Source organism: Dromiciops gliroides, chromosome 3 (genome assembly GCF_019393635.1).
Source record: "Dromiciops gliroides isolate mDroGli1 chromosome 3, mDroGli1.pri, whole genome shotgun sequence".
In the NCBI taxonomy this organism is placed as follows: Eukaryota; Metazoa; Chordata; class Mammalia; order Microbiotheria; family Microbiotheriidae; genus Dromiciops; species Dromiciops gliroides.
The window spans coordinates 237,679,036-237,967,393 of NC_057863.1; the positions used below are offsets into that span (position 1 = coordinate 237,679,036).

General features: G+C 36.5%; 1 protein-coding gene across 2 annotated transcripts; it reads left to right on the forward strand.

The window, feature by feature from the left end:
- The first annotated feature begins 53,172 nt into the window (after positions 1-53,172).
- PRKX (protein kinase X-linked) lies at positions 53,173-207,753 on the forward strand. Of its 2 annotated transcripts, XM_043997563.1 has the most exons (10): positions 53,173-54,040; positions 129,031-129,199; positions 149,335-149,598; positions 178,062-178,181; positions 187,800-187,895; positions 195,309-195,366; positions 196,130-196,225; positions 198,073-198,150; positions 199,929-200,078; positions 202,660-207,753. In XM_043997563.1, exons 1-9 carry the CDS (start codon positions 53,791-53,793, stop codon positions 200,052-200,054), a joined length of 1,257 nt encoding a protein of 418 aa, XP_043853498.1. In that variant the 5' UTR covers positions 53,173-53,790; the 3' UTR covers positions 200,055-200,078; positions 202,660-207,753. The 2 variants fall into 2 exon arrangements, with proteins under 2 accessions (XP_043853498.1, XP_043853499.1); XM_043997564.1 differs by lacking the exon at positions 196,130-196,225.
- Positions 207,754-288,358: the final 80,605 nt, after the last annotated feature.

Sequence of the window (288,358 nt, forward strand, 5' to 3'; positions counted from 1 at the left end):
TCAAACTAGTAACTGTCCAGGTGGTAATAACCCAAGGGAGTGAGTGTAGCTATCAGGTTTTCATGAATAACATGAGTTTGCCAAAAATCATAAATCTTCTACCTGTCTCTTTATAATGTCAAGGAATGGCTTAATGGAAGTAAAATATTGCAGTGTGATCAGTTGTGGTTAAGCATTTATACCTAGCCGAATAGTGCTGCAGGATTAGGTAGTTTGTAATTAGGCTTTAGTAGAAGGACACTAGAATTGTACAAGCACAGAAAGAAATAATTCCAGAAATACAAACTGGTTGTTTTTCTTCCTTCAGTTTTTTGACAAGGACTGATGACATCACAGGGTGATATTTTGACTTGCACAAGTTGTCAAACTTACTCTCTCTTCCAGGTATCAAAGTCCAGGGCTCCAAGAAGCTATAGAATGTGCAGAAACCACACCCCAGTAAAACAAAGTGGTATAATAAGGTACAAGTTACAAAATGGAGAATGTTAAAAATTCATTACATAGGCAGGCCTTCACGGCCCTTGTTAGCTAAGGCCTTGTGGCTCACTACAGGTGAATTTTTCAAGAATGCTTCGTGACAGAGGCATTACGTGAGCTAGTAATCCTTAAAGGCAAAGAAGAATTTTAATAGATAGATAAAAGAGGAATTCTGTATGAGGCACAGGAAACTTCATAAATGCACAAGATATGGAAGAAGGTAGAACTGGACGGGGTATAGAAGAACAATCCACTTTGCGTGAAGCATAAACTATTTGAAGGGGAAACTGGGTGATTCAACTGAGAAGGTATATTGAAGTCAGAGTGCACTATTACTTTCCTTTGGAAGTCATCCTCCATTGTCTGTCTGTCTGTCTCTCTCTCCCTCTCTCTCTCTCTCTCTCTCTCTCTCTCTCTCTCTCTCTCTCTCTCTCTCTCTCTGTCTCTCTGTCTGTCTCTCTCCATTAGTTCTCTGCCTGAAAATAGCTCAGGTCTCCCCCAAAATGAAACCAAACCCAAAAGAAACCAAACACTTTTCTCTTGACTCCCCTAGCTAATGCAGCTGCTGTAGTATTTCTCTCCTTCCTTTTCTTCTAAGTTTCTTCAAAAGGTTGTCTACATCAGGGCTTCTTAAACTTTTTCTACTGGCTACCCCTTTTTTGCCAAAGATTTTTTACATGACCCCGGGTACATAGGTCTATAAAATAGGGATATTGCCAAATTTTTCATGACTCCCCCGCATTCAGTTAAATGACCCCATATGGAGTCGTGACTCACAGTTTAAGAAGCTATGGTCTACACTATATTATTTCCTCACCTTCAAGTGCTCCTAAAGCTTTTGAAAGAAGGCTCATTTTTTGTAACCGTCCTTTTGAGCTCAACTCAGAAAGCACTTTCTCCATGAAATTTTAATCCTTATCTTCCTCAAGTAATTCTCAAATGCACTCATATTTTATCTGCCTGTATTAGTTTCTTACTCCCCTATTAGAATATAGTTTCTTTGAGGGCAGGGACATTGCTTCTAAATTCTCCCACTGCTCATACTTTTCATAATGAGATATTCTAGCAATGACCTTTTATAATATCTAACTGAGCAAGGATGAAATGTCACACCTTGCTAGTAGATAGTGAATTTAAATCTTCTGCTTCCAATTCAAATTCAAAAAACTAAATAACTACTTCTTACAAAGAACTCTGTTATGCTCTATAAGGGAGGGACAAGATTAAATAACATAGACTTCCTGCGTTCCAGATGCATATAATATAATAGTGGAGATGACAGATGCACAAATTAGAATGTGAGTTCCATGAGAGAGGGTAGTATCTTTTGCCTTTCTTTAATCACCAGCACTTAGCACAGTGCCCAGCATAATAAGTGTTAAGAACCATAGTGGATAGAAGGCCTGGCATGGAGCCAAGAAGATCTGAGTTCAAAGTAGGCCTCAGAGACTTCTGGCTATGTGACCCTGGGAAAGTTACTTAATCCCTGTTTTCCTCAGTTTCCTCATCTATAAAATGGGATAATAATAGCACCTACCTCCTGTGGTTTTTGTAATGTAAAGATTGTGAAATAATAATTATAAAGCACTTAGAATATTATAAGTGCTACATAAATATTAGTTATTATAGGCATTTAATAAGTTTCTATTGACTGACAAATAACTATGATGCAAAAGAGAAGAGTACAAGTATATAAGAGAGTTAAAAGTTGTAATAACTGTTCAGAGGAAGAAAATAGCATTTCTGACTTGAGAAATAAAGGAAGGCTTCATGGAATTTATAGCATCCAAGACAAATCTTAAAAGTTAGGTAGAGAGTGAGAATATCTCAGATTAATCAACTAGGAAGCATCTATTAATTATATTATATCTATTAAATACATACCATGGTCCAAGAACCATGTAGGGAACCACACGAGCACAGTGTGGGAAGGGGAAGGGCATGTTCATGGAACAGTTTGGCCAAAACAATACATCAAGGAGAGCATTGTATAATAAGCCTTCAAAGGAATGTTGATTCATGGTTCCAGATGGAATGGATACCAGGTTTAGGAGAAACGTTCATTCAGTAGACCATTAAAAGGTTCTTATTAGAAGAATGAAAACTCTGTATATACATAAGGAAGATTAGTCAAGCTTGTAGCATCCTGAGGATAATTTCTGGGGGTTTTGGGGGGTTTTTTGGGTTTTTTTGGTGAGGCAATGGGGGTTAAGTGACTTGCCCAGGGTCACACAGCTAGTAAGTGTCAAATGTCTGAGGCCGAATTTGAACTCAGGTACTCCTGACTCCAGGGCCGGTGCTCTATCCACTGTGCCACCTAGCTGCCCCTGAGGATAATTTTAAGGTAGAGATAGATGAGTGGAGGGTGCCCTTTAGGAAGCCATTGCAATGGTGCAACCAAAAGGTAATAAAAACCCTGTACTAAATCAATAAGTAGGGATATTGTTGTTGTTGTTATTTGGCCTTTGTTCTCAAAAAGGACCATGACATCAGCGTGATGTCATGACTTGCAGTGAATTGGATTTAAGTGAGAGACGGCTGTGCAAGGTCACCAACATCATTCTCTCCTCCAGAGGCAAGTCCAGTGGTAAAATATAGATCAGGATGACTGGAGATGGCCCTGAATGTTTAAGTCAATTGAGGTTAAGTGCCCAGAGTCATACAGCTAGTAAGTGTCTGAGGTTAGATTTGAATTCAGGTCCTCCCAACTTCAGGGCCAGTGCTCTATCTATTGTGTCACTTAGCTGCCCCAGATATATAGGTAGAAGCAAAAAAAAGATGATTGGGGGCTGGAAACCATGTCCTATGTCAATCAGTTTAATTAATTTGGAGATGTTTAGCCTAGAGCAGACTCAAAAGAGGTGTGATAGCTCCTTTCAATTATTTGAAAGGCTATCATGTCTAAATGGAATCAATCAACAAGCATTTATTGAGCACTTACTACTTGACAGACTCTGGACTGAGCACCGAGGATACAAAGAAAAAGTAAAAACAGTTCCTGCCTTCAAGACCCTTGTTGTTTAGTCATTCAGTCACTCTGTCTGATTCCGTGACCATATAGCCCATGTCACTCCAGGCCTTTCTATCCTCTACTATCTCTCAAAGTCTCTCCAAGTTCTTGTTCACGTTTTCATGATTTTATCAATCAATCTCATACTCCACCATCCCCTTTTCCTTCTGCCTTCAATCTTTCCCAACATCAGGGTCTTTTCCAATGAGTCCTGTCTTCTCATTATGTGACCAAAGTATTTTAGCTTCAGCTTCAATATTTGACCTTCCAGTGAATAGTCTGAATTAATTTCTTTAAGTATTGACTGATTTGATCTCCTTTCTGTCCAAGGAACTCTGAAAAGCCTTCTTCAGCTCCACAATTCAAAAGTGTTGATTGTTCAGTGCTCATTTTCCTTATAGTCCAAATTTCACAGCCATATATTACTACTGGAAAATCATAGCTTTGACTATAGGGACCTTTGTCACCAAGGTGAGGTCTCTGCTTTTTAGTATGCTTTCCAGATTTGCCATTGGTTTCCTTCCAAGGAGCAAACATTTTTTAATTTCATGGCTGAAGTCACATTCTAAGTGATTTTTGAGCCCAAGAATGTAAAATCTGACACTGCTTCCATTTCTCCTCCCTCTATTTGCTAGGAAGTGATAGGACCAATTACCAAGATCTTAGGTTTTTTGATGTTAAGCTTCAAGTCAACTTTTACACTCTTTCACCCTCATCAAGAGGTTTTTAATTCCTTTTCACTTTCTGCCATCAGAGCTTACATTCTAACAAGGGAAGACAAATACACAAATAGGTACAAATAGGTACACACAAGATAAATTCAGAGAAGGTTCAAGTATTCTTGGAGGGAAAAGTTTGAGAAGCTGGAAAGATAAAGAAAGCCTTCCTGTAAAAAATAAGAGTTGACCCGTGTTTTGAAGTCAGGGATTCTGGGTGAGGAGGGAGATCATTCCAAGAATAGGGGACATTCAGGGCAAAGGACTGGATACAGGAGAAGGCAATGTCAGATAGACCATTTTAGTTTTTACTGTTGAATGTGTGGAGGGGAGAAATGTGTAAGAAGATGAGAAAACTAGGAAGAAGGCAGGTTATAAAGGACTTTGAAAGCCAAACAGAGAAATTAATATTTGCTCTAGGGAGCAACTGGAGTTTTCTAAATGGGGAGTGGCACTGGTGACATGGTCAGACCTACAATTTAGAAAAGTTATTTTGGCAGCTATAGGTAAGATGGATTGGAGTGAGGAGAGACTTGTGTCAGGGAGACCAGCTAGAATAATATTGCAATAGTCCAGGTGAAAGGTGGTAAGGGTCTGAATTAGTTTGGTGATTGTATAAAAGGAGAGGAGGGTGACATACATGAGAGATGTTGTGATGGTAGAAATGATAAGATTTGGCTTCTGCGTAGTCCAACAGGCAGAAGTAAAAGCCATACTTTAAAGTTACATAGCAGCAGATTTAGGTTTGGTACAATGAAAAACTTCCCAACTACTAGGACTAATGAAGAGTGGAAAGGAGGCAGCAGATTCCTCATTGCTGGCTGTCCTTTCACTGATATTGGATGATCCCTTTTCAGGGATTATGGTGAGGGGATTTCTGTTAAGGGATAAATTGACTACAAGACCTCTGAGATTGCTTCTAAATGAAATTCTATGATTCTGTAAAATGAATCGCCAACATTTTTTATCTGGGAGATGAGGAAAAGAGTCAAAAATCATGACATGAAGATTTGGAGCCCCAGTGACAAATTAATAGAAACATGAAAATCTAGAGGAAGAGCAGGTTTTGGGGGAAAATATAAGTTAAATTATGATTACATGGACTGTGGACTTATTTGAGATATCAGTAGACATCCAATTGGAGAAGTCTAGGTAGTAATTAGATACATACATATGTAGCTCAGAAGAGAAGTTAGTTTTTCAGGGCCTCGAGTTATATAAAGGTTATATAAATATAAATAAATACGAAGGTTAGACAAAATGTCTTCCTCTTTCATTTTATAAATTTGAAACATATATTGAGTGTTCCTAAAAATTAGAATTTCCTTACATATTTAATAAACATATCTAAAGAGATGGGACATCAAACAATGTTCTACCCTTAAATGTCTATTGTTAAATTTATCTTTACTTTGGCATTAAAATAGCTTACATTGACTTTGTGGGGAAAAGTATTTTGTTAGTGGCATAAAAAATAAAGTTGAATGAAAATTGAATGAAAAAGAGAGAAACTGGAGGTAGCTAGGTGGCACAGTGGATAAAGTACCGGCCCTGGATTCAGGAGGACCTGAGTTCAAATCCGACTTCAGACAATTAGCAATCAGTAGCTGTGTGACCCTAGGCAAGTCACTTAACCCCAAACACCTCAACCAAAAAAACCAAACAAACAAAAATAGAGAAACTATGTAAATTATCACTTAAAAGCAAAAAAAAAATTATGAGTAGGCAACTAGATTGCAAGCTTTCATATTTTCCCACCTTCAAAAAGGATATGATGCCTATTCCTTTGTACTATCTATTCTTGTAAGAATTTCTAATATCTATTCCTATGGAATTCTACCACCCCACCCTACCCAAACCCACCCACCCACCACCACCACCAGTAAGATCTAATCTCCCTGAGAGCAGAGACTGTTACTTTTTTTTTCTTATATGTCCTGAGCACACTGTCTGGCACATACTATCAGAAGCGATTAAAAAATACTTGTTGATAGCTCTATTGAATGGTAAATTTTCCATGAACAGAAATCACTGGGATAAAATATACAAATGATCCCTTCATTCATATTACCCAATCTCAGAAGGAAGCAGAGAAGCCCAAGTCACCAAAGCAGGTGTATTTTTCACAGCAATAAGTGTAGTTAATTAAATGGGAAGCTAGGTGGCGCAGTGGATAGAGCACTGGCCCTGGATTCAGGAGGACCTGAGTTCAAATCTGGCTTCAGACACTTAAAACTTACTGTGTGACCCTGGGCAAGTCATTTAACCCCAATTGCCTCACCAAAAAAAAAAAAATCCTATATCAGGTACTTCTTACTCATGTAATCCTAAGCAAGTCACTTATCCTCAAAATACCTACCACACAGTATTGTTGTTAGGATCAAATTAGATAACAGATATGAAGTACTTCACAAACCTAAAAATGCTAACTATTATTATTAGTCCATGAAGGCTAGATATGTTTGGTCTGATATTCCCTCCCTTCTGCTCATGCAAGCTTAAAGAAATTAAATCATTATTTTAAAATTAATAACTTTTACATTTTGCTTTTGAAATGTGAAAGATGGATGCGAAGCTGATGCATTTTTCAAAGCATTACAATGAAAAAATTGGACAAGGATGAAAAAAGTACCTATTGACATCAGTACTGAAAACTTGAGTCTTTGTAAATAAATAAATGTAGTCATCAAAAAAGTCCATTTAAATTGGTATATGAAATGCCTGTTTGTTTACCCGCACCAATATAACAATTAGACAGCATTAGTCTTTTCACTAATAGTCACTTGTCAGGAGCTGTCAGTTTCAGATGGTGTGTTAGCATAGTAGAGTGTTAATTCATAACTTTTATGCTGTTGGATTAGCAGAAAGTGATTTCACATCCAGTCAAATTAATGTTACATGTAAGGAAATAAGCAGACTTTAATTTCTCTGTGCTGGCTTCTTTTTGACTAAGTGCTGACATTGTAGAGCTGTGTGTCCAAAATGAAAATGGATGTTATTTTCTCCCTCATTTGCTGCACTTCAAAGAAAACTGTCTGAATCATAAACTATCTTTTTAAATGGAACATTCAAAATATGTCTTTGAGCATGAAAGATTTTAGCTGTTTTACATCCTCTAGAACTTGTTATTCTGTTTAAAAATCCAAAATGTTCTGGGCACATGCACATGTGGAAATTTATTCTGTATATGTCTTTACAAAGAGTTCACTGGTATGTTTTCTTCATTCATAAGTGAATTACTTGTTTTTTAATGTCTGCACTAGAGATAAAAGAATGTTGATAGAGGTTAGAAATTAATTATGGCTTTAAATGTAATATCTGTGAATCTCAAAAATCTTATGGAAACTAGGAATACAAATACTTAAGATTGATTATAAAGAAAAAATGTTTTCTATTGTATTTATTTATCTTATTTTTTGTTGTGCCTATGATTTTATTGGCTAGGGAACTCCTGGTGAGGAACTTCTTCTACAAGCAAATAACTGCACCTTTACCTGCAAGATAGAGTCTAATGAGAAGGGAAAGTGAATAGCCCAGGATCACACAGCCAATATGTAGAAGCAAGACTTGAACCCAGACTTTCATGATTCCAAGTCCAACTTGCCATTTATTGACACCATAATGACTCTCTTTTATTTGCTAAGTACATTTTAAAAAATACATATCGTTTGTCATCTTTCACCCAGTTACATTATTTTAACAGCTAATGCTTTGCCACACACTAAAGATTAGAAGCTGGTAGCATGGTGGAGTGGAAAAAGCATAGGATTTGGCATCAGAAAACTTGAGCTCTAAAACCTGACCTTTGATAAATCACTAACTGCTCTAAGTCTCAGTTTCCTCATCAGCAAAATGGATTGAACTAGATGACCTCTAAAGTCTCTTCTAGTTCTAAATCTCTCACCACTCATATACATATTTTATTATAAAAAATCCTCCAGTCACTAATAATTTGTTGAAGCCATTGACATAATAACAGTCCTAAAAATATTGAAACTCATGTCATTTTACTGTCCTCTTCCTTATCTTGAGTTTTCCTTTACTGTTAACCATATTTGTTCTAGCCTCCCCAGTTCAAAGATCAATCTCCATGGGAGAGAAAATAAATCAAAGTAAGAGCTGAGTATTGTTGTTTGTTATTATCATCATGTCCAACCAGATAGCACTTTTACCTCTTCTTTGATTCTTCTTTTATTCCCAACATAGCTAAATACACACACGTACTTGTACATGCATGCACACACACACACAGAATTTTGTTGGTGTATGTAAAAGTTAGTCTCTTCAATTTTCCTTGAGAAAAGTTGTTAGGATTATAGTGGTGGTATCCCTGCCACTTCAGAAATTGGATTGGCCAACTTCTTCTGCATTTGATTTCTCTTTGCATATCACACACACATGCACATATATGTGTATAAATGTGTTTGTATATGTATACACACATACATGTATATATGTTTGTATAGCACAGCACAGATAGCATAGCATAGCATGGTGCAGCTAAGTAGTACAGTGGATAGAGTGCCAGACCTGTAGTCAAGAAGACTGATCTTCCTGAGTTCAAATCTGGCCTTAGACACTTAACTATCTGTGTGACCCTGAGCATCACTTAACCCTGTTTGCCTCAGTTTTCTCACTGGTAAAATGAACTGGAGAAGGAAATAGCAAACCACTCCCATATCTTTGCCAAGAAAACCCCAAATGGAGTCACAAAGAGTCAGACACAACTGAAAATACTTAGAAAGGTAAGAGCATTTTTGTAATGGTAAGATACAATAATAATATGGATAATATTTAGAACTCATCCACCAGAAAAAGTAATATAGGGTAGTGGACCATTCCTCAGGATATAAGTCTGGAGATATGAGTTATGTTATGGACTTTGCCACTAAATTATTATGTGACCATGAATAATTCATTTCCTCTATCTATTAAGCCTCATTTTCTCTATCTATTAAATGAAGAAACTAGAACAGTTGATTTCTAGGTTTACTTATAGCTCTAATGTCCTATAATTCTGAACTAATCCTTAACTTATTCCTTTGTAAATAGTGTTTTTGAATAAGCAAATATTTCAAATATCTATGTTATCTGGAAAATTAAACCAGTATACATGAAAGTAATTTGAGAATTAATTTTAAACACATTTAGGTCAAGTCATTTAACCTCTCATTCCCTTAAGCAGCAACAGTAATAGATGATACATAAACTGATTGTGTGAATTGGTAGAAAGGATTTCCATACCAGAGTCCCATAAATTGATAAAAATCACATTTCTGCACTATACCCCTTCTGTTCCCTATCCTCCTTAAGAAAAAAAAAAAAAGCTGTGTCTTAAAATATTATTGTTGCCCACCTCCTTCAATTGCTTTTACCCTCAGTGTTGTTTCTTTCTTTTTTGTTTTTTTTGGTAAGTTTCATTTTACAGGTACATGGTGTGAAAAGGTATATTGAACTGATTCCACTTTGTATATACATAAGTGATCCATTCATTGTCATGATGTCTTCACTTTAATTCCATCCTACTTGTCTATACAGTAATCCAGGTTGATTGGAAAAAAATAACTTTTAAGTGTAGAAAATATAAGCTTTAGAGTATTTCAAGTTTACTTTAAAGTATTTTAAAGTTTTTTTAAAAACTTTTTTCTTTTTTTTTTTTTTGCAGGGCAATGGGGGTAAAGTGACTTGCCCAGGGTCACACAGCTAGTAAGTGTCAAGTGTCTGAAATCGGATTTGAACTCAGGTACTCCTGAATCCAGGGCCAGTGCTTTATCCACTGCGCCACCTAGCTGCCCCTTTAAAAACTTTTTTTAATGAAAGACTGTAGCAAAGTCTTGTCTGCTATAAATTACTTCCATCCCAGTCATATATGTGTGGAGCATGGAAAAGTATTACTCTGCATTAGTGTTTTTCAGAAAATCTAAAGAGAGCAGGAGGCCAACATCATGAGTGTGTAATTTTTCTATAAAGAAAACAGACAAAAGATGTTTTTTTCCAGTCTTACCCCATCTGTTCTTGTTTTTTTTACTTTCATGTATATCTTTTTTCCCCATCACAGTCATTTCTCAATATACTTCCCCCTCCTCCCTTTCCCCATGCCCCAGTCATCTGTGGTAAGCCAATTAAAAAAAAATAAGGTTAAGCAATATATTTATTCTACATAATATGTACAAATTAGTTTTTTTAATCAATCCAGCACTTTTAATTTTTAAAAAAATTGGGGGGGGCGGGGCAATGAGGGTTAAGTGACTTGCCCAGGGTCACACAGCTAGTAAGTGTCAAGTATCTGAGGCCGGATTTGAACTCAGGTCCTCCTGAATCTAGGGCCAGTGCTTTATCCACTGTGCCACCTAGCTGCTCCAATGGGGCAATGTGTGACCCTGGGCAAGTCACTTAACCCCCATTGCCCCACAAAAAAAAAAAGATAATCAGGTTTATTTAGGGGCAGCTAGGTGGTATATATATACACACACACACAGAAAGAGAGAGGGAGAGAGAGAGAGATTACATAGTGTAATCTCAGAGGGAAAGGCATGGGGGGTGGGGGTGGGGAACTGAAAAAGATTTCCTAAAGAGGTTGAGTCTTGAAAGAAACCAGGGCAAAATAAGGCGTGGACATGAGGGGCCAGAGCCTTAAAGACATAGAGTAAAGCCAAAGCAAAGACATAGAGAAAGGATATGGAATGTCATGTTTGAGGAACTGAAACTGTATTCTGTAGAACACAATAATTCAAAGACTTGGGTCAGTTTGTATTTTCATTTCTTCACATATTGCAAAAACAAAAACAAACAAAAAAAATCCACCCCTTGTGACCAACTTTCTGGTGATGAATCTCACAATACTTAGCTAGTCTGGTCCCTGAAGAGCTGACATAGTCTGTCACAAGTACAATACTTGAAGAATTCACCACTTGGTAGATCGTACCAGAAGAGTTTGCACCTTAGTAGAACCTACCAGAGCTTACACTCTGGTGGAAAAGCTGTTGACAACACAGAGTCACCTTTATGCCATGATAAAGCCTCTAAGTAGGACCTTCCTGCAGATAGATCTAGAGAAGTTCTACTTCATTCACTGATCCATTAAGCATCAAGGTCCAATAAGGGTAGTCCTATGCAGAGGAAAGGGTCCTGGACTTAGAGTACAAAGAGCTTCAATATATTTTGTAAATTTCCACTTGTAATTTACCCTAAAAATTTCTTTTATAATAGGTATCTGCAAAGTGTACATCCGCTCAGGCTGATATGTTGATACCAATGTTCTAAATTGATGTAGTACTCATGGCATTTTGAGGTTTAACAAAAGCTAAAAGAATACTTGGCAACCTCCCTAAGCAGCAGCATGGAGACCAAGAGGAATTTCTCTTTGGGTTCATACTGTCAGCATTGTTTGAGGGCAATGGTGGAGATAACAAATAAAAAGATGAAGTGGATGTGGAAGCCCAGAGCTTTGCTGCTAAAGAAATTATTTAATGATAATGTAAAGAATTCTAAATGGTTTCCATTTTCATCTATATAACAGGAAATCATTGGAAACCAGACATCATCGGGCTTCTGAAAAGAAACAGGCTTCTTTAAAAAGATTAGAGAGAATGGCAAGTCTCTACTCTTACTGACTGATTCTACTTAGTGCAACAGAGCATTTTGGTAGAGATTTGGATTATTAAATTTAAAGGTGGAAGGAACCTTAGGGGTCATGTGATTTAACATCCTTATTCTATATGCATTGGAGGCTGAATTGGCTTTATGGACGACCATCTCAAGGACTGTGCATCTTGCTTCTCTGGAAACTTCCAGGGAACCAGGGGACATGATGACTCAGCATTCAGGCATGTGGGAGATGAGGCGTTTCCTGGCTGTTTCTAGCCATGTGGCAGCCTAGGGCTGAAGAACGTAGGCACTTTGAAATGATGAAGCAATCCCTTTATTGGCTGCTGAGTCAAATAAACCAATGACTCATTGGCTCATTTAAAATAAGGTTTTGGTGAAACTTTAGACTTTAACATAAATCCAAGATATAAATAATTTGTCTCTGGGGAACCTCATGGGGTTTTAATGAGCTAAAGAGTGTGAAAGGGGAAAAGAAAGAGTCATCTCCCTTTCCCCTCTACCTAGTAGAGGCAAAACTTCCTCATTCCTGAACTCAGTTATACAGGCATACCTCAATTTATTGCACTTCACTTTATTGCACTTCACAGATACTGTGTTTTGTTTTTGTTTTTGTTTTTTTGTGTTGTTGTTGTTGTTGTTTAGAAATTGAAAGTTTGGGGCAGCCCTGCAGTAAAACAAGTCTATCTGTGTCATTTTTCCAACAGCACAGACTCACATCATGTCTCTGTATCACATTTTGCTAATTCTTGCAATATTTCAAACTGTTTCATTATTATTATATTTGTTATGTTGATCTTTGATGTTTCTATTGCAATTGTTTGGGGGCACCACAAACCACACCCATATAAAACTGCTAACTTAATTGATAAATGTTGTGTGTATTCTGACAACTCCACCAACTGACCACTCCCCATCTGTCTGTCTGTCTGTCTCCTTCAACTTCCCTATTCCCTGGGACATGACAATATTGGAATTAAGCTAATTAATAACACTGAAATGACCTCTAAATAAACAAGTGAAAGTAAGAGTCAATCAATGCAACAAACTTCATTATCTTATTTTAAGAAATTGACACAGCCACCCCAACCTTTAGCAACTACACTCTGATCAATCAGTCAGCAACCATCAACATCAAAGTAAGTTCCACTGCAAGCAAAAAGATTGCAACTCACTGAAGACTCAGATAATGGTTAGCATTTTTTAGCAACAAAGTATCTTTAATTAAGATATATACATTTTAGAAAATAATATCGCACACTTAATAGACTACAGTGTGGTATAAACATAACTTTTATATGCACTGGGAAACCCCAAAATTCATGTAACTCATTATATTGCAATATTCATTTTATTGCAATAGTCTGTTACTGAACCCACAATATCTCCAAGGTATGCCTGTACCATATTCCTAGGTGTATCACATAGCTATCCTCCGTGGAGAAGGGAGGAGGTACAAAACCCCAATCCCTAGTGGGTTCACCACTAAGTAGTACCTCAACTTTAAGAGGAAACATGCCAACTTCATACTGCTAGTAAGTGCCTAGGCCCCAGATCTTCTGATTTCAAATGCAATAGTTTTTCTACCAGAAGAGAATGGGAAGGCTGTAGAGGATGATGCAAAAATCTTAGTGTCCTTTCAAATTATTAAACCTAAAGCTATTTATGCTATTAAAACTTAAAACTACACTAAGAATCCTAGACATCTTGTTTTTTTCATACCAAAAAAAAAAAAATTAAAGGTATGCTTGCTTTGGGTGTGAGCAGGGGAGGGTATTACTATATCCAGAATATTAAATGTGTTTTCCCTCTGTTATTCTGCTATTGTCAATACTTATGTTGCAACCTCTTTGGTACCAATATGTCTCCACATTCATTAAAAACGTGGGCTTAAAAATTGTATGTGATCATCCAAGTTCTATTCTAAACACGCAAATTGTATTTATTTATTCATTCATGTGAAATGAATGTTTGTGTTTGTTGTGGGTACAAAGCCACAGAATTTAGGAACAGAAGTGGAGATTGGATGACTCCAGAGTTTCCCCAGGGATTTAGGAGACATGCTGGGTAATTTTATTACCTCTCCAAAAAGTACAGCTTTGGATGAAACCAAAAAATAAAATGGTAGGGAAGCTGTAAGAGGAATACGGATAGCCTAATGCAAAAGAAAAAAAGCTTGGTTTATCAGTAAAAAACTGGAAGGATCCTTTCTTCATTCCTTTGGATACATTTTCATGAGTATAGCTATTTAAGTGATCAAAAACATGTAAATAGACAAAATATTTTTCATTTAATAAAATATTAAATTTTAAGTAGTCATATGTTAACAAATAGTTTATTACATGTATAAACACAATTTTGTGTTATTTTTGTATCTTTACACATTATAAATGAAATATTATACAAATATATATATTTAAAAGGAACAATTATATTTCTATAACCTCCCTTAATATGCATTCACAGTGCTTTATGAGGACCCTAGTAATGCCAATGAATGAAATTCTCAAGAAAACAACTTCACTTTATTCTACTTAAACTTAAATATTCTTACTTAATTCTATGCCTTAAAATGTTACATGAATAACTTTTGAGAAAAATAAAAGGCTGGGTTATATTGGTCTATATATTGCTCAAAGGAATTATTTTATAATCAATAATATAAATCATTTAAATGACAGGCATTGAATTTCAGAACATAAAAGGGTTTCTAAGATCAAGGGCAGGGAAGAGGTTTTTAATCTTTTGGGGGCACATATACCCTTTGACTTTTAGTAACTTTTCCATATACCGTATCCCATTTAACATAAAAGGAAATACATTTTAGAGTTTATCATGAATGTGTATATAAAAAATAAGCAAATTAATTTTCATATAGATCATATAGAAAACTTTGGTATATCATATTCTTTAATATTATAAAGTTGTGTTCAATGCACGATGTTTTTTCTCTAACATTACTTTCTGACTATTTTGATAGGCAAATATATATACATATATATGTGTATATATAATATATATATATAATATATATATAATATATATATTATATATATGTGTGTGTGTGTATATATATATATATATATATATATATATATATATATATATAAAGAGAGAGAGTTTCCTGTAGCCCTTTGACTAGCTTCTTGTATCTCCTGTAGCTATGTATATCATGGGTGTGGAACCCCTGATATATTTCAAATTATTAACTTTATTTACATATGTTTTATTTGAATTTTATAGTTTTTCTTAAAAAGTATTCATTTTCTCCCTTCAGCCTACTAAACCACAACAATATGAAAAAATGTAAAAGAAAATCCTCATAAAGATGCTTAGTCGAGCAAAGCAAGTTCCCAGAAATGTATGTCTCATTCTGCATCTTAAAGCCATCAGCCATCTGTCAGGAGGTGGGTAGTGTCAGTCAAGAACAAACCCCCAAACCTAATAAGGTTTTATAAAACATTTCAGCTGGAAAAATGTATAACTCCCTCTTAAACATCTGTTAAATTTTATATTATGTAAATTTCAAACAAGGGTACAAGCTGAATGACCTGCACATACATATGTTGCTTGAAATGGACATCAGCAGCTAAATATAAACAATCAATAAAACTTGGAGGAAGCCAAAACACATCATTTGGGGTGGAATCAAGACAAAACCTGTGTGGGATTTAAACATTGCTTATAGTGGTCACCAGCTTCCCTGGAGGCTCTCTCATGTCAGCATGACCTAGACAATTTCACCACATGAAACTCAATTCAAACAATATTTTTTAAAATAGTAATTAATAAAGTATTTACCCCACAGTAGTTTTCATCATCTTCAGTCCTCTGGAATTTTGGTTTGTCAGTGCACCAATGTCAGTCAGAAAATCTTAAAAGTTGCTTTTGTTTCTAATGTTGTTTTTTGTGGGGGTTTTTTTTGTTTGTTTTTCTTGGTTTTGTGAGGCAATTGGGGTTAAGTGACTTGCCCAGGGTCACACAGCTGGTAAGTGTCAAGGGTCTGAGGCCGGATTTGAACTCAGGTCCTCCTGAATCCAGAGCCGGTGCTCTATCCACTGCGCCACCTAGCTTCCCCTAATGTTGTTTTCATTGTATAAATTGTGTTCCTATTTTTAATCATTTTACTCTGCATCAGCTCATTTGGATTCTTCCAGTTTTCTCTGAAACTATTTTATATTTTTCATTGTACAATAATATTTTATTACACATATTATCTCATAGTTCATTTAGCCATTCTCCAATATATGGGTGCCACCTTTGTTTCCAGTTTGGGACTACTATAAATAGAACTACTATAAATATTTTTATACATATGTGCCTTTATTTTTTCTCTTTGTTCTCTTTAGGCTGCAGGCAAGGATATACTGGTAAATGTTTCTCTGAAAAAGATAGTTAGAGCTGCCTCCAGCACACCCCTAGATAAGCCCTCTAAAGGTATCACTGAGTCAAAAGGTATACATCGTTTTGTGACTTCCAAATTGATTCCCAGAATGGCAGGACCATCAACAGTATACCTGGTTGGTTTGTTTTGGGTTTTTTTGGTGATGCAATTGGAGTTAAGTGACTTGCCCAGGGTCACACAGTTAATAAGTATTAAGTGTCTGAGGCCAGATTTGAACTCAGGTCCTCCTTACTCCAGGGCCGGTGCTCTATCCACTGTGCCACCCAGCTGCCCAGTATACCTGTTTTCCATCAGCACCCCCAACAATTTTCCTTTTCCTTTTCCCCCCTTAACTTTAGAGATAAGGACAGAGACCCTATGACTTGCTTAAAGTCACAGAGCTAGTTTGTAACAGAATTAGGACTGGAAAACCAATCTATGAATTCCTGAGGATATTTTTAGTTGTTTCATCTTTAATTTTCAATTATATTAGTAAAATGTGTTATACTTCAAAATTATTGCCAAATTCCTTATAGAAATTTCAAAATGTTTAGATATTCCTAGGTAGTATATAAATTAGAGGGGGAAATGTCACTATGTTCTGTCCCAAACAGGTTATGAAACTTTTCATTCAATTGACCCTATTTTATGGCATAGAAAGTGTAAGGGGCTAAAATTCTAGCTATACTATCTAAAATATAATGAGTGGTCACCAATAAATTATAAGCTTTAGCAAGAGTATTTAAGTGTTTAAGTATTTATTAAAGAGCATTAGGATGAAAGAGAAAGGTAAAAATCTACCTATTTCTAAGAGACCCCAGCATCTGACCCACCATGGCAAGGTCAGGAACCAAAAGAGACAAAAGCCCTCTGCCAGTGTCTACTTCCTACTTTGTGTCCTCCTCCCAGGAATGAGGCTCCTCAAGTTGATTGGCTGGTAGCCTTGATAGACAGTACCCATGAGCAAACATCACTTCCTGGTGCCTAGGACATTGACCACATGGCTTGCCCTCAGAAGCCTTCTCCTCATGGTGGAGCTTTCCTACAGTAGCTTTCCAGCAGGTGGTGTCATTCCAATCATTAAAAAAGATTAAACGGGCCACTTTCCCTGTCCTCAAAGAAGTATGACTAGGGAAAGCTTAGTTCCCTCATTAAAAAAAAAAAGCTATAATAAGAGTTGATCATGTATGCCTTGAGGAGATAGTGCTGCATCACACTTAGGAAATTGTGCAATGATTTATCCTCAAAAGTATAAAAGTTCATCTTTTAAACAAGATTTTCTGGTGATGTTTTATGACTCCAAATACCATGGAATTTGACAATTTCAGAAGAATCACAACTGATATTGAACCAACAGCAACAATGAGTTACATGGTGGTGGTAAGTAGGCTAAAGATATGTTTAAGTTGAAAAGAAGACAGGTAAATCATTTAACAGGCATAATGGATAATAGATGGGTAGCTGATCAAGTATTATTATCTAAAAATATGAAATTAACCAGAGGAAGATATGCAATGCATATGGAGGACTTAGAAAATGACATGAATAAGTACATCTTGGCATGAGAAAGCATGGATGGATTGCTGTTGTGGTAGAAGTACCAAATTTGGTGAGTGCTTGAATCTATTGAAGAGTTGAAAAAAAAAGCCTCTCAGCTCTAAATTGTTTTATGTTCTAATGTTTCTCCTTGCCCTAGGATTCTATGCACTAAACTTTATTGTCCCTTGCAGCTTTAAAAATTTAAGGATTCTAAAACCTGACCCTCAAAGTCCATGTCTTCTAAGATGATGTATAAAGTCATATTAATGCTCAAGACATAACCCATTCTATAAGATAATATAGCTTATGTACTTTATGCTTCTTCCCATCATTGGACATGTTCTGGCAAAGTCTGAATGACTTCCTGTCTGGAGTGTATTGAAGGATTTCCAGCACTGTTAGAACTGAAAGAAACTTTAGGAATCATCTGGTCCTGGAATTTGTAACCTTTTTGGGGGGATGGGGTAAGGTAATCATAGGCTCCTTTATTACTCTGGTGAACAAGCCTGCTGGTGGTTTTGCCTGCCTCAAATCTCTTCCCACTCCAATCCATTCTCTGAAATTCAGCCACTAAGGTGACTTTCCTAAGGCTCAAGTTTGACTATGTCACTCCCCTACTAAGTAAACTCCAACGGACCCTTATCCTTTTCTTTGTTTTTCTTTTTCTTTTTTTAATTTTTATAGAAGCAATTGGGGTTAAGTGACTTGCCCAGGGTCACACAGCTAGTAAGTGTCTAGTATCCAAGGCCGGATTCGAACTCAGGTCCTCCTGAATCCAGGGCCGGTGATTTATCCACTGTGCCACCTAGCTGCCCCCAGGCCCTTATCCTTTTCAAGATCAAGGAGGAAATCCTCTGTTTGGTGTTTAAAGACTTTCATAACCTAGCCCCCTCTTGTTTTTTTAGACCTTACTCTCCACAATTTGCTTTCTGATGCAGGCACACTGGTCTCCTGGTTGTTCCCAAAGGAAGATCCTCCATCTCTACATTCCGGGGGAATTTTCTCTGGCTGTCCCCCATATCTGGAACAATCTCCCTCCTCAGTTCTACCTATAGACTTTTCTAGTTTCCTTTAATTCCCAACTGTAACTATTGGAATGACACCACCTGCTGGAGGCTTACTGTAGAAAAGCTCCACCATGAGGTGAAGGTCTCTGAGGGCAAGACCATGTGTCTTTTCTTTGGCGTCAGGAAGTGACATTTGCTTGTGGGAGGGAGAAGGGGGAGCCTGGCGCTCTGACTCACTCTCTTTCCTGAGGACTCTGGTGGAGAAGGGAGCTAGAAATGCACTCTCCCTTTAATAGATAGATGAATCTAGGCCTTTCTCTCTCTCTTTACCAAATTCTTATTCTCCTTAATAAATGCTTAAAAGTCTAACTCTTGCTAAAGCTTATAATTTATTGGCAACCACTCATTAGATATTTTAGACAGTATAGCTAGAATTTTAGCCCCTTACACAACCAAAATACCATCTTTTATAAGAAGCCTTTCTCAAACCTTAATTCTAGTTCCTTCTCTGTATTATTTCCTATTTATCCTGTATATTGTGTATATGTGTATGTATCTATCTATAGATCTATAGATATATGCGTATACATGTATATAAATCTCTATATAATATATTTATATCTATATAGATATAGATCTATAGATACACACACACACACACACACACATCTATATCTTTCTTTTGATGTTTCCTCCCCATTAGAGTATGAGCTTCTCAAGGTAGGGACCCTCCTTTGCCTCTTTTGTGCTGCCACAGTATTCAGCACAGTGCCTGAAACTTAGTAGGTGGCTAATATATGTTTATTGATTGATTCTTGAAGTCTATGGGTATATTCTCAGAATATTATTTTAAATACATAAAATAAAGTAGATTACCAAGTGACTCAATGCTATTGAAATACAATGATCAAAATATTAAACAATAAATTCATGAACCCTCCTTAAAATCAGTTAGTGGACACTAGATTAAGAAGCCTTGATTCCAGTCCAAGTCTCTTGTTTTACAGAGAAGGAAGCTTAGGTCCAAAGAAGTGAAATGATTCTCTGAGGGTTTTCAACAAGTTAGTAGCAAAGTTAAAAAAAGAACACAGATGTTCTGACATCAAATCCAACATTCTTTTAATGTTCATTATAGTTCTTTTAATGTAGTTCTCTAAACTATAGATGAGGTTCCTTCTAATTCTGCCATTATAAGATTCTCTGAAATTCTATGCTAACATTCTTGTATTTAGTGTAGTTGTATTTCTTAGAGGACTGGAAAACCATTAAAAATCCACTCCTACATTCTACTTTTCATCCCCACTCTCTTTTTAGCATGCCAGGAGGAGTCATGTGTATATGACATGGTTTAATTTTAAAAGAGCCTCAACAGGATTTTCACTTATTGTATTTTAGTAGCAAGGTTTCTAATCTTTGCTTTGGGGTTTTCATAAAGAAGGAGCTTAGTAAAATTCTAATCCTTAATTTAGGCTATGTGGTTTTAACAATATTTATTGTAGCGTCTGTTCCTCATGCAACTCCAACTACTAGTCAAATAGAGGAACATATTTGGCTATTCTAGAATCAAACACATCACAATTCTGCCCTGGAACTGGAAGGGTAGAAGTCCCTGTTTTGCAAATTTGGGATGTTTGAGGTAATAGGATAGGTTATATTTGGCTAATAATTTTTCAAGTTTGACCTCAGTTGTCCTTCTCAAAGTGCATTGAAAGTTTCATATGAAATGCCAGGCTATGTGTATTTTCTGAAATAGACTTCTTAATGATGCATAATCTTCATGGATGATTTCATTCAGAATTTACTCATTAAGCTTATAGATTCCATTAATTGGGTGGGGCTCCTGTGGAGATAGAAATAGAATTCAAATAACCTTGGCTAATTTTTGTTGTAGTTTTATAAGGAAGAAACTTTTTGACTATCAGGGTTATTAAGCACTTGGAAACAGTTTAAAAATTAAGGAAATCTCTTTCCTGGAAAGCTTTTTAAAAATGAGAAACTATTCAACTTCAATGGTTCAAGTACAGACCTGCCTGAAGAAAGGAATCTGGACTAGATGACCTCTTAAATTCCATTCTGCAAGCTTGTCAATATATCTAGACACACACACACACACACACACACACACACACACCAAATAGATTTAAAATGTGTTCAGATAATAGACCACAAAAATTTGCTTAACCATTTGGTTAGCAATAAGAGAAATAGGAAAACTAAGAACAAAAGTGAATACAGCTAGTAGGCATGATGGATAGATGGTGGCATGGTAAACTTGAAGTCAAGTTCTTAAGAAAGAAAAGAAAGAAAGAAAGAAAGAAAGAAAGAAAGAAAGAAAGAAAGAAAGAAAGAAAGAAAGAAAGAAAGAAAGAAAGAAAGAAAGAAAGAGCATCCTGAAGGAGCAAACCTTGTCTTGGGAAGGACTAGGCAGGCTTAGATTCACTGAGTGAACAGATAAATATATGAGTAATAATCTGAAAGAGAGATCATTAACAACACAATAGAAAGCAGCTCCTCATTGATCTTTTTGAATGCTCTTGTTCTGGAAGCTTATAATTTCTTTTCCCACCTGAATGCAAACTCTCCTAGTCATTTGTCCCAGACTACTGAAAATTCTTCTTCACTCCGCAGCCAGAATAATCTTTACTGACAGATCTAGTCATGCCACTCTTCTCAAAATCTGTCACTGGATCTTGGTTGACTACTGAATAACATTAAGATTCCTTTTCCTGGTGTTCAAGGCTCTCCACATTTTGGCTTGAATCTATGAATTCAGGTATTTCAGTTTTATCTCCTTCTGCTCTCTCTACCTGATTTTTCTTACACTACTTTATGCTCTTTCTAAACAAGTGTATTTACTGCACCTCCATAAAATGTCTCCCACTTTTCCATCTTCATGCTGTAGCTCATATGTTGTTGTGTACCTAGATGAGGCAACTAGATGGCACCGTACATAAAGTGTCAGGTTTGGAGCCAGGGAGCCTTAAGCTCAAATAATGACCAAGAACCTCACTAGCTATTTGAACCTGGGCCTCAGTTTCCTCTTCTGTAAAATAGAAGTACTAATAATATCTCACAGGACTTCTGTGAGGATCCTATGAGATCATATTTGAAAAGTGCTTTTCAAACCTTAAAATGCTATATAAATGCTAGCTATTATTATTAGACTGAATAACATGATGCTTGAATTAAACAGGCAGGCAAAGACAAGGTCCAACTGGGGCCCAGAAATACCACTCTGAAGAAATCACAACTCTCCATATAATCTTGATTATCCAAATTACCTTAGGAGAGACTCCAAAACCTTGCCTCATGAAAAGAAATGAGACTGTGAAAAACTGATAATAACTATTATTTATGTCCAATTCCCATGGATAGGCACTTTTTTCTTTGGGATAGTAAGTGGTAAGCTCACCTGGTAAAATTCAGAAAAACAACACTATTATTATTTTTCTAAAATTTAGTTTTTATCATGTGACTCCAAAAAACTCAAAAAACCTCCAATGTCTTCACATTGTTTATAGAATTAATTCCTAAATGATTTGCATGGCATTGTGGTCCCTTGATAATCTAGTCCCACCTAATCTAACCAACCTTTTCTGCTTCCACTCTCCCAAATAAGGCCTATGTTTTAGTCAGACTGGTCTCTTAATTCTCTTCCAGGGCTTTATGTACATTCTATCTCTCTGCCTTTACTCCAGTGGTTCCTTTGTTTTAGAGCTTAGACCATTTCTTCTATCCCCTTCCACTCCCCCATTCCAAACATTCATCTCTCTTGACTTTCCAGTCCAAATCCTACCCTTCCTTCAAGACCTAGCTCAAGCTAGACAGTGCTGAACTTAGAGTCTGGTAGACCTGGGCTTGAATTTGGCCTCAGGCATTTATTAGCTGTGTGACTCTGGGCAAATCATTTAACCTCCCAAAGCTTCAGATTACTCATCTGTGAAATTAGTGGGTTAATATGATATCCTCTAAAGTCCCTTCTAACTCTAAAATTTATGATTTTATGATTGTTTCCTGGCCACTCTGAGTAATAAGACTTTCTTCCTTCTCTGGATTGGTACATCACTCCCTGAGGCCTACCTAATGGAAAAAGCACAGGATTTGGAGCCAGAAGCCATGGATTCTGATCCCAGCTATGCCAACTACCAGTTGTTTGAATTTGAATAAATCACATCACTTCTCGAAACCTTGGTTTTCCTATATGGTATATTAAAATAAAAATTCCTACTCTGTTTACCTCATGGCATTGTTTGAAGGCTCAAAACAGAAAACTGTGCTAGGGGGAAGCTAAGTGGTGAGGTGGATAAAGAACCAGCCCTGGATTCAGAAGGACCAAAGTTCAAATCTGGCCTCAGAAACTTGACACTTAGTAGCTGTGTAACCCTGAGCAAATCACTTAACCCTCATTGCCCTGCAAAAAACCCACAAAAAACAAACAAACAAACAAAAAGCTGTGTTAGGTAGGTGCTGGGGACACAAGTACAGAGAATGAACAGTCTCTGTTCTCAATGAACTTATATTCTAATGGGAGAGACAACAAATATATATATAAAAGTATATACAACATAAATATAAGGTTAATAAATACACATACGGGTGCAGCTAGGTGGCGCAGTGGATAAAGCACTAGCTCTGGATTCAGGAGGACCCGAGTTCAAAGCCAGCCTCAGACACTTGACACTTACTAGCTGTGTGACCCTGGGCAAGTCACTTAACCCTCATTGCCCTGCAAAAAATAAATAAATAAATAAATAAATAAATAAATAAATAAATACACATACACAAAGTCTTTCAGGAAGGATAGCACTAGTAATTAGGCAGTCGATTAGTCAATAAGCATTTATTAAGTGCCTATTATGTTCCAGGTACTGTGTCAAACATTGGGGATACAAAGACAGGCAAAAGACAGTGCTTGCTCCCAAGGATTTCACAGTATAATGGGAGAGGCAACATGAAAATAACTACATATGAATGAGCTATATAGAATTGAAGATAATAAGCAGAAGGAAAAGAATAACATTAAGGTGGAAAAATAAAGGATTCTTATAGAAAGCAGAATTTTAGCTGGGACTTGAAGAAAGTCAAGGAGGCCAAGAGACAGATGAGGAGGGAGAGAGTTCTGGCCATGAGGACAGACAATGAAAATATATACAGTCCAGAAATGGAGTATCTTGTTCAAGAAACAGAAAGGAGAGTAGTGTCACTGGACCATAAAGTATGTGGAGGGAAATAAGCTATAAGAATATTGGAATGTTAGAAAGGGACAAGGTTTGGAGATATGGCATGAGTCTTAGATAATTTCAAAATCAAATTCTGTCTTTGCATCATGGAGTTCACAGATCATAAACTAGTATAAGTTTTCCTAGTATTAAGTGAGTCTGTATAAAACAACTAACCAATCTGAATATTTCAAGCTACTTTTTTTTTTGAGGGCAATGGGGGTTAAGTGACTTGCCCAGGGTCACACAGCTAGTAAGTGTCAAGTGTCTGAGGCCAGATTTGAACTCAGTTCCTTCTGAATCCAGGGCCAGTGCTCTATCCACTGCACCACCTAGCTGCCCCCTCAAGCTACTTTTTTTAAAAAATCAATTAGGGGTAGCTAGGTGGCACAGTGGATAGAGCACCGGCCCTGGATTCAGGAGGACCTCAATTCAAATCTGGCCTCAGACACTTAACAGTTACTAGCTGCGTGACCCTAGGCAAGTCACTTAACCCCAATTGCCTCACCAAAAAAAGAAAAAAGAAAAGAAAAAATATCAATTACTTGGGAAATTCAGAAAAAAACATCTACCCACTATATCAAGGAAGAATAATATTGGCTGTCTCTTCCTGGGGTTTTTGGACGGATAAATAAAATAACAAGAGTAATGCTTTGATATCATAAGGAGATAACAGAAAAATTTATGAAACAAATTTAATAGTCATGGTCATAACAAAAATATCTTTAAATTCTAGAAGGCTCTTTAGCATAAAATAGAAAAGTTGTGGTATTTTAAAATATTTTTCTATTACATGAAAATGAATACTTTGTATCTATTTCTAATATAATAATTTCAAAATAGGAAATAATAATCCTCATTAATCAAGCCCTTTTCTTTCAAGTTTGGCACAAGCTTACAAAATTTTATTTGCTTCTTTCAGCCAGCAAACACTTGATCTTCCTGCCAAGCAAAGAGATATGGCAGCCAAGGGCAACACTAATTTATAACATAAATTTGCTTGTAAGATCTTATTTAGGAGCATGGCAAAAAATTTTGAGCAATATAGTTTCATAAAACAAGGAGAAACATTGGAGGGTGAAATGGATTTGCAGAACGCTTGGCCAGAAATGCAACTAAGCAAAACTCTCCTGAGGACATTCAAAGATGAAAATTGGAATGAGGATAATAAACAGATGAAAACATAGAAAAAGATTTGTAATGATAATGACAAAGCCTTTTCTCCATCAGTTATAGTAGAGTCACCACATTTTTACTTCAAAGCATGTGAAGTGCTTGAGGAAGCAGAAACGGCACTGAAGAAAACAACAATAAAAACAGCATTAAGAAAACAGTTATGGACAGGATGTCTCTATCAGGTGCAACACAATATAAAGAGCACTGATAGACAGATTCTCAAACTGTTTGAAAGAGGGAAGGATATTAAAGACCAGGAAAAATATTTCGATCTGATCATTACCAAAAAAGGAGGAATAATTCTTGACATGTAAGCTTATTTTGTCATCTCTGTACAATATTCATGAGAATAAACTGCATGTGCAGAGAAAGCATCCTAGATGAATGTGTATGAGAACAAAAAGGGCAGACTTTGGGGGCAGCTAGGTGGCGCAGTGGATAAAGCACTGGCCTTGGATTCAGAAGTACCTGAGTTCAAATCCAGCCTCAGACACTTGAAACCTACTAGCTGTGTGACCCTGGGCAAGTCACTTAACCCCCATTGCCCTGCAAAAACAAAAACAAAACAAAACAAAAAAAAAGGGCAGGCTTCCATAAGTGATATTCCACAGCAGACCACACAATTGAATGAAAGGTAGAGAGAATATAAGAGCCTAATATACTTATTGTTTGTTTACTAGATTTGATTTAATAAAACAAAACACTACCTTTAAGGCTCTCCTTAATCAGGAGTCCATTGTGTATATGTCAAAAATCACGTGAGATTACTTCGAAGCTGGAATACCAAAAACTTTTATGTTGATTTCTAATATTAATCTAAGCAGAAAGCAGGAAGACATGTTTGCCAAAGGTATTCGACACTATCATAGAGAATATCTAGCACAGAGTCTAGATGAAAGAGGAAATTCTTATTGATGTTTAGGTTCTCCCACAAAGAAGCGGAATTATATTTTTCCTGTTTGTTCACAGTCTTCAGATGGTCAGAAAGTCTAGATATGATAGAAGAAAAAAATTCCCTAATGCTGAGAGCTATCTTAAAGTGGAATGGGTTGCTTTGAAGGAAGAGTCCCTCCTCATTGGAGGTCTTCAAGCAAAGGATGGATGATCTTTTGTCAGGTATTAGTTTGTAGAGAAAATTCTTTTTCAAGTGTGTGTTCTCAGGCATTAAGATCCCTCCAATTCTGTAATTTCGTGATCCTCTTCTTCAGATGCTTGTATTTACCAATGACATTCTGCTGATAGCATCAAACTTAGAAACATTGCTTAGTCTTCTAAGTGGTGACTAGGTGGTTCAAAGGGTAGAGTACTGGGCCTGAAGTCAAGAAGACCTGAATTCAAATCTGGCTTTAGATATTCACTAGTTGAGTGACACTGCACAAGTCACTTAACTTGTCTGTCTCAATTTCCTCAATTATAAGATATAGATAATAATAGCACCTAATTTCCAAGTTTGCTATGAGGATTAAATAAGATAATGCTTGCATATAGTAGGTGCTTTCCAAATTCTTGTTTTCTTCTTTCCTAAATGATATACATACCTATACAAAAGCATTTGACTTAACTACCCACAGTGAAAAAACAAAATGGCTGAATGCTCATCATTCAGACATTGAAATTCATTTAAATCAATTGTATGAACAACCCCGTGGTTTTATATCAGTTCATCTGCCATCAATAGACACAACGTTTTGACAGTGATCTAGGCGTAGAACTGATCTGAAAGAGAGAAGGAAGAATGGTCTTTGGAAAATGACAAAATACTTTTAAATATTGCAAGCTATCTCCTGAAACAAAATAATCATAATTTTAATGTCAATATTCTTCTGATGATGTATATCTGTAAGTCAAAAACAAATCACAATTTCCCAATAATTTAAGTTGGGGGGGTCACACAAAGGGTAATGGAGAAGTATATGTCAGGCATGAGTACGCATATAACTAACCAAGAATTAGGGGTGAGTGGTTAAAGATAAAAGATGTCATCAGAGAAATACAATGACAAGAAAAGAAAATTGGCTGATCATATGGTGATAACAAGAAATAGCTAACAGATGGATAAGACCTCGTATGCTCCACTAGTACAGATGCAATGTCAAGAGAACTCCACACATTGAGTGGAACTCTTGTTAAAGATTTATGGCAAGATAAAGGGGTATGAATAGGTTATACTCTACAGTGATGAGATCACTGATTCATCAAAATGTAGAACTATATATATTTTTTTAAATGCTTAAATTTCTTCTAGGTAATACACACATATGTATACATCCATATAAAATATTAAGATCATAAAATAATGTTGAAAATATTTCTACAACACCATGACCTAGAAGTTTATTTATTTGTTTGTTTGTTTGTTTTCAGGGCAATGAGGGTTAAGTGACTTGCCCAGGGTCACACAGCTAGTGTGAAGTGTCTGAGGTCAGATTTGAACTCAGGTCCTCCTGAATCCAGAGCCGGTGCTTTATCCACTGCACCACCTAGCTGCCCCGACCTAGAAGTTTATAATAGAGGCAGAAATGAAATGTAATAAGATGAAATTTTATAGCAATAAATGTAAACTCTTACTCTTATTTTACCTTTGGATTTTTATTTTTTGAAAAATCAACTTCTTGGGGGCAGCTAGGTGGCACAATGGATAAAGCACAGGCCCTGGATTCAGGAAGACCTGAGTTTAAATCTGGCCTCAGACACTTGACTCTTACTAGCTGTGTGACCCTGGGAAAGTCATTTAACCCTCATTGCCCCACCCCCCAAAAAAATATCAACTTCACAAATATGAGATGGGAGAGGCATGGCTAAATAGCAGCTTATCTGAAAAAGACCAAGAAAATTTTAGTTCACTGTAGGATCAATATAACTCAACAGTGTAATAAAGCAGTCAAAAAACTAATATAATCTTGTGTAACGATTGGAATAACGCCACCTGCTGGATACTAACTGTAGAAGAGTTCTGCCCATGAAGCGAAGGTCTTTGAGGGCAAGACCAGGAGTCTTGTCTTTGGTATCAGGAAGTGACGCGGACTAGTGGGAGGAGGAAGGAAGAGACTGGCGCGGAGTCTCGGGGCTCTTTCCTCTGGACTCTGGCGGAGAAGGGAGCTAGAAATGTGCTCTCCCTTTAATAGATAGGAATCTAGGCCTTTTTCTCTCTCTTTACCAAATTCTTATTCTCCTTAATAAATGCTTAAAAGTCTAACTCTTGCTAAAGCTTATAATTGATTGGCGACCACTCATTAGATATTTTAGACAGATTAGCTAGAATTTTAGTCCTTAACAGATGGCTGACCACGAAGAGGAAAGCTAACCCTCAGTCTTCTGATCTGCTGGTTGGGTAAGAAATTTCCCCTCCCTCTCCCTTTAACTGCTAAGTACTGGCGCACTGGCTGTGTTTTCCTTTAAATTTTTTCGAATGGACCTTTTAAACTCCCTAATTACCCTATTTTTGATTTTAGTCTGTTTAACCAGACAAATGGGAGATAAGATCATGTTAATGCTTTGTTTTTGTGGATTTTCTATTTTTCTTTTTATTTTTGTTAAAAGAGCCAGCAACTTACTCACACAAGGAAATATCTCTCCCTCTCCCAACCATGCTTTTTCAGAGAAACCTGAAGAGATTCCTGCAGCTTTTCCCAGTTCTAACACTAATTGTTGCTTTAATTTTGCATGCCTGGAGGCAATGACCCACCCTCTAGAAGCTTTTAATCCCCTAGCACCTGGAGGCCAAGTGGGGGAAGAGGAATCCAGGCCTGAGTTCAAAATCAAGTCTGATTCTAATTGCTCTGGTCCCTCCCCTCCTCTCCAAACCCCACCCTCTACTCCTCCCATGGCCAAGCCCATTGCTTCCCTGGCCCGGGAAGTCCAAAGATCTAATGCGCATGCTCAACTTTCTCTAACTGCATTTGCAGCTTCAGGCTCACCCCTTCCCCAGCCTGGCTGTGCTTCTGAGACAACTTTAGAAAACCCTTTAAATTCCAGATATGCTCGTTTTGTTCATAATTTTGCTAACCTGCTTTTGTCTTTAATTAGTAATCTTATAAAGCATTTGTATGGTGAAAAGGCTGACAGACAATATAGAGGGGTTAAAGAAGAAAAACTTAAGCCGAATAAGAATGACAATCATCAACATAGTTCAAGACTCCGATTCTTTTGCCATGGAAGGGTATATATTTTACAGAAATGTAGAAGTAAGCAGCAAGGTATTGATATGAGTATTGGGGATTTTAGATATCGGAATCAAAAGTGTTCTGAATTCACTCAGAGTAATAGTATCAGTTCAGAGGTTACATAGGATTTCTATGCTATTATATGTACATTTTGAAATTAATGGTATAGGTTTATTTTCGTAGAGGTTTTCATGCATTTGAGATTGTGTTTTATACTTAGTTTCTAAAACAAAGAGAATATTTGTAAAAGCTTTTTATAGTCATGTGGTCCAGTTTATATTTTATAATACTCTTATTGATATTAAGTTCATATTCATTTAGATTTCCCTAGTTTGAATTTCATTGTCTTTTATTGTTCCACATGTATCTTCTTCTATTCATTCATCTATCTAATTTTGAAACATGGTTTTGATTTCATAATACAATGTTAATTCTAGGAGTATTGTGCTCCCATATTCTGAGTTGTTTGTTTTTGTTATTTTTTCTCAACTGATTATTTGATCAAACTCTTTAAAGCATTTCCCTAGCAAATTGTTTGCCATGGCAAGTGTAAATTGATTCTAGAAGTATTATTTTTGATAAGCATATTCCAAAAAAAAAAAAAAAAGAGGGGAACATTTGTAAAAGTTTTCTTTTTTCAAAAAAAAAAGTTCTTTGAGATTCTGTTGTGCTTTAACTTGTATTTAAGTATGTTCTGATTTTTCACAAAAGTAATTGTATACTAAGTAAAAAAAAAAGGGGTATTATTTGAAATTGTTGCATAATTATATATTGTGTTCTGAGTCAAGATGTATTCACATTTTTTGCAATCATTTATTATCCTCAATTTTTAAATCCATATGAGACTTGGATTATGGGAACTTATCATTTAAGACATTAATTGCCTTTATTCTGAGTTATCAGATGCCAGTTGGCAAAGATGCCATCCAATCACAAGAGGAATACATGCAAGAGCAGACACTGAACTGTCACATGAGGGGAGACATGCATGAAGTCAAGGTATGGCCGAGGGAACGGCTTTTGACAAATGTTGAGGTTGGATTCTCTTGGTTTAATATTTTATTTTATTTTTCCCCACAATATTGTACAGATGGCTGGAAGTATTCATCCCACCCATCTCACTTCTACACCTGGCTTCCATGCTCCCTCCTATATGCCTGATGCCATGGACATCTCAGTCCCATGCATCTGATTAAGTCTGACTCAGTTTCTTCCAATATGTTCGGTGGCATGGACATATATTCCATCCACCTATTTTAAGCCTGGCATACTGTATGGGCAGTACATATTGCTCAAGTGTGGGAATGCTCATATCCCATCATTTCTCTGTTCTTTTATGGTAACCCCCATAATTATCTCAGGTGTCATGATAAATACAGTGTTGAATTTGGCCTTGACACCTGTTACCAATTATATTAGATTTTTTAATTTCTCATAATGGCATGAGGATAATTAGGCAGATGATGCAAAAAGTGATGAAACAAAGATAAAAAATTATTTTTAATAATTAATATCGCAGCAATTGTCTTCTCAATTACCCTCCATAAGGGGGGGACTATAGTAATATTATAATTTTAAAGAATGGTTCAATTTTTGTTTTATTATATGTTTCATGTGTAACAACTAAGATTCTGAATTCCCTTAGACATGTTTTTGAGAACTTTCATTGTTTGATTTGATTATTGACAAAGCTATTTTAAAGTTCTGTTAAGCTCAATTTTGTAGGAAATTTTCCTGGCTGATTACCAGCATCCACACATCAACCCCTGAAAAGACTTCCATTCCACGACTACACCTAGAGGACATCTGAGAAAAGACTTTCAGAGACTTTAAATGAACAGTTTTGATTTGTTCTTTTTGTTGGTTTTTTTCTCTTTCTGTTATAATATGCACCATCTGTAACATGTATTCTCTGCAGAGGCCCTCCCTTTGCAAGACTAATGTCAAAGCGTCGGTTCATGAGGACAAAAAAAATCGCCCCTCTGGACAAAACTTTCCTCTCTTCCTTTTCTATATTGTTGTTCACATATTATTAGTTATCAATAGTTATTATATTCTTTTTACTGTTCTGTCAAGGAAACATTTTGTTTCTTGAGGAACAACAGGGGGGACTGTAACGATTGGAATAACGCCACCTGCTGGATACTAACTGTAGAAGAGTTCTGCCCATGAAGTGAAGGTCTTTGAGGGCAAGACCAGGAGTCTTGTCTTTGGTATCAGGAAGTGACGCGGACTAGTGGGAGGAGGAAGGAAGAGACTGGCGCGGAGTCTCGGGGCTCTTTCCTCTGGACTCTGGCGGAGAAGGGAGCTAGAAATGTGCTCTCCCTTTAATAGATAGGAATCTAGGCCTTTTTCTCTCTCTTTACCAAATTCTTATTCTCCTTAATAAATGCTTAAAAGTCTAACTCTTGCTAAAGCTTATAATTGATTGGCGACCACTCATTAGATATTTTAGACAGATTAGCTAGAATTTTAGTCCTTAACACTTGGTCTAATAATAATAAATCATTGTGGGATCCTTTGTGTATGGGCATTGAATCCACTCTCTCTGAAGGAAGTACAGAAGGAAATAAGGCTTAATTAAGCTTGTACACAGCAGGCACTGTGCTAAGTGCTAGGGATACAAATACTAACAAAAAAGAAAGTCTCTGCTCTCAAGGAGCTTACATTCTAAAGGGTAAGACAATGTACAAAAGAGCAAAGATGGGGTACTGCAATGGGGGTATAGTCCAGAAGTCAGGAACAGGGCCAGGAGAGGAATAAAGGCTGGTCTGGGCCCTTTCACAAAACAGAGGTGCCAAGAGGAACTCACCAATGAGAAAGAGGGGTGGGTCTTGTTCTAGAACAAGTAGGTTTTAGGTCATAAGGAAGGTTTCAGGATAAGACAGTAACAACGTCATGGTCTTGACATCTAAAGGTCAAGGCCATATACTCTAGACACATGCACATGAACTGGACTAGATTTAATCCTGACAGACCTTATCCCATAATGAAAAAGGATCCCTTTTCTTATTCTTTTTTGGCTGGTTAAATTCCCACCATAGTGGATAAAGTACTGGCCCTGGATTCAGGAGGACCTGAGTTCAAATTTGACCTCAGACCCTTGACATTTACTAGCTATGTGACCCTAGGCAAGTCACTTAACCCTCATTGCCCCACAAAAAACAAAAAAGGAGAAATTCCCACCCTAGTATCCTGGAAATGATTTACTAAAAGTTCAGATTTGGGCTCATGTCTAGGCTCATGTCCAACAGGAGTGGTATGAATGGTAATTAATGTTTAATCCAAGTCATTTATGGGACAGGTATTTATTTCCTACATACAGAATAAATAATAACAAAAAACTCACAAGCACATAGTCATAGGAAGAATTAAAATATGATTCAATAACTTAATGTAAAACTACTGTTATACTTTCTCACATTTATAGAAACATGAATAAATTAAAATAAGTGATAGCATTAACTATTGTTATGCTTAGCCAAAAGGTTGAGGCTGAAACATCCTCAAAATATAATTCAGTCACTAAAACTATTGAACAGGTATTATTATCATTATCACAGTTCTCCTTGTCTTTGTATGGTCTCCTCAAAGTTTATGTTTTCTGGCCAACCAGGCCAGGGCTTGGGCTCCTTCTTTTAGTGGTTTTCATCCCCAATACAGAAACCTCCCCTGCTACCAGTCTGCTCCAACTCCTCTGGACCTCTTAAACTCACAAGTTCACCTTCAAGTTCCTTAGCTCAGAATCACATATATGAAACTCCTGAAGCCACAAGGTCAGCAGAGATATAATTTTGAGGAATAAGGAAGAACAAGTCCCTCTATAGGTGGTGCAGTGGATAGAGTGCTGGGCCTGGAATCAGGAAGACTTATCTTCCTGAGTTCAAATCCAGCCTTGGACACTTACTAGTTGTGTAACCCTAAGCAATTAACTTAACCCTGTTTGCCTCAATTTCCTCATCTATAAAATGAGGTGGAGAAGGAAATGGCAAACCATCTCAGTATCTTTGGCAAGAAAACCCCAAATGGGGTTACAAAGGGTTGGACACAACTGAACTGAAATCCCTTTATACAGTGTTCTGTTCAAAGCAGTACAGTTTAAGAAGGAAATTGGTAAGATGGAGAAAGATTGGAAAAGAGCAATCAATATGGTGCAGGAAGGGCCTTAAGCCACTGAGGATGTTTGATTTGGAGAAGACTCTAACAGTTAGAACTGTCCAAAAAGGAGGTACTGGGCTACTCTATGTTATGGGTATTAAGTGACTACATGACTCCTTCCTGGGTATGTTCAAGTGACAGTTACTTTGGGGGGAAGGGTGGACTAGGTGACTGTTGAGCTCCTTTCATTTCTAAACTTCTGGGTTTCAGTGAAATCAGCCAAGTCCAGATGTTGATAGGGCAGTAACGTAATTGTGGCGATTCATATTTACATTCCATTCCATAATCATTTAGTAAGTATCTCCTATTTTCCAGGCACTAGGGAAACAAAGACAGTGACTCACATATCAGTAAGCTGAAGAAAGTAGATAACTGCACAGTGAAAAGACACAAAGATAACTGGGCAATTTCTGATGCAGTAGTATATTGATATACCATTTCTTTTTCTTTTGTCTTGTTCTGGCTTATATTTTAAAGTTATCACCTCTACTTCATATCATGTTGTTTGCTTTTTTTTTTTTAAGTGAGGCAATTGGGGTTAAGTGACTTGCCTAGGGTCACACAGCTGGTAAGTGTTAAGTGTCTGAGGCCGGATTTGAACTCAGGTACTCCTGACTCCAGGGCCAGTGCTATGTTGTTTGCTTTTTATAAAACACAAACATAATATCTAATTTGCTCATTGAGTTTTCTCTAATATGTAGTTTACTTTAAAGTGCTCCTGGGGATGCTTAAGATACAAACATTTTTCAAATCATTCCATTCCCGAGCTCACCTTTAAAAATACACTGCATTTTCATTTATCTATAGAGGGATTCCCATCCTGTAGAAAGACTACAGCTTAAAATCATATCACTCACTCAGTTTAAGAGACCAACATGGCAGTTATCTGTATACTTTTATTTAGTGAATGTATTATTAGTTTGAAAGGCAATAAGAAGCAAAAGGTTAAAGACCTGGGATGATAAACCCTTTTTAACTTTTTGCTGTTCTCCATCCTTTCTTCCTTCTCATTTATTCTGGCAACCTTTATATATGCATCACTTAGCACATTACCTGGCAGATAGTAAGCACTTAATAAATGCTTTATCTATCTTTTATCTATTTTGTAATCTTTATCCCATATGTGGACTTCTGGCTGTTTAGGATAGCTCAGTGTAGCTAGTATTGGTCTTCCTTTAATCCCACTTCCTCTTATTCCTGACATGTTGTGCTAAAGTTAGCCTATAACTTAGACCATGTTACTGCTCCACTGGAAACTGGTCTAACCCTTCTTCTTAAGGTCAAAGGACTTAGAGTGAGGAGTTCACCTAGTCTAATCCTTAAGTTTTTCAGTTAAGTAAATTGAAGGGAGAGATGAAGTGATTTGTGCAAGGTCCCACAGGTTTTAGATAGCTGAGCCAATTTCAAAACTAGGGCTTTTGACTCTAAATTCAGTGCTCTTAGCTACTATACCTCACCTTTTCTAAAACTTCTGATATCACACTGACATTAAGAAATTAGTTAAGATGCCAAATCAGCAATTTTTTTTAAAACATTCATTTGATGATGTTTACTTTTTGTTAGAAATTTATTTGGGATTTTGTTTGCAATTTGGGGCTGAAAAATAAGGGCCAGGTTTTAGGGTTTACTTGTTTCATCTATTAAGTACAGTCAGTCAGATAAGGTTACAGTAATTAGGCAAGCTGTGAAAAGTTGTGGGTTTCCATTCTTTTATCTTCCAGTTGGAGATAGGACTTGTAGAAAACAGTACTTACCACGAGCAAACACCCAAGTAGATTCATTATTTGAGAATAAAAAAGGGTAAGTGAACTTTTTAATAGAATAGCAATGCCAGAAAGTCAGGTCAATCATTCACTATACAAGTCAATCATTCAAATGTAAGGAGATATGCAGAGTAAGTGAGTGCCATGTAGGGTATCTTTTAAAACACAAACAGATGAGCAAATGGTGAAAATGACCACTAGGATAAAACTCAGTGCCCTTCACAACGTCTAATGTACAAAGGACCAAGTTACATAGACTCCATTCTGAAGGGAAAGCCATGAGGAGAAGTTTATGAGATTTATGCCAGTGTGCATAAGGAGCAGAAGCCAGAGGGAAAGAAGAAAAAGAGAATAGATATACCTAGTTTCAGTCAGAGAGAGAGACTGAAAAGAAGGTATCAGCTATTCAAAGTTTCTAACTGGAGGGATGGTGACTCATCCTTTGGACAATCTTTAATGTCACCTGAGGCAGCAGCTCTGTATCATCAACCTTTCAGCCAGAAAATGAAGGATTTTTTTCCCCAGTGAATTTTAAGTTACTCTAGTTTTCCAGAATGTGTGTTTGAGTTTCCAGATAACCTAACAAACACTTTAAAACCCCGTAATTTTTGCTGAACACTGCCATATTGTAACCTGCTTTATAACTGACCTCTTTTACCAAAATGAAAGCTTTTTCAGGGTCATGGAATAGTAAAAACATCCAAGTTTAAGAAACTCACACAACAAGTCCGTCTCAAGTCCCTTGGAAATCAGCTGGGTTTTTTTTTTTAATTCCTCTTTTTAATTATCATACTTGTCCCTTAACTTTATGTTGTGTACTGGTCAGTGTACTGCAATCATATCTATATCTGGCATAAAGGGATTTAATTTCCCAAGTTAATATTGCTTTTAATGATGTTTTTGTAAGAACCTTACTACAAATTGTTTCCGTGTCATGAAGGGCATTTTCATTTTATGATTAACTTCTGTAGACCTTGCATCATTTTCCCCTACTCAATATCTGTCCAGCAAAATAAAAAGCTATGCATCACAAGAAAAGATACTCAGTCATTCATTTGGCTATAGTCATAGATTTACAACTAAAAGAGATGTTTATAGGTCATCCAGTCTAGACCTGTGATTTCCTCAGTATGGGGAACTCTCTCCACTATTAAAGGTCATAGAATCAGAGCCTCACAGATTTAGAGGTAAAAGGATCTTAGAAGTCATCCAGTCCAATTGCCTCACTTTTCAGATGAGAAAATGAGGTCCAACAGGGTTAAGTAATTTGCACATAGTAACAGAGGTAGCATGTTACAGAACCAAAATTAAAACCCATATCCCTGAATTCTATTGCAGGACACTTTCCACTTTATGGTGCTGTCTCCTCTTCACATCATTTTATGACAAAACTGAGTTACAAAGGGGTTATGTGATTTGCTCAAGGTCACAATATACAAAGCATCAGCGCTGAGATTTGAATCTAGATTCTCTTACTTCTCCAACACTCACTTTTTTTTGGTAAGGGATGTTGTTTGCCAGCCCTGTCTAAGAAGCCTCACTATTTGACCTTTTAAAAAGGAGCCACTATAAATTCTTTCCCTTTGGAGTGGACAAGGGTTGGCTGGTGTCTCTTCTGTCAGGAATCTGATGATAGGTGTTCTCATTTTTGTGGCAGCCCGGTAGACAAATATCCAAAGTTGTTTTTATGAGTCTAATCATAGTACTTTAGATAGCACTACATTTTAAGTGCCCATAGAGATTCTGGGACACTGAGGTGTTCTATAATGGAAATAATGCTTCTTAGACTTCAGTTTCTTGAGTCACTTTTTTTTTTTTTTGGCAAGGCAATTGGAGTTAAGTGACTTACCCAGCGTCACACATCTAGGAAGTGTCAAGTGTCTGAAGCCAGATTTGAACTCAGGTCCTCCTGAATCCAGGGCCAGTGCTCTATCCACTGTGCCACCTAGCTGCCCTGGTCACCATTTTTAAAAACCAATTTTCAAGGGTTTATCTAGTAAGAGAAGAAAGAGTTCAGGATATGGAATATGAGGACATGGGGTTTGAATCCCTGATTCACTACTTATTACTTGGTTGTCATCAGGAAATCAATAAGCATTTATTAAGTGCCTACTATATACTAGGCATGGTGCTAAGTGCTGGGAATACAAAGAAAGGCAAATGACAGTCATTGCTCTCAAAGATCTCACAATCCAATGGGGAAGACAACATGAAAACGAGTTTAGACAAATAAGCTATATACAGGATGAATTGAAGATCATTTCAAAGGGAAGGCATTAGCAATAAGAGGGATCAGGAAAGACTATTTGTAGAAAGTGAGATTTTAGCTGGGATTTGAAGGAAGCTAGGTAGGAGAAGAGACAGAAATGAAGACGAAGAGTATTTCAGGCATTGGGAACAGTCAGCAAAAATACATAGACTCTGGAGCTGGATTGTCTTGTTCAAGGAACAGCAAGGAATCAAGTGTCACTGGATCACAGAGTATATGAGGGTACAGGTGCAAAGTGTAAGAAGAATGGAAAGGTGGAGGCAGGGAAGTTATGAAGAGCTTTTAACACCAAGAAGATTTTATATTTGATCCTGAAGGCGATAGGGAGGCACTGACTTGGGGAGTGGCATAAGTCGGACTACCCTTTAGGAAGATTAATTTGACAGATGAGTAGAGAATAGACTAGAATGGAGAGAGACTCGTCAGGAAGATCAACCAGCAGGCTGCTGTAGTAATTCAGATGTGAAGTAAGGAAAGTCAACTCTCCATTCAGGGCCTCTTTTCATATCTGTAAAATGAGGAAGTGGGATGAGATGACCTCTGAAGTCCCTTGAAACTCTCCATCTATGATACTGTGAAGGTATCAGGGAGCAGTTTGACTGGGTACTGAAGTATTTTTTTTCCTTGAAGACTCACCCCTATGCTGGAACTATCTAAATTTCTCTTGATAATCCCATATTAGGAAAAATAAACAGACAAACCAGTAGTACTTAAAACACAGATAAAACCAAGGGTAAGGCACTATAGATTTATTCATTGTCTGGTATCTACAGGTGTGTCTGAAAAGATATGGAGATTTTGACTTACTCTTGGACAGAACACATATGTAAAAGGCATAACTTTTCTCGTTTGTGCCAAAGAAGTGCCAAGGAATATTTTCTTGCCTGTTTTCTCATCTATAAAATGACAGGGAGGGATTAGACGGCCTCTGACGTCTTTTGCAGTTTGAAATCTATGATCCTGTAAAGATATCATGGGTCAGTATGACTGGGTGCTGAAGAAATGTTTGTTTGGTTTTTCTTGAGGACTCATACACTAGAATTGTCTAAATTTCTGCTGATTACCCCATATTGAGAAAAGTAAACAAATATACATACCACTTAGAACAAAGATAAAATAGTGGGTGAGGCACTACAGACTTATTTAGCATCTGGTGACTACAATCATCTCTGAATATATGTGGAGATTTTGCTTTTCCCATGGACAGCATATATATGTGTCTATTTTGTTGCTGTTCAGTCATTTCAGTCATGTTTGACACTTTGTGACCCCATTTGGAGTCTTCTTGGCAAAGATACTGGAGTGGTTTGCCATTTCCTTCCCTAGCTCATTTTACAGATGAGGAGACTGAGGCAAATGGGATTAAAATGACTTGCCCAGGGTCACACAGCTAGTGTCAGAGGCCAGATTTGAACTCAGGTCTTCCTGACTCCAGGCTCTGTACCATATCCACCTTGTGTGTGTGTGTGTGTGTGTGTGTGTGTGTGTGTGTCTCTCTTTCTCTCAATATGTGTATGTATGTTTATATGTATGTATGTATATATACAAAATACACATATACACAAAAGTTATTACTTTTCCTCATGTTTGTGCCAGAGAAGTCCCTGAAAAATACTTCCTTATCTATATTATAAAGAAATATATCTAGAGATTAGACTTGTTATACCTTGAATTTGTAAATGCATTCAAATGACTGATGACCTAAAACTATTTTCCAAAGAAAACTACTATTTATCCATTCTTTTCTCTATTTTCTAATGTTAAAATTTCATACTGCTTAATGAAATTTTTTAAAGAATTCGTTGTTCTCTATATTGCCAGTCTCTTCTGGCTGATGCAAGGGATAGTGTCATAGTATTACATATGTGAAAGTGTGTGTACATACTTCTCTCATGCAACTTGCCCACATCTCATAGATACATAAAGGCTCTCAACTTCCCTTTCACAGAATCACTGAATTTCAGTGCTGGATGGTCCCTCAGGCATCTTATCAGACTCTTATCTGACTAAGAATCTCCTCTATAAAACCTCCAATAAGTAGTCACCCAGCCTTTGCTTGAAGTCTTCAAGTAAGGGCAAGATCACTACCTATCCAAGTAGTCCAGTTTGGGGATATCTCTCATTTTCACAGAACCCCGGAGTTGGAAGGGCCATCTAAATCAACTTGTACTCAACCAAGAGTCTCCTCCACAATGTCTCCAACAAGGAATGACCCAGGCTTTGCCTAGCATAACAGGACCATAGATTTAGAGCTGCACTGGACCTTTAAGATGGGTCATCCAGTTCAACCCCTTCATTTTATAGATAAAAGAAAACAAAACCCTTCTTACCCAAAACAAACAAGAAAATTCTGAAAGCCCAAAGGGGGAAATGACACACCCAAGGTCACATGGCTGGTATTTTGCAAATCACTTTATTGACAATATCTCTAAGGACTATGTGGTGAAAGAACATTTGATTTGTAATCAAAGAACAAAGCTCATCTTAAACAATGGGCAGCAGATAGAGAACTGGACTTGGAATAGGGAGGACTCATCTTTCTAACTTCAAATTTGGCCCAGTATCTTAGTCACTTCACCCTGTTTGCCTCAGTTCCTCATCTGTAAAATGAGCTGGTGAAGAAAATGGCAAACCACACTAGTATCTTTGCAAGAAAGCCCTAAATGGAGTCATGAAGAGTAGGACATAACTGAAAATGACTGAAAAACATCTTAAGTAAAATTCCATGAGTACCATGATGCTGTGTATAGGTTGGGAAATAAGCTATATAATAGTCAATTCAACTCAATGAGTCAAGTCAACAAGCATTTATTAATTCAATAATAAGAAAATGAATAATCAATGATAATTTATTATCATTCTGTGTGCTGTGTTAGACCCTCCCCTCAAGGAGCTTGATTTGAATGGGGGATAGTGACACATAAAAGCAAACAAAAAAGCAGGGGAGAATGGAGCTCCCAGGACAGAGGGAGAAGGCAGCTGAAGCATGATGACAAAATAAATAATAAAGTAAATAAACATTCATTACCTACTATAATCAGGACTACAAATGGAAAAAAAAAATAATACAGTCTCCATCGTCAGGAATCACATAGCTTACTAGAGGGTGCAACTTATAGAAAAAGATTAGTATCATTCAGAATGGAATGCAATAGGGACAAATGAAATATATAGTCAAAACATTCTTCAGTTCATAGTTGCAGAACATTTTGCAAAGTGGTTTCCCTAGAACTTGTAGAGATAGGTTCAAATCTTGTTACTGTTACCTATTGTATATGTGGCCTTGAACAATCCCACTTCATCTTTAGCCCTTGGTAGTGTAAATGTAATTGGCTCCCTTTTACTGCTATGGAAACTGAGATTCAAAAGAGAATAAGTGACTTGCTCAAGGTCATCAGGTAGTGTTCTTTTCACTATTTCAGAGGTCCTCAGCTATGCTCAAAGTAGACAAACTGCTTATTCATCCCTGAATATAAGAAGACTGTTGATTCTTTGTTTTCATTAACATTCCATTTCATTCTTTTGACATATCACTTGGGACATATTTAGTATAACCAATGCATTCATTCCACTATCTGTTTGGACTATTTTAGTTTTTTTCAACCTACAAAGTATTCACAAGATTTCTACCACAAACTCTTAGCACCCAAAGCATTCATACTTCTGATCTTGAGAAACCCCCATATCTGAAAGCTTCAACTGCTACAGAACACAGATACTTACCTAGTAGGCTAACTGTCGATCCCAGTGGACCACAAGCCTCAGTAGCAAGTTTACATTGCTGTGTTTTCCCCACCTGAGAATCAAATTATTGGTTTTTAAAAATTCACGTAATAAGGATGGTTATGTGTTATAGAGGATGCCCTGGAACAGTAACAATTAAAAGGAAGCATAGCAGGGGCGGCTAGGTGGCGCAGAGGATAGAGCACCGGCCCTGGAGTCAGGAGTACCTGAGTTCAAATCCGGCCTCAGACACTTAACACTTAGTAGCTGTGTGACCCTGGGTAAGTCACTTAACCCCAATTGCCTCGCTAAAAAAAAAAAAAAAGGAAGCATAGCAAAGCCAATTGTAATGGCTGACATTTACAATACTTTGCAATTCATTTTATAAATATATTTGAAAGATGTATTGAAGAGAATTGGATTTGGAATTGGAGAACTAGGGCTAAAATCCTGGCTATGGTATTTATTGACTGTGTCATTTCGGGCAAGTCCAATTTATTTATTTTTTTTCTTTCTCTCATACAAAGCAGCTGGGCCATATAGTGGATAGAGTGCCAAGCCTGGAGTCTAGAAGACCTATGTTCAAATCTGGCTTCGGATACTTCCTAGGTGTGTGATCCAGACAGAGGAAACTAGTGTTTCTTCAACTGTAAAATAGGGATCATAATGAGGATCAAATGATATAATATTTGTAAAATCATTTGGGGGGCGGGCAGCTAGGCGGCTCAGTGGATACAGCACTGACTCCGGATTCAAGAGGACCTGAGTTCAAATCCAGCCTCAGACACTTCACACTTACTAGCTGTGTGTGACCCTGGGCAAGTCACTTAACTCTTATTGTCCTGGGGGGGGGGGGGAAATCATTTAGAATGGTGCCTGACTAGTAGGTGCTTAATAAAATCACTTTCCCCTCATTTTTAAAATGAGGAGTCTGGACAAGATGATCACCATGATCTCTTCCAGTTCTAAATCTAATGATACTTTTAAGAACCCTAAGAGATAGGGAACATAAATATCATTAGGTCTATTTTACCGATTAGGAAATTGAGGTGAGAGAAATTTTGTGTGTTGCCTATAGTCAAATACCCAGAAAGTACCAAATCTAAGTCTCTAGACCAGATCTAATGACAGTCCAACACTTTCTTGCCTATATCATATAAGAATTGGTCTTCTAAGTAGGTCAACCATTCTCCTTAGAAAGTCATCATCCTAGGTTGATGACTTTTGGAACTTAGTGGTTTGAAACTAGTCTGGCTTGTTTTTCTCTGTTTATGTTTGTGTATTTTTTTTCTCTTTTGCATCTTGAGGCATTTCTCTGATGAGAATGTTCTTGTAAATTCTAAAAATAAACAAATAGTCATTAGTGGTGTGAGAGTTGTACACAGCCCATAATTTTTCATCCCACTTGGGCTGGTCTAATTATACCTAAGAGGCCATAAAAATAAGAGTGCTGGGAGATCTTTAACTCCACAGCATCCAGAGTCCATAAATTGCTGAAATTGATTATTTCGTCATGAAGCAGACTGATGCATGTAAAAAGGATAATAGCAACAACAAAAAATCATCACTCAGTATTTATGTAACTTGCTTACAGTCTGTGTTTTAAGTTCCTTATTTTAGATTGAAGTAGTTGTTTAGATATAGCAAATCCTACCTCTTCCTCTCAGTAATAGCATTTTAACTCAGGTATAACATAGTACTTAAAAAAAAAACCTCTTCTTAAATGCACTTATCATGTACTAGTTTTCTAAGCATATTAACCCCCCCCCCAATAGGATCCATAAGGTCAGCTACCATGGCCCATACAAATTTTGTACTTCCCCCAAGAAAATAACACAGTATGGTGTATGCAGTAGGTGCTTAATAAATGTCTGTTGAACTAATTTAAATGGGAAAAAAACAGCTAATAATGATCCTGATGCAGTGTTCACATAGATGTCATATACATGTAGATACTGTGGTGGCCTTACTGGACCATTAATCCATAAAGACATACGTTTGTGTTTGGAGTTTTCTTGCATTAGAAATTATGATTTTCAGACTATTGATAAAACATAGTATCCACCTCCAAAGAAAGAACTAATTTAATTGATGGAACAGACTGAAGCATGCTGTTTTTCACTTTCTTTCATTTTTTTTCTTTATATTTAAGTTACTAATATGGTAAAGTTTTACATAATTGTACATGTATAACCCATTTCTGATTGCTTACTGCCTTGGGGGGGGGGAGGGAGGGAAGAAGGGATAAAAATTGGAACCCAAAACTATAAGTAAAAATGTTTATTAATTAAAAAATGAAATTATTATTTTCTACTGATTCATCCATACTCCCTTGACTAATCTTCCTTGTGACCAATAGCACATATGTATGAGATAGCTAACTGGATGGGAATACCTTAATGGAACAAACCAAAGTTCAATGGTTCACAATAGGACTGAATTCACAAATTGGCCTAATTATTATATCATTCCAGCCAACTGAACTAACCAAACGCTGATATGTATTAACTGTTAATTGGGGATGACCTTACTTTAAATAATTCTTTTAAAAGTGTAGAATATATGACTTTATCCAGCTCAAATATTTATGTAAACACCTAGGTTCCCAAACAAGTTTATTGAACACAAAAAATTAACATCTATTCATTAAAAGGAAAAAAAATGAGGGGCAGCTAGATGACACAGTGGATAAAGCACTGGCCCTAGATTCAGGAGGACCTGAATTCATATCTTCCCTCAGATACTTGACACTTACTAGCTGTGTGACCCTGGGCAAGTCACTTAACCCTCATTGCCCCACAAAAAAAAAAAAGGGAAAAAATGCAGGACTGAACTAGGCACTGAGTAGAATTTCAATGGTAAGATGGGCTTGGGAAGTTATTATATTCAAGGAGAGAGAACTGAAATAAATATATATAATAATGACAGCTTTTATGGATATTATTGTTCAGTTATTTTAGTCATATCCAACTCTTCATGACACCATTAGAGGTTTTATTGGCAAAGATACTAAAGTAGTTTGCCATTTCCTTCTCTAGCTCATTTTATAGTTGAGGAAATTGAGGCAAACTGGGTTAAGTGATTTGCCTAGGGTCACACAGCTAGTATTTGTCTAAGGCCAGATTTGAACCCAGGAAAATGAGTCTTCTTGACTCTACAAACCAGCAACTCTATGCATTGTGCCATCTAGCTGCCAGGGTTTTACAACATACTTTACCTTTATTATTTCTTCTGATTATCACCACAACCCTAGGAAATCAGCAGTACAAGTGTTATTAGCTTCATTCTGGAGAAGGGAAACTTTAGCCCAGGGGCACTATGGCATGGCAAATGGTGAGGGACTTACAAGAGATACCTAAGAACAAAGATCTAGTGAATGTCTCAGGGGGGAAAAACCAAACCTAAGGCTTCATTCTAACTCGGGCTGCACTTCGAATCTGTTATTTGTCTTGTCTTTTCTGCCTACATGACATCTCTTATATTTGTGGCTTTTCTCCAATCCTATTGCCTCCACCATGGTGTAAGCCTGGATTACCTCATGACTGACTGCTGGAAGAGCCTTTTAATTGCTCTCCCTGACTCAAGTCTCTCTCTGCTGCAACCTATTCCTCACCTCACTAAACTGACAAAACAATTTCCCTAAAATTCAGGTCTGACCACATCACTCTCCTACCTAATAAATTCCAATGACCCTATATTAACTTCAGGAACAAATATAAAATCCTGTTTGGTGTTTAAAGACTTTCACAACTTGGTTTCCTCCTTCCTTCCCATTTTTTCTTATACCTCTTCTCTATTTACTCTTTGGAACAGCTTACACTGGCCTATTTGCAGTTCCTCAGTCACAATATACCATCTCCTGACGTCGTGTGTTTTTTCAGTGGCTATTTCTCCATAGTTGGAATGCTCTTCCACCTTTCCTTTGCTACCTGGCTTGCTTCTAGACTCAGATCAACTTCTACCTTCTATAGGAGAACTTTGGGGGTTTCCCTCAATGTTAGTGTTACCCCTTTGAGATTATCTTCCCTCTGTAATATATATATGTTTGTGTGTGTGTGTGTGTGTGTGTGTGTGTGTGTGTGTGTGTGTATGAATTTAATGTACATAGTTATTTAAATGTCTCTCCCATTAGGTTATGAGCTCTTTGAAGGCAGGGTCTATGTTTTTACCTATTTTTTTTTTTTAGACCTCGTGCTTACCACAGTGTCTGGCACATAGTAAGTACTTAATAAATGCTTGTAGACTGGTTGAGATCAGCTTCAAAAGAGATGGAGGTGGGCAGCTAGGTGGCCACAGTGGATAAAGCACCAGCCCTGGATTCAGAAGGACCTGAGTTCAAATGCGGCCTCAGACACTTGACACTTACTAGCTGTGTAACCCTGGGCAAGTCATTTAACCCTCATTGCCCTACCAAAAAAAAAAAAAAAAGAGATGGAGACTTAGAAGCTGTAATGCATATGATAAAAGGTGGATAATTGTAGAAACAAACTAGAAAAAAAAAACCTGACATATGAAAGTTTAATACTCAGCAAAGTAATCTAAAAAGAAATTAGGATGGCACTTAAATGGAATAGTTAATTGTTCTATCAACACCAAAGCCATTAATATTGTGTTTGTCAGTAACTAAAAGGGAGGGAGTGCTGACCAAATTAGAGTTTTGGGACCCTATATAACAATCAAGGATGCTGGGGATTAAAAGACAAGCAGTCTGGGGGCAGCTAGGTAGTGCAGTGGATAAAGCACCAGCCCTGGATTCAGGAGGACCCGAGTTCGAATCTGGCCTCACTAGCTGTGTGACCCTGGGCAAGTCACTTAACTCTCGTTGCCCCGCCCCCCCGCCCCCCCCCCCCAAGACAAGCAGCATATGGATAATGCTCTCAAGTTGCTTATACTATAACATGGAGTAAAGACACAAATGACTGACTCAAGGTAAATAAGATAAATACAATGTTGAAGTCTAGGCAACAGATGAGAAATTTGAGGAAAGAGTTCATTTTCCTTTGGGGGATGGGAGGTCAGGGAAGACTTCATGAAGAAGGTAGTATTTGAGTTGGGAGTAAGGGAGCTGCTGTGAGCAAAAACAAGGAGACAAGAAGAGCAGAATAAGTACAGGGGAAAGAGAATAGAGTTAAGAAAGGGAAGAAGTATAAGATACAGCTGAAAAAGATAGATTAAGGACAAACTGTAGAGGGTCTTAAATGCCAGCTTCAGGTTTTTATATTTTATTTGTTAGGTAATGCGGACCTACTGAGAAGAGGCATGATCTTATCTGAACAATGCATTAAAATTATTTGGCTAATGTTATGCATTAAAAGGGTCAGTTAAGTGACACAGTAGATAGAGTGCTGGTCCTGGAGCATTCTCCTTGAATTCAAATCTGGTTTCAGGCATTTACTGGCTCTGTGGCTGTGGGTAAGTCACTTAACTCAGTATGCCTCAGTTTCCTCATCTGTAAAATAAGCTGGAGAAGGAAATGGCAAACCACTCTAATATCTTTGTCAAGAAAACCTCAGGGGCAGTTAGGTGGCACAGTGGATAGAGCACCAGCCCTGGATTCAAGAAGATCTGAGTTCAAATCCGACCTCAGACATTTAACACTTAATAGCTGTGTGACCCTGGGCAAGTCACTTAACCCCAACTGCCTCATTAAAAAAAAGAAAAAAAAAAAGATAACCTCAAATGGGGTCATAAAGAGCCAAACATGACTAAAGCAACTGAACAATGAATTAAAAAGGGTAGATTGCAAAGGGGAGGAAATTAACATTTATCTAGTGCTTTCTACATGCCAGGCAATGTGCTAAGTGCTTTACAAATATTATCTCATCTAATTCTCACAGTTTTATGTTAAGTAGGCAGTCACAGTCATCTACGTAGGAAGAGATGAATTCCTCAGCCAGAAACATTAAATAAATGGGAAGAAACTGAGTTGGGAGTATATCTATTGTTGTGAGTGTAATTTTGGGGGGACTGGGGGAATGAAAAAAAAAAGACAGTAAGTAGTAGGCTTTGGACTCAGAGAAAATGAACAAATACTATACTATTAATGTATTGGAGGCCTGTGTGGCCCTCCTTAGGCCTAAAGTGACCCTTTTAGGAATTCTTTGATCAAACCCATGAGCTTACAGGGCAGTGAACTACTACTGTTTGGGATCTTTGATTTGTCCTATATAGGTAGGGTATGGGAATGCTACTTGGTACCACGGGGAGAATGGGTGTCAGTGACTAAGGATAAATTCAGGTTGGCATAAGCTCCTGCTGGATGGATTATTTTTGTCCTCAAAACATACTTTCATGCTAACCTTGGGGTCATTCTTGACCTCTCAGTCTTACTTGAGCCACATAAATGGTCAGTTGTCAATTCTTGTTGTTTTTTAACTCTACAGTTTCTCTCATATATCTTCTCTTCTTTCTACACACTCAGCCACTACCTTAGTTTGGCCCCAAGTGCATGAATCTGAAGCTTTAATTTTAGAAAGTCACTGGTTGATCATTGAATATAAGGGTTGTGAATACATTAATGAGATACTGATTTTTCTTTTTTTAATATGTTTTTGAACTTTTATGTAGCCAGCTCAATTGGTATTTTTATTAAGGAAGTATGATTGGCAAGAATTGTGTAATTCCTTTTCCCCCTCATTCTTCCAACATTCAGATTCCAATTTTGATTCAGACTTCTTTTCTCTTTTGAGCCAACTTTCACATCAAAGGCTTTCTCCCACTCCCCAAAACACACACACACACACACACACACACACACACACACACACACACCATTTATATAGAGTACAAGATGTATTTTCACGGGATTGGAGAGTTAGTGAATGCAACAAATACTATGGCATGTGACTATATGTTGTCTTGTGTGTAAATTCATGAGAAAGAAATTCCAGTTTTGAATAGAACATGCCAGGTCCTCATCAATTTATAAGTATAAAGTTCTATTTTAAAGAGTTTCTTATTAATACCTGTATATTAACACAGGGTACCATATATGAACATGAGGATACTTTGAGTATTTTAGATCATGATAGTAATTATAATGCTAAGCTTTAATTAATCTCCCTCTGCTTATTTAAATCTTATTTAAATTATTGTTATGTAAATTAAAAAATAAACAAACCTTTACAACCTTAACATTTATTCGACTGAGAGCTATAGTTTGGGCTTTATCAGTGGAAAATACTACTTGAGATTTCTAGTTGACCACAAGGTGCATATACATCAACAAGAATAAATCAAAATGGGGCAGCTAGATGGCTCAGTGGATAAAGCACTGGCCCTGGATTCAGGAGTTCCTGAGTTCAAATCCGGCCTCAGGCACTTGACACTTACTAGCTGTGTGACCCTGGGCAGTCACTTAACCCCCATTGCCCCCCACAGAAAAAAAAAGAGTCAAGAATGAATCAAAATGATATTGGTATATAGCAATAAGAATATGAAAAATAAATGAACTAGGAAGTTAATTACTTTTTTTTTTTTTTGCAGGGCAATGGGGGTTAAGTGACTTGCCCAGGGTCACACAGCTAGTAAGTGTCAAGTGTCTGAGGCTGGATTTGAACTCAGGAACTCCTGAATCCAGGGCCGGTGCTTTTATCCACTGCGCCACCTAGCTGCCCCCAGTTAATTACTTTTTATACATTATGTACTCAAGTAAGATATTCAATTTTGGTCTTAGCATTTTAAAAGAAAGGTTGAATACTGGAAATGACCCAGAGAAATGGATTAAAATGTTTGGGAAAGATCACTTATGAACAAAAGCTAAGAGAAATTTAGAACAACTTTAAGATTCAAAGGTATCATGGTATAATGGAAAGATTATTCAATTTGGAGCCAGAAATTCAGCATTTGAATCTTGACTTTGTCAACTACTGTGTGATCCAGGACAAGTCTTTTTCTTTGGTAAATTTCTTCTTTTGGAAAATGAAGGTATTAAACCAAATATCATCTAGAATTCTTTCTAGTGCTAAATCTATGATTATTAAATTGAATTGAATTAAATTATATCTATGATTAATCTAGATCTATTATTATTAAATATTAAAGAATGAGGGTTAGATTACTAAAGGAAAGAATCTAAAAACTATTCCCTATCTACTAAAGACAGAATTTTGAAATTTTCTTAAATTGCAGCAGGAGAGCCCAAGTTTATCAAAAGGAAGAAAGATATTCTCATTTAGGATGACAAGTTCCCTATCCCTGCATATATTTAAAAATTAGAAACTTAGTAATCATTTATTTCATATATCCTGACTTTTCATCTGTTCTGTATATATCTTGTATGTCCCTAGTTATTTACATGTTGTTTCTTTCATTACAATGTGAAACCCTTGAAGAGAGGGACTTTTTTGCCTTTCTTTGTATCCCCTGGGCCTGGAAGAGAGTAAAAGCTTAATAAATGCTCATTGACTGACTGACTGAAAATATAAATTTGAAATTACATGGTTCTTAAGATTCCTTCCAAATCTACAATTCTAAGGCTCCATGCCTTAACAATTTTTCAAATCTAACTCTCTATGTGTCTGGGGAATATATCTGGGTGGACAGGAATGAAGGTCCCAAAATGGAACTCTTGAAGAAAAGAAGATGACTTGCCCAGGGTCACACAGCTAGTAAGTGTCAAGTGTCTGAGGCCGGATTTGAACTCAGGTACTCCTGAATCCAGGGCTGGTGCTTTATCCACTGAGCCACCTAGCTGCCCCAAATCTCTTCTCTTATAAGTGCTCTAGGTAGAATCATTTAGTACCAGACTCTCCCATAGCTGTGTCCACAGATCTGTCCTTGGCAACTGGACCAGTCCCAACACAGCCCCTGCCTCAGCACCCATTCTAATTACCCCACCTAATTACCATCTAATTATCTACTCAAGGGGATAATCAAGCATCTGCTTTATCCTTAGGCATTGATCTTGTCAAGTCATTCTTCTACTCGAAAAATCTTTAAAGGCTCAATCTTTCCTATCTATTAAATTCAGGTTCCTTTGACTGGCATTCAAAGCTCCTCAAAATATAGCCCTATCTCACCCTTCTAGACTGATACTATGCTACTCCTTGCTAAGAATTCTTCTCTGCGGCCAAAGTAGATTATGTGGAGCATACCATAATATGTTCTTTCCCACCTCCCTGTCCCCATGGCTGCAGTATCATTGCTCACCCTCTTCACCAACTGAATTCCTACCCAGTCTTCCCCAATTCCCCCTCTCCAGGGTCTTTTTTTACCCAATTTCACTTAATGCTTTATCTTTCATCTGCCTAATGCACATAACATTTATCATATTTATCTGGATACACATCTTATTCTTCTACTAAAATATTGTCCTTAGAAATTGTAGGCACCAATAAAAGTTGAATTGAATTTGTCCGATGAGGGCAGGGATCATGTTTAACTAAACTTTGCATCTCTTCTAGTACTGTTCTAGTACTGTACACAGGAGACATTGAAGAAGTACTTGTGGAACATGCTAGAATATGTGACAATATGAACAAATACTAGAATATTTTCAAATTCTGTTATCTTTAGTTTGTGGTAAAAATTAAAAGGTATATGTAACAGGATCAACTTAGAAAGCTTTTAAATTGTTTTCTTATATCTAGTGACATATAAAATAGATATTATTCATGTACGATTTATATTGTTTTTTTTTAGAGGAACAAAGTTAACAAGCATCCAGTCTTCGGTTATTATGGAGTTAATAATTTTTTTTACTCTCCAATAACTAGACATCATAAAAGCAGTAATGAAAATTGAATGTTATTTACAAGGATTTAAAATATTTAAAGTATTATAATGTGGATATAAAAATATTTAATGATTTTTTTAGGATGAAGGTGGCCTTGTAAAGATATCGTAATATATAGTCACAATTAATCTTAAAGCATACAATCCTGGGTAAAAGGGGGGGGGGTTGGAGAATCTCTTTCAGGCAAAGAAAGGGCAAGCTCAAATCTGAAGACCTCTCTGTAGTATCTTCCCACCTTACTAAATACAGTTCACTCCTTCCAAAAGCTAAAGGCAACTGTTAAGGAAAATACAAACCTCTGATGGCACATAGCAATCACATATCCAATTTGTTGACAACTTGAATTTACACAAAGTAAAACAATATGCCAAACTAAATGGCTTTAGGTAGGTTTGTACTTATACTAAATTGTCAAATTGTCAAATATTGTATTGTCCCTTTCTAGGACAATCTTCTTTATCTAATTTCCCCACAGTCTTCCACTCACAGGAAAAACTAGACTAGGAACTAATATACAGATCCACCTACACTTTGGAAATTGAGCTGGACAGCTCAATCATAGGCCTAAGTGTGGGTGCAAGAAACCTACTTATTTCCTAGTCCAGATAAAGTAACGAACCAGCAATGTCCATTTTTCATGTATTTCTAAACTTGACCTCAGTTTGCCCCTTAACAGGAAAACTGCCACCCAAAAAAGAAATGAGAAAAAATAACTTGCTGTCCATCAGGCATTGAATCAGCCAAATCCTCATCATTTAAACAGCATGCAGGTATAGACACATGTGTTTATACACACACACATATACACATATGTCTGTCTGTCTGATCTATCCATCATCTTTCATCTATCATATACTAACCTGTCAGAATATCCAGTCTAAATACTGTCAGAAACCGAGAATACTCCCATCCCAAAGAAATGAGATAGACACTCTCTGGCCAGGAATTCTTTTTTGTGTATTACAAACTCATTTGGAAGTCTGGTGAAGCCTAAGAACCCTTTCTCAGGATTTTCTTTTTTTTAATAATTGAAGGAAATGCTAAATTTGAATTGGAAATTAGTGGAAATAAGTGCAGGTTTAAGAATTTCTGCTCTAGAACAAATAAATGAGCTTTCTAAAACGTGACCAGGAAAAGAAAATTATTTTATTTTATCTGGTGTCACCATAACAAACTCAAGCAATTCCAATCTTTCCTGAAAGTCCAAGGAATCCTTAAGATCTTTTTTAATGGCAAGGGAATTGTCTAAGCCTCTCTGTGTGAGAACAATTGCAAAGGTGAGTTATAGACTCGAAACTCCTTTTTGGGAGTTATTGTTTTGCTTTTAACTACCATCCTCCTCCTCTTCATTTCCCTCTCTACACAGCATTCGTTCTCCATCCCTGACTTCTTCCTTCTGAATTCCAGGTGCAGCATGCAGAACTCTGACCAGGGGGACAGAAAGGTCGTGGCTCGCCCGCGGCACCTGGAAGAGTGAGTAGTCAAACCTACTATCTAACAAAACCCGCTCAGGAGGGGGCTCTGGGATCACGGGAGTGACAGACCACACCCCTTCCCCAGTCCAGCCCTATTCTTTCAATTGGCTGATATCGTTCCTTTCTCTCCCTCCTCTCCGGGAGGGGAGTGCCAATTGTGAAACAGAGATATGAAGGGAGTGAATAGAGCTCTCCTTCCCATTGGCCACCACCACTGTCGTTCAGAATCCACAACCCCTTCCTTGTTGTCTGGGACGTGCTTGTCTTTTGAATTTGGAACTGACCGGAGGAGACCTACACTGGAGTCTATAAAACCGGTGGTTTCCTAGCGTGGTTGTAGGAAGGTGTCTAGAGTACTTCACTCAAAAAATCCCCGGTTCTTTCCCCCAGCCCTCCACACCCCTGCTATTTAATGAAAGCAAAGCCGCCTCAATTAAAAGACTACCTCTAGGGAGGAGCTGGGAGGCTGAGGGGGGAAAAAAGCCCAAGGGTAAAGAGGGATAAAACTCTCTCCAGTCTGGCCCTTCGTTCGCTCGCCACCTTCGGGACTCGGGGATTCCTTATGGCGCGGAAAGACAGCGGGGTTTGCACAGGGAAGTACGGGATTGAACCAAGAACGTGGTCCCGGTGATTGTATCCCAGCCACCCGGGACTCACCTTCTGCTGCAGCAGCAGCTGCATGACCGCCCGTACAGCCCCCGCCTCCTCCCCCTCCTCCTTCCCCCGGGACTTCTAGCTATTACCTCCTCCTCCTCTTCCTCCTCTAAGAAATCAGACTCCAGCTGCTTTCTCCGTTCTTTCCCCTTTTGCTATTTAATTAAGAAGAGCCCGCCCGGGCACTTGGCCCTATCCTATTGTTCGCTGCCGCCGCGGTTTGCTGGCTGCTCGGCTGCCCGGGGCAGGGCTGGGGTAGTGTAGGGCGGGGTGGGTGTGGGAAGGAGTGAGCCTCCGAGCAATGGGGCGAGATGCAAAGGAGTCCTGCCGAGGCTGGAGCCAGCAGCGCGGATGCCACAGCTTCTAGTAGGCTGGTCACGGCCAAGGGCAGAAGGTTGCTGATCAAAGTCCCCGGGAAAGTGCTCCGAGGCCGCGTCCCAGAAAGCGAGAGAGAGAGAAAGTTTGCGTGCGTGCGTGTGTGAGTGTGTTTGAGTGTGTGTTGTGTGCACGCATCTCCCCTCCCCCGCCGTGCCGGGCCGGCGGGGGGGCGGAAAGTCAGCCGCGCCCCCTCCATCATCCCTCTTCCCACCCTTCCCCCAGATGTGCTGAGAGGCACCAGGAGGGAGGAGGAGGAGGAGGAGGAAGAGGAGGAGGAGGAAAAGCAGGAGGACCCGGCTTCTGGCTTGTGTTTTCTGACTTTCCCCATCCTACCACCCATGGAGGCTGCCGGGTCCTCGGCGAAAGCGGCCAAGGTCGGGGCAGGAAACGGGGGCAGCGAAGGGAGTCCTCCTCCTCCTCCTCCCCCTCCCCCTCCCCCTCCCCCTCCGGCTCCTCCGGGGTCTGCAGGGTCTGGGGATTCGGAGCCCGCCCCTTCTTCGAGCCCCGCGGCGGGGCCGGACTCCCCGGCCCCTTCGCCGGAGCTTCCCGCTTACAAGCTACAGGACTTCGATACTCTGGCTACCGTGGGTGAGTTTCTCTTTGGGGAGCGGGTGGGAGGTCGGGGATAGATGGGGAGGAGAAGGGCTGTGGGACTGGAGCCGCACGCACAGAGCAGCTTTGCCCCCCCCCCCGCCCGGGGCGTTTAATTCAAACAAAGGCACTCAGTGTTTGTTGAACCGTCAAGCCCGCGGCTGCCTCCCCTTGTAGTAGCTCCCTAGGTAGTTTCACTTAATGGTGTGCAGCCAGACAGCGAGCCGGGAGCACCTCACTTACCTGTGTGTGTGGTGTGTGTTTTCCCATCCTGCTCTTCCCTTGGGCATGGCCACAAAGAAAAGAGTCAGGGGCTGTTGGTGTTTCAGATCATTGCAAAGACTCTGTTCACCCCAAAGTTGGAAGACTTCTTCCAACAGTCACCACTATCCTTCGACCAGCCCAGCATTTCTTGCAGCACACATAGTTCTTGCTCTCTGGCTTCTATTTTTCTTCGAACTCAGTTTGCTTCTTGGCCCCTCGTGAACTGTCAGCTTTCAGTAAACTTGATTTTGTTTTGTTTTGTTCTCCCTTATGACCAAACTCGAATGAGGACCCTTGTTATGTATTAACTGTGCAGGCATGTCTAGTAAAGGAGTGTGCATATTAAATATTAAGGTATATGCTACAACATTTAAAAAAACCCAAATCCATGGAATAGTGAAGACATGAGAAGCTTGTAAGTTTTTAAAAATGCTAGCGTGAAAATGCCAGGTGTTACACCATATTTTTGAAGGGGGAATTAACAAACCGACAAGCATTTCATGGACTCTTCCTTCATCTTGTTTATGTTGGCTTTCTCGTCCTCTTATTTGGTTTTTTATGTTTTGTTTATGCTCTGGCTGCGTGGTATTGTATGGGCAGCTTGTAGGGTGGCAACCCAGAGTTTGTTTCTTTTCAGATAAGATTTTGACCCTTTGAAAGCATTTTAAGCTATGCAAATAGGATGATTCCAAAATGTTCACACAAGTTTATAGCATCACTCATAGTCCCCATTCATTGCTGAAGGGATTGGGTCAAGATGTTGATAGTAAGAGAAATCATGGGATAAAGTAATTTATTGTTGGTATCAGCTCTTCTTCAATCTAATCTTGCAATATGGAATGAGAGGATTTTAAAGTTGGAGGGGGATCTTAGAGATCATCTTGTCTAGTGCCTTTATTTTAGAGGATGAATTTGCAGTGCACAGAGGTTGTGACTTGCCCTGAGTCACACACAAGCTAGTTAATGATAGAGCCCGTACTAGAATTCATATCTGATTGTCATGCCACCATTACTTCGCCATCCTTCCAGAGAACTAAATTATAAATCAGTTTGGAAGATATAGACTAGGCTGAAACACATTCTAAAAGGTCATCCAGGGTTCCAGGTTTGAAAGGTCTTTGAAAAGGTTGTTTTTGATTGTAGTAGTAGAAAAAGTTGCATTTATGCCAAAACTAGTGATAGTGGCAGCTCATATTTTTATCTTCAGTTTTGCTTTGCCCAAAGCTGATTGAAAATATGAATGACAGTTTGGGTGCATGAACAAGACAGCTCCATGTGTGTGCTGGGAGGATAGGAGAACAGGAGGAGGACCTATGGGCAGAAATGACCTCTAGGCACCTGTTAATACTGGAGAACAAAGATGTAGCGATCACATCACATGCCAATGAGGGTGTTTGAGTGGCTATTTGAGTGAGCACTGAATATATTAAAATCATGTAATATTGGAGCTGCTAGGAATCTTAAGAATCATCTGTTTCAGGCTCCTTATTTTACTTAAGTGGCAGAACCAAGATCAGAACCCAAGCCTCCTAATACCTCTTTCAGTGTGATTTTTACTATTCTATTGCCCTTTTTATTGTTGCTGTTTTAAGGTGCACTGAGGCTGAACCAGGGTGATGTGGGTTGCAGAGGTAATGTATTCTGTCCATGATATGTAATCACTGGGTGTAGAACAGGAATAAGCCAGCAGGAATGTACCTTGAAGAAGGGATTTATTTGTGTTTAGAAAGAACCCTTTGGAACACTAGGGGCATCTCTTCTGCTGGGGTCTAGACTAGCACTCCCCTTCAACCTTCCAATATTTGATTATCAATACTATCTATATACATGTAGTTTTTACCCAGTAGAACATATACTCCTGATACTCCTGGGGATCAAAGATTTTTGATTTTTGTTTTAGTATTCTTAGCACAGACCTAACATATAGTAAGTGCTTAATAAATGCTTGTTGAATTGTGTTGAATAGCATAAGTACTTTTAGACACTTTTAAAACCTGGGCTAATCTTGATATGAAGGTTAATGATTTAGGAGAATCTTGCACAAAATCTTGGCAGTTATTAGAAGTGAAGGTTAGAAAATGACTTCAAAGTGGGCTTTAGAGCGCTTGGAATAGCCGATTTCATACTTTCATACACACATAACTAGACCTCGAAGAGTACCTGAAGGGTACATATATACAAATATATAAAATAAAAAATCATTTGGCTTTCTTTTCTTTTTTTTTTTTGGTCCAGGAAAACAACATTTCCTAAACCAATTTCCTCTCTCAAATGTTTCCTTCTTACTTATTTAAAACTTTTCCTGTTTTAAAAATATTTTGGTCACATAAGACACACTCAAGTGAAATGATGAATCACCATCAAGTATATCTGATCTAAAATTGTAAACTCCCTTACATACTATTTCAGAAAGTTAGCTGCATAGTAACTCAGTATTAGGCTGAGACAAAATGACTCCTAATATAAGTTACAGAAAAGTTCTTAGAGGACATAGAATATTGGACTAAGAAAAACAAAACAAAACGTTGTGAATCATCTAGTCCAACTCATATCGAGGAAGCTTTTCTCCACAATTCCTGGCAAATGATCATACACCTGCCTCTTGAAGCTCTCCAGTGATAGCCCATAATATTCTGTAGCAGCCTATTTTAATTTTCAATAGTGCTAATTTGTTAGACAATATTTACTTATATTGAGCCACATTCTCTTTCTTGCTACCTGCACCCATTACTCATAGTTTTTCCTTCTGGGGCTAAGCAAGATAACTCAAATATAGCTTCTCTGTTACAGCACTTTGGATACTTGAAGATATCCTCTCTTAATCTTATTTCTATAGGCTAAATATCTCCACTTCCTTCAATATATCCTGCAGACATGGTCTCCTGTCCTCTCACCAACTTAGTCACCCTCTCCACCTGCTCTTCACTGGCTCCACTTTGTTAGTGGTCTTTGAAGTTCATTGTCCAGGTCTCAATAGGAACACTTCAGTCAAATTAGTCTCCTTAGACAATGTATTGTCATAGACAGTTACCTAGGACCTTGAATAGGTTAAATAGTTTGCCAGAGTCAGGATGTATCAGTTTGCATTTGAACCCTGGTCTTCCTGGCCTTTATCGAGCGCTCCTTTTTGTGAATTCCTATTGGGTTTTTTTTCCTGGTACACCATGTTTCATGTATTCATTTTGTATTGTTTATAGGATCAGAGACAATGTCTATAGTGGATAGAGAAATTCAGACTAATAGCCGGTGTGAGGATGGAGATTTAGACCCTGACTTCAAGTCTCATGCTCTTTCCCATTATATACATCACACCTGACCTCCTAAGGGTAGGCTTAATGGAAGTTCTAGACAGAATTTTTGATGAGCCTTGAATGATCTGTGGAATTTGTATAGGCAAACAGGCATTTCCTAGAAGGGAAATAGCATGAATGAGGGAAAAGAGACATGATGAAGTATGTTATATGTATGGGTTGAAGACTACTTTTTAATAGCTACTGGCTCTGTGACCCTGGGCCAAACAATTAATCTCCAATTGCCCTTGGTAACTGTTTGAAAACTATAAGTTTTTGAGAAGGTGGGGATCTGCTTTGATAGATGGAGTTTCCTTGTCTGTGAGTTCTCTTTACTAATGAAATCATAGGTCTATTGCCTATCCCTATGATAGAATCATAGCTCTGGTGTCTCTACCTTAGAAGCAATCTATCTAGTACATTCTCTTTATTTTATGGATGAGGGAATTGAGGTCTAAGGAAGTTGAGTGCCATGCCTAAGATCATGTAAGGGACTGAGGGATTTGAACCTCTGAAAGCTGTTTGTCCTACTTTTTCCATTAGTATTATGTTATTCTCTATGTCCTTTCTCACATAGATTGGAAAATTCTTGAGGCCAGCTAGACACTGAGTCATTTATATTTTACATATATACTGAACATAATAGTCCATAATAAATACCCAGTAATCTGATTTTTGAGACTCAGTATTGTCAGAAAGAAGATTTCTATAAGGGAAGTGGCAAAAAAATATGTCATCAGACTTGTGTGTCTGGAAAATAGGTGGGATGATTGTAATATAAGGGATAACTGGTCAGCCTGTGTGTAATAGTCATGTGATGTCAAGAGATGTAAGTGGAAGATTCTTAACATATTGGTCAGCTCTCTTGTGTCCTCCAAAACTTCCCTCTCCTCACTGTGCCCTAACTCCCCTTCCCCCACCTGCAGTTCAGAGGACATAGATGAGAGAATCACAGAATGAGAAAGTTCAGTTGAGTTGCTTCGTGAGTGTTGGAAGAAATGCCTACATGAGATCACAGATTCATCCAAGTATTGAAACCACAGCTTACCTTGGCACAGCTGGTCACATAGATCTGCCAGGGGTATTTTTTTTTTGTTGTTTTTTGTTTTCTTTCTACTTCATTAGTCAGCCAGACTAGAAGGTAGAATTACTAAAAGAATTAAATATAGCATTAAGGTTAGAAAAGGTTGAACTCTTTTCTGACATCACATTCTCCATTTCTATGTCTTCTCACTTAGAACATAAAATAGAATTTTCTCTTGGGTTGTTCCTTTCTCCAGTCTCTCTTAATTCCAGCACTTTCCCTCTTAATTTCTCCCTATTTATCCTGTAGATAGCTTGTTTTGTATATTAGATTGTAAATTCCTTGAAGACAGGTATTGTCTTTTGCCTCATTTTGTATTCCTGTGCTTAGCATGTAGTAGGCCCTTAATAAATGTTTATTGATTGATTTCTCCATATGGCTTCTATTTTGCTTTTGTGGTAATGATTGCTACATTTTGCTAAGCACATATAAAAAAAAAATAGTTGAGCAGTCTGAAAGCTGCCTCAACCTTGACTTCAAGGTACCTAAAGTCTGGTGGGGGAAAAAAAAGAGTACCTATGGAATCCTAGGGTTTTGATAACAAACCATTGCCTTTTTTCTACTTCACAATACTTTATGTGTACACTTTTTTTTTTTTTTTGGTGAGGCAATTGGTGTTAAGTGACTTGCCTAGGATCACACAGCTAGTAAGTGTTAAGTGTCTGAGGCCCTCCTGACTCCAGGGCCAGTGCTCTATCCACTGCACCACCTAGCTGCCCCCTATGTGTACACTTTTTAAACCTAGTTATGAATCTCTCCTCAATTTTCAATAAATTATGCTATTAAGTTATACTCTAGAGATTCATTACTTTTAATTTTGAAAAAGGTGAGGGTTATTTTCCCTTTAAAAAAAATATTTTTCTGGGGCCGCTAGGTGGTGCAGTGGATAGAGTATGGGCCCTGAAGTCAGGAGGACCTGAGTTCAAATGCAGCCTCAGACACTTGACACTTACAAGCTGTGTGACCCTGGGCAAGTCACTTAACCCTCATTGCCCAACCAAAAAACAAAAACAAACAAACAAAAAATATGTCTCTGTTTTTATGTATGTGATTTTGATGGTGCTTGTGGACAGAATAGGAAAGTTGTTTCTATGTGTGATTTTTTTTAAACTTACTAGTATTTTATTTTTTATGTTTGTGATTTTTGAGAGGTTAAAGGAAAGTCTTTTGTCCCTAAACATACCACCATTAAAGAATTACTTCTTTTGTGGTAAATATTTTGTTCATTCGTGAGTTCGCTTTTTTTTTCCTTTTTTTGTGAGGCAATTGGGGTTAAGTGACTTGCCCAGGGTCACACAGCTAGTAAGTATTAAGTGTCTGAGGCTGGAATTGAACTCAGGTCGTCCTGACTCCAGCACCTGTGCTCTATCCACTGCACTACCTAGCTGCCCCTATGAGTTCGTTTTTTAAAAGGCATACATTTCTAGCTGGAGGCAGCAGATTGTTTATAATTTAGAGTGGATTAATCAAGAATTTATTGAATGACTACTACATACTACAACCTAGGAATACCAAGACAGAAATAAAACAGCCCTTGCCATCAGTCAAGAAGCCTAAGTTCTGTCTAGAGAGACTTGCACATATTTAGTTTTATACAAAAAATGTATTAGGTAATATTGGGGAGGACATTAGCCATGAGGAAAAGTTTCTTGTACGAGGTGGTGCCTGAGCTGTTTTGAAGAAACCAAGGGATTTTAAGCTGGCAAAAGAGGAGGGAACCCCTTTCAGGCAGGGAGACAACATGGACAGAGGCACAGGGACAAGAGTTGGGGTGTTGTGTGTGATAAACAACAAAAAGGTAACTTTGGCTACACTGTGCAGAGTGGGAAGGAGTGTAATGTAAAATAAGCTGAGAAAGACTTGTCTTTTTTGTTTGTTTGTTTTTCCTTGCTTAGGAGCCAGGGCAGCACAAAACATAAACTAGATGATTGATAGAGTGGGAAGGAGAGTTTGAAATGCTAAAATTGGGTAAAGGGAGATATCATGGTTTATTTGGGAAGAACTTTTGATTTAGAGTTAAAGGACTTGGGTTTTAATCTAATTTTTACTACTTACTGACACTTAACCTCTCTAACCCTCAGTTTCCTCAAATTTAAAAGGAGGGTTTTATACAAAATGACCTGAGGCTACTCCATCTCTAAATTAATGAGGTGGTTTGGCTGTTGCCTTTAAAGGATTTTGTAGTTGAGTTAAGGGAGACAAGATAAACTATTGTGGCCAATATAATGGAGCCAGGAAGTCAGGGGGTGGAATTTAGGCTAATTTTGGAGGGCATAACATTCCAGATTTGAGGAATGATGGGAGTAAAGACACAAAATTTGGAATGAGAATGGGAAGCTCGTAGAAGTGAATTTAGGTGACTAAAGAAATGCCATTCATATTGGAGGCAGTGTGTTAACAGGGGAAGATGGGAAAGCCTTCAACTACTTTATAATTTTAGGATTATATATTAAAACTGGAAGGGAAGTGAGAGGTCAACTAAGCCATTGGTGCCAAATTAAAATAGAAGTGTCCTCATGGCTGCATATTGATTTAGAACATAACAAATTAATATTATCTATGTTGCATTGTATTTTTATTTATTTTATTAACCATTTCCCCAAATACATTTTAATATGGTTCAAGTCACACTCAGGAGTTTGCTGGCCAAATTTGATACCTCTGATCTCGTACAAACCCCTCATTTTGTAGATGAGGAAACAGAGGGACAGGACATTGAATGGCTGAGTCTTTTTGTTTTTTTGCTCTAGACTATTCATGTACAGGGCTTCCCATGAAGAAATAAAACCTCTTAATTTGGAGGAAAGTCCAGTATGAATCAGTGAATAAACTGATAATATTTACAGCATTTCAGAATTTAGAGCTGGAAAGGACCTTAAATAATTTAGTCCTACATATTTATTTTATGGACCTGGAAACTCAAGCGCAAAGAGATTTTGACATTCCCAGTGTCAGAAAGCTTGTCAAGAACCAAGCTTTCCTATCTCTTAAGTCATCTAGGTAGCACTGTGGAGGGACAGAGTGCTGGCCCTGACTTAGGATCTCCTGAGTTAAAATATGACTTCAGATACTTTATTAGCTATGTGACCCTGGTCAAGTCACTTAACCTCTGTCTTCCTCAGTTTCTTTAACTTTAAAATGGGGATGATGACAGCACCTACCTTCCATGGTTATTGTGACAATCAAATAAAAAGATAATTGTAAAGCAATGAACACAGTGTCTGATATAGTAGGTGTTTAATAAATCCTTATTTATAAATAGAAATAAATACTCCCTCCCAAGTTTATTGTTTTCACTGATATAATATACTTTTAGGGAAATACAGTTTTATTGTTTTAAAGTGCATGTGGTATCAAATTGTGCTTTATTGACAGGAGCATTTGATTTAATTGATAGTTAAGTATTTTGTTACTGAGCTTATGTTATTTGTAAATTTGCAAAAAAAAATTTGTTTTGACAGCATTTCTGACAATTATAATAGTTCTCTTTTGTAGTTTAACAATTCTCTTTGCAATTTTAGTTTGACCTAATTTTATTAGCAAATAGGTTTCTCATCTTTAATTTTGAAGTTCATCTTTGCACTAATCAAAAGTATTACAACTTCTCAATGACTTGGATTTAAATCATCGATGTTTTACCGTATTATAGGTAGAATATTCAATTGACATAGAGTGCTGTAGTACAAAGAATACTTTATTTGGAATCTGAAGACTTAAGTTCAGATTTTGTTGCTGCTACTCAATGCTTACATAATGATCATTTAACCTTATCTATTTCCTTGTCTGTAAAATTAGGGAGTTGAAGCCAATATAATGAATGAACTACTACTATTCCAGTTTGACTCTATAGCCTTTGACTCATACAGCCTTTGATCTCAGTCAGATAGGCTTTCAAAATATTTTTACATAAATCATGCTATTGGATGAATGGATATTTGGTGTAATGGATAGACAGCTGTCTTTGCCTCTTAAACAGACTGTGTATTGTCCTCAAGCAACTTTATATTTTTACTTGCAAAGCAACTGCTGATGTACATTGGTAGAGGTACTTTACTCTCAAAACAATAAATCAAAATGTTACTTAGTGCATATGTGTATATATAATATTGTATTATGAATATATATATGAACATATATGAATACAAACGTACAGACATAAATACATACATATATGGTGTTATTGCTTAGAATTAGGTTGAACTTTTTGTTTAGTCTGTTGGTTTCTAGGTGATGAAACTTGTAAGACAGTTGATGTTATATGAATGGATGTCTAATTGAGTTTTCTGACTACTTAATGTTTCATAGAAACCATAGAAATAGAGACCTCAAAATACTAGGCAAAAGGGAAGACTCAAAGAATAGAAACCAAACAAATCTTTAATCTGTGATGTTACAATCTCCTCTTCCTCCTTTTCTTGTTCTCATTCCTACTCAAAGGAAAGATGGAGAAAATAAGAGAAAAGAGAAATGCTAGTTTTAAAAGGAATTTTAAAATGAAGAATGGTTGCTTAGGATGGTAGTGAGATCTCCACTATCAAAACCTTTCCTCTCTCCTTTTCCCCCAAGCCCCAACTTTGTTGCTCCTGCAGAGCATGACCCTGGTATTGGAACTCAGAATGTGTTTTCTCATTGAAACAGTGGTATAAATGATGGTTATATATAGATGAAATCTCAGACTAATTTCATTCTCTTAATGAAGTTGATGAATTATAACAACAGATTGGTTTTTAGAAACTATTACTAGAAATAAAAATTATAGATTTATTAGGATGTCCTAGAACACAAACTCCCATCTCCCTATTTGTTAGTGGGACACTCCTTCTCTCTGGCTCTGGAGAAAGTAAGGCTGTTGGTGGTGCCTTTTTTTTTTTCCACACTTTAAGGGACCTCTGCTTTTCTCAAGACTATCACCTACCCAGTGTCATGAGTGGTCTAGGCCTGCCAGGGCTCTTTCACCCTTGCTATTGGTGACCTTGGTTATGTGAGCCTTAGGAAAATGTTCTTTCCCTAAGCCAGGTCTGGACTCTGACCCACATTTGAGAGCTAGTATTTGAGAGAGTGCCATTCCTGTCTTCCTAGTTGGCTCTGCTTAAGGTATCACTATTTTTTTTTTAGCATACTTTAGATACATTATGGGTAGAACAGAGAAATGAAATGATGGCCTTGCTGCAGTGAGTGGTACAAGTGAATTATGTATCAGCGAGACTAATACAGTAACACAAATACTAATACAAGTGCTCCTAATACAAGGATGATTCTTTTAATGTATTTTCCCTCTAAATATAAAATTTCATAGGTGGGAAAGTTGATTTTTACTATATTAAACTATAATATTTCTATAAAAACCAAATAGTAAATAGATCAATCTTTTCATTCCTTCCATTTCTCTTTGTTTGGATATATTTTTTCTCTTGTAGTTTCTGATAGCTTCTGATCATTGAATCAGGTCATTGAATCCCATCATCTACCCTATGCATGAACCCTTTCTTACAGCATCCCCACCTCTGTTGGGGTGTTGTGGAAAAGTATTGGGATTTAAAGTTAGAGCATTATACTTGGACTCCTGTAACCTCAGACAAGCCATCTCTTTTTTCTGGTTTTGGCTTTCTTCATCTGTAGAATGAGGGAGTTGTACCAGATGACTTCAGAAGTTCTTTTTAGCTGTTAATCTCTGATCCTGTTTGTCCAGACCCATTGTCACCTACTCTTGGTAATAATATAGTCCCAGTAATAAGGAATTTACTACCTATTAAGGTAGCCCATTCCATCCTGACCTTATAAGTTTTATAGAAAGGGAAAGAAAAAATTTCCCTTGTACGTATCCTGTACCATTTAAAAAAAAAATGGTCTTATGACCTTTTGGCTCACTATCTTTGGGAAGTGGTAAAGTGGAGTGTCTGTTTCAAAGGGCTGAAGAATATTGTAGAAGGTAGCATTTGTGCTACATTTCCAATGATCTCTGTCTCCCTTACCATTCTTCCAATCTTTTGTTTCTCTTCCAATTCATTTATTACGTTGACTTAGAAGTTTCTTTCTCTTCCATTCATTGATTACTTTCACTTTTCTGTGCACAGTGCCAGAACGGATGCCCCTGGAATTGAAGTCTTTTGTTTATAGAGAAGGTCTAACAATTACTCAGATACTAAGTTTATTTTCTTGAGGGAGAAAAAAAGTCTTAAAGTGAAACTGATCTTTTAATTCCCTGAGAAGGTGTGGTTAGCATTGCAGTTCTGAAATGCTTATATTCTATTCATAACAAAGTGTAAATGAATGGTACTAATATCAACCTTTGGCATGTTGGCAGAGTTGGTGTTGTCATTGTGGATAGATGGTTGATCCTGAAGTAAAGAAAACCTGGGTTCAAGTCCTGTCTCTGACACATTGTACCTGTGTGACCACTGGCAAAAACCACTTAACTTCTCAGTTAACCTCCAAACCACTTAACTTTCCAGGCAACCCTCTACACTGTGTTAAGAGGAGTTACTGAGCTGGAACAGTAGAGGAAGACTAGTTTCCACATTGGGAATTTTTTAGACCATTTTCCCCCCCAAGTTAGGTCTATTAGCTCTATCTTTTCATAGAATAAAGATTTTTTTTTTTTACAAAGAAATCATAGTAGTGCTGGTTAATAATATTTTAAAATATGTTTTTATTGATATCTTCTGTCTCTTATTCCAAGTATCTCTTCTCCCATGAAACAAACAGAAAAAAAATTGTGGAGGGGAAAAAAATATCAACAGTTGATCATTTAAAAAGTCTGAAAACTCACAATATGTATGTAACACATTTGGATTTCTCACATCCTGGAAGGGATGAATTGTGACTTCTCATGTCTCTTCAATTGAGTCCTGCTTGGTTTTTATAATTTTATTGATTTCACCTTTTATTTTTCTAGGTGTGTAGTTTTTTTGTTTTTGTTTCTGTTTTTTGTTTTTTTTTGTAGTTTTTCTTTCCATTTATATTGTTGTAGTTACTACATATATTTTTTTCTTGGCTCTTCTTACTTCACTTTGAATCAGTTCATATAGATCTTTCCATCTTTGTATTCAGCACATTTCTTGTACATATCATTTCTTATAGCACAATACTATTTCATTACATTCATGTACCACAATTTGTTTAGCTATTTTCCAATTAACTTTATTTCCAATTTTTAGCCATCTCAAAAAATTGTTGCTATAAATATTTTGGTGTACTACCTGTGGGCTTTCTTCTTACTGATGGTTTCCTTGGTGTATAAGTCCAATAATGGAGTCTCTGGTTCAAAGGGTTTTCAAATATTTTATATACATAAGTCCAAATTGCTTTCTAAAAACATGTACCATTTCATAGTTCTACCAACAGTGAATCACTGTGCTATTATTCCACCTCCCCTCCAACATTTATTATTTCAGTTTTTGTATTTCCCCCCTCCCCCTCTCCAATTTTCAGGGTATGTCATGAAACCTGAGGTTTGTTTGGATTTGCGTTTCATTATTAGCGACTTGGAACATTCTTTCAACTGTTTGTTAATACTTTGCAGTTCTTCCTTTAAGAACTGTTTGTTCATATCCTTTGATCATTTATTTATTGGGGAACAAATATTACTCAAATATATCTATTATCTCCATGTACACACACATATATAACTTTCTGTAATACACTTACATATATGTATATAGATATACACATAAATAGATAGTGTATATATTTTGGATTCTAAACTCTTAGAGTAATTTGATACAAAGATTCCTGCTCCCCCGCCCCCCGCATTTGTCCTTTATCCTACCTGCATTAATGTTTTCTGTGCAGAAGCTTTGCAGTTTGAAGTAACTTAAGTTATCTATTTTATCTTATGTAATTGTATCTGTCTCTTGTTTGCTCGTGGACAGCTAGGTAGTGCAGTGGATAAAGCACTGTTCTTGGATTCAGGAGGACCTGAGTTCAAGTCCAGCCTCAGACACTTGACACTTGCTAGCTATGTGACCTTGGGCAAGTCACTTAACCCTCATTGCCCTGCAAAAAAAAAAGAAAGAAAAAAAAAGAATACATCTGCTCTGCAAAGTATATGATCTATTTTTCATCTAATTTTTAATAGTATTATCTTTAATATTAAGGTGTCATACTGACTTAAAATGCATTATAGAATGTATTATAGAATGAATCAAAGCCTAATTTCTATTAGACTGTTTTTCAGTTTGTACATCAGTTTTTATCATATGCTGAGTTTTTCTTAGTTAATTTGTGTTTTCTGTTTTATCAAACACTGGGTTATTGAATTCAATTGTTTCTGATTCACCCTTATCTAGTCTGTTCTATTCTTTGTTCATTTTTTTAAACCAATACCAGATGGTTATGGTAACTTCTGCTTTGTGGTATAGTTTGGAGTCTAGGAGTATTTTTCCTCCATTGCCCCCCTTCTTTTCATCATTTCTCTTGATATCCTAAATCTTTTATTTTTCCTAATGAATTTTGTCATTTTATCAAGTTCTATAAAGTATCACCTTGATAATTTTATTGATTTGGCATTAAAAGTATAAATTAATTTGCATAATATTATAATTTTTATTATATGGACATGGCCTAGCCATGAACACTGCATATTCCTCTAGATATTTATGTTCTTTGATTCTTGAAGGAACTTGTAATTGAATCTATAGAGATCTTTTTGTGTGCTTTGGATAGGTCGATCCCCAGATTAATTATTTGGAGGAAGATTTCCCTTTCTATTATTGCTTTTTGTTTTTAGTTATCTTATAGAAATGTTGCTAATTTTTGAGGATTTATTATGTAGCCTGAAACTTTTCTTAACTAGTATCTTTTTTGATTCCCTAAATTTTTTCAAGAAAATCATTACATCATAAGAAAATAGGGATAATTTTACTTTCTCTTTACCTATCTTTATTTCTTTATGTTTCTTCTCTTATACCTATTTGCTAGCATTTCCAGAACTATATTAAACAGTGATAGGAGAATGGACATCCTTCCTTTACTCTTTTTTTAAAAAATTAATTTATTCTTTTAGTGAGGCAATTGTAGTTAAGTGACTTGCCCAGGGTCACACAGCCAGTAAGTGTTAAGTGTCTGAGGCCAGATTTGAACTCAGGTACTCCTGACTCCAGGGCCGGTGCTCTATCTACTGCACCACCTAGCTGCCCCCTTCCTTTACTCTTGTATTTGTTGGAAAAGGTTCTAGTGTATCTCCATTGCATAGGATGCTTATTTTTGGTTTTAGATACTTTTTATGATATTAAAAAAGGTCTCTCTGTACTTATACTTTGTAGGGTTTTTAAGCATAAAAGAGTTTTCTATTTTGTCCAAGACTTTTTCTGTGTCTTCTGTTATAGTCATATTGTTTTGGGTGTTTTAGTTTTTATTATGATTAATTATGTTGATTGTTTTCCTAATATTGAACCATCCTTGCATTGTTGGTAGAAATCTTCTTTGGTCATAATGAATGATTCCTTGGATAAATTGCTGTAGTCTGTTTGACAGGATTTTGTTTAATGTTTTTGAGTAAATGTTCACTAATGATATTGGCCTATAGTTTTCTTTTTGAGTTTCCCCTGCTTTAGGTATTAATTAGGCCTGTATTTGTCTCATTAAAGGATTTTGGTAGGGTACTTAATTTTTGAGGATAATTTGTGAAGTATAGGTAATAAGTATTCTCTAAAAGTTTGATAGAATTCTGTGAACTTCTCAGGATGAGTTTTTTTTTCCTTTGGTAGTGCTTATACATATAGATTTATTTCATTTTCTGAAATTGGGTTATTTGAGATCTGTATCTGGTCTTCTGAATTGGTCTGTGGGATCGGGTTTTGTTGTAAGCCTTTGTGGATTTGTACAGTCTTGGGTCTGCTAGTGAAGCCTAGCTGCTAGTAGTGTGGGAGGTGGGTGAGGGAACAGTAATTGAGCACCATTTCATGTCTTTTTAAACAACTTTTTTGGGGGATTCTGGGTGTTTTAGACAATGAAGACAAAGGAAGTTACTTTATCTCTGGTGAATAATTTCAATTTTGGAGTGATTTGAGAGGTTGTAGAGATCAGAGAAAATGTCTAGTTCTCCATCTTGTTGTTTACATGACCTGATTAATAATATTCTGTTGGAACATATATCATCAGACTTGAAAACGTTTGATTCTTTTGATTTCTTTTTTCTAAATTACCTTGATAGAACTCATAAAATTTTGCAGTTTCAGATCCTTAGAGATCATCAGTCTATTTAGTCTCACAGATGAAGAAACAGACTCAATGATTTGTTGTTAGTGAAAAAACTTGAATGAAAATTCAGGTCTTTTGACTTCCAAGTCATTGTTGGTTTTTCCATTATACCATATGTGGAGCCAATACCATTTGATGGTAGATCTGATTACCATACAAGAATGTTTTCTAAAATCTCATATGCGGAGATTTTGATCAGTTATACATTTGCCACATTTTACTATCTTTGTGGATAATATTCTCCCAACACCATTCCCCCCCCCCCCATCTTTGGACTAAACAATCACTGACACTATAAGAGTATACTATCTAATTCTAATTCCTGCTTTTTTCATACTCCTTCTCTTCAACTCTACCTTACCCATGTTCTACTCAAGCCCTGCCCACTCTTGGAATTCCTATTACATAGTAAACAAACTAGCCTTCATTCTGGATCACTTTCGCTTATATTCCTTCCATCTCTTCTTTTTTGAGACCTGCCTCCATGCTGGTGACACTGCATCTCTGGCCATTTTCTCTACCACTGATTGTACCTTCACTCAGTCCCCCTACTGGTCCTGGAGGAGAAGGTACCTCTTGCTCCCCATGGCCACTTGCAAATTCTCCTTTTTTTTGAAATCCATTAGCTACCTCTCCTCCTTGGAAGTTCACTTTTTTTTTGGTGGGTCAAGGAGGATTAAGTGACTTGCCCAGGGTCACACAGCTAGTGTCAAGTGTCAGAGGCCAAATTTGAACTGTGTCCTCCTGAATCCTGGGCTAGTGCTATATCCACTATGCCACCTAGCTGCCCCTGGACGTTCACATTATTAAAAATTTCCACCATATATAAATCATGGTGGCTATTGTGTTGTAGCTTCCAAGTTATTCTCCCTCATTTCTCAAGAAGTTCAGCACTTGGCAGGACCTACCCCCAACTCTTACACTAGAGAACTTCAATAACCATATTTGTGCTCCTTCAAATTTTCTAACCTCCCAATTCTTTAGTCTCCTTAAATTCCATGATCCCTCCTCAGTCACACAGAGACTCACATGTGTTCTACTTCCTTAATAAAATAACAACCATAACAAACAGAACTCCAACATTCCTTAATATGACCATACCTCTTGTCATTCCTTCTTTTCCTTCATCTTACCCCTCCTAAACTTATATGTTACCCTGATTTTTACCTCTAATAAGTCCATCTCTGAATATAGTTTATATATACCTCTGCTCTAACTATAGTTTCCACCTTCTTTGATCTTGACCTATACTGTCTTCTTTTCTTAAGTTTCTTGGCTCCTTTGCCCTATAGCTACTAAACTCTTGCCAAACCTCAGCCCTAAAATACTACATTCACCTCCTCCACCTTTACTCACATATTGCTCAATACTACTGGAGAACATAACCATGCTCAATGGTTATTACATTATAAATTTATCTGATCCAACTTCAGATGTGCTCTCACTGCAGGAAGGCCATCCTTATATTCCTCTCTAGTTGATTTCCTATCTCACTGACCACAGAAACTTCTAGACCTTCTCTTCCCTCCTCAAAAATCCCATACTGTCTCTATCTTACTTTCTCTCAGCTGGGGGCATGGCCATATAAACATAAGCCCCCTTATTTCTTCTCTTCATCTCCAAATCCCTTGACATCTCCACCCTCATCATGGATTTCTTCTCCTTTCCCCTGATTTTTTTTTTTTTTTTAGTGAGGCAATTGGGGTTAAGCGACTTGCCCAAGGTCACACAGCTAGTAAGCATTAAGTGTCTGAGGCTGGATTTGAACTCAGGTATCCTTTCCCTGATTTTATTTTTTTTTCATTCATTCATTCCTTTATGTATTTATTTAGGTTTTTTTACTTTTTTTTTCCTTTCCCTGATTTTAACAAAGAGGTGGTCCTTATTGCTTGGGTCAACATTTTGATGTGTCCTTTATTCCCTCTCCTATTGTCTATATCAGAGCCTCATTCCCTCTGTCTTTCAAATCTCCTATGTCTCTATATTAGTTTCTTTTCTACTGCTTTCAAACATGTCCAAGTCTTACCTATCCTTAAAACCTACACAAGATCCAGCCATCCACTCAAACTATCACCTTGCATTTCACCTCTCTTATTTGGCCAAACTCCCAGGAAAAATAACAACAAAACCCTGTCTACTCAGCTCCACTTCCTTTCCTCTCACTCCTCAACCCTTTAAACCCTGGTTTCTAACCTCGTTACTCAACTGAAAGTTCTTTCTCGAGTTGCCAAAAATATCTAAATTGACAGGTCTGATTATCTTTTCTCAGACTTCATCCTTCTTAACCTATCAGGTACATTTGATATTGTTGACCAGGTTCTCTTGGATATTCTTTTTTTCCTCTGGGTTTTGGTGATAATGCTCTTTCCCATTTCTCTATTTGCTATTTCTAGCAGCTCTTTCTCTTTTTTGGTTTATCTGTTTTGCTCCTGATAACCATGGATATTTCTCAAATCCATTATGAACCCCTTCTTCTTTCACTATTTTCTCTATCTCAGCTACCTTATCACCTCCTATGGATTTCACCATCTCAATGCAGATGACTGCTACATCTATATAACCAGCATTTTTCTTGAGGCTAGATCCCAGGCCACTTTATATTTTCCTAATTTGAGGATACTAAGTGCCTATCTGCCCAAATATATTTTCTCCCATTGGGCCCTTGACAATTATCTTGAAAAATATTAAGATTACTTCTTTGGTAATCAAAAAAGTTGAAGCTATTGTCTCTAGAAAGCTTCTGTTTAAGATTCACTTTAACTAGAAGAGAGAAAGGTTTTACTGTATCTTCCTCTCATTAGTATTGTCAGATGCTCTATTTATTACCTGCAAGAGTATAACCTGTCCTGATGAGATAGATAAATCTTAATTGGGAATAGGGTGGGGCATGATCACAAAGCCTTGTGTGACCAGTTAGGGTAACAGGAGAGTAGGGTACTCAAGTTGGGTACCTCAGTCAGAACCTTGGAACCTTAAATAGCAACACCTAGAAAACTACTAGGAAATGAAGTAATTGTAGAATAAGGTATCTGGGTCTTAGGTACCAGAAAAACAGAATTTTCAGTTTTGTCTGAAGCTAGATTGGGAGAAAAACACATTATAATGGTCAGCAGTCATTGGGGAAAAGTTAGTTAAAAAACAAAACAAAACAAAGCCCCAAACCCAAACCATTTAACTCATCACTGATATACTTGAGCATAAGACTCAGATTCTTAATAATGAGACTCTGAGAGGCAATCTAGAGTTGCAAGAGCCTAACAGTCATGGTAGGAAAGTATTACTCCTTCTGACTGAAATAATGAAGAACAACTTTGTCTTTCTTCTCCTTATAATAACTTCATTGCAACACAGTTGCCAACACAGTGGTGCCTCCCCCTTTTGATTATTTAATGATCCAGTGTATTAGAGATGCCTGTGATTTGAACTTGACTGGCTTTTGTCCCTTTTCCTGAGTCATAATTTTTCTTTCCATGATTGTTCTAAGAACCAGCTGATAACTCTTTTGCACACAACCCCTTTCTCTAGTGTACTCAACACTTCCAGACACACTTCAAGCAGTTGTGCCCATCTGCCTTGGAACAGCTGGTGGCAGCAAGTGTTGAGAAAACAAGGCAGCTGTCACCTGCTCTTGAATTCTCTTTTTATCTTTGTAATGTGTTGTACTTGAACTGCTTTGAAATTTAAATGACTACCTCTCTTGAAGGGTATGGGTGAACGAGAAATGAAATTAAAAATATATTGTAAAGTTTATATAAGAATCAAAAAGTGAAATCTTGATTCAGTTCTGCTTGAATCACCCTGTGATTGTGACTTCTCATCTTCTTCTTTCAGGTTGTGGACCAGTGAAGTCCATTCTTTTCAGAGCTCTCTATGTGTGGTATGAGGAATGTTACTACTTCACTTCCAAATAAATGTACATGTCATGCATATGCTTTAATAGAACTGTTATCAGTATTGGTTCTCTCCCCTGTGATGCAATTTGCAATCCAATAATACTTCTTTGTGACTCTTTTCCATGTCCTTCCATAAATCTTCCATAGGGGATCCCTACAACATTCTGAAGACCTCCTTCTAAGCCTCTTGATTTATGGGTACAAGTGCAGCACAGCAGCTGTCAATTCGGTTCAGTGTGCATTTACTAAACATCTACAATGTGATGAGCACATAGGTGCAGGGTGCTGGGCAGCTAAGGACAAAAAATGAATAGTCACTTGCCCACCATTTCCCCACATTCCACTGGGTGGGGGATGTAATGTACATACATATAAGTAAATAGAAAGTAATTTGCCATGGGATGGAGTGGGTATGTGGTAAATCATAAGGGGTATCTTGAGTTGAGGCTTGAACTAGGGATTATAAGAAAATAAGGAGAGTAGGGTAGAGTATATTAGGGAAAAGGGACAGCTTGGAGGTGGGAAATGGAATGTAATGTTCTGGAACTGCAAGTAAATCATTTTGACTGGAAAATAGAACATGCTAGGGACACTAATTGGAGAACTTTAAATGCCAAACCAAGAGATTTTTATTTTATATTAGAGGCAATAGGGAGTGGGAATCTCCTTGGTTAGGGGAATGGCATAGTTAGGCTCGTGATTTAAGAATATTAGTCTTGTAAAAGATATATTGGAGAGGGAGAAACTTGGATTGAGACAAGGAGATTGATAGTTTAGGGGCTAGAATTATGGAGGTAGAACCAGTAGAACCCTCCAATCAACTGGATATGAGAAGTAAGGGAGAGTGGAGAGTTGTGTGATTGAATTTTGGAACCTGGGTGACTGGAAACATGGTAGTGCCTTCATCAAATATGAGGAAGTTAGAAAGATGGGTAGATTTTGTGGGGAATGTAGTGAATACTGTTTTGGACATGTTGATTTAGGACATCAAGGTTGGAGATAAATGGCAGACAGCTAGAGATGTGGGACTAATGCTCAGAAAAGAGATGAGGGCTATGTAGATTTTCAAATCATTTGCCTACAGCTGATAGTTGAACTCATGGAAACTGATGGGATCACCATGAGAGACTCAGGATCTTTTTATATACCCATGCAGAGAGGTCTAGGACATAGATGATGGATGATACAATGTAGAGGATTGAGAAGGCATGATTGAACCCAAAGGAGGAAAACCAGTCGAGACTGGTGTCATGAAAACCCAAAGAGAGAATTAAGGAAAAGAGGGTGGTCAGTAGTACCAGATAATATAGAGAGGTCAGTAAGATCTTCCATTTAGCAATTAAGGGATTTGGTAACTAAGTTGGAAGAGACCATTTTGGAAACCAGATTTCAAGGGCTTGAAAAGTAGGTAGGAGGTGAAGTAAAGGTGAGGAGTGGGTATTACTTTTTTTCTAAGAGTTTGACAGTGAAGGGGAGTGGCTATGCAACGATTGTAGGAGAGGGTGTAGCAGGACTGAATGAAGATATTTTTTAAGGCTTGGGAGAGCTAGGCATTTTCATAGCTAGTAGGAAAGTGCCAGTGGATAAAGAGAGGGGTTGGAGTGGGGAAGGAGATGACTGAGGGAAACATGGTGCCAGAGGGAATGAGTTTGAATGGGCTTAAGGTAATAAATAAAGGGATAAGCCTTGACAAGGAGAAGGATCATTTCTTCTTCTGAAGTTGAGAAGAAGTAAAAGAGATTGAGAGATGATATGTTGATGAGATCTGAGGTATAAAATTGAGGAATAGAGAAATTCCACAACGGATCACCTCAGATTTCTCATGAAGTATGACATGAGTTCTGCAGAGAGCCAGCGGAGCAGTGGTGATATAGGTATTCAGAATGTGGCACACAGTAAACACTTAATATTTGTCGATTGACTAGGTGATTTGAGAGAGGGAAAGGGGGTTGAAATGGATGCTGTGGGAAGTTAAATAGGGAGTTAATCAGGGAAGAGTGGAAGGATTGTGGTTCAATGATTATGGCCCTTTCGAGATCATATAATGTAATTTATTCCCTTTTTTGCACAGTTTATAGTTGGATATAGTTATATCCAATGGATGTCCATTTTTTTTGGTCACTTCATAGTCCTTTTGTTACTGCAATTTAAATTGTTTAGAGATTGTGATAGTCTAGATTACACAGGTTTATACCATCGCCAGCCAGAAGACTATTGTTAACATTTTTGTTTTAGGGAAGTTTTAGAGTCATTGAATGTATAACACATTTTTCAAACAATAAACTGACTCTCTTCCTCTATTTTCTGGCCCAATTCACACACACAAATGTGAATTAAAAAATAATAATATTAGATTCTTTAGTTAGCACACTTTTTTTTAATGTTTTATGATGTTGTGCATTAAATAGAACTTGTCTTTGTTAACATGGAAAGGGACTTCTGACTCTCGATATTGTTTCAGGGAATAGTGAAAAAATCCTAGAATAATTGTCAAAAAGATCTGGCTTCTAGGCTCTTTTCTCCACTTGTAAACCTTGTCACCATGGGTAAAATACTGACTTTTTTCAATAATATTTTTCTCCTTTGTGTAAAATGAGGGTGATAGTTTCTCTAACTATTTTATTGTCATTTTAAGTGTCAAGTATAATTGCTATATCTTGCAGGAGCAATAGTTGTTTTTTTTTATCTGAGCAAGAAAAAGTTTATCATTCCAAATGATAAATTTAAGTAATGACAGAGTTCTAATTATCCCCTTTTCCCTGCCTTTCTTTCACATTTAGAGAAAGGGATGGAATACATTAGAAGAAGAATCTTTCCTGTTCACAAGCACCATGGGTATAATGGAAAGAATAATAGATTTGGAGCTAGGAGAGGCTTGGATTCCAAGTGTCTAACTTTGAATAACTCACTTAACATGTATGAGCCTCTTTCTACTCAGGTGAAAAATTAAGATAAGCATATACATGGTATTTATCTCACAGTTCTGACCATCACATCAGATAATGTTAAAGCATTTTGAAATCCAGAAAGTCTTAGAAACTACAAAGATAATAGTGATACTAAGTCTTATATATGTATGATATTACCAAATCCGAGCTGTTCAAAGATAACACAGATAACCCTTAATTCAGGGAAGATGAATAAGAAAGGAAGATAGGAAAAGAGTTATTGTTGGCCACCAAATGGTACTCTTTGGTCCAGGATAGCTCTGTTGTTGTCTTTTGGTGTGGGTTAGGAATGGGAATATAATTCTGGGTTAAAAGTATCGAGATCTGGAGGAAACTTTAAAGAACTTAGTATCACTATTATCTTTGTAGTTCATGAAATAGGTAGTGTGCATAGGAGACCCAAGATTCAGACCTAAATGCCTGACTCCATATTCAGTGGCTCTTTTCACTTATGAATCTACAGTTTCTTAGGTACCCTTAGTTCTTAAATCAGGTGTTCGTGAATTGGAGAAGTAACTGTTCCCAGTCATTTTGTTTGCTCAGTGATGGAATCTAGGGAAGTCTTGTCTCCAAATTCAGATAGCTGAGGATAGAGAAGTAAAAAGACTACTTTTAATAATGAAGATGGTGGTATAAGAGATACTGACAAGACTAAAAAAAATGTGTTGACCTGAAATGTCACAAAACTTTAAGGGCTGATTATAATAATTTATTATATTTGTTATATCATAATCATAAAATTAGTGATGGGTGGGTAGCAGAATATACTGTGTAATTTAAAATTCTAAATATGGGTTCTAATTTGTCCCACCCCCCAGTTTTCGGGGAAAACTGACTAAAATCACTGATAAATGAGTTTAAGTTTTTAAGGGTTTATTGAATGATAGTAAAAGAAAAAGAAAGATTGAGAACCGATTTCTTACAATCTGGCAATCCTAGCCTTCCTAATCTCCCACTTCTGAAGTTCTCTGCCACCACGCTGATGTCTCGAAGCCAAAAGGGAAGAACCCTCCTCCAGTGTCTGCTTCCTGCTTCATGCTCTCCTCCCAGAAATGGGAGGTTCCTCAAGCTGATTGACTAGTGTCATACAAATTCATTAAGTACCCTTAAGTACCAGCCAGATGTGCTTACAATCTAGTGCACCAGTTAGTTGCTCTTCCCCAACTCAATCAGCCCAGATCAATCTCCAGGTGAACCCCTGAGTTCCATTATCTTGACACAACACAAGTAGCTTGAATGTTTTACCTAGCTTCCAGGATATTTTGGGGAGAAAATTGGGCTTGTGGAGATAATGGAGACAAAAGTACCACACCCTCCACCCCACTGCCTTTTCGTGCAGAATCTGCTAACTTGAATGATTTTCACCTTCAAACAAAATCATTTTCTCATTGATTATATTAGTACTAGTTCAGAAACATGTTAGACATTTGGGGAAATTTTTGTGAAGAAATGAAAATAGGAATCCAGCCCAACCCAACAAAAATTTAGTGAGCTCTTACTTGTGAATTTTTTTTTTAGGATGCACAATTTTTTAAAAAATATATCTTAATTAATTTTAAAATTGGAGTATCTAGGGCAGCTAGGTGGTGCAATGGATAAAGCATCGGCCGAGGATTCAGGAGGACTTGAGTTCAAATTTGGCCCCAGACATTTGACACTTACTTGCTTTGTGACCCTGGGCAATTCACTTAACCCTCATTGTCCTGCCCCCCCCCCCAAATTGGAGTATCTTTTATACTTGATATTTCAGGTGGTGATTTTATAAAGTAATAAGTTTGAGGAAATTATTAGTCTTTCTATTACTGATTTCTAGGGTTTTCATCACTTGCTTTAAATAGATTCCCCCCCCCCCATGGATATTGGATCTGTAAATTACCTTTCCATAAAATGAGTCCATATTTTTGTCAAGACAATGTGTGATGTTTTTAACTTGTTTCTTTTTGTTTTTTCCCATTAGAGTACCTAGTTCTTAATTAATATTTGTTGACTAATTCTTTGATACTTCAGACAACAGTGTTTAGAGAGAGACACTTGGAAGCAGTACAGATTTAAAGAAAGTGGACCAGGATTAGAGTCCTACCTCACTCAAAACCCTTGTGTAACTAGATGTGTGACCTTGACAAGAGAGTTCTAAAGTTTTTCAAAGTTTGCTCTGCGTAAATTCATAGAAGTCTTCTAATTTCTTCTAAAATCTATAATTTCATCATTTCTTATGACACAATAATATCCCATTACATTTATATACCATAATTTGTTTAGCCATTCCCTGGTAGGTGGGCCCCACTCCTACCCTCCCCTAAATTTCAAGCTTTTGGACAACTACAAAAAGAGGTGCTACAAATAGTTTTGTACTTACTGGTTCTTTTCCTCTTTGATAGCTTTGGAATATAAGCCTAGTTGTGGTATAGTTGAGTCAAAGGTTTTAGATGGTTTAGTGGCTTTTTGGAAGTGGTTGCTTTCTATAATGGCTAAACCCATTGACAGCTCCACCCACATTTCATTAGTGTATCTGTCTTCTTGCAGCCTCTCCAACATTTGTTTTCAACTCAATTCAATTCAGTAAACAGTTATTAAGTGCTTACTATGTACCAGGCATGATACTAAGATCTGGGGATTCAAAAAAATTATATGTATGCATATCTGCATCTCTCTCTCTCTCTCTCTCTCTCTCTCTCTCTCTCTCTCTCTCTCTCTCTATATATATATATATATAAGGAGAGAGAAGCATTATATATATATACACACATATATGTACATATATATATATATAAATTTGTTTGAATCCCCAGATCTTAGTATATATCATATATATATATATAGAGAGAGAGAGACAGAGAGACAGAGAGAGACAGAGAGACAGAGAGACAGAAAGAGAGAGAGAGACAGAGAGATAGAGACAGAGAGACAGGGACAGTTCATGCCCTTAAGGAGCTTCCAGTTGTGTGTGGGAAGACAACACAAAAGGAAGCTGCAAATGGGAGGAAGTTTGGGGTATCCACTGGGGGACAGGGCATCTTCTTCCTTGGAGTTCAAATCAAGCAAAGCTGCAGATGGAAAGTAGAGGTGTAGGTGGAGAGTCCAGAAAAACCCTTCTATAAAGGAAAGCTTTGGGAAGAGTTTAGTGTTCTAACCTTCAATTCTCCAGTAATAAGTGAGAGATAGCTGAGGGAGTTAGGAATTAAGTAAGTCTCCAAAGCTGAGTTAAACACATGATGATGAGATTTCAGGTGATCAGACATCTGAGCTGGTGGTAGTGGTGGATCATGTTCCTTGGTGTTCAAACCAAGCAGTACTGCACTTGGAAACTGGAGAGTTTGTCAGGTCTAATGTGAAGTAGAACCTCAAAGTGGTTTTAATTTGCATTTCTTTAATTATTAGTGATTTAGAGCATTTTAAAAATATGGTTCATTATAGCTTGGATTTTTTTTCCTTTGAAAGTATCTGTTCATGTTTTTTGACTATTTTGGGGGGATTGGCTCTTAGTATTGTCAATTTAATGACCTTATATATTTGGGATGTAAGACCTTTATAAGAGATATTTGCACCAAAATCTTTCCCCCCATTGATGCCTCTAATTTGTAACTACATTACATTGGACAAAAATTGTCCACTTTTACTTTGTGAGCCATTCTATTGCTCGTTTGGTTATGAACTCTTCCAATATTTATAGATTTGAAAGGCAATTTCCTACTTGCTTCTTTAATTTGTTCATTAAGTCACCTCTTATATCTAAGTAATATGTCAAATCTTGGTATATCTTAAAGTGCTTAAACATTTTTTATTGAAATCTTTTGTTTTTATATTTCCTTTATTACAAAGGTACCTCTACTCTTTCCTTACTCAGAGAGCCATCATTTATAAAGAGGAATAAAAAAATGAAGTGGGTGTGGGGAACCATTTTAGCAAACTTAACCAACATAACCGCTGAGTATGACAATATATTCAGTGTTCCACATGCCCACAGAAAAGAACAAATTGCAAGAACAGAGGGAAATACATTTTCTCAAGTTGATTGTTATTATTACACAGTATTATTCATCCTTCTTTTGTTGTTGTTCTTTCTGTTTACATTGTTACAGATGTGCCCATTGTTTTCCTGTTTCTTACTACCTCACTTTGCACTATTTCCTATGTAGTCCAATATTTCTTTGGATTCTTGATATTCATCATTCCTTACAGGACAGTGATATTCCATTATGTTCATGTACCATGATACCATGATTTGTTTAGCCGTTACACTGTCCATGAGAGTCTACTTTGTTTCCAATTTTGATTCTACCTAATTTTAATACTGCTCCTCTGAAAATGTGTTATGGGGGGGGTTGTGGTGTGTGATCTTTACCTTTTTTGTGTTATGGATCCTTTTGGCAATCTGGTAAAGCTAGTGGATCTCTTCTCAGGATAAAGATTTTAAATGCTTTAAATAAACTATATAGAACTACAAAGGAAACCAATTATTAAATACAGCTATCAAAATGTTTTATAAACAACTTCATGGATCTCAGGCTAAAAACCACCTTTTTGGGAGGAAAGAACACTGGACTTGATGTCTTAAAGACATGGATTGAAGTCCTTCATCTGCTACCTATTAGATGTGGACAATTCATATAATCATTCTGAGTCTCTCTTCTTCATAAAATGAAAAGTAACTGGGCCTAGAGTGTTTCCAGGATTCTCTATGGATGAAATCACAGGCCTTCTGAACTCCTTCCACACCTTGCCTATCCCTCTTACCTCACCCTGTCCCCCCCCCCAAAAAAAGAGGAGGGGTTAAACAGGGTGATCCCAAAAGTTCTTCCAATGCTGATATTCTGTTATTCTGATTCTAGGGCAGAAATTGAATCTCAAAGAGTAATTATTTTACTTAAATTCACCATAGGAAGTATCATATTCTATCAAGCATTCCAAATTTGATGGAACAATAGCTGTTTAAAAAAAAAAACGCTCAGGCAAAATGCCATATTTTGTCATCTCCTCTTCATAGTTAATGTAAATGGTGTAGTAATTTGGCTCAATGCAAGAAAGAACTTTCTAATGATTTTAAAAATTTCTATTTTTGGTGGGTTGCCTTGTGAGGTGAGTTCCTCATCATTGGAACTTTTCAAGAAAAGTCTTGGGTGGCTAGGTGGCGCAGTGGATAAAGCACCAGCCCTGCATTTAGGAGTACCTGAGTTCAAATCCAGCCTCAGACACTTGACACTTACTAGCTGTGTGACCCTGGGCAAGTCGCTTAACCCCCATTGCCCCGAAAAAACAAAAAAAACAAAAAACACAAAAACAAATTGTTGACTTTTGGGGCAGCTAGGTGGCACAGTGGATAGAGCACCGGCCCTGGAGTCAGGAGTACCTGAATTCAAATCCGGCCTCAGACACTTAACACTTACTAGCTATGTGACCCTGGGCAAGCCACTTAACCCCAATTGCCTCACTAAAAAAAAAAAAAAAAAGAGAGAGAGAAAAAGAAAAAAAGAAGAGGCTTGATGACTACCTGTGAAGGATTATCTGAATTACTTGGGGTTAAATTATTTAATCTCTAAGGCCTCTTTCAATTCTGATTTATGATTCTAAGTGATCTGCCTATCTATAATGTCCACTGCCAATCCTGATTTTCTCCACTGGAACTATGCAGAGTAAATCTAATTCCTCTTTTACCAACCAGTCCTTTAAATACTCGAAGGTAAGTTTCATCTCCTTATTTAAGTCTTTACTTTTCCAAATAACCATCTCTAATTCCTTCAACTCTACTTTATAACATGAATGGTTGCCACACTCTTCTACCATTCTAGTCTCTTTTATGGGTATGTTACAACTTAAAATCATATTACAGATCTGGCTAGTACACGAGACATGCTCCCTTCCCACAAGGAGTACGTAGCTGAGTCATTACTTGGCTAGAGATATTGAGTATACATTAAATAAATGCCTGGATTAAATTCTTTAAGCTAGTTACTTAAGCAGAAAAGGATAATCATTTAATAGGGTGAGTAGAGCTCTTTTAAGACTCTCTGAAACTTAATGACCTGAAACTGGTAAGATGGTAAATGGTAAAAGCACGTTATAGTGTGATTTTTTTTGGTACTTCATTAATTTATCTTGTTTGGATGGTGTACAAGGTTGACTTGCTTTATACCAAATTCTACTCTGTAGTGAATAGATGAGGCCACTGTGGAGCTGGGATGATCCAGGTTCAAGTTCCACTTCTCATGAATAGCATCAACTCTCTTAAGACTCTGTGTAACCTGCAGAATTGTTGCTCATTTTTATTGGTAGAGGGAGTTTACACACTAAGGAATTTCTTACCCTGATGGAACTCTCACATTTATTAATACACTGACTTTTCTATGTAACTGTGATCAATACATATTTGCTCTTTCTCGTTCTGTTGATGGACACTTTTTGCTTAAGCAAAAGTGACCATGATCCATGACAAATAACTTAGTCCAACCAGTTTCATTTTAGGTGGAAGTGTTTTTTTTTTTTCAGCATTGAAAATTCATCTGTTTATCTTCCTTGATTGGGGAAGGGGAGATAAACATTTAAATAGAACCTACTAAGTACCAGGCAAGGTGCTGAGCAATTTACAAATTATCTCATATCTTACAAATTATATCATATCTTACAACAACCCAGGAAGGTAGGCACTGTTACTATCACTATTGTGCAATAGAGGATACTGAGGCAGACAGGGATTAAGTGATTTGCCCAGGATCACATAGCTAGTAAGTGTGTTAGGTTGCATTTGAATTCAGGTCTTACTGACTCCAGCTCTAGTGCTATTTCCACTTTGCCACTTAGTTGCCTCTAATTTAAAAAGTAAGACTGCAAAAATTGTTTTAGTAAAGTTTATGATTTCATGAACATGGTTTTTCATCTGATATGAAGCTATGAAGGTAAATGCCAAGTTAAATAATTACATGTGAGTAGCATTTATATTATAAGAGTTATTTTGGCTTTGGTTTAAATACTTATTTATAACTTAAGTACTTTACAAGTCCAACATCAACATCCATATAATTCCTATACTGTTTTATATTCTAGTCGTATTCCATTGCACCTTTGGTAATCTTGTTGCATGGGGTGGGGTGGGGTTGTTTTGTACTTAGCATAGAGCAGTTTTCAATTATCCATGCTCATTGGAGTAGAGTAGTATTGTATAAGGTAATGGAACTCACTAAATTTCCCTGAATTTTATTTTAGCCGATAGATTTATTGCCTTCCCTGATCAGCATTTCATAATTGCTATAAACAATAGGTAATTTGAGTTAATTTCCTGGCAACCCCCCTGCCCCCGCCCTCTGTTCGGGGAGTTGAATGTTGACATTCACAAATGAAGGATGGGGAAAATATTAGCCTTGTACTAGCTTCTTCCTAGAACTGTGGAATTTGTCTTGAATGGGGTTCCTACTTTTTTATTGTTCAAAAGGGAAATATTTATTAGTCAGCACATTTCAATAATATCTATGTTACTATTGTTATTTTTTATTTAGATCTGTGATTTCATCAGTTTAGGGAACTACCAAGGTGGAAACTCCCTCAACTAAACATAGATGATCTTCCTTGAGTTGTAGTCCAAGACAGTTCTTGGGGCACTGATGAGTTAAGCAACTTGCCCTTGATTTTAGAGGCAGGATGAATCAGAGGAAAGACTTGAATTCTGCTGTTCCTGGCCTCCTATCCAACATGGCGTGCCCCCTCTCATTTCTGTTTATATGTTCTTTTATATGTATCTGCTAAAGTCTAGAACCTTCAGTTTAGAATGTAAGCAATCACCTTGGGCAGGGGAAGTTTATGTAAATTGCTTTTTATAGTACAGGATATAATGTAAAAGTGAACATTCAGAAAAAATAAGACTTGATTTTAAGTTCAGAAGGCATCATTAGCCATTGATTCAACATTGTGATTGTCACAATAATTTTATGAAGTAGCCTGTGTCTGTGCTTTCCATTAATCTTCAGATAAAGCTCTCTTTGATAATGCCTATTTCTTTGTTCCTTTTTAACTCTTTATTTCTGTCTCTTTTTCTCTCTTCCTCTTTATTTCTACTTTTTCCCTCTTTTACCCCCTCCTTTTCTTCTTTCCCCCTCCCTCCTTCCCCCCACTCCTTCCCTCCTTTCCCCTTCCTTCCTCCCCCTTTCTCTCCTTCCCGCTCTTCCTCCCTCCCTCCCTCCCTCCCTCCCTCCCTCCCTTCCTTCCTTCCTTCCTTCCTTCCTTCCTTCCTTCCTTCCTTCCTTCCTTCCTTCCTTCCTTCCTTCCTTCCTTCCTTCCTTCCTTCCTTCCTTCCTTCCTTCCTTCCTTCCTTCCCTCCTTCCCTCCTTCCTTCCTTCCTGTGTGGTGGTGCTATACATCACTGCTAGGTCATTTGCAAGTGACTTAATATACTTGAACTCTATCTGAAGGTTGTTTACACACCAAGACAAAACATATTGATGGAGAAGACTGGTATAAAAGAAAGGCATTTTTCTCACTAATTACTTTAGTTTTCCCCTAGAAATTATAATTATATAAACAGTTTTGTTTTCCTGGAAAAAAAATAGTACAGGCAGTCACTACTTCTCACCGCCCTGCATTTTGCCTTTATTCATTCAGCTCTGCATAATAAAGACTTACACTGTGATACCTCAATTAACAAATGTTCTGTGAATACAGCCTTTTTTTTTTTTTAGACAAAGTTTGTTTGGATGTAGAAGAGTAGGGGGGAAGTTCTGTTCTCTTTGGCACTGACTAGGTTCTTGGCAAAGGCCCCAGACAAGGATCTGTTGTTTCAGGAATGAATTTCTTTCAGGTGTCCCTAGGCCTGGCTGAGGGAAAGACAGCATCTATAGATATATGCCATCTGGGCCTTGTCTTGCTTTGCCTCTGAATCACTGGGCAAAGGGTTCTCAGAGATAGTATTTAGGGATTTAGTGGGTCTGGAAATTGAAGTATTATTTCCCTTGGGAGGTAATAAGGATGGAAATTTTATCCTCTAAGATGCCATGCCCCTTGAGTCCACTGTTAGGAAGGAGATTATTCTCTTTATTATTATTATTATTATTATTATTATTATTAAGTGAGGCAATTGGGGTTAAGTGACTTGCCCAAGGTCACACAGCTAGTAAGTGTCACGTGTCTGAGGCTGGATTTGAACTCAGGTCCTCCTGAATCCAGGACTGGTGCTCTATACACTGTGCCACCTAGTTGCCCCTCTCTTTATTATTAATATAGAGTAAAACTGATTTAATGAACGAGAAAAAATGAAAAGTGAACATGTTTTTAGTCTTTCATCATTTTGAGTAGTTTTCCCTATATGTTTGTGTATATGTGTGTGTGGGTATAATTGAGTTGACCAGTCAGCCTACTCCACTTAAAGTAACTGAAATTTCAGAAGATGAGATGTGTTTTTAGAGCTGTATTTTCTCCTCACTGTTTTTCATCTTTTTTCTGCCAGTGTTTAGTCCAAAGAAAGAAGAATATTGCAAAGCGATTTTGCAGTAGGAATTTTTTTGTCTTATGGTTAACGATTTTAAGAAGTGTTTCTAGGGATGTATTGAGTCAAAAAGTACGTTATCATCTAGGCTCACATTTTCTTTTTCCTTTAGTGGTAATTATCCTGTGGCAAATTTAAAATTACTACCATTTACTATAATTTAACCTTGTTTATTTGGGCCCATCCTTTCTTGAGGCAGGTTGTTTTTGCTTTAGATAGTCCTCCTTCTGCATGGAGTCTTTTATGCTTGGAACCTTCCATGGGATAAACTTGAATGCTCTTTTTACCTTGCTAATTGGTGGGTCCCTGTCTATGACAATGAATGAATGAATGAATGAATGAAGCATTTGCTAAATACTTATTGCATGCAAAAAACCTTTGTGTCGAGATAGAAGCAGAAAAATAAGGCAGTTCCTTCTTTCAGGAGCTCATGTTCTAGTGAGTGAGACAACACATTTAGAAGATTTCAGCTGTAAGTCTGATGGAAAGGTCCCATGGTCCTTGGGGTGTGGTAGCAAAGCTGTTGGTAATGCCCCTTCTTTAATGTCATTTTCACTGATAAAGTCATATGAGTTTCTGATGACGAACCTTTTTTTTTTTTTTAACAATTCACAGGTTTTAGTGGCAAGAACTTTATTTTCTGGGTATATAGTAGACTTGCAGGAGCAGTTGCCAGGATAAATCTCTGTAGGGGTTGCCACCCAGGATGGCTAAGGGAATTGGGCTAGAAGCATTACTATTCCTTTTTCTGTCACTTTCAGTTTTATTGATGTGTTTTGTTTTTACAGTACCTATATTTACAGATTACTCCCAATTCGTGAGAGTTCTCTCTAAAACTAATAATACAGTTTGAAAGTGCATGCAAAATTTCATATCTGTATCACTCCTCTATTTTTTCTTCCTCATGCCATTGCAAAAAGAAAAGAAATTCTTATAACAAATATGACTAGTCAAGCAAAACAATTTCACCTAATGTCTATATACAAAAATGTTTCATTCTCACTCTAAATCCGTTCTCTCTCTGTAATGAATAGGATGTTTCATCACTGGTCATCTGTAATCCTGAATGTTAGTTATATTGATCTTAGTTTTTATAGCTTTCAAAATTGTTTTTATAGTGGTTTTATAATATAAATTTTTTCTCCTGATTCTGCTTATTTCATTTTCATGAATTGGTCACTTTTATAATATTGATGTTATGATATAAATTATTCTTTTGGTCTTGCTCACTTCACTCTATATTATTTCATATAACTTTTTCCAGAGCATTGCTATTCCCTGAGCTCTTGGGATCAGTTCTTGGGCTGTCTTCATCAGGGTCTGAGGAAATGGTGATTAAGATGGTGGTGGTATTTTGATTTGCCCAGAACATGCTGCCTGCCTCTTGCCTCTCCCTCTGAGTGCCTTTACTGCTTCAGTGGCTGACTTGCCTTCTCTTTGGGTGGCGGGAGTTGCCTCCCTGGCTTGGCTGGAGGCAGGACTGGGGGTATGAGCATTGCTGCCACTTGTTGGGGGTTCATTCATGTCAATTCTTTTTGACTCTGTATGGGGTTTTCTTGGCAAAAGGTTGTTTGCCATTTCCCTCTCCAGTAGATTAAGGCAAACAGAGGGTAAGTGATTGCCCAGAGTTGCACAGCTAGTGAGTGTCTGAGGCCAAATTTGAATTCAGGTCTTGTTGACTCTAGGCCTAATGCTCTATCCATTGAGCCACCTCGCTGCCTTGGAGCTCCTCCACTACCATCTTTCTATTGCTTAGAGTTAGTCAGCAGTTGTAAGTAGTGATGAAGAATGTGGACTCCTTCTCCGCAATGATTTCTCCCCTCCAGAGGAGCTCTGGAACTCGGCTGGAAACAAGTCTGGTGATTTAGGAGACACTGACATCCCCAAGGTTCTTGGGCCTGGGCTGTCTCCTCAGGGTCTGAGGGGTAGTCTTCAAGTCATTAGTGGTGATTAGACTTGCCTAGAGCGTGCTGCTTCCTGTCTGACATTAGAGTGGGGAAGCCCACCACTCATATCACGTGAGTGAGACCTTCCCCTTATCCTTCCAATAGAAACCAATGGTTCTGACCTATTGAACTGATGACAAGTGGGTGGATGGCCTGTTTCACTGGCTGTTGGGGGATTGCCCTACTGTGTATGCTGTCCTACTATGGAGTTGGTGTTGGCCCACTGCACCTGTTTTGGAGTTGTCTGCTGGTATGCTGCCCTAGTGTTAGAGGTATTGTAGCCTGTCCCAGTGTGATGTATCAGCACACTGCCCTAATTTGAGGGGGTGGGCATTGGCTCTCAGACCCTGGTATGTTGTCCTGATGGAGCAGATGGATCCCCTGGTACTCAGACACTGATTAGGAAAATTCTCACTGATTAGGATATTGATAGCTGGGAGTAGCAGGGTTACAAAGTAGGCCCTCAGTAGAACTATCATTAAACCTCATATTCTTCCTGCTGTGGTCAAGGTCATTTCCTGGAGGTCGTTATAACCATTTTTGTTGGTTTTGCCTCCCTTTGCTATGATTCTAGCTTTGCGTTTCCCCAAAGCTTCAAGCCTTCCCTTTGGTCAGTTATAATATGTCAAATAAAGACCTGCTATTTTCAGCTTTCTCTGGCTGTTCTGATTCTTCTATAAAGCATCATCATTAGAGTGGGGCACCTTCAGAGTCTGAAAGCCTTTGTGGTAGGTATTGTTGAACTTTTAATCAGCAGAGATTTTTCATTTGAATCTTCCTCCTGACTCTCACTAGTTTGTTATGTGACCAGAGAAGTCACTTAACCTCTTGGAGGCTGTTTCCTTATCAGTAAAATGGTGATAAAAATACCTGGGGAACTTGTCTTACAAGGTGGTTCTGGGGAGATCCATTTAGGCCATGTATGTGAAAAGCATTGCAAACCTTAGTGTTCTTAAGCCTCAGTTATTATAATCATCACTGTTATGATTGTCATTCTTACTGCTATGATTATTCTGCCTGGGATGTGCACAGGCTTCCTATTCTTCCTGTGTTGCCATTTTCCCCCTCCTATTAGATTATAAACACACTGTTTTGGGCAAAGGTTACATCTCCTGTTTCCTTTGTAATCTGTTAGAGTACCTAATATACAGTCAGCCCTATTTCTTGTGGCTGCTGCATAAAATGTTATGGATAAGTTAACAAGTATGGACATCCCACTATATCCTTTTCTCTAAGTTTCAGAATAAAAAAAAAAGTTTAAGTAAATGGTGTGCTTTCAAAGTGGCTATTTTTCTGCACTTTAAAGGTAATTCACATGTTCATGTTAGGACGAAAAGCCAGATCAATGAAGGTTGTAATTAGAAGGCTAATCTTACAATTAATTGAAAAGTGTCATCTTTTATTTGTTAGAGAGGAAGCTTGATGTAATGAAGAGTGCTGAGCTTGGAGTCAAGGGTGATTGGAATTTGAGTTCTGCTTCTGACTTGTTTGTGTAACTGGGCAAATCTCTCATTTTCCTTGTAAAATGATGATGATTATCTCATATGACTATTGTGAGAGTGAAAGAGTATGTCAGAATTTAATAATCTCTGTAAATATGTTATTTTTTTTAGGGACATCATAGTTCTGACTGGCTTAGGAAATTATATTGGCTTATGGATCACAGAAAGTTAAAACTGAAAGAGACTTGGAAAGTGAGCCAATCTACTCCCTTAATTCTTTTTCTTTGGGGGGGCGGCAGAATGAATATTAAGTGACTTGCTCAAGGTCACACAGCTAGTAAGTGTCAAGTGTCTTGAGGCCAGATTTGAATTTAGGTTCTCCTGAATCCAGGGCTGGTGCTTAATCCACTGTGCCACCTAGCTGCCTTACTCCCTTAATTCTAAAGAAGAGGAAACAGATTCAGAATGGGTTACTTTCTACATAATAGCTAATATTTATACACTATTGTGAAGTACTTTACATCTTGAATTGTATGTCTTGTAGACTCATGCAAAATGAACTCATTATCCCTACCCCACCTGAAAAACAAAATCCCTCCCCATTTCTTAATTTCTCTATTTCTGTTAAGGGTACCACCATCCTCCCAGTCACTGGGGTTCACAAAGTAGGTGTCATCTTTGGCTCCTTACTCTCATTCAACCCCCTATATGCAATCAATGGCCAAGTCCATTGTTTCTATCTTCATAGTATCTCTCAGATATGCTCCCTCTGTCCTCTGACACAGCCAAGACCGATCATTACCTCATTTCTGAATCATTGCAACAGCATGCTGATTGCTCTCTCTGCCTCACGACTCTGCCATTCTAGACTGTCATCCATCACTCAGCCATCAGATTCTTTCAGTACCAGTCAGTCCATCCCACCTCCTTATTCAGTTAATTCCAGTGGCTCCTTTTTGCCTCCAGGCTCAGGGTTTATAAAACCCTTTGCAATCTGTCCCCTTTGTACCTTTCCACTCTTCTTTCACCTTCTTCCCTTACTACTTTTTGATCCAGTGACACCAGCCTTGCTGTTCTTCATGTATGACAGCCCATCTCAGGAGGCTCAGCTTTTGCACTGGCAATCTCTCCTCATCTCCATCTTCTGGCTTCTCTGTCTTTCTTCAAGGCTCATCTTTTACAAGAAACCTTTCCTGATCCTCCTTAATGCTAGTACTTTCCATTTGCTGATTATCTCAAATTTATCCTGCATAAATATTGCTTGTAAATAGTGATTGGCATGCTGTCTCCCTTATTAGACTGATCTTAAGGCAGAGGCTGCCTTTTGCTTTTCCTTCTATTCCCAGTGCTTAGCACAGTGCCTGGCACATAGTAGGAGTTTAGTAAGTACTTGCTTGTTTGACTGACATAATTTAACCATTACAACAATCCTGTGAACTAGTTATTATTATCACATTCATTTAATGCTCTCACTTATTAGTAGTGAGATCTGGCCTGTTAGTGGTCAGTATACTTCCAACCATGTTGAGATAGGGAAAGTCACTCTCCAAATCCCCACCTCTCCAAAAAAGAAAAAGAAGCAATCATCTGGCACCAACCGCTCCAGACTAATTTCACATTACTATCCCTCATGCAATCTGCTTTTTAGGGCGGTCTACATGCCTTTCTCCATAGATGAGATTCCATCTTTAGCCTGTGCCTTACTCTTTCCTTGCCAAAGCCTCATAGAATCAGTCTCCAGCTTCCATCAAAGCTCAGGTGCTCCTCCTCCTCCAGAGGAGTCTAGGGGGCTCTTTCCTCATTGTTAGTTAGTGTTCTTTTTCCAGCCAAAGTTGTTTTGCCTTTACTTTGTATTAATTTGGTGTATCCTTCTCTGTGTACATATTCTTTTCCTCTAGCAGAATGTAAACTCCTTGAAAGCAGGGACTTTTTTTGGGGGGGGGGGGGTTGTCTTTTATCCTTAGGACCTAAAATAGCACCTAATAGTGAATTAGGCATTAACTTAATGTTTGTTGAATTGAGTTATCTAAGTTAGGAATATCATTCCGTACAAAAAGAGACAGCATGATTCTAGTTCTGGCTTTTTGTTTTTTACTCATTTGTGAGCATTGTCAAATTATGTTACTTCTTCTGGGCCTGTTTCCTTGTGTAAAAGAAGGTGTTGGACTATTTGATTTCTAAGGTCCCTTGCCATAAATTCTATGATTTAATTTCAATTAAAAAGAGAATGAAGGCAATAAGCAAATAGGCAGAACTAGAAGGAAGAGACAGGATTAAAACAGGGTTTCTTAACCTTTTTTGTGTCATGGATGCCTCTGGCAGTCTGGTAAAGTGTATGTGACCTCTTCTTAGAGTAATATTTTTAAATGAATAAAATAAAAATTCATAGGTTTGATTTCAAAGGAAGCCAGATACAAATAGTCATCAAAAAAATTTTTTTTAAGGTTCATGTACTTCAGTTTAAGAACCCCTCATTAGATGATAAAAAGAAAAATTTAAAAAAAAATTCTCAATCTTATATCCCAGAGTGCTTGGGAATTGGGACACATCTTCTATATAAGTGATCCTTTTTCCATGTATCCCAATGAAGCTAGGTGGCACAGTTTACAGAGTGCTGGGCCTAGATTCAGGAAGATCTGAGTTGAAATGTGGCTTTAGGCACTTACTAGTTGTGTGATCCTGGGCAAGTCTGCAAAATGGAGATAATAACAGCACTTACTTCTTAGGGATGTTGTGAGGCTCAAATGAGATAGTATTTGTAAAGTACTTAGCACAGTGCCTGGCATTTGGTTGCATATTGTTCAGCTGTGTTGGACTCTTTGTGACCCCCACAAACCAAAGCACTTAGTAGGCACTATATAAATGCTTATTTGTTCTCCCAATAATGCAAAGCACAAACACATACCATCAGAAATTAGGTATGATTTAAAATGTTAATTTCCATATCCAGATTGCTGGTCAAATATATATCAGGGCTGGTTGATAGTATACATAAGCAGATATAGAAGCGAGTAAAATTCCTGGAGTGCCACTCTTTCACCTGATGATGACTAGTGGTGGGCTGAATACTTCTGTCCTTGGCCCTGGTCTGTTCAGCACTTCTGTCAATGACTTGGCTAGAGACATGAATTAGGGAAGTTTCCTGCCCCTGGAGATTTTGACATCCAGGCAGGATGATAAAGAATGACTTCTTGTTTCAGGAAAGCCTTGAATTAGATTTACCTATCTACTAGCTCCAGGGTTCTGTTAGGCAATATTCAAAGTATTTTTAGAAAAGCCAGTATATGCATGAGTCAGTTATAGTACATTTGCATAAATGTTTTTTTCCAATGAAAATCAACTGTGAGATTTTTAAAAGAGGGAGTTCCTCCAGAATGAATTGAATGAAATGACTGACAGTAAACCATCAAAACTGGTGGTAAATATAAATGAGCTGGAAATGTCTCAGTTATAAACTTAGTCGCCTAACTATCGGGAAGTGCTGGATAAATAAATCCACCAGAAGAGATCCATAAAAGAAGGACTGACTCCATAAAGATTCAAATATTTCTGCTTTACATATAGAACTTATGGGCTCTCTTTTCCAGGGAACATGTTAGCTTCAGAGGAGCCTAGGGAGAATATGTCAGTTGTTCCTGACCATAGTGGTAGAACAGGAAGGAACTTCTGGTCAGAATCCTTCATTTTATAGATAAGGAAACTGAGGCCTATGGAGGTTAGAGGATTTACCGAAGGTCACATAGTTAATAATCTTTGGAGGCATCATTTCAACCCAGATCCTCTGACTCCAGAGCCAGTGTGTTCTTCCACGCTATTCTTTTGTTTTGTCTTATTTGCCAGGAACCCCTGGTGCTCTTTACCATACATTTGAATCTGTTCCAAAGCACCTCTCTGGTCTATGCTAAGTGCCCAAACAGGAAGCCTTTGAAATGGCATAAATTTCTCAAACTGTGACGTACGGGGGCTGCTTTAGTAAAAAGATCTCTTCCTCTCTTATGATTCTTTCCTTTTCTGCCTTGTGTAGTAAGTGGTAATGACTTCATACAATGGTGATTTGATATTGTAGGGTTTTATGCCATTTTAAGATTTGTAATTACTTTGTACAAATACACATACAAAACACAGAGAACTTGTAAGTTACATTTATGTAGAGACCATTTCCTTTAAAATGTTTGTGTTCTTTTAGTTACTACTGCAGTGCTCTTAGCATACTGTAATAGGCACTTAATATTTATAGTGTTGACTGGAATCAAACGTGAATTGTAGATATAGTGTTGTACAAGGTATTTAGGATAAAGTAAAATAATTAAGTTTGATGTATGATAAACCCTATCACTTTTTCTATCTTTAAACTATTTTAATATATAATGTCATTTAATATTCAATATGCTTCCCCTTTTGACTACAGCCTCTTGATTTATAGGATTTGGTATTAAATTTACAAGACTGTGATCTACCATCTTTTGTTTTTCATTTTTAAAACACAATTTTGTCATATTGGCTATTAAGCATACCTTGAAATAGTACATTTTCTCCTAAGTCTAGCCTTGATTTTCATCCCTAGGTTTTCAATGGAATTTAAATCAGGTGAATTCTCAGATCACTGAAGCATATTTTATCTCTTGTCTTGGATCAATTTCCTAAACTTTTGAGATGTATAACATAGTGCAAGGTGATATTGAATTATTCTATGTTCATTTGGGAATTTTTATAATTCTGGAACGGTTCTGCTTCCTGATATATAATTATCAGAGTTCATCATTCTATGGGCTAAGACATTAAGGTTTACTTGAAGTAAAAATCTGCTAAATTTTTTTTTTGGAAGGGAGATTATGTTTTGTAGTCTAATGAAAATTCCCAGATCTTGTGGGTTTATAGAAGTTTTATAGAAAGTTTTTGTGGAAATGGTTTTGGTAGAACCTTAGTAAAAATAAGGTCTTTCCAGTATTTAATAATGCTGTCTTTGTATTGCCATCGCTGTGACAAGCATTTTAACAAACGACATCTTTAAAAAAAAGTCAACATTTCTCTACAGTGTTTGGTTTTTGCTTTCTTGCCTGTATAATATTCAGCAATTTATGTATAATCCTATAGAATAATTAATAAATAAAAGCACAAATGAACACAAAGGCAAATAGCTTTAAAACTAGACATTTTATGTTCAGAGTTTGGCATTCATTGATGTAGGGGAAAATAGAGCTATTTTTTGACCTTTCATTTAGCACATTCTAAAATGTTGTTATATTTTGAGCTACTTCTTAAGATGGTGTTTATTGATCAAATTCAATTCATGTTTTCTAAGTTCAGTATAACTAAGTCCTTATTAGTACAAATAATATAACGTATCCCATGAAGGGATGGTATTTTTTAATTTGTAATGCGTGTTTCCCATTGGGCTGGAACCTGTGACCATATTTTATGTTATTATAACTGAATAATGCAAATTCAGATATATGCAACCACTTCATGAGATTCATTATTTGCACTAATCAGGACCTAACTATAGATAACTAATACTAAGATCTGATCTGCACACTCTCTTGTATTTCCTCTAGAATGAGTATCTTTTGCAGAGAATTATAATCATATCATATCCCAATTTGAAAGGTACCTACCCAGATCTAGTTGCTTTTCTCACGTATGCCTTTGCAGCAGCCAAGATAGCAAAGCAAAAACAATACAAGTTATAATTATGGGTTCTGGAGAATTTTTAGTCTTTATATTTGGGGTGTGCTAGATGGATATTTATGACTCAAAAAATGAAGAGAAAAATAATGTGGTATGTTCAATAAGCAAATAAATAGCTGGGGTCTTTCTCCTTGACTAGGCTTAATATTCAAGTTTAGTAGCAAGTTCAGTGATTGCAAAGGATTTTATTCTGGAAGTCAATTATAAAAATTAATAGGTAACTGTCAGTACAAAATCTTTGGAAACAGGAACATTTGTTATACTCTTAGAATGGAAACATGAAAGATTTGCTTGAGGCAGATGTCTTTTTTGCAGATATGAGATTTGCATTGAAAAAAACTTGAACTACCTGACTCAGGAATGTTTTTAATTTCTCCTTAATGATAAAATATGAATGATTATAGTGGTCTAAATAATAATTCATTAAAAGGAAGTTAAATAATTTCCAAATAGAGAAACATTCCATGAAACAATGTTATCTCATCATTTGAGGATATAAAAAACAACATATTTTTGCTTGAATGAAAAGAAAGAAACTTAGATTCCAAAGTAAATATTTACTTTCCAGTTTTTCTTTGTTATATTTTGCTTTTCATGATTTCCCACATGTATGAATAGCTCAGAAAGGACTAATAATACATTATCTCCCAGCAAATTTGAAGTATGGCTTTAAAAGCTTGTTGTTGTGTATATATATATATATATATATCAGGATAAAATTAATATAGAAGTTCTAGTTACATGATCATATAAAGATAGTTTCAAAAGCTTTCTGCCTCTCAGAACCCCTACCAGTCTATAGGACTTAGCTCTCTTCACATTTACTGTGTATAGGACCCTCTGGTAAATTCATGTTAACTGTAACTCTCAGATTGGCAGATAGATAGATAGATAGATAGATAGATAGGTAGGTAGGTAGGTAGATAGGTAGATAGGTAGATAGGTAGATAGAAAGAAATTTCACATGAGTCACCTGTCATCTATTTGCTCACTTAAAAGTATTTCTAACTGGAAAAACTATTATTGTAATTTTTTTCATTATTTAAAAATAGTATTTATTCAGTTTTTCTCAGAAGGAACAGTACCCATCTATGAGCTCTGAGAGATACAGAGATGATTGAAATGTGATTGCTGCCTTCAGGAATTTTATAGTCTTAGCAATTTTTCTTCAGGGATGAAGATTCCTAATTAGGTACAGATTGGGCGTAGTGGCTTCTTACTGGTTTAAAAACAAAAACAACAATATAGTTGATGCTTAATGAGAGCTTTATGAAAAACCTGAGGAAGACTATAGAGAAGATATGATACCCGCAATCAAGGAAAGAAGTTAAATCTAATAAGTCTATTTTACTTTAAGGCAAAACTGAGATCGAGTGTGTTTTTAAAAAAAGGTAAATTAGAGGATAACTTCCTTTTATAAATTGGTTACACTTTATACTGAACAATTAACTAGATTAAATATGGTAGTAACTTATTTGTCAGGCATTGTGGAATAATAAAATGTTTCTGCATAAGAGAATTCAGAGTAACTGAAACATTTCTTCAAGAAGCAAAGGTGTCTTAAAAGTAATATTGTAACCATTTTATGGCAGTTTCTAAAAGTATCTTAGTACTTCCCCTGCCTTTTGTAAACTAAGGATATTAAGCATAATTTAACCTTTTCTTGATGCTTCAGTACCATCATTATGAACATCTAATTTGTCTGGTTTTCATAGTGATGATAGATGTAACACTGGAAAGGACCATGTAGATCAGAGAATTCCTTCCCCTTATTTTATAGATGTAGAAACAAACCTCGGGGAAGGCAAGTGATTTGCTTAAGGTCACAGAGAGTAAGTCAAACGAAGGGATTGTACAACTAGTCTTTCATGATGACTCCATAAAGTACATGATATTTGAAGATACCTACTACACTTCTCTCTACTAGTCTAATACACTTAAGTTAATTCATTTCTAATGTGACATGCTTTCCATTCACCTCACCATTGTGGTTGCCTCCTATAGATATGCTCCCATCTGTCCTTAAGAAGTGGCATCCAGCATTGATAGAGAGAGACTGTGCTATAATATTTATCTGACTGTAAAGTACAGTGGAAATTTTACTTAAACTATTCTAGACTCAGCAGCTTATTGTAGTGAAAAAGAGTGTTAGATTCATTCATTCTAGGAGACTTAAGTTCAAATCCCAGATCTAACAATAAAAACCACAGGGTCATACAGAGCTAGAAGAGATTTTAGAAAGTCTATGACAATCAGTCAATCAACAAGTATTTATTAAGTACCTATTTTGTGCTAGGGACTGTTGTGGACGTTGGAATGACTTGATTCCTACTCATGGAGTTTACATTCTAGTAAGGTAGCCAATAACTATGTTTATCAGCATATGTAGTATTAAGATAAAGTGAATGCATGCATACAAAGTAGTTGAATAGTTGTGTGTGTGTGTGAACATCAGGAAAGACTTCATGAATGATAAAATTAGTTTTGTGTCTTACAAGAATAGAGGGACCTAGTGAGGGAAAGGTAAGGCGAGAGTTTATTCTAGGTATATGGATAGCCAATGGAAAGACACAGACTGGAGAGGGAGTGCCTTCATGAAGAACAGAGAAGGCCATTTTGGCAGGATTGTAGTGTAAATCCAGTGAGAATGAAAAGATAGTTTGGGGTCATATTTTGTTGGTGTTTAAAATATATATATATCTATATCTATATCTATATCTATCTATCTATCTATCTATCTATCTATCTAGATATCTATCTATCTATCTATCTATATATATATATATATTTATTTATTTATTTTTTGGTGAGTCAATTGGACTTAAGTGACTTGCCCAGGGTCGCACAGCTAGTAGGTGTCAAGTGTCTGAGGCCGGATTTGAACTCAGGTACTCCTGACTCCAAGGTCGGTGCTCTGGCACTGCGCCACCTAGCTGCCCCCATTTTTAATTTTTTTTTTCCTTTCCTCTTTGACAGTCTTTAAAATCTTAACAGGCGGGGCAGCTAGATGGCGCAGTGGATAGAGCACCGTCCCTGGAGTCAGGAGTACCTGAGTTCGGATCCGGCCTCAGACACTTGATACTTAACTGGCTGTGTGACCCTGGGCAAGTCACTTGGCCCCAATTGCCTCACTTAAAAAAAAAAATCTTAACAGGAGTTTTATTCTAATAGCAAGCCACTAGAGTTGATAGAGTAGAACAATGACATAGTTGGATCTATGGTCAACGAAGATTATTTTGGTAGTAGTTTGTAGGATTGGATGGACTGGAGTGCTAAGAGATTTATGGCAGGGATACCAATTAGGAGACTATTCCTATAATTTATGTGAGAGGTAATAAGGCCTGAGCTAAATAACAAATTCTAAAGGTAGGGCACAGGGTGTTTGCTAGTAGAGAGAGGTGGCTGGATGGGAGAATGTTGTGAAGCTAGAAATGGTAATTAATTGAATACATGGCTTGAGGCAGAATGAGGAGTCAGGAGTAATACCAAAGTTCAAACTGGGTAGGCTAGAAGACCATTATTAGCTAGCCACTTTACTTCCCAAGTTACTTTTCCTAATCTGTAAAATGGAGAAAATTGGGTAATTATATTTGTATTACTTATGTCACAGGGTTGTTAGAAAATTGCTTTATAAACTTCAAATTGCTATATAATTATAGCTCCCAACATAATTAATCTAAGATCACATTCCAATTTTGGCAGCCATATCAAATTGTTGACTTAGAATGACCTTATTGTCAACTAAAATCTATGCATATTTTGCATGAACTTTTGTTTAGGAAGGTCTCCCCTATGCTCTACCTGTAGAGAGAATTGCATTCATAGTTATACTTAAGTGTATGATTTTATATTTATTCATATTCATTTAAAAAATTTTACTTATCTTTTCAGCTTCCTGTTATTCACTGAAATAGATAATTCCTTCAGCTTTTAGTTGTCTACAAGTTTAAGATCATACTATTATGAAGTTTATCAGAAATTAATTTCTTTGAGTACTGAAATATTTTCTTCCTTTAGAATCAACTTTAATTTGAGTATGACATTATTAATATATGCAGTCAAGGAGTAGTGCAGTATCCTTTCTTAATGACTAATACTAAAAAAAAAATGACTAATACTTAAGGAAAAGATTTCCTACACCTTGGTGAAAAAAAGGTCTTGCAGGTTTTTGATGGAGAATTGAGGTGGAAGGGATGGTATAATTTCTCTCCTTCCCAAAGGAGAAACCTTCCATATATCTTGGATAAGATTATTGCCTGAAGGCTTTTTAGTATGTTTTTCCTTTAATTTTATTTGTTTAAAAATTTAAAAATTCAGAGTTCTTTTTATCAATTGCATTTCAGACCTGTCCCTAAAGTGATTTTGTCAGTTTGTGGCAATTATATTCAAAAATGGGAATTTCATCCTTATATTTTCTGGTATTTTAATGGGCAGATAGAAATTTCAAGTAAAGAAGACACTCTCTTTCCAAGAAATTCTGAATTTCAATCGGGGGTGGGAGGATATCGGGGTTGGGGTTGGGGTGGGGGGTTAGGTTAAACAGAAAAGATCTCTGCTTTTATTCTCCCTGCCCCCATTACTGTGTTAACATTGGTGCAGGAAGTAACCTGTTACATTGATGTAGGAAGTAACCTTGTCTTTCTGTTTTATGAAGACAACTAACAAAACATTATACCTGACAGCTAGTGAAGCTTTAGTAATCAATCATTCAGCAAGCATTTATTGTCTTCTATGTTTTAATTATTGGGGATACAAATACAAAAGTAAAACAATCTGCCTTCAAGGAGCTTTAAAAATCGTAAGTTTTTAAATACTTCAGAGACATTTTTATGTTTATAGGTTTTTAAATAGAATCTGCTATTTCGTGCTGCCAACTCGATTTGACTTTTTTTTTTTTTTAGTGAGGCAATTGGGGTTAAGTGACTTGCCCAGGGTCACACAGCCAGTAAGTGTCAAGTGTCCGAGGCCAGATTTGAACTCAGGTCCTCCTGACTCCAGGGCCGGTGCTCCATCCACTGCGCCATCTAGCTGCCCCCTGGATTTGACTTTCTAAACCTTCAATAGAATAGTCTATCAAAAACAAATATTTTTGTTGCTGCTACCACCACCACCACCACCACCACCACCCCCCTGCTATTACCATTAATACCTGGCATTCATATAGCAATTTAAGGTTTCTAAGATGGTTTTAGTGTACATTGTCTCATTTGGCCCTAAAAAGGCCCTGTGAGGTGGGTATTTTCCAATATTCCACTGGTCTTATGAAGTCATTTAGACTATTTTCTCCAAGAATGCCAATTGAAATCTACTCATACCTGCCAAATTTCCTGTCAGTGTCCTTCCAAAAATTTATCATAGGGGTCTATCAAAATTTGTATATTCTGAAATGATCATAACTGGTCAACCTTAGACATGAGTGAATCAAATGCCATCATTTTACAAGTGTGAAAAATCTAAGGCATGGAGAAGGGAATGGACCATGCACAAGGTCAGCATAGGTGGTAAGTAGGAGAACTGCAATTGACACTCTTGCCCTCTGCCTATAAATTAAATTCTTTTTTCATTACATAATGAAAAAATATTTTACCCCTTACCAACATATGATTTTTAGTCTTATGTTTCTTTTTTAAAATTTCTTCTTCAAGGCACATCTTGCTGGTTTCTCAAAATTTGCATTTTTCTGCTCAGATTTCTTTGCATCCTTTCACTAATTCTTTTGAGGCCTAAAAACTACATTTATCCGTTCCACATCTTGGGGGTTCAGGGTGAGGCACTCCCACGATCTGGAAAATCTGAGTAAAATTGTTTGGCCCTCCCTTCACACCAAAGATGTCTGAATTATTATCATATTAAAAGATAAAATATGTTGATATTATACAACACACTATATATATATATATATATATATATATATGTATGTATACACACACATATATTCCATGCATTTCTGAGTTTCTAAACTTTTTCTGTGTTGTCTACTGGCCTTCATGTGTCATCTGAGGTTTCTGTAAAACTCCCCCCCAAATTCCCATTTAATTTCTTACACTGACCCCTAACATATTGAAACAGTGATGGGGAAAGTCAAAATGTGGAAGGCATAACTGTACCTTCTTTCCTTTCTCCTTTCCTTCCTCACTCCTGGTGTCTCTGTCTCTCTCTTTAATTTTAAGTTCAAAGACTTTGCCATATAAAGCTGTGTTGAAGCAATTTAGGAAAGCTTCTTAAATGGTGGGTCAAGACCCCATACTGTAACTGAATGTGGGGGTTGTGAAAAATTTGTCAGTAAATGTTTGATTTGTATACCAGTTTATATACCTATATACCTGCGTTCATGTAAAAAATTTTCAGGTGAAAAGGGGTTTTGTGAGTGGAGAAATTTTAAGACTTGGTTTAGCCTAAAAAAGAGAAAAATTAGGTGATGGTGTAGTGGTAGCTGGGGTGATTAGGACTCAAAGAATTATCTAAGAGCTGCCTGTAGGTATTTGAAGAACTCTCAGCTGGAAAAGAAATGAAATATTCTGCTTAGAGGGCAGAACTAGAGAGGAAGGGAGGGAGGGAGACAGACAGACAGACAGACACAGAGAGGTGGTGGGAATGGCAGTAGGTGGTTGTTATAAAGAGGTAGATTTTGTTTATTCCAGAAACAAAGTCCACCTTTTTTAATGACAGCATTCTGCTCATGTTAATAGAATTCCATGTCATAGAACTATACAATCTCTGAAAAACTTAAATTAAGTATCACTTAGAAGGCAGTGGGGAAGTGCATTGTGGGTGTGAATAAGTGGCAAAACTTAAGATAGACTGGTGAGGTGGAGGGGAGAGAAAAGTAGTGGGGATAGCATTTTCCACACTTATCAAGAGAAAGCAGGGCTGACAGACACATATGGAGTATATGCCCCAAGGTGACTTATGGAAGGACATAGAGGTGTTTTCTGCAGGATGAGCAGGTAAGGATGGGTTTTAACACTTATTACTTGAAGGGACCATCACAAATTTTCTTGAGATTCTGAGCATTTGTTACTGAATAAAAACTTTCTGACAAGTGCCGAATCAAATATAGACTCTCTTTGGCATTTAAAGTCTTTCACACCCTGATCCCAAAGTACCTTACCAGCTGCATCACATATCACTTCATGTTTTTTATGGTCTAGTCAAAAAGGTTGCTGTGTTGTTCTTTACACAGGACTCACCATTTCCCATTTCTATGCTTTTGCCCTGGCTATCCCTCATTCCTTATTTCTGAAATGCACTTTCACCTCCCATTTGCCTTTTAGGGTTTTACTTTTTTTTCTTTGTAAGCTTAAATGCCAGTCTTTCTGAGGCCTTTCCTTTTTCCCCAGCTGCTTATGACAATCATCAATTACCTTTACTATTTCTGCTATAACTACACTGCCTGCCCCTTCAAATATTCAGTGCATTGTGTCTGTGTCTTTAAGCTGTATACAGCTGTTTATAAAGTTTACTGTCTGGGTGTTTAGGTATTTATAGATGGATCTTATCTTACCTTTTTGGTTGTCAAATGCCTTAAGGTCAGGAACTATTTGTCCTTTGTAAATTAATGAATGTTTATTCTGTGCCACTCCTGTGAAGGGCACAGTGCTGAGTTTGTTTTTTGGGTGATGTGAAGAAATAGATGATAGTTCCTAATCTCAAATCATATACATAGGTCACCAAATAGATTTTTGCTCATTAAATATTTTTAATGAAGGAATCTTGAATTTTACTAGTAGTTTGTTAGCTACTTAGGAGAAAACTATAAAAGTGAAAAGTGATCTTGGCAAATGTTATCTGCTGTGAAGAATGTGCATTGGTGAGGATTAAATGAAAACAAGCAAATGAGGTAAGGATTTAGACATAATATAAAAAAGATGTATATTTTCATGCTGTTAGAAGGAGGGATAAACTACACATTTCTAAAATATGTGATGTGAAAGAGATTTGGAGATCTCCTTTGTGAAAAAATAGCAGTGGGATAGAGATCTTTACTCTATTTCAGATGTAGCTCTGGAAAAATAGAAGGTTTAAAAAAGCAATTTGTCATTAAAAATCTACAGCATGACTTTTCACCTTTCCTTTAATCCAAACAGCCAACTAAGTTTTATACCCTATATGTATGTATGTGTGTGTGTGTGTGTGTGTGTGTGTGTGTGTGTGTAATGTATTATCTGTCCTGGTGAAATAGATCTTTTTAATTTAATTAATTTAATTAAAATTTTAATTTGTTGCTTGACCTTCAATACCAAGAGAAACAGTACTTAAAGTATACCCATATTGTGTTTGGATCACACATCTTAGTAGTCTTCCAAACAATGCCATGGAAATTGGACATCCAATGAGAATATACTGTAGTATACCATGCCTTCTATTTTTAGTTAATTCCATGGCTTCTCAAGAATCAGTCCATTTGCTCCATGGCTGAGATGTTGGGAATGGAAATGAAGTGCTAGGGATTTGGAAACTCTTAAGCGCTTCCCTCTCTTCCCCTAGATTTATTTTTAAATTGTCTTATTATTTAATTAACAAAATTTATTTTCTTTTTCATCCATTTCTCCACCCCACACCCCATTCCACTGAACAACAAGGAAAAGGAAACCCTCATAACAAATACCCATAGTCAAAACAAGTAAATTCCCTCATTAGCCATGCCCCAAAATGTATGTTTCATTCTGCAGTTTGAGTCTATAATCTCTCTTTGGGTAGTATGCTTTATCTTAGGTGCTGAGGAATCACACTTTGCCATTGCATTAATCCATCTTTCAAAATTATTTTTCTTTATAAAATTATTGTATAAATTGTTCTCCCGGTTCTCCTCATTTAACTCTTCAGCTTCCTTAGATTTAAAAGATAACTGCGGGGCAGCTAGATGGCGCAGTGGATAGAGCACTGGCCCTGGAGTCAGGAGTACCTGAGTTCAAATCCAGCCTCAGACACTTAACACTTACTAGCTGTGTGACCCTGGGCAAGTCAACCCCAATTGCCTCACTAAAAAAACAAAAACAAAAGACAAACAAACAAAAAAAGATAACTGGAAGATAGCAGCCAATTTACTTTTCACTAATATTTAAGTTCCCTCATTTGAAGATGCAAGGATTGAATCTCTAATAATAAGGGATCTTATCTCTAAGATCCCTTCCAATTTTAAATTCCTTTATGATTTTAACATTAGACTATAATATCACCTGAAATGCTTTATTGACTATGTAGACATTGTTTGTCTTAGTGTTTTTTTCCTATTAGATTGTAAGTTTCTTGAGGACAGGGACTGGTTTTTTTCTTCTTTTTGTATCTCCAGAGTTTAGCATAGGGCCTGACACATTTGTTGTTTTGTTGTTGAGAAGCAGCTATGTGGCAGAGTGGATAGAGTGCTGTGCCTAGAGTTAGGAAGTCTCATCTTAGTGAGTTCAAATCTGGCCTCCGACATTTAATAGCTGTGTGACACTGGGGAAGTCACTTAACCCTGTTTGCCTCAGTTCCTTATCTTTAAAATGAGCTGTTGAAGGAAAAGGCAAACCACTCCAGTATCTCCGCCAAGAAAACCCCAGAAGGGGTCACAAAGAGTCAGACACAACTGAACATGCCTCTTATTGTCCCAGGTAAATCTTTAAGACTAAAAGTTATATATGAGTTTTGCTGACCTGCTTCAATGGAAGACTGTTCCCTGGAAGAGAACTGGAACACTAGAATTAGTTTCCCACACCAACTAAATCACAAGTCTGGACTAAAAAATAACCAAAAAGCCCAGTCGTACCAGTGAACAGTGGAGAAGGGTAGGGAGGCCCTTTCCTACTGCCATAAACACCTGATTAATTTTTGTGTAAAGGAATGCTCTCTTGATGACATTGCTGCTAACAGTATCTTAGAGATTATCTAATCCATTTCCTGCCTTTTTGAGATGAAACAATAAGAGTAGCAGTTTAATGACCTTCCTGGTTTAGAGTAGAGGAAAAAAATAGGAGTTTAGATAATTTATTCAGATATGTAGTATAGATATGTGTAAAGAATCATTAAAGTGGAAATTTTATAAACATTTTGTTTTGATGATTTAAAAAATGGCTTCGCTTGCAACATAAAAGATTGACATATTAGGTCACTCACCCTGCAGGCATCATGTTTAGCAGCAAAGTTGCCTAATTCTACTAAAGGATATAAATGAACATGTGTATTAAATTATTTTTTGTTTTAAATAAAACTTAGAGACACATGATTTTCTAATGAGTATGAAGGGCCATTACTTGGATGGTAGATGTTTCCAGTTAGTAAACTTTAATTCCAAGTTTAATTTTTCATTAATTTCTTTTTCCACATGAGATGTTTATACTTGAGAAAGGCAACATGGAATGAATCATTTATTATACTTCACTGGCTAGGCTTACAGCATCCATGGCAAATGGAATTTTGAGTTGCCACGTTACCATAAGCATAAGCTTTAAGTGTATACTTATCACTGGTTTGTTAAACTACACAGTTAATTTTCCATACTTTTATAGTAGAACATTATAGAATCTTTAGATTGTATTTCACTTTTTGCATGTTTTCAATTACCTTTGAGGAATTAGTTTGACAAAAAAACAAAACAAAACAAAACAAAAAAACCAAAACCAGTTAGAGAGGAAGGAAACAATTCACTTTTTTCCCCTTCCAGTCTTGTCTCTTTTATGAACATCATTAGGTGCTTTTACACAGTTACCCCTTTTTTGTCCCTTTCCAAAGTCAGTGTGAAGAATGAATTTTCTTGTCAGTAAATATTATCTACAGGGGCAAAGCACTGTGTTATACAGAGATGAACAAGATACTACTGTCTATGAAAAAACAAACAGAAAAACCCATTCATTCCCACAAACGTATATCCTCATAACTTTCCTGATTCTCCTCCTCAATCAGTCCTTAAGTACATGTTAACCACTTCCTCAGTGCTAGATACTCCTGATATAAAATAAAAAATTGGGGGCAGCTAGATGGCGCAGTGGATAGAGCACCTTGCCCTGGAGTCAGGAGTACCTGAGTTCAAATCCGACCTCAGACACTTAACACTTACTAGCTGTGTGACCCTGGGCAAGTCACTTGACCCCAATTGCCTCACTAAAAAAAAAAAAAAAAATTGAACAGCCCTTACTCTCAAGGAACTTACTGCCAGGGACAACTTGTGTGTGTGTGTGTGTGTGTGTGTGTGTGTACATATATGTAGTATATATACACACATATTTTAAATTAAGTATTTACAAAATAAATACCAGGAAATTCAGGAGTATCAGGTGCTAGTAGTTGTGAGGATCAGGAAAGGCAGCATGTAGGAAGGCAGATTTTGAGCAGTGGTTAGGAGGGAGGAGACTGTAGAGGCTTAGGAAGACAGTCTGTTCAGAGGCATAGCGATTGAGATGAAATGTAGTGTATAGGGGCAGTGAAAAGGCCACTGTGGCCAACCAGTGACAATCACAGAGCGAAAAAGGGAGGGGAGTCAGGAATAAACATTTATTATTTACCTATTATGTGCCAGGAACTTTGCTAAGCCCTTTACAAATATTATTTCATTTGATCCTCACAATAACCTCGGGAGGTAGATCTCTTATGATCTCCATTTTACAGATGAAGAAACTGAGGCAGACAGAGGTTAAATGATTTGTCTAGGGTGACACAACTAGGAGGTATCCAGTTGATTTGGATTCAAGTCTTTGTGATTCTAGACTCAGAACTCTATCCACTGAACCAAGTAGTTGCCACCTCTCTGGGAAGTAATGTATCATAGCCCTGAAAATGTAGATTGGATTCATGTTATCTTTCCCATGTTTTTTCCTCCCTTGTTCCATATAGGGCCTTGAGATTTTCAGAATGCTTTTAAGATCAACTCATTCAACTAAGGGCTCATAGTAAATAACTTGTCACCAGGGTCACCTGAAAAAGTCATTTTACTAATCTTAATAGACCCCTCTGCTTAGGATGGTTTCTCTGTTATATGTGAATAATTGATGTGGGCAGGCGACTTGAAGGAATGAAACTGTTAGGTAGGTATTTAAATTGCATTATGTTCTTTGTTTCTTTGAAAATGAGACTAATTTATATTGCCTTTTATGAATTGGTGAGCTATTAACTCAGTTACTTTTAGTGAGATCCAAAGTTTACTTTTATTGCTGGCATTTTTCAGGGGAAAGATGATTTTTTTGGGGGGTAAAACAGCCAGTTAAACTTAATAATTTTCATAATATTCCTACAGTATCTTAATCTGTGGAAGAATGGAATCTTTTTGTCATGATTACGCTTTGGATTACATGTGCTTATTATGGATATGGATATTTAATATTTGTACATATCAATACATAATCTAATATTTTGAGTTAGTTTGTTGATGATTTTGCTTTAAATTCATCCAGATGTTTGGTCTATTCTTTTAACAATCAAAGAGAGATCATTATACTTTTAATAAGTTTGTTGGAGAAGCAGGACCGAAATTCAGAGGATTGATGGGAAATGACTATTTAAATTTGGGAGTCATCTCCATAGAGGTGATAGGTCATGGATATAGATAAGATTGCCATAGAAGTAGATAGAAAAGAAAAAGAAAGCCAAGAATAGAGCTTTGAGAGATACTGATACTTAGACCATGGGAACAAAATCAATTCAGACTTTTCATTTTCTTTATTTACTATAATCAGCTATCTAGGATGCAACATTTAATATAGGTTTACATCATAATGTGGAATTGCAAATAGTTTTTCAATATCTTCTACATAATTAGAAGTCGAACAGAGAAAGTTGCACAATTAATAATATAAACATTCATATAGCCCTTACTATGTGCCAGGAACTATGCTGAGCAGTGATCATCTCATTTGGTCCTCACAGCAACTCAGAGATGTAGGTACTGTTATTATCTCCATTTTACAGATGAGGGAGCTGAGATAGAAGTTAAATGACTTGCTGCCCAGGGTCACATTGCTAATATGTGTCTGAGGTGGTATTTGAACTCTGGTCTTCCTGATTCCAAGCCTAGCATTCTATCTGCTACACCATATAGCTGCCTATCTGAGGGGGATACAATTTGAATGTAAGTTATTCCCTACCTTGTCTTTAATGAAGGCATATAATTATAGTTTATTAACTTATATTTTTATATAAAATATATACAAATAATACAAATAAAATTATAAAAGCTAAAATTTAGTAAAATACTATACAATATGTTGTATAACTAGGTGATATTGAGGAGGCTTATTTTCAAGTATTAAGTTTATGTACTTTTCTGTTTCTATGTTTTCATTTTTAGGAATTTGAAAATTGTCTGAAAAATAAAAATACAAGTCCTTAAGGATAAAGTAATTGAAAAAGCATAAAAAAGTTTAAAGTGATTTTAGGGGAATAGTCAATCTGGTCAACTTATTTTAATATTTGTTTACTGCTTTATGGTTTACATAGTGCTTTAGATACACATCTGATTTTATTCTTACAACAACCCAGTGACATATGATTGAAGAGACTTAAACCTTTTTAGTGACTTAACAAACCTCATACAGTTAGGAAATAGTAGAGCTCAGTATTACTCTGTCCTCTATAGCATGTTACCTTTCAACCCTTTTCTTTGCCTGGGCGGAGGGATGGTGGTGAGAGGTACATTTTTCCAGTGTAAGATCATAGCTCTTATGGCTATCTCTTCCAATCTCCTCACTTTGTAAATGAGGAAACTGAGTCATAGGGAGCTTAAGTGACTTGCCCAAAGTCACACAGGTAGGAAGTATCCTGATTTTGCTACTGATTGTGCATTGGTCAATTATTTGAACCAGTCACTCTGATTTTATTTGAAGGTATTACGAAAACATGTTTAGATTTAAATATCACTATAACAGTTTGATCATTGTTTCCTGCAGTTCAGTTTTCTTATGGTATAAATGAAATGCTGCATAATTATATGGTGTTTGTTGGTGATATGATTCTAAACAAGCTTGAGGAAAATTTATTCTTTTAGCAATTTCAGTAACACTACGTACCATTATGGTAGAAAGGCTTAAATTTACGTCAAATTTTTGTACAACTCAGAAAGAAAGATCTTTACTGATGACAAGAAAAATGATTTGTAGAAGACAATTGCCTAAGAAACTGATCCCTAATTTTTTTCTGAATGTATATTTGCTTTGATTTATATCAAGCAAATATGTGTATGTTTGTGTATTTACGTGTGTGTGTGTGTGTGAATATCAGATCTGTGATTTCATTTCTGTAATGAACTTCTGGGGAGGAAATTTCTCTATCAATGCAAGACCTCCATACCATCTCTTTCATTTATAGTCTTCCATTTGGGGGGCACTGAGACACATGTCCTTTCCTTTCTCACACAACCAGTATATTTCAGATGGATGAGAATCTAGATTTTCCAACTCTGAGTCTTTCTAGCAAATACATTGTGCTGCCTCTTAATTACCTTAAGTTATTAAAGCTTTTTTGGAAAGAAGTATCACCCTTTATTGGCAGGAATTTCTAGGAGATTTCGTGCACAGATGTGTTTTCACTCCTCTAAAATGTGTTAAATTGCTATTCTAATTGGGACTTGGATGATTATTTTTTTTCCTTCGCCCATTTTCTTAAAATACCTTCTCTCCCACTGCCACCCAACCAGGCTTGTGTGTGTGTGTGTGTGTGTGTGTGTGGATAGACACATGCATATGTACATTCATTCATCCATCCATTTATGTATGTATCTATGCCCATACATAGATATTTCTTATAATGCCATTTAAGCAACCATGTGCTTACACACTTGTGGGCTACATACATTCTAGTCAGTCTTTAGCTGAATAAAATCTGTTCTAGTAATTCCCCAATTCTTTTTCTTTTGTGGGGCATTGAGTATAAGGTTTCTTTCTGGTCTGGAGTAATTTTGGTAGTGTTTACAGTTGCTAACATATCTTTATGAATAATAGGGACTGTTTGTTTTGTTCTAAACCTTTCTGCCCTTAGCCCTTACTTAGAATAATAGGAGTCATGAGTATTTTCTATAAGATTAGTCGTCTGTGGTCTTCTTTGGAAAGCCATCATTATTCTAAATAGTGTTCTTAGCCTAGTTGTGAGGAAAGATGATTGAATCAACAGGGGCATTTGCTTTGCTAGGCTAGTTGAAATATTCTGCATGTATACATTAATTTATCAATTTGTCAAGGAATACATAAGTTCTGGAAGCTGTTCTGTTATAAAACTTGTATTGAAAACATAAATTTAGTCTGATATATATTGGGGAACAGTTTGAGAGTTACTATGATTACCTGGTCCTTTTCACCCTTCCCACCCAGCCAGGCCTGAGATGTTCTAGGCATACTGCCTCTGTGGAAATGGGCCCTAGTGCACCGTGTATGTGTGTGTGTGTGTGTGTGTGTGTGTGTGTGTGTGTGTGTGTGTGTGTGTGTGTGTGTGTTGGTGTGGCCAATGCTCTGCTCGGTGTGTGTCTTCCCCTGGGACAGAGTTTGAGTGTTGTGCCTCAACTCCATTTCTCCCATGGTTCTTCTTGCATGCTTTTGCATGGGTTGGTGATTTTCAGGAATGCATATTTCAGTGTCATAGCAGAACTGCCTGTACTATCTGTTGTATGGGTTGTAATTTTTAAAGCAATTTTATGCATACAGAATGCTTATTAAACAGAAAAGGGAAAAACTTGTTAAGATGAATATTTTGTTGACTGTATTTTTTAAAAGACAATACTATATTTGTCAACTTTTATTCTGAATAATGGTAATAGGAATTCCATGGGAATTTTGATCGTAGGCACAATTTCATTATAATATTAGATATGCAAGTTTGTGACTAAGCAATAGGTTCCAGTGTATACCTCCTAAATATTTACAATATGCAGCAGTTTTTATGGGCATACTGCTTTTATACAAAGATTTCCTCCCTCACTTTTCCTTGTATACCCTTTGTAGGATAATATATTTAGAACTCTAAGTGTCCTTGGAGCTTATGTGGTTCAACTCCTTCATTTTGAGAATGAAGAATCTGAGGCTCAGACGTTAAATGACTTGGCCAGGGTCATACAGGTACTAACTAATTAGTAGTGCCAGAATTCAAAACCAGGTCAGGTTCTATGATACCAATTGCCACTGTACCACCACACTGCCTCCTACTTATTCTGTCTGCTTGCAAAAAAAGGATATATGTAATAGAAGGGGGAAGGCCACTTGTTTTCATGAACTATACTGAGTTTTTCCAGTATTCTCTACTTTGTATTATCTGTCTTTAAAGTTTTAATTAGCAATATTAATTTTCTTATGTTATTGCCAGTACTCCCAGTGTACTTGTGTATGTATTTACTACATAATACATGTGTAAATGGGGACCTGGAATGAAACTACACGGATTTTGTTTTGGGGGGTTTCTTTTAATCTTTTCCCTCTTGCATGCTATTTTCCTTGGGGGAAGGAGGTGTGGCTTAGAAGGTAGAGAAGAGTTTTGGACTTTGTGTCAGGTTGATCTGGGTTCAAGATCTACTTCTGTGACTATGGCCAGGTTATGTAACCTATCTATCAGGGCCAGAATTTGCTTATCTATAAAATAACGATGAAACCTTTAGTACTTACCTCAGTGTTGTCAGGAAATGCAATTGAGATAACTTGTGTATGGTCAGTTCTGGTATATCAACACGGGTATCGTTTTTATTGTAAAACTGCAATAAAAACCACAGAACTTATGGGGGAAATGGGATTGGAACACAATGCTCAAAAACTTCTGTGACACCTTTAAAAAAAAGATTGGAGCCGAATAAAAAGGATAGCACAATTTTATAAAGGTTAAATGGTTAAGAAATATGTAAATACTACAAAAAATAGTTAGTGGCTGCCTTTGAGGTCTCAGGTTGCTGCTTGGCCTTTAGCCCTAGGCTACATAAGCAATTGGACAGGCCAGGATGGAAGCTGTGGCTAGAGGCAGTTGGGGGTGGGGCTGATGAAGATCCTCATTCTCTGCTCCTACATCCTAGTACACCAAAAGATATGTAATAAATATGACACTTTACCTTGAGGAAGACTAAGGAAAGGATTGCAGCTTATAAATTGGTGCAGTTTTCTACATTTCTCATTGTTCCTAGTGGAAGACGTCACACAGAAGGAACTTTGAAATTTGTTATGCTTAACATATTCTCTACTATATCAATTACATTGGAACAAATTTAAGTTTCTGAACCGATCACAATAGCAGAATTGACTACTTTTAAAACATTAAGGTGCTGTACACAGTCAATATAGAAATATCTAAATATCTATATCTATATCTATTTATTTATTTATTGACTGGAGCCATGCTGTTGTAAAGAGCTTACTGTGAGAAACTTCTTTACTAGTACAGATGAGTATCTTCTCTGCAGTCTGAAGTCTTAGAGAGGGGAGGGGCTTGGGCTCTTAGAGGTTGACCGACTTGCCCAGAATCACACAGCCTGTATTTGGCAAAGGAGGCATGGACTATGGCTAGTGCAGGGGTTCCTAACCATTTTTATGTCATAGTGCCCTTTGGTAATCTGCTTAACCCTTTTCAGAATAATGTTTTTAAATGTATAAAGTACATAGGATTACAAGGAAACCAATTATATTGAAATGCAGTTTTATATATATATATATATTTTAACTTTATGGAGCCCAGGTTAAGAAAACCCCTTAATGAATACATAAATGTATAAGTTCTAATACACACACACACACACACACACACTCATATATACATACACACAGATACTCACACGCAGATATACAAACATTTCCCCAAGTAGAATGTAAACATTCTTGCCTGGAGAGTGGGATCAGCTTTATGCTACTTTTCTACCCCCACCCCCCCATAGCATTTAAAACTGTATCATGTGTATAGCAAACAGAAAACAGATATGTTAGAGTCTGTCATTTGATTTTACTTTTGTCTTGGGGGTCCTAGAAGGAAACTTGAAATTTTTTGAAGCTTCTAAACTAGGGGGAATGAAGTAAGGCATAGAAGGAGGAAGGGAGAAGAAATTGATTTCTTAACTCATTTCAGCTAGTGTCTTTCCTTTTGCTTTTTTCTTTTTGCTCCCAGCTGTTTGAATATAGGAACCAATACATGATTTCCATTAAAACGTCATTTGCCTCCTTCTCTACCTTGGTTTACATGTATTTCTTCCAGCTGTTGTACTTTATACCAGATAAACTCAAAATTATAGGTAGTCATTTTTGGCAAAACCAGCTTGTTTACAGATTAGTCATATAATCATATTGCTGTGTTAAGGGACCTGATCATATGATGAATTTCCCAGGGTAAAGTGCTGATATGCTGCAATACATCAATAAGCTATGTTTTCAATTTAAGATAGCTTGAGAAATGTATCAGCCAAGGTGTGAACAGAAATAGAAAAGCTGTTTGAATCTAAAGCTTTTAATAAGTCTGTGATTTATTTTTCTAAAAAAAAAAAATCAAAGTATTAAGTTAAAGCTTCAGCTGAAGTTTTAGTTCTGAGAGAAAAAATAAAATCTACTTTTCCTATTTTTTAAAAATAAGAAAATAAAACATGAAATTTGATTCAGTGAGTGAAGCAGGTAATAAGTATATTTCTGTGTTATGGCTTGTCAGGGAGATTTTTTAAAAAATAGATGTTTATATGTCATTTTCTCCTCCTACATAGTGAACTTCGTAAGAACAAGGCAAGGATGGTGTCCCTTAATCTTTGTACAGTGGAGGCACACATAGGGACATTTTATTTATTCGGATTCAACTCTAGGAGTTTGCCCCCCTACCCCGAAAAACAAAACAAAACAAAAAAGAAGGGTAGGAGTAGGGAGAAAGAAAAAATATATGAATTATGTTGAGGGTCTGACTCCATAGGTCATTCTATTCAGTGAGCATATGCCCTAGAGACAGCATGAAATTATAAGTGAACCCCATTCCCCTTCCTCAGTGGATCTCTGCTATCTGTACACCAATTTTTATCCATAAGTTGCATCTGGCTTGCTGACTTCCATTATCTACATAGTTTCAACATACTAGAGGCTGATAAACAAGAGAATCAGCTATAGACAGACATTTATTTTCACCATGCATTGTTTTTGTCTTTTATGTGAAACTTTAGAACCTAAGTCCTATGCGAGATGAAACTGATTTAATTATTGTATCTGCATTGTGTTCTGGAAACAGTAGATGTTTGCTAAGTATTGAAATTGATAAGTGTTGGTGGGGGGAGGAAGGGAGGGTAGAGTAGAGGAAAATAGAATGAAATATCTGGAAAGAGAAAGATTAATGGACAGGAAAAAATGGAAACAGAATGAGAAAAAGAATGATGACAGAGAAAAGAGGGAGAAAGCTAGAAAATCAAGCAGATGAAAAAAGGACCAAAGGAAAAGAGGTCTGCTGAGAAAAAAGAAAAAATTCTCTATCTCTTCTTTTTCTCTAACGCATTATCCAAAATAATTGATCTCGATATCCTATTTCAGTTTAGTGCCTTGAAAGGCTTCCCTTTTAGCTGGCCAAGATTTTCAGTGTTTCTAACTCCATCATTTGGTAGGCTTAGCACCCAGCTGTCTTAACCAGACTCCCCTTCATCTTCCCTAAAACTTACTTGTTTTTTCAGTAATGTCAGTGCCACCAAAGAGAATAGCTTAACCTCATAAAATCATTAATGTAGATGCTTTTTCTTTCTTCGTTTTCTCTAATCTCTTCTTGCCCTCAGATAGTTTATTTTGCAACCACAGAAATTTTTTATCATCGTTATTATTATTATCTCTAACAAATAATAGCTAGCATTTATATAGGGTTTTAAGGTTTTTAAAACACTATATATGTCATATCATTTGATTCTCAAACAACACTGGGAGGTAGATGTTTTAGTTCCCATTTTATAGATAAGAAAATTGAGGCTGATGGAGGTAACATTTTGTCCAAGCTCACACAGCTAGTTTGAGTCTGAGACAGGATTGGAACTCTGGTATTGATAACTTCAAGTCTATCACTCTCTAAGCTGTACTACCTACCTATCCAACCAGTCCTATATCCTTTGGTTTCTAATGTGTCATCAATAAAGAACAACTTGGTTCTTTATTTTTGCTTTTATTCCACATTTCCTCATCAATTATTCATCTGGTAGTGGATGTTTCTAACCTAAGAGACTACCATAACAGTATTCTGATATGGTAAACCACTGTTAGCTAGAAAATTTGGTTAAGATGAGCAAGGGTCTTTTTCTCATTTTTCCTTTTTTTTCTCTCCCTCTTTAAGCTCTTTCTCCCCCCCCCCTTTTTTTTTCTTTCCCTCTATTGTTTCTGATCAGGCTACTTCAGTGAATCAGTGGATTTTATTTCCTTCACAATGTGGAAAGTGTGATTTCATTTCCAGAAAATGCTTGAAAGTATTATTACTTAATAACATTTTTCCATCCTACTTTGGATTTACAATAAGTATAATTTGTCAATTTAAACCATTATAAAACATCTTGCTTAGGTTATTGCTGTGGCCATACCATTTGTGAGATTCCCTTTTCTTCCCGACAGATTATTTTTTCTATACCAAATTTAAGAACTTCTATTAGAGTTTTTTTGTATGGTTATGTAGCAGAGTATATAGGTAACTGTGTTTGATATGGTATGAGGGGTAAAGAGTATACTGGTAGCAGGACAGGTAGGATATTTGGGAAAAAGTGAAAGCTGGCCAAACTGTGGCCTCTGTCTTTGCCCCTAAGATTCCCCAGGGAGCACTGCATTACCCTCTTAACCAGGTCTCAGACTGTTTCTTCCTTTGCTCCTGCTTACTGGGAGTTGGTCATCCTGGCCCTCATGGGACTCAATATCACTTCCTTCCAGTATTGGACATCAAGGGAGGATACACCTCTCCCCCTCAGTGGACTAATCCATTCACTGTTTCTCAGGCTGAACACATTTCTTAATGGTCAGCATACTCTCACCCCACTGTATTCTCACAGTCCTAGTGATCACAGATCTCATACTTTCATTGTATAAACCCGTTCCTCATGCCCTGTTGCCTACTCACTTACTCCCATCCCTCTTCAGATCTCTCCACTCTTATCTCCTGTGCTCTCTGGAATGCCTTCTTCATAGCTGACACACTTGGCTTTTGCCTTAAATCTTCTATCTTCTGGCATTCACTAAGACCTAGATCCCCTTTGAAGACAAAGTCTCCCTGGCCACCCTTTCTACTGCTAGATGCACTTTAACTCACTGTCTGACTCACTGTGTTGGTGCAGTTGGTCTCCCTTCTTGTCATTTCCATACTCTCTCTGTACCACCACCATTCAGTAATCTCTCTTCTCGAGGTTCATTCAATCCATATTTATCACACAATCAAGATTTTGGTGGGTGTTATAAATTGCTTCCCAGGGACCCTTTCCTTTCCTCAGTGAGTTCAATGCCCGCCTACTACCTTTCCCTCCTTCCAATTTTTGCCCTTATGCTAGGGCACTTCAATAATATTCCTTTAAAATTCTAATTTCCTCTGCTTTTACCTCAGCTATACATTGTGATGCACATATTCTCGACCTTGCTATCATTCACAAATGTTCTACTTCCATCAGGAACTCTGAAATTCCTTTATCTGATCATAATTTTTTTGTTATTTCACTTTTTCCTTTGCCTTATGACCTCTAATGCTGACCTTTGTTCTCACTGTGACTTCTAACACCTCTGCACCTCAGTTCTTGCTTAAGCTATCACCCCTGCACTGGCTATGCTCTCTTCTCTTTACCATCTTGGCTAACCAGTTCAAGCTCTACACTATTGTCTGTGCCTGATAACTTTACCCCTAGATCAAAAATTTTTTTTTTTTGGACGGGACAATGAGGGTTAAATGACTTGCCCAAGGCCACACAGCTAAAGTGTCTGAGGTCGATTTTGAACTCAGGTCCTCCTGAATCCAGGGCTGGTGCTGCTTTATCCACTGTGCCACCTAGCTGCTCCCCCTAGTTCCATTTTCTAATCTTGCTCTGCAAAGTCCCAGCCTTGGATCAATCCTGATTCCCCTTTTGACTGGTTTTGCCTTTCCTTGATCCTCAGTTTGGCCATAGATCCTGCCACATTATAAACACTTACTTCCTGTTGACTTGGTAGGAACAAGATAACAATTTTAGCAGGGATGAGAGTTGAAAGAATTATTTCATTGAAATTCAAAAATTATGCAACCTGCTTGTGTTACAGATCTGCAGTCTGGTACAGTGTGTTGGGACTGGAGTCAGGAGGGTGTGAATTCTAGTCCTGCCTCTGACATTACTAGCGAGTGATCCTGAGCAAGTCATTCAATCTTTGCCTGTCTCAGTTTTATCATCTGTAGAATGGTGATAATAATATCTCCTATCACATAGAGTTATTGTAAAAAAATCACGAGATAACATAAAATGGGCTTCTAAATCTTAAAGCACTATATAGATGCCTTTAGGTAGCTATAATTATTAGTTGAAAAACATGAGACTTGGAGTCAATAGACACATGTTTATTATTTCTGATACTCTGATCTTCAGCTGAACTCCCTTAACCTCCTTGATCCCCAATTTTTTAAAATTTAATTTTTTTTTTTTTTAGTGAGGCAATTGGGGTTAAGTGACTTGCCCAGGGTCACACAGCTAGTAAGTGTTAAGTGTCTGAGGCTGGATTTGAACTCAGGTACTCCCGACTCCAAGGCCAGTGCTCTATCCACTGCGCCACCTAGCTGCCCCAATCCCCAATTTTTTAATTTGTAAATTAACTTGAATTCTATTCACACTACCTACCTCATAGGGTGCTATGCAAATATGTGCCACTATTATCTATTTATGTTTCTACACAGGAAGGCAATAGGTATGTATATAAAAATTAAATTGGTGTCTCAGGTAGAACAGGTAGAAAAGCTTTGTAGGAATGTGTCTACCCTCCATCTTAAAAGAGAGATAGAGATGTCTCTGGCAGATTGAAAGATAATACCCAAGAACACAAAACCTCAAGGCAAGGAGGCAAAGATTTCTTATCCCTTCCCTTGTTATGTTAACATAATCAAATCTATTTGTGTGGAGCCACATGAATTTTTAAATTCAATTTAAAAATTTTTATATTATTAATAGTATAGTAAACCTTTTTAGATACTCAGAAATGTGTTTCGGAGAGTGAAAAAACCTTAATAAACTTATGGCTTGGAAAGGGACCACAGGAAATGAGTTCAATCTTATCTTTGCCACTTACGACCTTAGACAAGTCACTTAACTTCTCTGGATCTAATTTTCTGTAAAATGAAAGGTTGGATGGTAAGGTCCCTTCTAGCTCTATCTCTGTCCATTTATTTATTTATTTATTTTTAGTGAGGCAATTAGGGTTAAGTGACTTGCCCAGGGTCACACAGCTAGTAAGTGTTAAGTGTCTGAGGCCGGATTTGAACTCAGGTACTCCTGATTCCAGGGCCGGTGCTCTATCCACTGTGCCACCTAGCTGCCCCTATCTCTGTCCATTTAAAAATTTCATTTCTGTGTAGATCTAATGCTAGTTATTGATCATTTTTTGATGAAGCCAATGAGGATACTTACTAAAATATTCTTGAACTGTGTGCATATCAAATCTAACCTGCTCCTGGTCTCAGCTTCATTTCAAGTTTAATGAACTTTTTCATTAAGGATGCTACCATTGAGGAAGATGGACACAAACTTTGTCCAGAATAGCCAGTTAATCCACATTTTTAACCACTTGTTTTGTGGTGAGCATTCCTCCAGCCACCTGGGATACAAAGACAACTCCCTGCCCTCAAGGAGTTGCATTTTTATACAAGGAGATTGCAGTCTTCCCTAAGGATTGTGATTGGACCTGTGATTGTGTTGGTATGGAAAATTCCCTGCTGAGGAACTTGCTCTTTTACTAAAGTAGGGTGGCACTTTCTTTGCAAGTTAGAGAGTGGTCTAGAACACTGAGATGAGGTACTGGATGATTTAGAGTGAAGACTCAAACCCAGGTCTTCTTAGCTTTGAGGCCAGCTTTCTGATGCCACACTTGCCTCTCTTACACATATACACATATATACAGAATATATACAAAATTAATAAATACATAGTAAGGAAGGAAGACATTAACTTTAGCAATGATCAGGGGAAAAAAAAAACTTAATGTGAATGCTGGAGGTGAGAGATTTTTAAGAAATGGAAGTGAGGTGAGAGTGCATGCCAAGTATGTAGTATTGCCAGTGCAGGGGCACACAAAGGAGAGGTGGAGTGTTATATAAGAAGAACATGAGGAAAGGCAGTTTGGCTGGACCATAGAGATCATGAAGAGCAGCAATATATACTGAAAAATATATGGTTAGGCCCTCCTGTAACTATCTACTTAGGGGATATCTGTCTAAGGTTGACTTCACACCCCTGGGTCATGTACTACATTTGGCTTGCAGATAATACATTGAACTAGGCAGCTAGGTGGCAAATGGATAGAATATGGGCCCTGGGGTCAGGAAGATTCATCTTCCTGGGTTCAGATTTGGCCTCAGACACTGAGTAGCTGTGTGACCCTAGGCAAGTCATGTAACCCTGTTTGCCTCAGTTTCCCCATCTGTAAAGTGTGCTGGAGAAGGAAATGGCAAACCATTCCAGTATCTTTGCCAAGAAAACCCCAAATGGGGTCACAAAGAGTCTGACATGTCTGGGGCCTAAGGAGATGGAGAGGTTCCAAAACCAACAGCACAAGATTTGGAAGGTAGAAAAATGGTCCAGAAACTGAGGTATAGAAAAGAAAGAACTTTCAGTGGGGTGTGTGTGTGTGTGTGTGTGTGTGTGTGTGTGTGTGTGTGTGTGTGTTTATAATTTGTACTTTTTTTTACAATAGCAGGTGGATCTAGACATGCTGAAGAAGCTTTTCTTGTTCTCCATTGAAGAGAGATTCACCTGTCATCACAACTGTTATTCTTCACAAAGTTTACCTGACTCTATCCACACAGTATACTTAATTTGCAGTCTTAGCTACCTCTTGCATGGATTAGTGCAGTGATCTCCTAATTGGTCTCCTTGTCTCGAGGAATGGGGAAACCAACTGAGACTAAATATTTTTTTGAGATGTTCTTTGGTAGAAAATCCCTATACAGATAATCAAGGGCTCATAATGCACATTTAATTATGAGACCATGTTTCAGGATGATCAGATCTGCTAAAGAATACTGTTTAAATTTAGGAGATTATTTGTTCTTTTTATATATTTGCTCCCAGCAATAAATAACTTGGCATGTTCCTTGGTGTTCAAAATATGTATTTTAAGAGTCCAAATAGAATACTTTATATCATTTTAGGAAAGAATATATCATTTTTTGGACAGATTATGAGGCAGATAGTTACATATAATTGAACCAATTTGCATTCTCTATTTTCTCTTTTCCTTCGCTTGTACTCCTCTTCTCCCTCTATAATAATATGTCAGTTAGATTGAAACAGACAATTGGAACTAAGAGGTTTCAGATTGGATGTTGCCAAGCCTGATTATGGCCCTACATTCTACAAGCCAAGAAGCAACCTTAGTTTATAAGAAGAACAAGGGGAACATAGGCTTTTGTCTTTCTTGTGTCAAGTTCAAGTGTCTCTGCCTATAAAACTCTGCTCAAGTTCTGCCTTCTTAATCATCTCAGCCCACAATGATGATGTTAGATGATGTTAGGTGCAGTGCATTTTTAGAGGCCACATATAAGCATAGATTCTAGAACTGGAAAGGACCTCAGAGCTCAAGTTCAATTCCATCATTTTACAGATGAAGAAACTGACTATACATTTATACATAAACTAAAGTCAGGATTTGAACCCAGGTCCCCTGATTTCAAATGTAATCCTCTTTCTTTTGGATTGAAGCTAAATCATATGACAAGGAGGCAAATTTATCATGTTTTGTTGCCTTAACTTACTTAGATGTTTCTGGAGACTAATGGATGTGTGGATAAAAGTGTGGAGAGGTTTTTATTAGGAGTGACAAATGAGCAATGGAGTGAAATGTCAATTGATAAAAATGGAGTTGCTACTTGTTTTATTCCATACTTATGCTGCCTGTCACCTCATTTAGACTTCAAGGACCTTGAGATCAGGGCCTGTTGTGTAATCTGGTTTACTACACAACACCCTGTTCTATCCTCCTACTCCCTCTATCCCCTTACCCCCATCTCTGTCCCAAATATTAACCAGTTCTGTGAGATGAGTGCTAATTATGAAGAGAAAGGAGCAGGTAGGTCATTGCTTAGACAAATGTGATGCTCAATAACTTAATGGCTTATCTATACTTTTGAGTCTTTTGGCTGCCACATTTATTATTGACATTCATGTGGTTGGGAGCAATCCTCTGACATATGATGTTACTAGATTGGGTGATAGAGACCCAACCATTTTCATACTTTAGTAACTTCTCTTGTTTTTCAGGAGGAATGAGGTTCTTATGACTTAGTATTTCATTTCTTAGGATTCTTTGCCAAAATGACAGCAGTGAAATATAAAGGTCACTGGGTGGGTCATCAACAGGGTGTTAGTAACATTTTGGCAGAAGGAGCCCTAGTTGTTTCTGTAAAGAAGATTTCCTTTTTACCCCCAGTGGCTAACATGTCCAAATGGAATTCTCAGCAGGGATATAATGAGTAGTCATTTGCCACCCCCTGACTATAAGGGTTTTTTTTTTTTTCATCTCAATGATCTTGGCTTGTAGAAGTCTTGGAAATTGTCAAAACTTCTTTCCTTCTCTTTTCCTTAAACCTTTACAGTTAACTCATTTTACCTTTGGCAAATCGGTTTCAAGAGTAGGGATATATGATCTGACAAAATCTACTTCCAATATCTCTCTCATCTAATAACCAGTTTTTCTTTATTTCCAAAGTGACTATTCTTGTTGAATCTAGTCACATTGAGTAAGAAGTAGGACTTATTATTTTGATATACTTTCCTATTTAGAAATATAAGATCCACTCGAAGTCCCACCAGGAAAGCCCTATTTTAAAAGTTTGCTGTGTATTCCTTTCCACTTCATTTCGACCCTCCCTTGGAAGTCAGAGGTTCAGCGCTGTGATGGAATCTATATGGGGAGCTTCTGGGAAAGAAGGTCTCTTTACGGGTTCAGATGACTAACTCATCCACAACTTAGAGAGTTGTGTAGAATCCTCAGAGATTAAGTGACTTGCCCATGGTCACACAGCCATTAGATGTCAAAGGTGGGGCCTGAATCCAGGTCTTTCTTTAGCAAAGGCAGGTTCTCTATCCTCTAAACCAGTAGTGTCAAATTCAAATAGAAAAGGGAACCATGGGCATCTAGGTGGTGCAGTGGATAAAGCACCAGCCCTGAATTCAGGAGTACCTGAGTTCAAATCTGACCTCAGACACTTGACACTTACTAGCTGTGTGACCCTGGGCAAATCACTTAACCCCCATTGCCCCGCAAAAACAAAACAAAACAAAAAAATAATAAACATTTTGGGTCAGCTAGATGGCGCAGTGGATAGAGCCCCGGCCCTGGAGTCAGGAGTACCTGAGTTCAAATCCAGCCTCAAACACTTAACACTTACTGGCTGTGTGACCCTGGGCAATTCACTTAACCCCAATTGCCTCACAAAAAAACAAAATACAAAAACAAAAACAAAAACAAGAAAAGGGAACCCTACTGTCTACATATTGACTTAGTTTTAAAATGTGATTATCTATGTTTTATCATATTTTCATTTATTTTGTCAAATATTTCCCAATTATATTTTTATCGAGCTCAGTGTTGTAGGCCACATGCTGCCTATGGACCTTATATTTGGTACCTCTTCTCTATGCTGCTTCTTTGTGTGCTTTATTTCAAATGCCTTGAGCTGTGTAATACTATTTCAAGTAAATGTGTATATGTGTGTGTGTGTGTGTGTGTGTGTTTTGTGTGTATCACTTGATGCATATCTCATTCATTCACTTGAATAATTTGCAGAGGAAGAGAAAAATGGGTAGAATCAAAGAATTTTAGATCTGGAAAGGACCTCAGTGGTCATCTATTTTGTCATGTACTTATTTGAAGAGGAAGCCCCTGTATAACAACTCTGACAAGTATTTATCTAATGTCCATGCAAGAGAAACCTGCTGCTTCCTAAGGTGCCCATTACACTTTATGACAGCCATAACTGGAAGGAAGTTTTTCCTTACACTGAACCAAAATCGATGTCTCTGTAACTCCCACCCATCTTTCTACTTCATTCATCTGGGGCCAAGCAAAACAAGTTTAATTCTGCTTTCGCATCAAAGTCCTTTTAATACTTTATTAAAAAATCATCCCCACCCCCAAAAACAAACCAACAACAACCCAAAAGAAACCCTACAAACTTTTTTTTTGCCCTCTAATATTTTGCACTTTCTTAGCCTAAGCATTGCTGGGTTTTCCTATATCATGATATCTACAGCCCTGCACTAATCTAGTTACCCTACTCTGAACATGTTCCAGTTTATCGATGTGACTACTTAGAACTGAACAGAATGGTCTGGAGAGAGTCTGAGCAGCAAGACTATCATTTCCCTTGTTTTAGATACAGTCTGTGATTGTATTAGCTTTTTGGGCTGCTTTTTGTCATGCTCTTGACTGATACTGAGCTTGAAGTCTACTAAAGCACCAAGATGTTGTTTTTTTAAACAGGTTCACTTGTCTACTCATACTCCCTCTATTCTGCACATTTTCAGTTAGTTTTATTTTAACTTTTTAAGTATATTTCTTCATTTATCCTTATTTCCTCTTAATAAATTTAACTCATTATTTCAGCCTGAGGAGCTCTTCAGGTCCTGATTCTCTTGTCTATGTTGTTGGACAGCAAATATGTTAAGTAAGAACAGATTCCTAGAATACCCCCATTAGATATTTTCCTTCAGGTTGGTAGCCATTAGCCAGACAAAGCATTCATCTTTGTGTCTGGTTATTCAACTATCTAACTAAATTATATGTAGCCCTAAGCTCAGGGGTTCTTAATCATTTTTGTATCACGGACTCTTTATGCAGTCTAGGGAAGCCTATCGACCCCTTTCTCAGAATAATATTTGTAAAGGAAGAAAATAAAATACATAAAATTACCAAGGAAACCATCAGATAGTGAAATTAAAGTTGCACTTTTTTCCTATCCAAGTTCACAGACCCCCTGAAATCTATTTATTGACCCCCACATTAAAAACAACCCTGCTTTCTCAAGTAATTTGACCAGAATTTCATTTGTGAGAGCATCCTATCTTTCTTGGGCTAGGACTACCAACTTGGTTGAATTTTATGTCACAGGAGCCTACACTCTTTTTCTCTGAAGCCTTAGAAGTCTGTTCCCTCCAAATCAAGGGCATATACCATACTATGCCTAGCTTTTCCTTGTCTTAGATTATGTAGGATTTATTGAACTTTAATATAATTTTTATTTGGAATTGCACTCTTGAAAAAAAACACATACATAAAATTCTCGATTTAACAAGTATTAAGACAAGTGTGTGTGTGTGTGTGTGTGTGTGTGTGTATGAGAGAGACAGGGTGGGGGGCAGGCTGGGGGTGATGGAATAAGTTGTCTCCTCTTTGCTGCAGATCTAGCTCAATTGCACCATAGGAAAAGCTAACTTTAAAAAAAAAAAAAAGGAAAAATTTAGGAGGCTCAAGATAGGCGTCATTAAAAGAGCTAGCCCTGTGACCCTGTGACTAGAGTGTCTGGTAAAGCTAAAAGCCTCCTAAAAGCAGGATTTGAGCACCTATTTTAATAGCTCATGGGGACAACCCTCTCATTGTTAGAAAACCTGCACTTCTGGCTGGAGCCGGGGGAATTAAAATGTAATTCCTTGTAGATATGCTAATCTTTTATGCTGATTGTCAAGAGAATACGGGTGAGGTTGGGAAATGCCAAACATGTCTGATTTCTCTGGTACCCAAGTGGTTTGGTAAGTCTGAGTGTGAGAAGGTAGGGGTAACCCAAAGCTTTTTTTTTTTTTTTTGGTGGGTGCCCAGGGTCACACAGCTAGTAAGTGTCAGTCAAGTGTCTGCGGCCGGATTTGAATTTAGGTCCTCCTAAATCCAGGGCTGGTACTTTATTCACTGCACCACCTAGCTGCCTGCGCCCTCCTTCCCCCCCACCCCCCCAAGCGTTTTTTTTTCCTTTTTCTTTTCATAGGGCAATGAGGGTTAAGTGACTTGCCCAAGGTCACACAGCTAGTAAGTGTCAAGTGTCTGAGACTGGATTTGAACTCAGGTCTTCCTGAATCCAAGGCCAGTGTTTTATCCACTGCGCCACCTAGCTGCTCCCCCCCCCAAGCATTTTTTAAAGCACTTATATATTCAAAAGTAATTGTGCTTTTTCTCTATCCCCCTCATCCCCCCCCCATATATTAACTTGTCATTTGTCATGTGACAGAAAAAGTATATAGGATTTGGGGTCCAGAGGCTTGGGTTCAAATTTCCCAGTTCAGCCATAAACATGTCATGTGACTTGGAGCAAGTAAGTTCTTCCTCTAGGCCTCAGTGTCCTTCTATTCATCAGTTGGACTAGATAAATTCCAAAATCTCTTCTACCATAAGCATTCTTTCTGTCTGTTGAATAAATTATTAGAAGCAAGTAGAGGTAAAGGGTGCAAAAACTGGAAGAAGATACTCAGGAAATGTTCCTCCTCTTCTTTTGATTCCCTCTTTCATGGAGACTTGTCCTCACTTCCCTTCTCTCCTTTTCTTTCTCTTTCTCTTTCTCTGTCTCTGTTTCTCTCTCTCTCTCTCTCTCTCTCTCTAAATTGTTTTAAAATTAAATCAAAAGTTCTTTTGCTCAGAATATATTAATATATGCAGTATTGCGAGTAACTTTTTAGTGCTCATCTAAACAGATTGCACATGGTAACTGAGATTAATTCCAATAAGGGTTGAAAAGAGCCTTAATTTCTTTATTTAAAAAAATATTATGTTAAACTATGCACAAATTTCAGATGACACGATGAACAAAAATAAGGCTTGGATAAGTCAGATGTGTCAGAATCATAGAAATTTAGAGTTGGAAGGGACATCAGTGACTTTGTAGTCTGGACCTGTGGTAAAACATAACTATATCCATTTCCAATTGACGATCCCTACTAATGGGGGACTCATTCTAAAAACAATAAAAATAATTTTTAAAGTGTCAGGTTTTGTGTTAGGCACGGGGGATACAAAAACAGGAGACAGTCCCTGCTGCCTACAAGAAGGTTACATTTTATTAGGAGGATACAGCATGTTCACATTTAAGTAAATACCGAATCTATACACAGTATTGGGGTTAGATGACTGATAACTAGGGATGAAGAGAGTCAGCACTTGAGTTGAGGCCTACAGGAAATGTAGGCTTTCAGGAGGCAGATGTGAAGAGCAGGAGCGTTCCAGGCAAGGGATACAGATTATGCAGATATACAGTAGTAGGGGATAAAATGCCATATCCCAGGTCAGCAGTTAGACCTGTTTGATTGAACATAGGTAAAGGTGGTATAGTGTATCATCATTTTCCAGAGCCCGATTGTGAAGGGCTTTAAGGGCCAAGCAGAGGAGTGTGTATTGTATTGTATTTCATTTCATTATTTCTTTATTTTTTGTGGGGCAATGAGGATTAAGTGACTTGCCCAGGATCACACAGCTAGTAAGTGTCAAGTGTCTGAGGCTATATTTGAACTCAGGTCCTCCTGAATCCCGGGCTGATGCTCTATCCACTGTGCCACCTAGCTGACCCTGGAGTGTGTATTTTATACTCAGGTCATTGGAGGCCCACTAAAGATTCTTGAGCAGGAGAAGTGACACATTCAGACCAGTGTTTTAGGAACATCAATTTAATAATTTAGCAGCTGTCTAGAAAAGGGATTGGGAAGGGAAGGGAAACTAATTTAGGGAAACTAGTCTGGAGGATGTTGAAATAGTCCAGGGAAGAGGCCATGAAGGCTTGGACACAGTGGTTATGGTGTGAACAGAATGAAGGAGACATGCAACAAATGCTGAGAAAGGAGACTTGATAAAACTTGGCAAATTATTGGATATGAGGGGAGGAAGAGAGTAAAGACTCAAGTTTAGCTTTTAGACTGAGAACTAAGATAACTGGAAGAACTTCAACACAGAATTAGGGAAGTTAAGTGAAGTGTTAGGGTTTTTTTTGGGGGGAGGAAATGATAGTGCATTCTTTTTTGGACATTTAGGTGGTGACATTAGGCAGCTGGAGATGTCTGATCATAGATTTAGATTTGGAAGGAACTTAGAAGTCTTCCAATTCATTACCTTCACTTTACAAATGAAGAAATTTGGGTCCAAGGTGGTAAAATGATTTAAAACTAACTACACAAATCATAAGTCTCAAGACTATGAGTTCAGTGTGTTTTCCCCAGTGCCACACTAAACTCAGAAGACAGATGAGGGCTAGATATGTAAATATAGGGGTCAATAGAAATGACATTTGTATTGATGGGAACCGAAGGATTTATTAGGAGAGTATAGATTGGAGAGAAAAGAACTAGGATATACCCACATGTAGGAGACAGGACCTGAATAATGAACCTGTACAGGACCTTGGGAAGGTGAAGTCTTGACAAACAGGAAGAGAATTATGAGATAACAGTATCATGAAGACCCAGGCAAGATAAAATATCCAGTAACAGGAGGTGGTTCACAGTGTGGAGATGTCAAGAAGGAAGAAGATTGAGAGATCATTGCATATCGTGAAAAGGAATTGAGTAGTGGTGCTGGAAGCTGTATTTCAAGGACTTGTGAAGAGAGTGGAAGATGAGAAAATAGAGTTAATGAGTTTGGACAGCTTTTTCTGGAACATTGTGTCCTCTTTGCTCATTATGCTTTTTTTTTTTTTTTTTAGTGAGGCAATTGGGGTTAAGTGACTTGCCCAGGGTCACACAGCTAGTAAGTGTTAAGTGTCTGAGGCCGGATTTGAACTCAGGTACTACTGACTCCAGGGCCGGTGCTCTATCCACTGCGCCACCTAGCTGCCCCCTCATTATGCTTTTGAATAATGTTACTTCTTAGGAAGCTTTTTCTTAATTCAAGGCTAAATTTGCTTCTTTATAGTTTCTACTCATTGCTCTTGGTTCTACTCCTTGGGGCCAAGCAAGACAAGTTTAATCCTTTCATATGATAGCCATGCAATACTTGAAGACAGCTATCATATCCAACTTCCTTTTCCCTTCTTCCCCATTCCCACCCACTCTTATTACAGATTCGAGGCCCTTCACCATCCTCATGCCATACCTCCTTTTGAGTATTCTCCAGATTATCATTATCTTTCCTTAAACTGTGGAAATCATAATTAGACACCTCAGATGTTGTCTGACTACAGCTGAAGAAAAATGGATTATCAAGCTCCATATTCCTGGACACCATGTCTCTCTTAATGCAACTAAAAATCTCATTAGTTTTGGTGGTGGCTGTTGTTCTATCACATTGGTGAGCTTGTAGTCCAGCGAAGTGACAAAAAACTTTTTCAGACAAACTAGTCTAACTATTCCTGTGTTGACCTTGTCAAGACAATTTTTGAACCCAGATGTAAGACTTACCATTTGTCCCTATTAAGATTCTTTTTTAATGTATTCAACCTAGTAGGGTTGTTTTTTTTTTTTTGATGTTTGCTTGTTTTTGGATCCTGACTATCATTTCCATGTTAGTATCATTGCACATTTAGTAAGCCTGCCATATGTCTTCATCAAATTTATTTATAAAAATAATAAAAAATACAAAGCTAAGGGCAGATCCTTGAATACTCTTTTAGATACCTTGTCCCCAGCTGAAATGGGGAGTTAATGGTTACTCTTGGAATTTAGCCATTCACCCAATGTATTGGATAGGGTCCTGGATTTAGGAAGACTTAGATTGAAATCCTGCCTCAGACATTTACTAGCTGCATGACCCAGAGCAAGTCATTTAAACTTCTCTGTATCAATTTTCTCATCAGCAAAATGAAAGGGTTGGACTTGACCTCTAAGTGTCCTGTCCCTTCTGGCTATAAATCTCTGATCCTATTGTCCTACTATATCATCTAATACACATCTTTTCCACACAAATTCCATGACATAGTTTATAAGGAGTTTCAATGCTATGGCCCTTTGTGTTTATTTTTAAAGATTTGGAAAGTAGTGACCCTTGAAGGGGATTATTGAAAGGGATATGCTGTGTGTTCATTTACCTTTTCAGAATTTTCATACTGTCATGATCAGTTTGCAAAATGGGTAACCAAAAGAATACTTGGCTATATTTCTTTTGAAAATTACAGGTGAACACTAATAAGAATAACCCCTTTTCTTTTTTTTAAAAATAAAAATATTTTATTATTTTCCAGTTACATGTAAGAATAATTTTCAACATTTGTTTTCATAGGATTCTTAGTTCCAAATTTTTCTCCCACCCTTCCTTCCCTCCCTCCTCCCCAAGACGGAAAGCAATCTGATATAGGTTATATATGTACAATCACATTACATATATTTCTGCATTAGTCATATTGTGAAAGAAGAATCAGAGCGCAAGGGAAAAACCTCAAAAAATGAAAAATAAACACCAAACCCAGCCCCATAGTAGAAACAGTGTGGTTCAATCTGCATTCATAATCCACAGTTCTTTTTTGTGGATGTTGAGAACATTTTCTATCATGAGTTCTTTGAAAATGTTTTGAATCATTGCATTGCTGAGAAGAGCCAAGTCTATCACAGTTGTTCATATAACCCCTTATTAAAAAAACAAAAAACCAAACCTTTAGAATTGATTTTTTAAAAAAGTAGGCCCTCAATTTATGATGGTAATAATGATAGACTTCTTACTTAGATTTTTCTCAACACATTTTTCTTGAATGTGAAAAACTTTACTGAATTTTGTTATTGTTATTTCTTAAATTTATAGGCACAGGTACCTTTGGACGAGTTCACCTAGTGAAAGAAAGAACAGCCAAACATTATTTTGCATTGAAGGTAATGAGCATTCCAGATGTCATTCGGCTAAAGCAAGAGCAGCATGTGCACAATGAAAAGTCAGTTCTGAAAGAAGTCAACCATCCATTTCTGATCCGATTGTAAGTCTTCTTTTTCTTCTTTTTTTTTAAAAACATTTTAGGGGTTGTGTGTATGTGTATGTTTTCACCTGTTAATTAACTGTATTCTGTAAGAAATATATAAAAAAAAATTGCAGTACACTTGTGAATCCTAATTATTTACTCTAATAATAATCACTGAAATAAAATTAGCTCCTAGTTATGAATGACATCTCAATGATCATAGGCTGGACCCTAAACACTGACTGGCTACTGCAGGCTGGGGCCATAGTTCTGTTTTTAGAGTCAGTCAGAGGGAATTTACCTCCTCCTACCCCTGGATGTAATTCAAATTATAGAATATTCAAACTAAAGAGGAAGGACCTTATCATTTATCTAGTTCATCTTCCTCATCATACAAATAAGGTGACTTGCTCAAGGTCACATGGTAAGTTAGTAGCAAAGGCAGCTCTCCTCAGTCTTGATCCACTTCTTGACCTACTACACGATGACCACAACAAAGGAAGTACATGCACTTTATAGCTATATTCTTTTTGGCCTGTTTCCACTAGTTGAGAGCCATGACTAGACTCCTTGATGTGAGCTTCTGAGCTATCTGGGATATTGATTACCTGTATTAATGCTTGCTTCTGCTGCCGCAGATAATCAACAGTTAATGTGGCTATATAATACTTTTCCTTCAAGGAGTTACAGGAGTGTATGTTTGTGAGGTATGTTAGTGTAGGTGGAATCCCCATTTTGAGTCATGGAAACTGGAGTACTGAGTGCTTAAGGGAATTGCCCAAACTCAACTCATCAGTTTCAAGATTCCCATTAGACCATTGCTCTGCAGCATGTCTGGGTAACAGAGAAATTACTGCATCAAAAATTTCCATCAGAAATTAAAGATTCACATTTTATGGTATAACAGAAAATAACTTATTTTGGAAAGTTCTTTGTTTCCTACTAGTTAGCTGTACTTTTAAACCATTTTAATGTAGTGGATTCTTAAGTCTTCTTCTATATGACATTTCCATTTACTAACACTTTTGTACTAGACTGTCCATGTTTTTGTTTTTGTTTTTGTGATATTTCATGTTATACCTAGAAGTTTGCTGTATTTGGTAGTACTTAATCCGAGAAAGGGCTATGTTTGAAAATTGCTTTGCAGATAAGTGACTTGGAACTTGGAATGCATTTTCACCCAGAAACACAAAAACACAATAGAGAATGATGATTTAAGTGCCCAGGCTGGCCCACAAAATCTTATTTAACCCATAACATAGCTAAATTTCTAGTATAGTCATTCATAATGAAGAAAATTGAGAACAATGTTTTCAATACTAGTAATTAAATTAAAGAGGAAAATTATGAATTTAAATAAGATTTTTTTAAAAAACTTACCCGTTGGCACTGTGGGAAAAGCAAATTAAATTATAAGAGGAAGCAACAGATTGAGTATTTTGTAGAAATCCTGTAATGGGGTAATGGACACTGTCAGGAGTTTTAGAGATGATGATGCTGAATGATTTTTATATTTGATTCCACTTCAAAATGCATTATTTTTTCCTTGATACTGATATGCTACTACATTCATCCCTATTAAGAGGCTTTGTTTAATTGTTTGTTTTGCAAATGGAACAAAAAAAAAGACAAAAGGAGAGCTTTTTTTTTTTTAATTTTTTTCAAACAAACCTTCCCCTCCTCCCAAGTATAGCATATTAGAATTTGAAAGAGAGAAAAAGAACAAGATTGGAGTAAAAACAAACATGTCCATTTATGTGGGTGGGTGGGTAGAAATTACTAGACTTAAAATTATGAATTATTAGGGGAAAATGTCATGCAATGATACTTAATGGAGGAGAAAGGGAAGACAAACTGGCCGTATTAGTCACCACCAGGATATAAGCCCAATCGCTACATAGAAGAGGGAAGAGTTAGGCTTAGAGTCCTCTGATGGAGTGAAGGGAGAGAGACATGTTCTACAGTTGTCTTTTAGGATCATGGCTATATATCCAGAAGACACCTGAAAGGCTACTTAACCTCCTCATTTTATAGATGATGAAACTGAGCCCCAGCCAGGGTAGCTAAGTGACTTGCCCAAAGTCACATAGGTAGGAAAATTATTTGAACCCAGGTCCTGCTGTTTCAGTGCTCTTTGTACTGTATCAGATTCTTCCATTATGTTGTTTTACAAAGCATGTGCTTATATTTGCAAAAATGCCTTTTTACTTGCTTTGGGGCAATGAAGTTTGTTGTTCAGTAGCTTAGATTTGAATGTAACATTAATTTATTTTTCCTATCCATCAGGCAAGGGGGAATGTATGTGCTGTTTTGTATATAGGTTGAACTAATTTAATTTTGAAGTCAGCTGATGAGTGTGGAAAAACACCAGGCAATTTTGTGTCAGGTAGAAATTGTGTAAGAGAGAGTAATGTGCTTAGTCTCCATTTACTGTAAAGGAACCTTTAACACTTAGCAAACTGACTACACTTTTCTACTTTGGGAAAATCTGGTGGGGGGATGAATATATTTGAAAGTGAGAAAAAATGTGTTTGGAAGTATCCAAGGAAGTTGTAGCATCAGTCAGAAGGAAATATTTAGGTACTGATTGCAAAAATGTTTTTCTTTCAGTTAAAAGGTGATGAATAATCTATTAATTTCTCTCTAATGATTTTGATGAACATAAATCTATAAAGGCAAGCATTTTGTTCTGTCATTCACTCCAGAATTGGAATGGTTGGCATTTAATTTAAAAAAAAAATAGTTCTTTAGCATTTGTCTTCATAGGGTGCATTGTAGAGATTTACAATGAATATGATTTTCTCTGTAAGCTTTAAAAAATCTCATAAAAGACATTTTGTATATTCATAGAACTGCTGAAAATAATTAAGTGCTGGGAATTAAATATAACACAGTTTTTAAAAATTGAGTTTCTTCTCTGGAGCTACCATTGGCCATGATACTTACACAGCTTTCATTTAAGTGTTGTTTTTGTGTACATTACCATAGTTACTGTATATGTTGTTTTCCTGGTTCTACTTTCTTCATTCTCAGTCCTAGTCTCTCACCTGAGCTATAGTTCTGTGTCATTAATTGCCTATTGAACTTTTCAAAATAGATGCCCTGGAGACATTTCAAATATGACAATAACAGGTTATCTTGCCCCCAAAATCTTCCTTCTTCTAAACTTCTCCATTAATATTGAAGGTACCATTGTTCTTTCATTCTCTCAGGTTATTAAACTCAGCCTTATCCTTGATTCTTAGCCCTTCTTCACACACATATCCATCCAGTCAGTTGCCAAATCTTGCCATTTCTTCCTCCACATTATTTCTCCCATTCAACCCCATTTCTTTCATTCACATAGCTACTGACTTTAGTTCAGGCCCTCATCACCTCTCACCTTGATTATGATGTCCTAAATGGTCTCCTAACTTAGAGATTCTCTCCATTCCACTCCATCCTCCATACTGCCAGTTATTTTCTTTCAGTGCAGATCTGACCCTGTCAGTCTCCTACTAAATCAACTTTAGTGGTTTCCTGCTTCCTTTAGAATAAAAGAGAAAATACCTCTTTTTAAAAGTCTTTCACAACCTGCCAGCTTTGTTGAACATTACCTCAGCGCCCCCCCCCCCCCCCCCCCCCCCCCCCCCCGCCGCCGTTTAACAATCTTGCCAAATAGGCTTTCTTTTTGTTCCTATACTTTGCTCTATCTCATGTCTCCATGTACTGGCCACCTCCCCATCCTAGGAATGTACTCCCTTCTCATCTCTACTTAGTAGAATCCTTTTCCTTCAAGACAAATGAAACCTTTCCTCATCCCCCCAATCGTTAGTACCCTCTCTCCCAAGCTACCTTGTATTTGATAACTACTTTATATTTATGTGTGTGTTCTTTCCCATTAGAATATGAGCTAATTGAGAGCAGAGATTGTTTTATTCTTTCACTTGTAATTGCAAGCATATAGTAATCAATAAATTTTTATTGATTGCATCAGTTCAAAGTTTTTTTCCCTAATTTCCCATGTTAGTTGTTCCTTACTACACAATTGTATTTAAATGATGGGGACCCAATGTAACAGGGTTGGTTTATTTTTTAAAATTTTTCTACCACAAAAAGTACTGCTATGGATATTTGGACATTCCTGAGATTGTTATGTTTTGGACCTTCTTGAGGTTTATATTCAGAAGTTTGGGATTTTTTGAGCAGTTCATTGACTTTTTTCCACATAAATTGCTTTCCAGAATGGTGAAACCAATTCACAGCTCCACCAACAGTGTGTCAGCATGCCTGTCTTTCCACAACCTCTCTTACATTGACTAGCTCTACCTTTTATCATATTCTCAATTTTCTGGGCATCAGTTGAAACCTCAATTGTTTTGCTTAGCATTTTTCTTATTAGTGATTTGAAACAGCCTTTCACATGATTGTTATTGTTTTGCAATTCTTTTGAAAACTTCATTTCCTTTGACCACTTCTCCATTGGGGAATGGCTGGCTATTGGTATTATATAGGGACTTGGCACAAAATATCTATCTTGGATAATAGCCTATTACCAGAGATAATTGACAAAAATATTTTTTCCCTTTTGACAGTTTTCCTTCTTATCCTAGTTATATTTATCTTCTGTGTAAAAGCTTTTAATTTAATTCCTTTGTTCTTCCTTTCAGAATGAAAGATGATCAGTACAGTTCCTAACCTTCACCTATCCCACCCTTTTTTCAGAGAAAGGGTTTTGGGAGCTGAGCTCTGAAATTTGAGCCTGAAGCTGAGATGGCAATTGATGCCTTGAAATTCTCTTCCTTAAGGAGGAATTATACAGTACGAAAGCTACATGTCTTTGTAGCACTATGGGAGAGGTTCTAGAGTTCTAGCATTTCTTTGTTATGTAAATTTTACCTAGAATGTTAGTTAGCAGCAGAAAGGATAATGCTATAGAGGAGTTCCAGTGTGTTTTTACAGTAACACTGATTGGTGGGTATCTGTTTTATAAAATGTGAACTGTCTTATCAGATATCTATTTTTTTTGTCCCAAATCACATGCATTTTAATAGACACTTATAAATTGATTTGCCAGATGTATAAAGATTGATAGATTCATTTTAGCTACAAATACAAGATGCAGAAAAGACAATTTTGATGAAGGCATTTAAGGGTCAGGAAATATTATGTCCATTTGGTTTATCAAGTCACTTCAGTCAAAAGAGGTTAAAGCTTTCACTCATTGGAAATGCCAGGCAAAGAGAATCCAGTTCTTCCTATTCTTCATTCTTTATCCTCTTCATTAGCTCAAGAGGCACATACCACAGATCTCTATTTTAAAATTATCTCGACATATTTTATTGGGTTTAAATTTCATTAGGTATTCAATTTCCACTTTGTAAAGTCTGTGTAGCAGTCAGGTATATTGAGCTGTATAGAGCTTTTTGGTTGGGACAGAGGTGATAAGTTTTCTTGGATTGCTAAATCATAGTAGCATGACTTAAACTTAAAGGGAACTTAGAAGCCCTCAAGTCCAACACCCTAATTTCATACATGAGGAAACTGAGAAAAATTATGTGATGTTCTCAGAATCACTTAGTTATTAAAGGGAAGAATTGATATTTGAACCAAAGTTCTCTGACTCCAAGTAGGATTTATCACACTGATATTTAGGGATAAAAAAGGGAATTTTTTCTCCAGTAATATAATTAGCAAGATAAAGTATAAGACATGGCTCTGGGGTGGGAGAGGGTGAATACAGGGGGAAATGTAGGTGATGTAAAAACCATTTCTTAAAAACAAGCTAACAAAGTTTTCAAAATTAAATATATTCACTTAATTGGAATATTTGGTTTGGTTTACAATTGATTGTCATAAAAGTTTCCTATATAGGATGTGTGTATTAACAGACCAGATCCTGTCTGATGGTGATGGCATTTCTTGGGGGTCTCAATTTTAGAAGATTATTAAAGTCTTTTAGGACACTATATAACACACTGTAATAATTATTTAAGAAATAGCAATCTAGAGAACTACATGAATTTATAAAAATGAAAATATAAGTTGGATATAAGTTTGACATTTGCCAGTATTCACATGAAGAATCCAAATGAAAGAAGTTAATTTTTACAAATGGTTTTGTTGTAGAAATAGAGTGCTTACCTATGTACATATCATTATTCAGATTTAGAAAACGATAGTACAAGTTTTGTTTTTATGTAAAGACATTTTTCTAGGTCAAAAACTGTGTATTTAAAATTTGTTGCCCCACCCTTCCTAAAGCATATGCATCTGTTGGATTTTGTTGTGGTTTTCTTTTTTTTCTCTTCCCCTTCTCTGATCTCTCTTCCTGTCTCTGAACTTAGCCTTAAAAATTGTCTCAAAGGTTCCTCTACTCCTGAAAAAGTTCAGGGCCCTTCTCCTCTGACCTCCTCTTGTCACTTAACTACAGTGAAGTATAGTGTAGAATTTCCATCTTGTCATTTTCAATATTGTACTGTTATAGACTTTTTTTTTTTAAATCGCTGTTCTTTGAAAAGATTTAGTTGTTTCATATAAGCTTGATCCAGGATATCAGGAATCAGGAGGAAGGAAGAAGTAAAGTCAGCTGTACTTGGTGGTGTCCAGAGAGAGCATCTTGACATGGGCAGCTATTCTCAGGATTTTCTTTAAGCAAACAAAGAATTCTGCAAGGCATAACATTTTCTTATCCCTTCCTAGAATGTCTTATCATTTTCGGGGAGGGGGCACTTCTTACTCTGTTCTTCACTTTTTCTAGCCTGAAATCCACTTCTATTTCTGATTTGATTGGCACATACCCAGCTCTAAAAGGAAGTAGTTACTAAAGCTTTATTTCTTAAATTGTTGTGTTAGGAAGATGAAGATTTGCTGTTATTTTCAAGTATCTTTATTCTCCTCTATAAAAGTGCACACTTTCGAGATCTGTGGGAAAAAGAACACTTTATTTGTTGCTTTTATGGGAGATAGGGAAGAAAATTCTCCCAAGCCTATTTTTATTTTTATTATAATTCTGTGTACTTGTGGAGGGCTTCTCTATTTGGGGTAATTTATGCCACCCTTGCCTCAAGGGAATCTTGCTTCTTTTTATTCATATTTTTCAAGAGGCAGTTATTATGTTTTTGGTATTTATTTAAGAATCTCTTAAAGGCTACAAGTAAATGAGATTTAGAAATGTATCTTTATTGGCCTTTATTTTATCTTACTGTATGAATGATGATTTTCAGAATAGTAAGAAACTAAGACAACCATAGTGGCTTACCATAACTACTTAAAGCAGATGGTTTAAACATGTTCTCTGTTGGAGCAAAAATGGATACTTTATTGAGTCCTTGCATTTCAAACACCCACATATCAGGTGTCTTAGTTTCTAGGCAAAGAAAGATAATGTTTTATCATTAAATAAAAATCTTCCTACAAACCTAAAATAGCAACAGAGTTCTGGGTTTTTGACAGATGATGAGATCTGGGAGTAAAGACTGTCCTTTTACAGCTATATCTACTCTAAATTCTTATCAGTGTCATTGCTCGTTGCTGCTTAGGCAAAGAATCCCCGATGCTTTCTTTCTACTCACCAGTTCTAGCAGGTGACTTGATTGCAATGGTTATTTGGTTAATGAAAAAAGGTAGGAATAAAGACTAGTTTGCTACACATTACTTTCCTCCTCTAAATCTAAATAATGGGATTAAACAGTTTTAGATCTCACGTCATTACTACCATGAAGGCTTAAGAGTCTCTGTCTCTGTCTGTCTGTCTATGTGTGTGTGTGTGTGTGTGTGTGTGTGTATATATATACACATACACACAATGAAAAATTTCCCTCCTTCTTTATCCTGTCATTCCCATGACATATGAGCTGCTCACCAGTTTCTATAGGGAACTATCACCTTATAGACCAAAACAATTAATTTAGCAGCAGTTTGGCTCTTTCTGCAGGAACAAAATCTAGAGTTAGCTTATCTAGTCTACACAAGTAACATGACTTACACTGGGTCCCCAAACTATAAAGTGGTTGTGTTCTGCTAAATTGTTGGCTAAAGGACTGGAATTTAAGAATACCTCAAAGGAGTAAGTCGTGTCAGTTGGCACAGCACATTTTTTTAATCATAAAGCAAAGAGATAGGAAGACAATTTTTGGTTTCATTTCATGTGCCTGATCCATTCAGTGTTTTGTTTTGTTTAAGTTGGACTCCCTTTGTGAGACCTAATGATGATAGGGTTTTCTAAGAGACACTTGTATTATCTCCAAATATATATATATATATTTTTTTAGTGAGGCAATTGGGGTTAAGTGACTTGCCCAGGGTCACACAGCTAGTAAGTGTTAAGTGTCTGAGGCCGGATTTGAACTCAGGTACTCCTGACTCCAAGGCCGGTGCTCTATCCACTGTGCCACCTAGCTGCCCCATCTCCATATATTTTTAAGTAAGCGAGTTTATTCTTGTTTAGTTCTTTACCATTGTTCATTCATGTTTATCTTTTTTATTTTTATTCCCTCATGTTTGAACTACAAAGTCTCTTTGCAGCTCTGATCTTTTCATGAGAAATGCTTGGAAGTCCTCTATTTCATTAAAAAGTCCATATCTAGGGCTGCTAGGTGGCACAGTGAATAAAGCACTAACCCTGGATTCAGGACGTTCCTGAGTTCAAATGCAGTCTCAGACACTTGACGCTTACTAGCTGTGTGACCCTGGGCAAGTCACTTAACCCTCATTGCCCTCCCCGAGCATGCTGCTGGCTTTCACTTCTGTCAGCCAGCTGGAGAGTTCTGTTGGATTTAGGTAGCAGAATTGTAGGTTCTCTTTTGGTCTGAGATTTCAGCCCTGGTTATTCTTATGCAAGCTGGGCTAGAGTGGAAATGAGACCCAGCTTTCCCTGGGTTTTGTACCACAAGGCTGTTGCTGTTAGCTTATATACTTCTTTTATTTATGTATTTTTTAAAATTTATTTATTTTTAATTGAGGCAATTGGGGTTAAGTAACTTGCCCAAGGTCACACAGCTAGTAAGTGTTAAGTGTCTGAGGCTGGATCTGAACTCAGGTATTCCTGAATTCAGGGCCGGTGCTCTATCCACTGCGCCACCTAGCTGCCCCGGCTTATATACTTCTTGCTTTCTCCATACCCCAAAAAAGGTAGCCTCCTTACCCAGGAACACTACTCTCCTGTAAAGGTCCCCTTCTCAGTTTGACTTGGATCTGTGATGGTTACAAAGCTGCCAGTTCATACCTGTCCCTATTATTGTGCCTTAATATGGGTCTAGGTTTGGGACATCCTCTAGCCCAAAGCTTCTTAAACTGTGGGTCAGGACCCCATATGGGGTTATGTAACTGAATGTGGGGGTCATGAATAATTTGGCAGTAAATGTTTGATTGTATAGCTATTTTATGTACCTTTATAACCCGTGTCGTGTAAAACTTTCTTGGGTGAAAAGGGGTTAGAAGTGGAAAAAGTTTAAAAAGCCCTGCTCTAGTCCAGCTGCAGTCTCTCCCTGGGGACTGGAGAGTTCACACTTGAGACTTTTGGCTTGACCTATCCCTAATGCCCTCAGACTTCTTCCATCTTTTTATGTTGATGTGGACTGTATATAGATAGGATTTGTGACTTTTTTTTTTCTTTCTGGATTTCTCCATCAAGATTTAGTCTGGTCCATTTTCTAGATCTCTCTGGAGGAGTTTGTGGATGAGATTCACTCTCTCACCTTCTCCTCCATTAGACTTTCCCTTCTAGTGTTAAAAGAAGCTAAATAAGTCATTTTCTCTGGATCTCTTTTGAGGGAACAATCTAATTCCTGCTTTAGGTTTAATGATATGTTGCTCTGGGGGGAATATCTGGCAAGCATCATCCTCTTCTCTTTTCTTTTTTAAAAATAATCTTAATATTATTTTATTTTGTTTTCCAGTTAACATGTTAAAGATAGTTATCAGCATTTTTTTTTTTTTGTGAGGCAGTTGGGGTTAAGTGACTTGCCTGGGGTCACACAGCTAGTACGTGTTGTTAAAGGCTAAAATTCTAGCTAAACTGTCTAAAATATCTAATGAGTGGTCGCTAATAAATTATAAGCTTTAGCAAGAGTCAGACTTTTAAGCATTTATTAAGGAGAATAAGAATTTAGTAAAGAGAGAAAGAAAGGCCTACAATCATCTATCTATTAAAGGGAGAGAGCATTTCTAGCTCTGCACTCCCCAGAGTCCCCAGGAAAAAGCGAGTCAGAGTGCCAGGCTCCCCTTTCTTCTTTTCAGCAGCAAACGTCACTTCCTGACGCCAAAAAAAAAAAAAAAGACGCATGGTCTTGCCCTCAGAGACGTTCACCTCATGGCGCAGCTTTTCTACAGTAAGTCTCCAGCAGGTGGCATCATTCCAATCATTACAGTCCCCTCCCTTTTGTTTCATTTGAAAAACGAATGCATTTGCTCAGTGAAACAACCAAAAATAATACCCTATGCTAACTAACAATATGTAAATAACAATATAGAAAAGGGAAGATCAGAAGAATGAAGTTCATCTTTCCTCTTCCTGGTCAGCCATCTGTTAAGGGCTAAATTTCTAGCTAAACTGTCTAAAATATCTAATGAGTGGTCGCCATTAAATTATAAGCTTTAGCAAGAGTTTGACTTTTAAGCATTTATTAAGGAGAATAAGACGTTCACCTCATGGCACAGCTTTTCTACAGTAAGTCTCCAGCAGGTGGCATCATTCCAATCATTACAGTGTCAAGTGTCTGAACCAGACTTGAACTCAAGTCCTCCTGAATCCAGGGCCGGTGCTTTATCCACTACGCCACCTAGCTGCCCCGTCAGCATTTGTTTTTATAACATTTTGAGTTCCACCATTTTTTTCCCTCCCTCCCTTCCCTCTTGCCTCTCCAAGATAGAAAGAAATCTGATATAGGTCATATATGTACAATCACATTAAACATTTCTGTATTAGTCATGTTGTGAAAAAAGAATCAGAACAAAAGGGAAAAACCTCAGAAAAAAAAAAGTAGAAATAATATGGTTCAGTTTGTGTTCAAATTCCACAGTTCTTTTTTCTGGATGTGGAGAGCATTGTTGATCATGAGTCCTTTGGACTTGTCTGGGATCATTGTTTTGCTGAGAAGAGCTAAGTCTATCACATTTGATCATTGAATAATGTTGCTGTTACTGTGTACAATGTTCTTCTGGTTCTGCTTACTCCACTCAGCATCAGTTCACTTAAGTGTTTCCAGGTTTTTCTGAAATCTGCCTGCTTATCATTTCTTATAGCACAGTAGTATTCCATTACATTCATATACCACAACTTGTTCAGCCATTCCCCAATTGATGGGCATCCCCTTGATTTCCAATTCTTTGCCACCACAATGAGAGCTGCTATAAATATTTTTGTACAGGTTGGTAGTAGTGGTGTTACTGGGTCAAAGGGTATGCCCAGCCCCATAGCCCTTTGGGCATAGTTCCAAAATGCTCTCTCCAGAATGGTTGGATCAGTTCACAACTTCACCAACAATGCATTAGTGTTCCAATTTTTCTACATCTTCTCCAACATTTATTATATTCTTTTTTTTGTCATATTAACCAATCTGATAGGTGTGAGGTGATACCATAGAGTTGTTTTAATGTGCATTTCTCTAATTAATAGTGATTTACAGCATTTTTTCATATGACAACAGATAGCTTTGATTTCTTCATCTGAAAACTGCTTGTTCATATCCTTTGACCATTTCTCAGTTGGGGAATGAGTTGTATTATTATAAATTTCATTTAGTTCTTTATATTTTAGGAATGAGGCCTTTATCAGAAATACTGGCTATAAAAAATGTTTCTCAACTTTCTGTATTCCTTCTAATCTTTGCTGCATTGTTTCTGTTTTTACAATCCCTTTTTAATTTAATGTAATCAAAATGATCCACTTTGCATTTCATAATATTCTCTATTTCTTATTTGGTCATAAATTCTTCTCCTCTCCATAGATCTGAGATGTAAACTATTCCTTCCTCTCCTAATTTGCCTATGGTATCACCCTTTATGTCTAAATCATGTACCCATTTTGACCTTATTTTGCATATGGTGTAAGATGTTGGTTTGTCCCTAGTTTTTGCCATACTATCTTCTAGTTTTTCCAGCAGTTTTTTGTCAAATATTTAGTTCTTATCCCAGAAGCTGGAGTCTTTGGGTTTATCAAACAGTAGATTACTATAGTCATTTACTACTGTGTCTCCTGTGTCCTCCTCTCTTTTAGAAGCATAGTTAGAAAAAAAAATTTTTCCTGTTTAGCTTTCCTACCATTTAATATGGAAAGAGTGTCCTAGTCCAGTGTTTCCCAGGAAGCTGGAGGTAGTCTTTTTTCCACTTGCTTTTAATAAAAAAAAGGAAATAATATCTCCACCCCCCCACCTTGCCCATGACCCATTTCCTGCCCTGCAATAGAATTTATGAGAATTAAGAAAACTTCATAATATCTGCTGCCACTCTTAGGAACAGCATAAAGGAGTTATGAAAAATATTTGTGGGATCTTATGGTAAGGAACTTTGTGGTTTCCAGGGGCAGAAAGAAATATGCAGCTTTTATTTTCTGTGATAATCTCTCTGATGAATACTATACCATCATAGAATTTTAGAGTTAAAAGGGTTCTAATAAATAATGTTGCCCCACTTTCACCTGATACACAAATTCTGTTTAGGAAACTCAGACAAATGATCTTCTGACCTCTGCTTGAGTACCTCCCAGCATTAGGAATTCAGTGTATCTTGAGATGGCCAATTCCAGAGAGCTATCTATGCATGTAGTAGTGTTTGGTAAATATTGCAGTCCTAACTAATCTGATCTCAGTTGTCATAGGCCAAACATAGGAAAAAGTGGAAAAATGTATTAGTGCATTGATAGAAATTGGTGTAAAAGGCTAAAAGTTTCAGTGTGAATTATATAATTATTGAGAGGGTCCAGATTAGACTCTCATTCTTTAATGAGGTTTGTACTTCTGGATGCATAGAGAAGGTATAGGTTTGTCCTGGAAATAATTTCTCTTCTAAGGCTTTCCATTGAATTTACCTTTATATTTTGTGTGACTGATCTGAGGTAATATGCTAAGGCAAAAACTGACATTAATCTTGGTAATAAATTAATTTTCACACAGAACTTCAAAATGTTTTTAGAAAATATTAATATTACATTTTTGGTTTTTACCAAATGCTATTTTGGATAACTGAATTATCTACACTTTAGTGGCTACTTAGTTCCAAATCAGGTTAAATCAAGAGCTTATGAACCCCAAATTAAAATTAAATCCATACAAATATTCAGAATATATAAACAGTGTAAACACTTGAATTCTTGCCACTTGAATAACAATCAGCTTTTAAAAAATCATATTGGTGCAATAAAAGAGTTGGCATGCTTAAAGTTTTATAGAATTGCCAGATTTAAATTTCCTAGTTAGATGGGACCACCAGAAGCCAACATGTAAAAGGATACCTTCTAATTTCACAACATGGCTGATTTATATAGCACTTTAAGGTTTGCAGAGCATTTTATACATACATTAGTTTCATTTGAGCTTTATTTGTCATTAGTCATTTCAGTCAAGTCCGACTCTTTGAGACTCTATTTTGGGGTTTTCTTGGCAAAGATACTAGAGTGCTTTGCCATTTCCTTCTCCAATTCATTTTACAAATGAGGGACTGATGCAAACAGGGTTAAGTGATTTGCCCAGGGTCACACATCTAGTAAATATCTGAGACCAGATTTGAATTCAGGAAGATGAACCTTCCTGATCCTAGGCTTGGCATTTCTATCTACTGTGCAGCCTAGCTTTATAGTACCCTTAGAAGGCAGATACCATTATTATCCTCATTTTATAGATGAGCAAACTGAAGCTCGAAAAAGTCTTACTTATGGTCATGGAGAAATTATAATGTGAAACTGATTTATGACTAAATCTATTACTGTTTACTATTCTGTCTCCTTTCCAAATTCTAAAACTTTTTATTTATATTTTCCTTTAAGACCTCAATTGAGGGGAAACCTACTACCTCCTCAAATAGGCCATCTCACTTATGAATAGCTCTAATTCTTAAAAAGTTATTCTTCTCATAAATTCTAAATTTGCCTCTTTTCAACTCCTAGTTCAGCCTGCTATAGTCAAACAGACAGGGTGAACCTACTTCTTCCATATATCAGTCCCCTCAAATACTTGAAGATAGCTCTCATCCCCCTCATCCCATATCTTTCCTCCAAGCTAAACATCCCCACTTCCTTTGACCGGTCTTCATGTGGCTTGAACTCTGTGATCTTGACCATTCTGATTGCTCTTTGAATATGGTCCATCTTATCTGTACCCTTTCTAAAATGTGGCATCTAGAATGGACACAGTGCTTCAAATAAGGTCTGACCAGGGCATAATGCAATGATATAGCAGGACTTTCCTGTACTTGGACAACATGCCTTTCCTAATGTAACATAAGATTGTGTTAGGTTTCTTGCCTTCCTTATCACACTGTTCATCATACAGTTCACTTAAACCTTCAAGTTTTTTTTTTCTCAGACAGAAATGTTGTCTAACCATATCTCTGCCAATTTATATGAGGTTTTTTTAAATTTAAGCAGAACACCACATTTATGCATGTTAAAATTCATTTCACTATATTTGGGCCAATGTTTTTTAGCCTATCAGGTTTCCACATTAACCTCTTTAGACACCTCTTCTTTTTTGCACCTCATCAGAATTGTTTTTCTTTGTGTTTTCATAATTTCATTCTTGAAAGCTTCTGGTCAGTCACTCATGGATTGACCTCTCCTATAGAATTCTAGTCATAAAGTTCTAGTTATTTTTTAGCTGAACCCTTTGAAATCTGCTCCTCCAAAATATAGAAGGCATGTCAGATAAAGCTTTCTTCTCTTTTGTCATATATGCTTCAAGGAAAAGTTGCTCCTTCCACTCAAGTTACCCATGATTTCTATCTTGTCAGATAGAAACAAATTCTTCCTTATTGTTCAGGATCATATTTAGAATAGAATTTCTTCTTATTGGTTGTTCTAATTTTTGAAAGGCAAAATTATCATCAGGGCAAGAATGTTAGTTGCTTTTCTTTCAATCAAGAGAAAAGTTCCAGCAGATGCCCACATAATTTAACTTCATCATTAGTGTAGCCTATCTTCATGGCAACAGAATCTGTGTCAAGGTATATAATTGTGATGGAATACTACTTTGCTATAAGAAATGATGAGCTCAGTGATTTTAGAAAAACATGGAAAGACTAGCATGAAATATTGAAGAGTGAAAGGAGCAGAACCAAGAGAAAATTGTACATAGTAACAGGAATATTGTTTTAAGAAAGACTTTGAATGAGTAAGTTATTTTGACTATTATAAATATCCAAATTAACTATAAAGGACATATGAAAAAAAGATGCTATCTGCCTCCAGAGAAAAAATAGATAAATAGGAGTATACATAGAATAATTTTACATATATATGCCTATTTGTGTCTAATGGAAGCCATCTCTAGGGCGGGGAGGGGGTAAGAAAAAAAGAAATTCACACAACAATTTTGCTGCATTGTAGATTTGCTGTTTCAAGCATAATCTTCTTTTCTATTGCACTGTGTTATGAAAATGCTTGTTTTATCCCAGAAATTAAAAATAAAATTTAATAATGAAGAAAAATATTAATTGCTCCCCCCCAACTTGTGGAAGAAGACTGAAACTGGTAATCTCATGATTTCTATCTTAAATAATTTTTTTGTTCATAATTTAATCTCTGGATTACTACCCCCTTTGGCAAAATGTTGCCTCTTGAGGCTATTGTAAATTTATAAATTGATATGTTATGTTTATATTATGCTTTATTCTCTTAAAATATTAATTATTTGCATTTTTCAGACTTTGTGAAATTTTCAGTTTATTTTCATTAACTATTAGAAAATCAGTTATAAGAAACTTCAAACATCATCTATTCTGACCTGTACAATCTGGCCCCATCTATATTTCCATCCTCATTGGATATTACTCCTCCTACCACACTCCTTTATGCAACCAAACTGACTTCACCCTGTTTCTTACTCACAAAAATCCATCTCCCATCTCTATGTACTTATATTGGTGGCCTCACATTCATATTCTCCCACGCTCCTTCTACCTCATAGAGTCTGTCTTTTCCTTTAAGATGTAGTTTAGGTACCATGTTTTGTAGAAACCCTTGTTCTGATCTTCTAAATTGCTATTGTCATCCCTCTCAGACTACCCTGTATATTTAAGTACTTTGTGTGTGTGTGTGTATGTGTGTGTGTGTGTGTGTGTGTGTGTGTATGTTAGTGTATACCTCTTTGTGTGTATTTATTAATTTCATGATATACACCCTTGTATATGTATACATCCAGGTATACACACATACATGGATATATTTGTAATTGTTGTCTTCCCCATTAGAATATGTGTCTTTTGAGTAGGATTTTTTTCTTCTGTTGGCTCTTCTGCCTCAAGTTTTTCCTTACTCCAATCCATCTTCCCCTGATCTGCCATAGTGATGTCCCTAGAGCACAGATCTTTCCATATCACCTCACCAAAATATCAGCTATAAGTCTAACTGAATTTTAAGTGGCATAATATTATTTATAGGGCAGGCAAAAAGCCATATAATTCTAGAGCTATAAGGGACCTCAAAGGTTTTTCAGTCCAACCCCTTCATTTTATAGGAGAGGAAAGTGAAATTCGCTTGGAATAGAAATTGGCCCAGATTGCAGTTAGTGCCTGAGTCAGAACTAGAATCCCTTGGCTACATATACCAATATGTTTATAATAATAATGCCACCTTACATTATAAATTTCTATAAAATAGCCTTTTATGTGCTTTCATTTGGTTTTTTTTTTTTTCCATTTGTTTCCCAATAATCTTGTTGGGTAGCCAGTACAGCTGTTATCTCTATTTTGTATATCGGGAAACAGGTTCAAAAAGTTTAATTGTCTTGCTCAAGGCCCAGTGACAGCTACAAGTCAAACCCAATACATTTGACTGCAGGTCTACTGCCTTTTCCTTCGTTGGCTCTGAGTTTAAGACTTATGCATACAGTTTGACCTAGTATTATCATTAGGAATCGAATACTCCTGTTATTCTTCTTCTTCTTCTTTTTTTTATGTATAAGGTATTTTATTTTTTCCGTTACATGTAAAGATAGTTCTCAACTTTTGTTTATACAAGCTTTACAATTTCAGATTTTTCTCCCTCCCTCCCCTCCCTCCCCTCCCTCCCCCCTCCCCTAGACAGCAGGTAATCTGATATAGGTTATATCTATATATCTCTATACATATACATATACATATACATATATATACACACACACACACACACATATATATATATATATATATATATATACACATAATAACATTAATCCTATTTCTGCATTAATCCTGTTACAAGAGAAAAAATCAGAGCAGTGATGCAAAACCTCAAAATAGAAAAAAAAAAAACAACAGCACCCAAAACAAAAGAAATAATATGGTTCAATCAGCATCTATACTCCACAGTTCTTTCTTTCTTTTTTTTTCTTGGATTTGGAGATCCTCTTCTATCTTGAGTTTCCTGGAACTCTTCTGTACCATTGCATTGGTGAGAAGAATATAGTCCATCACAGTAGGTCAACACTCAATGTTGATGATACTGTGTACAATGTTCTTCTGGTTCTGCTGATCTCACTCATCATCAGCTCACGTAAGACCCTCCAGGTTTCCTGTTATTCTTCTAATCTTGAAAGCTTTATAACTGTAAAAATTCTATCCCCCTAACTCACACCCATGGTTTCTTTCAGTGATGTTTCCTTTAAGATGCTTCACCTTTGCCCATTATCTCTCCTCTCTCTCTGTGGCACCATGTAAAGTCCACCTGTGAGCATTCAAGATTATTTTTATTTTTAATTTTTTTAAATTTTTGGCAAGGCAGTGGGGATTAAGTGACTTGCCCAGGGTCACACAGCTAGTAAGTGTCAAGGGTCTGAGGCTGGGTTTGAACTCAGGTCCTCCTGAATCCAGAGCCAGTGCTTTATCCACTGTAGCACTTAGCTGCCCCCAGGATTATTTTTAATAGCTGAGAAAAGGTAGAATATATTCTCCTACAGTAACTCAGCTAATTGGCTCCATGTAAAGACCAGACAAGGCTGAAAACAACAGACCTTTTTAGCCTTGCATTCTCCTTGCCTATTTATTAGTCATACACATAGCAAATGAAACTACCAACATTTGGATCTAGTCTTGCTCATTTAGTCAAAGCATCAAGGGGTGCTGGTGCTGGTGCTGGCAAGTTATACTGAAGAACTTGCCTTTACTTGGAATAACAGTCAAATAGTTATAAACATTACACTGTACTAAAGAGGTTCAGGAAGGACCCTTCTTTACAAACTGTATTTGTTTCCAGAATTCATGTGTACATAATCCTTGTGAAACTCAGAATCCTTCTGTCATAGAAACAATGTTATTTATACTGATTAGGCTTTTAGGCTGGACCACAAAAGCTTATAATGTTGCTGAAAGATGATTATGTGCTTGCAACTTTAAAAAATAGAAAACTATTCTTGCAATTTTAAAACTTAAAAAAAAAAATAAAACAAGACATTCTCTGCCTCTGCACAAACAAGTCTAATGTTGCCAGTAAGATGAGAAAAGGGATAGTGGTGATCTGTTCACTTTATCTAATTACAAATGGCTGGCTTGGTTGATTCCTTCAGTAAATTGAAAAACATGCCAAGAATACACTTCCCATATCCCTCTTTCACTTCATCCCCTCAGTCCATGAATTCCTGAATTGGCTTGGTGAAAAACAATGTATTATATACTAAAGGAACAGTAGCCAACTGCTTCCTGACCCTGTCCTGAGGATAGGGAGTGGGAAGTGATGAACTGTGGTGATACAAAGGCATCTGAGGATCAAGTAAAGAATAGGAGTACTCTGAGAAACAGATTCGGGCTCCCAATAACTAGGTGGTGTAGAGGGTGGCTTGGGGATGAGGGACACCAAGAGAATAAAACCCCTAGAGCAGCTTCATATGGCTCTAGAGACTGAGCATTTAAATAAAATCTAGAAAAAATTAGTTAGAATAGGGAGGGAAAAGAGGAAGGGGGTTAGATGTACATGCTAGACTCTGAGAGGTACAATTTAATAAGCTCCAAGTAGTTAAAGGAAACAGCAGCATAACTCCTGCATGAGCTTCATAAGGAAACTTGATGTGGAGGGGGATGAAATAAGAGCAAAGTACAGTAGAGACAGTGAGTCAGACAGTTTCCCATCGGCCCGTAACACCACTGTGCCAGGACAGGTAGTTCTTACATTGACAGAAGCCAAGAGGGCAGAAAAGCCTTTTTTGCTAGACTGACAAAAGCCGAGGGCACAGAAAAACTTTTGTGGGTTGGGAGTAAGGGGGAAAAGGCCACGCCCAAGTCACTCAGAACTCAAGGTTGTTAAAACACTTCTTTTTCTTTTCTTACTCAAGAAACAACAAACTTCTTCCAATATATAAGTTCACATTTCTCATTGAGCTGTGTTACCTTAAAGCAAATTATTTTGCTGTGCTATTCCTCTCATGAGTTTGTATGTTTTTTGTTTTATTTCCTTTCCTTTTTCTACATAAGAGACCATCACATTTCCCTTACAGTACAGAATGGTTATTATTTCTGAAGCTATGTGATCCTGGATAAATTACTTTGCTTGTTTGGACCTCAGTTTCCTAAATTATAAAATGAAAATGTTGAATTAGCTGTCCTGAGAACATTCTAATTCTAATCCCCATTTCTCCTTCTATATTTTATGCTGGATGACTTTGTTCTCTATATGTAAATCTCACTAGCTATCATTTCATGCAATCCAAGCTGATTCCCTAATGCCCCATGATGTAGGTAATTGTTTAGACATTCTCTGTGCTTTTGGACTCTGTTTGTTTTATTTGTTTTGTTTTGGGGTGGGGTTTTTTTTGGTAAAATTCTTCTATTTAGTGAAATATATTACAAATGTCTGCCTTTGATTATGATGTTTATCCAAAAAATGTCATTCTTAACCTGGTGTCTTATCATAACATGACATCTGTTATCCACTTTTTGTTTGTGATATTTAAACTTAAAATGATTTCTCCCAAGGGACAAGTTGGAAATTTTGCTTCTTAATATATCAGTGTGGCTTGTGGTTTACTAACAAGATATATAATTATATATTGCAGATACTGGACCTATCATGATGAAAGATTTTTATACATGTTAATGGAATATGTGCCTGGAGGAGAACTTTTCAGCTACTTGAGAAACATGGGACGGTTCAATAACAGCACAGGACTATTTTACTCTGCAGAGATTATCTGTGCAATAGAATATCTGCACTCCAAAGAAATAGTTTACAGAGATCTAAAACCGGAAAATATATTATTAGATAAAGAAGGCCATATCAAGCTCACTGACTTTGGATTTGCTAAAAAGCTAGTAGACAGGTAAGATATAAAGTCTTTTAATTTTGAAAATTTTAAAAGTTAATGGTTGAAAAATTGTTTGCTTACCACTTAGATGCCTCTTTTGATGAATAAGATTTATAACATTTTACATGACTAAATATCTTATTCTATGTAAATTATGTGTGTATATATGCATAGTAGAAGTAGTAGGCCTCCACCAGTCACTGACGACCATGAATCAGCACCTTGAAGAGCCACAGACCACAGTGTGGCTGTGTGTTGTATCTACCCCATGAGGAGTAGCTAGAGTGTCCTCTCCAGGGCGCTGGCCTGGGCAGATCAATATGTTAAACAAGCTGTTGTCCATGCAACAGGTTTTCCCTCTCCGCAACATTGGTGGATCCAAAGGAAAGGCAGAGCCAGTACAGTTTGGCACCAGTGTTGCCACAGGAGTTGCCAGAGGGATGTGATGTCCAACATCCAACTGCCTAAGGGACTCCAACTCCTGATTTTTCCTCGGGGTTAACTCCTGAAGCTTTTCCCATATATGGGTATAGCCGCAAGGCAGCAGAGGTTTAAAATCAGGGTTTTCCTTCTCCTAGGCCGGTTGCCTACCAAGGCTGATGAACCCCACCTGCCCAAAATGACTGGTTTTAAGGTGCCAGTGACTCTCCTTCCCCCCTTCTCCTGTTAGTGGAAACAGTTCTGCCACGAAAAGGCCAGGAGTTGGGCTTCGGTTGTCAGAGGCTATTTGAGATGCACGTCATTGGAGCATTTTATGGAGAGTGGGAGCTTATCCCCACTCCCACCCTGGCATGACAACCTCTGGAACCATATATGCATATACACATACATATATACATATACATACTAACAGATATGCACACATTACAAATACACACACACACACATATATATATTAAAAATTACTTTCACAAATAATGAGGGATTGAATTAGCTAGCAATATCATAATATGATAATGTTTTAAATAATCATACATGTGTAACCCATATCTGATTGCCACCTAAGGGAGCTGGAGGGGAGGGAGGGAAAGAGGGATAAAAATTGGAACCCCAAACTATCAATAAAAATGTTTATTGCAATATCATAGATTCTTGGAAAGCAGCATCACTAGCCTTACTATGCTTGGTCCCAGAATATAAAACCAGGAATAATGGTTGGGAACTTTAAAGAGGCAGATTTAGTCTTGCTTGACATAATGTAAAACTTAGTAGCAGTCCTTTCAGATAAAGTGAGTTACTTTGAGAGGTTTTAGGTTCCCCCTTATAGAGTAGATTCTTATTCAAATCAAGAGTTTGTATAGATGTCCTTTTTGGTCCTTTCCAACTCTGTGATTTTGAAACTTCTTATAGGAAGTATGATTTTAGGAGTTGTTTGAATTTGAACAGAAAAATACCTTAGTGAAGGGGATGAGGTTGAACACTGACAAACCTAGAGCTGTAGTACTTGATCATCTAGCCCATGCCAATTTAATTTAAGATTTATGCCCTTCTTCCCCTAAACTCCTAAACTGGTTTATGTGCCTTATACTTGGTGAATTAGGAACCTTGTAAAGAACACCAGAATGAACAGAGAGTGCTTGAAGCTACTAGAAAGAAAACTTATGTGTAAACAAAAATATGTGGAGCACTTTAAGGTCTACAGAGCACTTATACACATTATCCTATTTGTTCCTCACAACAACTGGGAAGAGGACCCAAGATCCGGTTTTGCAAAGGAGGAAACTGAAGCTGATACTTAAAGAGGCTAATGAATTTGCCCGTGGCCATAATAGTACTAAATGTTGGAGGCAGGATTTGAATTCTGGTCTTTTTTGATTCCCAAGTCCATTACTCTTTCCCCCATACCATATATGGGAAGATTAGGTATAGCGGAATCCATTCTACTGAGGCAAAATATTGCCTTAACCAACAAGACACATGAGTTTCTTTAAGCAGGTGACAGAAAGACCCTGTTAGTTCCTATAAAACCATGCAGGACAACATTTGGAAATGTTCTACTCATTGGGAAATTAGGTGTTTGGAAACCTCAGCTGGGAAACTCAGAAACGAGGGGTAGGGGAGTGGAACTCCCCAGCTTATGAGCTACTAAAAGAGCTGTTGGAAAGCTCTTAACTCTCCATAGGAGAGACCCAGAGATTTCTACTTGGAGTCTTTGATTCTTAGTTTTTCCCATACTGAAAAGTTTAATCATGTTGTCTAGCCTTAGAGATAAGAGAAAATGGATCTACTTGACAAGTAACTTCTTAGCCATGAGAAGTTATTTTGACAGGAGAAAGAATGAATGTAAAAAGTAGAAGCCTCTTATAAAACAACAGTCTGGGATCATTTAGTGTTTGTTCCCATGTAACTCATTATGCTCTGAGAGCATTATTGTATTACAGCATATTATGATAATTGATGTTCACAATTAAAACATCAAGAAAAAGTTAAATTATATTCTAAATATTCAAAAAAGGGAACTGTGTATTACATTCTAGAAAGATTTCCATCAACCTTCAGTTATTGGACATGAAAATTAGGTGGAAAACCTTTCTCATATAAGGTCAGATAAAGATATATAGCATTCCTTAAATATCTATTTTTCTACTTTGGTAGCCTATAAAGAGTTTGGCTTTCTCAGGAAAATGTGACACTATGCTTTCAGGGAGGAATTAGTGCTATTTATTCTACTTATTCTCCCTCAATCATTTTAGTTGTTGGTAGCCTATGATATATATATTTTTTTAATGAAATGATTTCTCAGTTAATTGTACTTTGAACCACATATTCCTTGCCTTTAAAAGTTCATTTTTTTGGATCTGTAAGGATAAAGCAAAAGAAGTGCATTATAAAGAGTAGTGTCAGCTAAAGGTTTACTCATAGTGACTTGACAGATTTTAAGAATCTGCTTTAGAGTGTAGTTGCTGCCATCCTGTGGCTATTATGAATTTGCATCTGTGAAGACAAATCAGTTTTAGTGGTTGTCTGTCTATTCCAGCCCTCTCATGCTACAGATGAGGAAACTAAGGCTCTATGTCTAACAATTAAAAAAAAAATACTTTCTGTGGAAGAGTGAATAAAATAGGCAGAATGGAATTGTCCCTTTAAATGACTGATTTTTAAATTTTTGCTCTTATAATGCTTCTGTCAATCTTATTGCTGACAAAGCATAGCTAAAACACAAAAAAGTAACAGTATTTTAACTGGAAACTGAAGGAGGGGCATATATTACTTGGTACTATGTTGATATAATCATAGGAATTAAAAATGGACTTATTATTAATCTTTCCTATTATGCAAGTCATAGCTTGATAAGAAATGTTATTAGTTCTTTCTCATGTCTCCACAGTGAACTAATAATGTCAGAGATTTAAAAGACAACCAATTTAAATTCTTTAGTAAATGACATCCTCTTTTGGTCCTATTCTTATCACAGTAGCTAGCCTGTATTGGTTCTTTAGGTATGCATATAGGTATAAGTGATTGGTAAGGCTCAGACAAGAGAAATTAGGTAGGATAATTTGGGATAAAGATAAATGTCATGTCTCTTCAGATTTGCACAGATACATAGAAGTATGGTTCTCTTTGAAAAAAAGGAGAAAAATGAGTGCGGTTTAAGCCAATTGAGAATAAATATGTATTTAAGAAAAGTATTTAAAGTATTTTCAGCATGTTTAGTAATACAAGGCAAATTTTACTTTTTTAATAGCTTTCCATGATACAAGCCACATTTGAAAATTGATATAAATATATCATTTGCTTAAAAATATATTTTAACAATAGTGTTTTATGTAAAATATTCTATAGTACATCAATAATTATTATTTTCCTTGATATAGTTTATTTTTTACTTTGTTCTTTTTTTTGGTGCTCTGAAGGCTGTTAGGGCCTAAAACTAATAAGAAATTAGTTTTATCTCTTTTCTTTGGTATCCAAACTTTGTGTTATGGAGAAAAATTGCCTTAAGTCCAAGAAGAAAAGCTATGTTTCATTTTGATTGAAGCTTTGTCCTAGAACAGCATGTGAAACATAATTGTTCTGTAGTGAATTTTATAATCTGGAAATAAGTTGAGTAGAAATCACCTTAATCTTTCATTTCTAGAACCTCTCCTTAAATAAATTGGAATCTTGGTGTTCAGCATTTTTTCCTGTAATATGCCAGCCTAACTATGGGACATGTAAACATAGCATAATTAAACCTGCATAAAAGAACATTTTTCTAATTAAGGTTGTTTGGGGATCAGGGAAGAGATTCAGTGCCTTAGGAGTCAGTACTCTTTCATTTTTGTCCCTATATCCTTTCACCTGGGACAGTGCCTGGCACATAGTAGGTACTTACTTTATTGAAGGCTTGTTGTCTGCTAAGTCATAGATAAGGAAAGGAGACATGAAATATGAATCCTTTTTTACCTGCAGGACAATGCACAGGAAACAAGTATTTGTTTTATTCAGTGACCTGTATCTTCTGTATGGGAGAATAGTTAGGCAGAGCCTAAGCAAGAATCACAGATGCACAGACTGTTAGAGCCAGCATCTTAGAAATCTAGTGCAATCCTCTTACTTTACAGGTGAGGAAACTAAGACCCCTAGAAATAAAATGCCTTGCTCAAGGTCATTCTCAGGAACATGGATTTAGACATTGAAGGGGGTCTTAGAGGTCATTAAATCCAGAATCCTCATTTTACAGATGAGTAAAACTGAGGCCAAGAAAGGTGAAGTGACTTGTTTGCTCAGGGTCACACAGGTAGTGTCTGAGGCAGGATCTGAAACCAGGCTTTCTTTACGCCAGCTTCAACATTCTGTCCACTGTGTACAACACACTGGCTCTGTGTGGGGTGCATCCATAAACAGCTAGTTATAGGGGGCAGCTAGGTGTCTCAGTGGATAAAGCACCAGCCTTGGATTCAGGAGGACCTGAGTTCAAATCCAGCCTCAGATACTTGACACTTACTAGCTGTGTGACCCTGGGTAAGTCACTTAACCCTCATTGCCCCACAAAAAACCAAAAAAAACAGCTAGTTATAGCAGACTGAAGAGTTAAAAGTGTCCTTCAATTCAGCCAATATTTATGAAGCATCTGCTATCCTGCTTTAAGTAGTAGAATATTCAGCTCCATGGACTGGACATTGTACTCTTCTTAGTGCCTCCTGAGATTGTATTAGCTTTTGTGGCAATGGTGTCACAGTTGGTTATATTGGGCATATGGTTAACTAAAACTACTAGATTTTTTAAAAACACTAATTACTGTCAAACTATGTTATAGACTGGGGTTAATTTAGGCCAGTCTGGCATATTACTCCTGTCATAGTATGTGTCCCCCATCATGTATTGATATTTTAAAAACACTCTAAATGTAGGATTTAATATTGAACACTGGTAAATTTCATTATGTAAAATGGGACCAAATGTTATCGCTATTAAGTCTGGAATCTTGATTTTTTTCACCCCTTATATTCGATGTTCCTTCCTGCTTTTTACCCTGAAAAAACGATAAGCAAGCTTTCTGTGTGTCTTCATCAAAATAATTGATTAAAAATGGAGAGGAAGTCTAAGGACAGATAGATCCCTGTGGCAAGATAATGGAAGTCTTTTGCAAGACTGAAAGCAAACCATTAACCAGTACTCTTTGGCTACAGTTATTCAACTATATGATTCCAGCTGTGTAATCTTGGTTATTTAACCTCTCTGGACCTCAGTTTCATTATCTGTAAAATGAAGGGCATTGATTAGATGGTCTCTCCCACCTCAAAAATTTTGTTGTTTTGACTTATCTAACCAAATACTTATCCAATCCCGGCTATCACGAATGACCTTGTTAGTGTTTTGCTGGAGTAAACCTAATACTTTGTAAATAACTATAATTTTACAAAATACTTCAGGCTGTGTGTGTGTGTGTGTGTGTGTGTGTGTGTGTGTGTGAGAGAGAGAGAGAGAGAGAGAGAGAGAGAGAGAGAGAGAGAGACAGAGACAGAGAGAGACAGAGAAACCGAGAGAAATGCAGAGAGTGATTCTCATGATAATATTGAGGTCAGCCATTATCTCTATTTAAAAAAGAAAGAAAGAAATTGAAGCTCTTAGAGGTTTAATGATTTGTTCAACATTGTATAGCTAGTAATTTATGAAACAAAATTGTCAAGATAAACCCACCATTTTAATAATCCAACAAAGAGATCAAGTTAATTTTACATGACTGTTCAATTCAACATTTATCAAGTGCCTGTTCTTAGTATTAAGTGACTTATTAGTAAGCATCCTAGCATTTTGTGAGTCTTTCTTTTCTAAATGCTCACAAGGGTTATCTTCTGTTTAACTCCCTCTCCCCAACCCCCCATGAATTTGTTGGAGATCAGTATCATATTCATCAGCCATCCTATAGTCCAGAATTGGTTTCTGTTCTAACTTTGACAATTGGAAACTTTGTTCATAACCAGTCTTTTTTGGCATCTTTCTCATTCAAATAATTTCTGATAGATAACTGACAGTGATTCTGCAAGCACTGTTAATGATAGACTCAGCTCTGATGAAAAAGGAGGCTAAGGATAGGCTTTCTTTGGAGGTCACATTGGATAGTGGATTTGCTGTGATACAAAATGCAACAGAGCTTAGGCCTAGGAAGAAACTTTTGACCTTGGAATTTAATTAAAAAGCAAACAAACAAAAATGTAATAGGTGAGTTATGTATAACAGAGCATTTTCCTTGTGGTTAGTGACTAGAGAAAAATAAATAGACTTTCTCCTCATTCAATTCAACAGGCATATTATTAGACACCTATCGTGTAGAGGGCACTATGCTAGACCTTGAAGATACCTTGAAGAGCAAGAAGCAATTTCTGCCAACAAGGGGCTTATATAATAGTACATTTAATACCACTAATAATGGATCACATATGCCACTTTAAGATTTATAAAGTACTTTAATTCATTATCTCATTTTATCTTCATAGTGACCCTAGGAAGGAGGTGCTCTTGGTCCCGTTTTTTTGTTTATTGTGTTTTTTTGGTGAGGTAATTGGGGTTAAGTGACTTGCCCAGGGTCACACAGCTGGTAAACATCAAGTGTCTAAGGCTAGATTTGAACTCAGGTCCTCCTAAATCCAGGGCTGGTGCTTTATCCACTGTGCCACCTTGGTCCCATTTTACAGATGAAGAAATCAGCTCAGAGAATTTGTGACTTGTTCAGGGTCACAAAGCTTCCTTGATCCTAGATCTTCCCAATCACCAGTGCTCTAACTTCCCCAGTCTGCCTCTTCTATCTTTATACCTTCTAAGAGAGATGAGGCATGCACACAAATAACTATGATACACATTAGAACATGATGACTACAAAGGAAAAGTTCAAAGTAACATGAGCAATCTGAGGAGAGAGATGGATCAATTGTGGTTGGAAAAGTCAAATAAGGCTTAATGGAGGAGTTGGCTTAGAAGTCAGGGAAGAATTAACAAACAAAACAAAAAAGAACATGCCAATTTCAAGCGTTAAAGAATAGTGTGAGGAGCTCCATGTATAGAAATGGAAGAAGAATGCAGGAAAAGAGTAGGGAATTTTGAAAATTTTGGTTTGAAGCTAACAAGGTAAGTTAGAATCCTGAATGGTAGTTTATACTTTCTTTGATAGGTGATGGGAAACAAAAAGAACTAGAGTAATAGCAAAGGTAGTGGGAATAAAAGGGACTGATATGGGAGAGGGTTCAGAGGTATTACAGACAAGATCTGTCAGTCAACAAACAATTATGAATTACTTATTTTGCACCAAGGGGGCAGCTAGTTGGTGCAGTGGTTTGAGCACCAGACTTGGAATCTGGCAGATCTGAGTTCAAATCTGGCCTCAGGTACTTACTAGTTATATGACCCTGGGTAAGTCATTTAACCTTTATTTGTCTCAGTTCCTCATCTATAAAATGGCAGCACACTGGTGGAGGAAATGGCAAACATGCCAGTATCTTTGCCAAGAAAATTCCCTGGACAAAAGTCCACAGGGTCACATAGAGTCAGACATGATTCTATGTGACTGAACAACAACAATGGCCAGGTACTGTGTAAGCCCTGGGAATACAAAGTAAGACAAAAAACCATGTTATCTATCCTCAGGAAACTCATTTTAATGGGGCAGACCACATGCAAAAACCTTTATATCCAGAATGTATGCTGTGTAAGTGGAAGGTAATCTTAAAGGGAAGGCACTGGTGGTTAATCCTTTCCTGTCTTCTTGCAGAAGGTGGGATTTGAGTTGAATCTTGAAGGAAGACAGGGACTGGTGATGAGAAGGAAGAATGTGTCAAGCAGTCAGGGAAAAGACACAACTGGGAAAATGCAGTGTAGTATGAGAGGCGTAGCAAGAAGGCCAGTGTATCTGGTAGCATAGAACATGGAGGTAATAAAGAGTAAGAAGATCAGAAAGGAAAGGGTCAGATGGTGAAGGGCTTTAAAAGTCAGAGTATTTTATATTTGATCCTGGAGATAATAGGGAGCTACTGGAGTTTATTAGGGGAAGGGAGAAGAAAGAGTAAAAGATGATTTCAGGGTCTTAAGCAAATTCCATTTTGGGTATATTGAATTTAAGGTATAAAGACATCATTCAATTGGATATATTCAGCAAGTAGTTGGGAATGTGGGACTGAAACTTTAGGGGAGAAATTGGGGATATAGATGGAGACTGAAGAATTACATTTACACTTGGTCCAACAGTCATAATTAGTACCATTAAAGTGGATGAAAGTACTAAGGGAAAGATTATAAGAGATTCTTTAAAGTGTCAACCAATTTGATTAATTTCTGACAATATTCTGTTTGGGGGGGACTTGTGACCTGGATTGGGATGGGGGTAGCTCACCCAAAGAATTAGAAGCTCATCAAGAATCTTGTGAAATAAAAAGAGATTTATTAGAAAAGGTCACCATGGTGACTGTCCCACTTGATTAAGTGAAGACCTGGCCTTTTGTATCTTTACAACACAAGAGAGGGAAAAGCACTTGAAGGGAATTGGAAACAACTGGAGGAGGTATGCAGCACCCATCTATATCTTGCATATCATCTTGCAGACCTTGGAATTGCTTGTGCTTGAACTAGGGTTGTGCTGGGCAACATCCATTCCTGAGGTGGGAGACAGAGCTGCCCCTCCCCTGTGAGAATACAAGGATTCCTTGGGAGGTTGGGATCTTTAGGTTTCTTGAGGTCCCACTGCATTCTCATAATATATTCTTAAACACATTATTTAAGGAATAGTTTATGAGCACTTAGGGAAGTGGTGGTCACTAAGACCCAAGGGCAGTTCATCATTCTATCTCATACTAGCTTAGCCTCATTTTCTTTTTCCACAAGATTACTATAATGGTAGATCAAGAGAATGCCATTAATGTATTAGATTCAAAATGTATTGAAGAAACAGATGCAAGGAGTAGTGAATTAATGTTAACATGGAGACATCTATAATGTGGTGCCATTATGTTCTATTTCTTGCTCTTTTCTGATCAGTATTTTCTGACAGAAGTGGATGGAGAAAGATCATTAAAGATAGCTTCTGTGCTGGCTACCAAAACAGCACCTCTACTCCTTCTTGTGCTAGTATGTTATCTTTGCTTACTTTTTCCTTTGTAGGTTTTTCCATTACAGACTATGGTTGACCAGCGGAACTATATACTATTCTTTTTTTTTTTTCTGGGGCAATGAGGATTAAGTGACTTGCCCAGGGTCACACAGCTAATAAGTGTCAAGTGTCTGAGGCTGGATTTGAACTCAGGTCCTCCTGAATCCAGGGCCAGTGTTTTATCTACTGTGTCACCTCGCTGCCCTTGACTCAAATTTCTTAAAGTCTGTTCCATACCATTTTTCCTTGCCTTATACTATCTTCTCTCTTATTATCAGAGGAGTTTGCTATCTACTTTGCTGAAAAAATAGAGATCATCTGTCCTGATCTCCTTCTTCCTCTCCATTCCACAGCTTAGATGTGCTCTGTCACTCCCCTCTACCCATATGTTTTCTTTGCTCTTATTCTCTAGGTAGGGTAGGCACTTCTTACCAGGCCTTAGCAAATCTTCTAATTGTGCCCCCTTTCATCTTGAACTTATCTAGATTTCTCTAGAATATCTGTATGATAAAGGGTCACATTGTCCAAAGATCTGTAAGAACTGGGGCTGGTTAACCTAGGGGAAAAAAAGCCTTAGGGCAATTTGTTCATTATCTTTAGATATTTTAAAAGTGATCATGTGGGTGAGAGATAAGAATCTTACTTTTACTTGATCCTAAAAAGCAGAATTAGGTTCAGTGAGTTGTAGAGTGGTGGTGTTTGTCCTTCTTTCTGTGTTTTAGTATTTAAAAATATTATTCTGAGGAAAGATCCATAGACTTGTTCAGATTGCCACAGGTATTGTCCTTGATATAGAAAAAGGTTAGGAACCCCTGAATGAATAGCAGGGAGATGAGTGAGGAAGGTACTGTAAAAATCTAGATGTGAAATAATGAGGATGTGGACTCTGGTGATTGTAGTGGAAATGGAAAATAAAGTACATTTATGAAAGTCATTTTGAAGAAAGAATTGGCAGATTAGATTTATCAAATACGTTGATGAATTAAAGATGATTCTGTCTAAAATTAGCAGAATAGTTGTTGTGTTGACAAAAATAATGTCACAAGGAGGATTTTGTCATAGCTTATGAGTAGGCGGTAGTAATTTTGAACTCTGTTATAGAGTAACAAAATTTAAGAGATAGAATTTGTCCAGAATTTAGATCTAGAAATATAAATTGAGAGTAGTGATAGCAGTCACTTCATAACTTTTTCATTATAGATTCTCAAAGGAGTTTATTCACCATTTTAGAAGTATCCATGCAATTTAAATATGTCCCCACCTACCAGCTGTGGTGGCTTTAAGGTAGTTTGCTGTCCCTGAGAATGAAGATGATAGCTTTTCATTCTAGCTCATTCAGATTAAATTATGATTTTCCCTACTTTATTTGTGTTAGTAGTAATTATATTAAAGAAATTATTAGAACAGTTAAATGTATTAAGTTTTTTAAGTGCCTTTTGTTTGAGTCACAGTAATTTCCCAATGTTCTGGCCAAAAGAACCACTTTCTTAAAGAAAACAAACAAAAAGAAATGATTCAAAAAGAAATGTTGCCCCTCCTCCCACCCTCACCCCCACCTTCAAAGGAGGGCTATGTGTTTCATCATGTCTTCAGTTTAAACAAACCTTAAAAATTGCTTAAACATAATTCTTTAAAACAAGCTTATAAAAATGAACTTTTAAATATTCATGATTTGACATCTTTCTCCCCTAAATCCTCTTAAAATTTACATACTCACCCTTCCCCTTTGTACATATTGTACATATTGTCTCCTTTGTTCTATCTATTTACATTTGTATCGAAAGTTCTTATAGTAGTTTGTCTTTTTCCCTATCCTTTAGTCTTTCATTTTGATCAAATATCATTCATACTTCCAGCATTTGTCCTGAGATGAGATCATTCTCTTCCCTGATCTTTCTTCTCTGAGCTATGCAGGGGAAAAGAAATTACCAGGGAAGAGAAATGTTTCTCCATGCCTTTCTTTCTCTGCCTCTCTTCCATAAGATTTTCTCTCCTTTCTCACTAGAAAGACACAAAATATTTCATTTAGGAAGAATAAGATCTATGTCTTTTAATAAAAGCAGCTGGTTTTTTTTTCCCCATACTGCTTTCCAGAAGACAGGTATAATAACTACTTCTTCCCCTTTTCTTCTTTGACACATGCCAGTAACTATATCTTTAGATACTAATTTGTATATTACCTATACAGATCAATAACTCAGGCACTCAATACTTATTTCATTTGACATGTGAGAAAAATGAATGACTTTGTTCTGTGAGGTATATTTTCAGATGAACTCCACTTGACCCACTATGTCCCTTTGCTGGGTAAATTGTTTCTCTTGTTATCTTGAATAAGATTGCAGAGCTGCACCCATTCTGGATCTCAGATTATCTTTCAGGTAATTTCTCATAGAATAACATCTCCTCTGGGATTGAGTTTTTATGACTCTTGGTTAAAAAGCATAAAGTTAGGTAATCCAAAGTTTAAAAAGTGTTTCAGCTGTTTTCACTGTAGAATAGTTTGAAAAGACTTTATTTTCATCAGTCATGCTATATATTCAAATGATATGCCCCAGGGGAGGTTACAGTCCTTAGAAAAATGTGGTACTACTGCCTTTAAAATTGGTTAACCAAAAGTTTATTAAAAATTAAAATTATTTTATGAAGTTAGATTATTATGCCACATATAAAAGGAATTAATATATTTTATGTGTGGTTGACTGTGATAGACTAATAAGCTTCACATGGTATTAAAAATCTTTGAGGTAACAATATGGAGAAATGAAACTATGACTTACTAACTATTCCTTAGAAAGTGTCATGTTTTACAGGAATGGAAGTTCTATCTGAAAGGTAATACTTAAATAATAGATATGTATGAGCTAAACATGACCATGAGAAGTCTTGCTTTGAAACAATAAGAATTCTAATATTGAATGCTATTAATGGAGTAAGAAGTGATTTTAGTTCTGCAACAGCATGGAACCCATGTACTTAAGATGCTATCCTATGTAGGAAACCAGTTGTTTAATTTTTCCTAATAGCTGCAATAGAGATGGGTTTTAAAGTATAAGGGCGGGAATTGAAATAGTCCACCCTACTTAGTGCTGATATCTTTAACATGTGAGAACATACCTCAACAATATCAGTCAATCATAGGTATAAGCTAGATGTGAAAAAGGCCTAGACATTTCCACATTTCCAGTAGATGAAATAGGGAGTCTGTTCTGATTGATTGAAGGACTTGGTGATGAAGTTTGGGGCAAGATAATTTAGAATTGAGAGTTCCATGTGTCTGATAACCCAAAACAAGAATCTCTTGGGGACAGGGAGGAGAAGAACAACAGACTTGACCTCAGTGTCAGTCTCTGCCCACCCCTGCCCTACCTTGGCCAGAAAAGGGCCTTGTGAGCTTCAAAAGGTCTGGAAGATTTAGGCTTTTTTCAGCTACTGGAGGGCAGTATATACCTTAGGAACCAAGGATATACCAAAAGCAGTGAGACAAGCCTTATTTGAGGCTCTAAAAGAAGTTTGGCAGAACAACACTATACATAAGGGGGCTATCTTGAGGACTCCAGCAAAAGTACTTCCCAAGACTTTATTACCTCATTTTGCCACACATATTCTAACCATGAGCCCTCTCTTCACTACACTCTGTGTTTGTGGGGAGTGTGTGGGGTCAGACACCTTGGGGGAAGAGGGAGGAGAGGGATGCTTTATACCAAATATACTCCTATAATTAAAAAGTAAGTAAGGCTAGCTATCACACAAAAGTCACAGTGTCTCACTTCTCATCATTCACTGCTAATCCATGGTCTTGACATATAAGCCAAGAATCCTTCCAGCCACCCTTGATATAGTGTGAGGAGTTCTGAAAGATCCTTGTGGTTACCCCTTCTCTATGCCCCTCTCTATTGTCAGATTTAGGGGATTGTGAGATTTAAAATTGGATACTAGAGCATTAACCTCCCCTTTTAACTGTTTCCCTTATTTATCTCCCAGACTAGTAAATGGAAGAAGTCTCTGGTCTCTAGTTTGAGCTTTTATTGTTTGGAAATTACAAGGTGATGTTGATTAGAGGGATAGGAAAGTAGAAATACAAAACAAATAGTCTTAAGTCTAAGCTTAGTCTATATTTCGTATAAAACTCACCAAAAGCCCAAGGCCACCTTTGCGGGGGAGAGCCGTGTCAAGCACGTGCTGCTAGCGAGCCGGGCCGAGTAGAACTCCAGTCAGCCTCTGTGTGTGCAGCGCAGCCAGTGAACAAGGAGAGTAAAAAAGAGATTATCACTTCCATTCTCTCCTTGCCTTTTAAGCTCGCACCCTGGAAGTGGAGTGCTTAGCAGCCGGGCTGGCACGCGTAGCCCATGCACGGCCGTTGGTCTCCTCCCCGAAAGGGTGGTCCTTCAAAAACTGGCGTACTTTTTACCACAGGATTGAAGGTAGATTTTCCCCAATTGAATATTGGAGAATTAGTGTAGCCTGACCTTGTATCTGTAAAGCAGATTGTGTAGCACTCTCATTTTATAGACTAAAATGACAGGTTTGATGCTCACTTGATGCCAAGGGAACACTAACTTTCTTACACTGATAGGGTGCCATTAGTTAAAAGTGCTAGGATGGCAAAAATTTGTTAATAATTTATACCTCTATCACAGAGGGTTGCAGGGGTACAAGGCTTTATGATTTTCTTGGGGTAAATTCATAATCACCTTTCTAATGGCCTATTTTTGTGCTAGATCTATGATCAACTGCATCTTTTTTTTGTGGCTGCTTTCATTCATGTCAAATAATTTGTGGTTCTGACAGTTTAACATGATTGATGAAATCTTATAGAAGTAGTTATCAGTGCCCACATTTGCTTTATTCTTCATCTTCAGTTGTTGCTGCCTAAGAAAATGAACTAGTATAATGCCTTTTGCAGAACTGTCCTTTCTTATATCTGAGATGTCTAAAAGTTTTTAATGGAATCTTTCTTTAAATAACCTTGTTGATGCTTTCTTATGCATTATTAAAACATGATTTGAAAAAATTAATCCCAAAGCAGAAGCTTTTTGACTGGCAGTCACATTTTCCTCTTATTGATTTCACATGGAAATTGTAAATATTAATGCAGACCTCTTTAATTTCCCACCCCTCATTTCAGTCCCGTTTGCCTTTTTTCCTCTTCATACTTAAGGGAATACTTATTTTTGCTTGTCTGTAAAGCTGCAGAAAGAAGATGGAATACTTTGGTAAGATAGGCTGAATTGAAAAAGGGTTTGGGGGGACACATCACATTAAGTGTTCTTGATGCTAACTGGAAGTGGTAATCCTGGGAATTCTATCTAGAAAATAGATGAGACCTATTAGATCGCTCTATTGAAACTATACTACTAAAAATTTTTGAGGACCACTTTCTTATCTGATTCTATGATCTGTTCCCCTACATCAACATGTGACACTGTTCACTATCTATGCCTTCCTGGCATAATCTTTTCCTTTGATGATACCTGTTCCCCACCCCCAATAGTTCTTCCATCTCATTGATTGCTCTTTATCTGCTATATTATGGGACCTCTTTACTACCCTTATCCATTAACTGTAGATGGCCTCTGAGTCTCAGTTCTATTCTATGGCCATAGCCCATAATTCCCATAGAAATGTCTTTATCTTCCCTTAACAACAACAACAAGAACACAGAGTACCATTCCCAGAACTTCTGGGATTTATTCATTCATTTAAATGTGTTCATTAAACACCTACTGAAATCAAAGCACTGTGCTAAGCAAAAGGGAGGCAGCATGGTATAATAGAAAGACCACCAAGTTTGGAAACACAGCATCACAGTTCAAATTCTTGCTCTAGCTTGTGACTTTGGGCAAATCTTGTAATCTCTCTGAGCTTCAATTTCCTCTTCTGTAAAATGAGACTAGGTGGACTCTAACTTCTCTTCTAGTTCTAAAGCTATGATCCTACAATATGAACTCTACCCTCATGGATCTTACAGTACTGAGATGGAATATGAAAATAAGTATAGTACAAAATAGGACAAGGTGTGTGGACAGCAGGTATGCAAGTGAAGTGGTATGTTAGGTCCAATTTTTAGCCACCACAAAAAGAGTTGGGATAAATATTTTTGTACAAATAGGTCTTTTTCTCTTTTGGGGGATGTCTTTGGGATATAAACTAAGTAGTGGTATTGCTGGATCAAAGGGTAAGCACAGTTTTATAGCCCTTTGGTCATAGTTCCAAATTGTTCTCCAGAATGATTGAATCTTTTCACAACTCCACCAATAGTGGGAAGTACCATTATCTTTTTGCTTTTTTTTCTTTTTCTTTTTGCTTTTTGGTGGGGCAATGAAGGTTAAGTGACTTGCCCAGGGTCACACAGCTAGTAAGTTTAAAGTGTCTGAGGCCGGATTTGAACTCAGGTCCTCCTGAATCCAGTGCCGGTACTTTATCCACTGTACTATCTAGCTGCCGTGGAAGTACCATTTTCTTTAATTGTATATAACATAAGTTTTGTTGCCATATAATGTTTTTGTTAACATATTTGTAATCAATATGTGTTTTGTTCTTTTGGTCTTTTTTCATTCTTCCTTATTTTAAACTAGTGAGTTCAATTAATTTCAATTTAGTAAACTTTTATTAAGTGCTTGCTGTGTACCAGGCATTGTGCTACATGTTAGAGATACAAAAAGAGGTAAAAGACAGTCCTTGCCTTCAAGGTGTTTACAGTCTAATGGGGGAGACATGAAAATAAATATATATAAAGCAAGTTATATATGGGATCAATAGGAAATAATCAAAAGAGGGAAAGCACTGGAATTATGAAAGGTTTAGAGAAAGCTTCCTGTAGAAAGTAGGATTTTAATTGGGACTTAAAAACCTGCAGTTGGAGGATGTGATGGGGGGAGGAAGATCCTGTAAAGGAGACAGAGGAAAGGTTAGCCAGAAAGTAGGAGAACCAGGAGAGAGTGATGTTCTGACATCCTAGAGATAAAAGAGTATGGAGGAGGAGAAAACAATCAACAGTGACAAAGGCTTAAAGTTAAGGAGAGTGTGAGTTGAGAAAAGGTCATTGGATCTAGCAACTAAGAAATCATTATTAACTTTGGAGAGAGCAGTTTTGGTGGAATGACAAGGTTGGAAGCCAGATTATAAAGGATTAAGAGAGTGAGAAAAGAGAAAGTTGGAGGCACCTATCGTAAAAGACCTTTAAAAGGAGTTCAGCTACAAAGGGCAGAAGAAAAACAAGATGATAGTTAGCAGGGCTAGAAGGATCAAGTGAAGGTTTTGGGTTTTGGGTTTTTTTGGGGGGGGCGGGGATAAGGGAAACAGCATATTTGTAAGACAGTAGGAAAGGAGCCAGTAGACAAAGAATGGAGATGACAGAGGAAGCAATCTGTTGGAAGAGATGGGATGCAATGGAATCACTTGAACTAGTTAGAGGAGTTAGCCTTGGTAAGGAGTAAGGCCACTTCATCATATGAAACATGGGTAAAGGAAGAGAGGGTGGCTGAAGGCACCTAAATAATAAAGATGAAGATGGAAAAAGTAGTTCTTAGTGAATGGTCTCAATTTTTTTTTATAAATTTCTATAAATTAATAAATGACTCCAGGGCCAGTGCTCTATCCACTGCGCCACCTAGCTGCCCTCCCTCTTCTCTTTTTTTAAGAGTACAGTTTTCTGAGTGTAAGATGGTAAATAACTTAGAGCTTTTTTTCTTTCTCTTATTAGCCATTTTGATTTTTTTTTTCCCCAGATGTCTGTTGATAGTTTGTGTTTCTTTTTTTGAATATTTCCTGTTTCTTTTTACCATCTTTTATCAAAGAAGGTTCATCTGCTTTCATGGAAAAGATGTTATCCTGATATAATGAGAAGAGAATGCTACACTTAAACCCAGAAGACCTAGGCCTGAAATACTACTCTGAAGTTGTATGACCTTAGAGGATGCTCAATTTTTCGCAGACTCATTTTCTTATATGTAAAATGAGGACCAAAATTCCCGTTTCACTGTGCTGCCTGGTATAGGAATTGAGAGTGAATGGCAAGTTGTAAAATGTAACATGCTATCCAATAGAAAGGAAATGATATTATTTCTATTTCTATTTCTACTGTATTTTCAACCATCATCCCTATGGGGAAGAGCTCCAGTTTTAAATCTCAAGTTTGTGATACCCTCAGCTGAGTTTCTTTTCTATATTATTATAGTATACAGGACATCTCTACTTAGATGTGCCACCTCAAATTGATGATCTCCTTTCCTCCTCAAACTGCCCTAACACTGCCCCCTTCTTACTGTTCTTTTCCTATCACTAGTTAGGAAACCTTCAAGTTATCTACCTGCTACCACTTGAAAATGGCCATTTTGTCCAAAGGTAGTAGTAGACCTTGAAGGGAAACTTTTTAATAGGACTAATCCCGTGCATTTGCATATAAGAACACTTATCACAGGACAATGTGTGGCGAAACATTTTAGAGTTTTTGTTAAATATTCATTCTTTTAAAAATTTATTTTTTTCATTGTAACTTCAACACTCAATAAGATGAGCATATCTGTTTAAAAAGCAGATAAGCACAAAAGGAATGCATGGAACATCTGTGCCACTAAAAACATTTCTCTCTCCACATATACAACAAATCAAACAAATTATTTTCAACACTGTTCTGTTTGTTTCCTACTGATTTTCCTTCTGTTCTCTTTTGTGAAATATAATGAAATCTTTCAATGACCTTTTTAAATTTTGACAACTGTCTTGCTAATCTATTCCCTCTCAATTCTTCTCTTCTAAAAAAAATTCAAAGAAAGGAAAACATAACATTCATCAAATATGCATAGTCAATCAAATCATGTGTTGGCTGTTTCCTAAAATATATAATCTCATTCTGCACATTGAGTTAGTTCATCACCTTTTTGTTAGGAGGTGGGTAGTATGTTTCTTTACCAGATCTCTTGAGTAGAATTCTTAAAACTTTCTTGGTTGTTTTCCTTTACTGTGTTGAGCTTTCTTTCTTGTTTTTCTTTTCTATGTTATTGTTGTTGTATAAATTGTTTTTCTAAGTTTGTTTAAAAATAAACATTTCATTATTTCACATGACCCAATTATATTTTATTAGATTCAAGTACCATTAATTTGTTCAACTATTTTCCAATCAATGGGTATACCCTCTTAGTTTCCAGTTCTTTGCACCAGAAAAAGATATGATATATATATATATATATATATAATTTATGCATGTGGGTAATTTTCTTTATTTGCTCTCCTGGGAGTATTGGCCTTATTATAATATTGCAGTTCAAATGGTATGCACAGTTTAGTATCTTTTTGAGTATAATTTCAAATTGTTTTCTAGAATGGTAGGACTGATTCACATATTTTTCCATAGTCCTCCAACAACTGTTCTTTTTAATTTTTTATTATTTAAGGACTCTGTGGTAGAATCTCAGAGTTATTTTAATTTGTATTTCTCTAATTATTAATGATTCAGAGCACTTTTTTCAAAAGTATATTTCTTCCTTTGAGAGCTTTTTCCATATAAAGTCTGTCTATTGGGAATTGGCTTTTGTTCTTATATATTAAAGTCAGTTCTTTAGATATCTTGACTATGATACTTTTTTTTTGTTTGTTTGTTTTTGGTGAGGCAATTGGGGTTAAGTGACTTGCCCAGGGTCACACAGCTAGTAAGTGTTAAGTGTCTGAGGCCAGATTTGAACTAAGGTCCTCCTGAATCCAGGGCCGGTGCTTTATCCACTGCGCCACCTAAGCTGCCCTGAGACCTTTTATCAGAGAAAATTACTGCAAAAAATTTTTACCCATTTCACCGTTCCTCTTCTAATTTTAATTGTATCCATTTTGTTTGTGCAAAAACCTCTTGGTTTTATATAACAAAATTTGTTTATTTTACTTTCAGTGATCTCTGTTCCAAACAACCTATCCATAATTACAATAGGTATTTTCTTCCTTCTTCTTCTAACTTGTTTATGATATAGCCTTTTATATCTAAATCATATTTCTGTTTGGGAATTTACCTTAGTTTTAGGTGTGAGGTATAGATCTAAACCTAATTTTGGCCCAATTGCTTTCTAGTTTTCCTCAAAGTTCTTATCAAATTGTGAATCCTTACCCCACTAGTTGGGTTTATTTAGCACTTCTCTACTATGCTGATTTGCTTCTGCATGTCATATACCTAATCTGTTCCACTGATTAAACTCTATCTTTTAACCAAAGCCAAATAGTTTTTATGCCTTTGTTTTGTAGTACAGTTTCAGATATGGTACTATTTTGTAGTATGGTTTCAGATATGATACTAATATGTTGTTCAGTTATGTCTTACTCTGTGACACCATTTGGGGTTTTCTTGGCAAAGATACTTCAGTGGTTTGCGGTTTTCCTCTTCAGTTCATTTTACAGATGAGGAAACTGAGGCAAATAGGGTTATATGACTAACACAATGTCACACAGCTAGTAAGTGTCTGAGGTCAGATTTGAACTCAGGTCTTCCTGACTCCAGGGCTGTTGCTCCATCCATTGTACCCCCAGCTTCCCATGGTACTGATATACCTATTTTCTTTTATTATGTATTTCCCTTCTGATTCTTAGTCTTTTGTTCTTCCAGATGAAGGTTGTTACTTTTTCTAAATAGTTTGACTGGGATGGCATTGAAAAAGTAAATTAACTTGTGTAAAATTATTATTTTAATTATATTCACACAGCTCAATCATGAGCAGTTAATGTCTCTCTAGTTATTCAGACCTGTATTTCTCTGAAGACTGTTTCCTAGTGGCATTCATTCGTCATTTTCAAATTCCATCTAACCATTCATACAAACCAACTCACCATTTGCCTTCCACTATTGACCTGTTCCTCCCCAATTGGACTGCTACCCTCCACAACAGACCTGTAATATAGTACTCTATACCTTCATTTTTTTTCCTTTTTTTTTTTTTTGTTGTTGTTGTTGGTTTTTGGTTTGTTTGTTTGTTTGTTTGTTTTTTTGCAGGGCAAAGGGGATTAAGTAACTTGCCCAGGGTCACACAGCTAGTAAGTGTCAAGTGTCTGAGGCTGGATTTGAACTCAGGTACTCCTGACTCCAGGGTCAGTGCTCTATCCACTGCACCACCTAGCTGCCTCCTGCATTTTTTGATTACATACTAGGATTCATTTTTCTGCCTTCCATCTTAAGGCCCAATTTTAATTGACTGGTGACTGAGCAAGTGCAAAACATCCTACTTAATATACAATATCTAGATACCAAAACATGTATAATATTATCTTCACATCTTTTCTAGCCATCTGCTCATTCCTTCTCAACATCTGTCTATTGCTTCTTCTCTTTGCCCTATACCTATATGCTTTCCTAGACAAAAGTTCTCTTTTCTAGTCACCTCTCCCCTATATATGTTGTTTTCCCATATTAGAATGTAAGTTTCTTGAGTGTAAGGACTACTCTTTTTTTTTTTTTTAAGTAAATGCTTATTAAATCTTTCTTCTCTAAACCCTTCCCTCTTCCAAATGACAAGATTTGGCAGCTGATTGGATATGTGGGTGAAGCTTTCTTTAAGACATTCTTATTTTTGTCAAAGGTATTCCATCCTTCCAGTCTCCTTGGTTTATAACCTTGACATCATATCAGATTCTTCACTGTTCTTTACCCACATATCTTGTCATTTGTCAAATCTTGCCAGCTCTGCTTTCACATCTCTTGCATCTGATTCCCTTCTCAGCTAATACATTGGTATAGGCCCTCATCTCTTACCTGGACTATTTTGGTGGCCTTATGCTTTGTTTCCCTGCCTTAAGTCTCTCCTGCTCCAATCCATCTCATATACTTCTGCCCAAGTAATTTTCCTTTAAAGGAAGATCTGCCTATGTGACTCTCCTATTTGGTCAGCTCCAGTGCTTCCTATTTGCTTTAGGATACATTGTAAACCCTTCTGTTTAATATTTAAAGTCTTACACAACAGGGCCCCAATCTTTCTTTCTATCCTTGTTCAGGACGTTAATCCTTATCCTACATTGTATGATTCATCCACACAGGACTCTCTGTACTTCATGCTGTTGTTGTTGTTTGCCTTTCCTTTCTGAAGATCAGTGATATCACGGATGATGTGTGAAGACCAAAGATCTCATCGGCATTACTGTAGTAGCTTATTTTCTGATGTCCTTGTGTTTAGTTTTCTTATCATCAATTCTTTGGGATTCAGTGGCAGAGAGCTCTGTATCCAGAGTTCTTTCATGAACTTGTAGAGTGACTTGAGGGAGGGGCAAGTTATTCACTTGAACTTGATTGTCCTCAGCTACAATTATGAGGTGGGACTAGATGACCTAAGTTGTTTTCTAGCTCTAAAGCTTTTCTCCACCAACTGTCCCTTCTTAAACAAAAATCAGCCTTGCATTGTTTTAGCACACAGTTGATGTCTAATGTAAGGTGACCTTTTTGTCTTCTTAGCTAAACTGTGAGCTCTTGGAGAGTGGAGACCAAATCATACTACCTATGCTCCTTCTGTATCTATTAATCCTTTATCCGTGACAGGTAGAAGGTAAACATTTGTTGATCAGTTAATAATAACATATCAGATTTATACTGGACTGGCTTATTTAAACACTTTTGCCTTTATTATATCTTTCAACCTCACATTTCCACTGTCAGGAGGAAAAGTGATTTTATCTTCATTTTACAGGCTGCTAAAGTGAGGCAGAGAGAGTCTAATGCCTTCTTCAATATTGTTTACTTGGGAATAGGATAAGACATCTTTGGCTCTACCTAAGGTCCTTTGATTCCTTGTCTCATGCTCTTTCCACTAAATGGAACTGTGTGGAAGTTGGAGCTAAGACCTCAAGGATCTTTTGGAGTCCTTCATATAAACCCAGATGTATGCTTCTTCAAAAGAGCATTTTCTATTTCAGAGACAAGATCATATTTTATCAAGGCTTTAGTGAGTGGGTGAGTCAAGCATTTAGAGTGATGCATTTAAAGGAAGAGCTACCCTGAAGTGACTCAAATATAGGGAAATCATGTTTTTAAAATTTAATCTAATTTTCTGATTACTGTAATTAGATGTGGCTTTCTACAGAACAAGGGATAAAAATTCTTCTAGAATCCATTCAGTCAAATATTTATTAGGATACCGCTTGCTGTGTGCTAGGCATTGTATTGAATACTTCTGATAAAAAGATAAAGTAAATAGTCCCCACCTGCAAGGTGCTTACATTCTTTGTGGGAAATACAAAAACAGTGGAGGCATAAATATAAGTGAATGTTGTCTACTGGTCAAAGAACTCAAGATAATCTCAGGGTTGAGTAGTGGATTTGTGGAAGAACTGGTTTTGAGTACTGGCTTAGTCACATATTAGCTGTGTGACCACAGGCAAGTCACAACCTTTCTCAGCTTGTTTCTTCATATGGGGATCATAGTGCTTGTACTGTGTACTTCACAGGGTTGTTGTGTTTGAGGAAAGAATTCCTCCAACTTTACAAATCCACAAGCATTTTTTTATTATCGATTATGTGCCAGGTATAGTGTGTGTGTGTATGATAAATTGGAAGTAACCTCAAAGAGAAGGCACTAAACTTAAGGAGGATTGGAAAAGACTTCCTATGGAAGATAAAACTTTAGCTAAGATTTGAAGGAGACCAGGGAAACCAGGAGGTGGAGATGAGGAAGGAAGGAATTCCAGGTACAGGGGTCAGCTTTGTTTAAATATGAATAAATGTGGTTATTATTTTTGGTCCAAATTAATGTCTCCACTTCAGACTTCTCAGCATAGAAACTCCTTCCATCAGTACATCTCTGCAACCCATCTACTACAGTCTTAGAGCTGCTTGAGGCACCAAGAAGTTGTGACTTATCCAGAATCATACAGCCAGTATGTGTTAAGAGTCAGGACAGGCAGTCTTCCTTACTCTCAACTGTATTCACTACAATCTATCTCTCATTGAACTTCAAAGAATCATTGAGAGGATGTGTAAAGGGCTAAGTTTACCATGTTGTGCTGTTACCTGTTTGAGACTAAAGAATTGTAATCCTTGCTTAGTTTAAAAAGTTTCCCTGGTACAGGTGAGATTTCAAGGAGATTCAAAAGATAATAATGAAACATAGAATGGAATAGAGTAAAATGAAATTGGATAGTGGACAGTTAGTTCTTTTTTTTTTTTTTAAGTAAGGCAATTGGGGTTAAGTGACTTGCCCAGGGTCACACTGCTAGTAAGTGTTAAGTTTCTGAGGCTGGATTTGAACCCAGGTACTCCTGACTCCAGGACCGGTGCTCTATCCACTGCGCCACCTAGCTGCCCCTGACAGTTCTTTAGAGTATTAATACTCTAAATTACTTAATTACTCTTTAGAGTATTGTAAAGACCTTAAAAAGTTGGGTAACCTAGAGAAGACTGATAGAAGTGGTAACTGTGATCCCTTTTTCAGGGAATAAGGATAGAACACATTAATATTAGGAATTGACTCTGATGTGAAAAGCAAAATCATTAAAAAGATTATTTTCAAAAACATAAAATTAACTATTTTCCACAGACTTTATTTAAAGTTCACAAACTCTTTTGAGTTTAACACTAGAATGAATTTTTGTTTGCCCTTTTAAGTGTTTAAGTAACTTCTTGAATGCAGTTACTTAAGAATATAAAATTATTATATAGCCTTCATAGCTAAGAATAGAGGATGATTTCTTGACTAAATAAGGGATAGAGATAATTACAAAAGATATACTAGGTAATTCTTATTACATGAAATGGAAAAACTTTTCCATAAACAAAATTTAACTCATTTAGTACAGGAAAGGAAGCTTTTGAATGGGGAAAAATTTGTATCATTTATCTCTGGTAAGTACTTATTATTCAAGTCATAATGCCAACTAGTATATATAATAACGAAAACATTTTCATGTAGATAGATAAGTGATCAAAGCAAATGAACAAAGTTCTCAAAAGGAGAATTGCAAACTATTAACAATTATATCAAAGAACAATCCAAATAACCAATAATCAAAACAACCTTGAAGTTTTATAACAAAATGACAAAGACAGCAAAAGATTGGAATAGTGCTGGAGTGGTGGTGGAAAAACTGGTCTACTAATGCAATGATGATGGAATTGTTACTGGGCCTAACCATTCTGGAATGCAATTTGGAATAATGGGGGCAAAAAGAGATTACATTGTTTATACTCTTTTACCCAGAAATTCCACTGCTAAGCTTATTGTCTGCCAAAAGGTCATTGACAAAAAAAAAAAAAAGCTCTATATGTTCTGAAATATTTATAACAGCAGTTGTTGTGGTGGCAAAGAAGTATAAACAGATACCCATTGATTTAGGAAATGGCTAAACACACTATACTATGTGGATTTATTCGAATGTTAATGTGCTATAAGAAACAGCAAAGATGATGAATATAGAGTCATGGAAGGACTTGTATGAATTGATACAATGTAAATTGTCAAGAAAATCAATATACACGACTATGACAGTATAAATAGAAAGAATAACTACTACAATGTAATAAAAAATGAATGCTTCAGAATTACAATGAACATGCCAGCAAGCAAAGAAAAGATGAGGAGACATCTATCCCTACTACTTTGCAGAGGTTGGGGTCCATAGTGTTAAACATTGTATATAGTATCAGATTTTTTTCTGTTTATTGATTTTATTTTTCCCCACTTTATTCCTACTCTTTAAAAATTTTATAGAAAATGAATAGTTCAGGGGCAGCTAGATAGCACAGTGGATAAAGCACCGGCCCTGGATTCAGGAGGACCTGAGTTCAAATTTGGCCTCACACACTTGACATTTACTAGCTGTGTGCCTCTAGGCAAGTCACTTAACCCTCATTGTGCCACAAAAAATTAAAGAAAATGAATAATATGGGGGGGGGATCAAGTTACATAGGAGTAAGTGTAAGTGAAGCAATAAGAAAGGATGCAACTATAAATGAAAAAAAAAGGTTTAATTTATTTTAAAAAGGTATATAGATTAATACCTGCCTTCCTCCTTTATTTCTTTCTTATGCAAATAGAAAAGTGTAAACTATCATAGGCAAAAACGAGTTCTACCAAATTGCTTTTATGACACAAATAAGGTAGTGATACTCAAACCAGGAAGAGCCAAAACAGAGAAAGAAAATTATAGGCCAATTTCCTTAATGAATATTGATGCAAAATTTTAAAGTAAAATATTAGCAAAGAGATTCCAGTAATCTATAACAAGGATCATACACTATGACCAGGTGGGATTTATATCAGTAAGGCAGGGCTGATTCAATATTAGGAAAATTAAAAACATGATTAACCATATCAATAACAAAACCAACAGAAACCATATGCTTATATCAATAGATGCAGAAAAAGCCTTTGATAAAATACAGCAGTCATTCTTATTAAAGAACAGTGGAGGGCATAGAAATAAATGGAGCTTACCTTAAAATGATAAGTGATTTTAATCTAAAACCATCAGCAAGCATTATCTGTAATGGGGATAAGCTTGAAACTTTCCCAATACAATCAGGGTGAAGCAATGATGGCCACTCTATTATGTAATATTGTACTAGAAATGTTATCAATGAGAAAAGAAAAAGAAATTAAAGGAATTAGAATGGACAATGAGAAAACAAAACTCACTCTTGGCAGATGATATGATGTTATACTTAGAAAATCCTAGAGAATCAGCTAAAAAACTACTTGAAATTTTTAACAACTTTAGCAAAGTGGCAGAATACAAAATAAACCCACATAATCATCAGCTTTGTTAATAATCATATATTAACAAAGTCCAACAACAAGAGCAAGAAAGAGAAATTCCATTTAAAATAACTATAGTCTACCTGCCAAGACAAACCCAGGAACTATATGAACACAACTATAAAATACATTTCACACAAATAAAGTCAGATCTAAACAACTGGAAAAATATCAATTGTTCATGGGGAGGCCTAGCCAATATAATAACAATTCTACCTAAATTAACCTTTTTAATTTAGTGCCATACCTATCTTTTTGCTCGGACCAACCTCACTGCTAGGTCTTTATCCTAAAGATATCCCCCAAAAGACCTATTTATACAAATATATTTATAGCAGGTCTTTTTGTGGTGTTTAAGAATTAGAAATCAAAGGGATGACCATCAATTGAGGCAGAGCTAAACAAGTTGTGTGGAATCTTATTGTAATGAAATATTATTGTGCTATAAGAAATGACAAGCAGAATGATTTCAGAAAAACCTGGAAGGACTTACAGGAATTGATGCATAGTGAAGTGAACAGAACATTGTACACAGTAACAACAATATTGTTTGATGAAGAACGGAGAATAACTTATTCTCAGCAATAAAATGATCCAAGACCATCCCAAAGGACTAATGATGAAGCATACTATCCACCTCCAGAACTGATATTGATTGAATACATATTAAAGCATGCTGTTTTCTACTTTTTTCTTTATTTTTTTGAGCCTTCTTGTACAAAAATGACTATTATAGAAATGTTTTACACAATTGCACATGTATAACCTATATCTTACTGTCTCAAGGAGGGAAGGGTAGAATTTGGAAGTCAAAACTTTAAATAAAAATATTTTTTAAAATTTAAATATTAATTGTTTGATCTAGTCCAGCCTCTTGCTTGATGCAAAAATAAGTTTATACCATGCTCCTTACAAGTAGCCCTTTGGCTATTGCTTAAACCCATCAGTGACAGGGAATCTTAACTGGGTGTCTCCTTTCTTTTGGGGGCCTCACTCACTGGTAGAAAGTTCCTTCTTTTATAGAGTTAAAAATGCCCCTCTGTGTATCTTCTACTCTTTGATCCTAGTTCTTTACCAAGGTATGATGCAGAATAAATCTTTTATCCTGAAAAGATTGCTTATCTCCTCTATAATATTTAAAAAATTTTAACAGTGCCAGCTGAACTCAAGCAAGTTATTATGTGACTGTTCTGAAGCTAGACGTTGGTATCTCAGGTCCATCTTCATTTCAGGTATTTTTGCATAAAATTAGGCAAAGTTTACATTAAAAATCAAGTTTTGAGTTTGCCAGAAAACTGAAAACTTACTGAAACGTCAGAGAAATTGTAAAAGCCAGGTTAAGAAGTTTATATATTCTTCACAACTGAAAATTAAAAAATAACATTTTAGATTGCATATTATTTAAAAATGAATGATGTTTTAGTTTAATTTTTGTTTTTAAAATAACTGACAGCATTTTAACCCTTTCCCAAGACTTAAGAACAAGGTTGGCAAGTACACTTACTTGCATTCAGTCTGCTACTAGATGGCACTAGAGATTAGAATCATATCAGGCTTGCTCATCTGTTTCTTCATGGTTCAAAATACTTGGTACTTTTCCTAATTTAAACTAAGAATCAAGCAATGTATCCAGTATAAGAAGCACAATAAGCTAAAGATGAAATTATAATAAATTTTATTTTGCTCAGAAGATACTTCCACAAAAATGTCAACATAATAATATTTGAGCTGTAGCACTTTCCCTAAAGAGTGTTAATTGTTCTCAAAGCCTAATTTGTATTAAGTGTTTTTTTTAATCTCAATAATGCCAACTAATATCAGATGACTTTGACATTTATAGGTGGGGACTGGTTAAGGAATTATCAGAATATGCCTTTGGACAAGTCACTGAATAACTCACTTAGGCTGCTTGAGAATTAGGTTAATTAATTCCCTTAGTTTGGCATAAGGATTAAGTAGCCCATTTTCTCTTTGTATTGCTCTCCATTAATAACAACAGGCTTGTTCCCTCTCTTGCTTTTCTTAAAAACTTTTGAAAAATCCACAAGGAAAACAAAGATAACATTCTTGTTTCTGTATAGGTAAATTTAATTTACAAAGAAATGTGGTATCTTTGGATCAAAAGAGTATTTGAAATTTTGGAACTTGGAAATTTATTAGAAAATTGACGATTTTTTCCCCTTTGTTATTTATCATTCTTCCAGAACATGGACACTCTGTGGGACACCAGAATACCTTGCTCCAGAAGTCATACAAAGTAAAGGTCATGGAAGAGCAGTAGACTGGTGGGCTCTGGGGATTCTGATATTTGAGATGTTGTCCGGGTAAGAGCTTCTTTATAAGTCAAAATTCAACATGTTTGTGAACATTTTTCTCCTCCTTTATTTTTTAAATTTTCATTTATTTATTTATTTTGTGGGGCAATGAGGGTTAAGTGACTTGCCCAGAGTCACACAGCCAGTGTCAAGTGTCTGGGGACAGATTTGAACTCAGGTCCTCCTGAATCCAGGGCCAGTACTTTATTCATTGCACCACCTAACTGCCCCTTCTTTCTTATATTAGATATATGAAGAGAGTCCCTGGATCTCTGAGAAATTAAGTGACTTGCTAAGGTTTATATATGTATCAGAGGTAGACTTGAACCCAGGTCTTTTGGGTCTGAGGCCAGTACTTTGTTTCTCCTATATAGCTACTATTTTCAAAAGAATGAAGATTATTCACTTTATTAATTCAAAAGAGCTTTGATTTCACTGGGATATTAATTATCCTCCACAGATCCATCATGAAGATGGGAACTCTTTGCTGCCTTGGTAGATAATCTTCATGACTTACTGTTGCCCATCCCACTCTGACTATTATTCCCTCCCCCCACTCCTAATCTCACTTATTAGCCAACCTTCTGATAATGAACCTCTGTGAACTTTAGCTGCCCCTGTCAGCTTATATGCAGTCATAGAGACAGGGCCCCATTTTAGGGTTTTTGTGATGTAGGAGAAAGACTACTGGACTTGAAATTAGGGGAGATCTGAATTCAAATCCCACATCTGATATCTGCTGGCTATATAACAGTGGACACATCATAAACTTGGGTCTTCATCTGCAAAATGGGAATGACACAGGAGTTAGGAAGACCTTGTTTCAAATTCTACCTCCAACATTTACTGTGTCACCCTGAGCAAGTCATTTAATCTGTCTGTGCCTCAGTTTACTCATTATAAAGTAACAGGGTTAAACTTGATGGCTTGTAAGGTTCTTTCTAGCTGTAAGTTTGTGACCTTATGCAATCCATCTGATTTTTCTGCAGTTAATAGTATTTAGTATTTGGATTTGTAGACTATACCATTCATATGTTATCTTACTAAACTTTTCATTTCTTGTATTTTATGTAGGGAAATTCTTCAATTTCTACCTTGTTTCATGAAGTACACACAGTGCCTACTTAAAAAGATCTATGAAAAGCAATAGCTAAAAATGATCTTGAATGGAGAAAAATTCATGAGACTTTTTTTGTCCTTTGAAATTTCTATAGGACTTTGCAAACAGAATCACCTAAAAACAAACAAACAAACAAAAGAAAATAGTACATTCTCCTGAAAGAGCCACCAGTTTAAATTTACTTCTTTTTTAATGAAATGACAAGTAAATTTCTTCATTTATAATCTTCCATAAATAGTCTCTCAGGCCATCTTTCATTGGTAATATTTTTCAACACGAGGTGGCAGCATTTTCTGTAGATTAAATTGCACTCGTGGATCCTGATTTTGATCTTCAGTAAGATCATAGGATCTTAGAATTTTAGAACTGGTCCAGACTAGTTATTTTAGAGAAGAAGCTGAGCCCTAAGGAAGCATAAATGAAGATAATGTTTTCCTCCTTTCGTATGGTTAATAAGAGAAATAACTTACAGGTCATTCATACTTAGGATTTTATATTATCTCATACCTTAAAGGGTTTGTTGTTGTTGTTGTTGTTGTTTTTGGTTTTTTTTTGGATACTTCAGCAAAAAAAAAAAATATAAAGCAAAGAAAATACTTATCATTTTTTTCCCCTATTGCTACTAAAATAAAGGTATTTAAAGAAAATCTGGAATTTTCACCTTCTATTTTTATCACAAGGCTCAATGCCTCTTCCATCTAGTGTCTTTTTTCTCAAATCAAAGAATAGTCCCTTTAGAAGAATGGAATTAATCAGTCATTGGAAATATTATGATTTAGAGCTAGAAGGTATTGTAAGATCACATCTTCTAATCCTTTCCTTTTAGAGATGAGAAATCTCAGGCTCAAAGATGTTAAATCATTTGTCTAAGGTCACATACTAGCAAATAATGGAGCTGGTTTTTAGACTACAAATACAATGCTCCTTCTATCATACCATGCTATTATTATCCTGGTTTTATTGAGCACTTCCTATATGCTAGGCATTGTCCTAGGCATTTTGGAAAATATTAAGAATTTTAATACATCCTTATGTGTACGAGGAGCTTACCCTAACTCCACTGGGGTTATATTCTTTTCCCTATGATCAAATCTCAATAGTAGGTAGCAGTTAAAAAGATATGAAGTTACTCTGAAAATGAGAGATCTTCAATGTTTCACTATTGGACAAGCACAGAGCACAGATCAATCTATTGCAGCTATGGCCCTAATTGGTGGGTTTACATTTATTGATGTTAAACTCTCCCTCTTATTAGTACTGATTATGAACAATGACTATTTTTTTTAAATCATGCTAATCCTTTAAAGTATAATTGAAATTCAGAGTAAGAAATCATTCATTAAACATTAAAGCTAAACTATGTCAAGGTAAGACACTGGTGTTATTGTTTTGGGGGGTTTTGTTTTGTGTTTGTTTTTACTGTCAAGAACTTTAGGTCATATTTAAAATTCAGAGGAAATAATGCTGATGACAAGTGTGGTTTATGCATTCTTATTTCTAGTAATGGTCTTCTGCTTCTTCAAATCACTGTATGAATTTCTGATTGTATCTTTCTTAATTTAAAGATATTGGCATAATGAGGTTACTTCCAATATCTCTCAATTTAACACATTTCTTTTTGGTTAGGTGTAAAGCAGGATTCAGTATATTGACTTTGTTTTTCATTGACTTGTAGTAAAATGATTTTAAATACACTACAGTTTGTGAATAAAATGCCAATATTTCAGTTATTTTAAAAATATCCAACAAAGTACTATTTTTTAAAAAAATAAGTACTTGCTGACTATTGTTACTCCTTCTGGAATGATTACCAGTCTTTCCTTTGGTCTAAAAAAATTTCCACTTCCTGTTTCAACTGCTGCTAAAATATTTTTCCAATAATACTGTCATGGAATCTCTTGCTTACCAAGAACACTTTGGTTAATATACTCAATAACTGCTTTCAGGTATGACAAACTTTCTCCTAGCATTTAATGCCCTATTTCTTAAATTGTTATGTTTCCACTATGTATTATTACTTGTGAATGCATTTGAAATAGGACTACAGCCCTAGTTTGGTTGCTAAATAGAAAAGGGAAACAAATATTCATTCTAATACCATTAGGGAAAATTTCTCACAGATACCATAGGAAAGAATGGGCATGTAATTATTCTATGAAGTGCTAATTACATAAGATTCTGGTCACTAATGTCTGTCGAAGGAAATAGTGAGACTGGAAAATGCATGCTTTCACTACCTCAAAACCATCCCAACTACACACTCCCCATTTATGCATTGAAAACTTAAGGACATGGAATATATTTACTTGATTCATATCATATGCATTTAAAAATATTGTTATTCTTGATTTACATTTTCTTATTAAGTTTGTCTTCTGGCTATGATACTTAACAACAAAACCAAAAACAATCCTGCTATGCTTATTTCCTGATTCCTTACTTCCTTATTTCTTATTTTTAGTATTGCACAGCTTTTGGTTCTTTTATGTTTTTTCTACTTATAGCCCTGAAATCTCTCTCAAGACATATATTATACATGTAGAGCTGAAAGCAACTTTGGAGAGTATCTAGTCCAATAACTTTGTAATTTTACACATGAGGAAACCGAGACCCACAGAGGTTAAGTGATTTAACCTACTTAATGATGGAGCTGGGACACTGATTCTTTTATCAAATGCCAAAAGAACATTCCTCATGGAGCCTGGAGTTTTTGCCTTATTTTATTGTAAATTGACATTAAATCTGGATTTTTCTGTGGGGAAGAGGGGTGTGTGTGGATACTAGGGCTAGGAACAGCTATTTTATAGAATATTTCTCTTCCTTAAATCATTGATTGTATTAGATACTTAGCCAAATTCCAAAGTCTCTGAGGGTCTTTATACTTCTCTAATAACTCTTAGTGGATGACTAAGATACGAAACTGATAGGACTGACAAAATTATGTTAGGAAATCATCTTGGAATTGGTCTTTGCAAATTTAATTCTGTTTCTCTTGTTTTTCAGGTTTTTCTTCACAAATCTCAATTGCTAGTTGCAAACAATAATAATAGAATGGTGGATTTTTTCCCCCATTCAAAAAAATGGTCATTAAGGATTCCTTCTCAGTATAGCACAAGTGTAGAGGCACTCTACAAATTTGAAGTGTATTATTCTCAGCCCAGTTCTTGCTTCTCTTGCCATTTTACTTTATAGCTCTTTGTTCCACAATGACAGGAGCATGGTACCAGCCTAGCTTGCTTGATCTCACTGTGATCATGGAGCCCATAACGGGCAGCAGAACTGTCATAGAACTGCAACTAAACGTTTATGAGAGAGCCTGAACTCTGCTAGCCAACTCCAAATTCCTGGGCACGAGCCACTAGCTACCTGATGAGTGGAAATTTCAAACTCAGCCCTTCACACTACCCACTCCTTTTCCTTTTTCACTCCATTATTAGAAGTGGTGTAGAGGGTTTTGGCAGGCATCTCCAAAGATGAAGTCTCAGTGGCTTTTTGAGTCACGACATTCCATGCCACTGCTGTATTTGGATGCCATAGGGACTTTTGTATGCCTGGACCTTAAGTCATTGCTTGAAACAAGGCCAAGTGCACAGTATAGAATGTGTTCTCCTGTTTGCCTAAGAGCCATGTGTGGAAAAGCTTGAGCTATGGAATACCATGTGTTCTAGCAAAAAAGAGCATTAAAGAGCAAAGGATCCTCTAACCCTCCTGGGGTTTTCAGTTCTTCATAGTTTCTCTTCACTTTCCTTGGCTTTTCAGGGTCTTTGGGGAAGAAAAATAAGAATGACAATGGCAACAACAATAACGCTAATAATAATAAAAACTAGCATTTATATAACACCTACTATGTACCAAGCACTGTGCTTAGAGCTATATAAATATCATATCTGGTCCTTATTACAACTCTGGGATATGGGTGCTATCATTATTCCCATTTTACAAAGTGAGGAAACTAACATAGACAGGAGTTGTTATTTGCCCATGGTCGTACAACTATCAGAGCATCTGAAGCTGTCTTTGAATTCAAGTCTTTTTGATTCCAGACCCAACACACTACCTAGGCCTAACACACTGCATCAACTTGCTGTCTGTTATAATATAGCATTTGACTGACAGTTACAGCTCTTTGAATTTTGCAAAATGCTTTACATGCCTTATTTTATTTGATTCTCATAAGGGTGAGCTCTAAGTGGTGGTTTTATCTCCATTGTACAAATGAGAAACAACTGAGAATTAGAGATCTGACTTATCTATCATCACAATAGCTGTCCCAAGTTTCCTTCTCACTTTCCAACTCTTATCTAACAGCAAAGAGGATGTCATAGAATCAAGAACCACAGGGACTTAAGATGCCATTTAAGCCAACTTCCAAACCCCTTCCCAGAAAGTTGCAGGGCTAGATTTCAAAGCCCATCTTCTATGACCAAGAACCAGCTCTCTTCCACCACAGGCTTGTTGCTTCCTACAGCCCAGTGTGTGGGGCCTTGCATTCTTGATCAGAGTTGCTTACTTTAGATAAAAGTTGCTACCACATTATTTGGCCTATTTAGGTTAAGACTATAATAGCATGTTCATGAAGGCCATTAATAGAAATGTTTGTATTGGACAGGACCGCCACCTTGTGGGCACTTTTGAATACAACAGTATTCAGCTCAGATTATAGTTTATGTGAAAGTTTAGACCCTCCCAGTTTCTGTATCCCTAGCTTATTTATGCTCCAATTTATGCATATTGAGATGGCAACAAAAATTTTCCTTCCTTGCTCTCCTTTCTTTTCCATGGCTTCTTCAAGTCTAGTGGTGGGGACAGATGTAGAAATCTTTGGTGACAGGCAAGGATGGATTTCAAGGCTAGAAGAGCAAATACGCTTACTCTCTAGGTCCCGCTCTCTAATTCATCTGGCCTTTAATCATTTTTCTTCATTTTCTTCTGGCTCTAATGCTAGGTTTTCAGTGATACTGGACCTCAGTCCCACCCTAATCTTGACTCCAGAGCCTGTACTGAGGGTCTCAACTCTGACCCCTTGAGCTCCCATGATTTTTTTTGCAATAACCTCTAGGCCACAGGAGCTGACACTATATGTCTCATTCCTTGGGTGTGGAGGGAACTCAGTCTAAATGTCCAGCAGCTGGGGAAAGGGTATGTGTATGTCTGTGTACTATCTAGCCAGTTAGCTTTGTGAACCAAAACCCTTCTCATTTTGTGGGGTTCTCAACTCCTTCACATGAATCCTTCATTAAAGGATTTGTTTCATGTGTTGGATGCCCTCTTTTTTAAGAAAAAATATTTTATTAAAATCTTAGAGTTAGAGCTTAAAGGTCACCTAGACCAGCCCCCCTCATTTTATGATTTGATTTTTTAAAAAAATTTGTATTAATATCTTCTTTTATTTTTACATCAACCAAATTCCTCCCTATGTTTCTCCATTCCCAACTTTTAGAGACTTTATTCCTTACAACCAATAATTTTTTAAAGAAAAAGAAGAGAAAAATCAGCAAAACCGGTTAATTAAAAAAATCTCACAATATATTCAGTGTTCTACAACTGTGGACCTCCCTGTCTCTTCCCCCCACCCTCCCAAAAAAAGGAAATAAAGTATCTTTTCATATCATTTCTTACAGGGGGTCTAGCTTGTTCTTTTAAAGTTTGCAACATTCATTTTATGTTGTTTTGTCATTATTGTTTTTTGCTTTTATATTGGGTTGTAGTCATAGTTTATATTGTTTTGCCTCTGCTTATTTCACTTTGCATCTATTCTTGTCTTTCCCTGCTTCTGTATTCCTCATATTCTGACATCCACTTAACTGAAATAGCTGTGTCCAAGATTATTGTCAAGTCAGCATGCATTTATTAAACGCTTACTGTATGTCAGCCAGTGTTGCTAAGAAGGAGGGAAACAGAGGAGGCAAAAACAGTCCTTGTCCTCTAGGAGCTCCCATTCTAGTGGGGGAGATAATGTGGAAGTAAAATAGATTCTCTTTGAGAATGAAAGACCTCCACCAACAACAATTCCTCATAGTCATCACTCTTATAGTACAGTTACATTTCATTTACATTCATGTAGCTCAATACATTTAGTCATTCTCTCTTGGATTCCTCATCTGACAAATGAAGGGATAAATCTAAATCAGAAGTTCTTAAACCTGGGTTATGTGAATTTAGAAAAAATTATAAATATGTTTCAATATAATTGATTTCCTTTGTAATCTTACACATTTAATTTCCTGAATTAAAACAACAACGAAACCACCCAGCATTCTGAGAAGGGATCCATAGATTCCATTAGATTGCCAAAGGGGTCCATAATACTAAAAAGATTCAGTTCCCTGGGTCTAGATGAAGGTCTCTATAGTCTCTTCCATCTTTAAATTCTATGACTCTTTCTTTATTAAGGAAGCCCTAAAATGTTCCCATTTTTGATTAACTTTGTTCATTCTTAACTTGGGTACTGCCTATGTGTAAAACCTATGACTATTTCAGCATTTTTTGTAGGTAGCAATGGTATGATGGATAGGGAAGGAATTGGCCAAAGAGATTAAAAAATTATTCCACTCAGCTCTCTCTTTTTTGGGGGGTGGGGTGGGGCAATGAGGGTTAAATGACTTGTCCGTGGTCACACAGCTAGTAAGTGTCAAGTGTCTGAGGCCTGTATTTGAACTCAGGTCCTCTTGAATCCAGGCCCTGTGATTTATCCACTTGTACCACCTAGCTGCCCCTCCACTCAGCTCTAATCAGAAGTGGCCTCAAGCTGGGTAGATTCTTTCCATCAAACTCAACATACCCAAAATAGAATTTGTTTTCCATTCAGACCTTTTCCCAGAATCCCTTTTTCTGTTAAAGGCATCACCATCCTTCTAGTTACCCAGGTTTAAAACCTCAGAATCAGATGAATAGTACAGGATGATTCTATCTTCACTTCCTATGTCTAATCAGTTGCCAAATCTTGTTAATTATACCTTCATATCTTTCATATTTGTCCTTATCCTGCTAGTTTAGACCCTTATCCTTAGTCACCTAGACTGTTTCAAAAGCCTTTTAAGAAGTTTCCATTTGCGTTATTTCTCCTCTCCAGTCAGTTAAAAAGTTACGAAAAATGAAATAATTTCTGCTTGCAAGAAGCTTATATTTTAATGAGATATACATATATATGTATATATATATATAAAACACATATGAAACATAAATATATGTGAAATAAATATAAAGAGAATAAATGCAAAATAGTTAAATTAAAGGTAGGGGGGGAATACTAGCATTTGGGGTAATTGGGGAAGGTTTTGTGTAGAAAGTGGTACTTGAGCTGAATCTCTAAGGAAAAAAAAAAGATTTCTGTGAAGTAGAGTTGAAAAGGCAGTACATTTCAGGCATGGACCAGGCCTAGTGGAAGGCATGGCATGGGGAGATGGAATGTTAAATGTGAGTCACAGGTAGAAATTCACTTTGGCTGGATTGCAGAGGCAGGAAGTTGAGTAATGTACAATAAGACTAGAAAGATAGGTTGAGGCCAGATTGTGGAAAACTTTTAAAAGCTAAATAGAAGGATTTATAATTTTTTCCTAAAGGCAGCAAGGAACCACAACAGTTGATTGGGAAAGGGAGATGTATGGTCAGGTAAAAGAAAATTACTTTGGGAGCCCTGTAGGGAGAGACTTGAGGCAGGAAGATCAATTAAGAGGCTGTTATTAATAATTTAGGTTAAAGGCAATGAGGTCCTAAAATAACAATTGCCAAACTGATCTTCCAAAAAGTACAGATCCTAATGTGCATTCCCCTATCAAATAAACTTCAGTGGCTCTGTATAGCCTCTTCAAGCAAATCACAAATGCCTACATTTGGTATTTATTCCTCTTCAAATCTTGACTCCGATCTATCTTTTCAGTTTGATTTCATATTACTCCCCTCAGACACTGTTATATTAGCCTAATTGCTGTTCTCCCAGTACAACATTCCATTTCTGTCCTCCTCTATGTCTTTACACAGGCTTTAAATACTCTCTTACTTCAATTCTGCCTTGTATACCTACCTAGCTTCTATCGTTTAGGTTCCACCTCCTACACAAGGTGTACATGGATTTCCATTTCCCGCTCCTCACCACAAGTGGCTGTGAATATGTCTTGCTCTTTAAAAAATATATCTGTGTACTTTTTTTTTCACCTCCAAGAGAGTGTAAACTCCTGGAGGGCAAGGATTACTTCGTTTTTTGTCTTAGTATCCTCCGCGCTTAGCACAGTGCCTGGTAATCATTGGAACTTTAAAAAATTGGTTTGTGGAATTGAATCAAACTATTTAGATCATTTTTCAGTGATATCTTTTCTATGTGTTTTGTCAGCTAGAGACAACCATTTGCAGCACTTCTTGAGATGTAGATGATTTCAGTATGTGATGAAAGAATGCATGTAAAATAAATTACTTCCTTGCTGTTTTAGGCAAAAATAACAATCACTACAAAATAGTCATTTTTCCATACCCTTTTCTAATCTAAAAATAGTTATTTATTTTTTTAACAGGTTTCCTCCATTTTTTGATGACAACCCATTTGGCATCTATCAAAAAATTCTTGCAGGCAAAATAGATTTCCCCAGGCATTTGGATCTCTATGTAAAGTAAGTAAATTGGCTCTTCTGTCATTTGCTTGTTTATTTTAAGAGCCTCCTAATTAAAATCACAGTTAAAGCATATGCATAACAGGATACCATATTGCAGCATCAAATGTGCTGTATTCAAAAATATCAGGAAAGTCTTAGTTTCCACACAAAAGAAATGTTTTTAATTATTCAGTTTAATGAAGTATAACAATTTAATGCTCTATCATCTTTTATCTTTTGCACTTCAGTTTTGTCTGAAGTCTTCCAAACAAAGGTATTTAATCATCAAATAAGGAAGTACAGGCATTGGTATAATATTAATGGGTTTTCTTAACAATTCTATCACTGGCAATATTGTTGATAGGTTCAACAGCATCTACTTATATTACATTTGTACTTACTATCTTGTGATACAAATAATTTTTGTGGTAACAACATTAAATGTTGGCATTTGTGTGACAATCGAGTTGGTGGTTATTTGTTGCTCTATCTCCCTTGTGTGTTGGACTCATTAATAATATTTGTAATAATTTAAAAATAGAGTGATGTACTAATTCTTTTCCTCCTTTATTGAAACCCCTGCCCCTCCCCCGCCCCAAATTGCTACCAACTTGAACTTTTCTAGAGTTTTAACTTTAGATAGTATGGGATGTTAATTATGATTTCTTGTTTTCATCTTAAAGGATTCAGTGGTAGTCTAGCTATATTGGTATTCATAAAATGCATGTAAAACAAGATTAAACTGTAGCAAAACTAAGGATTTCCTTCTCCCATGCTCTTAAGGGAAAAAAAAATATTGAAATGGCCTGTGGAAATTAACTTTAGAAAAAAATATTTTTCATGAGCAAGGGCCAGGTGATGATGACTTTACAAACTCTGAATTGTTCAAGAAATCCTTCCAGCATTGTTAAGGTTAGTCATTTTCACGAGAGTGAATATTTCTAAGCCGACAGACCTGGAGCATGAAGTTCTCCATCTGCACACCAGGTAGAGTGTTTTCCAGGGGTTGCGCAAGCTTGTTCCATTCTCTTCCATCCCTGGGCTCCATTTGAAACAAATAAGTCATGTTTTAAGAGCTTTAGCATTTAATGGAGGCTTACTTTAAAAATGAGGAAAAAAAAAAAGAAAAAAAATTTCTTGTCCTGGAAAAACAATAAAAAAGGGGGAAATCCAGCTAATGTAAGGTAATCCCATTAGTTAGGGATACAAGAAAAAGCTTCACTATTTCTTTTAGGATGATCTCTTTTCTGTCAAAAACAACACTTTTGGGTCTTTGCTGTTTGTGACATCTTATTTTGCAAATGAACAGACGGCACAGTGGATAGAGCACTGGCCCTGGAGTCAAGAGTACCTGAGTTCAAATCTGGCCTCAGACACTTAACACTTACTAGCTGTGTGACCCTGGGCAAGTCACTTAACCCCAATTGCCTCACTTAAAAAAAATAAAGTAAAAAGTATGATATGGGAAAGTATTTTACATAAAATTATATTTAATTTAGCCTATTGTTATGGGGAAATAGGTGGGGGGTTTGGGAAAGGGGTAGGGGTTTGGGTTTGGGGTCCTTAGGAATTCCTCTTTAAAGAATTACACCCTCTTGCACACAAATCCAGTAGAATAAGATAATAGTTTATTTAGGGGCTAGGGAAGGGAAACCAAGAGGGAAATCCTTGGACTTCTTCTCATGGGGAGAAGGTATGGCACAGAACGTGGCTTTGAGATACCAAGCTCCATGAGCAGGAGACAGGCAGATACTTTTATAGAGGACTGATGGGGGTGATCATCTGACTGTGGAAAGTTCCCTTATTGAGGGAGGATCATCCTCCACTGGTGGTGGCTGGGGAAATTGAGTGAGGGGTGGCTGTGGATCTCTCAAGCCATCTCTCTGCTCCTTAGGCCAAAAAGGCAGCAGCCACATCTAATCTTATCTCCCCAGGGGTGGGGGATACTGAAATGAAGGGTGATGGTTCCAGTCCCGATCAAGTTCCACTTAATTCTTTAGGTGTGTCTGTCTTTTGGTTTAGTTTCTCAAAGAGAAGGTTCTTTCATGTACCCCAGAGAACTTCTGGTGTGGTCTGGGCCCATAACACTATGGCAGATATTTTATATATGCATGGTAGTCAGTAGCAAGGAAGACTTCCATTTGTTGCAATTTTTAAAATTATACATATACACACATATGTATACTCACATGATGTATTTGAAAGAGTTAAAAGTAGACAGCATACTGACGACTAAATTTATGGCTACCAGATCACCTCTGGCTACTTCCACATTCTTCTTGACAACTGGATTGAGGCAAAAAGATGCTTAACTGATGGGTGAGCAGCTGTTGTTTTAGCCAGTGTGTATGTTGGCAAAGCTTGTGCCAGAAAGGATATGCATTTATACATGCTTAAGATTTTTCTGTTGGAAAATATGCTTTGAGTTGCATGGGATGAGACAAGACCAGAAATTTAAATTTTCTGTTATATTCCTATTTCTAGTATCTCATATTTCATACAATCATAAATCTGTAAAGCAAGTCAAGTATCTTGCCAAAATTAATTTTTTTCTACATCATTGACTTGTTTTTCATCATTTATTTTTTTCTAGACTGTGGCACTGTGGGGGTTTTATCATTATAAATGAAATCTACTTTAGCATAGTTTAGAAACTATACATGACAAAGAATGGTTTTATGAGCACATCCTTTGAACATTACACATGAATTAATACAATTTTTTTGCATATCAATAAGAGTACTGTACCAGTGCTAGCTGGAGGTATTCAGTGGGAATTTATTAAGTAGACATTTATTTAGTATTCAGAGAAATTTGTGAATTTATTTTTGTATTTATAAAATTTGTACCTGGAAAAAATTTTTTTTAAAAATTACTGTGTTTTGGTTTATTCCTCTAACTTTTCCTAATGATCAACCAAAAAAGATAACAACCTTGTTTTTCCCTGGCAGGTCTTCCAGCGATAAGTAGCTTTTACAGAACTGTATTATGTTTCAATGTATAACTTTTTAAGTGTACAAACAAAATGATAGTTTCCAAGGTAAAAACAAAACAAAAACAAATCAAGAGGTCATTTGATTCATCCCTCTGAATTCAGAAATAATTTCACTCAGAAATCACATTCCTTGAGTTCTGTTGGAAAAATATTCTTGTGTCTTAGCATCTTTACCATAGAAAAACTTCTCAGAGGTTTTTAAAACAAAGACATTCTTTGAAAGAATCAGTATATAAATTGAAATAGAGATGAATATGTGATGATTTATAAACCTCCAATATAAACCTGCCATTTAAACTTTTTTCTTGTCTTATCTTTAATGTAACCAGAAGACATTAATGACTAGCTATTCAACATGAATAAGGTTATGAAGTTTTTTTGTTTGTTTGTTTCGGTTTGGTTTTTTTAAGTGAGGCAATTGGGGTTAAAGTGACTTGCCCAGGGTCACACAGCTAGTAAGTGTTAAGTGTCTGAGGCCGGATTTGAACTCAGGTACTCCTGACTCCAGGGCCAGTGCTCTATCCACTGTGCCATCTAGCTGCCCCAGTTATGAAGTTTTCAAACTAGAAAGATACTTTGAGATTACATGTTCTAACTTCTTTTCACATATGTGGCAACTAAGCCTTAGAGAAGTATACTTATTTGTCCAGTGTTGCATAGTATTCAGAAGGCCATTTCTAGAAGCCACACTTTTTTTATTCAGAGTTGGGTTTTACTTTAAATATATCACAGTTAAATATACATGACTGGAGACCCATTAAAGTAGTGCCTCAATTTTCTCCCCCTGAGAAGTATTAGTAATCTCCAAGTCCTTTAAGCTTTTCCTCAAAAGCCATAGTCTTAATATTTTACTTTTTAGCTGACCTCTCTCCCTTCTCCATATCATTGGCCTGATTTCCAAATGCACACTGATTAGAAAGGCTTACACAATGACCAGTATTTTCATCTAGTTGTCTCATATTCCCTTTATGATCCATCTGTATCCAAATCTCTTAGTGTTATGCTTACTTTTCTACTGGGGCTTTCTGAGAGTGGTGGCTTAAGGGGTTCAAGGTGCTGGAGATAAAACTCAAGTTGTTTTAAATGGCTTCAGGCCTCATTTGAACTTGAACAGACACACCTTTTCTCCCTCCCCCCATATACACACACACACACACTCATACTCTCTCTCTCTCTCTCTCTCTCTCACACACACACACACACACACACTCACACTCACACTCACTCACTCAGCTCTGTCCTAGGTCTGGATGTTTGATGAGCAAACACCTATGGACTTGTTCTAGGCCTAGCTACTGACAAATGGACACAGATGACAAAAAGGTTTTGATTCTCACTTTCTAAGCCATATAATTCAAATTGGCTGTGCAATTCAAATAATTTTGTCAGATTGAGGACCTGTAAACTCTTTACCTGGTTAAACATGAAGATGATCCTGAGGGATTGGCTATACCATTATATTTATTTTTTCCCAAAACCTCCCAAATCGCTTCTAAATTTATGTCAATCTAATGACTGTACTGGCTAGTATCTAGCACCAGTCTTAGGCATCTAAGACCAGTGTGTGTGTGTGTGTGTGTGTGTGTGTGTGTGTGTGTGTGTGTGTGTGTGTGTGTGTGACCATCTATCATCATCATCATCATTATTACCTAGGTGGTTCAATGGGTAGAGCACTGGTCCTGGAATCAGGAAGACCTGAGTTCATATATAGCCTCAGGCATTTACTAGCTATGTGACCCTGGGCAAGTCACTTAAACTCTGTTGGCCAGAGTTTCCTCAATGGTAAAATGGAGATAATAACATCTACCTCCAGGGTTGTTGTGAGGATCAAATGAGAATATTTGTAAAGTGCTTAGGATAGTGCCTAGCACATAGTAAGTAATATATAAATCAATCCTTCCTTCCTTCCTTCCTTCCTTCCTTCCTTCCTTCCTTCCTTCCTTCCTTCCTTCCTTCCTTCCTTCCTTCCTTCCTTCCTTCCTTCCTTCCTTCCTTCCTTCCTTCCTTCCTTCCTTCCTTCCTTCCTTCCTTCCTTCCTTCCTTCCTTCCTTCCTTCCTTCCTTCCTTCCTTCCTTCCTTCCTTCCTTCCTTCCTTCCTTCCTTCCTTCCTTCCTTCCCTCCTTCCCTCCCTCCCTCCCTCCCTCCCTCTCTCCCTCTCTCCCTCCCTCCCTCCCTGCCTCCTTCATGTACCAGTAGGTGTAATCTCTAGCCCTGTATGTCTGTTCCCTTTACAGATGGCATTTTGATAGACAATGAACTGGTGACAACCATATAGTTTACATAATATGTTTTTTTATTTCTCCCTCTCTCTAGCAGAATTAAGTATTTTCCTGTTTTAGTGGAAGACCTTGCTATTTATTTACTACAATTCTAATCAGCTTTCTGATTTTTATATCAGTGGAGAAGGTTATAGCTCACACAAAGAATATTTGGGCATATTTATTGAAATTATGGAATTGTATGATTCCTGAATTCACATCTCAGCAAAATAATGATAAATACCCACATAGGTATTAGAAAGTTTTCCCATCTATCTGTCCCCCTACCTTCTTAGAATTATATTGAGCTCTTGGCTACATGATTGAGATAGTTTTACCTCTTAGACATCTTAACATGTCTACTTCAATTTGTCATATTTATACGCACCTTTGAATCAGGATATAAATTGTTTGGTCTTTAAAACATCCTTCTGTGGTACAGGTTATAAGCATGTCAACCACCCCACCCAAATAGCATTAACCTTGTAAATTACTTTTCTTAATTTATAAATAATGGAATTTTAGAGCTAATAGGGACCATGGTGATATTAGAGACTAGCTTCCACATGTTATATTTGTGATATATGAGATTCAGAGGGCTTGTGATATCCCCAGTGTTACAAAGCTAGTTCTTTAATAGCAGAGACTAGAGGAGTACGCAAACCTCCCCATTGGGAGGTTATTAGTCTTTCTTAACTTCTCCTTGTTTTATATTCATAAAGCTTTGGGAGCAAGTTTTGTCATAGATATTTAGGAGTCAAATTTGCTGTAGGAATTCTAAATTTTTGTTTTAAAACAAAACCACAGATACTGTTCTCTATCCTATAATAACCCAATTTTATACTACAATTTTTTGTTTACCAAGCATTTTCCTCAAAGTGATTCTGTGAGACATATAGTACAAATATTATCTCTATTTTACGTGCAAGGAAACTAAGACTTGGGGCTTAAAGAATCTCCTTTGGAAACTAGTCAGATCAGTATTATTAGTGCCCCTGGAAAAGAGTATGCTGATCAGTTGCCCTGTGGTTCCACTCAACATTTCTATGACTTCCCAGACCAGAACGTATCAGTATCCATATATATTTTGACTTCCAACTTTAGAGTGTAAACTCTTTGAAGGGAGGTAATTCTATGTATTATATTTGTATCTTAGCACTTAGCAGAGTATTGAGTGCTAAATAAATATTTCTTCATTGATAATGTCCATTCATTCATTTATTCATTCACAGTCACACAACTTATCAGAGACAATACTTAAAACCAGGTTTACTATCAACTCTTTTTTTGTGATTAATGAAACTGTTTTGGAAAGGAGTACTATTATTGCTCCATATACCAGCTTGGTTCTATAATCATTTCATCCTTTACTGCTTTGTAATATTGAGTAGCAAGTTTAACCTACTGAGTCTTATTTCTGTCAGAACTAACTATCTATTTTTACACTATTGAGAATATTTGTTTGCAACTTTGGAACATGTAATTGAACACACAGGCTTAGGTTTTGTTTTGTTTTCAAAATGTTTATTGTGAATGTTGTGAGCCCATGGAAAGAGTGGGTTGTATTTTGAATGATAATCCTATAAATAAATAGACCAGTGGGTAAAAGGCTTGTTTAAAACAGATGTCTTCCATTTTACAAGGATTATTTGACAGGTATATTTACTCTAAAGGAGGCCTTTCACTGTTATCTGAAGGGCATAGTCACAGTTCTAATTTTCATATCCCAAACCTACATTTTGCAAAGTGAAAAATCACTTCTGTTCCCTCAACCAGGCCAAGTGCTCTCAGACCCATAGTAAATGAATTATTTATGACCTGTAGAACTTCCTTTTTTTTTTTTTTTTTTTTTTTTTTTTTTTTTTTTTTTAGTGAGGCAATTGGGGTTAAGTGACTTGCCCAGGGTCACACAGCTAGTAAGTGTTAAGTGTCTGAGGCCGGATTTGAACTCAGGTACTCCTGACTCCAGGGCCGGTGCTCTATCCACTGCGCCATCTAGCTGCCCCAGAACTTCCTAATAATAGAAAATTTTATACTAAAAGAAAACACAAAGAGTAACAAATCCATCCTCTGCTGTAGTGTGCCAGTTTTTATTCTTAGTCCATGTGTTAATGTGTGTTGTGTTTGTTTTCAGAGATAAAGTACCAATTCTGTTACTTTTTTTTCTTGTCATAATAGAGACCTTATTAAGAAACTTCTTGTTGTAGACAGAACAAGACGACTCGGAAACATGAAGGTCAGTATTCAATTCTTCATATATTAAATAATATTCTGCATGAGAATAACTTCATTGAATATCCTATTTACACCTACAAATGTCATTTATACTAAATGAAAAAGTCTACATTTGGAGGGTTCAAATCTGATGTGTTTTAGTCTCAGTTATTTCTATTACTTCCTGGCCCTGCTACAAAGCTTTTGGAAGTAAGGGTCATGAAAAATGATTCAGAATGGTACAGGGGACTAATTATTAAATCAATTTTCCTTAATTATTTTAAATTTCTTAGGCATGCCATTTTTAAATTATGATTTTTCTTGGGAGAGAAATGCATGAATTTCTGTTATGTTTTTAAAGCTTAAGTTATAAATGAAGTTTTTATATATATACATATATATACACATGTATGAGTTTGTATGTGTATATACATATACATAGACACACACATATGTGTGTGTTTACATATAATATTACTATCCACTATCATTCATTTTACATTCTTTGTTAGCACATCTACAAAAAGATTTGGGCAGGCTTGAGATGAACTGAATGTTGCCCAAATGAAATTAAAAGGGATAAGAATAAAGTCTTGCTGTTCAGCTCAAAAAAGCAACTGTATCAATATGGTGCAAAGGCTTTTGGGCAAATAAGCTCCATATGATGAGTTCATAGATTACCTCAGTAGAAGTATATCATCCAGAAGGGATAGTCTCAGTGTACTCTGCCATGGTCAGGCCACATCTTGAGTTATTGTGTTCAGTTCTGGGTTTCACATTTTAAGGAGGACATTGACAAGCTAGAATGTGTACAGAAGAAGATGACCAGAATGGTGAAGGGGACTGGAAACCATGCTATACAAGGATCAGTTGAAAGAAAGGTTGGTTAGCCTGGAAAAGACATGGGGGCGAGGGGGAGAACAATAGTTGTCTCTAAATGTGTGAAGCGTTATTATGTGGAAGAAGAATTAGATTTCTTATGCTTGACCCCAGAGACAAATTAAAAATTAAGTACTAGTGGATGGGGAAATTACAGTGGCAGATTTTGGTTCAGTGTCAGAAAAAAGAAATAATTTATGAAACATTCACATTTTGATAAAAGTCTATCAGTAGCACTTGATGCTTTTAAGGGTCATAACCCCCCAACTTAGTATTATAGTATATTTTCTCTATGTGTTTGATCTTTTTAATTCTAAAAATATAAAAATTACTGTCTTCATAAATGCTTATGTTTGATTGACTTTCTGTACCTTGTGCAAGGTACTCCAGTTACCTTTTATTGACATTATATATGTTTTCCCTTAATTGAATTTGTTTCTTGAGGATGATGACTATTTCATAATAGTACTTAGCACATAGTAGGTATTTAATAAGTTCTTGATGCATTGATCTAATTTCTCCTGAGAAGGCTAAATATCTCTTATAGTTTGTTAAAATCTGAAAGAAAAGCCATTTAACTAATTTAGGGGTCCCATTTCCCTTTATGCTTCATTTCCAAGGTTTAATGTTAGCCATATGTTATGAACTAATTAGTAATGTTTCTATAATGAAAGTGGTGACTGAGACCTGGGTATGATAATTATTTGTCAAGAATATTCACCATTACACTATAATCTAGACACTGTTTTAGTAATAAAAAAGTAAACATCTTATTTTCCAGTGCGAATAGAGGGCAATGCATAAATTTGCTAATTGTTCTTCCACATCCTGGGTTACAGGGCTGAATTTATCTTGGAGAATAAAATGTCATAAAAATTTTAAAGAAAAATGATTTGTTACTATGCTGTTTAGTATTTTCCATTTATGTTTCCTAATATATTTTTTCTGGTACTACCTGCTGCTGTTAATGCTAGTTATATAGCTGTGAGAGAAGTTTTTTAGAGAAGGAAAATTAATACATTTCCCTTTTTAAGACAAGTACTTTAATATTAAGATAGTAAAGGGGTTTCTTGCTTCATGCAGGTATTACACTAATTGACCTTTCAGATCTCTAATAGCTCTGATGTTATGAAAATTCCTATAACTTTGGGCCTTTCTAAAATCCCATTTGTTTATAGGGATATGGATCCATCTTAATTTTCTCTCCTTTGCAAATCAATATTCTCTTTGTGCAGCAACAGGCAAGATTCAGGCACAAAACTTATTTACAATGTCAAGCACAAAATGACTATGTCACAATCTTAAAATTTATTTATAAAATAGAGAGGATTTTAAAAATCTCTGAACTGTGAGAAATATAATACTGTGTTATTCTTTGTTGGATTTTTAAAATCTTTTTTTCTGAAATCATTGTCTTACTTTGAAATAACTATCCACTCTACGTTTGTTGTCTTAGAAGAGGCTAGTATTCCATTACCGAACATATTGTTTAAATGGTTTCAGCTCTCTTATCACTTATCTCTTACCACTCACCCCCTACTTGTCCTTGCGGCCTTTATGCTATGGACTGGAGCAGTAAGGGGCTAATAGTATGAATTGGGGGAGGTACAGGCCCATTCAATTTTACAACAAATGCTGACTTTCCCACATTCCCTTCAGAAGCTATAGGAGGAGATAATATAGTTTGCAAAGTATATGGACTTTGTTTTTCAGTTTTTCAAAAGTTTTCCTATTATCCTATTCTTTATTAAATAAGTTAATATAAACACATTCCACATAACCAGTTACTTAAACATAGTGATGGCATATTATTAGCTTTGCATTTATGCCTTCTCTACTTCTTTTGAAGAATGGAGCAGATGATGTGAAAAGGCACCGGTGGTTCAGATCTGTGGACTGGGATGCTGTACCCCAGAGAAAACTGAAGGTAAAAAATTGGCCTTAAAGGCCACAATCTTCATATTTAGGTAGCCAGTTTTGGTTACCAAGATAGGCCAATAATAAAAACTGTTATAACTCTTTTATTTTAATGTTACATGGTTGAACTGAATAAGCAAAATTGACTTTGAAAAAAATTGAGAAATTCTCAAAATTGTTCATTTTCAAAACAAGTGTGTTATTCATTAAACGACTTAATACTGAAAAAGACCTAATATTCAATAAAGAACATTTGTAGAAAAACATTTAGTGGAAACCTTCCTAAGGGCTATATAAGTCAGGCGGAATTATTCTAGGGCAACCATGTAAATTACTTCATTATAAACTTCTCATAGTAACTAAAGAACTATATCTCAATTTATCTGAATCAAGATATATCTTTACAACTGAATAGGAACCATTTGGGGACAGAGTATGACACCCAATAGACAATGTAAATTTCATTGTATGAGCTTGCGAAGGGTGAATACCCAAATCTTCAAATGCACTGCTTAATTGGCTTTTAAAAGACATCCATAACTTAGACTTCCTTGCTATTCTTGGAGGTTCCAGAGCTCATGCTTTCTCAGTTGCATGAAACCCTGTTACAAAGTCATGTGTCCAGTACATGTTTAGATATGTATTAGTATTAATTAAATAAATCACTGTAATAAATATAGATATTTGAAAAACATTTTTATACAAACACACACACATACACATTGCAGAAGATGTTGTCCTGAACTTAAAGAATTTCAATGGTAACCATGAACAAAGTAACAAAAAATTTTCCATGCTGAAACCCTCTACTGCCATATTTTCTGCCAGCACATTTATAAGCTTAGGTTTATAGAGATGTGGAAAATATGTAGATTCTTTAATTAAAATCAAAGAGTTTTAAAGGTGATCAGTCTTAATCTAATCTAAATTCTTTATAGACTATGATAAAAACAAAAGTTGGAACCCAAAAAGTTTTAAGTAACTTGTTCAAGTTTTCCCAGCCAGAGGTAGAATTCCCAAGAGCTAGCTCAAGACACATTATTAGAAGTACCCTTCAACTCTCCCCTTACCAAGTTTTGGGTTCTTTTCACCAAAGCCTCATGTCTCTTAGTTCTTCATGCCTGAGTAAATGTTGTTCTTTACAGCTATTTAATACTGTCAGTGGTGTACCCTCATTTGGGGGGGTAGGGCGGAACAATGGGTTAAGTGACTTGCCCAAGGTCACACAGCTAGTAAGTGTCAAGTGTCTGAGGTTGGATTTGAACTCAGGTACTCCTGAGTACAGGGCTGGTGCTTTATCCACTGTGCCACCTAGCTGCTCCCTCATGTACTCTCTTTTAATGTATTTTCAGTTTTTAAAAAATGACCTACTTATTCTTTACATTGTTACCTCAAGTCTAGAAAGGTTTCAGGTGAATGCAACAACACATTTATTGAGTACTTACTATGTGCAAGGCAGTGTGTTGGCTGCTAGGTGTACAAAGATAGAAAATAAATACTTCCTGTTTTGTGCTGTAATACATTGTGCTAGAATATAGGCCAAGACTGTATGTTTGTCATTTGAGTACCTGCTTAGCAACTTCTGAGGAACTCATGACCAAGCTGGTGATGAATGATGTGTTTTGGAGTCACAATAAATCTTGAAGGCTTTTTACTAAATCTGCTTTGGTGCAGGTTCTCAAAACATTATTCTTCCGAAATAGCATCAATAAGCTAATTAATATAAATACCTATTTGTAAATTACATAATTTGCTTTCCTTCTAAAACTTTTTGGCATGCTTCCTTAGCCTCCTATAGTGCCGAAGGTATCCAATGATGGTGATACATCTAATTTTGAAGCTTATCCTGAAGATGACTGGAACAAGACACCACCTGTGCCTCCTAAAGACTTAGAAATCTTTAAGAATTTCTGAGTACAGGGAACCACATATGGAAAGGTATACCTTTATTTGCCATACTCTTTAAAAAAAAAGTGCTGCTTTTTATATTTTAAACCATAAACCCATGTAATACAATTTTGTTCTCTTGCCCATTAAATTGTTTAACTCAGCAGCCAATGAATAGGAGGGCAAGAAGTACATTTGGAATTAAAATATTTTGAAGGGCAATCCCTCCAGCATGCTGCTGATTCTTTTTTGTTGTTGTTGTTTGTTTGTTTTTTTGTTTTTGCTGGGCAGTGAGGGTTAAGTGACTTGCCCAGAGTCACATAGCTAGTAAGTGTCAAGTGTCTGAGGCCGGATTTGAACTCAGGTACTCCTGAATCCAGGGCCGGTGCTTTATCCACTGCGCCACCTAGCTGCCCCTGATTCATTTTTTAAAGATATCAAGGCTTATTTTTTCATTGTGCAACCATATCTTCTCTTGTGTAATATGTAAAAATAAAAAAATGTGAGATTGTTCTTTTATTTATTTAAAAATAAACATAGGTCATAGAATGTTTTCTGTTATATTTCTATTTCCTAAACTATTCTGTAATGATATTTCCTTATAGGTTGTATTAAGTGAAATCTGCAACCTTTTGAATGAGCATTAACTCAACAACTTTTAAGATTATTGTGGAGAGTTATACCAGGTAGTTAATAGAGGCTTCAGTGTTATTACCCACTTTTCAATTAGCTCCATTTTTACCAATCTATGTTTGCTGTAATAATTTAACTATGCTACCTGAGCAAAATAACATGCAGCAAAGGGTAGGAAAATAAGATCTTATCTTTACCTCTTGAAATGGTTAGCATATTGTTATTACTTGATAAAGTTCGGTCATTTTTATGGTTGTGACCAATTGTGACTTAAAATGAAGAATAACTTGATATTTTTACGTGTGTTTTTTTATTAGGTTGTGCAAAACAAACTTTAAAGTGTTAGTATTGAAATCATAAGATAGTCTTACAATCTGTTTACTTTGTGTCTGTTTCATTTTCTCTGCTTACTTCAATAGCTTATTCTTTTGACAACCATTAAACCTTATTCATGTATTTTAAGCCAGGAAAAGTCTAGAAAGATTAAGCTCTTTTTAAAAAACACTTGTATGTATACAGAGATATCTTTTGAATAATGCATATTTGATAAATCCTTGACACCTGCCTCTGCATATTTGTACCATAAACTCTTATCAGTATGAGAAGGAATCCTGTTTAGTCACCCAAAAAACACTGTCCTCATTAAGGTGATACACTAATGTATCTTACTCTACACATTGGATGTGTTCTTAGAAAGTTGGGTATATAATACATTTTTTTGTATATAATTATTTTAAATAAACTAAATAAACTCCTGTTTGAGTTTTTTTTTTAACTTTCAGTGGAATTCAAAGTATCCTTCTGTATAAGATCAATAGCCCTAAATCAATAAATCTGGATTTTTGTATATTTCAAATGATTCAAGAAGGATTCCATTATGTTATAATATATGTAAATAATTTTAGTAAAGTAATATTCATTGTTGAGATAAACAATCCCAGGGGGTCAATTTTACATATTTGAAATTTTCAGATGTTAAATGTTTAAGATTTTATAAATAATAGAACCTTTTTATTAAAAAAAAAAAGGCATCCTTTTGGATAGAGATTAGATTTGTGATTTCATTGCTGTATTGAACTTCCTCTTACCAATACAGATGAAACCCTTCACTACAATTTAGAGTTGCCTTAGAGTTACCTAGAACAGTGGAAGATTAAATGACTTGCCTGGGGTCACACCAATATGTGTCAGACATGGAACTTGACCCCAGATCTTCTTCCTGGCTCCATGGCTAGCTATGTACTATGTGATGATGCCTCTCAAATAGGGAAACTGGAATTAAATGTCAGTTACTGTTGTCCAGCTGTAATTGCTAATGTTTGAATTAACTGTTCCCCTTGTTTCTCTGAAACATTTCTCATCATCTCCATTGTGGGTTTATGACAATGGGTCAGGGAGGATCAGGATAGGGAAGAAGAAAAAAAGCTCAAATCGTTGTATTTTGTACTTGATTTTAAAAATTGCTAACAAGGGGGCAGCTAGGTGGTGCAGTGGATAAAAGCACCGGCCCTGGATTCAGGAGGGCCTGAGTTCAAATCCGGCCTCAGACACTTGATACTTACTAGCTGGGTGACCCTGGGCAAGTCACTTAACCCCCATTGTCCCCACCCCCTCCAAAAAATTGCTAACAGTTCTTTTGAATTGTTAGAAAGGCTAGAACATTGAAATGTTTAAAGCAAAGATGAATCTCATTTATTTGTACAGCTTCCCTCATTAATATTAGACTGTTGAGTTATGTGGGTGAATAGATAAAAATAAAAGTATGTTATATCAAATTTTAAAACCTATATCTTTTTTCAGATTCTTAATTTTGCCCTGATGGTTCTTAGTTCCCTTAAACACTGATTTAGAAATTTTTTCTCATGTTAATAGGAATTGTGAAAATAATTCTGAAACCTTTTGCCTTTCTGTGTTACTGCTTTGAAAAAAGGAGCTCAAAGATTAGCTGATGATTGGAAAACTAACAAAAATTCTTTGTATTTGTGCCATTGAATGTCAGAAACTGGAAGAAGATTTGGAATGGTCTGAGCACATTTGAGAAAAAGAACTGGGCACCTGCCAACATGAAGAAATTCCTTCACATGGATGAGGAAGTTTCCACGTTCATATATGCACATATTTATATAAAATGAAATTGGAGGGCTGGCGAAGTTTAATTTTAACTGTATGGATCTGGCATTCGTTTAACAACTGTTACTACATAAAATCTGCTCAGTAGTAGATTATTTGATTTTGCGGGTTTGTTTAGATGTTAGTTGTTTATCTTAGTGTTACTTTTCTGATATGCCAGACCTTTTTTTTTTGCTTTTGCTTTATCTCATAGACTTAACTTTATAAGTTTATACTAAACTTGTGACATTGTAAGCACAAATTAGTATATATGTATATAAAGAAAACAAAATCACCTAAGCACAGGGATTGTGCAAAGATGTAAATGTTTGTACTTTGCAGAGTCTATGATTTTTATTTTTCAGATTTTTTTTTAAGAGTTTCTTCTTTGGGAAGATAAAACTCTTAATGGATAAATAAATTTTTCATCATCTTAAACATTTTATAGTTCTTTATAAAAAAGAAATTATGTTAAGATTTATAATTAAAATATCCAGTGCTTCATGTCTGTAACTAGAGTACTTGAATGCCTGAGGAAAGGGGAGGAGGTACAAGTTTCATCTTTAGTTCATGAAAGCTCTGTTGATTCATGAGTGTTCAGAAAAGAAAATTTCTTGGAAATATTTCACATGCTATTATGCTCTATGGTGTCCTGTTGTGTACTGGGACTTCTACTTATTTAAAATTAAAGTATAAATCTGGCACATAATACAGTGCCCAAGACCTTGGCCTCTATTGTTTTTGGCCACATGTAGATTTTTCCCCCCTTTAATTTAGGAAGGAGAGAAGAACTACACAACTGACAGGATGTAAAACATCCAATGTACCATGTAAATTACTCAGAGATTTGACTTCCATTCAGTTCTGCAGATGCAGCCTGTCTCCCTCTCAAAGATCACCTGGGGTTTTATGGTATTATTAGGGGGTAAAATTGAGCTCCTAGACATCACAACAATGTACATAAATAAAAAGTTTTCCTCTTTTGAATGTGTATTTTATAGTAGCCAGATGTTAAGGTGATACTTAGGGCTGAACTGCAAAATATGGGCTGAAACAGGTGTTCATTCCAGAAGCAAGGAGCTTGCAGAATTTCTGGGAAGTAGCATGTGAACCTCTGCTCATAGTTCATTTCATTTTAAAGCATTCCCACTTCCTCCTACATTCTTTTTCTCTCTTCCTGTTCTAAAATTCCCTGGAAATCTCCAAAGACTTTTTCCCCAACAAAAAATAATAAATCTAGTTTGCAAAATCAAATTATTAATCTGTCATCAGGTGTGTATTCTAATTATGTCCTATCTCTATTTAAGAGGTAAACCCACCAAGCCCTCCCATGAAGAGTCTCAGTGCTAAGGGTGTTTCATATATATACATGTATAATATATCCATACATATATAAACACACACATATATACATACTATATATCAACATGCAGTGTGTATATGTTCATGTGTACATACACACATACATACACACAACATTTAAATAAGATACGAGCATGCATTAATTGGGCTCAAGTAGCAAAACAGAGCAATTGCTCACTTGAATAAGTTCTATATAATGAACTAGATCCAAGAAGTGAGCAGATTATTCTTTGAGTATTGCATTTTCTTTTTTTCTCCTCTAAGTCACTAAATGTTTAGTTTCCACATTTTGAAGAAATTTAGCAAATAATACTCATGTAAGTGAAAAATGAGAGTGTGCCTCTCAATTTGCTGTCCCCTAAAGTGCCTAACTCACTGTGCATTTAAGACATTATTTAGTAAAACCTGTTGGATTTGTGTTATGCAAAACAAAAATTTTTTTTAAATCCACAGGCACTGTTTTTTAAGAGAGTGAAATGGAAGAGATGTACTTTATGTGGGTCTTCCTAATGGTTTCAGATATTTTCTGGTTCAATGATTTTGATGGCTTCATATTGTGATACTCATTTGACACAGAGATTAGTTTCTGAGTAGCAAGATTTCAGAAAACAAAACAAAACAAAAAAAACTTCCTATCATGTTTGAGGCCAGTGGTTGAGATAGGTTTTTTAGTGTACTGGGAAATGAACTAACTTCAAAGATAAGTTTCCTAAATGCCTTCAGAGAAACCTGACATGCCATGAAAAAAAGAAGTCACTGTCCCATTCTCAGTCATATCAAACTTATAGATTCCAATTAAGCATTACCAAAAATCTGGGATCTATGCTCAGCAAAATTCTATTTAGAACTAGTAGCCCAATGAGAAAAATTTTTAAATACCTTTTAAAAGAGTATTTAAATTCGACCCATAGATCTGTGTAGAGCTTAGTCTTTACTTCCCCTAATATTAGGTATTAAGATCAAGGCCAAAGGTTGATAGGGATTCAACAATAAATTTCTGAGGTAAAATGTGATCTAACATTAAAAGACAAAATCAGTAAAATGACTGCCATAGTTTACTGAGATAAAAACTTAGAGCTACCAGAGGTGATAACCCAAGTCTAGTGCCACCTGACTTTTTAATCACATTTATTCTTAAGGAACTTTTTCCTTTTAAAAACCTTCTAATACAGAACAAATTGTTTTGAGTACAACTTTAAACTGTACATAAGTTCAGTGCACTAGTGTCTGTAATTCTTTGGTTTACTACTTTGTTACCTTTCAAAATTTAATGTTGATATTAAATCGAAATAGTATAGAAAGCATGAAATATATTTGCCTTATTTCTGAATAAATATGCAGGAAATACAGATGTGTTAACATTGGTTACATTGCTCTTTTTCAGAAATGTAATCAGCCTTCAGTAGGATGAAAAAAGTGGGAATTAAAAAGAAATTTCAAAGACATTTGATGGTGTTAATAAGTACAGAGTGAACAGTCGAGCACATTTCAAGATTTTATTTAAGTGCCACATGTTAACTGTTCACTAATAGGCCATAAATTATCACTTCATATAGTGTGATATTACATAAATGTTGGTTGTAACAAATAATAAACCTGGAACAATCATTAAAAGTAGCTAAGGAAATAGTTGAATGTGTGTATAGTTGGACATTTGTATTTATGTGGTCAGTTATAATTGCAAAATTTAAAAAATTATGGGGTACATGTCACAGAGTTTGTACACCATTTGAAGTACCATTTTGATTTTTGACTTGCTGATATTTGTAAGTTTGCAGTATTTTCTGGAATCTGAATACTACAAAATTTCTTATTTATAAAATGCACAAATTGCTATACTGAGCGTATTGAGGATTTCATTTTCAACTGGTAAAATTGTCATTTCTGCCTTCATTTTTATGAATTAAGCCAAGGAAGAAATAAAATTAATATTTTACTTTATATTATATATGCACAATTTTCCATCTTTTCACATCAGAAAATTGATTTTAGGCATGAATATATCCATTGCTGGCAATGGATACACTCTGACTTCTGGTACCAACATCTCAGAGTCAATAGAAGAAATAGAAGTCATGGGATATTTGCAAACATACATACTTTTGTGATATGTGTGTATACATATATCCATATCCATCCACTCTAGATCTATGCATATGGAACCAAGAATAATTGGTTTGTTTTTATATGATTTCCAGTACAATTCTTTGTTTCTTTCCTTCAAATTGTACATATTTTTGATAAATTATTTTTAAATCCTACTAAAAGAAATGAAGTAACCCTAACCAGGTGAGAGGTTTGAGAAGATGAGTTGTCATTTAAGTATATGGCCTAGATGGTGGTTGTTAAGATTCTATACCTTTCTCATGGTGTTAACTGAAAAGTAAGGGGTACAGACTCCCTTAGTATCAAGGATTGATCCTAGAAGTATAATGTGTCTACACAATGAAGTGAAAAACGTCAATAGGATTTAGTGATTTGCTATACTGCATACTGACTGGTCGATTTGTTTTGGAGTAACAAAATACATCCACTATGCCTCTTTTTTTTTTTTTTTATTTTGGTTTGAAATGTATGGTCTCAATATTCTTTATACTTGGTTCCCTTTGCTATCATGCATTTTATATATGTTGAACAGTTTCTATGTATTACCCTCCTCCCCCCACTACAGTACAAAGGGTCTTACTATTACTTCATCATAAGTGAACAAAATGGACCTATTATAAAAAGAATTTTTAAAGCAGGTTCAAAATGTTTTTATTTTTTAGAGTGTTCATTTATTCAAGAATTTATTAAGCCCCTAGACTTAATGATGTCCCTTTGCAATCCCTAATGCTCCAGGCAACAAGGATACAAAGGGCAAACCCCAAACAGACCTTGCCCTCACAGAGCATAGATATTATTGGGGATTGGTCATTTCTGTTTATTTCTAACCCACCATAAGGTTTTAGGGTAAAACTTGCTTTGTGAATGCAATGGAAACCAATGGAAAATTGCTTGGTGGAGAGCAGATTTCTACAACCCACTACAACCATAGCAAGTGACTTATTGAACATTAACTGACTTGATCTTCCATTGTCAAAACATCATCAATTGAGTGAAAACTCAATTAGGTACTAAACTTATGGTTAATGGATGAACCAGGATTTCAAGGCTTAAAGGTAGTGAAAGATGTGATCACTGTTCAGTCCATTGCCTTGAGGTCCTAAAGAACTGTACTGTAGTGCTTCCTTATGCTAGAGGATAATTCTTCATCTTTAACAACAAAAACTGTAGCATGATTTTTTTGGGTCCTATTTAGAATACAGACTTGCCATATTCTACGTTTTTCTATGGCAAACCTGACTACCTTATGAACAGTAGGAAATAATAACTCGCCACAGGTTTGTGTACTTCATAGCTAGTTTTAAATGAGAAATAGGCAAGGTTATTTTAGACTCACTGATATTCTTGGTTGCTAGACCTCAATCATGTGTAAAAGTACTGTCCAAAGTCATGTCAATTTCATTGCACAATAAAATCACTGTGATTTGTATATAAGCCCTAGTGAAATGTTACTGCTGTTTAATTTATATAATGCCTGTTGATTTCTGGATTTGTTTAATAAACCTTTGTATCTTTTAAAATGTCTAAATCTTGTTTGCTTCTGCTTATATTGGGAAGATTCCCTAAAGTATACAAGGAAGTAGGATTAACTAGGCTCAGGGGAAAAAAGTGATTTACTTAAAATAGGTAAATTTTTTGGCAGCCACACACCCTCCCCTACTCCCTACCCCCAGTTCCTTGGATGGTCACCACAGACATATCTTCAGTTTGTAAGGATCAGTCAACCAAGAGGCCTACTCCATCCTGCACAGTGCTAGGTACTGGGGTTACAAACATATTCCTATCGGAAAAGTGCTTATATGCTGATGGAGGTGACAGATGAGTTTATTATCTTCTTTCTTGAGGAATTAAAAAAATTTCAAGTAATAAAACTGGTAGCCTATGGCAATTCAACTTTTTCTGTGTCCCAGGAAACAATGTCATAGTAACCTAGTGGTCAGAAATTGTTTTAATTTTTTTTTAACTTTTTTTTTTTTAATAATGATGCTTCGGGGGCAGCTAGATGGCGCAGTGGTTAAAGCACCGGCCCTGGATTCAGGAGTACCTGAGTTCAAATCCGGCCTCAGACACTTAACACTTACTAGCTGTGTGACCCTGGGCAAGTCACTTAACCCCCATTGCCCTGCAAAAAAAAAAATAATAATAATGATGCTTGTATGTTTGGGAGGTATAACATATAAAAAGTTTGAGAGACATAGTTTTTGGGTAATGTCATTTTATTAATCATGCTATTGATTAATAAAAGGGGTCAGTGACATTTTGCAGTGCCAGAGACCCCTTATGGAACTCACTCAACCTGTATGTCCTCTTGGAAGAGTGGGTCTTCTTGAGGGGGCATTGAACTCTGTTTGACAAGAAATGAGAGAATGAATATTATAATGAGAGTTGAACCTATTCTGATGAGGAGCTGGGGGATGTTACTTTCATCATGTCATTTACTTCCCCAGCCTTGGGCAATGTAGACAAAAGTTCTACCCCGCTTCCCAAATCTATCTGGGTGGAACACAATAGGCTGGAATTTGCCTTAAATTCTTTGTAAGGTTTTGTTGTTGTTGTTGCTTTTGTTTTGTTTGCGGGGCAATGGGGATTAAGTGACCTGCCCAGGGTCACACAGCTAGTGTCAAGTGTCTGAGGCTGGATTTGAACTCAGACACTCCTGAATCCAGGGCCAGTGCTTTATCCACTGTGCCACCTAGCTGCTATCCCTAAGGTAAAATTTTGGGAAAGGTCAGGGATCTTTTCAATAATTTATTATTTAATCACCATTTCTCTCAGGCTTTTCAGAAGAGAATTTAGGTAAAAACAAAAAAGTTTGAGTTAATGGCAAAGCTCACAAAATTCTTAGCCAAAGAAAATGAAAAAAAAAAAAGTGAAGACTTAAGTCTTTTTCCAGATGCAACCCAATACAGACCCAGTTCTACACTCATTTTGACTTGGTTTATTGTTTACTCAATGAACTTGAAGCATCTAAATACAAAAAACTGCCATTTTATGTGTTAATAGAGAAAACTGAAAAATAATGGCATCTTAAGCAGCCTTTGCCTCTTAAAAAAGAGGTGTCCGCCAAATTGATGATCCCAAGCTGGCAATACAATTATCAGAAAGATACCCATACCATACCTTCCAATAGGTACCCAGGGCTATAGGCTGCTTGAGGTATTCCATATCTTATCCTGACTGAAATTCATCTGCTTTCTTATTTTGTCTGCCTGGCCTGTCTGGTTCACTTGGGTCTAAAACCTTCAAGTAAAAGTTATTAATTGTTTGTTTCATACTGTTAGATACATGACCAACAATTTTGGTTAATATATGTGGGCTTTCAAGGTTATTAATTTAGTGTAATTTAAGGAGTCATGTTTTCTTTTCTACCATGCCTGAATCTTAGCTCCACAAAACTACACATTGACAGGAAAGTAGTGCCCCTTACTTCTTTTTACAACTCTTGGCTAATCATTGCCAGCTTGTTACCATTATTATTTTATGATTCACCTTGTGATGCCAGTTGGACAAATTTTTCCTTTCTATCAGTCATGGAATATCTGTGTCAGCCTCATGTGAATGGACCAACAGGTTTTATATAAAACTTTTTTTTTTTTCTGGTTCTAGTTCGAATGAGAATTTTCTGGTCTTCCAGTAAACAGGAGCATTGAGTATAATTTTTAATAGTAAGGAGTCTTGTGTTATTGTTGTTATTGTTTTCAGAAGGAAAGGAAGTGGTATTGGTATGCCACATTTTGTATGATCATTGATCTGGAGATAAATGGGAATCTCGGAGTCTATTTAGTATGATTTCCCTTATTTTATAAATAGAAAAACAGGCCCAAGGAAGTTAAGCAACTGGCCCAAGTTCATACAGGTAGTAAAGTGGTACAGACAGGATTAAACCTATGAAGACCGGATGTTCTTTCCACTGTACCATTCATGCTGTGAAAAGAGAGGTAATAGGAAGGCAGAAGGGTTTTTTTGTTATTTGTGTGCCATTTGAAATTAAATGGGAGTGCCTATTTCTGTCCCAAGTTTTAGGGAATTTAGCTGGGGTTTCTAATATAGTGTTACTTAGAAATTAGAGGCTATAGCACCAGTTTTGGGCATTAAGCATTTATTAAAGCATATTAAATATTAGTAAAGAGAGAGCACATGGCTTCAAAAGTTCAGAAGCCCCACATAGCTAGGATAGAGGGGAGAGAGAGTGAGCATTGTGCTTTCCTCCTTAAGCATCTCAAGCCAAGAGAGAGCGTGAGAGAGTGTAAGCTCCCTACAGTCTGGAAGAGAGGTAGCCCTTACACACTGGTTTGGGGGCAGCTAGATGGCGCAGTGGTAAAGCACCGGCCCTGGATTCAGGAGTACCTGGGTTCAAATCTGGCCTTAGATACTTGACACTTACTAGCTGTATGACACTGGGCAAGTCACTTAACCCTCATTGCCCTGCAAAAAAACAAAACAAAACAAAAACAAATCTATTGGTTTACTGGACTTGACGGTGGTCCATGAGGAGTACCTGCTGAGGTCAGAGTTCAGAGGACAGACCCTCTGGGGGCAAAGGCTTTCAGGTAGGTGTGGTTTTAATCTCTATTGCCTCTATTCACAGTCCAAGGTCCAACTTGACTGACTCTGAGCAAGGTCAGGCAGTGAGGCCCTTGAGTGAGGGGGTCTCTGAGATCCCCCAAACTCATTATTTTCTCACATTTGTTTGTTTTAGCTATGAATTTACCTAGAATGGAATTTGGGTATAGTGAAGGGAGAGTTGGAAGAGCCTGAATTTGCACAGTTTACTCAACTTTTACTTTTCTCACTTGTCACTCTCTTACTTTAATTCCTTCTGTAACCTTTGCTTTTGTTTTTTGTTTTGTTTGGCGAGGCAATGAGGTTTAAGTGACTTGTCCAGGGTCACACAGCTAGTAAGTGTCAAGTGTCTAAGGCTGGATTTGAACTCATGTCCTCCTGAATCCAGGGCCTCTTCCTTCTTTGATGACTCCCTCTTTGCCAATATACCTTAAAAAGAAAAACAAAGTGTTGTCCTTATCTTTCCTCCCAAACCTCAAGTCATTCTGAGCTTTATCCCTTCTAATACTATTTTTACAAATACAAAATATTATGCCATATTTTCAGACATCCTTTTACCAGTCCTTGGTTGCATTTTCTATAATAACCTTTAATATTTAAGTAGGTTGATAGGTTTTCTAGGAATCTTGATTGTTTTCTTTCAGCCAATTCCTGGTTGGGAGCCAACTGCCCCAATTTGAAAAAGAATAAGCCTGTGGAGTATCAGACTGAAAGGGAAAGTGGGCCTTTATATTATAGTTTCCTCCTCTCTAGTCTATATTACCTTCCTTCTCCTCCATACGAATTTTGTATTTTGTACCTATTTAGTTATATGTTGTTTTCCCTAATGGAACATAAGCTCTTTGGGGACAGAGACTGTATTTACCTTCTTTTTTTGTTGTTGTTTGTTTGTTTTAAATTCCTAGTGCTCTGTCTGATGCTAGGGGTTTGAGAGGTATAAAATGCAGCTAGAATTCAATTAAGGGAGAATTTCTTTTACCCCTGGGGGAATCAAATGAGGCTATGTGGAGGAGATAGCTTTTGAACTAAGCCTTGAAGGATCTGATCACACATTTTTTTATTTTGTTGTATATAATCTCAAAAAAAAAAAGATATTTTTTTCCATGATCCAATTACAACATATTGGATGCTTTTATATAAATAAAAGGTTCCTTAGTTTTCCCTGTTTTTGCATTTTGTGTTTTTTTTGTTTTGTTTTGTTTTTTTTAGTGAGGCAATTCGGGTTAAGTGACTTGCCCAGGGTCACACAGCTAGTAACTGTTAAGTGTCTGAGACCGGATTTGAACTCAGGTACTCCTGACTCCAGGGTCAGTGCTCTATCCACTGTGCCACCTAGCCGCCCCATGTTTTTGCATTTTGGATATGCAAACCTTTTGTCTTAACTAAAGCCTATATTTGAAAATTGGGAGTAAGTTCTATAGAATAGAATATAAACCAGTACCTTAAATTGTTTTACCTCTTCATCTCTAAAAAGAGGGGCCTGAGTTAGATGATCCTAGGTTCCTTTTGTCCCTAATCCCTTTGGGCTTATGATCTGCACAAAGAATAGGAAAGTTGAAGTCATAAAAAGTGAAATCTGTCTTCTTAGGTTTTATCTTTTTTGCAGTTATTTTAAAATTGGAGTTTATTCTGTTTAAGAATCGCCACATTCTATACTGAAAAGTCCCTAAAGCTTATTTCACCTCTTGTAGATGTTCTTATCTCTTAGCATCTTCATCGGGGTGGGATAAGTATTTTAGGGTCTCTGGAAGGGTTCCTGGACTTCAAAAGATACCTCTTCCACTAGCTTTCAGATGGTTGACATTCCTTTAAAAAGAGGAAAGCTTTTCATTCAACAATTAGAAATAATATTTGAAGTAGAATCACCCCCAGGAGAGGTAACTCATTCTTCTCAAGGTATAAATGACTGATACCTTCCTGAGCACTTTTGTTTTTGTTTTTGTGGGGCAATGGGGATTAAGTGACTTGCCCAGGGTCACACAGCTAGTAAGTGTCAAGTGTCTGAGGCCGGATTTGAACTCAGGTACTCCTGACTCCAGGGCCAGTGCTCTATCCACTGCACCACCTAGCTGCCCCCTTCCTGAGCACTTTTGATGATCAGAGAACACTTAGTGTCAGAAGTGAATGAGAAGTTTCCAAGAGGGGAAAAAGAAGCTGGAGGCTGAACACAATAATTCACCTACTTTGCAATCCCAAGTACCTGGAACTGGTTTCCAAGGGTACGGATTTTTCTCACAGTTTTTCACTACAGCAGAATTAGAGGTGAAAGGTAGAAAATTAGAAAGCTTTTTTTTGGGGGGGGGCGGGGCAATGGGGGTTAAGTGACTTGCCCAGGGTCACACAGCTAGTAAGTGTTAAGTGTCTGAGGCTGGATTTGAATTCAGGTCCTTCTGAATCCAGGGCCAGTGCTCTATCCACTGCACCACCTAGCTGCCCCTAGAAAGGTTTTACAAAGCAAATGAGCCAAAACTCAAAGAAAAATGTCTCAAAAGTCACTAAATATGTGTGTTTAGCCAAGCCAAGACACACACACACACACAAAAGTTATCATAGTTTATATGTCACTTTTTCTTTTCATAGAAGGGGTAAATTTAAGTTTGGCCAATTCCATTTTCTTTCTCTAGCCTAGTATATTGCCTTTAAAAATTAAAACAAGCAAACACAGATTTTTACTTAGTAGAAATTGTGGTAAATCTCACACAATGTAAGCTGTTGTTGTTTTCAAGTAAGAAAGGTAGGAAGTGATAAATGGAAGAAACCCCGATATAATGGAAAGAACATTGTATTTTCAGTCTAGATGTCTGGATTCTAATCCAAGTTCAATGACTATGTGTTTGACCTTGGGCAAATCACTTAACTTCTCTGTGCCCAATTTCCTTCATTCAGTAGACATTTATTAAATTCCTCAGTTCAAGGCATATGAAAAATTAGTAAATCTTCATCTGGAAAATGAGGATAAAGAGGGCAGCTAGGTGGCATGGTGGATGAAGCACCGGTCCTGGATTGAGGAGGACCAGAGTTCAAAGCTGTCCTCAGACAATTGACACTTACTAGCTGTGTGACCTTGGGCAAGTCACTTAACCCTCATTGCTCTGCAAAAAAAACCCACCTGGGGGCAGCTAGATGGCACAGTGGATAAAGCACCAACCCTGGATTCAGGAGGACCTGAGTTCAAATCTGGCCTCAGACCCTTGACACTTTCTAGGTGTGTGACCCTGGGCAAGTCACTTAACCCTCATTGCCCCACCAAAAAAAAAAACCCACCCAAAAACAAAAACAAAAACAAAAAAATGAGGATAATAACCACTACCCTCCTTATTTCACAGGCTTTTTGTATGGATTAAATTAGATCACATATATGAACATAATTTGAAAAGTATAATATAGTATTTGGAAGTAGGAACAGCATACCTTTCAGACTGGTCACTAGAAAGATATAATTCCCTCAGGATATTCTAAAATAGTGAGGATTTTAATGGGTAGTTCATTTATATGCAGAACAGTGTTAAACAGAAACCTGTCCCCCACAAAAACATATGCAGAGTGAATCACAGTTACAGAGACAAACAGCCTTTTTTATTTATTCTCAGCTACTCAGTTACATGCAATTGCATGGGAAATCTCTCAAGAGATTTCAATGAGATGTGGAAGAGAAGAGTAGTTAAGCAGTTTGGAAGGGGAGATTGAACAGTTCCTGGATCAGCCAGATCAGGACCCATTAACTCACTGTTTCCTGGGCTTACATTAGGGTGCTCTTAATTCCATTTGCACAATAAAAATTAGTCCAATAGCAGACTCCTTGAAAGCAAACAATGAGGATGTGAAGCTGGAAGCCTCTGGGGATCTTTGCAGATAAGAGGATCCTTGTAATACCCCAGTTGGCTCAGGGATGTTGAGGGGCTGAGATAGTAGACAATGATATGTCCAGAAGACTCAAGAGAAACCTACTTGGTTTGTCCTATTGTTCTCAGGAATGTCTGATTATTTGAATATTAGTCTGGTTCAATCTCTTACCATAAGGGACCTTTGAATCTTGGGGTTTGACTTTCATACAGTTTTCCTGGAAAAATAAAGGAAATAATCACCAAAAGTAATTTTTAGGTTTCCACAGAAAGCCTCTGAAAGATTTATGATCAGGTGGCAACAGGCCAAACTTAATGAGTTTTGTCACCCAGAGGTCATATTTTAAGATGGTTTTCCTGGTCCATGCTCTCAGATTCTGGGTTGGCTTTAGAAGTCCTTGGGAACATTCTGGAAGTTGCATTTGGGATTTTTGTGGATCCTCAAGTACTTAAGTGCCAATGATGAAGGGACTTGGGTCCCTATTATCCTAAGTACTCATATGAATGTTACATTAGTTGGAATCCAAACTGGAGTTCCCTAGAAGTGGTGCAGTCACTAGAGGGCTCCAGAGCCAACAGTTGTTTTCCCTTGGGCTCTTAAGCTTTGTAGAGAGGGAAGAACACTGGATTTGAAACCAGAGGAATTGGATTTAAATCCCAACTCTGTCATCATTTATAAGTGGTGTGATTTTGGGCAACCTAATTAAATCTCATTGGGTCTAAATTCCTCACCTATAAAATGACAGGTATTGGATTGGATCAGGGGTTCTTTCCCTGGTGTCTATGAACTTGCTTTAGAAAAGTATTTTGGAGGGACAGAGGCAAGATGGCAGACTAAAGGCAGGGACTCACCTGAGATCTCCCAAATTCCCCTCCAAATAATATTAAAATAACACCTCAAAATGAGTTTTGTAGGAGAACCAATAAATGGATGGAGTCAATTTTCCAGCCCACAACAAAAGAAGCTTGGCAGGAAAAGTCAGTCTCACTGAGGTGAGAATGGAGTTCAGTCCAGCACAGTCTGTGCCAGGCAAGAGAGCAGCAGGTCTTGGTAGCTGTGGCTTCTGGAGCTATCATCCTAAAGGATGTAAGAGGGTTGGACTGCTGGTTAGAAGATTACAAGGGACTTTTGCTGGCACTGGGTGCAGGACTCTGCTGCATTTCTCATACTCAGAGCTGAGTCACAGTCCCAGGGTGAGGAAGAGCACTAGCATGAGTGGGGACTCTGTTCACAGTTTCAGGGCAGAAAAGAGTACTTTTAATTACTCACAGATCAGAACAAAGGCCAGTAAAACAGTGACCACACATACCTCTCCTTAGAACATACCACCTCGGAAGAACTGAAAACTTATAGACACCCCCCACCCCATAAGAACTAGCTCTGGAAACAGTAGCACAAAAAAACCTAAAAATTAGGACAGCATACCCTCCATCCCAGGAATAGAGCCCAACTTTAATGTAAAAGTTGAACTTTGAAAAATAGACTGGAAAAATGAGAAAACAACCAAAAAAAAGCACTTGACCACAGAAATTTACTATGGTGACAGGGAAGATCAAAACCCAAACTCAGAAGACAAACCAAAGGAACTCCATGTGAAGTCTCAAGGAAAAATGTGAATTGGTGTCAGTTCCTGGAAGAATTCAAAGAGGATTTTTTAAATCAACTATTAGAAGTAGAAAAAATCAAGAAAAGAAATGAGAGTAATGTAAGAAAATCATGAAAAAAAGTGTCAGGTTGGTAAAGAAGGCACACATACCAAAAATACTAAAGAAATAACACCTTAAAAAACATAATAGGCCAAATAGAAAAAGAGACACAAAAATCCACTGAAGAACTCCTAAAAAAAGCGGAACTAACCAAATGGAAAAACATGCACATGAATCCACTGAAGAGAAAAACTCATTAAAAAGCAGAGTCAGCCAAATGAAAAAAGGAGGTACAAAAGTTCTCTGAAGAAAATAATTCCTTAAAAAAATTAGAATTGGGCAAGTGGAAGCTAATGACTCCATGAGACATCAAAAAACAATAAAACAAAATCAAAAGAATGAAAAAATAGAATAAAATGTGAAATCCTCATTAAAAAACAACTAATCTGAAAAATAGATTAAGGAGAGAAAACTTAAGAATATTGGATTACCTAAAATCCATGATCAAAAAAAGAGTCTACACATTATATTTCAGGAACTTATCAAGGAAAACTGCCCTGATATCTCAAAACCAGAGGATAAAATAGAATTTTTTTTATTTTAACATTTTTCTAATTACATGTAAAAACAATTTTTGACATTAAAAATTGATGGGATCTGGTTCTGGGAGCCAGGAAAATTGCCTGAGCTCTCCCAAATTTCCCTTGGGAACAAAGTTAAATTAAGCCTTTAAATAGATTCTGGAACTGCAGAACCTGTAAAAAGATGGAGTGAAACAACCTTCCCACTTAAGATAACCTAGAAGATGTTCAGGACATGTTTGTTTCACCTGGGTAAAAGGGGAGTACAAATCAGCACAGAGGGTGTCTGAGCAAGCCACAGCACAAATCAGTACCCGAAGACCCTTGGTCCTAGTTTAGCAAGCTAGTGATACAGCAGGCCAGTTGTGAGACCCACCAGTCCCTACACAGAAGGCAGTCTGCCAACTGAAGTATCTACTATCAAACAGACATAGCACTGAGCCACTACAGTGCACTGAGCAAGCTGCAAGCTGCAAGCTGCAAGCTGTTAAGACCTCTGAGCATAAAGTCAGTAACTGGGCCCCTGATCCCCGGCAAAATAAGCTTGGAACAGTACACACTCTACTCCGGGGCAGAATTCAACTTTAAAAGGCACGAAGTTGGCTAAAATATGAATGAGAAACAGAATAGAACCCTCACCATAAAAAATTACTATTGTGACGGGAAGGACCAAAACAAACCTAAAAAAGAACAACAATGTCAAAATGTTTACATGTGAAGCTTTAAAGGGCTTAAAGGAATTGGCCTCAAAACCAAAAGTTTTGAGGTCCAAATTCTCTTTCTCTCTCCCACCACACACCCATCAGATTGCCTAGTATGACAGAAAAGGAAAATAAGGAATATTACAGAGGATGTGGGAAAAATGGGACACTAATGTACTGTTGGTGCAATTCTGAACTGATCCAACCATTCTGGAGGGCAGTTTGGAACTATGCTCAAAGGGTAATCAAAGTGTGCATATTCTTTGTTCCAGCAATACCACCACTAGATCTGTATCCTAGAGATAAAAAAGGAAAATATTTGTATGAAAATATTTATAGCAGCTCTTTCTGTGGTGGTAAAGAATTGGAAACTGAAGGGATGGTCATGAGTTGGGGAATGACTGAACAAGTTATGGTATGTTTGTGATGGAATACTAAGAAATGATAAAAAGGATGCTTTAAAAAAAACTGGAAACGTACATGAATTAACACAAAATGAAATGAGAAGAACCAGGTGAACATTATATATGGTAACAATATTGTATGATGATCAGTTGTGAATGACTTAGCTATTCTCAATAATACACTAAAATCTAAGACAATTCTGAAGCAATCATGATGAAAAATGCTATTTATCTTCAAAGAAGGAACTGGTGGAATCCAAATATAGATTGGAGTTCCTTTTTTTTTTTTTTTTAATTTTTGCAGGCCAATGGGGGTTAAGTGACTTGCCCAGGGTCACACAGCCAGTAAGTGTCAAGTGTCTGAGGCCGGATTTGAACTCAGGTACTCCTGAATCCAGGGCTGGTGCTTTATCCACTGTGCCACCAAGCTGCCCCATGGAGTTCCTTTTTTAAACTTTATTTTTCTTGTTTTTTTTTCTTTCATAACATGACTAGTATGGAAATATGTTTTGCTAGATTGCATAGGTATAATCTATGTCAAATTGCTTACCAACTCAGGAAGGGAAGGAGGGAGAGAATTTGGAACTCAAAATTTTTGAAAATGCATGTTAAAATTGTTTTTTACATGTAATTGAAAAAAATAAAACATTAAAAGATGTTCAATCACCATATATTAATATAACTGACTTCATTTATAATCCTATACACATTTTTTGGACTTAAAGACATTATTCTGAGTAGGGGTTTATAGGTTTTATCAGAATGCCATAGGTATCAGTCACGCCCCCCCCCACACACAAATATTATTCCTTGGACTGTATGGTCTCTTAGGTTCCTTCTGACTAAATTTATGATCTTTCAAGTGATGAAATCACCTCAAATTTCAGGATGTGATTTGTGTCTCCTTACCTTAAGACAGTGCTGAGAAACAAGCTTTGTAGTTGGCAGATATCCCCCATGAGCCAGAGGAACATCTCTGAGGGGGTCATTTCAAAATGTCAGTCCTATATTACATTCTGTCACAAGACAGTATATTTCTCCTAGAGGGTTTCATTTTATACATGAAGACATGAAAACTAAATGGGATAAGCTACTCTCCATAAAGTTAAGTACACCAAAGGGAAATTATAGAAAATTTCCAGAGTTCATTGCAGGTCAACTTCAAAGAGTGAGAGGTGGAATAAAGTAGAGTTGTGTTAACTGCTTAGTAAATTCATCTATTAAAAATTTACCTCATTTGGTATAGATTAAAAACAGCAGCTGAGGGACAAAAAAAATTTTACAAGTTCATAGAATTTGGTGTAGAAAGTCTCATAAATCAGAGACAGTGGAAAATAAATGCCATATAAAGAGCTTAGTCCAAATAATAATGCCTTCCAAACATAGGAATAATATAGAAACTATAACATTTTGCTATATAACCAGGTAATTATAGGAAATCACTAATGAATTCTTGGCTCATTGAAAGGGCTATTATTTTCATTGTAATTCTTCATATTCTCTTTTATATAAATAAATCTGCCAGAAGTGAGTTTCTGACATTCAGCACCCCATAATTGTCTAATACTTCAGACATGAAACCCTTATTTTTTAAAATACAAATGGCCCCTATTTCAATTCCATATAGTTCTTGCTATATTTCAGTATTTTAATTTATTTTATAAAACCTTGGCTGTTGAATTCAACATTGACTTCTAAAAGAAATTTTAAGTCCATGGCAAATCTAAAAGCAGACTGCAGAATTCAATTTTTATTTGCCATGTCATTTTGATAATACAACCCAATTTTAAGTTAAAAGCCAAGTTTCAATATTCATTTTTGCAGAGATTTTAATTGACTCCACATTTATTCCAAATCTAGAGGAAAAACAGTTTGGGTATGTAAAATACCAGAAAATCAGGTTGTGTAATTAGTTAATATTTGTGGTGAAGGAGCCCTAGATTTGGAGTCAGAGAATTTGGTCTCAAATGATGGCTTTACTATGTACTAGCTGTATGACCTTGGGCAAGTTACTCTACCTCTCTTCCTGGGCCTCAATTTCCTTCTTTGTTAAGTGAAAACAAGCTATATATGACCTAAACTTTCTGATTCTATGAGAAAGGTAGTTGGATATCACTTCTGAATTTGGCATTGTTGCCCATACAACTGGGAAGATGGCCAGTAAATCAACTCTGGAGCAAAGGCTGCTTAAGAATTTTAACTTATGTAGAAAATATACATTTAGAATGTATATACAACTAAATTTAAGCTTGTTTAAAAGGAATCCCATTGTTTTTATTTACCACCTCTTCAGTAGGTTAAAAAAAAAAAAAGCAAAAATCTTGGGAATGAACCTTTTCCTCTGTCAACAAAAACAATGAAAAGAGAATAAAGCAAGTGGCAAGACCATAAAGTTCCTCTAGAGGAAATTCTAGACCATAGACATGCATCTTGTGCACTATGCTTCCTTTATGAGCATCATGGAATCGTAGAATCTTGGGGTTGGAATAGACCTTAGAGGTCATCTAGTGTATACATTGATACGCATTAAGGAGGAATACTTTTAAGATGATAGTATGTTTATGACCTTTACTTCTTTTATACCACTAAAGGCTTTGGAGATTTCAAGAGTTTGCTATTAATATTCAAAGATCCTAGGGAAGGTGAACACCTCAAACCCTTACATTCATAGGCTTGGATGTTAGAGTAGGAAAGGACCTTATAGTTCATGTCAGGACTCCATTATCCTTTAAAAACAAAACAAAACAAAACAAAACAAAACAAAACAAAAAACCCCAAACACATTCCTATGCTCCTATTACCCCCTTTAAGCAATCATCTCATCTTTGTCCTTTGCCAAAATTTTGAATGTGTATGTCTAAATTCTTTGCTTCCATTTCTTTACTCCCACTCACTTTTCAATCCCTCAAAATTGGCCTCTATCCTACCCCCCAAACTCTCTAGTTACCTCCTAATTGCCAAATCCAATGATCTTTTCATAATCCTCACCCTCTTTGACCTCTACAAATTGTGATCTTCTTGGCTGGGTTCTCCTTCATAATTTCTATTCCCTTGCTTCAAATAAATTACAATACAGTGGTTCTCTTACTTCTCCAACTGCTCATCCCTCTTATCCTTTCCTAGTTTATATTCCTCTTATAACTCCCTTACTCTTAGAATTCTCTCAAGGCTTTGTCTTTCCCCCTCTCCCCTCCTCTCCTCTCCCTTCTTTCCTCTCCTGTTCTCTTTCTTCTCCCTGGTTTGTTTCTTTCTCACACTCTTTCTTCATATTCTCATATATTCCTGTAATTTAAACTATTTTCTCTCTGTAGATAATTGCCAAATCTATATTTCCAGTCCTGACCTCTCTTTCAAACTTCAGACTCATTTCAAATGGCCAATTGGACATTTCCACCTGGACTTCCCACCAATACCTCAATCTCCAATAGTTTAAAACTTAAGTTATCATTCCTTCCCCTAACCTCTCCTTTTTCTGACTATCTCTAGCAAAACTTCTGCAATTACCAGCTTTCAGTCATCTTTTATTCCTTCTTTCTCCTCATCCCAAATGGCATAACAGTTACCAAGTCCTATTTATTCTTTCTCTGCAATATCTGTCTCATATATCCCCTCCCTCTTTACCACTTCCACTTTCACAACTCCAAATTAGCCCCTTATTACCTCTCATTTGGAGTTGTAACATACTCCAAACAAAGTTCCTCATCTCCATTCGGTTTTATCCCACCTAATGGTTTAGTATCTCTACACTGATGATATTTTACTTCACCTTTTTTTTAACATCAATGTCCTATTTCTGCTTGCTGATATCCTATACATTAGTCCTTCGCAAGTATAACCACCTCCTTTCCCATCCTACAGCTTGAAATGATTCCTTCCATATCTTTCCTCTATCGCTCTATACTCCTCAGCTTGGTGGAACAATGGATAGAATGCCAGGCTTACAGTCAGGAAGACTCATCTTCCTGAGGTCAGACCTCAGACACTCATTAGCTCTGGGACGCTGGGCACTTAACCCTGTTTGCCTCAGTTGCCTCATCTTTAAAATAAGCTGGAGGGGCAGCTAGGTGGTACAGTGCACCAGCTCTGGATTCAGAAGGACCTGAGTTCAAATCCAGTTTCAGACACTTGACACTTACTAGCTGTGTGACCCTGGGCAAGTCACTTAACCCTCATTGTCCTGCAAAAAACAAACAAGCAAAAAACTGGAAAAGGAAAGGGCAAACCACTACAGTATCTATACCAATAAAACACTAAATAGGGTGACAAAGAGTGAGGCAGAACTGAAACAACTGAACAACAGCAATAATAACTATACTCTTCTCATGCACTTATCACTTTCTAATTTGTATTATAGTTATTTTGGTACTTGTTTTCTGTTTCATCAAGAGACTAAGTTCTTTGAGGCAGGGACTACATCTTAGTTATCTTTTATTCTCCCTAAGTTCCATACATAAGTAAACATCTATAATAAGTAAACATACATAAGTAAAATCTATAATGAATGAGTGATGATGCTAAGAATGTGGTGAGGATTATTTTTTTTTTAATTTTAAGAACAAAATCCTAGAAACAGAACACAGAATGAATTGTGGAAGAGGAAAAAAGAGCTGGGGGAGAGACAAAAGAAGGGGGGATAAAAGCGAATGTGGGAGGGCTTCAAAGATGATTTTCTATTTCACCATTTCAGCTTAGACCTGCTCCTAAAATGGAACTTTCTGCTTTCCCAGAGAGTATTAGCAAAGTTACAAGGCAGTTGGTTTTTGCTTGGCTTTATGAACTTAAACCTTTATAAAATTTAGAGCTTTAAGGGGTTTTTAGCTCCTTGGCCACCTACAGCATATTTATTTAATTTGTTAATAATTGAAGATTAATATGCACAATGACTACAACAATGTAAATGGAAAGAACAACCAAAATGAACAACCAAAAGAACAAGAAAATATATTCTGAAGGCATCACCAATTCCTGCTAAAAGTTGAGGACTATAGGGATGGAACATTTCATATGTTGTCAGGCATTTCTGATGTTGATTAGTTTTATGAACTATTTTCCCCTTCCTTTTCATCCATTGTTATAAGGGTTTACTCTTTTGGAAGGGGAGCTATACAACAGGAAATCTAAGTGATGAAGAAACAAATAATATCTTTAGCTGTCTTGATAATTATTCCACTTTGAGAACAGTATTGTCCCTATAATTGACATAGAAATTTCTAGAAAAAATGTTCTTATTTTTGACACTATAATAGTGATATAGATCACAAAGGTATTTTTAAAAATTAATATGTAGAGTGAGATGAGCAGAACCAGGAGAACATTGTACACAGTATCAACAACATTGTGTATTGATCAACTGTGATAGACTTGATTCTTCTCAGCAATACAATGGTCCAAGATAGTTCCTGTGGGGACCAATTTTTAATTGGGGAGTGATAGCTAAGTGGCTCACCGCAATATTGGGGCAAGGAAGGAGACCGGCAGCCTCCCTCAAAACAGAACAAGATTTATTTTAACAAGAACAAACAAACAACAACAAAAAAAACCACAGACAGGACCAGTAGGATCAAGGGAAAGGAAATAAAATGGGGAAAGGGAAATTATAATACCTGAAAAAAATACCACCACCCAGGAATCAGCTGAAAATACGCAGCATAACACCTGTCGCTTTCTAGCTTCCACCTTGAATGCCCAATTCTCCTCCCCCAAACCTAGAAACACCCCACACAGCCCCAGCCAATGGGATGGCCACTCTGACAGTCACATGACTGCCCTCACTAGGCTTCCAATCATTATAATTTTGCCAGGCCCATGTAGGCATCGGCGAGTGGTGATGATGTAAGGTGCCAGAGCCCTGGCAAGGGCTTCAGCCAATGGGTGGAGCACTGTACAGTTTGCGGAGCCCCAGGCCAGTGCGCACTGAGGCATAAAAACCTCAAATAACAATTAATTCTTTACATTCCAAAGGACTCATGATGGAAAATGCTCTCCAAATCCAGAAAAAAAAGAACTGTTGAATCTGGATGCAGATCGAACCATACTATTTCTATTGTTTTTGTTTTTTGAGGTTTTTCTTTTTGCTCTGATTCTTCTCCCATTACATGACTAATGCAGAAATATGTTTAATGTGATTGTACATATATAACCTATATCAGATTACTTGCTGTCTTGGGGGGAGGGAGGGAGAGGAAGAAAAATTTGAAACAAGAAATCTTAGAAAAACAAATGTTGAAAACTATCTCTACATGTAATTGGAAAATAATAAAATATTTATATGGGAAAATTAATATGTAACCTCTATATTGAATCATTTGTAATTTTCTATCAGCTTTAGAAAGAAATTTGTGGATTTTAAAACAATAAAATTTACTAAAATAAAAGCTTACTAAAACCATTACAGATGTACAGTGAACCACATCTAGCTTAGAGTGGATGTCAAAGACCAGGCTGGATCTCATCTGGTAATCTGTACAGAGTTCCTAGTGATCTCAAATGACAATAGCTTATTTCTTAGACATCAATATTCTCTCAGTGATGATATGTGACTATGAATCATAAAATGCCATGATCTCAGAAGAGTTAAATTTAAAAACCTAAAGGACAATGGGGAGACATATGGTAGGCAAAAGCACATTGTCACATGTTTCCAAAAAAGACTTGCATGATAAAGTGATATAAAATATATTGTCAAATCTATGACCAGAAAAGGGAGTAAGGAGAAGTCATGAATGAGAAGGAGAGTCAAGAAGTGTATAATCCAAATGGTACACTGGTACCCCTTAATGATAAGACCTTCCCTCTGTTGATTATCTCCAATTTACCCTGTATATATCTTATTTGTACATATTTGTTTCCATATTGTCTCCCTCATTAAACTGTGAGCTCCTTGAGTAGAAAGATTGTCTTTTGCCTTTCCTTATATCTCCAGCAATTAGCACAGTGCCTGGCATGCATTAAACACTTAATAAATGCTGACGATCCCTGAGATATTAAAAAGTTAAGAGGAAAGACTCAAGCACATTGGTTATATCTTCTATGGATTTTATCTAGAAAACGTGAAATAAAATTGTATAGAATGAATAGGTATGGAAAGGTTACTAACAGCAATATCAGAGCAACAAAATTAATAATAAATCAATAATTAATAATTAATAATGCCTAGCTTTATGGTAGACTACATAAAGCCCTGGATGCAGGGAGATGAATTAGGAGGATGCTGCAATAGTCCAGAGCAATGTGATAAGAGATTAGACTAGTGAGATTTTGGTGCGAATAGAGAGAAGGGAAAAGATGCAGGAGATATTGACCAAGATGTTAAGACTTGACTCTGGGATTGTGTGTGACTGGGAGTGAATAATTTGGTCAAGGATCATTCCTAGGTTGTGAAGCTGAGTGACTGGAAGAATAGTGGTGTCTTATCAGAAAGAGAGAAGTTAGGAGAAAGGGGAGGTTTACTGAGAAAGAGAATGAGTTCTGTTTTGGGCAATGTAGTTTGACACTTTGGGGATCTCCACATGAAGAAGTCAAGTAAGCACTTAGATATTTGGAATAGAAGTTTGAGAGAGAGATGAGGTTTCAATATGTAGATTTGTCTGTCAATAAAACAATAAACATCTATTAAATGCCTACTGTGTGCTAGACACTATGTTAAGTGCTAAAGATACAGAAAGAGGCAAAAGATAGGCCTTGCCTTCAAGGAGCTTACAGTTGAATAGGATAAGGAACATGAAAACAAATACAAACATAGAAAGCTATATGCAGAATAAATAGGAAAAAACTAACATAGGGCAGACACTAGAAGAGAGATTAGGAAGACTTCCTGTGGAAGATGTGATTTTAGTTGGGACTTAAGAAAGCCAGGGAGGTCAGTAGTCAGAATGGAGGAGAGAGAAAGTTCTAGGCATGCAGAACAGTCAGAGAAAATGCCTGGAGCTGAGAAATGGATTGCATTGTTCCTGGAACAGCCAGGAAACCAGGTTAAGATTCCCATCTAGGTTTTCCCTAAGAGGAACTTTGAAAAGGTACTCAATGTACATAATTAATCAGTTTGGGGATAGGTACTTATTCTTTACACATAAAAGCAACACTAACAACATAAATGTCCATTCAACAAATACAAACTTAAAATAGGATTCAATAACAACATGTAACTACTGTTATAACCTCCTGAGCTGATCTTTAGACCATGTTAGAATATAAAGCAGTGTTTAGGATTGACAATGGAGCTTTTTATCTGCAGTTTTCTCTGAGTACTTTACAAACAGTTCCCACTACACACACCCTGGGCCAAGCCTCTTGTTGGTTGCCATCTTTTCTAGAATAAACATTTTTCTTCCAGTTCACCAGAGGTCAGGATGTCAACTCTGAATACTGGCCAAGGGATGGACCTTGTTACAAGTTAATGGATATTTAGAAGAATGCCTCAAAAAATGGTAAGAGTGAAAGGTGAAACTACTATTTTGGACCTAATTGAATCTTTTTTTTTTTTTTTTTGGTGAGGCGATTGGGGTTAAGTGAGTTGCCCAGGGTCACACAGCTAGTAAGTATCAAAGTGTCTGAGTCCGGATTTGAACTCAGGTCCTCCTGAATCCAGGGCTGGTGTTCTACCCACTGTGCCAACTAGCTGCCCCTGGACCTAATTGAATTTTTTTTTGGTGGGGCAATGGGGGTTAAGTGACTTGCCCAGGGTCACACAGCTAGTAAGTGTCAAGTGTCTGAGGCCAGATGTAAACTCAGGTACTCCTGAATCCAGGGCCAGTGCTTTATCCACTGTGCCACCTAGCTGCCCCCACAATTGAATCTCAAGAAGAAGAGCTCCTTGGTAAAGCAGAAATGATAGGAATCTTGGAAATTGCCATTCCATCTAAATGTTTGTGAGAAATGAAGAGAGGAAAGGCAGGTAGAATCTGAAACATAGCCCTTGATCTGGAGAGAAAAAATTTCAAAGAATTCAGAGAAAGAATTAGGAAGTATTCTAAGTCTTAAAATTCTTAAGGAAAAGTTGATCCAAGAAGGAGATGATGATTTCATGAATGAAAGTTTGATAAAATTAACTTAAGCAATTCCAATGAGGAATAAAAGGGAGAGTTGATTAAAGAGACTGATGTACATACAAAGAGAAATATAGTTTTGCAGAATTCAGGACACTCACTGTTAGCAGACACGACCTAGATGAAGATCAACCATAGGAGATGGAAAAGGAGTAGTGAGGTAGATAGGAGGAGAACCAGGAGAAAATAGTGTCACAAAAACCTAGAGAAGACAGTATTAAGGAGAAGGTGATCAGTGGTATCAAAGGTTGCAGGGACATCTAAAAGGAAGAGGATGTTGTTAAATTTTCCAGTATGCTTGGAAATTTCATTCCAGGTTATGAACGTTCATTTGTGACCTTCTGTTTTGATATTTTCATTTTACACTTTACTCACATTATCTCATTTGATCTTCATACCAATTTTTTTTTTGTAGGGCAATGAGGATTAAGTGACTTACCTAGGGTCACACAGCTAGTAAGTGTCAAGTGTCTGAGCCCGGATTTAAACTCAATTCAGGGCCAGTGCTTTATCCACTGTGCCACCTAGCTGCCCCCAACAACCTCATTACAACAATAATATGAAACATTACCTGCTAATTCTACATGAAAAAAAAAAAACCTTCAACAAACTGAAAATAATTTGAAGTTTTGTAAAATAATGTATAGTTCAAGCTTGACTCTGAGTAAGCCTTTATCAAGCTGCAAGCATGAGGATACAGAAGCAAAACACCAACAAAACAAACAAAACCTTGATCCCTGCCCTCAAGGAAGTCACATTCTGATGAGGTGAGGACATGTAAATATTACATCGATGATACTGTTGAAGGTAGATTTGAGTAGAGTATTGAAGTAAGTCAAGGAAGTGATAGAAACAGGAGGCAGAAATGAAGAGAGATTTCCTTGTTCTGTTGTATCATTATTTATTTTGCTAAATATTTATGTCATTTCAGGCATGGGACAAGTAGTAAAAAATGCAGAGGAGAGATGGAATGATATGTTGAGCAACAAGTAAAAGTCAATAGCTAGATCATAGAATATGTGGAGGGGAATAGAGTGTAAAAAGACCGGAAAGGTAACAAATAAGATATTATATTTCATCCTTGTGAGAATAAAATGATAGAATATTGGTGAGTTTTATGTAAATGCTAGCTATTATTATTACTATCATTATGTATTGTAGGGAACTACTAGAGATCATTAAGCAGGAAGGGAGCTTGGCAAGGTCAGAAGTATGCTTTAGAAAAATTACTTTGACAAGTGAGTGAAGGATGGATTAGAGTGGGGAAAGATGAGGCTTTGTTGCTGTTCAGTCGTATCCAACTCTTCATGACCCCATTTGGGGTTATCTTGGCATAAATACTGCATAAATACTGCATAAATACTGCAGTGTTTTGCCATTTTCTTCTCCAGATCCCTTTACAGATGAAGAAACAAGGCAACCAGGGTTAAGTGGCTTGCCCACAGTCACACAGCTAGTATGTGCTTGAGGCTGGATTTGAACTTAAGGTCTTCCTGACTATGGCTTCTTAAACTTTTTCCGCTCATGACCCCCTTTCATCAAAGAAATTTTTACACATCTCCAGGTAGATAGGTATATAAAATTGTTATAAATAATCTTTTACTATTGCCAATTTTTTGAAACCCCCACATTCAATTATGAGACCCCACATGGGGTTGCACACCACAGTTTAAGAGGCTCTATCTTATGTGCCACCTATCTGCTCTGAAAGATGAGATAGTGAGAACAATTAAAGCGCTGTTGTAGTAATTCAAATGAAAAGTATTGGAGGACTGAACTAGAGCAGGGGTTATATGAGTAGAAATAAAAGGACATATGCAAGAAAGTAGAAATAATAAGATTTGACAGTGGGTTGAATATGAGAGTAAGGTGTTAAGAATGAAATAAGTGTAATTAGAACTGTTATAATAACACCAACACTAAAAATATAAGAACTATGATAAATGCAGTGACCATCTAATGATTCAAGATGACTGATGACAAAACATAATTTCAGGGGATGCATGCTGGTAAATGTTTAACAATAAGCTCTCCAGAAAAGAAAAAAAAGGAAGCATGACACACTTTTAATTTTATCTGCACTATATAAACATTTTTCCTTGTCTTTCTTAAATGTAGACAATCAGTGAAAGAATAAATCAAGCCTGATTTTATTGTTTGATGATTTCTGAATGTAAATGCTCACCCATGAGCTCCTACAAGAGAAGTAACAGATACATGGCCCACAGTGCTATTGAGGCAGCAACACTTTAGATTGTGGCCAAAATCAGATTAAAATGTAATTCAGAAATATGTAATAAAATAAATAAAAATACAACAGAGCAAAGATAATGTTAATATTTTATTTTCTAAGTCAATATACTGCTGTAAGGATCCTTATTTACCATTTAGTGGTCTTTGTTTCCATCTGAATTTGATAGTGCTGTCCTATGAGCTTACTCCAGCATACCTCTGCATACAATTTACTTCCTGGCAGAGAGATGGTTGATTTAGGATACAGGAAGAAACATGTACATTTGTGTATATAGCTAATGAAAGAATTTATTTTCTTTTACTATGTATATTTATTAGAAAGTATTTGTTTTTCTTTTCTCTCTCTTTTTAAAAAATTAGGATGGAGGTGGTAGGGAGAGAAATGTGTTAATTAAAAAAACAATAAAAATGGAGTGGTGGGGGATATTACAGGTGTAAAACACTGGGTTCACTTTCAGATGAGCTCTTTATTATTAGTTTTGATGAATTATTTTATGTAGTTGTAAGAGACTTCTCATGATGAGGGTAAAAATTAAGCAAATCAGTAAAACTTTTTTTTGAAGAATGAAACTGAGGTTGTAGGCCTACATAACTGGTGGTTGGTTCCCTCTTGAGATGTACAAGGGAGTTCAGTATGTGGAGGATTATGGGGGAAAGATAATATGTTGACATTGTTTTCAGCTCTTTTCTTCCATGGAAAGTCTTGCTGTGTATACACTTTGGAATGTGTGGAGGTTTTCTGTTTTATTAGTGACCTCTTTGGGTATATGCCCTCCAATGGGATATGGGCATTTTAGTGTAACTTTATTTATTTCATGCATTATTCCAAATTGTTTTTCAGAATGCATGGCCCAATTAATAATTCCATCACCAATGTATTAGTGTGCCAGTCCTTTTAAAACCCCAACATTGATCCCATACTTTTGTCATTTTTATCAATTGGTGAGTGTGAAATGGAAACTTTAAGATTGTTTTGATTTGCATCTCTCTTATTGGTGATTTGGAACATTTTTATATAGTTGTTAATAGCTTATAATTCTTCTTTTGAGAGCTTTTCATATACTTTGACCACTTATTTATTGGTGATTAACTTCTGGTATTGTATATTTCTGTATTTTGTCTCCATATCTTAGAAAACAAGCTCTTGCTATAGATATATGAAACAAATAATTTTTCCTGGTTGACTATTTTCCTTCTCATCTTAGATGTATTAATTTTATTTGTGCAAAACCTTTTCAGGTTCTAGTCATTTTTAACATGCAGCAGCAGGGCAGCAGCATAGCCTAAAAGTCTTAGTACCTTCAACTTAATACTAAGTACCTAATACTAAGTACTTAATACTGTACAACTTTCCCTTAATACCTGTAACATGAATGAGTTATGTAACCATGAGCAAGTCAGATAACCTAACTGACCCTCAGTTTCCTCCTCTATAAGACAGGAAAGAGGGGTACTGTCTCATAGAGGATAAAGAGCCTATTTTGGAACCAGGAATACTTCATCTCTGATAAACGGGATGGCCCAAAATTGTTAGTGCAGTTTTAAGCGATTAATGATTTAAAACATTTTAAAAGTGATTTAATAGAATTAATATTAACAGCATTAATAAATTATTAGTAAAGACATTAATAGCTCAAAATGGCACTGCATATTTTTGGTCATTTTGTAACTAACTGTGTGATCATTGACCTCTCAGTGGCCCCAAGCAACTCTCTATGACTAGACTTTTTATAGTAGTTCCTGATCTTCACTGGAGTATGGGATTTCTTTGCTATGATTTCCCTCCATCAGTGGAATCATAGGCACAGACAAAACAAAATGGGAAAAATAATACCTATGCCACAGGTTTCCTGTGAGGGGGAAATGAGATAAGGCTTACAAACCATAAAGCACTAAACAGATACTGGCTTTTGAAATCTATTAGAAGAAATTTCCTTGAAACTTCTCAAAAGTTCTATTTTTCTACAAATTTAAGCTCAATCACCCACTCTTGCACTTGCTAGAGAATTAACTAGTATTTGGCTATGACAATAAACTCAGAATTAATTCTCAAGGGTCTATAAAATTTTCTGGTAAAAAAGTAAACATTCCTTCTCAGCTCATCCAATATTTATACAGTTGGTGTTCATTTGCTTGGGGAAAGAAAAGTACTTTGAAGGAATAAATTGAAGACCTTTCAACTTTTTTTAACCTTATCTCTCAGTAACAGAGGAAATAGGAAATGGAAAACTAAATTTAGTAAGCTCAATTTAATGTCAAGGATTTTCATATAAACAACCTTGACAATAAAGTTCAATATAAAGACATCCCCTTAAATAAATTGGCACAATTTTCAACAACTATTTGTTGAGTGATACATTAGGTGAGAATGTGCTTTGGAAGTGAATTCCTCATTTTAAATACAATTGATAAAGAATTAATATTGTATGGATGTAATTAAGCTAAATTTGAGGATCTCTTCAAAATATTTTATTTGAGGCAAAAATGTTAGTAGCTATGTTTCAGAAACATTAAGTAATGAATCTTGTTAATGATGATACCGAGTAAATAATATTCATCAAATATAATTTTGTAATTGACTCATATTTATCTTATTATTTAAATCTCAAGTATAATATGAAACAGTCACATTAAACATTTACATTTAGATGTGGGAATAGAAATAGTGCCTGGAGTCAGAGGATATGGGTTTAATTCCTTACTTTACTACTTTCTACCTGCGTGACCTTGGTCAAATTGCTTATCCTCTCTGGGGCTCAGTTTCTTCTTCTAGAAAATGAGGAGAATGCTAGATGACATCTAAATTACCTTTCAGATTTATACCCAAATCCTTAAACCATGCTCCTTTTGCTTACAAGTCTAATTCTGTGGTTATATGGAATAACCAGGATCAAGAAAAATAGTGGTGAAGGATAAGTGAGATTGTACTGAAATTAAGAAAATTATTAATTTAATTCTTCAATACTTCAGTAATTCATTGGATCAGTCTTCTTATCTAATTCATGCCTTCACAGCCTGTGTTATGCTTGCCCATGATTTCCTATAAACCCTCCATGGAATTGTTCACCTAATGTGATGGAAGCCTTCCTTTATATCTCAATATTGCATGAATACTAAAGGAACACAACTCATATTCCTTCTTCTTTCTATGTTACCAGTCCCTCTCCAATCAAACACCTCTTTGATAATATCTTTTTTTTGTTTGTTTTGTTTTTCTGAGCAATGAGGGTTAAGTGACTTTCCCAGGGTCATACAGCTACTAAGTGTCAAGTGTCTGAGGCCGGACTTGAACTCTGGTCCTCCTGAATGCAGGGCCAGTGCTTTATCCACTGTGCCACCTAGCTGCCTCCACTGACCTAGCTGCCCTCAATGATATCTTTTATAATATATTTCATAATTAATAGTATACTGTAGACTATATTAACTCCACTATATGTCTTTCGTTCACTGAACTTTGGGTGACACACCATTTGGATTCATTGGAGAAGGAGGTATTTCACAATTTGCTGCAATGTAGCATCATGGGAAGATTATTGATGTCAAAAGGTTGGGTTTTTGTTTAAGGAATTTGGGGTCATGCAATCCAAACTGATCTCATCTTCCTCTTTAATTCTGGCTCCTGTTCATTATCCATTTGCTATGTTGAAATATATTTGAAGTACCAGCTTAATGGTTTGTCCATCCATCTGAATATCATAGTCTTGTCTACAGGCATTCTTCAGTGACTTGGTTTGTGGATTGTGTCAGGTTGAACTCTTTTGAATGATTAGACATCTCATTTAGGAGGCACCACGATGTTCCAGGGATGATGTAATCAGCATAACATCTATCTTAAATATCTGGAGACCTCACCATTTAACAAAGATCCTTTTTCTATTGAGGCTCTCTCTGTACTGGACCTTCTCCATGAAAATGATAAACATTTTAGAGGAGCATAACATTCTATGCAGAGGTTTCCTAGATTTATTTTGTTCTAATTTCTCTTGTGAACAGTAGTCATGCATTACTAAGAGCTTTTCACCCTACTATGCTTCTTACTTTCTGGATTTCAACCCCATGCCTCAGCTAAAGTTTCATTGTGGAGCCTCCTTTAGTGCCTGGGGCCTACCTCCTCACTCTGTAATATCCCTCTGACTCTGTAACCTTTTCATCATGGAATAACTCTTAGCTCTAACAGTCCCTTTCTCTCATTGGTGAGTTTTTGTTGGAACATTTTGAAGAGTTACTCAGGCCAGCCAAAATTCATTCTCCTCTTGGCTATGCTTATGATTTTCTAGGCTTCAGTCCCCTTTCTCTTCATTCCATCTCCCCTTTTCTACTCTCTTATATGTGTTTTCTTTCTCCATTAGAATGTAGCTCCTTGAGAAAAGGGACTATCTTTCTTCTTGCTTATATCTGTATCACCACTAATGATATCTACTTGTTTTATATATATTTTACATATATGTATACATACATATATGTGTGTATAGCTTGATATTAAAAACCACATGATCACCAAAGTTATCTAACACCGAGTCTATCAAAGGATTTTGTATGATTTTGACAAACATATGGAAGATATCTTGCTAGAGAAGAGTATTTCAGGCTGCATTTTCCTCTACCAAATGAAATCTTTTTTTATGGTCAAATAATAAACAAAAAAATTTTGTTTAGTTCACACGTTTCATTCAACTAAGGACTCTAAAATTTTGGTATATTGTAGAATATTATAAGTGAAAGCTTCACTATGCTATTCATTTCTCATTTTTCATCAATAATTCCCTAGATAGTAGGGTATCCTCATAAAGATTTTATAGAAATGAGAAAGTAGTTACTGATATCCTATATATTATTTTTCCCCCTCTGATATAATATTGTCCACTTTCCCAGTCATTTTGTATATTCCCTTATTTCTAATATATAATTTTAAAATATAATCATTTAAATTGCTCTTTATCCTCAAAATTCTGCCACCTCTAACAGAAACCTCCTCTGTGTACACTGGATATGGTCCGACTTTATTTCTGTCTTTGTTTTCCTCGTCCTTTCTACTTCCTCATGTAGAACACTGCGGGGACTGTGATAGTAGCCAAAAGCTGGAAATTCTACTATCATGGATGGAAGAAATTGTTACAGAGATCTTTTTTTTTTTTTTTTTAGTGAGGCAATTGGGGTTAAGTGACTTGCCCAGGGTCACACGGCTAGTAAGTGTTAAGTGTCTGAGGCCGGATTTGAACTCAGGTACTCCTGACTCCAAGGCCAGTGCTCTATCCACTGTGCCACCTAGCTGCCCCTGTTACAGAGATCTTAATGAATCTTTTCTACTTTTTATGTTTGTTGTTTTTTCTTCAAGTTTATGTTTCAAACTAAGATTCTCTTCAGATGATCTAATTTCAAAGGATCTCATGGGAATCTCTTACTCTATAGCCTCTTATTGTTTTATGAGGTCATATTGCTCATAACATCTCATCTCATCAGATTCTCCTATGAGATTTTGCAAATAGATTATAATGTATACTGGTGATTCTTTTGGAAAATATATCAAGTATTTTCTGTTTGAGCATGTTTCTAGACTATTTGGTCTCCTCATTCTGGAAATGGCATTACGTAAGTTAAAGTTCCTTAGGAAATGGTGATAGTTCATGTTGATTTTTGTTCCTTTATCCATTATCCACATTCCCCTCTTACTAGTCCCCAACAACTTCTCTGGTGTTTCAGCACTTCAGTGAATGTAAGATCTCATCAAAGTTGGCATTCTCTCTGTTGGTGAAGATCTCAATCCATTTATTTCTTCTTATCTTATGCAATTATCTATATTCTCTTAGAAACTTCCATAGAAGATAGATGCTATTTTTGGATATATTCCTGTAGGTATTTTTTTTTTTTACATTTTATGAGTATTAGTGGAGCTCTCAGTCTGATCATCTATTAGAATTTGAACTCACCACATGTTAAGCCTGTCTCATTTTAAACCTTAATTTCCATAGTTGCCCTTTGAACTTCTTCTTAAACAAAGTCCATCACAAAAAATAGGTTTATGACCAGAATGGAATTAATAACTTCTTTAAATAGTTTGTGTTTGAAAGGTTTTAATTTCATAGCATATCTGCTTCTCTTCTTTGTTCTTTCTTCACCCCTCCCCCACCCCGCAACTTGATGTTGATTTAGATTTTTGCCCTAACAAGTTGGTGGTTTGAGTATAAAGAAACAGCTGATTAGAAATGACTACCATGTGGGAAATCAGTCTTTTCCTGTTTTCTAAGATATATTAAATTACTTTTTTTTTTTGCAGGGCAATGAGGGTTAAGTGACTTGCCCAGGGTCACACAGCTAGTTAGTGTCAAGTGCCTGAGGTCAGATTTGAACTCAGGTCCTCCTGAATGCAGGGCTGGTGCTTTATCCACTGAGCCACCTAGCTGTCCCCTATTAAATTACATTTTTAAATATCATTAGACATTCCCATGTCCAATATGCTTTCCAACTCTTCTTGAAGAATGCATTACACACATATGTATAAAGCTTCTACATAGTTTATATATATACACACACATAATATATACAAAATACATACATACCTACATACATATATACATACATAAATATAGCCTTTGGCTATAAACTTTTGTTTCATGATTTGGATCTCTTTGTCATGGAGGATGGAGTGTACTAGCCTTCTGTGTGGTTTATTAACCTTTGCCTTCTTTTGTTTCATGATCTGGGGGTCATATTTTCCAACTTTTTTTTTTTTGCCATCCTTCTGAATGCCAATCTGCATTGAAGTCATCAAATTTTAAAGTATATTGATAATTTAATTTGGAAGACCTGCTCAAGTGTTTTTCCGGTTTTTTTGTTTGTTTTTTTGATTTGTTTTGCTTTGTTTTTGCGGGGCAATGAGGGTTAAGTGACTTGCCCAGGGTCACACAGCTAGTAAGTGTCAAGTGTCTGAGGCTGGCTTTGAACTCGGGTCCTCATGAATCCTGAGGCTGGTGCTTTATCCACTACGCCACCAAGCTGCCCCAGACCTGCTCAAGTTTTTAAAGAATTCCTCTACTTCTTTACCCTTTGGAACAAATATTGGTGCTTTGTGGAAGTTTTTCGCTTTTGCTCATCATGAGCACTAAATGAAGAGATAATGAAGTATCCCATGAAATAATGTTTCTTGTTGCATTTAGATGCATGATAAAATAAACCCTGGCAAGTTCTTAATTTACTTCTTAAAGGAAAACCTGTTCATTATCCTTCTATTTAGCTTCAACTTCATCTGCTGATTTCATCTATAATAATAATATCAATATTGATATGATTGAATTTCTCTTATATGTTGATTTGTTAGACATTGGACAAGGATCAAATAATATAGGGTACTGATAGTTAAAAAATCATACTGGTTATCAATGTAGAAACTTTCATTTTTAGTATTCTCAATTTTGTTTTCTGCCAGTTTGCTACCATCAAGATCATATTAACCCTTCTTGTCCACATGGAATAAGACCAAACCTACTATATTTATCCTTGACAATAGGTTTCTTATCCTATTTTTTTAAATTTAGAAATATGTAAAAATGAATTCTTTGTGAAACCCATTAGGTGATTAATAAGTGGTTTTTTTTTTTACATTTTCAGGACAGTTTTTAAAATTGGGAAATCTAGAAAAATCTTATTTCTAATATTTATTATCCAATCATCTTATCTTTCTAGATCAAAATATGAATTGGAAGGCCTTACATTGATATATTTAGCTAATGTTTTCCCAGAATATCAATGAAATATGCTAGTTTCAGGTAATATTTGTAAATGAAATTTGCTATATTTTTATTATTTTCATTAAGAAAAATGTCAATTTCTTCTTTTACCCAAAATGCATTTTAAAATACATCAACACAAGAAAGCCAGGATGCTGTATAATAATAAGGAAATGCCCTATTTTCTACCCCATGATTGTTGTACAATTGTTCTTCTTCCCCCTATTTACCTTTATTTTTAAATTAACAAGAGCTTATTTTCCTCTCTTCACTCCTCAATTTAAAGAAAAAGAGATGAAGAAAACCCATGTTACTGACTCATATAGTCAAGCAAAACAAATTACCACATTTCCATGTAAAAAATGTGCAACTTGTGAATTTTTCACAGAGCCTTCCTTTTAATGGATTTTAAAAATTAAAGTTGATAACTGTTGTAATAACTTGAGAAAGCCATGTGTAATTGTTCACTCATACATTTCAGCAAAAAGATTTGTCTGTGAAATGTACAATATTTCCAAATTGCTCAATTACACATTTTTTAACTAAAACTTGGAGATCCAAACTTAATTCTGGGATTGGCTGAATTCTGTAAGTGAACAGGCCAGTCTGGTTTTCTCACATTATATATATAATACATATATATGTATATATATACACATACATATATATACATACACACATATATACATATATATGTATATATATTTCATTGAAAAATTCTTCAATTATTGAATATTTCTCTTAATATGGTTTTGCCAGCAATAGGTTTATGGAATAACAGATCATCCCTAATGTAAATTTCTATACAACATATGTAATCAAATGAACATTTTAACTACATCTATTGATTCATCAATATAGGGGTTTTAAATTCTTAATTAATTGGTCATAAAAGTCTTCAGATATATGATTAGTTCTCCTTGCCACTGTAGTTACTACAAGCAATCATTTGAAGTTGCTTTTGATATTTCAAAAATCACTTTAACCATTTCAATAACTACAGATTATGCTAATGTTTTTCTATCAAATTATGTGTATATATATATATGTACACACACATATATAAAATATTTAGCAATTTTATTTGTTGTTCAGTCATGTTCAACTCTTCTTCATGACTCTATTTGGGATTTTCTTGGCAAAGATACTGGAGTGGTTTTGCCATTTCCTTCTTCAGTTTATTCTACAGATGAGGAAACATAGGCAAACAGGGTTAAATGCCCAGGGTTACACATTTAGTGAGTGTATGAGGTCAGATTTGACCTCAGAAAGATGAAATTTTTTAATTAAAGATTTTAAAGAAATAAGTCATATTTAAATTTAAGTGTTGAAAATTGCAAATGATTTAGTTGTTTGGCGTTCAGTCATTCACTCATGTCTAACTCTATGTGACTTATGGACTATAACATGCCAGGCCCTTCTATCCTTCTCTATCTCATGTCCAAGTATAACCTTTTGGGTTCCTGAAAAAGTGTTTGCTATAACTACTGAATTGTAGCAACAAAATGCTATTAGCCTCTGCCCTGCTTCATTTGTACTCCAAAGCCAAATTTGCCTGTTATTCCAATTATCTTTTGATTTCCTATTTTAGCATTCTAGTTCTCTATGTCTTTTGCGGGGGGGGGGGGTATTTCTAGAAGATGTTATGAGTTTTCATAGAAATGATCAACTTTAGCTTATTCAGCATTAGTGGTTAGAGTATAGACTTGTATACTGTGATGCTGAACAGTTTGCCTTGGATTTGAACAGATATTCTGTATTTTTTGAGATTATAACATAGCACTGCTTTTCTTACCCTTTTGTCCACTATGAAGGCTACTTTATTTCCTTTAACGGATTCTTGCCCACAGTAGTATTTGTAATAATCACGTGAATTAAATTTACTCATTCCCATCCATTTAAGTTCACAGACACCCAAAGTGTCAATGTTGTATCTTTCCATCTCCTGTTTGACCACATCTAGCTTACCTTGGTTTATAACTCTTATGTTCCAGGTAATTTACTATAACAATACTAAAGTTATTTCAATTTTTAAAAAGTTTTTTTGATTAGCTTGCATTGACCAAAATATATGACTGAGAAGTATGACAGAAGTTATTATACTAGAGTTAGGAAGATTTGAATTCATATCCAGTCTCAGCCACTTATTGATTAGGTGTGTGACCTTCAACAAATCACTTCACCTCTGTTTGCCTCAGTATCTTCAATTGTAAATGGGGATAATGATAACATATACCTCCCAGAGTTTTTGTGAGAACAAATGAATTAACATTTGTAAACAGCTTAGCACATCTCCTGGAACATAATAGGCACTATATAAATGCTAGTTTTATTATTATTATTATTATTATTATTATTATTATTATTATTATTATCTACTTCCATATAAAGATTATTTAACTTACAGTTTACTACACTTTCAAATGTAGCAAATAACAGGACAATGCAATTTATCAGTATTATGCAATAAAGTGACGGATCACACCTGACTCTATATTAGCAGATGGAAATTTGTCCTTATTTGCCTATACTGTATTAAATAATGCTCCAGTGCATTAATATTTAATTGGTGCAAATTCACTGAGTTAATCCTGTTTTAGTTAACTTTTATTTGAACTTAACTTTCATTGAAAAAAAAAGTAGGGGCAGCTAGATGGCGCAGTGGATAGAGCACCGGCCCTGGAGTCAGGAGTACCTGAGTTCAAATCCTGCTCAGACACTTAACACTTACTAGCTGTGTGACCCTGGGCAAGTCACTTAACCCCAATTGCCTCACTAAAAAAAAAAAAAGTGGTTGTATTTTTGTGGATGGTAGTCATAGTCATAAATACCTAATAATAATTCTAGCCATTATATCAGCCTTCTCTGGGTTGGGCCTTACACCTTTGGAGGAGAATACGGGTATACTCTCTACTCAGGGAAACTCTGCCAAAGAGGGCATACCATTACATCGACCTGAAATGTAGTCTATAATGTTCTTGACCAGGGGGATACTTTTAGTAGCCACTTTTGCATGAAATCCTGTTATTTTTATTTAGTGGATGAGATAACCTGGGCATAGAAATCAGAAATAATATGTCAGAATGACTTTGTGATCAAAACTGCATTCGGAAGGCATCATGGCACAGAGGACATAAAGCAAGTCTTAGAATTATGCTGATTTGAGTTCAGGTCTGACCTTTATCACACAATGTCTGTGTGACCCCAGGCAAGTCACTAAACCTCTAAGTATACCCAGGAAACTCTGTAAGAGTTTAAATTGCACACATACACTGGTAGAGGGAGTTTTCTCACCAGGAGCTACTTTCAACATTGGTGAGGACCCAAATAAAAAAACTCTTCCATTATACAATGTTTCCTCTTTGCTCAATATGTCCTTGAAAATGTGTGCATCTGTTCTTTATAAATGTGACTCATGAGTATGATTTTAATTAAACTAAGGGATAATACAACCTATTTATAACTTTATGCATCCTCTTGGTAATTCTAGAATGATACAACTTCAAACCACTAAAAGCACAAAAGCTTCAGAAAGATCATGAAAAAATGGCACAGAACAATGTCTATTTAAAAAAATTCCTTTTATATAAGGGAAAAAAAGAGGACAGTAGCTAAAAGGAGCATCAGGGTTCAAGGATTAGTGTTGGAATGTCAGAATGGTGCAATTAGTATGCTAGACTTGGAGTCAAGCAGATCTGGGTTGAAATCCTATTTCCAACACCAGTTGTATGACCAATCTTAACATATCTGTACATTTTCTTATCCATAAAATCATACTCTTTATATTCTCAGTACTTATCTGACAGGGTTGTTTTGAGGCTTAAATGGGATAATTTATTTAAAGTGCTTTAAAAATTTCAAAGAGCTCTATGAGTGTCAATTCCTTCACAAAATCCTACTATAATGCCTCATTGTGCCTTTAGGATATTGATTGGATACATGAACTTATGGGAAGACATGTGAAAACATTGTTCAAGATGGCCAAGAATGAGATCATAGGTCCACTTGAGTATTTGTATAAGTTGTTGTTGTTGTTGGTGGTAATTTCCCCAATCTGAAAGGGCCTGTGGATTCTATAATCAGTCAGAAAGGCTCTATTACTATACAAAACACTAACAAGAGACCACCAATTACTCTATTATTGAGTTGACAGCCTGATGGAATTCAATAAGCATTTATTAAGTACTTAGTCTGCTAGGTAGTAGAGATAGAAAGGCTTGCTATATGATTTTTAAAAAATCTAGATTTTTAGCAAAGATATTTTTGATTCTTCTTTGGAAATGTTGGTTTACATTTGATTTCCTGTTCTTGGTTTTACCTAATTGTATAATAAGAAGACAGACACAATAATGACCAGTGGGCATTCTTTATTAAAAGTTAACTGACAATAACCTAGCAGCAGTCCTAAAAAATATTAGTTTCAGCTAATTCTCTAAACTCATGAGGTCATTTGGGAAAGAAGATATAAAGAAGTGGATTGAAATTAGTGCGTGTGTATGTGTGTTTGTGTGTGTGTGTGTGTGTGTGTATGTGTGTGTGTGTGTGTGTGTGTGTGTACTGGGGGAAGAAATGCTGTTTTTATTCAATAATATGTTTCATTTTATTAATCTACAAAGTTCATTTCAATCAAAAAGAGGATAAAAATGCCAGGGGCCTTTCATGTAATTTCTGTAAGGTCAAAGATTAATTTTGTTAATGGGCCTATTTTTTATTACATGAATAGTTCTCAACATATTAGCAATGAAGAAATGCACAGGACAAGTGGCATAAAATATGTCATCAGAGATACATGAGCAGAAAAGCAGATGGGCCGGTCATGTGATGGCAGCAAGTGATAACCAATCAACAGCCCATATGCTTCGTTGCTATGTAACTCCTCTCGAGATGTAGAGAGTAAAGGGCCTGGTATCTTAGATGTATCCTCTTTGGATGATTTATGGGAGAACATGGATAAGAGTTGCACAGGATGAGAAAGTGTACATGAGTGGCATGATCTGCGTAATTAGAGAGAATACCCATATACATGAGATCATTGATCCATTGAAATGTCAAAGTAGCTAACAGGACTATTTTGAAAAATTAAGGTTATAAACTTGCAGTTGGGCATTTGTCAGTAAAAGTTGTTAAATAAAGGATAAGATGGAGGTATTTAGAATTAATTTGTGGTGTTAGAGACAAGGAAATTAAGATTCCTTTCAGTCCTTCAGGTTACAAGTATGTATAAAGTACCTGCTCTGTGTCAGGCTCTGTGCTAAATACTGGAGATGCAAAGAAAAGCAAAAACCAACCCCCATTCTCATGAAGCTCCCTCTTCCAGTGGGGGAGATAAAATACAGACAATTATGTACAAACAAGGTATATACAGGATGAATTAGAGATAATGAACAGAGGGAAGCACTAGCATTAAGGGAGGTATGGGAAGGTTCTTTCAGAAGGTGGGATTTTAGCTGGAACCTGAAGGAAGTGAAGGAAGCTAGCAAACAGAGATGTGGGAGAGAATTCCAGCCATGGTGGACAGCTATTGCAAATGTCTGGAGTCAGGAAATGCAATGTCTTGTGTGACACAAGACACAGGGAGATTGTCCCTGTGAAATGCAAAAATAAAGAACACTCAAACTTTGTATAATTTCTATCTTAGTTAATAGTTAAGTGCTTACAATACTTAAATCCATTCATCTATCTTTCTATTCATCTCAATTAACAAGCACATAGTAGGCACCTACTATGTGCTAGATGTTGTGTTAGGAGCTAGTCAAACAAAGATGAAAAAAATCTACTTTTGTGCCTATTTAATTTTTTTTTTTGTGGGGCAATGAGGGTTAAGTGACTTTTCCAGGGTCAAACAGCTAGGAAGTGTCAAGTGTCTGAGGACGGATTTGAACTCAGGTCCTCCTGAATCCAGGGCTGGTGCCCTATCCACTGTACCACCTAGCTGCCCCTCCCCATTAAACATATTTCTGCATTAGTCATGTTGTGAAATAAGAATTCAGAACAAAAGGGAAAAACCTCAAAAAAGAAAAAAAAAACCAAAACCCAAATAAAAGCGGAAATAGTATGGTTCAATCTTCATCTAGATTCCACAGTTCCTTTTTTTGGGGGGGGGTGATGTGGAGAGCTTTTTCCATCATGAGTCCTTTGGAATTATCTTGGATCATTGTATTGCTGAGAAAAGCTAAGTTTATCACAGTTGATCATCACACAATATTGTTGATACTGTGTACAATGTTCTCCTGGTTCTGCTCATTTCTCACAGCATAATAATATTCCATTACATTCATATATCACAAATTGTTTAGCCATTCCCCAGTTGATAGACATGTGGGTCCTTTTCCCTTTTTTATGATCTCTTTGGGATAAAGACCTAATAGTGGTATTGCTGGGTCAAAGGATATGCACAATTCTATAGCTCTTTGGGCATAGTTCCAAATTGCTCTCCAGGTTGCTTGGATCAATTCACAGCTCCACCAACAATGTATTAGTGAATTGTTTTAGAGTATTATTTGCTTTGATCTCCTTACTGTCCAAGGGACTCTCAAAAGTCTTCTCCAGTACCATAATTCAAAAGTGTTGGTTCTATGGCACTCAGATTACCTCATAGTCCAACTCACAGCCATTTATCGCTACTGGACAAGCCATAGCTTTGACTTTATGGACCTTTGCCGGCAAGGTAATGCTTCTTTAGTATGCTATCCAGATTTGCCATAGCTTTCTTTCCAAGGAGCAAGTGTCTTTTAATCTCATGGCTGCAGTCACCATCCGCAGTGCTTTATCCACTGCGCCACCTAGCTGCCCCTAAAGATCTAGTCTTAAATCTATAACTGGCAGTTCCATTTGGATGTTCTATTTTCATTAGAAACTTGATATAGTTAAAATTGATTTTACAGTCTTTTCTGCAAGAGTGGTGTTCCCTCGTGATACTCATCCTATAGTGTTCTGTATTGAAAGTTGACTTAATGGTGTACTTTTCATCTTTCTAAATTAAATGTTACTTTTTCTAGGGCAAAGACCATGCCATATTTCTTTATATTCCCCATAGTATCTAAAGGTGCATAAAAAAATAATTGTTACCTAGTTGATTTATTTGGAATGGTAAATCACTTGGAATGCATTATGTATATAAGGTCAATGGAGATGTAGATTCAAATTCTGATAATGATTTTCGTTAGCTTTTTTATTTTGCTCAATCCCTTTACCTCCAAGTTTCTTCACAAAAAAATCAAAAGAAAAAAGTGCATCACCGTTTGGATTATGTGCTTCATAGGGTGGTTTTGAGTAACAAAATAAACAAGGTATGTGAAGGGCTTGGTAAACCCAAAAGTTCCACATAGATATTAAACCTAATTCCCAGCTATCTCCTTATTATATCACTTATACTTTGGGCCATAATGTTCATCTCACCCCACCCCCCTTAATCCTTACGACTTTAGATTCTAACTTCAGATCCCTTAGCTCAGATGGATGAGTTTTGACCCCATGTTGCTGGAAGTTAGACCTTCACACCACTTTCTGGCCTACTTCACATCTAACCATACCACCATCTTACCTTTCAAGATGGCTTTTATGTGTTATTGCCATTAGAATTAAGGCAAAGACTATTTTGCTTACTTGTACTTGTAGAGTAAGCATTTAATAAATAACTCCATCTATCTATCTATCTATCTACTGAGAACACAATAAATTGTTGAGATTCTTTTGGTGGACAGCTAATTTTAATGAACATAGGCAAACATGACTAACAAAGATACTGAAGGAAGAAGATAGAGAATAATCTACAAAAGAGGATTCTTCCTTTACCCAGATTCCCATAGTACAAATATACTTTTATATATATGCTTTTAACCGTAACACTTACTATTTTTGGACACATTAAAGTGATTATTGAAACTTAATCTTTTAAAAATATATATGACAAGGACTAGATTCCTTAACAGAATGATTGTGAACCATATAAATGTGGTTTAAATATTTAACTGCAAACAGCTGTCTTCAACAGCTGTCCCTCTGCAAAATTTTGGCCCAGTGGCCATTAATTTTCAAACCTTGGGTGTGGTTCATTCAGAGAGGGCAATTTTCCATGTTTATTGTAAACTGGGAATTGATGTGAGCAATATTAAAACAAAAAGAGTGAGATTCTAATGCTGATTCCAAATATTTTCTTTCCCTTGCTGTCCTGTTTGCAGAGCTATTTTATTTTCATAAAAATGACTTCAGTCACACCATCTGTTTCAGCATCCACTGTAACACTGACACAAAGCCAAGAAATAGTTTTCCTTCTAATGGTACAAGAGAACTCTCACAAAGGCTGTGAATGGCTTTTGTGTCCTGGAAAGTCTGAAAGTCTAGGTGCTGATTCATCTTCAGTTTTAAAGGAAACTTGCATGGATGTGTATTTTGAGCTCTTATATGCATGAACTGAATTATTTAAAATGCTATATATCCCCTTAGGTAGGAGAATGGATAGTTATTAGCAACCACGGGCCAGAAGCTCCCAATCTCTTGTTATTTAGGCAGAAAACTAGCAAGACATTAATTTCTAATTGTAAGCTTATTTTTTCCCATGACTTCTTTCCATCATTCATGTCACTACCATATTTTCTGTAGTGGACAATTCAGTCTATAGAAGCAAATAGCATTTTAAATAATTCAGTTCATGCATCTGAGAGCTCAAAATACACATCTATGCAAGTTTCCCTTTAAAACTGAAGATGAATCAGCACCTAGGCTTTTTTTTTGGATCCAAACCAAGAAGCCATAGACTATGCCAGTGAGAGTATTATCAAAACTTTTCATTCACAGGAGTTGAATGAAAAATATATATATATTTTTAGCAGAGACACATGCACACTCACATGCATATATACCAGTGGGATGAAATCCTCATTCTGTTAACATTTCCTTTCATGATATGATACTTTAAATATCATGTAAGCTGTGGTAGAACTTTCTACTTACATTTTGGGAGAATAGCATATGAAAGTCATTACATTAAAGCAAGTAAAAATGGGAACAATAGTACAACAGTATGTGTCCTTCCTGTCTCTTCTAGTACATGGGGAACACACTGCAATTTATTTTAGATGCTCAAATTAAACTCAAGGTCCAATAGAAAATAAATTGCCTAATTCTTTAAATATCAGAAACTTTTAAATTAAACTGTATAAGACTTAGACCAACAGATGTCCCAATTAAAAGGTTTGTTGATATACTGGTGAATTTAATCCACTAAAAGTTATGAGATATAATAGTAGGCCTTGCTTTAGAAAAGGTTTATATATTTATCATAGTAATCACATTTGTTTGAAATCTTAAGAAATTTGAAATGTGCTATAATCTAAGCAATTTCCCTTTAATAGTTGAAATTCTTCAAAATATTCATATAATTAAATAGGATTACAGCATAAAATTCATAGTAAAGAACTAGAAACAAAGTATGTTCCAATTAATTGGGGAATAACTGAACAACTTTGATATATGAATGTAATAGACACATGAGGAATTCAAAGAAATTTGGGAAGACTTATGAGGAATTATCCAGGGTAAAATAAACAGAACTAGAAAAAAAGATCAGGTCATATTTCACTTAAAAAATTGAGGACATTCTCTGAGATCTCTCTTCTCCTTTGTAACTCATCTCAAATCAGTTGGGTGTTTTCCCCAGGTATCTTCTTCAATTCTGTTTCATATGAAGAGGTGACCCTTATCCTTGCCAAAGCTAGCTACCTTTTTGTTCTTCTCACACAACATACTGGATATCCAGGTACTTTCTCCAGGCAATTTCCCTGGTTATTCCCTATTCCAAAAACTCTGTCCTTTCTCATCTCTGCTTCCTAGATTTCCTGGTTTCTTTTAAGTGTCAGCTAAAGTTTCACATTCTACAAGAAGTCTGTCTCAGTTATAGTGATATTACAAAAAAAGAAATGGAAAAGAGAAGAAAAGAAGGAAGGAAGAAAGGAAGAAAAAAGGATCAATGAAAGTGAATAAAATTATCAATGAAAAAAACCCAAAGATACATAGAAGAGAGAAGGAAATTTAGAAGACACAGAAAAGCAGAGGAATGTCAGTACTACCATGTTAAGTTTAATGTTTATTTTTAAAATGAACTCCATGTAACAGATTCATGGTTTCATATGCAAGTCTTTTTTTCTTTTTATACTATCATGTTCAAGTTTGTGGATATTTATCAAATTCACATTAGAAAACAAAATTTAAAAATAAAAGTTATGCATGATAAGCTAGAAATATTATGAATAAATGGAATTAGAATGTGAGAAGTTAACTAAAATGATGACCAATCTAGAAACTACAGATATCAACTGTTTATTTACTATGTTAGAAATAACAGTTGCAGGAGAGAACTAAATTAAAGGAACAGAGAATACATTTACTCCTTCTTTGGGGGAATCATATACAACACTTACAAAAACTAATCACATTCTAGATCATTCTATCAACACACATTCATTAAGTATCTTATACATGGCAGATTCTGTGTTAGATTCTGAGGATATATACAAAGATAAAAATGGATAGTCCCTTCATACTCGGACTTTGCATTCTACTGTGATAAAAAACATGTACATGGATAATTAAATACAAGATGAATGCAAAGTATTATGGGGCACCTTCTTGGATAAAGGAGTAACCATGGTCAGAGTTATGCATTAGTTATATGAACTTGATAATTGTGTAGAAAACATAAAGGAGAAAGTAGAGACTATATGAAGTAAAACCAGTTAGGAGGCTAATACAGAGTCCAGGCAAGAGGTGATAAATGCCTAAGCTAGGGGGATGATTATATGAATTACAGGGAATGGGAGGAATGGGAGGTAGATCTTAAAAATAGAATCGAAAAGATTTGGCAGCTGATTGGATATAAATTTAGGGATATGAGAGCTGGCTGTTAAATTATCAGTGTGAACATTGATAAAGCACCTACTCTGCACAAGGCATTGTGCTAAGTGCTAAAGATACAAAGAAAAGCAAAAAATAGTCTCTTTCCTCAAGAAGCTCAAGAAGCTCCTAATGAAGGAAGATAAACACATAAGTAAAGTAAAAAGGGGGGATGGGAAGGGAAGTGGTGAGAAGTCAGTCAGAAAAGTCTTAAAGTCATGCAGCTAGGTGAGAAATGAGGAGATGGCTGAGCTGAGCTCTCTTCTTAAATGGAGAAATTGGCAGCTACAAATCGGGGTTTGACTTATTTGTTTTGATCCTTCAAGATCAAATACAAAATTCTCTGGCATTCAGAGGCTTTCATAATCTACTCCCATGCCCTTTTCAGTCTTCTTATACCATACACCTTCTCCCCAACCTCCAGTCCACATATTGACATTGGCCTCCTTGTTCTTCCACAAAAAAGACTGGGCATTTTCGTTGCCTGTCCTCCATGCCTGGAATGTTCTCTTATTGTCTTTACCTCCTGGATTCCTTTGCATTCTTCAAGTCCCTACTAAAATCTAATCTTCAGAAAGACTTTTCTAATCTAGTTGGAATCCTAGTGCCTTTCTTTTCTTAATTATTTCTTATTTATCCTGAAAATAGTGTTTGCATATGAAATTTTTGCTTTTTGTTCCTCCCCTCAACCCCACTAAATTGAGAGCTTCTTGAGGGAAGAGACCGTTTCTTTATTTTTTTTCCTTTTCTATTCCCAGTGTTTAGCACAGTGCCTGGCACACTGTAGGTACTTAATAAGTGCTTGTTGACTGACTGATTACCAGCGCGAAAAAGTGTAAGGTTTTTTTTTTTTTTTATATATAGCATAAAAATGTTGTACTTTGCAAAGGCTTTTTCTTCATCTCCTGAGATCATCATGATGTTTTGGAGGTTTTAATTTTTTATATGATTACTCATGTTGATTGTTTTTCTGATGATGAACCATTCACGCATCCCTGGTATAAGTTCCATTTGATCATTATGAATGATTTCTTGGATAAATTGCCCTTAATTGCTTTATAGGATTTTGTTTAAAAATTTCAAGTCAGTGTTCATTAATCATATTGGTCTGTGATTTTCTATCCATTTATCTTACTTAGGCTTCTAAAAGAATTTCGATAGGGTTTTTTCTTTCTCAATTCTTGAGAATAATTTGTGAAGTATGGGTACTAACTATTTTTTCAGATTTTAATAGAATTCTCCTGTGAATCCACTAGGTCTGGGAGGTTTTTGGGGTCCCTCTCCCTCTGGTACTTGCTTTACGACTAGATCTTATTTCCTTTTCTGAGACTGTGTTATTTAAGATCTCTCTTTGCTCTTCTGGTAGTTTGAGTATTTTATATTTTGAAGGTATTCTTCTTTCTTCTGTTTTCAGTTTTCTTAGCATTAAATTGTGCATAATGTGTTCTAATTTTTCTTTTTTATTCCTCTTGGCTTTACTGTGATTTTATCTTGCTCAGTCATTTGCTCCTTTATTGATTTAACTTTTTTGGCTCTCTTCTTTTTAGTCAGAAAAGCTAAGGGTTTATCAATTTTATTATTCTTTTCAAAGACCAGGGTTTTAGTTTTATCATTTTTATGTTTTTTGTTTTGTTTCTAATATACCTATTTCACCTGTATTTTTCAATATCTTCTCTTTTGTGCTTATTATATTTTTGTTTATTTTTGATTTTCTAATTTTAAATGAATATTGACTTCATTATTTTTTTTCTTTTTTTATTTTGTTGTTATGATTGTATGAGTATGAACATACTTCCCCCCCAAGGGCTGATTTAGCTGCATCTCAGAAATTTTGGTTTGTTGTTTTATCATTATCATATTCATTTACAGTCATCAATTATTTCTGTGATTTTTTTCGGACTCATTCATTATTTAAAATTTCAATGTTACAGCTTAATTTCTTTTGTTTGTTGTGTCTGAACCACTTTTTATTCCTAATGCATTATGATCTATAAAAGATGTATTGACTATTTCTACCTTTTTACATTTGTTTTTAATACCTCTTTGCACCAGTACATGACCTATTTTGGTAAAAGTTTCATGTGATGCAGAGAAACATATATATTCTTTTGCTGTCCAATTTAGAAGACACCATAAATATTTTAACTTTGGTTTCTCCAGAAATTTGTTCCATTCTATGTTTTTCCCTTTTATCTTTCTGTTAGTCTTATCCAAAACTGAAAGAGAGATATTGAATTTTCCTGTCACTATTGTGGTCCTGTCTATGCCTTTTTGGAATGCAGATGTTTCCTTTATGAAGTTGAATGTTAAGGCATTTGGAGCATTTAGCATTATTATTTATATTGGCTTGTTGTCTAGGATTCATTTTAGAATAATATGGTTTCTTTGTTTATGCCATTGTATTTTTTTTTAATGTTTGTTTTTGTTTTGTCTGATGGCATGATGACAACTCCTGCTTTTTTGGATTTACTTGATTCATAGTCGATTTTCCTCTGTACCATTAGTTTTGATGTGTCTTTTTAAAAAATGTGTTCCTTTTCTTTTTAAAAAAATTTTTTAAGTGAGGCAATTGGGGTTAAGTGACTTGCCCAGGGTCACACAGCTACTAAGTGTTAAGTGTCTGAGGCCGGATTTGAACTCAGGTACTCCTGACTCCAGGGCCGGTGCTCTATCCACTGTGCCACCTAGCCACCCCTCCTAAAAATGTGTTTCTTAAAAGCAATAGATTATAGAGTTTTGTTTTCTCATCCAGTCTGTGACTTTTTCATTTTTTTCTTTCTTTCTTTCTTTTTTTTTTTTTTTGGCAAGGCAATGGGGGTTTTGTGACTTGCCCAGGGTCACACAGCTAGTAAGTGTCAAGTGTCTGAGACCAGATTCGAACTCAGGTCCTCCTGAATCCAGGGCCGGTGCTTTATCCACAGAGCCACCTAGCTGCCCAGACTTTTTCATTTTTTTGGAATGTTTAATCCATTCACTTTTTTTTTTTTGTGAGGCAGTTGGTGTTAAGTAACTTGCCCAGGGTCACACAGCTAATAAGTGTTAAGTGTCTGAGGCTGGATTTGAACTCAGGTACTCCTGATGCCAGGGCTGGGGCTCTATCCACTGCACCACCTAGCTGCCCCTAATCCATTGACTTTTAAAGTTAGGAGACTTAGGTTTATATTTTACTCCATCCATTCTCTTCCCCCCTCCCTGCCCGCCTCCGTTATGATATTTTTTCCTTTTGCTGTAAACACAGTATTATTTTGCTTCAGTCATTTTGATCTTTTTTTAAGGTGTCTATTTTCCTTTCACCCCTGATTCCCTCTTCTCATTTATTACCCATTTCCATTTAAAGTTTTATTTATTAGTTCATGTCTCTTGCTTTTATCAGGTTAGCTATTTCTTAACCAGTTTTTCCCCTTTAAGTTAGTGAAGTAGATTCCCCTTTCCTCTCCTCCTTTTCAGTTAGTCCTGTTTATTAGGCTTTTTTTTAAAAAAAAATGTTTTAGTACCTCTTTCCAAAAAGGATTTCTCTCACCCTATTATCCATAAGTAGCTTTATTTTTTGGTGCATAATTTCTGTTTTGGAGAGATTTGAGAGGTAGAGGCAATCAGAGAAAATGTCTAGTCCATCATTTTGTTGCTCATTTGACTGGAACTCTAATCCATTCACTTATAGTTGATGGGAGAATGATGCTCCTACAAAGGAAATTGGGGAGTGGCCAGACAGAGGGTATAAGAATTAGCAAAGAACAATATCACAAAAAGCCAAGGAGATAGGATTAAATCTTCCTGATGCTATGTACTGCTCTGTCTACTATATAACATAGGAAAAATGGAATCATTTGACATATCTCTTTTGAGTGTAAGTATACTACCAGGATTTTTATACTATTATTATATTATATTATTGTTAAGATACAAAATGATAATAGAAGAATGTGTGATTGTGTCACTATTCTTTTAGATGCTTAGTTTGAAATGCCAATTCTCTGATCCTAATTCTCACCAAGAAGAATTAACTAGTTGGGAAAGTGGAAAAACAGGAGCCTAAGTGGAAAATTTTTGTCCTTTGTTATTTTAGGGTTCATAATAGTCAAGTAGATAAAAGTTGACCATTGGTAAGTAAGTACCTTATATTTCAGAAAGGAAGTTCAGAGGGAAAAAATAGAATCCTATAATGATTCTAGGTCATAGAGGATCTGAGTCCTGCAAAAAAAGAGTTAGGCAAAAGAAAAAGAGTTGAATTGTATTTGGTTTTAAAATTGCATTTGAGGCATGAAATACAACAAAGGAATAACCTCCTGCTTTGGGTAACTGGTAATATTCTGTAGTCTTAGATTAGAGCATTCTCAGCCAGGATTCTAAATAAGCTCATGAAACCTTAGGGTGGTCATGATGCCAGGTATATGTGATAGATGCGTCCTTACTCTGTCACCCCAGATCCACCCTCCTCCCACTCCACATGCACTTTAGAGCATGTGTAAATATCTTCTAACTGCTATGATGACTCATGGTTCATATTGTGCCTGGTGAAAAAAAACACAACTCCATTATTTGGCTGATGACCCAGAAATTTGTGGATATACTAAAAGAGTGTTGCCCACCCCTCAGGCCTCTCTCTTGTTGCACCTATACTACCTCTCACTTGTCCAATATATGCTGATGAGCATATGTCCTTTGTTTCTTTTGTGTTTCTTTTTTCCTGATCATAGGTGAACAAGGTCACCATTGAGTTCTGAAGATCCATAAGAGAGGTCATACCAGCGATTGGAGCTGGGAGCAGTGGCAGCCAAATGGGATGAGGAACTAGTTCAGCAGCCAAGTGACCTGATTGACCCCGTCTGACAGTTCATTGCTCTGGCAGTTGAATTGAGTAAGAGAGAGATTGGCCCATTGCCCACGACATTCACAAGAAACTAACTTGGTAGATAAAGGAGAGAAAATAAATTCCAAGGCCAAGGTTCTCAAGGTACTCTGTTCTGTATGTGTGCACTTAAAATTTGATTCCACCTTCCTCAGGGACCTTGTATATGCAGGGAAAGAAGGTATCGCCAAATACACACACACACACACACACACACACACACACACACACACACACACAGAAAGAAAGTACCCCCAAATCTATCTATCTATCTATCTATCTATCTATCTATCTATCTATCTATCTATCTATCTATCTATCTATCTATCTATCTATCTATCTATCATCTATGGAGTGAGAGAATAAATTTTTCTTCTTGCTATATATTCTCAGAAAATATGACTTTATAAAAACTAATTGAGGGGCAGCTAGGTGGAACAGTGGATGGAGTGCCAGCCCTGGAGTCAGGAGGACCTGAATTTGGGTCCGGCCTCAGACACTTAACACTTGCTGGCTGTGTGACCCTGGGCAAGTCATTTAACCCCAATTGCCTCACCAAAAAGAAAAAAGTTAAAAAAACCCATTAATTGGTGTAAACTAGTTGATTAATATTGGTGGTGAGGGGGGGGGGCAAAGACTAGACAGGTGCCCATGAACAATCATATTAGAAGGAGCAGGTCCTTAAGATTACCCCGAGAACCCTAAAGGCAGCAGTAGTGTTTTCATCTCTGGGCCCAAATCTTCCAGTTCCAGTGAGAGTCAGGTGAATGGCTTCTGAGGGAGGACTATAAGACATTACAAAGAATTTTTTAAAATTACCTACTATTAAATTTAAATTACCGGGGCAGCTAGGTGGTGCAGTGGATGGAGCACCAGCCCTGGAGTAAGGAGTTCCTGAGTTCAAATCCAGCCTCAGACACTTAACACTTACTAGCTGTGTGACCCTGAGCAAGTCACTTAACCCTAATTGCCTCACTAAAAAACAAATAATAAAATTACCTACTATTTACCCCCTCGTCTTCTCTGTCAAGAATGGTAGAACATGGGGCAGCTAGATGGCGCAGTGGTTAAAGCACCGGCCCTGGATTCAGGAGTACCTGAGTTCAAATCCGGCCTCAGACACTTAACACTTACTAGCTGTGTGACCCTGGGCAAGTCACTTAACCCCCATTGCCCTGCAAAAAAAAAAAAAAAAAAAAAAAAAGAATGGTAGAACAAACATAGATGAAATTAGAAACAACAAGTGCTTCTCTTACCACTACCAACTATCTCTTTCTGAGTACTATGACTAGACCTCATGAATTATTAGACATCTGTTTGGTCAGTATCATCAGGCTATCTATTTTCACCCTAATAGCATGGGAAACCAGGGAGCCAGAGTGAGTTAAAGGTAGACTTTGGAGCACACATAGGACTCCTGATAACTTAAAGCAGCTGAGTCTGGTACATGGGGGTGGGGAATGAGCATGGCAAAGCCGATTCTCCCTCCTAAAGAACAGGCACTTGAGAAGCAGCAACATATAGTGAAAAGTTCACTGGACTTGAAATGAAGAAAGATTTGGCTTCTAATCCTACCTCAGATATTTACTGTAACTTCTCTGAAGGGCAGTTAAATGGCACAGTGGATAGAGCACTGGGCTTCGATTTAGGAAGACGCATCTGGCCTCAGACACTTACTAGCTGTGTGACTCTGGGCAAGCCATTTAACCCTGTTTGCCTCAGTTCCTCATCTGTGAAATGAGCTGGAGAAGGAAACAGCAAACCACTCCAGTATCTTTTCCAAGAAAACCCCAAATAGGGTCACAGAGTCAGACATGACTGAAATGACCCAGCAACAACAAAAATGGGGATATTCAAGACCGTAGTTCTTATTTCATAGGATTATTGGGAGAATCAATCAAGATAACATAAAAATTTTAAAGCAATATATGAGCCAGATATCATTATTTAATTATTATTATTATTGTTACTTAGGCAATCTGCCTGAGGTCTGGCTGTAACATTGCCTTTCAGGGCAGCTAGATGGCGTAGTGGATAGAGCACTGGCCCTGGAGTCAGGAGTATCTGAGTTCAAATCTGGCCTCAGACACTTAACACTTACTGGCTTGTGACCCTGGGCAAGTCACTTAACCCCAATTGCCTCAAAAAAAAAACCCAAAAAATAAAAAAATATATATTAAAAAAAAATGGGGCGGCTAGGTGGTGCAGTGGATAAAGCACTGGCCCTGGATTCAGGAGTACCTGAGTTCAAATCCGGCCTCAGACATTTGACACTTACTAGCTGTGTGACCCTGGGCAAGTCACTTAACCCCCATTGCCCTGCAAAAAAACAAAACAAAACAAAAAAACATTGCCTTTGAATATATTTTGATTTGTAGGAATGACATTTTTACCAAATTGTCATATCTTAATTTCATTACCATAAAGTATAAAATATAATTATTACAAAAGTAAAATTGTTGAAAATGAAAATTTGTTCCCTAAGTATTTTAAACAACTTATTGCCCTTTTTGTTAGAAATAACTAACATAATAGATTACTCCTCCCAATTGGGTATGAAAGCTATTCCCTCCATGAGCCCACTCCAATGAGAATCTTTTGAGATCTTTTGAATATTTGTAAGCATTCTAGAAATCAACATTTGTTGATTATCTGGGAATTTTGCTTTAAGGTTAAAAAACACTTTCATCCAAAGGAGATTCAATATTTCTGTTTCTGATTTATTTCATATTAATTCATTGATTTTCTAAATATCTAAAAAGTTTTCTAAGACTTTTAAATATGCCATTTAATAGTTTTTATTTCTCCTAAAAGCATGAAGCCATGTTTTGCCAAGGGTAAAAATCTGGAAGAGATTTGAATTATGATAAAAACAACAAAGCCATGAATTTTGAATGGTTTCTAAACTTGGAAAAATGAACTTCCTGAGTGTTATTTCTTTTAGGAGTAAACTAAAATTTGAGTTAACAGGACTGTATAAAAAAATCCACCTTGTTAATCAAGGCACTGGATATGTGAATGTAAAGCATGAAATTGATTAACATGTAATCTTTATTTTCATATAAGTAGTTTTTTTAGTACCTTTATAACCTTTGAAGAAATATAAATAGCTTAAATGACTATCTCCATTAAAAAAAATTGGCCTATGCAGAACAACTAAAAACACATCATATGATTTAAGACTCAAGGGGATTTTCAGGGCAGTTAGATCATTTTGCTTCCAATCAGAACGTAGGAATTTTGTGATTCAGGAGAAAGAGAGACAAGAAAAATAGGTGGAAACTATAGCAGCATTTCTGCATACTTCACTGAGGAGTGAGGTTGGAACAGTGCCTACAAGAGCCTTTAGTACTTCCTGGGATAAATCAGTGCCTGCAAAATCTCTCCTTCCGTCAGTTCCATTTTACCTAAGCTGGTCTTCATATAGCCCTGTAACTAAAGGCATTTATTTTTGGTTGCCTTTAAATGGAAGTCAGATGCACTGGGCAAGAAGAGTTTGAAAGACTGGCTGATGAAACTCTCTATTACCTCCTTTTACTTCATATTATATTTAAGAGTTTTTACTAATGGCTTTAAGCCATCTCCCTTCAGCAGTATGTTAATAACTCATAATCGCCTACACTGCTGTAGCATTTTAAGAATTTCAAAGTGCTTTCCTCACTTCAAGCCTCAGAGGTAAGTATTCTGGGCATTATTATGGCAATTTAAGAAAACTGAAACCTAGAAAAGTAAAATGATCTGCCTCTGGTCATAGTGTAAGCATCAGAGCCCTGACTCCATCCCGTGTGGCATGAATTGAAGTCTAGTGCTCTTTTTGCCATGTTATTCCCTTCCTGGCTTTGCTCATGACTTTCCCGAGTTTGACACCATGCCTCAGCTTCCTCAGTGCCTGGAGCCTCCTCACTGTGGAACATCCCTTTGCTATGTTTTCCCCTTCTTTCATTGATGAATTCCTTCTCCATTTTGAGGAAGAGTCCAGGCTGTTTATTCTTCATCCCCCTCTCTACTTTGCTTCTGCTTTTCTGCATTCCAACACCATGCTTCTGGGTAGGTCTTACTTTTTTTTTTTTTTGGTGAGGCAATTGGGGTTAAGTGACTTGCCCAAGTTCACACAGCTAGTAAGTGTCAAGTGTCTGAGGCCTGATTTGAACTCAGGTCCTCCTGACTTCAGGGCCAGTGCTCTATTCACTGCACCACCTAGCTGCCCCCTGGGTGGGTATCTTCCTGCCATCTCTACCCCACCTTTGAGTTTCTTTTGTCTGCTGTCTTCTTCTATTAGAGTGTAAGCTCCTTGATGACAGGGACTTCTTTCTTTTTACTTTTTCTTACTTCATCAGTGCTTAGCACAGTGTTTGGCACATAGTAAGCTCTTAATAAATGCTTGTAACTCTGAGATGCCACCTCACATTTATCAGATTGGCTAATGTGAAAAAAATGATAAATATTGGAAGAGATGTGGGAAAACTGGGACGTTAATGCACTGTTGGTGGAATTGTGATCTGATCCAATCATTCTGGAGAGCAATTTAGAACTATGCCCAAAGAGCTATAAAACTGTGCATGCCCCTTGATCCAGCAAAACCACTACTAGGCATATCCCAAAAAGAACCAAAAAAATGAAAAGGACCTATTGGAATAAGGGTATTTATAGTTGTTCTTTTAGTGGTAGTTAAGAATTAGAAATTGAGGAGACATCCATCAATTGGGGACTGGATAAACAAATTGTAGTATATAATTATAATGAAATATTATTGTGCTCTAAGAATTGATAAACAAGATGATTTCAGAAAAACCTGGAAAGACTTACCTGAACTGATATAGTCCAAAATGAGCAAAACCTAGAGAACAGTGTATTCAATAACAGCAATATTGTATGATGAGCAACTGTGAATGATAGCTATTCTCAGCAGTACAATTATCCAACAATCCCAAAGGACTCAGGATGAAAAATGCTATCCACCCTCAGGGGAAAAAATTGATGGAGTTTGAATACAAACCAAGGCATACTATGTCCATCTCTGTCTGTCTCTGTCTCTGTCTCTGTCTCTGTCTCTCTCTCTCTCTCATTTGAGTCTTCCACAAAACAACTAATATGAAAATGTTTTACATCATTTTACACGTATTGCCTATATCCAATTGCTTACTGTCTCAAAAAGGGGGGAGGGGATAAAGGGAGGGATAGAATTTGGAGCTCAATATTTAAAATAATGAATGTTAAAAATTGTTTTTAAATGTAATTGGGGGAAAATAAAATATTATTTTAAAAAATGCTTGTTGCCTTGCCTTATTTTGATTGGTTGTGAGATCTCTTTTGGCTAGAGCTAGAAATGAAAGTAAAAATGAAATACTGATGATCAACCACTAATCCTAATCACTTGGTATAGAGAAACAATGTGGATAGATAGACAACAGGCCTTGGAGTCAGAAAGAGCTGGTTTAAGATTTGCCTTTAACACATACTGGCTGTGTTACTGTGGGCAAGTCACTTACCCTTTCAATGTTCCATGTGACTTTCTAAGAAATTAAGTTGCAGAGAAGATTCCAGTTTGTATCAGCAGATACTGATAGGAATTCCCTACACTGATGATTAATAAATCCAGTAAAGAAACAGTCATTTCATAATAACTCTCAAAAATTAAATTTATAACTTTATATTTGCAACCTCTTTCTAAACCCAGGACTTACTTTTTGGGCTCAGAGAAAACAAAATTCAGAATCTTCCCTGTTAGAATTGTTCCCCAGGCATACTGTACTTTGACTTCCTTGTAGGACTCTGTTATGACCATCCCACTTTGGCAAGACATTTCAGGTATGGTTATCCATATCCTAATGCCACTTTTGTTTGTTTTGTTTTGTTTTGTTTTTGCGGGGCAATGGGGGTTGAGTGACTTGCCCAGGGTCACACAGCTGGTAAGTGTCAAGTGTCTGTGGCCAGATTTGAACTCAGGTACTCCTGAATCCAGGGCCAGTGCTTTATCCACTGTACCACCTAGCTACCCCCCTAATGCCACTTTTAAGAGGAACTGAATTTTTATTTTTTAGATAGAATATCTGTCTTCTGTTTTAAATTATAACATTGACTGGTTCAGTCAACATAATTTACCTTTAAAATACAATTCGCAGTGCTCCAGATCACTATTGATCAGAGAAATGCACATTAAAACAACTCTGGGGAATCGTTTCATACCTATCATATTGGCAAATATAACAAAAAAGGAAAACACTGAATATTGGAGGGGATGTGGGAAAACTGGGATGCTAATCTATTGGTGGAATTGTGAACAGATCCAACTAATCTGGAGAGCAATTTGGAATTATGTCCAAAGGGCTATAAAACTGTGTATGCCTTTGAACCAGCAATACCACTGCTAGGTTTTTATACCAAAGACATCCCCCAAAAGAGAAAAAGACCTATTTGTACTAAAGCATTTCCAGCACCTCTTTTTGTGGTGTCTAAGAATTGGAAATCAAAGGGATGGCCATCAATTGGGGAATGGCTAAATAAACTGTGGTATATGTTGGTGATGGAATATTGTGCTATAAGAAATGACAAGCAAAATGATTTCAGAAATGCCTGGAAAGACTTACATGAACTGATATGTAGTGAAGTGAGCAGAACCAGGATAACATTGTGCACAGTGACAGCAATACTTTTTGACAAAGAACTGTGAATGACTTAACTATTCTCAGCAATACAATGATCCAAGATAATCCCAAAGGACTAATGATGAATCATACTATCCACCTCCAAAGAAAGAACTGATATTGATTGAACACAGACTGAGGCATGCTATTTTTCACTTTCTTTTTTTTTTCTTTTATTCAAGTTTTCTTATACACAATGATTAATATGGTGATGTTTTACATAATTTCACATGTATAACCTATATCTGATTGCTTACTGCCTCAGGAAGGGGGAGGTAAGGAAGGGAAGGAGGGATAGAATTTGGAACTCAAAACTTCAAATAAAAATATTTATTGTTATATAAAAATTAAAAAGCCAACTTTGCAATCAGAAAAACCTTAAAAACAATTCACAGAACCCTAAAGTTTAAGGTATCTATGACATCATCTAATCTTACCTCTACCTAAAGTATGAATATCCTCTAATAATAATAATAAATTTGTCCCAAAGTACCAAAGAAGTGCTGCAATAATGTTAGCATTATCTTGGCTCAGGTTTGCTATTGGGACAAATTGAGGCATTTGAAAGTCATTGGCAAAGGAGGTTAAGTTTGCTCTGACACAGCCAGAATAAACAAGAGGGATACAGTAACACTTAGCATCTCTGGATGTTGCCCTCTCTTCTCTATTTGGAAACATGTTTGATTACTACATCATCAGGGTACATTAACTCCCATGGTCTTAGGCATCAGTATAGTCTGAGAGGTTCAGACTCCATGCAGCCAGGGCATTTTTTTCCTCCAGATGAATAGGAAGCAGATTCAGGGAAGCTGGGCCAATCAGGCCATATTGGCATCTCTGTCTTTCAGGCAAAGCCTCTCCATGTTGTGAATGGGAGGAAAGAAGCCCCCAGGGAAAGGCTGGTCCTATCACACTGCTCTATTTCTTGTTCCCAGGATTCCTCAAAAATTTCTGAAAGCAGATCAGTAATCATATACGTAATTTCTTTCTTTGCCCTAGGATGTAATTCAACCAGGCTAGGTGACTTGAACTCATTCAGTGCTTGTGAAGACTTTCTTAAAAAATACTTTCAGTGATGGGGAGATAATTCTTTTTCTCTTTCTTCTTTCTTTCTTTCTTTCTTTCTTTCTTTCTTTCTTTCTTTCTTTCTTTCTTTCTTTCTTTCTTTCTTTCTTTCTTTCTTTCTTTCTTTCTTTCTTTCTTTCTTTCTTTCTTTCTTTCTTCCTTCCTTCCTTCCTTCCTTCCTTCCTTCCTTCCTTCCTTCCTTCCTTCCTTCCTTTCTTTCTTTCTTTCTTTCTTTCTTTCTTTCTTTCTTTCTTTCTTTCTTTCTTTCTTTCTTTCTTTCTTTCTTTCTTTCTTTCTTTCTTTCTTTCTCTTTGTTTGTTTCTTTCTTTCTTTCTCTCTCTCCTCTTTCTCTCTTCTTCCTTCCTTCCTTCCTTCCTTCCTTCCTTCCTTCCTTCCTTCCTTCCTTCCTTCCTTCCTTCCTTCCTTCCTTCCTTCCTTCCTTCCTTCCTTCCTTCCTTCCTTCCTTCCTTCTTCCTTCTTTTTTTAAACTGTTTCCTCACCTATCTTGGGCTCAAAAACAGGTACCTCCTGCTTCTCTCTCTTTAACTACAGATGTTAGTTATTTGCAAGACATCTCTCCTCTTAGAATATGTAGAATATACACCTTGTGAGAGCAGAGATTTTATTGTGTATCACTTGGTGTTTCTAGTGCTTAACAAACTGCCTGATGCATAGTAAGAACTTAACAAATGTTTGTTTACTGCTTCACTGACAATAACAATTAGTGACAGTCTTCAAGATTGAATGACTACTTAGGGGGAAGATGATACAGTTTTTGCTACATATTATGTAACATATTAAAGGTTCATTAAAGCAAATGAGATGCATGCTTAAGATGACCAGGAGAGAGGCTAAAGTATGACAGAATATTCAGGTTTTTGTCTTAATTGATTTTTTTTGTTATTTCAGAAATAAATTAGGGGCAGGGGAAGGGCAGTTAAGAGATTTGGAAAAAAGACGGAGAAGTAAGATCATTATTGAAAAATGGGAACATATGTTGAGATTCTGAGAGTACTTGGTTGACTAACTACTGCCTCTCACTATAGGAGGTATCATTATTATTATTATTATTATTGGTGAGGCAATTGGGATTAAGTGACTTCTCAGGATCACACAGCTAGTAAGTGTTAAGTATCTGAGACTGGATTTGAACTCAGGTCCTCCTGAATCTAGGGCCAGTGCTCTATCCACTGCACTGCCTAGCTGCCCCCCAGGAGGTATCATTATGAGGTAATGATATAATTAATAAGAAAATACTTGTAAATTAGTTTTATATGCAACAGAACTTTGCTACTAGAATGCTTTGTCTCATTCTTATAATGACTTCCTTTTTCTGGAACCAAATTTTAACTTTTTCATTGGATTTCTTTCCCTCAAAGTATGTTTTTATAATTGTTCTTTGAAACCATTTATCAATCAATCCTAATGAAAAGCCTATATAATAAAATGATTTTAATGTAGTTTATTTCAAGTCAGACTTTGCACAATGGCTTACCTTACCAGGGGACAGGGATGGGAATTAGGAAGTGTGTGTGTGTGTATGTAAAGGTCAATACTCAATGTTCATGCATGTGCCAGTTTTAATGTCTTTCAGAAGTATGCCCCCTAGCATCTTCCATGTGGGTGATGCCCTCTTAGGTGGTTTTGCCATGTGCCAAACCCCTATTACATATTTAAAATCCTAACTCATACTCTTTCAAGACATCAGTTAACATACACATTAATCACTTACTATTTTTGGCACTATGATAATCACTGGAATGAAAGTATATGATAATTATGGAGCTAGAAGTGAATTTAAACATACCTGTAAACGTGGTAGTGCCCTTAATAGGAAAAGGGAAATTAGGAGGGATGATGGATTTAGGTGGAAAATAATGAGTTACATTTTGGACATGCTAAGTTTGAGATTCTTACAGAACATCCAGGTAGATATGTCCAGCCAAAATCTGGTGATATGGAGACTTGGTACTCTGGAAAAACCCTGAGAATGAATATCTTCAGAGAGATGATAATTGAATTCCTCAATGTAAAATTTATTGTATGTTATTCAGTTTTGATTTATATGCTTTATTTGACACCAATGACTGTCCTGTCCATCTGGGTAGTCTCAGTAATGACATTAACTTATAGTTCTGCTCCCACATCTCTGATTCTAGCATATAGCCCTTTAGAATTTGCAACTCAAAACTTTAAATAAAATATTTGTTATCAAAAAGATTCTAAATTATCTATATGCCTATGCCCAGTCTATGTCTATGTCTATGTATGTTTTGCTCATGGCATTTTTTACACTGTTATTACTTCCCAATCTGCACCCTCCCCCAGTAGAACATTCCCTCTTAACAAAGAGGTATATTTAAGAGTAAATCATTGATCATATCTGACAATTTATGCACAATGACAATTCAATACCTACAGTTGACCACTTTTCTCACAAGAGGGAGAAGGTATGCTTCAATATGTCTGATTAGTTCTTGTTGGACCCATTTATGAATTTTTTTTTCTTCTCTAATCTCTAAGTATGGGAATTCAATGCTCTGTTCTCAGTTCTATCATTTTCTTTCTCTTTGATGACCTTGTTGACTCTAGGGGCTGTAAATTTCATTTTTGTGTGTAGATAATTTCTGAATCCATATCTCTAGATCTTTCCTTGTTCCTAAACTCTAGTCCTGTATTTCCAGTCAAATTGGCCTCCTTGCTGCCCCTTTGATAAGATACTCTCTTTCCTGATGGTGTGAATTTTTTTCCTGGTTGTACCTCATGCCTAGAATGGTCTTCCTACTCATCTCCACCTTCTGGCTCCTGTGGCTTACTTCAAATTATAACTAAACCCCCAAATTATACAGGAAGCCTTTCCTGATCCTTCTTAATTCTAGTGCCTTCCCTCTGCTAATTATTTCCAATTTAATCTGTATATAGTTTGTTTGTACATTGTTATTTGTTTGTTTCTCCCTCCCCCATGCCAGATTGTGAGTTTCTCAAGAGCAAGAACCTCTTACCTTTCTTTGTATCCCTACTGCTTACCACAGAGCCTGCCACATAGTAGGTACTTAATAAACACTTAGTGATTGACTGAAAAATTGACTTCACCTCAGAGATAAAAGTTAGATCCAATGAACTCTGAGGTTCCTCCCAGATCTAAACAATGTTTTCATAATAAATGAATCTATAATCTACTAGTTCTCTTTCATATTTGTTAAAATATAGCCTCAGAGGGGAATGAGGATAGTTACTTTCCTAAAAAAATGTCCAGAAAGGCTAGCATTTGGCAACTGAATTGACATTAATTAATTAATGTGACACATACTGTCAAGAAATATGATAAAATATCCTTTCTATAACAATTATTTTCATTATAGGTAGGAATCATTCCAATATATCACTAAAAGTAGAAATAAAACTATACATTGTAGAGTATAAATTCTTTAAAATGGAATATTGGATTTTGTTCATTTTTGTTTTTGTTTTTGTCTTTGTAACTTTGGACACCAGCACAATAATTTGGTCTTAATAGAGACATAATATGTTTGTTGAATTGAATTGAGCTTAATCGCTACTGAAAACAGAACTGAATCTTTAAATTCATAGGCCAATAACTATACTTGTTGTCTCTATCCCTGATCAATCCTCTTAGCTTGTGACTTTTTTCTTATTCCTTCATGAATAAGATACTCAACTTAAAAATCTAAATATTATTTAAATGCGTTCCAGTTGTACATTTACTCATTGCTTTTATGTGTTCTTTACTTCAAGAAATTAAGTTGGATCTTGACATTTCTACAAATTCTATACATCTCTGTTGAATTTTGGACAAAATTTTATCTTTTTATGTCTTTTAGCTACTCCATTTTAATAAACCTCTTGGCAAATAAGTCTTGAGGGGAATTAGTTTCCCTCCAGTTTCCCTAACTTTGCAATGCTGCCAAAGTATATAAAAGTGATGATAGTCGAGGCAATATGAATTCTAATATTCCACTTCCCTTGGATTACATAACAAGAAACTAGAGACTATAGAGTGTTTTCTCAAATTAGTCATAATCTGATAAATTTCAAATGATACAAGATTGCATGGGTAACTAGTTGTAGAAAAATTATTCAGTCTTTGTGTTGGGGAGAGTAGGTGAGTATCTGATACATTAACAGAATACTCAGCAAGATCAAATACTTCCCTGAAACTCAGACAAGCTTTGTACATTTAAATGGAGTAACATGTAAAGTGCTTTGCAAGCTTTAAAGCATTATATAAATGTTTTTAAGTTTTCATTATTATTGTTCTCATTTTATTATTACTTTCACAGAAAAAAATGGGGATGAAGTGGCTCTATACTCTTTGAATTACATCTTAAAATAAGCATTTGCATGGCATTTGAAGAAGAAAATCACAAATCTCTGTTTTCATTCCCCTAAAATAAACCAAACCATATGAGTATTCATCCAGAGATGAGTAGCTACATATCTTTTCTTGATACACAAACATACTTTTCTTTAACAGAAAGGGAAAAGGGAGTGTTTACATGCTAGACTTTTGAACCTTTATCACTCAGTATATTTAAGCCCATCTGTATTTGAAGCAAACATGAAGTGTGTCCACGTGACTGCTCAGGTTGCTTTGAGGACTGCTATGTGGGATTAAGGGGAGCCCAGTGAATACTAAAGGGAAAGAATTATAAATCCTTGTGTCCTGAGGCAATGTCTGACAGCTAATTCAAGCCTTCCCACAACCATAGAGCCACAGCAGAATCATCTGTGAAGTCAGCCCTCTCACTTCCTAGATCTGTTTCCAGAGTTGCCTGGTTTGGGAAATGAGAGTGTTTCAGATATTCGTGCATGGCTTGATATGCCACAGGCAGGATTCTCCTCTCAGTCGCTATGGTTTCACAATAAATAAAGGGCTGGGCTGGACATTCTGAGGAGAGCCCTATTTCTCCACAGTGGTTAATGGTATTCCCTGAATGATGAGGAAAATCTTGTCCAGCTCTGTTTTTACTGTCCTCTTCCCCACCCCCACTTCCCCTTCAAGACTTTGGTAAGAAAAGGCAGAGCATTTTCTGACTTGGTTGGCTGTTAGTGACTTTCATGGTGTCAAGAAGAATGGCCATCTGAGAAATGTTCGGGAGACTTTAAAAAAAGAGAGAAAATGACAATTTGATGAGACCTTATTAACATATAATGACATTAAAAACCTCAGTGGACCCTACTACACTTGTTATTTATAAAAGAATTAAGTGAAATGAGAGAAACATTTAATTCAATTCAATAAATGTTTATTAAACATCTTCTATGCGCCAGGCACTGAGCTAAGTTCTGGGGATACAAAAAGGCAAAAGACAGTCCCTGTCCTCAAGGAGCTTCCAATCTAATGAGGGAGAAAACATGCAAATATATAAAAAGCAGGCTACATACAGGATAAATAGGAAATGATTAACAGAGGGAAGGCTGGAAGAAAGAGGGGTTGGGAAGGCTTCCTGTAGTTGGGACTTAAAGGAAGCCAGTGAGGTCAGTAGTCAGAGGGGAGGAAGGTGAACATTCTGGGCATGTGGTACAGCCAGAGAGAATGTCCAAGGTTGAGAGATGGAGTGTCTTGTTCATGGAACAGTCAGAAGACCAGTGACACTGGACTGAAGAGTACATTGTATTGGAAGACTAGAAAGGTAGGAGGGGGCTAGGTTATAAAGGGCTTTGAATGCCAATGAAAACATTTTATATTTGCTCTTGGAGACAGTAGAGAGCCATTAGAGTTAATTGAGTGTGTGTTTGGGGGTGACTCGATCAGACTTGAGTTTTAGGAAAATCACATTAATTAATGGCTTAATGTAGACTGAATAGATTAAAGTGGGGAGAGACTTGAGGTAGGCAAAGCAACCAGCAGGTTATTGCAGTAGTGAGGCATAATGTGATAGGTGTCTGCACTACAGTAGTGGCAGTGTCAGAGGAGAGAAGGAGGATTTGGGGGGAGATTTTGCAGAGGTGAAATCGGTAGATGTTGACAACAGCTTAGATATGGGGTGGTGGCGATGAGAGATAGCAAGTAATCTGGGGTGATTCTTAGGTTGTGAGATAGAGAGACTGGGAGGATGATGTTATTCTCTACAGTTATAAGGGATTTAGGAGAGGGAGATGGATTAAGAGGCTATATAATATGTTCTTTTTCAGACTTACTGAGTTTAAGCTGCCTACTGGATATCTAGTTTGAAATGTTTGAAAGGTCATTGGAGATGTGAAAAAGGAGACTAAAAACAGAATTAAAGGGCTGGAAAATAATTATGATAAAAATAAATAATAGCTAGAATTGATACAACACCTACAATGTGCCAGGCACTGGTGAAGGGAGGAAGATATTACCTTTTTCTTTTCCCTCTTCACCTGTTACAATATATTTAATTCTCTCTCAGACATTTGTTCCCTCATGTGCACAAAGACCCATCTTCTTTAAACACTTTTTTTCATTCAACTTTTGCCCAGTTGTCCCTGGAAATGTTTTCTTCAACTTTCTCTGAATCCTTTTCATTAATTTAGTGACCCTTCCAAGTTATCCAAATCACAGGATCATTGGATCACAGGGAACTAGCAAGGATCTTAGAGGTCCTTCCAGCTAAGAAGGTTGTAAGTGTTGCTATTGATACACTTGTAGAAGAAAAAAGAATTGTCATATGTTTTTGAATATTAACCCCATTTATTTTGTTTTTGAAAATATGTTGGTACTTTGTTTTAAATTCTACTGACAAATATAAGAATTCAAATGAAAGAATACTGACTATGAATAAAATGAAACACAAAACAAAACTAAATGATAGAAAAAGAATTATAATTATGTAATTTTCTACTATTTAATGATTGTTAAAAGAAATAAAAGCTCATATATTAACTTTTACACGGACAATAAAAAAGTCATCCAAAATATTTAATGTGCATTATTGCAATAGTGTTGTTTTTGTGTATGTGTATATGTTTGAGTGTGTGTATATATACACAAGACTTTTAAAAGGAATTAATGGCAGTGATTCCTAATTTAATAAGGTACAAAGTCTCATTTCAAAAAATGATAAGTAATTATGTGATAATTACAAAAAAATGCGTATAATCTTTGACCCTATAGTGATACTCTTTAGTTCATTACAGAGTGGTGCTATTGATGGAACAAAAAAGACCTATCTATTAGGAATTATTACCAGCTGCACAATTTATAATGAAAAAAATGAAATCAGACTATGTGTCCATTAATTGAGAAATGATTGTTGAAGATGCAGCAGCAGAGAATTTCTGTTGAGAATTTAAGTATCTCTAAATTAAATTAACTTATATTTTGATATATGGTGACTTTAATGGACAGGTGGGAAAAGTTGAAGATGGGGAGGAATAGAAAAGCATGGTTTGGAAAGAAGGAATTTAAGAGGCCCCAAATTTGCAGACCACACAGAAGTCTCTAGCCCTGAAATCATAAGCACTTATTTTTTTTACTAAAAGATTTTTTAAGTACTAGACCTAGCAAATACTGAATAATGCCATAAAACTTATGATTAGTTTATATTATATGTACATATAATATAATGTATAATTATACTTTGATATAATTATATGCTAGATTATATTTTAATAGACAAAGTCTTACAATTGGTATAGAACTTAACCCTAAGACAGGATCAATGCAATCAGACAGCTGTCTTAGGACCAAAATGTATCTTAAAGGTCCTTTCACTTTCTGGGCAACACTGATCTTGATATGAGAAGTTTGACCCAACTAGGTCCTATGGTTTAGTCATGGCTGACTCTTCATTACCTCATGGACCATAGCATCCCAATGCTGTCCATGCCGTTTTCTTGACAAAGATGTTGGAGTGATTTGCCACCTTCCTTCTCTAGTGGATTAAGGCAAACAGAGGCTAAGTGATTTGCCCAGGGTCACACAGCTAGTAAATGTCTAAGGCTGATTTTAACCCAGGTCTTCCTGACTCTGGGGCCAGCACTCTATCCGCTAAGCCTCAGTACTAAGCAGTATGGAAGGGAAAAAAGAAAAACTGGAATAGAAAGTTATTGCTAATCTTTCCATCAAGAAAATCCTTAAAAACAACTGCAATGGAAAACAATGTAATAGTCTTTTTTTTAAAAAAATCTATCTATCATCTACCTACCTACCTACCTATCTATTTATCTATCTGTTTGTTTTTTTGTGCGGTGTAATGAGGGTTAAGTGACTTGCTCAAGGTCACACAGGTAGTAAGTGTCAAGTGTCTGAGGCCGGATTTGAATTCAAGTATTACTGAATCCAGGGCCACTGCTTTATCCACTTTGCCACCTAGCTGCCCCATAATAGTCTTATCAAGACATAACAGAAGATTCATATTAAAGAACAGAAATCCCAGGCTTCAAAATTCTTTCTTTGGAAGGAGCAAATCCTGGGTGTCAAAGATTTGGTCCTTGTGGTGGTTGATGTCAAAACTGTAGTTCCTCTCAGGTCTCCTGGTATAAACTGGTGACAATGAACAAGAATAAATACCAGGAACATCAGGGCCACAGAGCAAATGATACTTCCTGAACAATCACCAATCCTTATCATGGCTCAGAGTCATCTGTGATAAGATAGCTAAAAAGTCATTGCCCTCTTGCATGCAGGCTCTCCTGGAAACAGGATCAAACCAGAGATTCACCCTGTGCCACCATATACCCCTGTACCCAGGGCTCTCTAGGAGCCCTGTAGGGAAGGGGAAGGAAATCCTAGACCTCTGGTTTTTAGAGGCCTAAGCTGAGAGGCTTCCCTCACTTCTGTTAGTTTTTCCTTCCTCCCCATCACAAGCTACCTCCAGATGACGCCATTCTCTGGTTCAAGGCTTCTCAGAAGTTGTCTAAAGACAAAAAGGATATTCAAATGGTATCAGTGTGGAGTGGCCCTATCAGTTCTGACTTACCATAGGCAAAGGGCTTTCTGTATTTGCTCTGACCCATACCAGAGCCTGCTTTACTAGGACCCACATTATTGCCCACTCCACTGTGTTTATAACCTGTTCTGCTGCCTGAAGCTTCTGGGGACCTAGAATTTTGGCAATTCACTTCTCTGCCCACTGTCTGGTATCCAAGCTAACTGTGTTGAGGTCCTAGTCTTGTGCCAAGCACTAAACTATGTGCTCTGTTTTAAGACTTGAATGGGATCTCCTGTGTTGAGGCCTGAGTGCTGGGCCACTTTACTGAGACCTGGTGATATCCTGCCCTATGCCACGGTCGGAGAACTGGCATAAGTGCTGCTGTTGCTGGGACCTGAGAATTGCTCTTAGCATATATACTCTTTTTTTTGCAAGGCAATGAAGGTTAAGTGACTTGCCCAGGGTCACACAGGTAGTACTTGCAAGTGTCTGAAGCCGGATTTGAACTCAGGTACTCCTGAATCCAGGGCCGGTGCTTTATCCACTGCGCCACCTAGCTGCCCCAATATATACTCTTTCTAACATGTGCAAGAAGTTGCTATTTCTGCCAGTCTGGGAAGTTGCCTGTTGCCTGTACTTGGGCCCACTTAGCAGGAATCCTTCCCCCACCCTTCAAGGGGAGTCCCGTGGAGAAGGACAGTTACAGTTTTGGGGAGCTAGAGTAGAAGCTGTCTCTCCTTTTAAATAGATGAGGCTCCTCTTGCTCTTGGTAAATCAGCAGGGGTGTATTTGGAACATTTGTCCCTATTCCCAAATTCCAGAAAGATCTCTTGGGGTCCTTGGGATGATCATCCTTTGTAATTTCAAGTACTTCCCCCAGTGTCTTGCACCAAAAACTCCAACAAAGTCTGCATTCACAGTTCCAACAGCCTCTTAATACCATATAAAAAGCCTTCAATGATGCATTAAGCACATTGTCTTAGATAATCCTTAACTTAACTCTCATTGCCCTGCAAAAAAAAAAGATACTCCTTAAATGACAGGCCTAAGCACAATAGATGGACCTGGAGATCACTGTCACTATCCCCACCCCCCAAACAAAAGCTAAATGAATACAATCTGTGAGGATCCAGGGCACTTAGCACAATACCTAGCATGATGAGCTCCTGAATCAATTAAAGTACTGAAAAGTAAGTAATTTTAAGACTTGTAAATTACCTGAGAAAGGACTGTTCTCAGACAATTTTTCCAAAATTTTGATGATTAAATGTTGGTATTATATACAATTTTAACAAAGTGTCTCAGTTATGTGTGGATATGTTTTTATGTGCAACTATGTACATGTATGTCTGTCTGTCTCTATCTTTCAGTAAGCTTAGATAAATAGAAGATAATCTAAAATTTCTTGTAAAAGTTAGGCAACAGAGCCAAAATATTAAGTATGTTTTATTTCAAAGGTCACAGAAGAAGAAAAGCTTAAAAAAACACAACAACATGCTGAGCCCATCATAATTTTAGCACACTAAGGGAGTTCTTCGGAATTGAATTAGGTGGGAAGTAGAATACTAAAGAGCTTCAAACACTCCCTCTGACACTACATTAAAACATAGTCTGGTTTAAAGATCATTTTTGATGTTTTTATAGGATGAAAGAACTATTTGGCCAACCTGACTTTCTCATTCTATGTTATCCACCCTGCAAAAAAGAGTCTATCCATTGGCTCATTGATTGAAACAAAAATAGAATATGCTCAAAAACACTCATGTATCAGTAAATAGTTTGTGGTGACATATTAAGAAGCTATGTGATAACAAAGAACAAATTTCTCAAAGTGTGACTATATGATTTCATTGTGCAGATGACTATAGAATAGCTTTGTTTTATGCCATGATTGGTATTTTCCTTGTAATAAGAATGATGAAAGTCATTCATTTGTATCATGTCCAAGTTGGGCAGAATCTGAAGTTAGTCAACAAACATTTATTATTTACTCTATGTCAGTCACTGTGCTAAACATTGAGGGTATTAAGAAAAGCAAGGTGCTTACAGTCTAATATGGGAGACAACATACAAAAACACCCAAACAACTAAGTACACATAAAATAAATACAAGGTAAATTGGAGGTAATCTTATAGGGAAGCTATTAAAATTAACGAGGCTTAGGAAAAACTTCTTGTGGAAGACAGATTTTTATTTGAGACTTGAAGGAAGCCAGAGTAGCCAGGAGGTGGAGAGGAGAAGGGACAACATTTCAGGCATGGGAAGCAGCCAGTGAAAATAGAGGCATAGGCATTCTGGAATAGTGAATAAAAAGAGTAGCCAAACCAGAGAATTTTATTCTGTAAATCCAGACCATTAAAGTACTTAGCATAGTGTCTGACACATAGTAGGTGCTGTGTAAATGGTAGTTATTATTATTATAATCATGTGGTTAGACTGTAGTTTTCCCCAGCTATTTCTGATTGTTTAAATGAACCAATGAGTACAAACCAAAATGAAACAAACCCCAAAACATTTAAATCCTTACACATGACAAACTCTGAACTAAGTGCTGGGGGATACAAATTCAAAAGTGTGAGAGGCCTTGCCCCCAACCAATTTTTATGCTAACAGGAGAAGATAACGCATTTAAAGGATTAACTACAGAGAAGGGTTTTGGTCTGGGGAGTCACGGGGACAGTGAATGGAAAAACTGGACATTTGATTGATGCATCTGTTCCAGAAGCCATAGCAGTGTTGATTTGGTGATAATTTCAGAGGGAGAGGTAGAAATAATGGAGAGAGGATAGGGAAATCTGGATGTGCTGTAAAGGGCAGAGGCTATAGGTTTTGTATCTTATTCCTGATTGTTTAAAGAATCTATGCAAAAGACAGAAAAATATCTGGGATGAGGAAGCATGGTTACAAGGGAGTTCAAAGCTGTGGCAGAGTCAGCTAAGTGGTACATTGGATAGAGCCTGAGCCTGAAGTCAGGAAGACTTGAGTTGAAACCCAACCTTAGGAACTTCCTAGGTGTGTAACACTGAGCAAGTCATTTAACCTTAGTCTGCCTCGGTTTCCTCAACTTTAAAATGGGGATGATACTAGCACTTACCACCCAAGGTTGTTGTGAGTATCAAATGAGATAATATTTGTACAGCGCTTAGCTTGGTGCCCACTAACTCTAATGTTTCAGAAATTTTCTTTCAGGAATATCACACATTCCAAGTTAAATTCAGTGCAAGGAACTATTGTGAGAATTAGAGCACTATCAACCTGTTGAGAAAGATACTTCAGGGAAACTCCACCATGAAAAGAACACATGTGACTTAGCGTTCAGAAGTGACCTTTCTGGGGTTTCGAATGTCAGATCGGCATTAGGAAGTTGTGTCTGCCACCTGTTGTGTCAATCAGTGCTACCAACCAATTAGTTTGGAGCAGTGTGTGAGGATGGCCCTGTTTCCTGTTTCACAGAAGGCTTCTGGGAGAAGCCACAGAGGAGCGAGGTCTTTTCGGTTCTGGACTTGGGCTTGGTGGGAGGTCAAAGGCTGGCTCTTAGAGATAGTTAGACAAAGGCTGTTTAACCTCTCTCTCTCTCTCCACTAACTTCTGATGCAATTTAATAAATACTTAAAAGGCCAAACTCTTGCTAAAGCTTCTAATTTAAGATGACCACTCATTAGATTTTAGACATCACAGCTAGAATTTAAGGCCCTTACACTATTAAGGATAGCCCTATATAGCTAAGTTCTGATTAATCTTAATAATGAATCATCTGAAGTGGAATTATTAAGTGCATGTACTAAAGTGGGATTATTAGGTGCATATATTAAAATGTACAGTAATGGAAGTTATAAAATATAATTGGTTCTAGCCCAAACGAAAAATACAGTGTAGAATCAAATAATGCAACCACTTTAGGGAGATTCATTATTCACACTAATCAGGACCTAGCTGTAGAAACTGGACTTTGACTTTTGAAATTTTGTAAGGAATCAATCCAATGAACTTTTAGGTAATATATGGGTCTGGAGGGATATACTTTACTTAAAGAATAGAATAAATAAAATGTAGTGGGTAATATATTACAGCAGAAATAGGGTGTGAAGAGTTCTATTTCTATGGTTTTAGATGTTAGAAGGAATGTTACATAGAAGGGTGGGAAGAAGGTGAATTGAACATTTGGATATAAATAAGAAGGAAGATGTTCCTTTTGAGAGAGGAGTAGGGCCATCTGGGAATAAAATACCATTTTGTGCTTCAAAGCACAAAGCTTATTAGGAGAGAGGTCATTCAGTAGTGGTGAGATGGAAGAAAAAGAAGATAATTTTGATGACATAAAATTTAAAAAGTTTTTGCACAAAAACAATGTAGCTAAGAAGGGAAGGGAAACAGCTAAGAATGGAGGGGGAAAATCTTTGTCACAAGTCTCAGTCAAGATCTCATTTTCAAAATATATAATGAACTGATTCAAGTTTATAAGAATAATAGTCATACTCCAAAGAATAACATGATATAGACAGGAAATTCCCTAAGGAATGAAAACTACATATTATATATATATATGCATTTTATATATATAATATGCTTCAAATCATTAACAATTAGAAAACAGCAATTCGAAGCAGCTCTGTGGTTCCAACTCATAGCCTTTATATTTGTAAGGTCAAATGTAAGGGAAAATGGTAAATGTTGGTGGGACTGTGAGAAAATAAGCAGATTAATGCACTATTGCTGAAGCTATAAAATGTTTCAGCCATTATGGAAAATTGTAATGTTGATTGATGACTTTCTGCCAAGGGCTACCAAGATAGAGATTTGTCTAACCAACATAAATAATAGAGTAGTCTCAAATCCAAACTGATAAACAACATGTCCAGTCCCCACCTCTAGGAATAAATGATGCCATATAATACCTCACAATAATCACAGAAGAATTGAGAATATTTGGCCTGTAGAGGAGAAAACCTGGTGGACATGATAGCTATCTTGAGTACATCAAGGATTGTCCTGTGGAAAAGGGATTAAAAAGTTCTAGGCCCAGGGCAGCTAGGTGGCTCAGTGGATAAAGCACCGGCCCTGTATTCAGAAGGACCTGAGTTCAAATCCAGCCTCAGACATTTGATACTTACTAGCTGTGTGACCCTGGGAAAGTCACTTAACCCTCATTGCCCTACCAAAAAACAACAAAAAAAATTATTTGTAAAAAGTTCTAGGCCCTCATTTTATATAGCACAACATTATTCATATACATATGCTAAAACCTATTCAACCATCCCCAATTGATGAGCAATCCCTTAGAGTCCAGGTTTTTTGCTACAAGAAAAAGCAGTACTATATTTTCCCACATAAATTATGTTTCCCTATTTCTTTGATCTCTTCTGTTATAGTCCCAGCAGTGGAACACTATCTTAAAGGGCATGGACTGCTTAGGAACTTTTTTGTGTATAATTCCAAATTGCTTTCCATTCAAAGGTGCAATTGATCAATGCATCTGTTTTCCCACAGCCTCTCCAACATTTATCCTTTCATTAATCCAATGGAGTCATCTTTGCTGCTCCAATGTGTAGGAGGTAGAATCTCAGAGTTGCTTTAATTTTCATTTCTCTAATTAGCAGTGATTTGGAGCATTTTTTTTCGCATGGCTATAGTCTGGGTTTCTTTTCTTGAGGTCTACCTATTCATATTCTTAGACTGTTTATCAACTGGGGAATGGCTCTTATTCTCATAAATTTGAATCAGTTCTTTATGCATCTTGGAAATGAGATCTTTCTCAGAGAAACTTGCTACAAAGTTTTGTTTTGTTCTTTCCCCAGTTGGATGTTTTTCTTCTAATCTTAGATGCATTGAATTTGTTTGAACAAAAACTTGAATTCCATGTAATTAAAGAGAAAGGGATAAAATTGACCAAATTATATGTAAAGCCTGATGTCATAGAGAATAGAAGGTATAACTTGAGAAGAATAGCAGAATAGAGAAAACATAATTCATGGGAGAAAATATGTAAGAACATAGTTATAAAACCTATCACCTCAGTTGTCTGTATACAAATACATGAAATATAGCTAAAAGCAAGGTGAACTAGAGATCCTAATAAAAAAGGTACAGACAGTAAATTCTTTAGAGAAGAAATCCAAATTATCGACAGACATTTAAAAATAGGCACCAGTGCAAAAACCAAAACAAAACAAAATTGACCTCAGTGGTGTCCTTGAGACTTGGTGGGATGCAACTCATGTCTGAAATATAGATCTGGAGATTGTACACTTTATTCAAAAGAAACCAAGTAGGTAAAAGGGGCAATATAGTGTAGGTAAGATAATGATAACATATATAATATGTTCAACATTCTTATTATTTTATTTCTTTTTTTCTCTGCCAAGGAGAATGATCTTTGGATTGGGAGGGGTAAAATAAAAAATGGTAACAAGAGTTGAACTTCATCAAGGTAATGAAAGAATTAGTAGACATTATTTTTGAGCCTCTATTAATGACCTTTCAAAGATCATAGAGAATAGGAAAGATAGTGAGACTGCAAAATGGGGAAATGTCTTGATGTTTTACAAGGGGAAAAGAGAAAGAACTATAGGCCTTTCATATTGACTTCTATCTCATGAAAAATTCTAGAACAAATGATAAAACAGATGGTTAGTGAACATACAAGAAAGTAACCAATGGACATTAAAAAGTCATTATGGCTTTATGTGATAGGGAATAAAGTTAGCCTTGGAGTCAGGAAAACTTGGATTCAAGTCCCAATTCTGACACATACTGATGGTGTAATATCGGGCATATTACTTAACTTCTCAGTGCCCCATGACAACTTCTTAAGACTAGAAGTTGCATAGAGGGTGTTTTCTGGGTAGGAGTTCAATAAACTGATGAAATCACAGGTTGGTGACAAAAATTATGAGAGAAAAGACTATATTTGGACTCTTTTCAGGGCCCTAAAGGCAGAGAATAAGTCCGGTTTCAGGCCTAACAGCTTTGTGGCCCCAAACCTCCCATTACGGGGCCACTTGGCACATGAGGCTTCCAGCTGAGGTTCCTGGGCCTTAGGTCCAATAAGGGCCTGAAGAAGGGCCTGGGTTTTGTGGGAGTCCAGCTGGGCTGGGAGTTCACCTTGAGGCACCCGAGGTGATCCCCATGTGACTTGGAGCTCAAGCCCTGACTTGAGTTTTGTTTTGAAAGGTTATGTTTACACAAGCACTATTTAGTGGGGAATGGGGACATTTGTACTCCAGCATAGGGTTGGGGCCTAAGGCCACAACCTGAGTGGTTGGTAAATGGAACAATCTGATTGGTCAAACTGCAAGACAGGTTTTCTTTCTTGAAGAGTTATGTATGTTAACACAGTATTGTTCTGAGGCAGAGCCACTCTTGCCCAGAATAGGTTAAGGCCTGGTATCATAGTTTGTAAAATCTGATTGGTTAACTGGTATCACCTGATGGGTTCTTAGGCTGTTACTGTTATTCTGTATAAATAGCAACTGTAATAACTGTAATAACTGAAATGTAAATGAGGGGTATTGAAAGGCCTTAATGTGATTGGTCGGAGGGGACCCCTTGAGGGGTATAAATAGGGGTGAGGGACCTCACTTCAGTGCACTCTCCAGCACATTCAGAAGAGTGCCCATCTTTGTGAAGATGAATAAAGCCTTCACTCACCAATTGCTGCCTGCTTGGGATTTTTGAACAGCGACCTGCTAGCAACACTAGGGCTGCCAACACTTGAGCTGCTGACACTCAAGCTGCCAACACTAGAGCTGCTAACACTAGAGCTGTGCAACACAAAGAGTGGTTAGCTGAGTTTCTAACAATTAGAAATAAAAACATTTCATCAAGAACAGATCATACCAAGACTAACCTCATTTTCTTTTTGGAAAGAATAGCCCAGGAACTCAAGGGGACTGCTGTATGCAGAGCATAAGTAGATTTTGGTAAAACCTTTGACATTGTCTCTCATGATAGTTTTGTGGACATGATGAAAATATATGAATTACATTATAATATAGTCAGGTGTTTTCAGGACTGCTTGAATGACCAGACCAAAAGAGTAGAGAATGATGTTTTTTTTTATGTCAATCTGGAGTATGTATCTAGTGGAATGACCCCCCCCAAATCTGTTCTTGGCCCTGTGATATTTACAATGATTCATATGAAGGCATAGAAGGTACACTTGTCTCATTTATAAATAACATAAATCTAAGATTTATTAAAGATTTATTATATTTATTAAGATTTATTATATATATATTTATTTATTTATTTATTACATTTATTAAAGCTAGAGCACCGAGGGACAGATTTAGGATGTAAAATTATTCCAACTGGATAGAACAATGGAACAAATAAAATAAAATGCAGTTTAATGTAAAGTTTACTTTTGGATTTTTAAAAAAATCAACTTTATAAATATATCATATGGGAAGTATGGCCAAATAAGCATTCATATAAAACAATTTAGTGATTTTAGTAGACTGCAAACTCAATACAAATTATAAGACTGATATGGCTGCCATGAATACAAATACTATTTTAGGCTTCAGGAAGAGAGGCTAATATCCAGGAAAAGGAAGTTGCTGGCATGCTTAACCAACATCTGTGGTAATCTATTAGGATCTATGTGCCACATTTTAGAAAGGACATTATCAAGATGACACTGATTCAGAAGAAATCAATGGGGATAGTTATAGAGACTTAAATGTCATGCCATATGAGAGTCAATTAAGGAAACTGAGAATTATTAGACTGGATGAGCAAATACTTGGGCAAATAATATATGTGGCTATAAACATTTGAAAACTTTTCATGTGGAAGAAGAGTTTTAGATTATTCTGCTTAATCTCAAAGAGCAAAACTGGGAGTGATGGCTAGACATTAAAACACAGCAGATTTATTCTGGTAGGGAAAAAAGTCCTAACAATTAGAACTGTACAAAAGTGGAATTTGCTTCCATAAGAGAGAGTGTGCTTCCCCTCTTAGAAATCTTCATTCAAGGACTGGGTTGCCATTTTTTTTTTTACAATGTGATACATAAGGGAGATTCTTAGCCAGATTTGTTTGAATTTAATGTTGCCTGAGATTTTGTTATTCTGTGATCGGAGAGTTCTTTATTAGGAGTGAATAGACAGACTTTTAGTACTGTATCTGCCACTAAGTATTCATTTCTCCAATGAATCAGTGCACTTTAGAATTTTTAGAATAGAATTTTAGAACTAGAAAGGGGCGTTTTGGATCACTTGCAGCAAACCCCTTTTTCAGGGGAAGTTGGTGTCTTTGGACTTTCTTGTCTTTAAAATAAGTAGGTTGAACTGGAACTCTTTACTTCCCTGGCAACTCTAAATGATTTTTGACTTTAATTTAAAAGAGCTATTAAAAGATTCTTACTGAATTTCAGGAGTAAGGTGGTTTATCCCATAATGGAAGATTTAGCATTTGGACAGCACCTTTGGACTAGTGTTTTGAAAGATATTCTCATGGTAACCAGGTCATACAATATAGTGGATAAATGCTAAAGCAGCTACATCACTCCTGGGACTGACACCTCTCTTTAAAAAGGAGTAGCCTTACTTAAACAAATCTGGAATAAACAATCAGCAACACATTGTAATGGTAATAGAAATCCATTCTACCTGTTTTAATTTGGACAAGATACATTTTGATGTAGTCCCAAGGACATGTAAAACTCTGGCCCAAAGGAGATATAGTACCAGATCTTTTCTTTCATATTTTAAAAAATCATCCCCTCCCCAAATGCTGGTGAAAAAATAGGTACTTCTAAATCCCACTCAATTTTATATGAAGGGCAACTATTTTGGGAGTGGACAATGTCTGGAAGAATGATTCTCGTGCGGAAAATGAAAGTTTCCTAAAAAAAATGAAAGTAACATAAATATATTTTTCCTTCTTAAGCCTAATTACATTTTAAAAAAATGTTATGCTGGGAAAAAGGTATTTTCCCCTCTCAGATATTAAGTATTATCTGTGAAAAAGCTGTGAATGTTTCTTTAATAAAAACAGATTAGATAGGTTCTCCAATGTGAGAAATACAACTAATCTTGCTGAAGCTGTATCAGAGGATAGGAAATTTTCAATTTTCAAATAAGATATATCCTGAAAGTTTTAAGATCAGTTCTTTACAGCTTTGTGAACATTTTCTCAAGCAACAGTGGAAAAAATGAAGGTGAGATTCCTAAGGTAGTTCACAAAAGCCAATTTCATAGAATCATAGAATTTAAGAGTTAAAGAGAAAACCTCCAGATAATCATTTAGTTTAACCTCTCCATTTTCCATTAGAAGAAATTAAGGGTCAGTGAAGATGAATGACTTGTTCAAGATTATACAGTTTCATTAAACTATTGCCTAGTAGAAAAAAAAGGTACAGCTAAAACAATTTATTTTTAGAAAACAATTCTCTTGCAATACTAGGAACTGAACAAAACATAAAATAAAACTGGGTAAGAAATTAAAAAAAATCTTTATGCTGAAGAAAATCAGATTTCATCAGAGGGGGATGAAGTACAGGGAGATTTTTCATTAAGTTTTTGAAAAGAACCACTTAAGGTGTTTAAAAATTGATAGCACTGATTTTGTATTAGAATTTTTTAATCAAGATGTCCAAATGAGAATATATGTAGATATACATATATACATATATATGTATGCATGTATATATATACATATATATGTATGCATGATATATATATATGTATGCATGATATATATATATATATATATATATATATATATATATATATATATATATATATATATATATATATATATATATATATATATATAGTGGGAGCAATGAGGATTAAGTAACTAGCCCAAAGTCACAGTGCTAGTAAGTGTCAAGTGTGTGATGCCGGATTTGAACTTAGGTCCTCCTGAATCCAGGGCCAATGCTTTATCCACTGTACTATCTAGCTGCCCTGAGAATATATTTTGAACACTGAACAATGTCAAGCACTTTGTATATCATAAAGCACTGTACAAAAAGGCCAAACAACCATAAATTACCATCATTATCATTGTCTTTTTTTTTTGGCAGGGCAATGAGGGTTAAGTGACTGGCCCAGAGTCACACAGCTAGTAAGTATCAAGTATCTGAGGCTGGGCTTGAACTCAGGTCATCCTGATTCCAGGGCCAGTGTTTTATCCACTGAGTCCAGCTGCCCCTATCACTGACTTCTGAAAGGCTCTCTTTTTCCTTGATAAAGGAAAGGATATTACTAATACAACTATTATACATGGTAACCATAGTAAGATGGGTTCTTAATTTAATTTTTTCTGCTGTCTCATAAATAGAACAAATATGGGCAGAAAGAATTTGCCAATGTAATAGCAAAATGTAGAAGAGGATTAAAAAGGTTACAGCTTTTAAATAGAGAAATAACTTACTCTGGTTAATTAATGTCCCTAAACCAATGCAAAAGACTCAAGTGGAAATAAGTAAGGGAGTGCTAGAGTTCATCAGAAAACAAAAGGGAAGAGAGAATAAGGAAATAGAAGAGGAAAATAGAATAGAGGGAAACATAAGGTCTCTCAGTCTAAGCAAATTAATTGTGCTGTGCTTTACAAGAGTGCTTGACAAATGGGTGGCAGGAAAACCCAAGTTCCAGTTGGACCTCAGACACTTACTAGCTTTCTGATCCTGGGCAAGTCATTTAACTCTTTTGGCCTCAGTAAAATGAACTGGAGAAGGAAATGCCAAACCACTCTAGTAACTTTGCCAAGAAAACCCCATGAATAGTATGGCCCATAAGGTCATGACTGAACAACCAAACAACAACAAAGCAGAATTACCTGACCACTGAGAAGAAAAGATAGATAAAAGAAAGGATTTGATATGTGTACCATCCTCCAAATCTAAGTGAAGAATGGAAGCACTGAGGGAGACATATTGGGTCAGATACCAAATGGTATCATTGGATTCCCAGATTGTTTGTTCTCTAGAATTAAGGTGGGGTGAGCACAAAGCATGAAAGACAGTGCTCAATTGACTCTCTGGATGAACAGAACATTCAGAAAGTTTCTATATTTAGGCCAGCTATTAGGAGTTCTGGGGCCAGTCAAGAATGTATTCTGAGATTCCTGGGAAGATGGTTATGCTAACTCTGAGTAGATCAGTTAGCTCAAAAGCCAGTCCCACCCCAATTTTCTAAGTTGCACAGAACCAGACCTCGTCTGGAGGGAGAAAATAATACTCTCTGTATTATTGTACATCTATTCCCTTACATGTTTTACCTCATGCACATATTCTGTGCTTTTATCTGAAAAGTAAGAATCAAGTGGAATTGAAAAAAGACACAACCCTAAATCTTGAATACCATCCTTGCAATTTTGGATTGTGCAATGAATTCTGACCTCTAATAGTTGGATGATAATAATCCACATGAAGAACTCTAGACGGAAACAAGGCACAAGGCATCTATGGAAAGCTCTGCCTTACCAATCTGAGTAAATGATTCTTTTTTCTTCTGAGAAGACTCACTAAAATCAAATAGAATTTCCATGTAAAGATGCCAGAAGTTCTTGCCATGTTTCCAAAAACACTGCAGAGAAGTTTTAAATCATATTTTTCAATTTAGAAAGGGATTTTCCCCATTCAACTTCTCTCTAGCTCTTTTGAAAAAAAAATATTTGTTGCTATTTAAAGTGGGAAAAATCACTATGGCAATAGGAATTTTTTTTAAAAAAACATGGTTGAGAAATATAAAGTTTTACTCTTTCTTCACATATACTCCACACAATACAGTCATACACTCCAACAATGTATTTACCTTCCATTTTCTCCTCTATCTGAATTGATCATAATAGGGCCAAACCCTGGTGAAATTATGAATTAGCATACTCTAATACATATTGTTTCCTAACATGGCTTGAGGTGGTACATTGAATAGAGTGCTGGACTTGGAGTCAGGAAGACTTGAGTTTGAATTTTACTCAAGACACTAGCTGTGTGACCCTTGGTAAGTCATTTAACATCTATTTGTCTCAGTTTCTTCATGTATATCTTAAAATGCACGAAATAATAACATTTACATCCTAGGGTTATTGTGAAAATTAAATGAAATAATATTTAAGTGCTTTGCAAATCTTAAAGCACTACGTAAATATTAGTTATCACCATTGTCCTCAATCATCTCCTTGGGTTATAACCTACTACTTCCTGCTAGTCAGCTTGTCCATTCTCACTTGGTAGACTGTTATCTAATAGATTTTTTTGTTTGAACCTATAATTTCATAGATGTAGAAAATCTGTTCATTAATACCAGTCATGTTTACCTATATTTTGTGATTTCAAAGAGTCTTCTAAGGATTATAAGATCATAGATTAAGATCTAGAAAGGAACTGATAGAGGCTAACTGATATAGAACATCTAGTCCAGCCTCTCTCAGTTTTACAGATGAAGAAGCTGAGGATCAAAAAGTAAAGTGATAACCCAAAATTCCACAGAAATAAGTGTAAGAGGCAGGATTTTGAAACTTACGTTTCTTGGCTCCAAATCCAGCATTCTGAGCAAGTGATTACACAATGATAGCACTTATGAGAAACAGGATTTGAACAAGGCTTTTCTGGAATCAAGGCTGGTTCTCTATCTACTAAGCTAGGCTGCCTCTTGAGAGCGCAAGATGATAGAAAGTAAGGATAACTCACATTTATTTAGTCCTTGAGTATCGGGTATTGAATTTTTAGGTAATGACTGCTGAAAACAATTTTCAGTCATTCATAATATACTGTCTTTTATATATAAAGAAAAGGAGAATCAGTAGGACTCGTATTTGGGGGTGCTTCTCCAGTAGTCATGATGAATCTGTACAGAACTAGTCATACACTTTCTCTTTTTAACCCTTGTGACCAAAGATAGTTCTTATCAAATGTGCACTATTTGGTCTGGAGTTACTGAAAACTAACCAAATATATGTATGATTTAAAAACACATACAACTATCCTGAAAGCCCATGGTGAAGTCTGGCATGTCCAGAAATCTGATATCTATTGAAGTTATTTTCTAGATTATTTCATCAAATCCCCCTTATTTTATAGGTATAGAAACTGAGACCCTGAGAAGTTAAGAGAATCTTCTAAGGTCACATAACTATTCAGTGGCAGAGATGTCAAAAAACCTCACATCTTCCAGTACAGAAAGTACTGTTTTTGTTACATCACTCTGCAAAGAGAATAACAATGTTGGCAGGAATAGTTTTGCCAATGTCATCAAGTAATTCAAGATTTTTAAATAACTTTATGCACTACTCACTGTATTGGTTAAACCCCTTCCCATTCTTTGTTACCATCAGACATTGTATTGACAATTTATAATGGGAACCAGCTAATCTGACCACCAGCCTTGCAACTAGATGTCCATAGTTGCTATTTGTGCTAAATTTCTGGCTGTTAGTTTTCCATGCCTCCTACACTTCTTGCAAAGGAAAATAGCCTGAGTGCACATTGTGGTTGCCAATAACTTCTCTACAGGGTGGGTGGCCCAAGTGCCAGTCACTCAAAGCCATACTTCCTAAGACCATAAAATTGTGGAGTTGGAAGAGATGTCAAGATGGCATGTGTTCCATATTTCTTTATGTAGTAGGTTTGCAATAAACTATCAAAGACAGATGGCTTTCGATCTTAATCTCTGGAATATCCATAGATTTTCTTAGTGGGCCATCTTCATGTCTAATTAGCCTTATAGTCAAAATCTTATTCCTTATGTCTAAGAAAACTCTTTTTTTTGATACAGAAAAATGTCCAATCCCTCTTTCCTGGATATTTCCTATAGGATATTTCCTAGTCAGTACTAGGCTGGAAGTTCACTACCTAATAAAGAACCACCTGTAAGTGTCTTCCTTTCTAAAAACATGCCCGCATTAAAAGACATGTCCAATCCTTTTCTCCTCTTGTAAGAAGATGGAATGAGAGACAATTGCATTCTATGAAGACAATTGTATATACTATAGGGCAGGCCTTATGGTACTTGCCTGTGCTATGTAGGTCTCAAATGAGGGTGCACAGAGGTATAGGGTTTTAAGAATGAGTATATGTTCATATATATGTAACCTCTTCACATGTACACATATACATAATATTAAATACTTCTTCATCTTACTGCATATCATTGTCTAAACAACAAGCATTATTTATACACTTGTTTTTTCTTTTCTATTTACATCTCCCTAGGTGGTTCATGTGTTAAATATCATTGAATTACCTATAATCTCCAATATAAAACCTCATTGTATATATGAGTATATACATATATATGATTATGTTTCATACATAAAACTCTATGAAAAATTGTCATCCCTTTATTGTTACAAAATCACAGAAATGCTTTAGCATCCTACAGTACAAAACGATCAAGAGATATATCATCCTAAATGACTTGACTAAGATTCTTGGATGACTTTGCTTTTAGCATAGGCTTAAAAAGAAAATCCCAAAGCATGAGTGTGTGGATAAAAGAATAGCCTATATATACAAAGCAGTTGTGAAGAAACCACACATGAAAAAATTGGTATACCCCATAGACCAAGACCATATGATTTTAGAAGTCCTATTTTGACATTTCAAATATATATATATATATATATCATATATCCCCTCCCAACAATATATTTAAGCCTGCTCATCCACAAAAGAAGGAATTAAAACAGTATGAGTACCATACTTCACTAGTTTTGCTGAAAATGTAGGCTGAACACTTTCTAGTGATTTTTTGTTGTCGAGATGTGGCATGATTTCATTTCTGTAGGGAACTTTAGATGAGGCAACTATTTTTCAACATAGAGTGTTAGAGATTTCCTTTCAGCAGGTCTTAAACCCAGGTTTTCGTGACTTCTCAGCTGAAACTTTTTCCACCATTCCATATTTCTTCTGATGATGCATACCATACAAGATACTCTGAAATATTCCAGGACTTAGTTCTGTATGCACATTGTTCCCCAATAGGAATATCCACAGGCTCTCACTATCTGTAATGTATTTCTCTTCCCTTTAGACTCTGTACTGAATATACTCCATGACAGTGGCATATCTCCCTCTCTCACTTAATAATCTAGGTAACACACAACAATCTTTGATAATGTCCACAAGATTAGGGAATCTTATTCTGAAACAACATAGAATGAGTATTTTCACTCTTTTTCTTAAATTCCATTCAAGTATTTGTAGAGAATGATCAAGTTCTTCCCTTTCCCTTTAAAAATGTGGTGCCAAAAATTAAACACAATCCTCCAGATGTTGGAGAGTCAGTTTGGCAAAAACATGGCATGGACCTGTATAAATAATGTCAGGAGTGCTAAAACTCAATGTAGGCTAAAGCTGGCAAGGAAGACTAAGGCCAACAAAAGATATATTTTTAAAGTTATATTGGGTAAAATATGAGAAAAAAAGGTAGGCCATTATTCACTGTGAATGCTACCATGATAAGTGATGATACTTAGTTCTGATTTTATTTCTACTGCCTCTGAATGGAATTTGTATGAAGCTCATTTGCCTACAATTTGCAGTGTCTATTTGCTTCCATTTGATTTTTTTTGAATTATGGGACACTCTTCCTTGCTTAGTTGTGTGACACCTCTCCCATTATTAATGACCATTCAGTTCCTAACAGTAACTCAGTAATCACATCTTTCAGTTGTTTGGTTTCCCTAGAATGCACTTCTTTTGAGCTTATAGGTTGTAATGCATCAAAAAGAGCTAGAGAGTATCTTTTATCTCTCTTGTACTTGTATTAAATTTGTGTTCAAATCCAGGTTCAGCTATTTATAATGGATATAACCTTGGATAAGTAGGTCATTATTGGAACCTCAGCAAAATTAGGGTCTTAGATTAAAGACTCTCTAAGGTCTTTTTATAGATTTAAATCCTTTGATCCTTTCAAAAACATGTTCTCAGCTGCCTAAATCCCTATCACTATTGGAAGAAATAAGGAAGTGCGGTAAAATTCTTGGCCACATTTTATAAATCTTAAGAATATGCACAAGCCTTTAAAAAGTGATGATAGCTTTTGGTTCTTTTTCCAAAAGAGATCATGGAAAGGGGAAAAGGACCCACATGTACAAAAATATTTATACCTGCTCTTTATGTGGAGGCAAGGAATCGGAAGTTGAGGGGATGCCCATCAATTGGGGAATGGCTGGACAAGTTGTGGTATATGAATGTAATGGAATACTATTGTGCTGTAAGAAACGATGAGCAGGAGGAGTTCAGAGAAACCTGGAGGGTCTTGCATGGGCTGATTATGAGTGAGATGAACAGAGCCAGAAGAACATTGTACACAGTATCATCAACATTGTGTGTTGATCTACTGTGATGGACTATATTCTTCTTACCAATGCAATGGTACAGAAGAGTTCCAGGGAACTCATGATGGAAGAGGATCTCCAAATCCAGGGAAAAAAAAGAACTGTGGAGTATAGATGCTGAATGAACCATACTATTTCTTTTGTTTTTGGTGCTGTTGTTTTTCTATTTTGAGGTTTTTCATCATTGCTCTGATTTTTCTCTTATGACATGACTAATGCAGAAATAGGTTTAATGTTATTATATATATGTGTATATACATACATACATATACATATATACACACATATATACATATATACACACATATACACATATATACATACATACAGACATATATATATATATATATAACCTATATCAGATTACCTGCTGTCTAGGAGAGGAGGGAGGGAGGGGAGGGGAGGAGAAAAATCTGAAATTGGAAAGCTTATATAAACAAAAGTTGAGAACTATCTTTACATGTAATGGGAAAAAATAAAATACTTTATTTTAAAAAGTGATGATAGATTGATTCATAATATACTTGCTTAGTTTTATACTTCACTTTGCCATTTTAGAGATATAGTAGGTAATAAGCTCTTTGAAGGCAGGGACTATTTTTCTTTTTCTCTTTTAAAGCTTTATTGATGTTTTAAAATTGTAGTTATTTTCAAATATACATTTCCCCAGTAATACTCAGCAAGCCTTCCCTTGTAACAAAGAAAAATAGGTTGGTTAAGCAAATCTACAGGGCCACCATGACTGATTTTGTGTGTGTGTGTGTGTGTGCGTGTACAGAGAGAGAGGAGTATAGAACAGAGACTTTGGTTCTTGAGGTTGAGTTCTGGGGCATGGCTAAACCAAACTGAAGGGGAAGAATCATAGGACTTAGTTTGATCATTCTGATCCTATTAGAAAGAGGATGGGAGATAGAGATATAATGGCTGAGAGAAGCCAGGAAGTTGCCTGAGTTCTCCCAAGTTACCCTCAGAAACAATATTAAATCAAATCTCTAAATGGATTCTGGAGCTACAGAACCTACAAAAAGATAGAGAGAAACACTCTTCTAGCTTAAGATAATTTAATTTAGGAGGACTTCAGGAAAGGTCGGTCTCACTTGGGTAAAAGGGGAGCTTAGCACAGCATAGAAGATAGCTGGGTAAGCCAGCAGAAGGCTCTTAGTCACAGCAAAGATCAGCAGCTAAAGCCCCTTGCTTCTGGCTCAGCAGGATAATCACACAGCAGGCCAATTGTGAGGCCTCCAACCCCAACACAGAAGGCAAAATGCCAGTTGAAGAACCACCCAAAAGACAGTGACAACTAAAGTCATCTCAGAGCAGTGAGAAATTGCAAACCCCAGAAATATAAGAGCAGAAAGTCAGTGATTAGCCCCCTGGACCCCAGAACAAGAAGTTGGGGACAGTGCCTCCTGTGCTCCAGGAGCAGAGCTCAGCTTTAAACATCACAAAATAGGCTAAAATATGAATAAGAAATATAAAAGAACTTTCAGCATAGAGAACTACTATGGCTATAGGGAAGACCAAAACACAAACTTGGAAGAGGACAACATTGTCAAAATGCTTACATGTGAAGCATCAAAGGGAAAGATGAATTGGTCTCAAGAACAAAAAGCCTTCGTAGAAGAGATCAAAAAGGATTTTAAAAATAAAATAAGAGAGGTAGAAGAAAAATGGGAAAAGAAATGAGGGTTGCACAAGAGAATTATGATAAAAGAGTGAACAGCTTGGAAAAGGAAGAAGAAAAATTGACTGAAGAAAAC

Coding starts and splice junctions, on each gene's coding strand:
- PRKX (XM_043997563.1), top strand. CDS start 53,791: ATGGAGGCTGCCGGGTCCTCGGCGAAAGCGGCCAAGGTCGGGGCAGGA. Junction 129,200..149,334: donor CATCCATTTCTGATCCGATT/GTAAGTCTTCTT, acceptor TATATATTGCAG/ATACTGGACCTATCATGATG. Junction 198,151..199,928: donor TACCCCAGAGAAAACTGAAG/GTAAAAAATTGG, acceptor ATGCTTCCTTAG/CCTCCTATAGTGCCGAAGGT.